A 275214-nucleotide genomic window follows, 5' to 3' on the forward strand; every position below is an offset into this window, starting at 1 on the left:
CGCAGTTCTGTAGATAAAATGTTTATCGAAAAGGGCAATTTTTTCATTGATTATTGTGGTATGTTGCTTAAAATGAATTGATTTGATTTAGTGACGACTCGACTTTACCAAGGTTTTGGATAAACAACTTGACTCTACCTAAGTCATTTAAGCAAATTATGTGTTTTTGTTCATTACATTTTTCGAAAATTAGAGACATTTAGGTTTAGGCTATTGTTCTTTTCCCCTTATTGCAGGTTATTACCTAATCGTTTTAACAAAAATATTTTAATACTGACTTGACTTGGAAAACTTTGACCGGGACTTAGTTATTTGTTAAAAATGACATGGTTTAGACTTTTTATTACAAAAAAATGACATGACTTAGCCTTGAGTCATTTACAAATTACGTTTTTACAACACCGCCATTTTGCCAGTAACAGGACATTACGTCAACACGAAAACAGCGGAGGCATTTCTTTGATCGTGTATTGATCTATCTGTTTTACTTAAAGACGCCGAAATCACAGGTTAATAAATCTTGCGTATGTTAACTCGGCTTGGTTAACAGACTTCCGCCTTTTGTTCATCCAACGTTAATTATATAACGATTACGGACTTCTTTAAGTCCACTAACTTTACACAGATTAAACTAAAGCATTACTTTTTCCTCCTGTTGTCCTATTTTGTACTAATAAGTTCATGCTTTATACAGGGGTGAAGTAGAACTCATATAGTACAGAGTATCACACTAAAAACACTTTAAAGAAATAAAAAGGTGCTTTATAACTTTTACTCAAACTTTCGTAGATTTTATCTCAGTTATGTTTAACTTCACCCGAAATGCCAACTTTAAATATCGGCTATACAGCTTGTGAAACATTCTTCCTGTACAAATCTCATCTGTGTGGCATTCACCAAACAGCAATATCTTACTTTCAATCGCCTTGTTTTTTATGAAATATATCTTTTGACGAGTTTGCCGCTCTTTTTGTTCTATCATCTGACGAAGCAACAACGACCGTCCTATACTTATTTGGTTCGGTTACTGATTAACTATGTGCTTTCTGTGTACATTGTAAGACGTGACGTATAGTGACGAGAAAAGAGTAAACTAAAGTCCTTTCACAGGAGAGTTTATCTGCGTAAAAACGTACATGCTTCGGTTCGATACTTCCAAATCTAAAGTTTTAAATAGGTTATGTGTTTTTTGACGTCATGCATTCTTAAACACCTGGATGAGATTAAAGTCAGACCAGTAATACCCTATAGCATCTATTTAGGACAGGTCAATAAGTAATGAATACCACACTGTTACAACAGTTCAAACAATGTTGGCCTATATTTTATCAAAATAACAATGTGTATCAAATATTTAGGCTGTAATTAATTAAGCTTTTTCATTTCTTTTTTCATAGTAAAAACTAACATCAACGCATCATATGGCAAGTAAATTTTTATGTGTAAAAATTCAGACAAATAACCCAATTTTATAAAAAAATGCTTAATTAAAACACTTCATTTTAACCCAAAGTAATTTGTCCAATAGACTCAAGTCAAGTCAAGTCACTTGTCCAAAACACTTAGAGCAAGTCAAGCAGTTTTGCCTAAAATATCTAAGTCAAGTCAATACATTTGAAAACAGTGACTTAAGTGCACTTAACTTAGAAAAAAGCCTATGTCACTATAAGCACGTAGCAGAAAACAATTTTGGTTACATAAACTTGCTGGAACGACAAACGAATGACAAAAAATATTTTTCAACCTTGCTTTTCAACAAAATCTAGAAAAACACTTATCTATTTTTATATTTCCTGCGCTAGTCGCATGCAGAGGCTTATATTTAGCCTAATCACACCACTGAATGGTTTCAACATAAGACTATAATATTTAATCATTAACACTTTTAGTCAATCATTTACCAGACTTAAGGTTATGTTTTAGACTTTATGCATTGGCGTAGCCAGAGAAGTGCCAAAAGGTCCATGCTCTCCGAAATTTTCAAATATTGTAACTTAGCCTAGGCCTACTCTTAATAATTTGTTTTGTAGCAGTTAGAGCAGTACCACAACAGTCGATCACATGCGTTATTGGCCCGCGGTCTTATTTTATTCGCCCGCGATCAAATCGACCGGCCACACAGTAGGCTACATTTGTTTCCTCTGATGCTTTAATTACCGGTACCCGCCAAAAACCTTTTTTTTATTTTATGTCCATTTTAACTAAAACACAATTTTTTTTTGCGCTTCGCGCAAATATTCTTGGTTTCATGGTATGTTTTGTATTTGCCAATGCATGGAAAAGGCACCCTGTAATATTTTCACCTATTTTGTGTCCACAGCCAATTAGAGCTGTGTGGACTCCGATACCCAACAAAATACAATTTATGCCAAATTATCTGTTTACTGCAATTTTTACAGCCTTGGAATAGGGCCAAAATATCGTAATGAATACCTATTCAACTTTTTTGACAATATATTAACTAATCTAAGTTTTCTGCAGAGCTTTGTAACTTTTTACGTGTTTACGGTATAGTCATTTAGGGGGAGAGTAAAATATGGCGCTAATCTTTTTATATGCTTAATGCGTTGAGTGAACTTCCAAGGTAAACGTTGGTGAACGAAAACTAATAAACGATAATTTTTTTTTGCGCGGTTCGCTCCATTAACTTAGATTGTGCAGCATAATTGCATAGAAGTTGTTTCTAGAACAGCACGTTTCTTTGGATTTAAACTAGTATTGGACGTAAAATGGCGTAACATGTCAACCTAAACTTAAATCTGGATACGCTATTGCAACTTTGGTCCGCCAAATAAAACGAATTGCATCTGATGATCCTTGACACAGGCTGTTTAGAAATATGCTGTTTCTATGGTGTTTACCCACAATCCTTGGCGCATATCTTTTCGTGACGTTTCAAAGACTCGAAGCAGCCTTTTCGCGTCGACGCTTGTTTTATGTTGGTTGTTCACCGATGTTGTGATGTATTTGTACGATTTTAGTGAAACTTGCTTGTGCTGACTTTTAGTTTTCAAACGTATCAAAGTAGTTATTTACATTTTTATGTTAAATAGGTTTTACTTTCTACTGCAAATATTAAAACTGTAACAATTAGCAACAATGGGAAGCCGCGCAGGATCAACAGATTGCCGCATTTATGTCGGAAATCTGCCGCCCGACATTCGTGAACAAGAGCTAGATGATATGTTTTACAAATATGGCAGCATTCGCCATATTGATTTAAAGAATACCCGTGGTGCACCATTTGCTTTTATTGACTACGAAGATTGCCGGTAATTTGTTTGTTAACATAATATAAACTTGAATTTTACGTTTTTCCTATCCTGAAACAACTGGGTAAAGGTTGTAATGTATTAACTGAATAGTTAAATATATGTTTACCGTGTGGATAGCTTGTTGATTGCATTGGCTGTAAATTGTGATTTCTCTGTTTTCTGTAATATTTACACATTTAAAACATAATTTGTATTGTACAACAAATCTCACAGTCAGTAAACAATTGTTTTTTCATATTTGAAAAAAAGAGCCTGGGACCAAAGTATGAATTTTCAAGTTGGTTACCCAGCTGAAAAGTATTTTTGCAATCCCTGTTAACAATAAACTGCTTTTGCATATGTGTATATTTACACCACAATTTTGCCTAGGGATAAATTATGGAACTAATCTAAGCATTTTTAATTATTTTAATAAATTCTAATCCGGAACCATCAAAGCACTATTTATAATAAAAAAATAAACGAGGAAATCCTCACACAGATTTGTTAGTATACTGAAAAAACGCTTTAATCAGTAATTATATGTATTGTGTTTTATTTTCATATTATGTAAGGTTACTACTACACTGAGTGGATAATAAGAGTGTCTAAAGTTTAGTTTTTCTTACTAAAATATATTTTTTGGGGGATTAAATTTCACAATATTATTTTAAATTGCGATTTGCTTAACTAAATTTATTGAGCAATTTTATTTTACTCTTAAAAGTCGGATTTAATGGAAGGAAATGGATTGGAGGCTTTGGAATAAGAGAAATAGGAATTATGGAAAAAGCCAAACGGTGTACTTTGGAAGGATTTGGAGTAGTGGAGCACTAGGAACCCACTTTTAATAGCACAAAAGTTAATTGGGAACCAAAACCGCACATTTGTTGTTGTCATGTTATTCTGTTGTCTAAACAAATAAAAAAATTATTTTAGAAAACTTTGTTACTAATAAGAGTCATTACCAAGAAGTAAATTTACTGGAGAGATTGAGTTAAACTATTTTTGTATGAGTTATACTGTGTACACACTACTAATACAGTCTGATGTAAACTACATTACCTTACTCTAAATGAATTAAACAGAGATGCGGATGATGCTGTCAGAGCTCGTAACAACTACAACTTCGATGGTTATCGCCTTAAAGTAGAGCGACCTCGCAGCTCTGCTGGCTTCTCCGGTGGTGGTGGTGGTGGTGGTAGGTCCAGTTATGTCCGTGGTCGACCTGGACCTCCATCGAAGAGAACTGAGTACAGAGTTGTTGTTGAAGGTAAAGAACGCTTCCATAGAGTTTCAACCCAAAACTGACTAGTATTTGCATTTTTGCATTAGTTTATTTATAAATATAAGTACTTAAATTTGGAGGACAAAACCTTCAAGCTATAGCTACAGGTTTAGCAAGATGGGGTGTTGGACTCACTGTGACTCAAACAGTTCGAGAACCCTAGATTTATATAATCATTGATTTGCTATTGGGATTATCAAAATGTAAATCAACTAGTTAAAACAGTGGGATCCAAGTTTGCAATGTTGTACGCTTTAAAAATAGTTACATTTTTTTAGTTTATTGCAATCATTGTTATCTTATAACTGACAGACTTTTTTGTTAAAATAAAAAATTGCTGACTTGCTTATCTCTGTTACCAGGACTCCCTGCAAGTGGAAGCTGGCAAGATTTAAAGGACCACATGAGAGAGGCTGGAGACGTGTGCTACTCTGATGTCTACCGGGATGGCACCGGTGTTGTGGAGTTCATGAGTAAAGATGATATGAAGTTTGCCATCAAGCATTTGGATGACACCAAATTTCGATCTCATGAGGTGCGTTTTACGTTTTTTACTTCGATGGTCGGCAATATTTTAAAAAGCTGTTGCTGTTATTTTTTTGATCTCTAAATGCATTTTTTAAGTATCAGAGTAACTTGGTTATTTTTACAAAATAATAATGTTTTATGGCTTAAAGCTCTATATCAGTAATCCTAATTCGCAATGGTTTACATTTTCATCAAACCTTACCTGGAAGTAAAGTTGACTTTCTCTTCGTCGGACTTTTTTCGTTTAATCATTTCACCATAACCGATACCCTTTACAGGGCGAGACCGCCTACATCCGCGTTCGTGGCGAGGGAAGAGGCCGCAGCCCGAGTCCGCGTCGTGCATCTCGCTCTTTCAGCAGAAGTCGAAGCCGGAGCAGAGGACGAAACCGCAAGTCGCCATCTTATTCGCCGCGCCGATCGCTCTCAAGATCCCCGCGTCGTTCCCGATCCCGTTCACGTTCAAGGTCCTAAACGCAGCGGCTTCTGCACCTGGGCGACGCTGTTGTTACCTTTTTCCCCGATTGAGAAAACATTTTCTTGCTTTTACCAACACTGCATGTAAAACGGAGAGGACACTCTACTTCTGTTGTTTGGGTGCGTGGATTTAACCGCCCCTCCTATCATAAGACCACAATTAAAATTTTAAACATGACCAACGAACTCCACTGGATGTCAGTTGTTGATTACTAAATGATTTTTAACCTTAACTAACATCTGTGCGTTATACTAAAGTCGTTAAAAATAAAATTTGTTAATTGCTTTATGTTTCACGCTTGTTTTGCAACAGTTTATTAAACCACAGTCAACTTGCTTAGAAATAAAGTAAGTTAACAAAAAAAAAATGTGTCCTTGAAGGAAATATGTAAAGTCGTAATAAAAGTACATGAAATTACAGTTTAACTGGCGAATAATTACGATCATGAATAGGGAGATTTTTTTAACATAGAAATTATTTTTTTATAGAAAAATACATCGTTTTCAACAATATTCTTATACGAAACACCATAGCAGTATGTATGCAACACTTGACTCAGTTAAAATGTGGAACGGTGCAATTCCATATTAACTTTTGATGAAATGTTAAAGTATTTCTTTCAATAAACAGTAATCAAGTCTTAATGAATTCTAATTAATTTATATCTATCCGAGCTATACGCTGATAAGGGGAACACATAGTAAGATCTACAAAGTGACAATATCTATTTAGAATATCTGTCATATCATAAAACCAACAAAATATTAAAGCCAAATACTCAGTAATAACCACGACAAAATAAGGCCTAGCTTGTGCATTGCACAATTACACATAAAGCAGAGGTTCTTAAATTGTGAAGCGCATCATATAATTTTTAAAACTACTTTTTGCCGTGACTGACACACAATATTTTATACAAACCACTTAATGCGCGGGTGGGCAACCTTCGGCCGGCGGCCAAATGCGACCGGCAGAGCGAAAATTATGTAGCCCACAACAGGCTTTTAGTTTTATGCACGCGATACGAATATAGGCTACTCTGACGTCGACGAGTTGTTTTAAGGCCAATTTGAACAAAACGTGTTTATCGGACAATTATTATCAATCTTTATATCAGCAAATCGAATAAGAAATGGAGTAATAATTCTGTTTGATATGTTCTCGCTTACTTGCAAATTGCTCAAGGAGGCCTACGTGACCTGTCAAGTGTCAACACTCATGGATGTAAAATTAGTATTTGTTATACGTACGGTACGTGGATAAGATTTAGTTTGCCAACAATTCACGTAAGGTGAATCTGGTCGATGAGAAATACGTTTTGGCCCACGGTATAATCCGCATACAAGTATTAGGCCAGTGGGCTGATCCGGATACATATTAGGCTGTTGGTTTAATGTTGCACACCCGGACTTGATAATATAAATCGTATTTTCCTGTTTCTTATATTCTGTTACAGTGACTTGAATGTGACAGAATAGGATACTTATAGGCTACTATACAAATTGTACGATACCATATCTAGCAATAATTTGGCGAATCTCTTATGAACGAATGCGTGACGCCTTCTTTTAGATACAAGATTTGCCAATGTAAAGTAAACAGAAGTGCCGTTTTCTGTTAATTTTGGTTTTGAACGCTTTTACACAATGATAAGTAACAACATTTTGACTCATTTCTGTGGTATTTACCTCGGAAGGGTTAAAATTTCCTAAAACTTAGGTAATTTCTCATATATAATAGGCATACAAGGATATGAAGTAAAAAATAATAGAAAAATATTTAAAACGAAACTAGGCATTTTTACCTCTCGCAACATTAGGGGGGCAAAACTATAGAAACGGAGGTAACTTTATTAATAATAACTTCTTTACGAAAAAAAAAGAATAAATTAAGTGTCAGACACTATTTTTATTTGAATGAGCTTGTTTGACAACGACCATTGGCAATTAACCTTTCTTGCAAAACCGCACCATACACAACTAACATGTACGCTACGACGGGTAACATACACTTAGGCCTGCTAATAATAACTACACACCTTTTATGGGGATTAGATTTTTTGTTAAATTTATTGCGGTTAAAGGTAAAGGTGTACTACATATAACAGACATGGGTAAAATGATTAAAAACACAATTTAATCAGTAACGTTTACGATAATTATTTGCTCACGGAAACAAATCCGATCATTTTCTGGGGGAAACTCGATCCATGATAAAAACAATAAAATCTTACGCTACACGAAAGGCACAACATTAGTTTTAGTTAAAGGAGCTATACAAATCACAATATAAGTAAGCTGCGGCGACCAGTAAAGAGTAATAAAGCGAAATTCAAAATGCGTTTTAAGAATTGGCTTTTCATCAAACAAGATCTAAAATCGTTCGGCTAAAAATTGTTGCAACTTGAGTTGTGCTTCCTTGGTATTCTATTCCTTGCTGGTGAATTCAGCGTGGACCATAAGTGCACCGGCAATGAGAGAAAAGGGGAACGATGCCCATCCCAAACCGTACGAATATCCCCACGACGGATTGGCAGACGAGATGTTGGTGAATAAACCGAGACAAGTCACGCCAAAAAAGGCTGCAAAACAAAGAATTGTTTTTATTAGAAAACACCTGACGCATTAAATGTGGTAAAAATTATTATTAACGTTTACAAAGCATCACCCATATTTTGTGGCGTAAGTATACAGTACACGTTTAATTTTAATATTTATTATAAACAAAACTAAACGTTGTTGATTTGGCCGAATGGTGTAGAGCAGTGGTTCTCAACCTTTTAGCTTACGGACCGGTAAAATTGTAAAACAAGTTTTGCGGACCGGTGAACCTTCAAAAATCAAATTCAACCCAAAATGTAATTACGACAAAAGTATATGCAACTTTAAAGCAAAGAATGGAAACGTCAATTTAAAAGCAATTTGCTGCTGTCTTTTTAATATCATACGCGTTTCAAGTGTTTCATTGAAGTTTTTCACCTATAGGTTTTAAAGCTTAGAGTCCTAGACGAGTTGTAGCCTAACACTTCCACTATTGTGACGAACAATAAAGTCCAAAGTAGACCATTAACTCTATGTTGCGTCACAATGCAGCAAATTACGGAAAAAAAGTTCTACACTTGATGGACAAGCTTTTAACATCTTGCATTTTGCAACTAAGATATAAAATTGTAATATATTTGGCGGACCGGCAGGAAAGTTGATGCGGACCGTCACCGGCGGTTGAGAACCACTGGTGTAGAGAGCTTCAGAAACTATAAGGCTTCAAGCAACAAAGCACATTTACGGATTTTGCTATCCAGTGAAAATACTTTTGATGATTTAAAAGTCATTGACTTACCTCCCATAAGAAAAAAAGTAGCCATGATGGATGCGGAGATACTCTTCTTTGATAGGGCACCTCTGACCACGCTTGCAATTGTAAAAACGAACCCGAGAAACACCATGGCTACTGCCAACACTCCAAAGCCACGAACCATTTCTAAATTGGATAATTTGGAAAAGGCAGGGTTACCGTCTACTGAGACCAAAAGATCAGCACACTGTTCTGCGGCGTAATTGTTTATCACTGGTAGTTGTTAATACACGCTTTTTACGTTATGCTTCTATAGAGCAGGGGTGTACAACCTTTCAGCTTTTGACGGCTGGATTAATAGTCTGTATGTTTCTAATATTTGGTGTAAAGTTTGTTTGGTGTAGATTGGCAAAACTATCAATTTTAACAAACTGGACACTGGAAACATAAGGGCAGCTTATTGTTAAAAACACCGACATTTATATTTTCATTTAACAGAAATCTCACTTTATATATATCATCAAATGCCGATTTTCTTGGGTTTAAAATTTCAATGTGGTCAAGTTTTGAATGGGCTTATTTATGTTTTGCAAGATAAGTAGCCTAGTCGCTCTAAAAGATAAAGCTTTTTTACGAAAAGTAATAAGTCAGTTTTATGCTGCTTTGCAATAGAAAGCTTGTTATTTGTGGGCCTCCGTTTTTCTATTATCTTTATATATTTAACGGCAATCGACATTATATCCAACATCTTTATGAGTTTTATAATAACTTTGTCGATCCTTTAATAACAAACTTCTCACCGTAGTTTCTGTATTTCCTGTCTTGTCCAACAGAGAAGTTGACACATTCATTATTGCCGGTACAGAATTGCCACAAGCCAGTAGTGCTGGAACCTACAAAACAAGCACATGTTTCTTTATAAGGAAACATTTATTAGCATTATTTTCGTATGATTTTTAGATTATTTCTAAACATGTCAAAGAACATCGAATAACGAAATAAAACCATCGGGTAGGCTCCAATGTGGTATTACGTTCTTTTGAAAAGTATTAGTGGGGAAATGCACAATTATTGTTACTGTTTGTAAACGATTGTTTTTAGCTACGGCGGACTTAAGTGCAGATAACAATTTCGGTATCTGCTTAAGCGCACTGTTTGCTAGGAATCAATTAATTTGTTTTCCTAAAGTTGTAAGAACTGTGTGACAAAACTGTTAATATTTTCGTAATTTTACCGCTTCGCTCCACTTAAACGTTTGCGTCTGGCAGATTTAAAACACGTTAACTTATGTTGTAAATGTCGGCGAAACAGGGACGTGCAGTCAGGGGAGGCAGGTGAGGCAGTACCAACATCTGGCAAAGCAAAAGATATATCAAGCAAAAGTTAAATCTCTACCGCAAATTTCACGCTTCTATACTTAAGCGTGTTTAATTTATTTTTTATTTCTGTTACGTTATTTATATTAAGCGTTCACGCGGTCAAAATCATTAAAATACCCTAAGAGAGGCAGCGCCAATCTGTGCCCCTCTTCAGATCACAAAAGTGCCATACACTGCATTATGCGTGCCTTTTTCTTTCGCCAATTCTCTCGGAAAACATGATGAACGATTTAGCTATGATTTGAGGCATGCCGACGTCCGCGCTATGAAACCTTTTTTGTCGAGCTTGAATGCCGCATAGTGCGTGTACATTGACTTCTTGTAGTGTAAAGCTCTAAAGTTGAAGTCATAAATATAGGCAGACCTGTTGCAAATTTATAAGTTTTGTATCAGACGACTGGACAAAAACAATAACACGCAACTGCACAACTTTCAAAGAGCTTGGTAAAAAAGGAGTGGATGTGTGGCTGTCATAGGCGTAGCCAGGGGAGCCATGGCCACTCAAAAATTAATAAATATTGTACTCTTAATACTAATTTGTTTTGCAGCTTTTATGAGCAGTATCCTACCACAACAGTTGATCACAGGCATGCCACACCTTCAATTGTCATGTACTGTTACGTCATAAACGATGTAGTCATTATTGCGTTTGCTAAGTTAGTACAGTTTTACTACTTTTCAGTCATTTTTGTTTTTGCTTTTTGAATGATTTTTAAGTATTGCGCTAAAACTCAGTCAGTTGCTGCTCGAAACGGTTTGCTAGCTATTTTTTTTGGTTTTCAATACGCAGTTCATACAATGGCAAAAGCTAAACAAAAAAAGTTCGAACTTTTTTATTTTTAGTTGTACGATACCGTTTTTGTGGTTGTTAAAGAAAAATGTGACTCGAAAAAAGTTTTCACCGCACGTCACTGCTGCGAAAAATAGGGATATTTCTATAGGCAGTAGTGCAGCTACGATGGTTTGTAAGAAGCATAGGCGTAGCCAGGGGGGTTGGGGGTACTTAGGGGCCATGCCCCACCCCAAAATTGATAGATATTTCACTCTTAATAATTTGTTTTTTTTAGCATTTGTGAGCAGTACCACAACAGTCGATCACAGGCAAGCCACACCTTCAATTGTCATGCACTGTTACGTCACAAACGATGTAGTTAATATTACGTTTGCTATACATTAATGTAGTTTTACTACTTTTAAACAGTTTTTGCCCTTTGAATGTTTTTTGAGTATTGCGTTAACTCTCAGTCAGTTGCTGCTCGAAACAGTTTGCTAACATTGTTATTTGTGTTCGTTACGGCAGTTACAAATGACAAAAGTCAAAAGCTAAACAAAAAAGTTCAAACTTTTTGGCCCCCCAAAATTTTTCGCCTGGCTACGGCACTGGTAAGCAAGGCAGTGATTGCCTCTTGTTAACAATGTGAAATATTTTTTCTTGGCTGAACAAAGCTATTAAAAAATCAATTAAAACGTCATACTCGCATTTGGAAGCCAAGTGGCCGTGATAACGAATGCAGCATGGCAAGCGTCCACGCGTTACTCCATCTAAATAGCACAGTCCTTGTTGCAGTTTTGTCTTCAATTTTAAGATTTTATACCAAAAGAGTAAAAAATCTAAAATGGGGATATGGCACGATGCCACCCTAAAAACTGTTAAGTATATACGTGATATAAGAATCAGTAAAGACATTTCTGCGCGATTTGAACACAGAGTACGTAAAAGCAATATGCCCGGCTCATGGGCGCCCCCCCCCCCTGGAATTTCAAAATGCGATTATTAGTATTATTATAAGTGTAATATGTATTACTTATGAAGGTTAAAAATATTATACATTATTCATTGCCCCCAGTGGCGCATCCAGGGGGCGGGAGTTCTTACCCCCTTTTTGTAAGTGATATTATCGTTTTTTGTTCGTTTTTGTCATGGTTTAACAAATTGTTCGAAGCGGTGTGCTTTTTAAGTAATTGGGTCACGCGTCTTAATCTAATGCGAAACCAAAATCGAGTGCAAAACGCCGTTTTTCGTCTTTTGTTTGGTCGACCGTAAACGCTGGAAGTTTTTCTCTTTCGTTATTTGTTTAGGTTGACTGATCGGTGTGTATTCGACAATTGACAACGCTAAGTCAAACCTTCTTTATTTTTTTCTCGCTGAAAAACGTCGAGTTATACGCAATATGTTCCTCGCTGTTCGGTCTGTGCGCTAATATCCAATGTTGGTGTAACATCGACATTTGTTTAACTGAAGCACATTTAAGGAGGTATAATGGTGACTGTCGTGCGCGTTTCGAAGTCTCCATTTTTAAGTAATGATGGTTAACGCAAAATTATGCTCTTTAGGCATACTCTAAGACAGGGGTCGGCAACCTTTCGAACGCAGTATGCCAATTTATGAATAATGTCAAAATATGAACAACTCGCGTGCCAAACATTTTTCTATGTTTGGTTTCGCGCAATCAGGGATGCGGAGTTGGTTAAAAACAACCCGACTCCGACTCAGTCTCTGTATTTCACCAATTTACGTAACTAAATTAATGTGGATACTCCGCAATCCACTCATAGGGTCATGGCAATTTACAGTTTGCTGCCTATCAGTAACGAAGTTTGGTATTGCGCATGCGCACACGTCGGACTCTGGTAGCTTCACCTGGTCCCCTCGGGTCCCGAGTCCGACTCAGCAGCCCTGCTGTGATTTGACATCTAATTTACGTATATTTTTTAAATGTACTTCGATGCTTTTAAGCCGATACCTAGAAGTGTTAACTATCGGTTTCGCTTTTTGGTTGGTTTCTCAGTCGCACACAAACACACGTCTTTACTTTTAATGTAGAACAGTGGTTGTCAAAGCTGCTATCTTTTTAGCATACGGACCGGTGGACCTTCAAAAATTAAAATCAACCCAAAATGTAATTATAACAAAAATATGCAACTTAGGCAAATAACGAAAACTCCAATGCAATGAGAAATTTGCTGCTGTCTTTTTGATATCATACGTGTTATCCGTGGTTCTATTGAAGTTTTTCACGTACAACTGGTCTTAAAGTTTAAGACTTAAACAAGTTGTAGCCTACTTTTAAAAAGTTGGGCACAACACTTGCAGCATTGGTACGTACGATAAAGTCCAAAGTAGACCATTAACTCTACGTTACGTCAAAATGCTGCAAATAACGGAACTGGCTAAGTTCTAAATTTGATGGACAAAAAGCCGTCTTCAACATTTTGCTTTTTGTAATATATTTATATTTTATATTTGGCGGACCGGCAAGAAAGTTGACGCGGACCGGCGGTTGAGAACCAATGATGTAAAATGCTCTGCTTTATCGTAGTAAACGTTACGCCAAAGTGGGGCATTGTGACATAATACAAACGGTTAGTGGTAAACAACAAGTATAACGCCTACAAAAAGTAATTTAAAATACAACAGTTAAGACACTTATTTGTGACACGAACTGGCAATGTGTGCAACGATTTAGTTAGCGCTAGTGTTAGTGATGTAATGGTTGCACTTTCTTAAGGTGATATAACGTGCGCGTTAAATCAATTGGCGTGCCATGCAAAAACATCTCGCGTGCCAAAAGTGGCACGCGTGCCAGGGGTTGCCGACCCCTGCTCTAAGACCACGTGCTAAGTGTGCAATGGACACAACTTATTTCCCCTCAACCGCAGCTTGTAATTTAGCTGACTTGGCACACAGCTTGGCGCAGATGTTGCGCTAATCGTGGCATAATAACACCCGGAAAAAAACATCTTCGTTTAGTAGGTGGTGAAAGTTGCAGGTGACGAAAGAAGTGCTTGTAATTTATCGCTCGTTCCGTTCATGGAACTGAAAACTGCGCTGCTGATAGTCGAATTATGTGTGATTCTACCAAAATTAATCACACCTATTTCACGGTCTTGGTTTGTTTTTTTTGCCTGAAGTTAAAACGATTGCACACCGTGATTTCGCAGCTGGCGCCTGACAGGATTGTCGATGACGCACGTGGTCGCTTTTGCTGGACGTATTTGGCTGTTTCTGATTATTTTTTTTATCACGTCTTGCAATCACCATTCTATGACGTCATACTGTCACTGTTTTATGACGTCAGTATTCATTAACGTCAGACGAAAAATACGGGAATTCCCTAAGTTGAAAATTCAGGACCCCCCTTTTTGATTTTCTGGTTACGCCCCTGGTTGCCCCCTCCTTGAAAAGTTTCTGCGGGCGCCCCTGGCCCGGCTTTATTAGAGAAGTTTTTATTCTTAAATTTCGAAAACATGGAACTTACTTTCAACCAGCCAATTGTTTGTGCAAATCGCAACGAGAATAAACACGAAGCTGATGAGGCCCAGGCCAGCAGCGGCTGCACACACAATCGTGGATTTTCCCATCTCGGTGGTTCTTTTCAGTCGAGCTCAAACGACGAATAACAATGGTCTTGCGTGGGGAATCTGAATTGAAACACGTTAGTCGCCAGACTGGATTCAAAGCCTTTTTATTCAAGCACAATCGCGGTTTTGTAGAAAGTTTTAAGGTAAAACCTCGTTTTATAAACTTAAATATATATTGACCGGCGTTCATTTAATAAATTCATTTAACTCGAATAAAATGTGTAAGAAAACCAAATATATTGGTTATTTTTAGCTGCAATCCTGTTTTGACTTGGATAAAGTTTTCAAAGATTGAGCGTCTGCCAAAATAGTTTTCACACTTTCTATAAAGATTTTTGCATCTCTCATTTTATGAGGGACTTAATCTGTATGTCTTGAGAAAAAAACGTTAAAACATTTTTTTGAAATAATACTTAATATTTATTCTCCAACCCATTGTATCGTTTAACTGTTATTACGCAATTACCGTAACAACAGGTCGTACAGTGTAAATAAGCATTTTTACACACGGCTTTTGAATTGTACAAAATAACAGTAAGTACGTACTAAATGTATTCCAACTTGCCAATTGCCAGCAACATAACAAATACAATTTACTTTTTTAAATACCTAATTTTATCAGCTTCAGCCATAACGTTTAATAGGTATTAATTTTTTTAAATTCCTCGTCTAAGCTTCGTAAAACTGAACCTAATACAACTTACCAAGGTTTAGGTGGTGTACAAACTGTTTCGCTGGGATCCGCCCTTAAAGTTGCTCGGCTGCTGTATTTGATGGAACAAAGCGAAAATGAGAAAAGAAAGAGCCGAGATTGTGAAGAGGCAGTAAGACACGCCTGACTAAATCGAGCGTGCCCTCAGGTTGCGAAAAACACGACGTGTTTCACGGCCGGGCGATTCAACTGAAAGCGCTTGGCGTTCTGAGCCTCGGGTTACGAAAGTGTTGAGTGGTAGACCCGAAAAGGCAAAAATTACAAAGCGAGCTCGAAGTCAAAATACGCGTTCTCCAAATACAAGGTTTTTCCAATTGACAAAACGGTAAAATAACTATGAAAAGCTTCGAAGGGATTTGAAAAACGTCGTTAGTTGAAAGTTGCCAAATTAAATGTTTTGCGTCATTATGGAAACAGGATAATTGCCGTTTGAAATTCATAGATTTTTTATTTCGGTTGTTGTAGGCTAAAAACTGCCAGTTGAATACTGCTTCCATATAGATTTAATGTCTGCGCGATAATAAAAACATAATTTTTGGCGGTTCAAGTTGCAAAATAGTTATATCAAGACTATGGTGACAACCTTAAACTTTTTCTTGACCGTGATTATTGTTACAAATTGCCGTTGGGAAACTTTAATACATGTTTAGCGAAAATTACGTAAATAATGTTTAGGACCCCGGAAAGCATATGCATGAAACTCGTGTCAACTTTCACAAACATGCCCAAAAATAAAAAAGTTTCTCAATCAACAGTCCCTAAATTTATTTTAAATTGGTACTTGGCAATGTAGAAGGTTTAGGCCTATGTTATTTTTAGTCTTAAGCAAAAACACGCAGCTTGGTCTACAATCCTGTGTGAAAAATGGGATGAAGGGCTATTAAAGGCCCACTACGTAAAACCACTATACGAAAACTGTGGCGGATTCAGGATATTTGATTTTATCCCGGGCGTCTTGATTGCCACAACACTGCCATGCCATAATGTAAAACATACTAAATAACGAAAAAAATTTACGCGCCAAGCGCGAAAAAAATACCGGTAGTTCGAATGGCTCTAAGTAGCACATTTGGTACGTGGGCCTTTCCAAGATGAGCCAATTTAAAAATTCTATTCCACAAAAAATTAAAATAAAGTGCAATGAATGTGCAGGGCTAAACTGAATTAGTTTAAAGACTGATGCTGGTTTCTGCTAAGATTGAATCCGAGTTCGTTTGTTAAGGTTGATTAAAAGGTTGCGTGTTCCAACAGCTTGGTATTGAACGTATCTTTATTGAATCACATCAGAACGGCAATCAACTTACAGGAATAGGTTAAGGTCCATGGACAGTACTAACAGTCCCGCATAATAACTTCTGTCAGTTACATTATTCTAGTTGAGTCAGTTGAGCCATTGTCCAGTTGCATTCAGTTCAGTTAAGTTGGTTTCGTTAAGTCTCGTTTGGCTTTTGTACACATCGCCTGGCCATAGAATCGTTTAGCATAGGCGTGTTAACGGAATGCAAATAACATCTTCGTGTTACTTAACGAGGTCACTGTTTTATGGTTACAGGACTGCGTTTGCGTCACGTCATAAAATTGGTTATAAAACTTAGTTTCGAATATTAACAACAAATAATAAGACGACCCCTACAAATGTACGGCATTCACGCGGCCCACAACTAAATGATAACACCGAGCTATTCAAAAGTAACTCACGGCCCACTAAAAATTGCTCTGCGGCCCACAGTTTGCCGACCTTTGTATTAGGGTCTGCGCACGCCGCTGCTCTATCATTAAGGCCCGTTTACACTACAGCTGCACTGAGCGGAGCTGAGCTGCACTGGGCGTGGAATTGTTTTCACTACAGCTGCAGTGAGCTGCGCTGGGCGTAAAAATCGCGACAAAATGTAATGTTTTTCTATAGCTGCACTGGGCTTGAGTTTAGCAAAGCGTGGAAATCGCTCCAAAGCGTATTTTTTTCCAGCTGCACGGGGCTTGAGTTTAGCAAAGCGTAACTTTAAGCTAGCTGCAGCTGCTGCACGGGGCTTGAGTTTAGCAAAGCTTGAAACGCTCGCCACAATAGAATTTAAATGCAAATTACGCCCAGCGCAGCTCAGTGCAGCTGTAGTGTAAACGGGCCTTTAGTTTGACTGTGAATGTTAATTTATTTTCTAGGTCAGCGTGGTCCAACTGCAGGCCCTTCAGCTTTTTTGGCCCGCGAACTGATAGTCAGCTTTGCTTCAATCTAGCAATATCACTCCAATTTTTGTTTTTTTAATTTTTTGGTGTTGAAATTATTTCATAACTACCCTAACTGAACAAAGGTATACATTCCATAAAGTTAGTATATACGCCATAGACTGTGTATAATTTGCCAGCAATAAGCAATCGCAATTTAAAAACATTGGCCCGCAAGATAAAATAAACCTTGTTTTTGGCCCGCGATCAAAAGAAGTTGGACCACCCTGTTCTAGGTCACAAAATTATTTGAACAGTTAAAATTTTATTTATTGCGGAATTCTGTAGAAAATACTTTGAATGCCTATTTTTAATAAAGCTATAAAATATGTGTTAAAGTTAATAAATGAAGCGCAGTGCAAAGGGTAAGTTTAAGAAATTGTTTTGTTGTTTTGTTAAATAAATTTGTGATACCTTCATACCAAATTAAATGTTTCTCTTCTAGATTAGGATACTGGTAAACCCTGCTATCAATAAAAAAATGTCGAAGTCTACAGATGGAAGCGGCGTTCGAACTTTTGGACAAAAACCAACCAAGTTTCAATTGGAAGAAGGCGGGGAATATTACATGATTGGATCTGAGGTATATTTATATTGACATTTATTATAAATTTTACCGATTTTATCAGAACTGCGCGGCTACGACCGCGGCCAAGTGAAAATCTGCGCGGGTTGATAAATCCCCCGCTGGCGCCCAGACCTTACTACACGCTTTACGACAAGATCTCTGGTGTATATCACAAATTTTGGCGCTCTTTCACTTATGTACGTAAAAATTAGTAAAAAAAAAAATTTCTTCAAATGACGCATACCACAACGCATATTGTTTCGGTTAGGGTGCAGGTTAGCGTTTGGTTGAGGGTGGGTCAAGTTATTATTAATAATAAACATAATATTACTTGACCCACCCTCACCGAAATGCTAACCCGCACCCTAACCCAAACAATATGTGTTGTGGTGGTATTATTTTGTTTTGTTTTTTGCATAACTTTTCACATACATAAGTGAAAGAGCGCCCAAATTTTAAGATGTGTATACATACCTTAGTTAGCAAAAATCCAATTATTTAGACAAAAATATCGGGTGTTCACATATCACTGAATGTGAATGCAGACTGGCCCCGCACCCCAATTTTTGCGGTCGTTCATTTACAAAATGCGGTCGTTGATTTACGAAAAAGATCTGCTGTACTTTCCAGATGGGCCACTGTGGAAAGTATGGCAAGTGCACCCGCGAGATTTTTTCAACCTTTTAAAAGTGCACCCCGAAAAAATCTGAACTGCACCCGAAAGTCACACGGATTTTTTCGGCTGTGCACCCGCAAGATCTCGTCGAGATCTGCCATACTTTCCAGCAGTGCAGATGGGTGCCCACACTGTTAAGTATGTACTGTATAGTGTTAGTTCAGTTTTTATTTAATATTCATGTTTAAGGTTGGAAACTACTTGCGGCTATTTCGTGGATCTTTATACAAAAGATATCCTTCGCTATGGAGAAGAATGGCCTCCCCAGAAGAAAGAAAGATAATTGCTGCTCGCTCTCCTGGTTTGTTATAAATGTTAAACGATCAAAATTACCTGTCAAATCCATAAATCATAATTTATTAGTAACACGTTACAGGCAGACAGTATTACAAAAAATACATTTTTGTAGACTTCTGTTACAATGCCCCTGCAAATTACAAATGCCCCCTGCAGATAAAAACTACAGTAATGGTAAAATTAGAAAACTTTAGGTAATTGTCAGGCAGTTGCAAATGTCTTATGTCGAGTAAAATGAATTGCAGAATAAGCCAGCTGACACCACACAGGGTAAGCAAGTGATACGGAGCAAAGCAAAGGCTTTGTAGAGACAAAATAAGTTTAGAACACCTCTAATACAGGAATTTATAAAACTTCTTGGGCCAATTTATACTAAAATACTTAAGATTGGTATTGGTTAGTAAGCTTTAAGAAGTTAAACTTTTACTTTCTTGTATATATGATTTTCAGATGTGTGGGAAAGAGTAATTAAAAGAGAGTTACGAAGAAGATGGAAAATGGGATTACCAACCAGACGTATTATATAGATATTCTGTTTGTTAAAAGAAAATAATTCAGTGTAATTTTGTAGTACCTACTACTTTCATAAGAAATTAAAAATGGGCAATATTTAATACAGGCCAGGTTTTATGTGGAGCGTATGTCCCAACTGCTAAGAAAAGAGTAGGCTAAATAGCTGTTTTAAAAGTTTGTATTGTTTTTCTGTGGTATTTTAGGGATAAGTTAAATCAACTGAATAATATATAAATGCTTCAGAATTTCGTTTCATGTATTATGTATTTGCAATAAAAGTCTTATCAAACAAATTGTAATTATTTAAGTATTTTTCCATAGCATAATTGTGTTTAATGTTTTTTCTTAGATATTGGCCATAGCAATTTGGCTACAAACGTTTCCCTATTGAAAGCTTGTGAGGTTGAGGATGTATACGAAGGCAATGACGAACAATACAGAGCAGCCACCTTATCTACATCAGCTGATATAGCCCTTCGGTATGTCTGTTCTTTTGTTTAGTTTTACCAACTTTGTGTAAATTGTTAAGAAACCCAATAAATAAGCATTGATAAGGTTTATCTTTCCCAATACCAGGCAAAAAGACCTGAGCCCAAATCTGCTCCCTAATTTTATCATAAAGTGTTTGTACCTTACCATTATTTATCATGAACTTGAGATCAGGCTTCTTATAAAATGTGTATCATGGTAGGCTGTTTCTGAACAGGAAACTATTTTTTTAATTACAAATTATTATATAATAGTATTTGTATTAATATATTATATAATAGTATTTGTATTATTATATTATATAATAGTATTTATTGATCTATTTAGCGATGCCAAAAAGCAACAGCAAAGGAGTAGCCAGTGGGTGCCAGCTCTTCCCAACAGCTCACATCACCTACAAGCAGTGCCTTGTGCTACTTCCATCACACACATTCCCAAGGATAAGAAGAAGATAAGAACATTTCCTTTCTGGTAGTGGCCTTTTGACAAGCATACCAATATTGCCTTGAAAGCTTTTGCTATGTTTGTGATATTTTTATAACAATTTTCTTGTTTTTATAAAAAAATTAGTAGTTCTGTCTTTTAGTTTTTTGGTCCTTAATGATACACGATAGTATCAATCTATATTTGCAACACTTGTATTGGACAAATAGTCTTTAAAATCGTTCTTGTATTTATTTAAGTTTGTAACAATCTTTCAATGATGTAGTTATGACGATCGTCATCCTGAGGCTATCCACAGCAATGCTTCTCAGCCAGAAGTTCTAATTCCTATTCGTCTCGATATGGAAGTTGAAGGGCAAAAACTTAGAGACACATTTTGTTGGAACAAAAATGGTAAGTTTTATGTTCAAAAATTCATATTCAAATATCATCAGTGTTAAACTGTTGTCCTGGCAAAGTTTGTTTAACAGGTTTTAATATTTTTTTTATTTTAAATAGAATTTTGGTGCTTTATACTGTAATAATACTAAAATAATTGTTAGTGCAAACAAAATGCTATAAACCTATTTGATGTTGTCAAATTACATGTTTCGTTTCTCCAATGTTTTAGTTTTTCATTCATCTTTAAAATACGCTCCAGTTTACAGCTCTATTTTCTTAGTAGCCCATTTGCTCACAAAAATTATGCAGAGATTATGAGACATCATACATAATAAACGAAAAGTTTTGGTATTTTGCAATTAGTAAAAAAGGAAACAATGATGTCTGAAAAACATCTGTTGTGTTGTGTCATTGTGTGTATTGTATTTACTTGATTGGCTACCTCAGTCAATAATAATTAATTAATTAGGAATGTTTATAGCATGTCATGTATAACATACAATGGTCATTAAAACATTTTCGAAATTATTTTTTTAGAACAACTCATTACACCGGAGATGTTTGCAGAGGTTTTGTGTGATGACCTTGACTTAAACACTATAACTTTTGTGCCCTTAATTGCACAAGCAATTCGCACACAGATAGATGCCTTTCCCACAGATGCAAGCTTATTATCAGAACAAGCTGATCAAAGAGTCATATTAAAGGTAGCAAACTATGAGGTTGTGTGTTGCATAAATTTTTAAAAAATATCTGCAACCATATTAATTGACTATTATTTTTTGGCCATTAATATTTGTTTTGTTGAACGTAATTTAAAAAAAAATAGTTTTTTGTTAAAGCAAAATTTTCTATAATTTATAGCTTAACATCCACGTTGGCAACATCAGCTTGGTCGATCAGTTTGAATGGGACATGTCAGAACCTGACAACAGTCCGGAGAAGTTCTCTCAAAAGCTTTGCCAGGAGCTGGGTTTGGGGGGCGAGTTTGTTGCTGCCATTGCATACAGTATAAGAGGTCAACTAAGTTGGCACAAGAGGACCTATGCTTTCAGGTATTATATCTTTTTTCTGCAACTGCAATGCATTTTTAACTAGACATACCTTGTTTAACATAGGGATTCTGGCTATTTAACAGTAGTTGGAATATTTTTAGTTAAAGGCCATATTAACTGAAAATTTAATTGAATTTTCGTCAGAGCCATATATAACATTTTTTCATCAAAGCTGTAGGTTGAAGAACTATGATTTTAATAGGTCCCGTAAAATATTGGCGTGATGTTCATATTAAAAAGACAAAACACAAAAAATCTGAACGCGAAATATACAAATTAAAAAAATATATATATATAATAAAGTTTGCCAGGAATAACTGGTATTATTTTAGTGCGATGGTTACATGATGAATTGCCAGCTTAAATGCATACACCGGCCAGGTGTCGTATTTGAAAGAGACATAACATTGAGCTCGCGAGCTGTTGGTTCCCAAACCCTACTCTAAGAGAAACAAAAATATACGACTGCCCATACTTTGTTTGCGAAATTCTTATTCAGCCTAGTTTTTTTTAACTGTATATAGATTTGTAAAAGTTGCGTAGAAAACCGCTACCTTTTTGAAAATAAAATGTTTAGTTTGTACGTTAGTTCGGTAAACAGAGTAAACGAACATAATTATTTCATTTTAGGGCTAGGTCGATAGTTTTTAATGTGTGTTGTAATAGTTTATGCAAAAAGAATTTGTGCGCAATGCAAGAGAGCAATTACAAAATGCGTTCGAATTGTTTATCTTAAAAGTGAAAATCCACTTCCGGCTGTTGATGTTGCAATCCGTAACACCGGGGAAGCAGACCAGTGGTGCCCCTTTCTGGAAACCCTCACTGATGCAGAAATGGAGAAGAAGATCAGAGATCAGGATAGAAACACTCGGTCAGTGTTGCACATTACAAGCACTTACATTTTTAGGTGGTGAAACCTTTTCCTAGTCAAGGGCTGAACCAAACTCGGCAAGTTCTCGGCGGGCCGTAGACGTAATACATTTTCAACCATTTTACTTTAGAACTTTGGGCTTTTAAGCATTTGAATATAAAAACTCCCAATCAGGGTCGGACCTACAGTATATGTTTTATGCAATTAAAATCAAGTTAAATAGATAATAAAAAAGGTAGCAACGTGCAAAGCGCAAAAAAATCGCGGTTCTTTAGTTTAAATTGGCAAACTTTTTAACTTACAAGGATACGTGGCGCATTGGGCACAAAAAAAATAAAAGATGCACAATTGCATATATTCCTATACTATACTCTTGTTGTTATATGCTTAATATAAAAGACGAAATCCCTCTGCAAAAAAAGAATAAACTTTTAATTTATAGAGTTTCATTCTATGAATAATTTCCACTTAGGTAATTAAGTAAAATACTTCATCAAAACGCATATTTAATTAAAAAAAAGAATATTGGCGCGAGTCGCCAAAATATTTTGCATTTTTTGATATAGCTAAAATAGTTAAAAATTTGGAGCATGACCTCGAGTTGGAAAACAGGTCGTGGGTTGGATAATTTTCAATAGGAGGCGACCGCTTTTTTGATGGGGAAATAGTGATAGAGAAACGTTGACCGTTTTTATGTAGTGTTGATGTTACATACCATTTCCATAAAAACTACAACATAAACATTGATTATTAATTATATTCGCATTATGTGTTTATAGGCGGATGAGACGGCTTGCTGCTGCGTGGTGAACAGCCAAACTACGCCTCTGGTATTGCATCTACCATTTATTGTACTGCCGCTAGACGTCGCCGGAGTACCTTATCTGAGAAAGTTGAACGTGCTACATATTTTTTTTTACATTTTTCGTTGTTTAAATACACAGATGTGACGACTGTTTGCGTTTATACCATCATTCTAGCTTGGCATTTTATAGAACACCCTTAAACAGGTTTGAATTTGTCTGTAAAACTGCTGTACCAATTATGACAAAACTGCTGTACCAATTATGGTCGAAAGTTAGGACAAATCAATATAAATGTTTAAAACAAACCGGTTGTTCTATAACTTGTTTTTCTAATTGCTTTAATATAAGTGCAACCGTCGGAGATTGCGTTGTGAATTAGTTATTTAGTCAACAATTGAACTGTTTTAGGATTGGTCTACTTCTTTTTTTAACTCGACGCAGTGATTTCCTAAACTGTGTGCCGCGGCACACTTGTGTGTCTCGAGAGATTGCCAAGTGTGCCGCGAAACTTTTTGTAATTTCGAAAAAAGGAAGTATTTGTATCACCAATAGACATACACGTAAGCATTTTAGACTTTAATACGCCCTATTTAATCCAAAATTGATAACATTAGGACATCTACATATAGATTGTCGTGTTGAGGGCGATTGTACAATTACTCTATTGTTGTTCTATTAAAGGTGTGTCGTGAAATAGTTAAGATTTTTTTAGTGTGCCGCGAGCCATAAAAGTTTGGGAACCACTGCGTTAGACCATCGTGTGTTGCTATCCCTAGTTTATTAAGCTTTTCTGTGCAGAATTACCGAAAAAAGTACACTTAGGTAGCTGTTCTATCTGGTCGTAAACGTTTATTGCATAGAGCTTAAGTAATTAATAACAAATTTTTGGTACCTTTACTTACAACTTTCCGAGCTGTCTTCGTGAGACCTGTCAACGGCCTATCTATGACCAGCATTTCTGTAAATGTTTATGACTAGCAAGCGACCGCGGAAATACTTTCAATACTGCTTCCTGACGACGTGTTGTTAAATGTACTTATATTATTATTTTATTAGAGGCGACAAACACATAAAACGAAAATAGCACCAAGCAAAACACAACCAATTTGTACAAAGGTATAACGCACATAGGTAACCATGATGACATTTTCTTTTAAAGTCTAAATGCTATATATTTTCTCTAGGCAGGGTCACACTTAAACAGTACCGGTTTGACGTTATTATTAATACAAGTAGCCTAATACAGGCGAGAAAATTTACCAAGCAAGTTCGTTCAGATCAAAACACAGAAATGTGTAGCCCGGAGTAAGTGAATAGCCTACTAGTTTTACTTGAGACAGTCCTCAAACTGCGTACAACCAATTAAAGTGGACAGAGATTGAATGGTATTCGTAGTTGTGGATCCAGGATTTTTGTTTGGGGAGGGCATAAAAATTTTCAGGAAAACAAATTTGGTCTCGTGCAAACTGTGGGCAAAAATGCATCTGAAAATTAGTCTAATCGCGCAACGCGCGAAAACAATTGCGTTTGTTTGGTTAAAATGGTCTATTTCTAAACGTATATTGCTCGAAATAAAGACACTTATATAGTCCAATTTAACAGAAATTACGCAATATGCTGTTTTTTAGTTCGCGACCTACTGTTAATGCAAGTTTTATTGTGCGACCCACAATGAGATATGACCAAACGGATGAAAAACAAATTGATGAGCAAAGAAACAATATATACACATGCAATTTACTATTAAGGCAAAACTTCGGCTTGCATATATTATCAGTTTAAATCGAAGCTTAAGCTCATACATGCAACGTAGAATTAAGGGTGTCCGTTTCCAGGCTGCTCCGAGCCTTGGATTCAGTTACAGTTACATGATGATAATGCAATAATTTCACGATCTAATAGAAAACTGTAACATTTAAAAATGCTTTGCGATCCTGAAATAGCTTCGCGAAGCACTGCTTTTGTATACATAGCGCCTTCTGACTGCATTGTATGCTTTGTAAATTAAACGGACTGCAACAGAGTATTTTTTTGTTTTCACACAGCAAAAGTTTTTGTAAAAACATAGTTTGGGGGCAATGACCTGGTTACCCCTGGACATGCCTCGGGTAACGACTACTGTGCGACAAAGCTTGACTTACTTTACGGTGCCATTTCGTTTTAACTGAATATATCGCTAAACTGATGTGTAGGTGCTCACTTAGGATGAAGTATTTCATACACTGGAATTTAAACAGCACAAACTTTTTTATACTGCTTTTCTCGCTTCTCTGAGACAGCCATACAAACTGTATCCTGAATGTTTAAGAAGTGCGCTGGTCTGGGCAAGCACAAATCGAGAGTGGGCGCGAGAAAAAGGCATTCCGGTTATTTTACAAACAGTAGAAGAAGGCAAAGCTGACGATGCTTCCCCGCGTTTACAACGCGTTTCCCGCTACTGCTGTTTACTTGAAATCGATTTTGTTTGATCTCGTTGTTTGTTTGGAAAGTATTTTGCACTACTAGCAATTTTATTACCAAATCCAAGCAAGAATTGTCAGCAATTGCGGAAATTAAAAATATGCACGTTGTATATACAACCACCACGAATCCATTGTTTAGGGTCGATCGATCTTCTTTTGTCTTTCATTGTTAAATTTTAGTTTAGTTTTCCGGAATACCACCCTGCGAAAGTCTGTTTTCGCGGCGCGCTGTCGCCATTGCGCCAGACAGCTGCTGGCGCTTTTGACATTTTCTCTCACGCCGTTGTCATCGAAGCGTGCAAAGAGCCTCTCTCTTCTATGTTCGGCGGCGCTCACCGCAAATCGCTTCCGTCACGGGTACCAGTTTTGGCCGGTTTGAACCAGTTCTACACTGAGTGAATTCGTGCATTCCGTCTGGCCGCTAAGCCAATTCTGCCACTACAAGCCTTCGCGCAGCGCACGAGATCATTTTATGCAAGATCGTATTTAAACCTATAATACTTAATTGCGTTGCCACCAGGATTTATGATGTAGGTGTATAAATAAGTAAAGTTCTATAGAAACAGAGTATTATTGAATGTTTGATTTAATAGAGAAAACTATGTAGAAAAGAAGTTGTCAAACATGAATTACCTAAAAGCAGAGATAGTGTTTTTGAAAAGGAAAAAGCCCTTCAACCTGCAAGTCACTTCTTAAAGAATAAAGATAAAACATGTAAGTATCAACATAGTTTTTTTTAACTTATAAATTAAAATTTGGTTTTAATGACATTTCTAAAATACCAAAATTTAAAAACACTTAATCTTTTTAATCAATGTTTTGTCATTTTTTGTTTAGCTTACATATTTTCATATTTTATTCTGTGGTGCTTAAATAATGTTTTTTTCTTGCAACAACCTGTAAAAGCTTAACTAAATTTTTAGGTTAAACTGGCCTCTCATTCAATGAATGAAGAATGGCAGATGTAACAGAAATAGAGGATCTGCTTGCTGCATTGGATGAAGATTCTTCAAAAGTTCTTCATCATGGTGGCTTGCCAGCACAGCACATGGAACTTGGTCAATTGCCACAATCCGGCATGCAGTATGGCCATAATCAAACAAATCCTGCAAATTTTCTTGGACAAAATCAAGGACAACAGAATCAATTGGTTTCCGGTATTTCTATATATTAGTCTATTTTTTTTTAAATAATGCACACACGGTTTATGTATTTAAAATGTATTATTATTTCTACGATATTCTTTATAGCAGTGGTTCTTAACCGCCGGTCCGCCAAATATATTACAATCTTAAATCTCAACTACAAAATGCTATCAAAAAGACAGCAGCAAATTCCTCATTGAATGGAAGTTCCCATTCTTTGCTTTTAAATTGCATACTTTTGTCATATTTGCATTTTGGGTTGATTTTGATTTTTAAAGGTCCACCAGTCCGCAAAATTTGTTGTGAAATTCTACCGGTCTGTAAGATAAAAAGGTTGAGAACCACTGGTTTATAGTGCATTATGCCATTAAATGACATGAATGATTAAAACAAAATTCCAGAACTTACATAAACTGACATTATTAGAAAGTTAGTAATTATGTTTTTATGTGAGACTGATATAACATAACCTGATATAATATAACATATAGTGATTTAGGATATTTTAAAATAAATATTTAATGACCTCCTCAATTTAAACTACTGTTGTGTTAAATAGCTGAATTTGGTATATTTTTTTCAAAATTTTATGTAGGAAATTTAAGTGGTGGATCTCAATTGTCAGGCCAGCCTTTACAAAATACATATCCTAATCAACGTCCCGCTATGGCAGAGGCAGGCACTGTCCCATTTCAAGGTGGCAGCAGTCTTGGAAGTTTGTTTTTGTCATCTGTGGATGAGTTATTGTCAAGTGAAAAAACTGGCCCATTGGAGTTTGCACCACCAACTACAACTGCACCACAACCTAAAGCAGCAAGACCAAAACAAAAAAAGCCTATTCAAAGAAAACCAGAGAAGACACGCCAATTTGCAGCCATGGATATACAGAATTCGCAAGTGTGTTATTTGTTTTGTTTTATGCATATATATATATATTTATTATTTTCAGCGGTTAATTATTTTTTTGGTTTACGTCATAATATATACACTACCAGAATATTTGTGTTTAAAATTTATGGTAGTTACCTGTGTTCATTAAATGTCTTTTATTAAATGGTTTGACATATCAATTTATTGAAACCTTTATTATTCATTTATGTAAAGGAAGGATATGATTTAATACAAAAACAAGTATACCACAAGTTAAACGTTAGCCTCATACCCATTGGGTGATAAATCAAAGACGAGTGAATACCATTTTAATAATTTAGTTTATATGTGTGTATATAAATATATATGCATATAAATCTAAAGGTGGTTTTATTTTAGTTATCTGCACAACAATTGCAAGCCAAGGGGCAAGCTATGACTTACAAGCAAGTACCAGTTACCCATCAACAGTTTGTAGCAACTGGACCAGCCAACTTTAATACTCCTAATAGACCTACTACTTCTTCTATACCGACAGACCCTCAATATATGGGTGAGGAGTCACAGTTGTTACTTGTCAGAAATTATTGCCTTTTGCTTGACTGTAAAGGAAAATTATAAAATAGGTTATAATATACGTTGTTGCCAATGGCTTGCATGAACTCTCTTGTGATTTAATTACAAAATGATTGTGCCATTCAAAGAAAAACAGTCTGAATTATTCATATCCACTTAGTGGATCAAATTAAGTTTGTTGACTTACAGATAGATTGACAAAATATAAAAACATATATACTCTCTTTTTAACCGTTTTTTTTATTTCTTATACACTGTAAAAGTCAACTTTGTGAGTTTGTAGTAGAACCCGTCACAATTTTTAGAATGTCTGTGCTATGTATTAAAAGGCAAGGCTGCCAATGTTATTAAATTGTTACGCCTATTACCCTATAACAAAATTGCATTGAAACAAGTTTTTTAAAGATATGTATACCATTCACTTACTTAGTACAATGTTTTTTTGCTTTCCAACCAGAAAACCTTTTTAAATTATCTACAAATACAGTTTTTCAAACCAAATATAGCTTGGCATATAAATTATTTTATTGTTTACAATGAAAGTGTCAGGGTTTTATTGAGCAAATAGATGACATTGTATATATTTCGTCAAATAGTCTTGACAAAGCAGCTTGGTATTTTTGTTAAAGATAAACTTTGTACAAACTTTTTAATAGGATTTTTTTGTACAAGATATTATCCTTAATGATTGTTTTTATTTATGAATGAAATATATATAACGTTAATCTAAAAATTAATAAAATTATAAAAAAATTATGAAACAAGTTGAAAACAATGACAAAACACAAGACCCAGACTTCTATTTCTGTGGCACTGTCTTACCTTTTTTCACAAAGCTATTCTTTGCTTTATAGCTGCCCCATCTCCGGAGACATTTTCCAGGAATTCATATCAACAGTCAAGCTCTCAACGACCACAATCTAATACATCTTGTGACAGTTCAGCGTACAACATTAACAGCATTCCCCAACCTAGCCCTTCTGGGTCTGTTGATTCAAATTTTAATCCTAGGACGCCACATTCGAACAACCCACGGACGCCCCATTCAAGTAACCCTTTGACACCACATTCGAATAACCCTTTGACACCACATTCGAATAACCCTTTAACTCCCCATTCAAACAACCCACAAACTCCCCTTTCTAGTAATCCATTGACACCACAGTCCTTGCAACAACCCCTTACCCCTCAACCAAACCAGTCTGTTTCACTGCAAGGACAACATGCTTCAGGACATGTGTCAACTATCCATCATCAACAACAACAACAACAGCCTCAACAGAACCGGATGCTGCAGGATCCCTCTGCCCTGGGTGTTGGTCTTGGTTTTAATATTGGAAATTCCCCACCACCTCTCATACCAGATGATCAGTCTCACTTGCAGTATCTCAACACAACCTCTTCTTTGTCACAGCAAGATCTTTCTAGTGTAGCAATCAACCTATTAGATGATTTGCCCACTCCTATTAAGAACCAGTTTGGTGGTTTAGAAGGTATGGTTCTAACTTCCAAATATATTTCTCCTCCCCAAGTGTTATATCTTAGTAATACTCCTTTTGTAACATATTCTACATTTAGACTACATTAGTAGACTTTATTAAGCATAAAAAAATTCAATTATTAGTCGTAAAATATTGATTTGAGATTTTTACAGGAGTTGATTATTATAGAGACTGTTTTTTTTATCAGCCAAACTAAACATTTTTTTAAACACTGCTGTATAGGATTGCCAGACCATCACAACGTACAGCCAGGGACAGCACCAACATCAACTAACCAATTGCAACAACCTGCAAGTTGGTACTCACAATTTTCAAACTCTTCTCAATACCAAGGGGTCACTGCCCAGGCCACAAGCATGATCAATTCTTCAGTTTCTAGCAATGCTACAGGAGTTATGCAGGCATTTCCACAAAGCCAAGGAGATTTGCAACCTCAATACTCTTATCAACAGAACATGTATCTGCAATCCAATGCCCAGTCTGAAGGACTTTCTCAGACCCAAAGTCAACTTTTAGAGAACTTTTCTGAGTGGGGTAAGACAAAAGGAAAACCCCAGACTACGACTACTTCTGGTCAGATTTCCAATTTATCAATGTTGGATTTTGATTCATCTATTGTGCATGGTGGCCCTGAAATGTTTGGAAGTACTAATCAGTCGTTTGCAGTAAACAACATATCAAGCAACAACTCAAAATCGAACAATGTTCTGGATATGTTAAGCACTGCACAATCTGGTATAAAGCAGGTAAAATCAATGTACTTCATTTAAACATCTTGTCTCACGAATATTATTTAGCTTTCGCTTTTGGATGAGATTTTAACTATAACCATCTAGAAATGTAACAATACAAACTAACTTTAGCAAAAGTTGAGTAGTTTACTTTTCCATTTGTGTATTGAACAATTCAAGTGATATTCACAGTAATATGCCTACTATTTACCGAATTGTTTTTTAAAAAATTGTAAAACAACTACATTAAATTGATTAAAAATGATCAAATGTGATGGAATGATGAGTCCAATTTATATTTAATTATTATTTTTTTTAGTAAGAACAAAATACTAAGAGTTTGTAATATATATATACTTTACTACAATAATATTTATATAAGTTTGCAGTCTGTTTTAAATCCTACAAATTCGGTTTTTATTATATGAAATCAAAGCAACCTTTTTTGTTAATAGCAATTGGCGGATACATATGAAGCAATTAGTCCTGTCAGTGACTACACCAATTCTCCAGCTAACAAAGAAGCTTTAGTGGATCAAAGACACCCAAAGACAAGCGATCAAACAAGTACATTGACTGGCGAAAGGTATTAGTTCACATAATAAAATAATGCCTGGTTATGCAATTTAATATCATCATTTAATATGAGTATGTGTGGTGTACATTGGTGCCGAATTTTTAAAATTCCAGGGCGTCATTTTCTCAACAGTGCAATTGCTTTTCAATTAGACATAACAATAATTTGACTAAATGTAACAATAATTTAAGAAAACAAATGCAGAAAACATAAAAAACATAGTTTGGGAATTCTATGGCATCATGTCTATATGGTAATTCGGGAAAATTTCAAACACTTTTGGTTTACTATGACCAAATTATTTTACACATTTATTCATCACTTGGTCAAATTCCAAGGCGTTTTGACGCCCTAAGAGAAATCCAGGGCGTCTAAAAGCGCTCTGCACATCCACGTTCGGCGCCTATGGTGGTGTAGCATAAGGAGAAAAAAATTCAAACACCAATTTGTCCAAAATGGAATAAATTTGCCACGGTATTAATGCTGTTTAATTGGCCGAAAGTCGTAACTAGTTGAACATGTTATTACTTATTACCATTGAATGTATTGCACTTCTGATATAAGTAACGCCATTCTCTTGTTTATAAGATTAAAACAAAGTCGTGTATTTATTTCATAAAGTAAAGCTAAACCTATCCGGTAAGACGTTTCTTTTCTAACCCTGACCGTCATCGTTATTAGACGTGACTTTCAATACGCAACTTCGCAAGGGTTCGGCCATCAGCAGCAGGCCCATCAGGCCTCCGCCTCTTCACGTGAACTCGAGAAACCCAAAGTCGGCCCCTTGGCAAGACGCAGGAGCGCCAGCGTCGAACGGAAGACCACAACCTCGTCAGCCAGCACTGTCAAAGCGGCGCAACGCAAGGAAAAGGACGCGTCACAAGATTTCAACTTTGACGAGTTCGGTTTCGACGACGAACCGACCATCAAGCTGCCGAGTCAGCGAAGCGGTGGGCCCCCGCCCTCCTCGCCCAAAAAAGTCCCTGTCGGCCAAAAGGCGCCTGCAGTTAACCCGGTGATGAAGCTTCACAGGGAGGATTACTCCGACCAGTCGGTCTACGACTCGGTGCAAGAACTGGCAGCATTGCTGAAAAAGCAAAAGTCTCTTAAGGACGCGTTGGACGCATCTAGGAATCAAAAGACATCTCCGCAAAAGCCGACGTGGGGCCGAGTGGCCCAAACGCATGTCGCTACGACCACAGCGACGGGCCAGGTCAGTGCTCAGGTTAAGACGACAAAACAAAGTGCAAGATCATTAAACAAAGCTGCTCAGCATGGACCTACAGCGACACCTGACGACAGTTCCGTTGTTAAACCAACACTATCAAGAACGCCTAGCAGCCATAAACCGAAAGCGGTTGCACCGAAAAGTTTTAACGACGCTTTACCAACAGCTGTCGATTCGACAGTTCATATTCAGTCCTACCAACCTGCCGCTGTTACACAGCAACAGTCCTACGTCATGACGTCTATATCACAACATCAGTCGTTTCAGCAGCCACCCTCCACGTCACAGTTTCAAACACGTCTGCCGGATTCCGTCACGAATCTTCACAACTATTTTCCAACGCCTGCCACTCAACAACCGTCATTTATGCCGACCTCTACATATAAGTCGTATCCTGCAGCACCGGATCTTTCGCATAACATACAGCTGTCAAAACCACCCTTGGTCACAAAAACTTCTACCACTTTACAGTCCTTAGTTTATCAACACGACCAATTTTCAACAGTTCCAGCTCCCACAACTTGTCAACCCTCTTTTGAAACACAAGGCCTGCTTAAGACCGTGCCTACAGTTGTCTCAAAAGCGATGGTTTCTAAGCCTTCGATAAGTGCGCCCAACCCAAACTTGATTGTACAAAATCCCCCACTGCATTCTCAACACAACATTAAGTCCAATTTGTCCCTTCAATCGTCCAGCGAAACCTTGTTTTCTGGCCTAATTTCTTGTGGTTCCACCACCAGCTATACTGTATCTTCGCAACCAAAAGACTTGCATGCTAATTCCATGTCAGTATTCGATTCACAGTATTCTGCAAAGGGTAATGTCCGTTCCTATTACAACCAACACCAGAACCAAATCCATGCTACTGTTACAACCACGAACCTTAGAACCCAGCCTACAACGCACCTCAGCCAATCAGCCAACTCCTCGTCTGCTGCTAAGACTTTGCCGACCAAAAGCGACGAATTTGTATCGTATATTGGCTCTGGAAACTCTACACAACGGAAGACCGAAACGCCTCAGCAAAACACAGAAATGACAACACCGAAATACATTGCTCCACAAAGCAGGACAGCCTTCCCTGATGCAACCTCTGCGTTGTTTCAGACGTCGACTCGTGGAAATGGACAGACGCAACAACAGAAATACCCCAAGCATCCGAAACAACTAAAGGCGCCTGATGAGCCTATTCAAGGGGCCTCGCAAGAACTTCTGTCCAACTTCGAAATGTTCTTAAACCAGGCCGTCAGCGACGCTAGCAAAAAATCTATTTCCAAAGCTAGAAACAGCAAACCTAAAGAAACAACAGCACCGGCGTTACCTGCCGTTACTAAGACCACTAGCCAACCGTCCAAGATACAGCATAATTTCCCCACTACCATGCCAGTTGTTAGCTCCACACAGTTGGAAAAAAGCACTTACGCGTCGCCAGTTTTTACCGCTGCAACCGTTGATTCTTTCTTTGCCCAGTCCAAGTACACTTCCACTGGTGCTGCGTCGAAAGATCCCAAAACAGTGAATGTGTCATCTGTTGCAGTCAACTATAAACAGGATACCAGTTCAACGTTTCGTGATGAAGTTTCCGCCTCTGAAGTGTCATCATTTAAAAATAAAGCTACTCGAAGAAGGTCCAAGGAGAAATCTAGGGAAAGAGTCCAACCTACACAACCTGTGGTTAGCGACGGCTATCGAGACCTGGCTTATACGGCACCACATGCTAATCAAAACCCCAGAAGTGTTTCTGCAGCTATAACCCAAGCTTCTATGATTTCGCCGGTAGGCAACTTCAATGCGTCCTCGTTTGCCCCCGTCTATACTGACCCCCCTTCTCGTAAAACGCCAACCACAGTTTTCCATCAACCTAAGCCATCACCCTTGCAACACACAGCCGAAAAGGTGAGAACTTCTCTGCCACCAGCCTATACCGAACCTACTGTCAGTAAGGCACTAACTCCGGCCAACAAAGTTTCTAGTGCTGTTTTACATACCATCGAGTATACGGCGCCCCCGACAGTCGCTAAAACTGTTCAGCAGTCAAGTGCTCTTCCTTCATTCGAGTCCATCACAAGTCAGTTCACTATGCCTTTACCTTCTGAGAAGAACGTCGAAGTGCCGCCATTCTTACCAACACTCGGCGGCCACCACTTGAGCGGCAGTCAACTGAGTGACGTCATGGGCCGTTACCCGGGTCATCTGATGGACTCGGGCCGGCCCAAGTCCCAGGAACAGCGCGCCCTGGAAGCGTTTGCCTCTTTGAGTTCGCAACCTTTTTCGACGGGCATTTTTCCAGGGGTACCCACGCACATGATGGCCGACCCCGCCGCTGTTAATCAGTCCTACGAGCTCCTACACATGACTCGTGACAGAATGGGAAACATGGGTGGTTTAAACTCACACAGCCAAAACGATTTGCTTCTAAATAAATTGGCAGGTGGGATTTTAGGGGGACTTCCGCCGCCCTACCAACAGCCACCACCTCCAACGCCTGTTGTTTCGACGAAAACGATGACAAGCGTTCACCATTCGATGCCAATCGAAGCGACGTCTTATTCACATGGCCACCCGAAAACAAACCAACCTTCCTGGTTTACGAGCAGGTCCAACTTTACTGAGCACCATTCGCCGAAACATCCCATGCCCACGAGCGACCCAATTTCCAACGTAGAAACCAGTCAAACAAGTTCGATTGGTGACGTTTCGAAAACATCACAGTCGTTGGACACCTTGTCGGCAAATTTGAAACCTCCGGTTAAAACTTTAGAAAGAGGCGATGATTTTAGCCTTAAACCTAACGAACCCAGGTCTATTAATCTGCCCGTGGAAAATATTGCAGGTAAAGCTGTCACAGTGACTGCCAACACGACAGTTACCCCGTCATTACCTCCACAAATGGTGAGCCCTGCTCTTTCGGGTGCCAACGATAGCAAACCACAACAAATGGATGCACACGGCGGTCAGTCAATTTTGAAGGACAAGACGTATCACGGTCCAAAGAAAAAACACATACTCGAAAAATACAGTTTTCAGCAACATCAGAAGCACGGTCCTTCCTTACCGACACCGACACCAACACCAAAACGACCCAATTTATCTAATTCTGCTGTCCCTGTCCAAGTCCCTCCAGTAATCCCTCCAGTAAGTATGCCAGCGCCGTTGGACTTTTCTAGCTCAGCAACGAAGGATTCGCCAGGTAAAGCTACCGTGACCTCGAAAACCGACCCCAAAACTAGTTCACTTGACAAAAACATTGCTTCGTTACCAGTATCAACGGCCAAAACGAAGCTAGCCACCTCCAAAACCAAGAAGGCAACCAAATCTGCCGACAAAGACGAACAACAATCCAGCGGCATTTTTTCAGTTTTTGATTCTCTGTTGCAAGAGGCGCTGGAAACGGCCGAACCCAAGACACCCGCAAAGTCGAGCACCCTGCCTTTAACGCAACCCACTATTGCCAAACCAGTGGACATACTACCATCTAGCGAAGCCACAGAGGTTTTGCCGACCACTCGAGGCTCTGCACCCAAGCCCTCAACAATATCCACCAAAAACACAACGGCTATCGTTTCTCGTAGCCCGGCAACCTTTCCCTTCAAACGACGCGTCCAATCGCGAAATGAGGCCGCAAATGCAAAACCCCCGGTCGCTAGCGGCTTGGAAACGAAAAGCACTACAAAAAACAGCGAAGTTTCTCATCACAAAGTGTCCGCGCCCACCATTGTCCCTCCTGTGCTGACCACAACTGCTACTTCAGCAGTCACAACTATTACCACGTCATTGCCAGGGTCCATCGCCACGCCTGTCTCCGCTACCTCTCCCGCCCCGCTCGGTCTTAAGCTGCGAATCACCGCGTTCCGTTCAGCGGCCGGCCAAGTAATCCATCACTCCTCCATCGTCGGTGGTTTGGCGGCCGACGACGCCGTCGACTCTGACCGCTCCACTACAAAAAAGAAGAAGCACAAAAAACAGAAAAAAAGAAAGCGTAAGCGCCGACCAACCACAAGCGAATCGGATGACAACAACCTTAGTGAGGCGATTGTTCCGACTGTAACGGTCAAGGCGCCGCCGCCCAAGCCTGTAGCCGTCGCCCCTCCACCCAGCACTAAACCCACTGTTGTAGCTCGTTCGTCCGACGAGCATGACACCGACTATGTGCCTTTGGCGCCACGACGGGACACCAGCAATGAATCCGATGTCTGCGCCAGCGCTTCCTCCGCCACGACCTTCAAGCGCAAAAAGAAGCTGTCAAAGTCCCTGCATCCGGCCGCCAAGCGCATCCGGACGAGCAGCGCCAGCGTGGACAGCGACGTGGAGCCGGTAAGGAAGAGGGGAAGACCCCCAGCGAAGAACAGGGCGCCCGCGATGCGCTACAAACCCAAGTCTGCCCAATCTCAAGTCACAGTTGGCGAAAGTAGTACAACATCGGCGAGCATGTCGTTCAACAGGGCGCCTGGCAAGCCGCCGCGCTACATCAACGCCGGATCGACGCTCAGTGGAAGTCACAGTGGCGCCAAGTCGGTTCCGACCATCCAGCTGGTTCCGCGCACTGTTGCCAAGACGACCAGCAGCAGCTCGACCCTGAACGTGGTGTCGGCAAACCAGTCGGCCGCCAAAGTGCTGAGCGTGAAGCTGAGCGTAGCGCAAACCGCCAAGCCCGTCGCGCCGCAGTTCGTAAGCAAGAGTACGATCGGTGGTGGACTGCGCTATATCCTACAGACGACGTCGCCTGGCAACAGCGCGGTGTCTGTCGCCCCGCGCGTCATCATACCAAAAGTGGGATCGCCCCCCTTTTCGGTTGGCAAGGCGACCGTCTTCACGGTGTCGTCATCAGGCACTCGCGTCTCGTTGCCTGCCGGACTTCCGGTTCCGGTCAGTGTCAGTCAGACTACGGCCGCCATTGTTTCGCCCACTCGCCCAATAGTCGTTAAGCGACTTCCCATATCTCTTCTTCCCAAGTCAGCCATCTCGTCTTCTCCTGTCGTGGTTGCTTCCGCTACTGTACCTTCCTCGCCCAAGACCACGTGGGCCTCTGGCGGCGTGCTGGCCCAGGGTTCGTTACCTAACGGCACCAAACTGGCCACCGTTGGGTCGATGAAGTCCGCCTGTCTGTCTGTCACGTCGACTGTTATCAGTTCCAAAGCAAAGGCTTCGTTTCCGATTGTGTCAGCCCCGATCATCGCCGAAGCTTTAAGCAAGTCGAACAAAGCGAATCAGAACCTGGGTGAAAGCTTGTTCCAGGTTTGTGGTGAAATATTTTGTACTCGAAGAATCAATTTTCAAAATAAAATAATATTGTGTATCTTTAATTATTTATTAATGGTATTTGCATTGAAACGTAAGCTGAAGAATGCCTTTGTTCGTAGACCGCCTTCTCGAAGGTGATCAGCAGTCCAAACCCACTCCCGAAGTACGCCCCGCCACCACTCCCCGAACACCTCTTACCCACCGGCCCACTCGGCGACACGCATCGTTGTTTCGAATGCGGCGACACTTTCCTCCTGCACTCCAGCCTTTTGCACCATTACGAGCGAAGGAGCATCTTTGTTAAGGTAAGGAAAGTTGCAGCAGTATGGGGTTTGCAAAATTCTGGCAACCTAGGCGTGAGGAGCAGTTCTAACCTTGGCGAATGATGCTAGAGTGCATTTAGCGTTTAAATATATTGTTACATTTACACATCAACGATATGTGACTTAAAAACCTGAGGTGTGTGTGACATTTTTGACAAATCTTAATAAATTAATTATTATTGACATTCTGTTGGGACAAACAGTGAACTTTTGAAGAGCCTCATGTCGGTTTGATTGTTAAAAGATGTGAAAAAGGATGTTTTGTACTTAACTTGTAGAACTCCGTGCATAAGTAGATGACTTCGGCAAAATGCAAGAAATGACATACCGTCCAAAACATCCAGTTTTAAAACTAGTTCTCTGGCGTTAAACAGCAGATTGAACTCCTTTTTAAACGTCCACCTGCAAAACATCAATATAATCATTACCTTATCAGGGTTGGGCTTAAGCACTCGCCCGCTCGCCAATGCGAGTGCAAATCGCTCCTGGCGAGTGCTGATTGACACTCACTCGCCCGACTGGCGAGTGGCTTCGGCGAGAAATTTAATTAGTTTGTGTAGCACAACTTGTGTTAAGCACCACTACTAAGCGAAATATTACTTAGCGCCAGTTATTTCCTTAAACACCAAGACGCAAATACATTCAACACTACACAAATAATAAGGTTAATCGAAGTCACGTTCGAAGCTCGTAATAAAGACTCTTTGTCCCGTTTTAAACAAAAATCGTTACCGGCAAACAATCAAAGACGTCATCTTTTGTCGCCTACTTGTGTAACTACAGCTGAGAATTAACAATTAGTCTACGTAACCATGTGTTGCGATCTTTTAAGTTAATAGCTGTCAACCAAGACAAAGCTTAAAAAATAATATTTTTTATTGGATAAAAATATTTTTTATGGGAATTATGTTAAGATACAAACCGAACCATTGCGGACACCCTTGGGAAATTGAAATGACCCACTATAGGGCGTCGCAGCATAGAACCTCTGGTGCTTGTGGTTGTTAACTTTTCGAATGAATGTTTAGATGTAAATTTGACTATTTTGTCAGTATTTGCTGTTTAACCAGTAACTATGGTGTTAGGTGAAATGTGGCGTTTTGTTTGTGGCGCGAAGCAACCTGCGGTGAAACGTCCTTCAAGCACAGAAAATAAAAATACGAAAAAAACGAGCGCGAGCATTTTTAGAAAAATGGCGTTATTTTTTCACTAAAGATTGCAACAAATATTTCGCTAAAAAAACATTGTTTTAAGCGTACACTGCTTCATTGGAAATAAACGACCAGACTTTTATAAAAACTACTGTTTACGTTTAGAAACCATAAGACAGGTTATCGATAACCCAAGAAGTGAGCGCGCTAGGACGTAAATTTGCAGACGGCGTGCCAACAAATTTGGCAAGTGTTATTTCGTCCTGGCGAGTGCTGATTGATAGCCGCTCGCCAGGCTGGCGAGTGTAAATTTTTGCTTAGGAACAACCCTGCTTATGCTCCTTTCGCAAACCGTGCCTCTCTTTTGCCCGGGCCAGGTACGCTGCGTGCAGTGCAACCAGATGCTGGTTTTCTTCAACAAGTGCGAGATTCTGCGGCACGCGCGCGAGCACAGCGACCGCGGCGACGTGATGCAGTTCAACGGCGCCAACCTGACGCCGATCCCCCTGTCGCTTTGCAAGCCGCGCACCCGCGACTTCTTTCTGCGCGCCGCCGACGAGAGACGGAAGGCCGCCGAGGAAGAAAAGGCTCCCGGCTCCGTGGTAAGTCAAGATTCTGCTGCTGCTGCTGGTTTTTAAATCGCGTCATCCCTAGCATTCTTGGCGCGCTATAATGCCTCGAAAGGCGCGCGTATAGATTGCGATGTGTTATACGGAAACTTTTGTGGGTGAAAAAATGTGTTATTTTTCTTTGTGGCAGTCTTTAATGGTGTATTAACTTTTTTTTTTATTTGTTGTATTAACTTTTTTTTACATTTTACAACAATGTTTTTTTAGTTATGATTTTTAATATGTTTCGTTTTGATCCAGGCCTGCACCGAGTGTCAGTTTACCGGCGACGAACAATCGGCGTTAGACGAGCACTTCCAGCGTCACACCGCCGACGGGCGCGCGTGCGACATCTGCCGGCTGCACTTGCACAACAACTGCTCGTTTGCGGCGCACATGAGAATGCACCGCCACGTGGCGCCACACACCTGCCCCGAGTGTGGCCAGTCATTTGACGGGTGAGACACAACGTAGTGCCCTTTTAATTGCAATCGCAAAATTCGCCCATTGGGCAGGAACCTTACTCGGTTTAACGTTTTATCCTAAAACCGACACTAATTCTTACCTGACAAGGGTCTTTAACCGGATCCTTTAAGGTAGTATCCTGCTAATTTCTTTCCTGGGTAACACTGTTTTTTGGGTGGGCAGTAAAAATACTAAAATTGTTACCTACTACTGACACTTACACTTTTTACCTATGCACCATAACCAAAAAGGCGAAAATGTTGACCTTCTGCCGATGCGCAGTTTTAACTCTGGCTCTACCTCCAAGTGGCGAACCGCCTCCTTTTGAGAGATAGGCGGACTGGGCCCGAACGAATATTGACATTTCAAGCATTCCCGGACCACTTTTGACCAATGGAAAAAAAAGCCACTACACCTTCACCACTTATTTTACGTTTACTTTCTTTTAGTTAACTGATAAAAGAAATAAAAACCCAACCGACTCTATGAACATTATCTTTACTGGGTGTCTACTACTGAGAGGCATTCAGCTATCACGGGATGGCTGTAAAAGGCTGTGAGTTAAAAGCAGTTTGTCGCTGCTTTATTACGGGACCACATGGGTGGTCACAAAGTTGATTGTAAATTATCGACCAATACAGAAGTGTCGTTTTATTCGCAGTACGGCTATGGACTTCAACCTACATCTTCGCATGCAGTGCTTCCACCTCAGTCGAGTGTCTTGCTTCAAGTGCAAGCTATGTAACGTAACATTCACAGTGGACGACCAACTGCGCAACCACCTTAGGGTAGGGCTTTTACATTTATATTATACATATCGGAGTTGCTATTTGTAATAACGTATGGTTTTCAACCATCTCGATTGAGTTAAAAACTTTCGATATTTAAACTTATAATTGCATTACAGCTCAACCACGTTCAGTTGTTTTACAAATGTCGCGAGTGTCCGATGGCCTTTAAGACGACGCAGAACATTGCAAACCACCAAAGGTGAGTAAGACGAACATAGCTGTCAAACGTTTTGCGTACCTTCGCGATGGCGCTTCTGGAATCTAAATCGACCATATTATTCACACAGGACGGCTCATAACCTGACGCCCGAGCCTACGAATACACTGAAGACGATCTACAAGTGCCCTTTGTGCGACACCGTCTTCACCGACTCTAGTCACTCGCAACAGCTCTTCGTTCTCCACAAGCACTTTGACACTCACATCAACACGACCAGGATAACGGCCTACCAAGTAACTGACGTCTGACCTTAATGGATTGATTCGTGTACCTGTGTGTGGTTTACCAGTCGTGCCTATGTTTATAGTACGCTTTTAATATTTGTCGTAATATTTCGTAAATTTTTTGACAAGCTAACTATGTTTGACTATAAAAATAGACGGCAAATTAAAGCGTACGTTTTAGCAGCTTGAATTTAATTATTTGAACTTTGTAAATCTTGCAAATACTTATCTGTAAAAATATATTAAAATTGTTTTTTTCGGTCAAATGCGGACGAGTCAGCTTTGTTTGCAACCGCGTTTTCTTTTTTCACAGTGCTACTTGTGTAGTCAGCTTTTCGAACAGAAGTCGTTGCTGCGCGATCACCTGCTCAAAGAACACGACGTTTCGTCGCAAGATGGCGTCATCGCTCTCCAACCGCAAGGCAAAGAAGAGGGAACTTCCCCAATTTGCTCGACCAAATCAGGTGGGTAATCTAAATCTAACTCATTGCTTGTCAAACTTTTTTAAAACAGTACACACTTTACGTTTACCGAATAACTTGTACACCCAAGTCCAACAATGCATTGGACTTATAGAAACATACGCCCTGTTGTACTGCATACAGCACTATTAACCGTTATGAAGAACTAGTTAATTATTTAGAGAAATATTTGGTTATCATGTCATAATTACATCTTACAAGCTACGTAATACATGTTGTACACCCGTTGAAAATTCTTGTACACCCTGGGATGTACAATACACCTGGTTGAAAAGCATTGGTCTAAATAAAGTCTGCTTTTCATCGTTGTTAAAAGTGAACGCCAACCGAACGCTTTTTATAGGGGAGAAGCGACGTTTAGCTGATGGTAAGAAGTTGAAGTCAGCCAAGCGGAGCAAGGCGGATGTGGTAAGTTAAACAACGGCATTTCCCTTTTAAGTGCTTGAGTGATTGCCAAAGAACAAGTTACTGTTTATCCACAGCATAAAATCGGAATCGAGCAAAAGCTGACATCGGCGGCAAGCAAGGCGTTTTCCAGCGGCTCTCATATCAACGGGTAAGATCCACTGTGGTTCGAATAACGGCGGGTTTCTAATGTTGTTGGCCTATCCTACGTTTTAGTGCTAAATTCATACTTTATAGTGGTAATGATTTTACACGCTTTATTCGCTTTAAGAATTGTTTGCATTTTTGTGAATTGCGTCAGTGCAAAAATCAGTGTGGTAATCCTCAAAAGCTCCTAGCGACCACCTACGAGAAGAAAAAAAAAATGTATACATAAATAGGGTTGTTAATAAAAAAATGTTTATATATAGGTTAAATGTCTATGTAATGCTGCTTTGCACAATTTTTATGACAGGCACCGTTAAATCTTGTTTATTCCCATCCTATAAATCCATCGATTTTTTCTCCCAGGACGTCACATGACGCCATAGATGTTAACAATCCAGAAATGTCGCCACCTAGCGGAAGCAAGAAGAAGCAGGCAACTCCGCTCAAGATTAAATTTAAAGGTAGCGGGCAAAAAGCCTGTGGAATTTGTGTTTACAAAGTTCGCTTTTAGTGTTCAGAGGTATTTGTACAGTGTGGACAGAAAGTTAAACGACAACATTAATGCTTTGAAAAATAGGAATCTTAGCAGAACTGACGATGCTATTTGCGTAACTATATAGTATTCTTCTCTTAAATAAAGTTGTTTTGGATCTTTTTACAACCTTTGTGGTTTTGCTTGTATCTTACGTTATGTCGGAGCAGGCTTGGATCGCGATATTAACAAAAACAAATAATAATATTATTTTATCAACCAATTAATGCTTTATAAATATTGCTTTTTATTTACACAGCGAAGGCGTCGTTATCCAGGCAAACTCTTGGCGATAATCCGGGTGAAGGTGACTCCATAATAACGGATGACGGGAAACGCAAGTACCCGTGCACAGAATGCGACAAGGTGATATATAAAAGTTGTCTTATAATTTAATAAAATTAGGCATTTTCCCAGTAGTCAACTGAAGATCAATAGTTTACCAAGCAGGGTTATTCGGACCCCAAACTAGTAATAAAGTTGTGCGGAGTCCGCGAGTGCCTAAAGATTAGTACTTTATACTGTAAGTCGATTTTGAATATAACATTGTATACTACAACCTTCATTTCCTTTCGGTAGATTTTTCATTTAATGTTTATTAGAGTTTATAAAAGTAACGGTACAGTATTACAAATTTATGTGTTAACATCAGTCGTAAAAAATTAGCGGTCCGTAAGCTTGATATATTTTAAAAGTTGCCTGAGACCCAAAAATGGTAGGACCACTGTTATAGAAACTCAACATTTTCCTCTTTGGTTACCAGACATTGACTAGTCATTTGAGATAAGACCGCAGGAATTTTACACAACAGCTTGTAACTGTTTTACAATGGAAAATATCGGTGCCCTGCTTTATTACTGTAACAATGGTTTCCTCTTTGGAGCAGTTGTTCCTCTCCTCTCATTCCCGCTCCAGCCACGTCCGCAGCATCCACCGAGGCATCCGCGCCAACTACTGCTGTCCCCACTGCGTAACAGGATCCATTAAATTCGCCAAGAGGATATCGCTTGTCAAGCATCTGTTGCGGGTAAAGCAATTTTCGATTTTAGTTGCCTGGTTTAAAATTGGTCTGACTATTTAGGTAAGTTCATTTAATGTTTGACACTTTACCATGCTTTTTAATCACGCGTTTTCATACCGTATATTGCTCTAATAAAGATATAATACGGTTAAAATGACTTTGAACATATATACAAAACTATTTTTTTTTGATAAAATGAACGACCAATTTCAAAAAGCTGACTTTAGTTTGTTTTTCTATTTTTTAAGCCATTTATGTGCATTTTTATTCGATTTTGACTTAAAAAAAAATTTGACCTATCGTGTAAATTTTGACAAAATTTTGACTTTTTTTGACAAGTCAACAAATAATCGCCCTAGTTATAAAATATACGATTTGATTTATTACTGGCGCTAAAGGTTTGAGGAAACAAAGGTTTGAAGTAGCTTTCGTTCCCTACAACTCTATGCGAATTAGTTTGAAACTGCTCGCCAACCAAAAGGTAAAGAAAAAAAATAAAGCCAAATTTTTCACCGATTAAAGGTTTATGTATTTGGAGTAAAAAGATGTTTGCGGTGCTGACTGTACAAAATTGTCAATATTGCCTGAATCTTAAGAAAGTTTCAGCAAGAGTATAATGACGGACTACCAAGTATTTCAAGTTATTTCCGGTAGTCGTATGGTTAAAAGCTTGTCAAATTGACTGTTCGACTAACGTGTTTTCTCGATGGTCTATAAAACAACCTTGGCATGGTACTCGAAACTCGTGTCACGGGTATAAAGCTAAACCCCGCTGAGGACCAAATATATTTTCGCTCTGCTGACCACAGTTTGCCCGCGTGTCGCAGGTTGCACATCCCTGCTTTCTATTTATGTAAAATACGTTTCTCGTATGTTATCATCTACTTATGTTATTTAGATGCACGACATAGCCGCTCCGAAGAAGGAGGACATTAGGATTGTGAAGATCCACACGCCGAAGGATCCCAGCTCGACAAAGGACGCTTGTGCACCCAGTCCCAGGAAAAACGACGTAGCCATTCACAAAACGCCCAAATCTTCGAAAGATTGTAAGTTTACCTATGTTTGAAGATTGGTTGAACAACATGTCGGAAACGAAAAATAATAAAAGTTTTTTAACTTAATGTGACGTGCCGATACGCTGTATTTACAATAGATTCGTAAACACAGGAATAAAAAATATTTACGGCCCATTATAATAATTACAAGTGTTACACATTTTAAACAACTTTGGTGCACTGGTAACAGTTGTGTGCCAATTCATTTTCAACGTTTTGACAATTGTTCGTGTCAACACCAGAAAAGGAGTAAAAATCGAGAGAAAGCAATAGACTGTAAAAACTAAAAAGAAAAAGAAGAACGCTAGCAGGTAGAAAAACTCCACCAAAATTTGCCTTGCTAGATAGGCACCATGCAAAGGTCTAGTCCAGTGGTTCTCAAAAATCCCAAACACTGTCAATTACTCCCCAGAAAAAAAAAAAAAATTGTTCTACCTTTTTTGTTCTTTCGATATACCCTGCTGATGGCAAAATCAAACTCAATCAAAGATTCGACTAAGTTAAAAAAAAAATTATGTAAAACTGCAACTGACACATCTGCGCCCGAAGTCAAGACTTGTCACTAAATTTGGATGCGCTTGTCACTAAATTTGGATAGTCGTCTGAAAGCTGAGTTTGTTTAAACGTATGACGTAGGTAGTAATTTTATACCATGTAAAATGCTTGCATTGGTGTATATTCCTTAAAATAGGCTGTAACTGTGAAGAAACAATAGCGAAAGAACGCTACACGTAACGCATTACGATACACATTACACGTACACCCAAAACCTTCTGATCGTGTTCCGACGTATAAATCTCACTTCTGTACGACTCAGATTCCCGCTCGTCGTTCGACTATCTTCCTCCAGGAGCGACCGCAACCTCCGAGGAGCGCCGTTTTCCTCGGAAGAAGATCACCACCAGGAACCCGATCCAGGCCAGGGCGCGCCGCCTCGCCCAACAGGCCGCCGTGCGCCACCAGGCGGTCAAGGGCGTGTCCAGCATCGAGTCGGATGAGTCGTACGGCGAGGTGGATGAGAAGGCGGTCGAGGAGAGCTGGAATGTTCCCGACGAAATGGACGCAGAGGTAAAAGATGTAATGTAACATCTATAGAAGGGTAAATGGCAACATTTCTGGTGGCGTTTCTCAATGAGAGAAAAAACTTTTTTTACAATTCCCTAAAAAGTTTTTTTGTTTAAATAACTAAGTTTTTTTTTTTTGAATAAACAAGTTATCCTTTGTCCGATATCCTTTTGTCAATTGAAATGATCCAAGTTTCAATCATGGTATTTGCAAAATAACGCTTTCCAAGTCAAAGTCAATTGCATCAAGATAAAATGTTATTCAATCATAATCTTTATACATGCAAAATATAAGGAAAATGCATTAAATGTTTGCTTTGTAAAAAAAACCCAAGACGTCGGAAAAACGAGTATATAGTCAAGCGCCTACAACTTTGAAATTTGGTAAACTCACTTGTCCTATCCTGTGAGATATTTCGATTACCAGTCAACAAAAACGTAAAATTTAGTGAGCAAAACGTTTTGCAAGCAGAAATTTGGAAAACTGACAAAATATTTCAAATCGTTAACCGTTTACCTAAGTGACTCGTTTTGTCCAATTGCCCAAAAGACTTGAGTTAAATCAAGTCGTTTTTAGACTAGAATATCTTCAGTCGTTGACTAACGCTATTACAACACTTCTGATATAAACCAATACCTTATAAAAACGGGGCCTGCCTTGCAGATATCCGACACCGATGCTGAGATAGATATTGCGGCGTTGAGGCTACCCTCCATTTATACTTGCGTCAAGTGCGATTTTCAGCACGAAGATCGGCTTGCATTTCAGGTATGGGTAATGCATTTAATCACATTGTATATAAACGACGCACAACATAAACTAAATAATTTAATTTTTTTTATTTTTTTATTTTAGTATACCATATCATACCAAGAGCTTGGTTACCTATTAAGCGACTAAGTGCCTTTTTTTTACTATTTTGTTACCACGACAGGGAAGCCAAGTTTTGCATTAATACTAATCGGCAGTTGAAATTATACCCTTAGACTTAGACTAGAGTAAGGTGCCAAACCTGTCAGAGGTCAAGTTTCCCTGTTCCGTGCTTACTGCCATGATTACAAAGAGCCTTAATTTCAACCCATTTATTACCCAACCAATTAAACCTTAGTGGTTAAAACATGCGTTGAAAATTTAAATATCTGATGGCTTGAAAAAGCAACAAAAACAATAGGATCGCAATGGGATCGGAACCCGAAAAAATTAGCGTTATGTAAATTACTTTAATACAATATCAACTGGAGGACTGCGCATCCCGCCGTACAGCTTCTTTAAATATAAAATGGTAAACCTTGGCGGTATAAATGTCCCTAAAAATTAAACGAATCCCTAAAAATTAAAAAAAGGCTCGCCAAACGTTTATGACACCGGAATCCTCTGCATTAAACTTCGTTGTTTTCATAGGATCACATTGTGGAGCACAGCAGCCAGTCGATTGAGTCGGCGGTGTCGGGCGCAACGGCGGCCCTTACAATGGTACAATGCACGGAGTGTGGCCTGTGCTTCGCTTCCACCGCTTCACTGGACAAGCACCTTCACGTCAGGCATAAGGTGTGTAGAGCTGCTGCCCCGTAGGGTAATCATTAAGGCTGTGCCTAACTGTAGTTAGTCATGTATTTATTTAAAGCGATGTGAATTGTTCCATTATTTTATATACTGACCAGTGACCATAGCTTCTAATAATTTAATCATCTTTATGCTCGTTAGATAACCTTTGTGGACCAAAGGGCTAAAATAGGAACCTCATTTTCCTTAACTTGTGTATGGAATAGATGACGTAACTGCCTTCTAATAGAATGCAGCACCTAATTTCAATGAATAACATAAAATGGGTGCATCTCAGCTTGGGATGTTCAAAATAGAATCCCAAGGTATTCTAGAATAATAGGTTTCGAATCTAGAATAACGAATCCAGAATATCGTATCCTAGTATATTTTTATTAAATTATTTAACCTCGATTTTGTTTGGGGAAGGGATTTTTTGCTAACATGTGTACATTATAATAAAAAAAATCTCCCATATGTTTAACATTCTTAACAACTGTCATTTGAAGCAGTTGTGTAACAATATGTGCACTGTCCAGGTTGTTGCCAAAACTTATATTTATGCCAATAGTGAGTACAATGCAACACCGAACACAGAACTTTTTAGCAATTCGGCCCTGTTTTTAAAGCATTGTTGGGTTTTTGTGCTTCTTTTTTTTGACTAAAATGATCTGTTATGCAGTCAAATAATATACTGCAAAGAATAAGTTACTATTGACATAACGAATACTTGACAATTACGCTGTGCATTACTGTATAACTTCGCTGAATATTGGCCTAAAGTTGACCTTAAGTAACCCTATAGCGCATTTGGTCACATTCAGCACCTCTTACAATGTAATGTTAAGTTGGCAACTTAACGCATTTAGGGAAATTGGGAACTCCCCACCTGAAATTGCACGTTAGTCGCTCGCCCAATAATGCTTGATTGACACCTAATTATTAGACGAACGTTATCGCGAGACGCGGTAATTGGTCGCCCGAAAAAACGCTGACGCTACACTAACTGATTACATTTAAAGCAATCACTATAAATTGGTCGCCGCAGCGACAGGCCAACTTACCACACGCGTTTGTTCAATTAGGCGCGACGGTCGGCGGTAAAACGTTAAATTATATCGGTTCCAATTACCCGAAATAAACGGCAGAATTGGATTCGAATCTCATCTGGATTCGAATCCAAGGATTCGATATTCTACTTTGAACGTCCCTAATCTCAGCTCAGAGATCAAACCTATCCGATGACGTCACGTGAAAATAATAATTTTTGTTAGCTGGATGTATTGTATTATTAATTAAAGCCAATAACTCCGATATTATAATTATTTCAGTTAACATAAACAGTCTCTGGGACACGGTTTCTGTTCTATAATAAATCAAAAAAAAAAAATAATGTGTGGCGAACTCTGCATCTAAAAATGTGAACCGAATGACACGCATCATCGTTTAAAATTGCAATGTTTACGTTTGATTTTTCTTTCTGTTTCAAGATTCGCCAACGCAAGTTGTTGGAGCGTCACGACTCCCGGCTGAGGGCAGCGCGTGTCGCCTCGGGTCACGTGCCAACAGAGTACAACTCAACGCTCAACCAATCAGCGGACAGCAACGCCGGCGCTTCACCCCTGCCCAAGCTGCATCGCTGTAAGGTCTGCTTTCACCGCTTCGATTCAGATACGGAGTTGCGAACTCACATGCGTACCCACGGACTCGCTTTTGTCAAGTCAAAGACCAGTTAAAGACCAGCCTTTTGGATACACACCTGGCAGTATAAACCAGTTAAGTGTCTGGCTACCATTTAAGTGTCTGGTAATTATTTTACGCCTATGGTCGATATTCGACATGACACTCTTTATCATATCCGCCAGTTTTCTGGAAACCCAAACCTCAGCATAGCTTTTTTTCTAACTATAACTTATGTAGCGTGTTTTTGTCGCAGTCGGTAATACAGACCTTGTATTTTAGTTGTGTAATACAGAAAAACGAAGTGAGGATTATAAGTTAACTCCCGAGGCTATTTGTAATTCAGCGTCAAATCTTGCAGCAAAGCAAGCGAAGTCCCTTCTGTAAAATTGCTAAATTATTTTGCCCTATGCTGTCCGTGGTTTTAAACTTGATCTACTGTCTTTAACTCCACGGTAGTCTGTGACCCCACCTATCTTCTGCACTGCCGTACATTGTGATTTAGCGCCGTGTTTTTCGATAACTTTTACTAACCGTTTTGGAGAGAACTGGTTTTGTTTAATTTTAGCCACTTGGCAAGAGACAAGACAAAGCCAAACAAACATTGCACTATGTTCGTTTAAATTGTGTTTGCAAACAATTTAGTAATTTGGTATTCTTAGTTCTTACTCCTAATGAAAGTAATTTAATGAATGTATTTTGGCACTACTTTGTTTTCAACGACCTTTGTTAATGTAATGCCTCGATCAACTTACGCGCCTTGCCTAAAGTTTCAAATGTATCTCACGTGTGCTTTATCGCGCTTCAGGTGCCAAACGACAAATAATATATTTGCGCAACTTGCCCGAAACTGTGTTTTCTTTAAAGCTTTTCAAATCGTGCAAAGTATTGCAAGGTCCTTGTAGCAACTCCGTTTTATACCTTTGGCAACTTATTTTATAACTTAACCTAATGTTTTCGGGAAAACTATTGCGCGCTAAAATTTTCGAATCTTAAGTCCATCGAAGACGAGAATTTTTGTTTAGAGGAGACGTGACATGTTGATCACAAGTTGTAAGTTATTTAGCCGACAGACGTAAGGTTTCACAAAAACACAAGTTTGTGCTAAGCGGAAAAAGTCTTATAATGTATTTTCTCATTAAACTTTCAAGTCATAGAGGTGTTAATTACAATATAACAACCAGATTCTCGCAAAAGCGAAACAACTGTTGGCGACTGCCATTCTGAGCTGCGAAGATTTCCTCGAATCAAACATTCAATTCCAACATGTTAAAGAAATAGCGCCTCCGGTCACTGAAGCCTCGGCTGGATACGCTGGGCGACGGTCCGCGAAACTTCACTGGAAGTCGCAGGAAATGGAAGCACTTGTCGGCAAATTTGCCGTATATTTTTAACGATTCGCCGTGAGACGTTGACTTTGTCAAGCACCCCATTGAGCTGACGGACAAAGTACACATTTGCCAAAATACCTTCACCGTAATTTTAGCATTGGTGAGCATCTGCAAACTCACATCGATGATATTCTACGACTCCGGGTTATCCGAAGGTCGCGACCTGCGTAGTAATTGTGAAAAAAGCTTAAATAGACTGTGCGTCGATTACCACATTTCAAAGTGTCAATTTGCGACCGGGAACCGATGCCCACGGTTAATGAGGTTTACCAAAAGTTACTACATTACAAGTAGCAACTATATTTTACAAGGGTTGATCTGTAAATAACAAAGTACTGTTTCCAGAGCTATTGAAGGCCCACTACGTATAATCACTACGAAAGCAGTGGCGTATTCAGGATATTATTTTTTAAGGTGTATTACACGGCGCCTTGATGACCAAAATACTGCCACGCCATATTGTAAAACATATACAATGAAATTAAAAATTTACGCGCGAGACGCGAAAAAGTTTTGCGTTTACATATAGTTAAAGTTGAAAAAATTCGACAGGTAGGCTGCTCAGGACTATATTTGGTACGTTGGCGAGAATCACGCTTAGACAGTATAAAAATGTTAAGCCACATGTATTTTTAAAACAAAGTACAATGAATGTACGATTGTACGGCTATCACGCGGCACACAACCACAATAAATTCGCCCGTATATGGACATTATGCGAACGCATGTATATGCGACCTACAGTCATTAACTAGTCAGTCGAATATGGGATATTTCAAAAACCACTTGATTAGTGTGATGTCATGTTAAAGGCACAAAATAACATCCTAACTGTGAGGCAACACAAACACTTCATAATTACTAAAAAGTGTTCGAACGCCCTTCCGACGTCTTACACCACACAGAATGTTTGTTAGACAAATTTTACCGTATATAGGACCTATTGTGGTTAACTAGTCAGCCGAATATGGGATATATTTTATAACCACTTGATTAGTGTGATGTCATAATAAAGGTACAAAATTACATCATAACTGTCACACAGCTCAAACACTTTATAATACCAACTAAAACATATTCGAACGTCATTTCGACGTCTTACACCACGCAGTAAGTTCGGTAGACGATTCACCCGTATATGCGACATTATGCGAATGCCCGTATGTTAGGCCTACCATATGTCTTCTTTTAGGAGGATTTGTCCTGTTATCCAAAAAAAGTAAATGGTCCCCCGAGGACGCTCAAAAATGCTCAAATGTCCTCTTTTTTCGCATTTCAAATTAGTTGCTTATACTTTGAACAAGACTTTTAGACGAGACGTAGTATTTATTTCCAAAATATTACTGTAGTCATGAAACATGTTGAATTGGTGGTATAAAAAAGGTTTTCCAACAAATTGCCCTACCAGCCCTATCTTCTTGATTGTTATTGCAAACATTGCGCCAGAAAAATTGCAACCGAACCTCACATGTAAAAAAGCCCATAAATAAAAAAAAGGTGTGTAATTATTATTTACTTTAAAACGTAGGATTTTAAATTGTCACTTGCAACTCTCTTTGTAGCCTCCAGCAGCAAAACCATCGCTCGAGTCGGCCAGCAACACCAAATCTCCTATCGAAAATTAATCAGAAAATCCCAAAACAACCAAACATCCCGAAAATGAGCATAAAACACCATTAAACTCAATCGTAACAATTCTTCTTTCGTTTTACTTGCCGGCAAAAAATGTCCGCCCGTGTATGCGACGTAACCATAGTGACATCGACTACCAAACCCCCTCGCCTTGCTTGCATCAAAATCCTTAATTTATCGACTGATTCGGCTAGTCTGGCGGTCACCAAACTAATGCCCACGGGTCAAATCGGGCCCGCCAGTTTGATTCTTCCGGCCTGCAGCATATTTTCTAACAATGCTAATAATTCTTTAACCGGGATATTGGTAAGATGCAAAGCTTACTAAATATATATTTTTTGTTATGTTCCACACGTTTAATAACAAACATTAATCGAGTCAAATAACGTCAATACAAAATATATATCCGGCCAGCCATGTTTAAACTTTACAGTTATCGGCCCTTTAAAAAAAGTTTGGTGAACCTTGGATATTGAAGGATCACGGTGTATTGTTTTGCAGAGTAATTATATTTGTTAGTGCTATAAGATCACAAAAACAAAGCGAAGCGAAAAACACGTAAGGCCATCAGGATAAATAAAATACAGTATTGTGTCACAGTTCTGACATGCACTTATACTACCTTAATCTGTCTACACTTCGTTTTCCTTTTGCCAGTAGTATGCCTTATCTTTAAACTTCGAAGGGCTAGATCTCAGTTAACACACATTATGTGTGAATGTTTCATTGAACAAATAATATGGTACTATGGATCCCCTTCAATGAGGTTGCTTGTACCAACTGATTGAGCAAGCATTGGCTTATGGTTGTTTCTCGACTCGTTCCCTTCTGAGCCTGCATAGCTCAGTTGATAGAGCGACGGTCCCGGCTTGACCGGAGGTCGTGAGTTCGAACCTCACTGCAGGCTAGTTGTTTTTCTAGTCTGCTCTGCTTGCATCATATATCAACAGATTCGGTGAGTCTGCAATGGCTTTCGATGTAGGCCTACTAATTATACGTAAGCCGTAATCGTTGGTCAAAAAGCAGCTTCGAAGGGCTAGATCTCAGTTATTAACACACATTATGTGTGAATGTTTCATTGAACAAATGTTATGGTACTGTGGATCCCCTTCAATGAGGTTGCTTGTACTAACTGATTGAGCAAGCATTGACGTATGGTTGTTTCTCGACTCGTTCCCTTCTGAGCATGCATAGCTCAGTTGGTAGAGCGACGGTCCCGGCTTGACCGGAGGGGTCGTGAGTTCGAACCTCACTGCTGGCTAGTTGTTTTTCTAGTCTGCTCTGCTTGCATCATATATCAACAGATTCGGTGAGTCTGCAATGGCTTTCGGTGTACTAATTATGCGTAAGCGTAAACGTTGGTCAAAAAGCAGCTTCGAAGGGCTAGATCTCAGTTAACACACATTATGTGTGAATGTTTCATTGAACAAATGATATGGTACTGTGGATCCCCTCCAATGAGGTTGCTTGTACTAACTGATTGAACAAGCTTTGGCGTATGGTTGTTTCTAGACTCGTTCCCTTCTGAGCCTGCATAGCTCAGTTGGTAGAGCGACGGACCCGGCTTGACCGGAGGTCGTGTGTGCGAACCTCTCTGCAGCCTAGTGGTTTTTCTAGTCTGCTCTGCTTGCATCATAGATCAACAGATTCGGTGAGTCTGCAATGGCTTTCGGTGTACCTTGTAATTAGTACGATTTTGGCCAGAAGAATAAAAACCTAATAGATACCAAAGACCAAACAAATTAAATTAATTTACGTAAACATGTCAAATTACTAGTTTGTAGCAATGCCCGAAATATTATGACAATTATAAATTGTGTTGTTTTCAAGTTTCGATTATTATGTAAAATGCTGGTATTATGATACAAATTTGACTCACCCCTTTTTTTTCGGAGCATTTACGCACCTCTTAATATTAACTACTGAGTCATCATCGCTTGACAACGTCACAGAAACGTTTTTTGACCCCTGTTGTCAATCTCCTGACAGCTGCAACGACTAATTGCCAAAAGAATGAAATTGTCCAGCTTTGCAATCGTTTACTATTTCTATATAATTGTTATATTCAATAGTGCAACCCGTTTGTATTATAAAGAGCGAGTTTGGTGGGTAGTTTGCCAATAAAGGTCGTTATATAAAAAATACAGCTGCTGGATATTTGAGCGACTTGTGGAGTTTTTAATGTACAGAATACCAGTTGCCAACCGAGCTCGACTCGAGTTGCTTTCTTCGTTGATCTATTTTAGTGATAATAGTTTTTTTCTTTAAATCTCATTTTACGCCTGAACGATTTTCGGCAGCAAACTGACGTAATTATCATTAACAAAGAGCACTTTTCTTCAAATGTGTTATATTATAAAACTAGACGAAATACCTGGCGTTGTCCAGGTGAAATAGAATATTTACCGATTATTCGCAAGATCTTCGTAAATGATATAAATAATGAAAACATATTTTTTTAAATGTCATAACAAATTTGCTTATGCCTAAACGTTTGAACTAAGTGTCACTAAATATAAATTTCACATCATGTGATGTGAAGTCGGTTAACTATAGCGCACAACACTTGGCTAAGCATGCAATACATCTTTTAAGTAACGAAAACCCGTGACGTTTGTCAATTGAGAATAACTCCCAAACGTAAAACTTTAGGTTGCAGCAGCAATTGCTTAGACTTGCTTGATAGCGTCATGTTTAAGCAAATACGTAATCCCGGTGCTAAACTGCGTCAAACGTGAGAAAAATCCTCATTGAAAAAACAAATGCTTACTGTTAACTACTGCAATAAACGCAATATTTCGCGAACTATGCTAAGTATTGCGTGGGTAAACACACTGTAAGAAGTCATTAGGCTTTGGTTTCAATCACTATCGCTAACAAACGGCTTAAAAATAAAAAATCAATTCTTCGTAAATTTGCGAACTCTACCTAAATTTTACGCGTAAACAGGCATCAATAAATTCCTAAACATAATAGTCTTAGTTGGAAACATTAACATTTTACTTTATGAAGCAAATGTACTTAGTTTTATTTTTTTTATTTCCCGGCAGGTAAATTAAACGTGGACTATCTTTTACTTACTGCGACAACAAACGCGATATTTTGCGAACTCTGCCTAAATTTTTATTTTTTTATTTCCCGGCAGGTAAATTAAACTTGGACTATCTTTTACTTACTGCGACAACAAACGCGATATTTTGCGAACTCTGCCTAAATAATTAAAAAAAAATTGAGTTTAATTGGTTGAATTGGCGCTAAACTATAAATTTAGGAGGCTTTTCGCATTAGGCACACAACAAATTGCTCGTGCTCGACACATTGATTTAGACAGTACGTTATCTTGTTTGAAAAGATGTGACGACACACAATACAACGGCCATATTGCGAAAACATTATAGATTCGCGCAAAAAAGTTTGAGTCCTTCTGTTGCAAGCCTGCTGTCATATAAAAAATATTGATAAAAATTAGTTTGAACGGGGGATGACTTTTATCATTTATCTATAAGTTAGAAAAATTGTAATTAAATAGGGCCGTTATACATTGTATGATAATATGAAAATATGCAATGGCATTCAAAGAGACTTTGGGCTAAAACATAGTTAAGAAAAGTAGAAAAACAAGATTCGCGCGAAGCGCAAAATTTTTTTGCAGTCGCCATGTTAAACATGGCAAAAACAGAGTTTGTAGCCTTCAGCGCTGTAGGAGTAGTGGGCAACCCAAACTAAACCATTAAAATCATTGCATAAATTTAAATATTAACTTGGAGCTCGCGCCCCCCTAAGAATTTCTTGGCGCACCCCTAGGGCCCACCAGGTTAAGAACCGCTGGCCTATGGCATATATACTAACTTTGAAATCTACACCTTTGTTCAATCACAAAGATCATTTACGAAGTTTTTTGTCCATTACAATAACAAAGAATCAAAAATTGAAGTGATATTGCTAGATTGCAGTAAAGCTGACGACCAGTTCGCAGGCCAAAAAAGTGGAACTCGCGGGCCAACTTTGGCCCCGCAGTTGGACCTGCAGTTGGACCACACTGGCATAGTTTATAACAGTGGTTCTCAACCGGGGGTCCACAAAAACTTCTAAATATACCTATATTAAATTAACTAACGCTGGGGCTTGGGATACATGCTTAAACACAATCTTGGTAACATTGTACCATGTTGTAAATCGCATTGAGTGTGACGTAACATTTCCAGTGTGACGTAACATTGGGCGAACATGTTGCCACACATCTCACAAACTTTCTCTTTTGTTATGTAGATGCGTACGCCTGTTAATTTGATTGATACTTTGGAGATTAAATACATAACAATGTTAAAAGCATGCGTTTTGTTCCGCAAGGACAATTTGGTTAACAATAAATACTGTTTATTTTATTGCCAGACCGTCATAAATTCTTTTTTAACGGTTCCCTGTTTAAAATTAGCGATCTAGCCCATCCAAAAAAGAAAACTGTGGGCACATGTATTTCTATTGTACGAAGTTTGTTGAGTAATAACGCGACAAGATAAAGCTTACCGCATAGCGTCGCAAAAGCGCATCGCATTCAAACGCTGACCGATATTAAAATTGAAGCAGACGGTGGAGTACGAAGAAGTTTGCGTCGGGCATGCGTCACTACTTTCAAGTCTCAGATCAGTGAACATTGCTTGAGCAAATTTGCCGAGCTCTCGTCGCGGCCCAGTCATCGTATTGCTAGTCGCTCGTTCGAAAATACGGTGCTATTACGCTTCAGTAGGCTCACCGGCAGAGAACAACTATTTCCTTGTGCAGACCGTGAAGTGTAAACTGAATTGTTTGCTTTGCAGATTGATAACAGAACCTGCAAGTTGACTTATTCGTATATTTTCTGCACTTGGGAAGCGCAGTTGTTACATTTTCAAGGAAATCAGGTTACTTATTGTTTGAAAGTTGTTTATGTGAAGTAAATGTTTAAAATATAAAAGTGTCAGTGCAGCCAAACTTTTGGGCATATCCCCGAATTCCAGCTTTTGTTTTACTTGTGTCAGTTATATAATACTGCATCGCAAACCACGATACTTACGGTTTCCGCAATGGAAATCATTATCGGCTGTAAAACATGACACATTTCCCATTGCGCATGTTGCCGATTGCTGACTGTCTCGTTTAAAGTCAACTTTAATGTCATGGTAGTCTTTATTACCGGCGTTTTTCAGTGAGTCGTTAAGATGTAGCCTAAATCGCGCTGAAGTTTTTATTCGCAGTTAAATAACAATTTCCCTGAATAAACACGTTTGACCTACATGGGAGGCAGGACCTTAAAGTTGTAAATACGAACAATAAAGGCCTCCCTCAAAAGAACTGTGCAACAGAAGCAGTTCGTTATGTCTACCAAATAGGTAGCCTAACTGAAATAGACTTTATTGTGGTTGCTAAAACCCAAAAGCTTTAACTAGATATTAACCCTGAATGTCATGTGGGAAGACGTTTGTGAAATGCCTATTCAAACTTGGTTACGCTTTTTAGTCAGAACAATTTGAAAATTAAAAAATGCAATTTTCAGTTATATGGTTCTTTTCAATGACGTTTGCTGCAAATGGTCAGATTAGAAATATGCTACTGTTTATATGTATATTGTGATACTTTATATTTCTGTACGTATATTCTGTACGTTCTTAACCTGGTAATTGGCACTTCACCCGTGACAGGAAATAAACCCGACATTTTCGCCAGACTCAACAGCGAAAGGATTACTTGCCAGACATGCTTTCAGGGTGTTACGAAATACATTAGTTGTTCAATAAAAAAATTGTCTTGTCTACAGCCAATGTAAAAGTAGCAGATGTGTTAAAGCCGATTTTGAAAACAGCTTGAGTAGCAGCGCTAACGGTATGTGCAAGTTGTTTTATATTTTATCACGTTTGCGACCGCAGCTCTAGACTTGCGAACGTCCAGCCGATGAAGGCACAATGGCCATTGAAAAACGCATTTTTACGCACTGATAAACGGTAACAATTAACGCGCTTTTTGTTGTTTGCAGTTGACCTTGCCACTAATTTTTGTATAGCTTGTTCAGCGCGACGTGTCAGCCGCAAACAATGACCCAACTGTGAACAGTGAAAAAGGGAGGTCTGTGGCTTGTCTACAGCCGAGCTCAGTGGGCTTGCGGTGCCGTTAATGGACTTGGAACGCTCTCCCTGGAATAGCCGGTAAAGCTTGGGAGGCGGTATAAGTGCATTGAACAGGATTAAAGCATCACCAGATATTCTTGCTCGACTGGTTATTATGGGTTCGCAGCGTCGAATGTTCAGTCGCAGATCTGTAATTGGGCTGGTTCTGGGCATTCTGCTCGGCTTTAATCTGGCCAATTGGTTGGCGAATCCAGTGCCGAATAGAACTGACATCGCCATTGAGCTGATAGCGCGGGGCGGCGGGGACGAACTGTCTGAGTTGCGTTTAGGGGCTGCTCACGTACGGCATGGAAACCGTATCCGGATGATTAAATCGGGAAAAAACTGCAACGAAGAAGACCCGAATTACGGCAAAAGCAATCAACAGCCGCAAGAACCCAAAGAGAATAACGTGGACCGGCGTGCTAACGACAACAAGGTCGAGGTTCCTATCGAAAGAAAGCATTTCGACGAGGACGAAGATGACGCGAAGACCTTTGACGATTTTGATCTAGAAGAGGAACGGGACCAGATTGACATGGAGCAGGAGAATGGTTACGAGTTCGACATGGCTGCTCCTGAACAACAGCAACAACAAGGACAGATATCCCAACAGGATCGTTTGGAGGACTTCCGACCAGTTCCCAAAGCAATGAAATACAACTACGACTCTTACCCAAAGGAAGACTCAGAAAAGGAACGATCTCTTGGCGAATTAGTCGTTAAAAAGGCAAAAGATAATAATCCACCAATCAAAGACCAAGAAACGCCGAGGCAGGTCAAAGACAGAAATCACTTTATGTACGTGGGGGTCCTTACTGCTCAAAAGTATCTCGAAACTAGGGGCCGTTCAATAATGCAAACGTGGGGACCAAAAGTTCCAGGGAAGGTTGAATTCTACGTCGGGGAAGGGGTCAAAAATGTCGCAGATGAAGGTGTACCCCTACCTCTCGTGCGGCTTCCAAGCGTACGCGATGATGTCTATCCACCCCAGAAAAAATCATTCATGCTGTTAAAACATATGTACGACTTCTATCTAAATTCTGGGTAAGTGTTTACTGCTCAGGCCTATATAAATAAGAGTCGCACCACATATGTGCGTTTTACTAACCTTTAACCTAGACACTTTTCTTTAATATGGTTCATTTTGCATTGTTACCTTATTTTTGACAGTGTGACAAACGTTAGCTGCATTTAACTATCGCCATCCTTCTTTCGGCTAACACTTTTTACAAATATTTATCTGTGATTCAACTTTTTATTTAGGTTGCTGTAATTTCAATCTTCTTTATTATATAAGTACTAAGTAGTTTTCAGGAAAAACTAAAAAAGATTTTAACGCACTTGCTTATCTTTTTGTTTGAACTTGTTCACAATTCAAAACTGCTTAAATGAGTTTCAACATAAAACATTTTATGGTTAAAACTATATTTTTATCGATTCAAATATATATTTGTTTGATATTGCAGCTACCAGTGGTTTATCCGGGCCGACGACGACATTTACATTAAAACAGATCAGTTGAGAAAATTTCTTCGTCGCCTGAACAGCAGCGAACCAATTTTTCTTGGACAAACCGGGCTTGGCAATGCTGAGGTAGGAAAAATACTTTAAAATCTTTTTTTTATCCCAAGTGCCATACATACGGAGTAGTTTTCTACTAGCCGTTCACCGATAAATGATCATTTAATAGGAAATATATTAACGATTGGTAATCTTGCGTTTCACGGTGCACGAACACATTGAATATAAATGTTGATCAAACTGCAAAACATCGAAACAAGTCAACTGACGCGTGATATTGGAAAATACAGCTCATGTCATGACACGGTAGTCGTATTATTGTTCGTTCTTAATAGCCTACGTACGCCTTGAAGCGTGCACTTCACATAGTTTAATTTCTACGCCTCAGTGCTGTTGTCCCTTATTAAAAATCTTGTTCGTTTGTTGGTTATATCGTTAATAAGAAGCCTACGAATCAATTCATTTGACTATACATCATAAAGCACGGTTCAACAACTTATCCAAATTAAATTACAAAACAGCCAGGTTTTGCTTTATGGACGCACCGCGATGTATGTGCTGCGCAAAATCTGGACAGAAATAAACGCCCAGTTGTTTTAACTTTTTTTTATGAAAATTGCGAAATAGATAGCCATCATGATCAAATGTATAGCAATTTTACGAATCTTGTAAAATTAGCACCCCCTATTTATGCCCAGTTGTAAATGTGTTAGAGTAAGTCTTTGCTTTAAAGAGCTTACCGAATATCTGCAAGGTATATCTTTACGATTTTGCTGAATATTTATTAAGTTTATATTTAGGCTATACGAATTTACAGACAGTAGGCTATATGGTAGCCGAGCGAGGTAATTTTACAAATTATAAATCGAGCTTTTCATTGCGAATAAGCTCTAATGCGAGCACCGTATGTAAAACGTTATAACCATACTTTATTTAAATGTGGTAACAAACCAGCAAACGGCCCCTCGTGGCTTGAATACGCTAGAGAAGCCACGTGGTTAAGTGTGAATTTGATACCTTTTTGACAAAAGTACGTAAGTGGAGAGTTCGACACTTGGACTGACCCATGCAGCTATTAGCAACACTGAAAGCTTTGATGGCCGGAAATTCGCGATTGCTCGGCCTGCTACATTGACCTACATTCCTACTGATCGCTTGATATCCGAAGAGCCTTTTTTCACGTATAGCACGCCTATCTTTGCTGTGGTGTTTTAGATGAAAACATTGTTCTACATCAAGTTGCAGCAAAACATATACCTGTAGCATGAATTTGTGACTAAGGTCGATGTATTGCAATTTCCCGCCTCAGAATTAATCACTGCAATTTGTAATGATTTAGTTATAATTCACTGACTATTGTAAAATATGTATAAAATAAGTTTTAGAATTTACTTTATTTGACCAGTTTCCAATTAACAGGCATTTGCAAAAACGATTTATCAAAAATAACTGCTTTTACAAATACGCTGGCGCTCAGACATTCTTATATCAACAGTTATTTACCTATACATGTGCCGCCAATATAATGAGATTTCTGTACATGACTTTACAATAGTAACAGCAGTTTTTCATTGTAATGGCTGAAACTGCGATTTTATTTTTGTTTGCTACCAATTCTTTAGTTTCTTTTTTCTTTCTGTTAGAAAAGATTAATTATAAAAATATACATTTTAATATTATGATGCTTTTTTTTCGCTCTTTCATTTCACAACAACAAGCCCCAAAGTTGTTTGAACAACCAAAATTATCTTTCATCTGTAAATGCCCCATACTGCTAATCGGTTGCGCAACCAATGTACATGCACGCCAGTCAACCAATTTTCGTGGGGCTTTTAGACAAACCAAAAAATAATCAACTTTGCTTTTGCTGAAGTACATTTATGGCATTTGTTAGCCTTTTAACTGTTTGATGGAGCATTATTATTGGATAACTAATAGTTTCGATATTGGCAATGAATCGTTTTTGGTAAAACTGGCAACAAAAAACAGTTTGTGCTGTTGTTTTTTTTTAGTGTTTATCAATATTATCGTTTCAATTGTTCGATAATATCGTTGTTCAGTCAAACTTGATAATTTCTTTCAGGAACGAGGTCGATTAAGCCTGAACCACGGCGAGAATTATTGTATGGGAGGACCGGGGATGATCTTTAGCAGAGAAGTCCTCCGAAGGGTGGGACCGCACATCCGGGACTGCGTGAAGCATCTCTATTCGTGGCACGAAGATGTTGAACTGAGCAGATGCGTCAGAAGGTTCGCGAACGTCAACTGCGCGTGGTCCTATCAAGTAAGATACAACTAAAGAAAATGTGCTGTTGTAAAATTATTTATAAGTATAAAAACAAAACGGATTCAACCGTGAAAAACAAATTGATATTTTTGTTTGTGTACTAAAAATGATTTTTTTTTAGTTGTCATTGCTTTTCGTCAAATGTATTGTACATAGGTCAATGTTTTCTCCAAAATGATAGTTTTTTTACTAAATCGTTACCTTAGAATGCTAAACAAATCATATATTTATTTATTTTCTTGCGCAAAGCAGAAGAAAATGAACCGAAATTTGTTCGAATCGGCTGACGCAACGAAAACATTTGCGATTTTATTTTAAGGCCTGAACGGAACACTTTGTTAAGAACCATATCCATTTGACCGAATGTTCGGCCCAGTTGTTCAAAATGTAGGTCGCCAAACAAATTTAGCACGTCGTTTACAGACTAGTGTCGACTCGACCCTTACAATCGCCATCTCAGTGGTGCTGTACACCGGAAGGTATACTACTGCAAGTGTTGGGGTCTTGCGCTGTTTAGCTTCCGTCTGTTTGTTGACCGTTGAGAGAAGCCTCTTCTTTAAAAAAGTTTCAAATGGGCAGCTACTTCAAACACAAAATTAAAACAGAATATTATGCAATGCATAGTTTTTCAATCAAACTTGTGAGAAATTGAAAACAAAATGATAAATGGTTTGTCACGTAAAAAGCAGTACATAAATAAAGGTGCAAACTCATATTAAACAACTAGCTTTTATGTTGCAACTTTATACATCCTTAAGTTTGTGAAGCAACGGTATATAAAGATAGTTATTTACCTTATCCTGCAAATAGAAATATCGACAAAGAATTGTAAGTTTACATTATAACTGTCGCCATTTTAATCCTCTGAAACTGATATAAACATATTGAAACACAGTGTAAAACTTCAACTTTATTGCCATGATCAAACAGAAGAGTTTGCTTTTCTGCAATAGAAATATGCGTTGCACAAAGACCACAAAACAATTATACAGCCAGTTTCCAGCCCCTAACCTAATTTTGTTATTAAGGGTTTGTTGCTATTTCTAGAGTCTAAACTTAAGGGGTTTGGTAGATTAAGCTAACGCTTCACCGAATGTAAGAATGCCAAGGTTGTGGCCTATGCTGCAAAATAAATAGCACAGTAAGAGTGCATTCTATGAAGACAAAGGGCTGTTAAAATCATTCTCAAATGGACGACATACAGGAATGATCAATACTTTATTGTGATATGCATACCCGATATTTCGGACAAAATTGTGGCCACCTGATCCGTTACTAAATTACGTCATTACTGTGCTCAAACTAGCAAAATTGATAAAATTTAAACTTCATATGTATTTTTCCCTATCGTAAACGTCAATGTTTAACTAATTAAGTTACCCCCACTTTTTAACTTACTGCGTTTGATCCATATAGCTTTCAGCTATATCGCAAATCTATACCTAAATTCAATGCTAATTTAGTATCGGATCGGCACCGATATCACCCTAATATCGTACGAGTACCGATACAACCACTTGGCATCGGGTAACGACTCTGATCCGATATTATAAGAGACTCCTAGCGAAGTTTACTTAGAAATATCGGCAGTCTGTTCCGCGCTTCCTTTATTTTGTTTTAATCAAATTCAAAATATGTTGTTTCTGTGTTAAATGGCTTATTAATGCGGTTTGGTTTCAGCCTTAGCATCCTGATCATAACTAACATTAATTTAAATCAGTTGATCCTCTTTTCGAATGTGTTTTACCTCCCTTATACATTACATACCACCTAACACAATCCCCGTAGTTTGCCACCATAGCTTTAAAGGTGTTGAATATTTTGCGCTGCCCAAGTTCAAGTCTTCAACAAAGAGAAACATAATTCCAGCGGTTTGGACTACAAGACACGCAAATTGCCGGTAATATCGGTGCGTTGGTCGTTGTTACTTGCGCGGTACAGGGCAAAATGACAGGTCGGTCACGCGTCATACAGAACAATAGGGCCCTTTTTCTCGAACAAACCAGCTGTATATTTACAGGCTTCCAAAAGCGTTTCTCTCAACCGGTGCTTCGGGCTATGTCGTTACAGACTTTCCATAGGTTAGACCTTTTGGTCATTTATGTAAAAAATAAATTTACATGGCAATTACTTCACGTGCCCCCTGAATGACTAATGTTATTTCCTAAACAATTCCTTAACCAGAATTGATATCAAACGTTTTACATGTTAACTTCATATTTCCTTTTTGTTCAAGCCGCTTGCCATTTCCAGATAATCCAGTGATTATATTGATTACCTCTTATTTGTTGTAACGCGCAATTAAGGTTTATCCTTAACGATGTAAGATCTAGTGCACGCCGCAGCTTTGTTAAGATCTTGTTGGCCACGGTACACCGAAACCGCACTCTTGCATGCCTTTGTGAAATCATCCGCGAAGAGCCACACAAAAACCCTTCGTTGCGAATTCGAAGATGAAAGGTTGGTTAGTTAAACCTGTCACCACTTAAATGGGGATTTTTTGTTATTTGTATTCAGTTACAAATGTTCGTAATTTAGAACTTTAGGATTTAAAAAAAAAACTATAAGTAGGGCGATTATTTTTTTGGCTTGGCAATAAAAGTCAAAATTTGTCAAAAATTACACATTAGGTCAAAATTTGTCAAAATTATTTCAAGTCAAAATTGTTTACAGATTTTTTTGTTTTACAAAAGAAAACTACAGTGAATTTTTTGAAATTGTTATTCAGTTTAAAATGTATCCAAATTTAGTTTTAATTACACCCAGAAACATTTTAAATGTAATATATGTTCATTAGATTAGAGCAATGCACGGTATACGCGGCCCGGCAGAGCTGACCACGCGGGTATGGTTTGTCAAAATAGGTGCCGCTCAAATTTCTTTTTGCTTTAAATAGTTGTGTATCTCTGACTTGGATAAATAAATTGTAAGGTGTTTTCTGTGTTTTTTCGGCTATAATTTGCAATTATCCCATTCCTTGTAAAAGGGTCGTGGTTAGACTAAAACTTTTTAGGCCATTGACCCACCAGTTATGTGACTGCACAGAAACACGTAACATAACAGTGCGAAGTGCAAAAACGCCATAAAGTACAATTGGTTTGAAGAAAATGAAAGCAATAAACAGGCATTTTTGCACTTACCTGAAAAAAAAAACATAAAATATATTTTCAGACATGGCCTGGTGAAAAAAACAACATATTACAAGTGCGGCATTAAATTTTTACCGGCATTTCAGACCGTTTCAGACTTTACTTTTATCACTGCGTGTCGTATTCGCGCAATTATATGGTAATTAAAGAGCCATAATTGTTGGCCATTATGCACAGTTTTCGATTGTCGTCCATGATAAATTCTTTTTACAATCAATTTGCTAAAAAATAATAGTGAAATTAAATGTTGACTGTTTTCAGATGCAGGAATTGTTTTATGAGCATTACTACTTGCGGCGAGGCTACATTGATCCAAGCGTTGACCTCTCGAACCCAAAATTGTATTCAGCAATGACCCTTCATCCCAACAAGAACCCTGCCTACCAGGTTAAACTTCATTCGTTCATGGAAGGACAGAAGATAAGCGCCAGAATGACAAGGTAAGGGTGCAAGAATATTTTGTGAATGTGTTTTTTCTTTGGTTTCTTTCAAATTGCAGGTTTTTTCGTCGGAACAGTGAGTTAAATAAGTTAAATAATATGAACGTTTTTAACTTTGAGGTTTTACACTTTCTAACCATGTTCAATTAACAAGTATTGTAGTTTTTAAGGGCACCGCTCGTAAATGTATAGATAACATTACTGTTATATTGAAATTATCCTTATCATTGCAAACAAGAAATATACATATTTTTTTTCTATTTCGATTCTATTTTAATTTCGTCTGCTTTATGTCTATACTGTTTTCGTTGTTTCCTCAGATAGGCTATACGGACGATGCTTTTGCTGATGAAATATTTATCTTTATAACATTTAAATAAAATGTCTGAATTTAGTATTGCTGGACTATACTACTGTGTAGATAACATTGTTTTTTTTACTCTAATACAATATTTAAAAAGTGGAAAGAAAGTTAAACATTAATAAAAAATTGTAAGCCCCCATTAATTTTTATGAAGCTCAAGCTGTCATTTACGATTAGGCCGTTGTCAAACAACAATTCTACCTGTGGCGTTAAACTACTCAATAATTTTCAACAGGATCAAATTACTTCAACGTGATATCTTAAAGGCAAAGGGAATGCTCGGCAAGAGTCCGACTATAGAGGAGTACAAGCTTGGTCTTCACCCTACTTTGCATCGCTTTGTACCTAAAGACAGAGATGAGGTGATTGCCTGGGACTTTATAAACGAAAGGCTTCTATACGAAGCACCGCCCAGTCAAGCAAGAAGAGCGATGCCGACCCACAGGATCATCACACTGAGAAACATCATAATGCAGGCAGGTTTTTCTTTGTACGTAATAACAAACAAACTAACGAACTAAACTAATTGTCAGATTTATATATTTAATATAGCGAGAGCTAAGAACCTAACCTAACTAATAACATAAGTCAAAAGTGCGATTTTTTTGCAATTAACCAAATAAGCAATTTTTGATGTCCTAAAAATTCGATTGCTACACTGCTAGCCAGGTTTTACCAAATAGTGTCTTTAATTGTTTACAGGTGATGCAAATGATGAACTCGAACGCTAGAACCCGTGGACGCGTGATAGACTTTAAGCAGATCGCCTACGGGTATCGACGAGTCAATCCGATATACGGTGCCGAGTACATACTTGACCTGCTTCTCATCTATAAGCGTTATAAAGGCAAGAAGATGACCATACCTGTTCGGAGACACGCCTACCTTCAACAGACCTTTACTCGTACTCAGTTTTGGGAAGACAGTGCCATAAACGTTTCTACAATTGAACAAATGGTAGCACAAAGCCGTAAAGGGATTGTCGACAAAGTTCTGTCTTCCGTCCTCGACCGCTCTAGAAACGTTTTCAAGATATTTGGATTCTCAAAGGCGAAAGTACCCAATTCACAAGTTGCAGTCGATCCGAATGTGAAGTCGGAGGCGCGTCGTAAAATTCGCTACGATTCTGGGCGCTTAACGTCCTATTCTGAAAACGCTGACAACCAAGTTGCCGCCGTAAATATCATTGTCCCCCTTGTGGGGCGCATTGACACGTTTCGCAAGTTTATGTCAAACCTTGCCAGCGTCAGTTTGTCACGTGGCGACCCTGTGAGTCTTCTGGTTGTTCTGTTTAAGCAAATTGACCCGGAACTCGAGCAACAATCCAAAACCACCATAGAGATACTCAAGAATTACTCGGAGAGATATCCCCTGTACGATCTGCGCTACATTGAGATTGGCGGAAAGTTTTCGCGGGGAATGGCTCTCGAAATCGGGGCGTCACATTTCTCGAACGACTCGCTACTCTTCTTTTGTGACGTGGATGTAGTTTTTAGCACCGAGTTTACACGCAAATGTCGTGCAAACAGCATTCTGGGGAAAAGCGTGTACTACCCGATCCTATACAGTGAATATCACCCTGAGTTCAGTACAGCCTATGAATTGTGGAAGACCTCAAAAAGCAACCAGACAGCTTTATATGCACTTCAAGACGAATTCGCAATCAGAAAAGCACAAGCCGACATGATGCACTTTAACATCACAGATACAGGCGGGTATTGGAGAAACTATGGGTACGGCCTTCTGTGCGTTCACCAGAGTGACTTCATCAAATCCGGAGGGTTTAATATCAACATTAAGGGATGGGGACTGGAAGATGTAGACCTCATTGACAAGTTCGTAAGCGCTGCCAAAAGAACGGTTGCTCCTGCTGGTCCGAACGTTGAATCTGCGCAGAAGAAATCGCTTGCAATTGTGCGAACCCCGGATCCTTCCCTGGTTCACGTTTACCATCCCTCGCAGTGCAGTGTGGAACTGGCCGACAACCAGCTTCGTATGTGTCGCGCGTCTCGTGCGTCGGGAATCACGTGCGTCGGCAACCTCGCGATTGCGTGGCAAAGCAGCGGACCCAGGGGCACCATGAAGCATCCCAAGATAATCCACGACCCAGTCAGTGACATTGTGCCGCTCGAATTGGAAACATTAACTAAATTGGACCGCAAAACCGCCGAAACAGAGGTCGCCAGCGACATGCTACATGTCGAACGCGACAAGCGACATGTGCTGCGCGCGGGGCGACCAGTGAAGACGTTGCGTTTAAAACAAGTGGCAAGTGTCGTCGCCAAAAGGAAAAGATGATAACAACTTCTATGGCTATATGCCATTTTAGAGGCTTATCGCGAGTTGCATGTCGCAGATGACGTGATGAGGTCTGGCGAAGGTTGGAGTTGGATTATCGTCGCGACAATGCCGTTACAGCACTATTAGGCATTTTTGTTGTTTACCACTATCCAGTGGGTCGAGTGTTAGAGATAACAAATTTCACTGATGGGACAATAAGTGTCGCGTATGCGAAGCGATAACAGCGTAAAATGTGGTGGACCAAATGAAAGTCTGGTTCCTTTGGTAAATATATTTATTTTCTACACTGAATTAAACTCCCTCATCAGTGTTCCCCAAAACTCCAATTGAGGCATAGGCATACTGGGGATATTTATTATTTATTTAGAAATCGGTTTGCTCCTACCCACTGATAATTAAGTACGTAAGCACTAAACGTTGTGCAATAACTGGACGCCGGACGGTGGAGCAGACAGGACTTGAAAGTTAATGATTAAACTAATTCATGGATAAGTTTTAAAATAAAAAGCATTGTTACATGAAAACTCAACATGTTTTTTACATGTCTTTGCCTGATTTTGTTATGTTATTGAAGGTTGTGCCCGATGAAGTTGCTTAGTTGTACATTGTTCACCCAGTATTTTGTCAAAGGATAATAATTAGTCCAATTAGGACTTTTTTCAGTAGATCTTACCAGTAAGTTAATTCTATTTCGTCAATAGAACATTAAGCTGTTGTGTACAGGATAAAGAGAGATTTACGTAAAATATGTTAAATGCATATCATTTTTTTAATAGGGAAACTAGTCTTGAAAATAATTTCGTTGTGCCAATCCCTACCTCATTTTCGTTTTACGTGTGTTGTGTGCAGACTTGGACAACTAGATAATTCTAGTTTTCTAATTCATTGAATCTTTTTTTTTTTAGTGAAAAAGGCTAAAAATTAGCTCACACATATTTACCATTCACGTTCTTATAAGAATACTTTGCGATTAAATTAAATTGGTTGTATGTGATTCTAGTTCAAATTCTAGTTGAAATTTGTTTTTTGAAGAATTCGGTAATTCTAATTCTAATCTAATTTAGTAAAACCTAAAACAATCTAATTCTAATTCTAATCTAATTTAGAAAAACTAAAATGCTCTAATTTTAATTCTAATCTAATTTTAAAAGCTAAAATAAATCTAATGGTGAAAATAACGGCCCAAATAGACGTTAAAAGCGACATGCTTATTTTCAAACGTTTCGGCAATTTCTAATGCCATCATCAGTGTCGCTTTTAACGTCTATTTGGGCCGTTATTTTGACCATTAAACTTATGAACAGATCCGTATATAGTGTTCCAAAAATAAATCTAGTTGTCCAAGTCTGGTTGTGTGTGCGTATTGCAACAATTACTAACACTGCTTCGCAATTATACTATTGTTGTTATCAAAGTGTCCGTTATTTACGAAGTTTACACTTTGTTTTGATTTCTGATATACTGTAACGTTAAGCTAATAATGTGTGTCAACATTTGCAAATCAATCGATAAAATGTGTGTGACACTGTGAAATCTGGGTTGTTTTGTCTGTGTAGGTCAGGGGTTCTTAAACTGGGATCCATGGACCCCTTGGGGGTACGTGAATTGTTTTACGGGATCCATGAAGGCAGTGTTGTAAACAAGTCATTTTAAATTGGCCTAAGTCCCAGTCAAGTCATTTGTAAAACAACTTAAGTCCAAGTCAAGTGTTTTTGAATAAATAACAAGTCAAGTCTCAGTCCAAGTCATCAGTTGCGCAAGTCAAGTCCCAGTCAAGTCATAATTAGAGCAAGTCAACTTTAAGTCATGTCCTTGTTAAAAAATAAAATTTTAAACTATTAAAATTTTTAAATTTGTATGATTATGAGCAATAACTGAACTAAAAAATAAGAAAAAAACGCAACATATAGCAAGCAATTTGTTTTATGTGCTAAAATTTGGATAATCAATTTTACAAAAAAAATTTGAAAAAACGTTTTATTTTAACCCAAGTCATTTGTCCAAATGACTTAAGTCAAGTCAAGTAATTTGTCCGAAAGACTTAAGTCAAGTCAAGTTATTTTTCCCAAATGACTTAAGTCAAGTCAAGTCGTTTGAAAACAGTGACTTAAGTGCACTTAAGTCAAGTCATTGACTTAAGTCATTACAACACTGCATGAAGGCTTATTGAACTATTAGTGTATATTTAAGAAGTAATTAATTTTTTAAATAAAATAGGTAATTAAAAATAAAACGGTTTTGTACTCTATTTATTTGGACTTCATTTCATTTCACATTTTTTTGACCAGAAACAATAGATTTTTAAAGTCTATTTATATTGTGAAGTCAGTTAATGACGTCATCTCTAAAAACATTGTTAAGACTGGTCCATGCGAAGAAAAAAATGTTTTTAGGGTTCCGCGGTCAAAAAAGTTTAAGAACCCTTGGTGTAGTACAGATGTATTGATCAATTGAAGTTCTGAATCCTATGTACTTGTAGTTACTTCTAGGGTTTGTATGGGATGTTAAGCTTGCAGTCATATACAGTACTTGAATACAAAGAAGCAAATTATATATTCAAGCTGTAGGCAAACCTGTGCAGGGCTAAAGCTGATTGAAGTTTTTAAGCTGATGCTGGTTTCTGCTATGATTTGAGTCTGGCTCCGTTTGTTAAGGTTGATCGAAGGTTGCTTGAAAAGGTTGCGTGTTCAAACAGTTTAGCCACAGCAAAGTATTAAACGGATCTGAGTTTATTGTATAACATCAGAACGGCAATCAACTTCCAGGAATAGATTAAAGTCCATGGTACAGTACTAACACAGTCAGCATAATAAAGTCTGTCCGTTACATTATATCAGTTGGTTGAATTGAGATCCAGTCAGTTCCAGTTACGGTCAGTAGGTTCAGTTAAGATGCCGTCTCGTTAGGCTTTTGTACACACGCCTGGTCATCAATTAGCAGAGGCGTGTTTACGGAATGCAAATAACATCTTCGTGTTAATTTACGAGCAACCGTGGCAGGTCTGCAATTGGGCCACGTAATTAAATAACTACAAATAATAAGCCGACGCGCTACACCTGCTTGCGCAGGAGTCAGTTAAAGTACATTACCATCGAATTAACAATTTTATGATTACATAACGTTTGACAGCTATTTAACATGGTCAAAAGCTTTTTCATTCGTGTTGACATTTCTAGGACAACGGCATACTAAAAGTAAGATACTTTCCGGTAAGAATAGTGATATTTATTTATAATTGCACTGTACTCTAAAACCAGGTAGGCCTAACAATTATCGAATGTGATGTGTGCCTAGTATATAATTAGGGTACTATCATACTTCCAGGTATTTTATTGGGTTTGTTGGCTATTTTTACATATAACAATTTAAAGGGATGATATTTTTCTCTCCAAAATACTTTATGTTAAAGGAAGCACAGCTATATAGAGTTAAGCGCGCAAACTTATTAAATTACTTCTCTTCTAATTTTTCTAAATAAATCGTGTAGTTCTTCAGTAGCTTTTCTGGTATTTGGTGGCAGATGGTTTGCTTTTACATATATGTCTTAAGTTATCTCAATTTACTTTTAGAAAAAAATAAAATTCCCCGTCTCCAGTATAGTGTGACAGTATGGATGCCTGGCAATTACTTTATTCGATACCTGATATTTTGTACAACAAGTATCCCCATATAAAAAAGTCACAACTATATCAACAAATAACCAAAATGGAATAAATGATAAGTAAAATGGTAGTAGTTTCCAGGGTTTTGATCAAAATTTGGTTTTGCGTTTAAAGCCTATTTATATCCATTCATTTTATTATCATTTTAATAATGTAGATTTCAAGTAAAAAAACTCTATGTTCGATCTTAAAATAGGACTGTAATGCAAGGTAATTGCGATATGTTTTGCACATAATTGTTTGTAGCCCTCTTATCGGACGAGCATCGATACTACCACTATATATATCGGCATAGGCCTCGATTAGATATTATCCAACATCCCAATAAAGCAGGTATTTTACAGGTTAGAAAACTTTTGGCGGATTCAAGTCCGATCGATTGTTCATAACTGCACGGTTCATTTCTGTTTGAAATAAATTTGAGTGACATGTACAACCCATCTATTTGTTAAGCTAAGCAGATTATCATCAACACCTTACCGAAAATAAAGCAATTTGCATTTTTCCAAAAGGTAGCACACATCCACTAAATGCCTGCCAAGCACATAATTCCAACATTTTACAATGTGGCACATCAAGATTGCTTTCATTTTGTTCAGCTGATTCTCGGAAACTTTTCGTCGAGAAATGTAAAACATTTAAGAACTCCACTTTCCTATTCCTGGAGCAAGGAAATAAAATTTATATATGGTAACGATTGTGATATCAACCACTAACGGTTATTTTATCTTCTCATGTGTTTTAGACGAATTAAAGTTACCTAAATACATTTTAAAGCCTGTAAAAAAAATATCTGAAATCGTTTTTTTAAACGATTTTTTATGATCGCGTTTTACCGTTACGATTTCCCATGGTCGTAAGCTAGACCAAGACGAAAACGAAGTTTAGACGGTTAAAAGGTGTCATAAAGAACCCGATTTAAATGCGTTTAACCGATTTTGTCGGGTTTGACGAACGTTTATTACCGTTACGATTTTAGACGTTTTGAACACAACTAAGACCAAGACGAGTGCGAGTTTTAAACGATTTTTAAACGAACCTAAAAGCGTTTTGTGTTCAATGGGTCCGTTTAGCATTTGAGGTGTACCTGTATTTTTTTATTACAATTTTTTATTATATAGGCTTTATAGTTGCATATATTTAACTCCAGTCTTGAGACCAAAATAAGAACAACAGCAACTTCGGAATGAAAGACAGTTAAGAAAAAAGATTAAAATATAGCTAATACCTAATAATCCTAATAGACTATTTTAAATCTTATTCTGCCGTGGTCACTACTGCGAGTTTGGCGTTATTATGTCGGTGGTCTTATATTACTATGGTATTATGGATTATCTGACTCAGTGTGGTCCAACTGCAGGCCCGGGGGCCAAAGTTGGCCCGCAAGCTCCGCTTTTTCGGCCCGCGAACTGATGGTCAGCTTTGCTTTAATCTAGCAATATCACTTCAATTTTTGTTATTGCAATTAACAAAAAAACTTCGTAAATGGTCCTAAGTGATTTCATAACTACCGTAGCTGAACAAAGGTGTACATTTCATAAAGTTACTATATATGCCATAGGCCAGCGGTTATTAACTTGGTGATCTTTTGAAACAAGATAACGTAATGTTTAAATCAATGTGTCGAGCACGATCAATTTGTTGTGTGGCCAATGCGCTACCATAAACTATGTATAATTTACCAGCAATAAGCCCAAGAATCGCCATTTAAAAACATTGGCCCGCAAGATAAAAAAGATTGTTTTTGGCCCGCGATGAAAATAAGTTGGACCATGCTGATCTGACTTATAGATATAGTTGCTTTGTAGGTCTTATTATGTTTTCCACTTGAAAGTACTGTGGAATAAATAAGCTAAGCTTACAAGAAAAGTAACAAAATATAAGTTATATATATTGTATTATTTTTCATTTTGTTCGCGGCGCACCAGTGCGCCGCGGCGCACCGGTTGGGAACCTCTTCTCTACACAGTGTTTTAAATCCTTTTTCGAAACAAAAGTTAAATATTTACTAATCGATCTGTCATACCAAGGAGCTCAAAAGGTTACATCGTTTCTGTAATTTCTTCCATAGAAGACTTTTGGGCAAATTAGATAGGTCCGTTGAACTATCGCACAATGTCTTTTGAAAATCAGTGCCATAATAATTACGTTTTATTTGCTAAAGGTAATTTTTGTGCTAAAATTTGTTGACTGATTCGGTTAGTCTGCTGAAGACTTATGGTGTAAAATTGTTATTTTAATAATTTCGCAATGAAATTCGAGAACAAGTTGCAGTTATTTGGAAGATATGAAAAGCGACTTTGTTTGTTGTTATTTCTTGCAACTGTCCCAAATGCATTTTCCGGTTTACAATTTCTCAGTTCCCACTTTACTCCCGATTACATTTGTGCCAATCAGATTGAACAAGCTACGAATTCGGAAAGAAATGAGGTAAGAGAATGGCACAGGTTGTGAATGCCCGATAACAAAATCGGAGCAATCACAGGGTTGTAAAAAAACGAAGCACTAGTTTAGATTGTCTGACGCAGTATATGTTAAACTCTATAATATACTTAAAAGCCCAATCAGTGAGTATACGATCGGGTTTTGCGTGTGTTTTGACTAACATAGGCATTAAGTTGACAGAAACAAACGGTGCTAGGATGATACACGGCAGGATATCAGCAGTGCCACAGACAGCGCACCTATAGCTAATTTAACAAAAATTGCAGAACGGTCAACAGAACAATACTGAATCTGATTTTGGAAATGCAACTGCAAACTCCGACAAGGACAAATGTTTCTACTACAATGTATCAGGTAAATACAGTACGTCAGAATACTTGCATCACTTTATTGTCTTTATAACTGGATAACACCGATGCTTTTTCAAGGCTGAAACTTTTCTTTCACATTCTATAGTGAAAAAACAAATCCAGGCTTCCCAAACACAAAAACAAATAGATACGCCGGCGTATAGAGTTTTGTTAGTTACGCGACGCAAAATGCTTTAATATGTACAACGCCTTTGGTATAACAGATTTACTTGGAAGACATTAAACACAAATAATAGTTTGCAAAAGCGCGAATTCTGTTTTATTTCTACGGTGTGAAAAGTAAAGTTGATCTCAAAGTGTTGTGTGGAACAAATTGTTCTTCTTTAATCAATTTTCTTATTAGACTCGGTAAATGAAAACCAACACAGATTTCCGTGTGATCAGTTTTTGTTTGAAGGGGATTATCAAACGGTCCCACGAGAGGTAAACTAACGTTGTTAATCTTTGTTATTACCATTAACATTATGACAGTTATCTATCACTTTTTATTTTATTCAGTTTTCGTTAGTGTGCGATAAAGATTGGATAAAACCTACTCTCGTTTCTATTTACATGATTGGCAAAATGGTTGGCGGCATGGTTGGAGGAATTGTATCTGACAGGTTAATTTTTTAAAGTACTAAAAATGATCACTGCAAATCAAACGGTCGCATTTTACTATGGTTAAATAAGCAATTTTAGGCTAATAAAATTGAAACGTACTAATGTAATGTTTTTGGGTTGTCCAAAATTTGCTTTCCCTTTCCCACTAGGAAACTTCGGTACGTATAGGACAGTGGTTCCCAAACTGTGGGCCACATGACTATTTTCAGTGGGCCATAGAGATGTCGAAAATATTGCAACTAAATATGTTTTTTTTAAATAATTGTAAGCATATCTAAAACTATATAAGAAGGAGGCCATTTTCCATATTTTGGGCTTTTTTGAACTATATACGTCAAGGCAAAATCTCACGTCATGTGTTTTCTTTTCACTACGCAGTTAACACGACAGTTTACTTTAAATTCAGTTTGTTGTCATAGAGTAATTATTTCCAATCTAGAAATGAACCGAAAGTAAAAAGAATTATTTGGATGTTGTTAGAATCAATGCATTCATTAAGAAACTGTCCGACTATGTGGGCGTAAGGTGCGGACAGGCAATTTTGCTATATTTGTATCAACTGGGTTAACATATTTTATTTGGATTATGAGCTAATACAAAAAGATTACGGCACATGGTGGGTCACAAACTGTTTTGATAAAAAAAAATATAGGCCACGGAATATAAAAGTTTGGGAACCACTGATGGTATAGGGCAATCATGTGGCACTATTTAAAGACAAATTGTGTTGATTCTCGACAAGCTTGCTTCATCAGGCTAATGTAGTGGAAATGGACGCAAATAAAATCAGGGCTGCGCAGTCGGAGTTGGACTCGGGTAAGACCACGCAAAACTACCCGAGTCCCGTGTCCGACATGCGCTTGCGCAGTACCAAATTTTTAAAACTGATTTGGCCGCCCATTGGAAATTGTAACATTGGAATAGCATATGGTGAAATATTTTCCAAACATGTATTATGAGTAAAATGGATTGCTGAATATCCACGTTATTTTAATTACGCAAATAAGCGGAAAACAGGCTGTAGTTTAGAGTGCTGAGTCAGGCCTGACTCGGGACTCGACGAAATCGTACATTTGACCGAAATCGGACTCGGAACTCGAGAGTCGGACCATTTTTAACCGACTCCGTATCCCTGATTAAAGTGCACTAAATAGAACACAAGTGCGAGTAAAAGGCGATAAGAATAGTGAAGTTTTATAAATTCGCATATAGGCACATGCTCGCAAAGACGTATGTGACTGGCACAAAACACAATAATAACTGAAGGTCTGCGTTTCGAAGTTTGCTGGGTGTAGAAAATTGAGATGTGAGGCGCAACGCGACGTAAAACCCAAATTCCGATTAAGCCCAATATTGATGGCGTCGAACCTTTAAATTATGCTTTGTCCGATGCTGAGCCTCGCTTGGGTGCAATTGTAAAAAGTGACGGTCGTCTAGAAAATAAATTTGTTAGAAACCGATGATGCTTGGGAAACTAGGCAAACGTTTAATGATTACTTCAAAGCCATCTACGTGCGTGGAATGCTATAGAATACAGCGAATCGACGTCCATTTACATGATTGGCAAAATGTTTTTTTTCAAGTACAGTAAATTACTATCCGTGCAAATCAAATGCTCGCATTTTACTATGGTTAACTAACCAATATTAAGCTAATAAAATTAAAATGTCTTAACGTAATGACTCCGACGTCCATCGTAGCCAATATTGCGCCGTTTGGAAGGACTTTTCAGTTATTAATTTTCCTCAGTCGTGTCGAGGACAAAGCTGTTGGCTGATTGTGCACGAGGCTTTAGAATGCCTTCGACGGAACCTGGAATGTTTTCCGTCAGTAGTGTCCCTTTTGCCTTTACTGCATATAGGTCTGGGTTTCGTTGTTTATGTATTTTGGGAAGCAGGTAAAGTACCCCGCCGGTTGCGGATCTGGTGGGATATTTGATATAATGTCTAACTGCATGTCTTCTGGTATTGGCCGACAAAATTTGAGCAGATCTGTTCAAAATTTTAGTCCTGGGTCAGTCGGTAGCGGTTGGCATCGCGTGATGTTATTCAATTGCTTGTAAGCTTCAGTTGTACCTACGTTAGATTGAAGTCGACGGATTACGATCTTGTTCTGTAAGTTGATGTTGTGTCGGGTTCTAGGTGTTTTTTAGAACCTTGCCACCCACCCGCTTCCAAAAACAACTTATTTTTATGATTTCGTTTCTGCCTTCGCTATCAATGTTAGGGTTTATCGGGATTTGGGTGTCGCATTACGCCGCACAGCACGCTTATCTACAACCAGCGTACTTCGAAGCGCAAACTTCCGGTTATTATTGTTTTTTGCGTCGTTCACATACGTCTTTGCAAGAAAGTGCTTGTGGATTGATTAGACTTTGTTATTCTTATCGCATTTTATTCGCGCTTGTGTTCTACTTCGTGCCTTTTAATTGCTTTCATTTGAAATGTGACCTGATGCAGCAAGGTTTTGCGAAATCTTGTCGAGAATCAATATTATATCATAGATAAAACGTACATTTAACTTGGTAACTGACAAGTAGGGATATCACAACATGGCATCGAGTTTTGGCCTAATCTGATATTATCGAGTATTTCTACTTCAATACATCCTTGTTTTGTAAATTCAAGAAATCTTGTAATAGTGTTACTCTAATTCCCCTTTCTAGGTTCGGCCGGAAAGTTTGCTTTTTGGTTTTCACCGCTCTTCAGTTTGTGGTTGCAACTTTGACAAGTTTTTCTTCAAGCGTTTTAATGTACGGGTTCTTTATGGCCTGTAGTGGATGCGGGTCAGTGTGCAACTTTGAAGCCGCCGTAATTTTAGGTAATACTTCGCCCTAAAATACAGTGCACTAAACATGTTTCTGCTTACGTTGTTTCATCGTGGCGATTTTAAATATACAGGCCTACCTAGAATGATTGTAGCCTAAGATAATGGTGGTAGGGTCCAAAGCTCCAAGATAATGGTTGCAGGGCTCAAAAGTGTATAACAGGTGTCGTGTGGAAAAAACCTAACCTGCGGTAAGGTTCATACTGACTGAGCTACGCATGCTAATTTGGAGCTGATCGAGAAACAACCATACCCACCGTTACCTGCCACTTGTTCGAATAACAACTTTACCTCACTGCAGGCTAGAATGTTATATATGTTCTGTAATGTCACCGATACCAAATTGTTTTTGTTAATCAGACCGAGGTTTAGTTTTTTTAAGGGCATTTTACGAGCAAAAATCATAAAGATGACACTTTTGAATACATTGTATTAACCATATGTTGTTTTTAAAGGTTATGAATTTTTGGCGGCTGACAAACGAAGTTACATGTATGCAAGTATCGAGTTTGGCTTTGCGATTGGTTACATGCTACTTGGCCCTTCAACATTCCTATTTACCGACTGGCGATGGTTTTTAAGGTTCAGTGGGGCGATTGGAGTCATATATATTCCATTATTCTGGTAAAGAACACCTCCATTACTATTATACTCTTTTGTAGGATGGCTTTTCTATGGAATCTCATAAAGATTTATTTCACTAATTTCATCGTTTGATTAATTTTACGTTAATCCGTATTAATACACAGGATGATCGACGAAAGCCCCATATGGCTTATCGCAAACGGTAAAAACAAAGAGGCTGAAGAAGTCCTCAACAAGGTGGCCAAATACAACAGAACTTCGAACGTCGTCAGCACAAGAATAAATCTTTTGATGGAGGACAAGCAAAACGAGCAAGAAATTAAATCGACATGGCAGATAGTAGTTGGAATTGCCAAGACAAAGATCTTGGCTGGTCGACTGGCTAGCATACTCTTTTCGTGGTATGTAAATACAAAAACTTAACACAACAGTATGTAAGCATCGGTTGCTAGCGTGTAAGTTAATACTAACTTTTTATAAATTTTCGTCATAGGGAAGATCGGATTTACCGTGTACGGGATATATCGGACAAACCCTTTCCCGATACTTTGTGTATGGCATTGTGATAACATAACTTGATAGGCCTGTCAGTAAAATTCCTGAGTCAATGTATAAGTAAAAAAAAAATACTAAAGAAAAAATATTTTATTAAATTTTGATTTCTAAAAAAAAATTGCCACAGGAAAACCTACAAGCATACTATTTTTTAATATACTGTAGCTAATGCGCTAACATTCAACTCACAACTGGAATAACTACAGGGCAGATCCAAGGGGCACATCAGGCTATTTACCCCCTTCCCCAAAAAACATTAAAAAGTTTGCGCTTCTTGGTCGTTTTGTTGAAAATCTGTTCAGACAAATACGCTATATGTATACCATACATGTCGTGCCGCGTGTCCCCTTACTCCCATGAAGTCCAGTTTCAGTTTGTTTTAAGATAAATTGTTTTATTACTTCACATTATGTTATATCTTAGTGACGTCATTCATTCCTGTAATTTTTTCTGCCCCAACCCAACAGAAATCCTGGGTCCGTCCCTAATTAATTGTACGCTATTGTGACGTAATAATCACTTTTACATTTAACGCAAGGAAATAAAACGCAAATCAGATCACTCTTCACCAAGTTGGTAACCCGGCCTGCAATGGAGGTGGCTAGGTTCCTGGGTGCGTCACATGCTGCCTCTGTTTTTAAGGTTTTAACATCGATCGTGGTCGAAGTATCAACGGAAAATGTAAAACCTCTAGCAAATTACTTTATTTGAGTGAAGCAATCACGAACATTTTTAAACCGTGACCGTACACAGCCGACAGCGACAGTGTTAAAATATAGTTCTCATGAGCACAACGCAACGCTATGACGTCACAACGCACAACTCAAATCGCCAAAAACGTTTCAGGGATGCAACGTAACAGTACCGAAGGTTTGGTCAACAATAGTTAATAAATCACGAATTCAGGTTAACTAAGTCACTTACTGTATGTGGTAACCAAGAATTAATATAAAGGCAACGTATCTTACCGAGTTAACGGCAGTTTCGTGCATTTACAGTCACAAATTACACACATCTGGGGTATACAATACCGATACTTTAATAAACTTATCTTAATGGTTTACTTTTACTTAAACAACTTTAAGTACATGCACTAACGTTCACCAGTGAACAACGAACAAAAAAACTTTTAACGAATTAAATTGAAATAGCTTACAAAATGACGGAACAAAATGATGAACGTTATGACGATGCGCAACCAGTACAACCATTTATCAAATATAAAAATTTAACGTAAGGGGAGCGTGGAGAAATTATTACGAAATTTGACAAAAGACTAATATCCGTGTGATCTTTAACTAAAATGTTTGTTGACTCAAAAACGGGACATTTTGGTGGACTAATCGGGACGCCGGGAAGCCCTAAAAGTCGCCCCTGTCCCGACTAAAACTGAACGAATGCAAGTCTACATTTATCTGTAGGATGGTCAATGAGAAAAATGGCCGCTATTGGATATGCGATTTACCTCTCTTGCCACAACATGTGCTAAATCTGTAAAATATTTGTTAAATAACCAGAATGTGTTTACGTTACAAGAAAGTTGTCCGATGTAATCCCGAGCATGCCCGGACTTATCCCATTATCAGGGCAAGTTCGAAATCTTGTATTTTACTTAGGTCGGTTTTAATGCATGTCTTATTTAGTAGGAGGAAACAAGCACCCAAACTATTTTTCAAAAGAGAATTGGAACATTTATTGAGGCAAAATGTATATAAATTTTAACAAAATAGACAACTTGAGTAAACTGTACGGGACATCCCCGGTCTTCCTTATACGTACCAAGTATGATACAAGCTGAGGTGGCTCTTTTTTTCCAGGGTTGTTGTTACCTTGACCTACTACGCTATCGCCTTGAACAATGATAGTTTGAGCGGCAGTAGGTTTATCAATATATTTATTGGAGGAGATACTGAGATGTTCTCCACATTGTTCTACTTACTTGGCGTCAATCGACTGGGCCGCGTCAACAGCTATATCTTTCTCATGGTTATCACCGGACTAGCCCTTGGAGCCACTCCATTCTTAGCTATCGGTGAGTTCATAATTAAAACCAGATTGGTCCACCCGGTAGTTTTCTACGGATAGAGGGATTCACATAAGTCGCTTGATCCCCAGCCCTTGTTTTTGTAGGAAGGATCGATGAACCCACTGCGGGTTCGTGTGCATGTATGGTAAGGGGAGATTAGGATTGTGGCGGCCGATGTCTTTTTTAAAAATGTTGATGTGATAGTCATGCAACGCTTCGTAACGGGTTATTATGCAGAGCTTTATAGGTCCACAATATTGTGTTTTATTTGTAGTGTTGCTTTTTCGTTTTTCTGCGCTTCTTTATTCACAATTCTATTAAAAAATCGTTTTTTAATTTAAAAAATTATTTCGCTCGGAACATTTAAATCTAACATACTTAATATGTTTCATCAAAAACGTATAGCATAATTTGTTTGTTAAGCGAATTTAGTCCAGTGATAGAAGTTGAGCCATTCGTAGGTCTTACGTTCTTAGGCAGTCCTTTTCGAAGTGGACGTACGCCCTAGCGGTTGTGTCTGACAAACATTTTACTTTTGTCCGTTTTAAAGAAATCAATTCACTTCATTAGCGCTTTGTATGAATTATGGCATGTTGCGCCTTGTGACTCTTTACAAACTGTAATTTTTGTTAAACTATACAAACTGTATTTTTTTGTTAAATTATTTGCGCACAGGTTCGCTGGAAACGACAGTTACTTTTAAGTGTTTTGACTTGACTTTGACGTCATCCCTAGAAGTTTTCATCGCTCTCTCTTAAACAAAAACCCCAGATTCGCCCCTGTTAATATAGTATTACATTTATTTGAAAACAAAAGTCGGGTTCAAAAAGTTCGAGAAACGCTGTATTAGTTGATAGAGCTTTGTTCCAGGAAAATTGTTCAATTGGTAAATGGCGAAAGCTTTTTGTTAAAGTAAAGCATAGAAATATCTGAGCTAGATGAAAGTAACTTCAATTCTTAACCTTTGTTTAACTTGTTGTTGGTCCCTAACAATTTATGAGCAGTTTATGGGACCACGATTCGCACTCCGCGTAAAACCGTTTGGTTATCAGCATATACGCACTGGTGCTGTTAACAGCATGTAACTTCAACTACCTTAAACTTCGTCCCGACGGATCTTGTGTTATCTTCTACCACAGCGGCCTATAGTTGTTTGTACAACATGTGTGGTGGCCGTATCGTGACATGAAAGTCAGTGCGACTTTTCGGTCAAACAGTTTCCAAACAAGTTTTGTTGAACCGCATAAGTAGCCTACCTGGAAGAAGCAGTGACGGAGCAAGATTGCACCATCAAACTAAGGACAGAATTCCTAAACTGGGGTCGTGAGTTTCAAGTTGCAATTACGTCAACAAATTTGTGCAGAAGACAACTTTAAATCTTTATCAATGCCAAATCTGATGAGTGCTGTAACATTTTAATAAATTCAAAGTGTCGCAGATTAAAAAGTTTGGGAAGTCCGGGTTTAACATAAAGATTAAGTTTTACTTGGTAAATTTGCCTAATATCGGATAACACCTTCATTCCACAACTCCTTCACAAATAAGATGACCAACCGCTTGGTAATATATAAAAGTAACTTAATACATTTTAGCGCAGAATTGACAAGACTCAGATTTTTTTTGCATCACTTTACTATCAAATACGTCATACAATATATTTCAATAACATTACATAGTGAACTTTACGGCAATAGACTTTAACCATATATTGGACGTTATATTTGGGCAAAGTTAGAAACTTAGGATTTAAATTATAACTAAGTGAGTTGCGCAAGTAATTTTTACAAATACCTAACATCTTGGCTTGTTTTCTTTATAAATTAGACATTAATTTATTATATCAATTAAGGTGAAGGGATGTCAATCATTTTTTTTAGGCACAACCATTCGTTTACTAATGTGTTTTATTACATTTTATAATGGCCCATAAATTGTACAAATGTTATTTAAATGTTTGTTTAGTAAGTGGCACGGCAACCCTTGTGTTTACAATGCTTGCTAAACTTACCATCGCTATCAGCTACAACGTGATCTACGCAACCAACAGCGAACTGTTCCCCACCAACGTAAGGTCTTCAATATTGTCCTTTACAAGTGCTTTTTCAAGACTTGGTGGGATATTTGCTCCTTTTCTCATCTTTGCAGGTATGATTTTTGTAAAAATTCAAAACCAGTTGTCTGTCCATAAATGTATCAATAAGGAGTGATAAAATATTTTTTAGGAGACTCGGGCGACACAACTACACCCTCACTCGGCATGGCGGCTGCTATTCTTCTTTCAGCTTTCTCCTATTTGCTGCTTCCTGAGACCAGAAACAAGCCGCTACCTAACACTTTGGACGACGCCAAACAAATGCAGAGGTTAAACCTTATTTTTTCATTGTTTATTTACTTAAATCAATGTAAAATATCACAAGTAAACAATATGGATTAATCGCAGGCCGCAATACATTGGTGACTAACTACAAACGAAAATTGATAAAAAGTTTAATCAGCAAGAAAACACCTTGTTGGGTTTGATCTGAATACCAAAACACAAAGGCAATGGTTTCAAACTTTTTTAGACTACGGCACCCTTTTTACAAAATTTTCTCACTAACTTTGAGTTATTTATCTATTTAAAGACTGAAACTTAAGTATTTTTTCATCAAAACTAAAACCTAAAAAACTCGAGTCTTTGAATACTTTTGTACTTCCAATATATTTTTTAGACTTCGCAATGTTTTTAAATAAAAATTAGTAAAATAATTATTATCCCCTTCGCCCTATAACCAACACTATTACCCCTACGTAGAGTGATTATATTAGTATCGTTATGTCTAGTATAGAAGAGTCGGCCAGGAACCGGTTCTGCGAACTTTTTTACTTACTTTCAGGAAGCGCTTCACACGAACCGGTGCGAACTGGTTAAACGTACTACTGGACTACCTATACTGTAATATTATAAATAAATCTGCTATGTAATTTATTTAGAGAATATCGACTATTTAAAAACAAGCCTTACTGTCAGACCTGGACACTAGAAATTCTAGTTAATTCAACGAATTAGAGCAAAATGCGACTAATTCTAGTTCTAATCTAATTCGGATTGTAAAAAACTTTGTTAAACAGCACTTTTTAGTCTCTCAGTCAAAACGAAGAATTGAAACTATAAAACTATTTGGTTAAACAACTTGGATGTAATTTTTTCGGCCGAAAAAGCATTAATTGCTATTTTTAAAAGGCTTTTATAAATTAACGCACATATATTTAATGTTCACTTTTTTTAATTTGCGATTTGATTAAATTGACTCGTTTTTTTCAGGAACTCGGGAATTCTGATTCTAATCTAATTTAAGAAAACTAAAATGCTCTAATTCTCATTGTAATTTAATTTAAGTAAACTAAAATGCTCTTATTCTCATTCTAAACTAGTTTTAAAAAGCCAAAATAAGTCTAGTTGTCCACGTTTGCCAATTGCATGCAGGTTAGCCCCTTTGGTGAACCACAGTCCTTGCGTAAAACCACAGTTAAAGGATAATTAGGTATCTGAGGAAGATATCCATAAACCAGTTTTTTAAACTTTTGTCAGTTTTAAGAAAAGTTTTTTTTTGTTTTTAAACCCGTTAGCGCCAACAGGTTTAAATTGGTTGAATCCCACCGCTGACCATCACTTTAGACCAGTGATTTCCAAACTTTGTGCCGCGGCACACTAGTGTGCCCTGAGAGGTTGCCAAGTGTGCCGCGAACTTTTTTGTAATTTCAGAAAATAGAGTACCGGTATTTGTATTACCAATAGGTATACACGTAAGAATTTTAGACTTAATACGCACTACCCATTGTAAACGAATAATATTGATGCATTTACATAGTTTGCCGTGTGTTAAGGGTGATTGTAAAATGACTGTATTGTTGTTATGTTAAAAGTGTGCCGCTAAAAGTTTAAGATATTTTTAGGGTGCCGCAAGCCCCAAAAGTTTGACAATCCAGATAATGACGCCAGGCAAGCCCTTTAAAGAATGCTAAGTTGTTTGGTGTAATGTTTGTGGTTGAAACTAGAAGGCTTTCCGCAATGTGTTATGCATAGAAATAAGTGCAACATGAAGACTTTTAACATTGGAATGTTGCATATGTTTATACTTTTTGTTGAAAACAATTTGAAATCTTAGGCTACATGTTTTTTATGTAGTAAACTGACAACAATGAAGATATGTGGAACAATATCGACTGACACAGAAACAACAGAGGAACTGAAGACATGTTAATCATTTGTAGTACATAATTAACAGCTATAAAAAATAATTCATACTTGTCTAATTTCTAGGATTTCTTGCCCCTACAAATTAAATAAAAATATAGGTTAGCGTTTGGATTACCCCGTCTAACTTCTTGTCAATTTTATAGACTACAATACTTCGTTTTAATTACTGTTTTGCTAACATCGATATTTCACTAACAAACAAAAGCAATCATTTTAACAAGTGGAATTTCGGTACGATATTTTTTACGTGCGGAAGTACTATTAGTTATACAATCAAAACGATTATTATGTTTATTTGATAGTCTCCTTCATCGCTTAAACACCTGGAAAATAAAATCCCTTAGAAACTTTTTTCAGATCCGTGAAAAAATTACCAATGGCCGTCTCACACAGCTTTATACATTACATGACTAATTGAACGTATACTTGCTGGCCATATCAAAAATCTATTTTAGGAAATGCCTTTAGCGACGGACTCAATTGGATTATATTACACTATAACATTGTGCATTCACCCCTAAACATATAATATGTGTTTATAATGAATGATGTTGCGTATGTTTGTGTTTGGCTATAATTTGACGATTCGTTTCTCTGGTTATGACATTTGTAAATAAAACCGTTGTTGTGTGGAATAATAGTTATATTTTCGGTGTCTAATATTTTAGGATTTTCAATTTTAATCCTTTCAGTAAGAAAAAATACTAACTATATTAAAGGTGCAACCTAAAGTGAGTATTTAAATACTTACGTAAAAAGTTAGTAGTTAAACCCTAACTTAAAAAAGGTATTCCGTAGTAATGTATGTTTAGAAGTTCGAAAGTTTATATTTTGGTGCGAAGTTATTTAAAACATAAATCATCATTTATCTGTTGGTTATGACTAGGCCTAGGTCTAATTTTTTTGTAAATATTGACAAATTTTTACCTATTAGAAACACTTTGATTTGAACAACCCATTGTTGTAAGTACTGCATAAGAAGATAAGAAGATTTAACATGAAGATAATTGCAAATCACCACTGAAAAAAGACACGGCAAAAACTGTTCAATCCATTTGTCCAAATCAAAGATACACACTACATAGCTATAAGGCAAAAAGGAAGTTTGAGCTGAACCTAATGCGATAAACCAGGTGTATATAGTTAAGACTAGGGAGATTCTTTTTTAAGAAAATTCAAAATTTTGCCAAATATATTTCAAGTCAAAAGCGAATAAAAATGCACATAAATCGTTTAATAAATTAAAAAAAATCTATAGTTAGCTTTTAGAAACTCTCGTTTTAATTTTATCCAAAAAAAAAGATTAGTTTTAATTTTATAGTCAACGTTATTTTAACTATATTATATCTTCATTAGAGGGATACGGTATATACGTAAGACGGCAATACACCACCCAGCCCTTTCTCATTTGGACAAATATATTGAGCAGTATTTGCTGTCATTTTTGTCTTGTGATTTGCGATTATATGATTTTATATTTCGATAACTATAAGGCTTTTATTAATTTTCTGCAATTATATTTACGTTGCATTTTAACTGTTTACATCGTATTTTTTTCTTGCGTCTTGTTTTCTTTGGCATTTTTATGGTTGTTTGCCTTTTTGAAATGATAAAATATCAACCAAAGATTTTTGGTCAAAATTTTGTCAAAATTTTGTAAAAATAAATATTTTCAGTCAAAAAATAATCGCCATAGTTATGAATAAATATGTGTATATTTGAACAAAATCAACGGTATTTGCTTTTTAAGCCTCTTTGCCGTTCACAACATTTAGAATTACCTAAGTTACATTGGCGATTTGTTAATGTTACGGATTACTTTAATAATATTTAGTTGTATCGCTATATGCACGCAGTCTCCCTCCAGCAAAATTGCTGACGTATAACATCTCGAGGGTCGACTTACCATACTGCAGATGACGAAGCGTACAATTGAATTTTTCTTCATACTTTATTGCCGATGTCACTTACACATGTTTTGACACTTCTGTGAGCACTTCGAACAAGCCTCATACATATTTTTAACTCAGCTCTTACCGTCAATGTAAATGAAGGTTCGCCAACTACAGCCCGCGGAAGAGATTCGACTAACTACAGTTTTTGTTGCATAGTTTGTATTCCTTCGTTTAACGATATGAATCAAGTTAATAAAAGTTGACATAAAGTTTTATATCCTCGGGACTCTAATGAAAGTACTCAAGTTTCAAATCCGGACGAACGTAGCATTTTAGACGCTTTCGTAAATTGTTCACCATAATACAAACCAATGAGCATTAAATTGGGATCACAGTTTACAAAAAAATTTAAATATCTTATATTTAAGAAGCATTGAAAATGCACAAACAAATAGGTGTTATTGCATAGCGCACAGCACCATATAGAAGTATATAGACTTGGGAATGCAAGGTTTCTATTTACTTGCCCTATATATTTTACCTGCTAACTCTACATGGTTCAGCAAGTTTGTTACGTGAGTTAATTTACTTCAGTTAAACAGGATTAAGTGGAATAAGGTTAAACTTTATGCGCCAAACCTTGGTGCGCCCAACAGAGAAACTTCAGCTTAAAGGGGTGATTAGGAAAATAATTCATCTTGAGGTAAAATCAATTGCAAACCAGTCTCTTGAAGTAAAAAAATAATTTAAAAGAAACTAGACATTTCAACTTAAAAAAATCATTAGCAAATTGAGCTATGTTGCAGGCAAGGTTTATGTAATTTGGTGATTTAATCTATATTACCTTATAAACAAGGCAAAAAACAATTGCCTTCGAAATGAAAAAGGGTGTGGACAAAACGAAAGCGTTTGGGCGCTACGAAAAGCGCCTTTGTTTGTTGTTATTTCTTTCTACCATCACCAACCCGCTTTCTGGTCTTCAATTCCTTAATTCTCACTTCACACCCGACTTCAGTTGCGCTGATGGTTTTCAAGAAAAGTCGCACCGTGATGATGATAAGGTAAAATAATATGACATGAGATGATAGAATGGTAATTATGTATTTATGCACAGTTCTATATTGAAAGAATTTCTAATAATATTTTCTTATATCATATAAAAGTTCTTGCATTTTAATTGCACTACACGTGTTTGGTTTTGATTCGTACTGTTTCCTAAAACTGTCCTAACTCTTAAGATCATAGACCATCGCCGTAATATCGTTACATTGTGTTACATTAACAGGTTTCAAACTTCCATCATCCAAACGACACCGATCCTCCAACGCAAGATTTAGCTGTATATTCGAATCAAAATCAATGTTTGTACAATAGTTCAGGTGAATATTGTAACTGTCCTCAATCTTTTTTGCACTGCGGACCGACCGGTTTAAACGTAAATTTTTTATCACTGATCATCCTCTCAAAAGCAACAAACATTTCTCAATGTTAATTTATTACAACCTTTCTTTAATGAAAAGCTTGTTTTTCCGCAACATGTTGTAAAAGTATTGGCTACATGACTGCAAGGGTTACGTATTAGAAAAACCTAATATACTAGCAATATAAAAAAGTATGAACGATAGTCGACCTTGATAAAGTATAAAACATGATATAGGAAAACCTTCTCTTAGGCGAGGACTAAGCGAAACCTGAAAAAAAGTACCTGCGAGCCGTTAATTTTAACTGACAATTATGTTTGTTTTAACTAATGTACCTTACATTTAAAAAAAAATTTGACGAATGTCAATCAGGGGCGGCGGACCTATGATTTTGGCAATAGAAAATGGGTTTAACTAAGTCAGTTTGTGCGAAGCGCGAAAAAATGCGCCTGAAATTCATACACACGGTGTCATCCATGGCCACCATGAAAGCTGTAATGAAAATACTTCGTGAAAACGAGATGAATGCCATCCGTAATTTAATTATTGGCTTAATTTGAGTAGTACGTTAAACTCTCGGTGTGTTCATATTGAAAAGACAGAATGGATTAAGTCACAGTTTGGGTAAATTTTTGTAATTTTTCTGTAAATTGAATAACGTTTTAGCTTTAAGCAGTCAGCTAAAATGTTCTCTTATATGTTTTGCCAGAATCGACTAACGGAAGTCAACACTTGCCTTGTCAACAATTTTTGTTTGAAGGGTCTTATCAGACTGTACCAAGCGAGGTAACCTTACAAAGTGTCGTTATTTTCCTTTCTTCGATTAGCACAAATTCATATTTAACCCTATTATTTGCTACTTTTAATTTTGGTTCTGTAGGACTTGAATGTGTTTCGCAAACAACAAAAGGGTTTGTTCGACTTTTTTAACGTGATGTTTTGATTTGGTTTAAAGTTTATATTTTTCATTACATTTTATAAAGCAGCACGGTCTCTTATTAAATCAGAAAAACATTTATTATTAAGACGACATTATTTTCGACTTTTGTTTATTTTATGCGCATAACTTAATTCCGTTTCCGCTTCCAAAATTGAAACCTATATCTAAAATTTGTAAGCAATATGATTTGAACCAAATATCACTATTTGCTCTAGATTAGTGCTTCGCAAACTTTTACACACGCAACACACAATTGCAGAGGTTGCCAAACTGGGCATTGCGAAGCTGTGGTCGTCGATTTCTAAAGGCTTCGCGCAAAAATTCTGTTTCGTATCTAAATCTTAACTATTGGGGTAATTAAACAGGTTTTATTATCCCACAGCACTACGTGGTTCCTCCAATTAGGGATATATAATATTTAGAATGTTTAATTCCGATGCTAACAACCAATAGCTTGGACTAAAGTACAACTGACTATATGAAGCCAAAATATGTCTGTAGTATAGTCAACAAAATTAACGCAATGTTTTATTAGCTGAGTTTCCCTAGATTTATAATAATAATTTACTATTTCCTGAGAACACTGAGTTGTATCGGAATTACGACTCCAATTGCACAAATTAATTTATTATCCAACACCACCTTGGTATAGAAGAAGTACTGCCATCGGGTGTTGGCTTTGATCTGATATTATTATTGGTCATTCCGATCCACGTTGCTATAAACAATGTCAAGACGTAAAAGTTTGTTGTCCATAAAATTTAAAAGTTTATCTATAAATAGGTTAATTACTTGTTAGGTAAAAATAATAGACTCTTGGTACTGACAAGGGTCATCCCAGATATAGTCACTCAGCTCATTATTGGGAAACCGATACTTATCTTTTTTCCGTGAAAGATGAACATAATTAAATTAAGTTTTGAAACACTTTGTTTTTCTTCTTTGTTTGAACGCTGTTAAGACTTAGGTTGATCAGAAACCCTGTTCAACTCGGAAATGTAACAAAATATAATCAAGGAGATCAAAATTTTAACCATGCGACCTATGTTACAATTTATTTTAATTTTGTTTTAGAAAGAAAATAATGATATTATTTTTTATTATTTTTCGGTGTAAGGATAATGTGCATTGCAACGTATTTAACAAAATACATGCAGTTATATGACTTGATCGCACTTAATTTGGCACCCATTCTGTTAAACACGACCTAATTAAAGTTTAATTCGAAGTTGTTTTACAATTTTATAAAGTTACGCAGTGGGTATTCAAAAACTCTTGGACTGTAAAGAATGGAAGCACTTCAGATTCCGGCCAGCCTAAATTCGGTCTATGCTTAGTGCTTCTGGACGTGTCCGAACAAGTTTGTGTGCCTGTAAACAGTCTCTAAACAAGCAAAAATCTGAATACGAATTGGAAAAACACGCGTCAAAATTAGGAAGTGTGAACATGCTTTCTAAAATGAGATGTGAAAAATTGTCGTTCTTTTTTGACACTATCGTGTATTCCTCTAATAAAGATATAGTACAGCTAAAATGTTGATTTGATTTAAAACTAAATTTTCATGACATCTTAAACTAAACGACAATTTCAAATACTCACTATAGAGTTTTTTCCTGGTTTTGTAAACCATTTTTTAACATTTAACAAACGACTGGAAATAATGTTAATAAGCCAAAAAAATCACCATAATTAACAATACTATTAAAACTTACAATCGCTATTCCTTGTTTTCATAGTTTGTGTTGGTGTGTGATCGGGCTTGGATAAAGCCAACACTCGTGTCCATATATATGGTGGGCAAAATGATCGGTGGAATGATTGGAGGAGTTGTGTCTGACAGGCAAGTTATTCGGTTAAATTATTTTTTGATCAAGTTACCGTATGTATTTTTTTTATTTTGTTATGTGATTTACGAATTAACATAGAATTTCCTAAAAAGTCTTATTTACGTTTTTTAACCTATTAAAAAGTATTAATAGGAACCTATTTTTTTGTATTTTACGCTATTAATCGGTTTACATGCCAATTGTTACTGCTTGAGATTGCTTCTTGGCGAATATATTTATTTAAGTGCTGTTGATAAAATATGATTGCTTCGGGTGTCAACACAATGCCGCCCAAAGCTTTCACATTCCAAAAAAAGACATTTTTCTGTTGTTGCAAAAATCGGGACACATTAAACTATAACTACTTGCAAAAGTAGTAATTCATAATTTTAATGTAGTTACACTTTTTTAGATTCGGTCGTAAAGTGAGCTTTCTTCTGTTCACCGCTATGCAATTTGTTGTTTCCATTTTGACAAGTTTTTCTTCAAGCATTGTGATGTACGGATTTTTCATGGCCTGCAGTGGATGTGGTGTTGTTTGCAACTTCGCGGGAGCAGTCATATTAGGTCTATAGGTGTTCATATTTTTAAAAGATTCTTGGTAAATTGTGCAGCATGTAATGTAATTTAAAAATGTACAAGTTTTCGCAATGAGTTCCTGTTGTTACCGGCCTATTTTTTTCAAAGGATATGAATTTATGGAACCCGATAAAAGAAGTTTTATGTATGCAAGTATTGAGCTAGGCTTCGCGGTTGGCTACATGCTACTTGCACCCATTGCTTTTGTATTCACCGACTGGCGATGGTTTTTGAGGTTCAGTGGCATGATCGGAGTCATTTACATTCCATTACTCTGGTAAGTTATTGAACAGTGTTCAAAGTCGGGACGATTTCCTAAGGTTGCTTGTTTAGACGTCCTGCTATGACGTAACTTTGTGACGTCATCTCTAGAAATTTTCTCAAGAGTTCCGGTTAGAAAATATTTATGAAAAGTCTACTGTTACTACTGTCCTGAGTGATGATAGTTAAGGCAGATGAATTTTGATTATACTTCGTTTATAAGGACGAGGTGATAACCTTGACTTTTAAAGGCTAGAAGTGAATGAAAGAAATACTATATTTTATATTTTTGGAAATTTTATTTTTGTTTAAAGTGACAATTTGAGACTGTCTTTCAACAAAAAATAAAATTGTCAATTTGAACAAAAGTAAAATTTCCGAGAAGATAAGTTATACTATTTCTTTAATTTTCTTCGAGCCTTTAAAAGTCAATACCTCGTCCTTCAAGCGAAGAAATAATTAAAATTCATCTGTCTTAATTATCATCACACATAACAGCGGTGAAAGTATAGCCTAGAGCAGGGTCGGCAACCTTTTTCTAGTCGCGGGCCAAAACCAAACTCAGAAAGGTCTCTGCGGGCCGCACAAAATGTTAACTAAGATTTGTTTTATTAAAATGTTAGAACAACTGTGAATCAGGCGAGCCTCGGATTTTTTTCCTCTTAAAAACGTGTTTAATAACATTAAAGGAGGGAGTAAAGTGTTGTCCCAAAGCGCGAAAAAAAATGTTTGTTTTAAAATTCGTCATCCATACTATATACTAATGAAAAGTGTAATAAAACTATTTTAAGGAAACTTTTAATAGTTAATGTATTTGAGTGTTTGTTAACCTTTGTAAGTCCGGGCACACCAGGCTAGCGAAGCGAGCGCGATTTATTTTTTGTTTTTGGTATACTGGCTTTTCTTTTGAATTTCTTGCTTTTTGAATTTTTCAAGTTTTTGTTACATTGCCGTAATAAAAAATAAAAAAATGTTGAAAAATGTATGTCTAATATTTTTAAATACGTTTTCCGTCCGCGACGCACCTGCGGCAGCCTTCTACGGCGCAACGGAGAGAAGCGCTGATCTAATTGAAATGACAGCATCAAAACGTAAACAAACCGGACGTGGACAAGATTATTCGCGCGAATCGCAATTTTTTTTTCGCATTTACGTACTAAAAATAGTCTTGAAATGGACTCATGTTTAGTTTGTCAAAGAGGCGGCGGGCCGGATGAATTCTATTGGCGGGCCGCGAGCCGTAGGTTGCCGACCCTTTTTGCCGATGGCCTATAGAGTTATATTGATTAGGCAGTAAGCTATTTGATTGGCTTTCTTAAAAAGGTTCTTTTGTAAATAGGTGACTCATTTTATTGGTACAATTTAACATTTGTTTGAACAAGCGCCCATATTTTACCTTTCAATAATTTTTCTATACCTTTTTGAGTTACATTTTGTTCTGTAACTGTTGTTTTGCGCATAATTTTGCACTAATACGCATGCAGGTTGATTGACGAAAGTCCTATGTGGCTTGTCGCAAAAGGCAGGGACAAGGATGCAGAACTAGTACTCGAAAAAGTTGCCAGGTATAACAGAACTTCAATTACCATAAGTACCCATATGAATCTTATAATGGATCAAAAACAAACTGACATTAAAAGTGCATCAATGTGGCAAACGGTTGTCGGACTTGTGAGGAAAAGGATCTTGGTCATTCGGCTTGCTGTCGTTCTTTTTTCTTGGTAAGGTACTGAGACTATTTTAAAACATCATTTGGTTACCAACAACTTATTTTAGATTGGTCCTATGTAGTAAATTTAAAGCAATAGAAGTTGGTGTTACTAAGCTGCAAATTGTAAATGTGTGATAAAATGTAAAATATAGGCACATGGACAAGAATTTCAAATCGTGCATTTAAATCCTAAAATAAACAATTGCTACCATATTATCCTGAAAAGTCAAGTATTAGGTTTGAAATAATGCCTATATTTATATATTGTAATATAATTGCTATATAGTATTCTAAGTTGCGTTAAAAGCACCACATTTTAACTAAAATAACCTAACCCAGTAGTGCATAACCTTTATTGACGACCTCATACAGTATATGTCGTTTTCTAATGGTCGCCGGTAGGAATGTCCAATAATTGCGATACCCGATACAAAGTGATGATATTGGTACTCGTATCGATGCCCATCAGATGCTAAGTTATGATTTGCAGTCTAATGATGTAATGCCTATACGATACCTTGAAAGGTAAATTTATGAAATTAAATAAAGTTTGCAACTATAGGAACTTGTCAACGCTCACGCGGTTCGATTTGATTTAGACGCTTGTAGCGCTCAAGTCAGGATAATTCGGGTCTTTGTCAGGATAATTCGGGCGCGTCTGTGTTAGAACATATGTTAACAATTGTACGCTTCTAGCGATCTAGTGTGTTACAACTGAATGCAAAAATTATAATGTGCGTTTGTATTGTTTTAAAAGTTGAAAAGGTGTTACTCACGTTTATGAATAAATGCTTTTTTTTTTGCAAAGAACCATATGGATAATTTGTCAGAAGTTGCGTTGTGTATAGGGAGGCAGAATCCACACAATGGCATCCCTAGGTTTTGAATGCATGGAAAAGGTGGCAATATTACAATTGACGCTTCTACGCTAAATTGTGCCGTAAATATTTTCCCTTCTCTTGCCTACACTGGTTTTAGCCAATCCAGATCGGAAACAAGATTCTGATCTTCCTGGCATTAAACATAAAAACCCTGGTTTTAAAAGTCAAAAATCCGCATAAAGTTGGCACGAAGTTTGTATTGACGCACGGCCGCCAATACCTGTGTTTTCTCAAACATGTGCAGTGTGCACGCTAGCATAAATTACTGTCAACGGCCGCAGGTTGTGCACCGCTGCCCTTAATGGATTTGCACTATTCCCTGAGTAATTAAAAAAAAATCATAATGTTCAATAACAATGTTTTGTGCAAGTTATTTATAAGTTTTTCTTATTTGTTTAATTTATTTAATGGGTTTCTACATGTCGCAATGTGGAAAATGAATGATGGTCAATTGGACTTTTTTAGCATTAGTCGTTACCCGTCGAATAATTTATTCGCAATGCAGAGATGCTTATCGCATACTTTTTTATGACCTAATCGGCTGAAAACTTTTGTATTCCTAGCTTTCTTTTGTATGTCATGCTAGACTTTCCTTCTTTCATCTAGGATTGTAGTGACAATGACATATTACGCAATTGCTTTGAACAATGACAGTTTGTCCGGAAGTAGGTTTGTTAATATATTTATCGGAGGAGTCACTGAGGCGTTTTCCACACTTTTCTACTTTTTTGGAGTCAACAAACTTGGCCGCATCAACAGCTACATTGTTCTTATGGTTGTCACTGGAGTATCAGTTGGATTCAGTCCGTTCTTATCGACGGGTAAAAGCTAAAATTACTTTTTTTTGTGTGTGTGTGTATTTCTTTTGTGTATATTAACTTTTGAGTTTTGATAATTAGATACGCAATGCTGGATTAAGAGTACCACCTTTAGACAGAGATGAAAGGCACCCTATTTACTATAGAAGCACACTAGTAACAAAGGATTTTCATAGAGAACCAATACAACAAGGCTTATTCCCTTATTGTATAGGTGTAATAGTAAAACACTTAAAAAAGCAAACAAATGTTATAACAGCTTAATTTTAAACTGCAACAAATTGTTTATCTGCAAAACTTCTGGTGGTCAGGAATTCACATCAAAGTATTATATTATGTTCACAAAATCCATATAAACAAACCCTGATGTATGCCATTTGAGAAGCGCTGCAACAATTCCTAAAATGAATTGTCATTAATTTTGGTCATAAATAAGGTTATAGCCTATTGTATTAATTTTTTACTACAACGGTGCCTCTTCTTAGCTGATTAAACATTGACAAGTGGTATTGCTAAAAGTGAATGGCACATTTGAAACTCCTCTAAGATTACATTTTGTTTGTTTAATCTACGTTAGTTTTATATTTAAGTACTGAATTTAAGTGAAACAACATGAGCAGCGATATATTTGCACACTTTTCCAGTGAGCGGCACGGCAACTCTTGTATTGACAATGCTCGCTAAACTTACCATCGCGATCTGCTTCAACGTGATCTTTGCAACCAACAGCGAACTGTTCCCCACCAACATTCGATCTTCAATTCTTTCGTTTTCAAGCTCGTGCTCGAGGATCGGCGGAATGCTGGCTCCTTTTATAATCTTTGCAGGTGTTAGCCTACTTAACATACAGAATACTTTCATTTTAAAATCGTCCCCTGTTTTTTTTTATAAATATACCTGTATAAAACTATGCTTGTAATGGCGATATTGCGCAATAAAAGCTGACCAACAGGTTACCTAACATGTCTAAGTCAACGATTTAGTGAATTCGACACATTTAATGCCTTAGGCGACTCGGGCGACACCACTACACCCTCACTCGGCATGGCGGCTGCTATTCTTCTTTCAGCTTTCTCCTATTTGCTGCTTCCTGAGACCAGAAACAAGCCGCTACCCCACACTTTGGACGACGCCAAACTTATGCCGAGGTATTATTTATAATTATCTAGCCACACATTTGCAAAATCTCATAAAAGTATTCGAGGTAATTTTTTAAAGGTTTAACCAATCTACAACATTGACACTTATTATTTTTTCTGCGCAATTAATTTATAGATCGTGCGTTTTTTTCTGCAAAATACCAAATATGAAGTTTTATAATACCGCACCCTTAAAGACTAAGTAAACAGTGCCTTGTTATATCTAATAACTTTGTTGTATTTTTTCAGTAAAATTACAACAATAAAACTTTGCGGACAAACGTCGACCAAAGGAAATGTGAACGAAATTACATCGGAGCTGTAAAAACAACAATGCTTTCATTTAAAAACATCCTGCAGTTGTATATATAGCAGGTTAATTACTTCACACAACCAAAAAATATGTATTCTCTTTGTTGTGAGGAAGTAGCCTATTATTTTAAATCATGCAGTGAACTGATTACTGATTGCCAACATATATTTCGTATGAATATCATAGATTTAGCTTTTTGTGTATTGAGTATTATATACCTCAGCTTTGCATTGCGATAAAAAAATTCGACTTACAGCCTACATTTAGGGGGGCACAAATCTACAAAAGAAATAAGTGTAAATATCTATTCGCTTTTTACAACATCAAGTTTAAATAAAATATTTAAAATCAGTCAAAGTCAAAATTACAACACGCAACATATCACAAAATAGCATTAAAAATCAGGGAGTCGAACCGTTTGACTTTTCCGGTTCAGGTTCGGTTCGGGTTCAAGGATTTTTTCGGAATCCGGTTCAGTTCCGGTTTCGGTTCGGAGTAATTTAAAAGTTCCGGTTCAGCTCCGGTTCGAACATCGTTATTTCAAAACCGGTTCATAAAGTTCCGGTTCAGATACAATATAATTTGCGTTAAATCTCAAAATGTGGTTCGATAAATGTAGAGAATAATCTTTGAATTGTAAGTCATTTGATCTAAGTTCCGTGACTTATTAAAAAAACAGCAACTCAGTATTAAAATATCTAAAAAATAAAAAAAGGAACGATTTTTTTATTCAATATTCATATTTTTTTCATAAAATTTCGAACATCGCGTAACTTGACTCGGTAAAATAGAAGTTATGATGTCATTCTGGAGTGAACCACTTCTGCTTACAGGTTCGGGTTCGTTTAAGGTTCAGGTACTTTCAAATTATTCGGTTCAGTTCCGGTTCGGCTCCTTAAAATCTTATAAAAAACGGTTCAGGTTCGGTTACTGTTCGGAAAAAATCGACCCAAAACCGGTTCATAAAGTTCCGGTTAGGTTCCGGTTTGACTCCCTTTTAAAAAAAATACTTCAGTTTTTTTTAAATTACGATATTTTTCTCACTTTTCTTAAAGAATTGACAGATTTCAGCATTTTATGCTATTTGTTTTCTGCTAAACTAAGCCTAAACAATTTACTTTTACTTTTTTCAAACCTTTCACCCTTCATTCACTCCTATCTTTTGACTCACCCCCTGCAAAAATTTTATTCACCCTGGGGTGAACCATTCACCAGTTTACGAAAAAAATGCTGTATTGTACCGTGTCGTTTCGACGCTAATTTTTCGTCAAAAACTTACGAAAAATCTGACGTTAAAAATATATATACATTTTTATTGTCATATAATGTCGACTGATTAAATAATAATAAAACATACTAACCTACAATAAAAAGTTCCTTATTATAGTAAATGCAAGCATTTTTGGGTGACTTTAGGAAAGTGAATGTCTATTGTTAGGGCCAAGCCCGCAAACCGGCGGACCAGCTACGACTTCCAGCTACGACTTTTTTTGTGTGTGTGTGTTTTACCAAAGAAAAGTATTTTTTTTTTCTATTAATATTATTTTTTTTAAAGGTTTGTATAATATACCGATGATATTCCACTTAAGTTATTCAACTATATACATAGCCTATATATGCCATGATATTCCACGTAAGTTATTCAACTATATATTCTGAGCCTATATGCAAATATTGTATACTTAGGCCCTATATGCTCTTCAAATAAGAGTTTCATCCTGGGTATAAACTATTTGTTTTAGTTGTAAAAATACGGAATAAAGTTACGTAGGCCTATCTACAACAAAGTTTTATGATTAATGATTATACGCTCCTAAGCCGTTTATCGCTACGACGTATACTTAAAGAAAAGTCACGCCCGTATAACACAGGGTAATGTTCGGTGCAGTAAAATACGAGGTTATGGACCTACATAAATAATTATCGCAAGCCGCGGACTGCAGTTCTATAATATGTTAAGTATGTCGCAATCACACACACACCCGACTGTTCTTTACATAATGCGGTTTTGTGGAAGATTATAAGTGTAAGGGGTGGGTCAAATAAAGCGAATGATGATCCTATAAAAGAATCCTCGTTTCAATATGCGACATCATAACGAGCAAAAAGCAACATGAATTGGTTCGCGGTTTGCACCCTCACCTTCTGCGTGGTCGTGACACAAACGGTAAGAATTGCCTTATTTATGTTTACACAATTAACTTATTTTTGTTTTAGGTTAAAGTGTATTTAAATGCTATAGCATTGGTTTGCAACAGCGATAAGCGATGTCTTTATCCGGGACCAAACTTTGTTATGGTCGACGATCGTCAACAAATAAACCAGCATTTTGGTACACAGAATCAGGGGAGAATCCATTACTTGGAAAGGAATTGGATATTGAGGTCTTGTAGTTAGGGGTAAAAAGGCGCTGGCCCCGAAGACGAGAGCCGACAGCTGCCTACGTCTCTTACGTGTCCTTGTATATCCGACTCCAAAGGAGCAGGCCGCTAAAATACCTGTCCTTAACTTCTTGAACTTTAGACAAAATCACTTCACTCAGTAGATAATTGGCGGTTGAGTATTTTCACAAATCTCAGAAACACGAAGCGGTGATTCAAGCCGCTAATCAGTAAGACGTATTAAATAGAAAAGCATCGAGTAGAATCCAATGCGAAACGCTGAAAGCACAGTTCGGTGCTAGATCACGCATCAGTGAACAACGGTCACGTGTATAGTAACGTCAAATTAGGCAATATTGAGTAAAACCAAGGCTTATATATATATTGTATAGGTATTGGTAAAACTGCATGTTAAATGCTACATAATAATTTACATTTTCACTTCATGTTTATTTTTATTTTATTTTTAGTCTCAACCAATTTTACTTGCATTTCAATATTTAATATGACTTTCAAAAAACGATAACATTTGCCCAGAACAACCTACACCAGGGGTGTCCAACAAGCGGCACGCGCGCCAAATGTGGCACGCGACCAAATAAAAAATGGCACGCAAGTCCCCCCAAAAAATTGTGATTTAGCCAATTGTAAAAAAGATCAATTTGTTATTCAGCCAATTGTCAAAAAAGTTCAATATGTTATTCAGCCAATTGTCAAAAAAGTCCAATTTGTTATTCAGCCAATTGTCAAGAAATACGAAATTTGTTAAAGAGACAATTGGAATTGTTTGTTCACAATATAAAACAATCACGGCAATCACGAGTGGGGCTAGCATTCACAGGCTAGCAGCTTGGTGTGAAGAAGCAAAAGTCGGCTCACCGACGGACACTTAACCGCAATAAAACGAATTCCTACTAGTTTTCCATGTGTAAATAAATAAACGTTTTTATTATTTGTTAAAAAGCGCCTTTAAGATTAAAAAGAATTAGTTACGAAACTTTGGCACGGGAAGAAGTTATAAGATAAAAATCGGCACGCCGGCATGTTTGAGTTGGACACCCCTGACCTACACCGTTTCCTCACGACAAAGCCAGTTAGTGGTAAAAAACGGATTTAACCACAATAGTGTAGAACATTCCAGGTCTGAGATGTTTACTTTTCGCAGACTTAACTTCTCTCAAGACGTGCCAAAGTCGATTTATGATTTGAATTGTTTTGATCCATCTCCGGTTTATCCACAAACATTATGGATTTTTTTCATCTTCCAATGTCAATTTTAAAACTGTTTGATGCGGTCGTTTCTTTTTTTGTTTTTGTTTTGTATGACGTTTTCGGTCTTAGATCATCAGTTGCAAATTTATGAAAGGAGTTTGACCGGGCAGGTTATTTGTATAATGACCTCAATTATGGCGGAACCTGAAAATGACTCCATTTCTGAAAATTTCATGACTCCCCAAACTAGCAGCCTACATCCGCCCCTGATACTGTACCACATCTAGTTATCTAATTTATGCAGCTATATCTGTTTGATTTATGTATGTTATGGCTTACAACTTGCCGGGATCCAATGTTGTCGAAAGTAAGTTGCTCAAGATTGCCGGTGACCTCCAACATCTCCACTTTATTGACAATGAAACACCCGAAGCACTCGTTCTTTTTTTCGAAGACATGGTCAAGTATTTATGTGCGGACCCTAGTGTTCATGTACTGCACGACCACAACTTTTAATTTTTACAAAAATATGCTTCTTGTGCTTAAAGCAATTAGTCGTGTAAATCGAATCTCATTCGTTAATTCATTCTCTCTCGTTTTGGCGCTGGAATGAATTAAGTTCTCTCGTTTCTTAATCGGTCAAAAGGAGTGGTTTTCAATCCGTTCGCCGCTTAATCTGTTCGTTTCGCTGACGGCCGGGATTGTTTGATGTAGAACAGTGGTTTTCAAACTGTGGTCCGCGGTCCTTCTGGGGTCCGCAAGACAATTTTCTGGGACCGCGAAGCACCTAACAAAAAATCAACACGACGCTCCTGAAGAAGAAAAATTTTTGTGCATTAAAATTTTCAGGCAACTTACTTTTCCAAACCAAGCTCATTAGTTGTTCATTAATATTATCGCACACTTAAAGTTAAATTGTCCATTGTAACGTCATAGTGTTGCGTTGTGCTAGTGAGAATTACGTTTTAACATCTTGCTGCGCTGCCACTGTGGGCACGGTTTTAAAACTGTTCGTGATTGCTAGACTCAAATAAAGTGATTCGTTAATTAGAGGTTAACATAACTGATAACAGAGAAGCAAGTGCACCCGTCCCATTGATACAATTAAAAACAACGTGTAATTTTGAGTTTATTTGTGTATATTTTTAAGGACCGTGAGCAATTAAAAAATTGCTTGGGGACCGTTGCGTAATTTTTTAACTAAAGTTTGAGAACCACTGATGTAGAATGACCTGCTTTGACGCAGTAAACATCACGCCACTTTTGGGGAATTATGACGTAACACGAACGGCAAGTCGTAAACAAAACAACGAGTTTAGCGCATAAGGAAAGAACATTACATACACTCGTTAGAATCAGATACTAATTTGTGACAGAGGCGCTGGTCTAGAATCCACAACATATAACATTATTTGGGTTAGGATGCGGGTTTGGCTAGGTTTAAATAGTAATAGTTGGCCCACCCTCACCCAAATATTGTACTTTGATAAAAATATTGTACTTCAATAATTGTCTCAACGCTGTGGTAGGATTCTAGGCCAGCGCCCAATACAATTTTCATTAATGTTTGGTACATCTTATCACCTTCTTTTGTCCACTTTGCCTTGTATATAGCTTTGGCCAGCACAAGCAAGCTTAACTTTCCTGCACATACATTCTGTGTGCCAGGTAAACTGAAGCACAATACAGTCAAAAACGTATTTAATCGGCAAACTTAACTCTAGTAATTCTTGTGTTATTTTCAATTTTAGGTTAATAAAAACGAACAAGCAGCAATAAATTGCTACCGCAAGGAGTAGCCTAAGCCGAAAAATCGGCTGTGCGTTAGAGGTTTACTGGAATATTACGTAATAATGCATATCAGTGCAGTTTGTACACTCAACTGGCTTGAATTTCGCGCCATGTAATTACGACGCTGGAACGGATTACTTTTCAAGCCGGCTTGAACCTTAATCTGCCTGAGAAAGGTGCATATAATAAACAAGCTTATTGTTATGCCCTAATTTTTTCTGATTAGAGCAAAAGTTTTTTTGGTAAGAATATTCGCCCTTTAAGGGCGCGTGGTTTTCTTGAAAATCTACAACATAAACAGAATAAAATAAAAGGATAACATAAGTATATTACGATAATAAAATCTGCTTGTTATGTTTTCCCACAACGTTGTGACGCCATTTGGGACTGTTTTCGTCCGCAGAATAAAACACAAACACTTCTTATTTAATTTGTGGGCTTCAGATAAAATAGGTGAACAGCAAAGAGACTTGGCGCAGTACGACTAAAACACAATTTTAAGAAAAACCAAATTGGTATTGAAGAAAACTTGTGAAATTTCATATATTAATGTATACTAACATTTCCATCGCCGCTCGATTTAGCTTCATCTACACTGAAATATTTTATCCCCTGAAGTGCTGCCTTCTAAATGTCGATGAAATCCGAGAGGGCAATGGGGTGTAACTTTTATATTGTCCACGGTTCTATGATTGCACCTCGTTAAAAAGTACCGATAGCAAGATTTCGACGGGTTGACGTCATAATACACGATCTTACGGCCACTTATGATCGACATAAAACTCTCAGGGGCCCTTCAATGTTCAGTATGTTGACAATCCGACATAAAACTGATTTATTTCCCACTTTTTACCCTGTTACGATATGGACCACACCCTATTATCGGGACATTAATATAATGGGAACACAATGCGAATTCCCCTAAAATACCATCTCCATGTATATTGGGTAAAGTGAAGCGTACACAGAATATTCAAGGATAAAGATAAGCGATTTGACGAAGGGCGAACTTTTTCAATTGACATGAAAGAAATTTATAGATAATCGAATTAACGTTTCTTTAGGGACCGCAAAAGACAAACAAAATCGATCTTAATGTTTTGGTGCAAGGTTATCGCACCTTTGTTTGTGATTTACGCTTGTCTGCTTTCTAGTGCCAGAAACCCCTTCTTCAAGAAACACTGCTCTTATAGGACCTAGGTGTTGGTATCTATATTATGTGTGAGATATTTTACATGTAAAAATTGTAATTATTTTATACGTATAAGATACGTATATATAGCAATGTTATTTGAAATACTTGTCCATTATTTAATTATGTATCGCAAAAGGTCTAAAAAACGAAAAAAAAATACTGAAGGTTGGAAAATTTTCGTGAAGTGAACATTACAAAGTAAAGATTACTTTACAAAGTGAAACTGAATGTTTAATAAGTAACCACCTTCTAAAACATGAGGTCACGTTCGATGAACTGCATCAATATGTAACTGGAATCTTAGCTTTAATACATACAATAGACCTTTATACTTATAGCTTACTACCACTGAGTACGGCAAGTAAGGGACAATAAGAGTGGATCTATCTATACTTAGGTCTATATGCAACAAGTCAGTTTTAGATTTGTAGGGGTATAAAGCACGCCCGATACCTGACATTTGAATTCGATACTGATACCCGATAATTTGTACAAATATTACCGCGATCCGATCCGATACGATATCAATGATACCATTAATATGGTCAAACAAGCAAAATTTTACAGATTGGAATATATAAAACAAACTGAGATGTCCAGCGGAAAACTAGGATTGATCAAACATAGTGAGGTGTAACAATTTGTTTTCTTATTTTTTTAAGTTTATTTTTTTATGTTTCGAAAAAAATAGTTTTGCAGTAAAAGTGATTTGCTAATAAAAGACCAATGGTTCTTAACCTTTTTTGCTTTCTGTCCATTTTATGTTGCAAAAAAATTCTGTGGCTCAATAGTTTTATGAAATAAAAAAGGAAAATAAGTTTAGAACAAAACACATCAGAACATAGTTCAAAATAGATTATTTATTCAACCGTGTGAGCCATGGCTCACTGGTTGAGAACCGCTCGCCTAGACAGACGTCCAGAAAAACGTATCTTTTCAAAGTTTAATATAGCAAAAAAATATCGATAAAACCAGGCACAACGTCTTTAATAATGCTTGTTTTATTGGCACTTTGCGTACTAATATGGCAACACATATGCGTTTGCGTTCTTTAACGTTCGTCGTTAACAATGTTCCGCTACGTGTGAAATGAGGAGACGTTGACATCGGCGTTGCGCTGTAAAATACGAGATTATGGTTGCTTTCATACACGTGTGTGCCAGTGAAAGTAGGTCAAACACAGATAACTGGATGATCAAGTCGGGAAAAGATAATAAGACACCAACCTATAAATAGACCCTCGTTGTAGTATGTTCGGTTAGTTGGCAATTAGGGAAGAGATAAAGATGATTTGGTTCGCGGTTTGCACTCTCACCTTCTCCATTGGCGTGACACAAACTGAAGGTTAGAATTCGTTTTTTTTTGTTTGCTGGCCATAATTCTGTAAAGTGTAAACAATTAAGCCAGGCCCCCAATAGAAATTGGTTTGCAAAAGTGTTGTTGAAAGTTAAAATGGTTTCTTTATATACCGGTGCCTTAGTTTGTTTGTGTGACCAACGCAATTTACCATTTAGTCTCTGATGTAATGTAAACTAGCGTTTGTTTTTCGTTTTATTTGACAGCGCTGCAGTGCTGGACTTGTGATACTTCGATAAGTTTGGACGACTGTGCACTTAACGGTAAATTGAAGCAATGTGAAGGAAATCAGGTAACCAGCTCAATATAAAAATTTAAGTTTATTGGTTAAATTAGAAATATTTTCAAACCTTGGGAATCATGCGAAACGGTTGTGGGGAGATACGAAAACAACTTTCTTATATCAAAAGGTTGTAAGCAAGAAATTGCTTGCAGGAACAATATGATGCAGGTAGAGGTTGTTCCAGTATATAAGCTGAACTTTTTTTGTCAGATACTTTTATCGGTATATTGTTAACGAATAAACGATTGCTGACATTTAATATTTTAAACAGAACAACCAACCGTCAGACAAATCGACCAAGTGTAATTCGGACGATGTTGATTCCAAATGCCATTGCTGTTGTAACACAGACAACTGCAACGCCGGTGAACCGACATGCTTTGACTTTAGCAGTCAACCTCTGCCAGCAGGTAACGCACACTGTTGTTTGTTCACCAGATTGTTTTAATCACATTCCGTTGTGCGCTATTCTTTAATTTATTTTAGTAGTGAACAACAATACACTTTTTCAGCGGTCACTCATTTAAAAAGTTGTAAGGGTACTTATTGTGCTAGGTGTTTCTAAATAAATTTTATGAAGGGCTCAAACACATAGAATCATAGATTTATTTGTAATTTAACAAGAAGGCTATCTTATTTTCCACTTTGAGCAGAAAACAAATCTATACTTTGACCCGTATTCTATAAAACTATGCAAGTATTATAAAACCTCGTTTTATATTTCTTCGCTTACATTACCTAACTAATTTAAAATCAACTCTTTCACGTACATCCAAATATTTAAAACTAACCTTGCCGTCAGAAAACGATGATATTTGCCGTCGACAACCTACGGCATTTCCTCACGGCAAAGCCAGTTGTTCTGGAGCCAACACAGGAGCTGTTTGTACGTACGAGTGCACCAGCGCAAATTACACGGTATTTCCAGCAGGAAGCGAGCTACAGTCGTGCCAAAATGATGGATCTTGGTCCGTGGAAAGACCATGCTGCGCCCGTAAGTTTTAAAACTAACTAACTATATGTCTCACATTGTATACCCAGGTATACCATTTTTAATTAAGTTATATATTTTAGTTTAAGAGTCATTTTACCTTTTCAGGTCCATGTCCTCCTTATTTTCTTTTTGACACCGCCGTGCTAATGCATTTTTCAACCCCAGACCTCAGCATTGCAAAGCTTTCATATGAAAATGTTTTGAAGTAAGTTATAGCCTTACTATACTACTCAATCCATGATATTTTCTTTTAATGCGATTTGATTGCGATTGACTTGAATTCTTAAATCTTGTGTGTTCGTAACTTCTTTGGTTTAGCATTAAAATAAAAATAAAAAGTAATTTCGGACCTGATGATATGTTCAAGACAAAAAACGTGCGTATAATTCCAATTGATTATAACATACTTGTGATAAATGATACACTTTAAAAAATTTGACCGAGACGCTTGATCTCTTCTTTCTAAGGTTTGAGGTTCTCGCAGCGGATGCGGGCCAACAGTCTATGGTGTACTTTAGCACCAATGCTCAACCTTCCACTGCCATTAAGTTCAACGAGTATGGCCACGATGCTAATCGTTTCATCGAGTTGTTGGAAGAGCGATTCACACCAGTGAATGACGGTAAAAAAAAAAAACGTTTAAACTCCTGAATATGTTTAATTCTCGGCCTTCCTTTATTTTTAAGTAATCAAGCCAATAAAGTTATTCTAGGATTGTTTTGCATTACAATACAGGTGCCGTGAATGCTGGGGCTGCGATAAGTTGGGCGTTGGAGAACCTATTTACAGTAAAAGCTGGTATGAGAGATCACCCAAAAGTCCCAAAGTACATGACAATCATCACCGATCGGCAACCAGAAGACAATGCGATAGAAGAAGCGAAGAAAGCAAGGGCTCGTGGCATTTTGGTAAGAAGTGTATTTAGTACATTTAACATTAAGCTTTATATATAGTTAAAAAACGTTTTGATCGGCATAACGTTCTTCAACGGTGATTCGAAATGCTTAATCAGCTAATTACTAGTTTTTTTAAACAGTATTTTTTGACCTTTAAACATTATTTGTATACACTGTGGTTTTAAAGGGTGGTATAAACAACCTTTTGGCGACAAGTAAAGATAATTATAACCAATTTCAAACTAACAACCGACTAATGAAAAAACGCTCTCCTTTTTAATGGCCTTGCATGAATGCATGGTGATGTATAATAAGACCATTAAGCGTATACTTATGTGTATCCGACCCTTACTTGGGTACTGATGGTCCTACAGGGTAACCAAATATAATCTAACCAAGATTGTTTTTATCGTCCTGCCAGTTTATTAAATTTACGCAAAGTTTACATTTTGAAAAGAAATATAAGTTATAGTCTATTAAGATGTCTATAATACGGCTTTATGCAGGTTTACATCCTGGCTTACGATTTGCCGGGATCGAACTTTGTTGAAAGTGAGCTGCTTAAGATTACTGGTGATCCCGACCATCTCTTTATTTTGGACGTGGCGTCTCCTCGTGCTCTCGATCCTTTACTAGAAGACATGGTCAAGCATTTCTGTGTGGATACTTGTATCCATGTACTGCACGACCATAACTGAAGACATTTGCAATGTGTATTGACGACTTAAACAGTTGTTTTATACAACTGTTGGTGATTTTTTGTTTGTTATTAATTAAACCTTGTTAATTTGCATGAGTGTTAAAATCCGTTATCGTATTAAAATGCGATTTTTCACTTTTGTCCAATGATCCAGAGATAACTAGGCTATAACTCCAGCTGTTATGACTACTACAAAATGAAATTAGTGTGAATTGTATGTTAACTCATGCATTGTTCAAAAGTTGCACCCAACGTGGCTTAACAGTTAATTTGTGAAACTACAAACCTCTACAATATAATACAAGCTCCATATGGGAAGGAACATAGTTTGGTCGAATTGCAGGGTAAAGCGAAAAACAGAATAAGTTATATCTATTTGGTCAGACAGACTTTAGTTATACTCTTAAATTCAAGACAAACAACACATACAATGAATACAAATAAATTTCAATCTCACATAACATTACAGAAAAACATTGCAATTTTATAACAGCAATGTTGAGGATACATTGACTGAATTGCAACAATTCAAGAGCAGATCACTTCTAAGCATAAAGCGACTAACTAATAAAAAAAAATGAAAACAAAGTTGTAGTCAACACGCTTACAAAGTTACGCTTTTGGTTATTCGTATGCTGTGATACACTTAGTGGTAGTATTCTCTTGCAGACTTTCTAAAAAAGAAAAATAAATTATAACTGTTTTCGTTTTTTTCCACAAACGTCACGAGAAACGAAATGAAGTCGTTTGACTTTTCCGGTTCAGGTTGGGTTGGGGTTCTATTTTTTTAAGATATACGGTTGTAGTGCCTGTTGTAAGCTTATTTTCTATAAATGCTTTTATGGCTTTACATTTATTCCGCAAGTACCCGATATGATATAAATTATATTATTGAAAAAAATGTTTTTTATATATATTAATGGCTATAGCCATCAGCTTGTTCTTTGATTTCACAAACCCGCGGTTTAGAAAGATCTAATTAAGTTACTGTTCGACTCCCTTGATTAAAATCTGTTTCATCGCTTATTCAGTTTGACGTAATCATTTGTTATTTAAAACCGAACAATGGCCAACACAGAGCAAATAGTTAACTACCCGGCTGACATACAGCAAAGTTGTTGTCACAAATGTTACGGAATTTCCATTGTCGATAGTAAGGCTTACAACATTTTCCCAAAACACATATAAACTAGGGTACACCATGCACGGATGACCGTTTGACATTAACTAAAAATGATACAAGCTTGTATTGAAACGTCTTAATCAAGATGATGTCGATCTACTTGACCTTTTTGGCTTTGCAATTTATCAATCTACAAATAAACTAGATGCATGAGCACGAATAACGTTTAAAAGCGGTTTTGTATTTACTTAGTTAAAATAGACAAAGTGGAATATGGCCGTGTGTCAAGTTTATGAGAATGGGGCGGACCGGATGATTTATAGTAATGGGCCATTTACGGCCCGCTGGCCGTGTAGGTTGCCGACACCTGCACTATAAAAATAAAACAATCTAGTTTATGTTTAAAACGAAAGTTAAATATGTGACTCGGTCCATAACGTATATATTGCCTTTTTATTTTAATGTACCGGTAGTTGGTTGTCCAAGTTAAATTAATGCAACAGATTTATTCCCAGTCCGTTTACAGACTTCTTTGTTTTCTAATATGTTTAAAATATGTTCTATGAGTATATTGCCTATATTTTACGTATTTTGGACAATTAGCCTTTTCTGGTCCCTAAAAATAACGAAATAACTCTTTGATAAACAAACAGCCCTGGCGGATGTCGACCGTTCATAATACTTAAAAAGTCTGCACTTTATTCACCATCTTCTGCTGTTAGGTTTCATGTTGTATACCGAAAATGCATTTTAAAACAAAATCTTGCGTAACAAGTTTTCTTTAGGTTTACATGCATTTACTATAGTTGGGTCAACTTTTAGAGATTTCACACAATTACTTTAAAGTTATTGTCAGTGTGCTGTATGGCTAAGGAAAGTACGTTAGTGATTATTATTGATTTCGTTTGTATTGTCGTTGTAACTAGACTACAAAGGATAAAACCCGAACGAAGCGTTCACCTTTTGTCATTTTATCACTTTAATTTGAATCTAAAATGCTCGTCAACGTTCTTATGTTTTATTTGGTTTCCAAATTTAAGTTTTATGACAGTTATACCCAAAATGAGACCTTATTGGCTGATTAAATTTAAACACTCACGACGGATGCAGAAAATGTGTTGTACAGGTTATCTGCGCTTTTTTATATTGTATACCAGTGGTTCTTAAACTTAAGTTAGGGTCCATGAGCTGTTGACGTGTAAGATCACAACAAAATAGAAAAATTTAATTTTCAAAATTATGGAAACTATAGGCGAAAGCATAACATAACTTCTTACAGACAACTGAATAATATATGTTTTTAACATGAAAATTATTTTGTTACCTCGCCGGCATGCATATATTGACCAGTGGTTCTTAACTTGCTTTTTTGTATTGACCCCCTTTTTAAGATAGAATTTGAAAATCTTTGTTTGCAGATGCATTTCTTTCTAAATATGAAATTAAGGTTGTGCTCTTACAACGACAAATTGTAATAAAATCTTGAGAAGCCTTTGACAAGCTTTTCATATTAAAATCTTGCAAATCTTTAATTTTTTAAGTAAACAACCAGGGCGGATCTTTTGGTTTATGTAAATTTAAAGAAGACGTCAGAAAGTTACGTCGCAAAGTGGTTTCATAAAATAAATAACTATTCGAAACATAGGCATACTGTTCTCGAGCGAACTGGTGCGCAAATATACAAACTAAATTTGAGTTTTAAAAGAGAAGTACGTGAAAAGACTTGTGTTGGTTTGTTAAATTGTTAAAACTTTTAATTTGGAAAACATAATGCACCCCAAAATTGATTTCTAATTATTCGAAAATTTCGAAAATCAAATCAGTTGATTAAATTCGGAATCTAATTAGTTGTTTCCTTACTGTCTAGTCTACTGAGTAAATAGTAATTCATTATTATCATTTGCTATTCACCTACAATTATTGTTGCGTCGTTACTTTACTCATTAAAAGTAGGTCCTACTCAATAATAGGGCGATTAGCCTATTACTCAAATTATTGGGGCCATTATTACTCATTATTAGGGCGATTAATTTTGACAAATTTCAACTAAAATATTTTTTTCTCAAAATTTGGACCTATTAGGAATATAATACATTTAACTACACCTTGTTTTATAAAGTTCTGCGTAAGTTTCTTGGCGTCGTCATTCATTTGGTTCTGATTTTTTATTGACGAACGATGGAACACAAATCCGTTATTTTGTATGCAATACTCTTAAAAAATGCTAAGCTGACTTGTCAAAAAGACAAAAAATCCTAAAAAATAACCATAAAAATAAGACGCTGGTTATTTAAAAAAAAGTTTTTGAGTAAACAGTTTAGTTAAAATACCAGGTAATTGCAAAAAATTAACAACGACCTAGCGTATGATCGAAATTGGAAAGAAGATAATTGCAAATCACCACCGAAAAAGACGCAGCTACTACTTTTCTATATATTTTCTCAAATCAGAGATACACAACTATAAGAAAAAGCTAAGGTTGAGCTAAGCCTGGATAATGGATAAAACAGACATGCGTGGTTAACTCTGCCAGCTGATACCGTGTATTGCTCCAATGAAGATGTAACACAGCTAAAATGTTGTTGGATGTAATTCAAAACTTAATTTTAATAAAAAAATTAACTGAACTACAATTTTAAAATGCTCACTACAGTTTTATTAATTTTGTAAACGATTTTGTGCATTTTGCAAAATATCTTGACTTATACAATTTTGACAATATTTGACTTTTTTACGAAGTCAACGTAAAATATGTACCTTTGCAATATGTGCGATAATTTTGCAAATCTACCTAGATTGCGTTGGTAAACAAAATGTAAGAACATTATGAAGCTGTGGTCTCTTATATTCACTTAACATATTATGTTGTACGATTCCTATATAATTTTACTAAAGTCGTGTTTTATAGTCGATTTAAAAAAGGATTAAAAATAAATGTTTGTGAAAATTTACCATGTAACCAAAAAGCAATATTTGTGTATTGTGTCTGGAATGGATCAAAATAAATTCTTGACCAATGTCACACTTGGCTACGCACCTTACACAATCTACCAAGAAAGTTTAATTTAAATTATTTTGTTATTGGTCTCAGGAAGTGTCTGTTGGCTATTTTCCCGGCTGTTAAGGTACGGACACAGACAATAGTAATTCTATTTTGCTATTTTGATAAATAGCCCATTCCATATATATATATAGAGAGAGAAAGATACAAACATTTTTATGGAACCCATGTCTTTTACAGACACTTTTAGGCCTCGGGTGATTTAAAAACGACTTACATACAAAATTGGTAATAAACAACAGAATAGCAATAGCAGAAAGCTTTCATATGCTTGCGTCTTTTCTGCGGTTTTGTAAACGAAGTACGTGCTACTAATAACACGTGCGACTTAACACGTTTTATCGGCGTCGCGCAGTAAAATACGAGATAACGACGTTTATGTGCCTCTTACCGACATAAACAATGAGCGCATGACGCTAACTGCCCTTCTATCTTCGGTCTGTTGACGATTAGACACTCAAGCAGTTTGCCCTTGTACCTGTCACCTTGTTTTAGGCTGACCTAACAATAAATTTCCGGGAAAAAGGACATGGTCAAACTATAAAAGCACTCTTCCATCATGTGCTGACATTACAAAAAAAAAGTTAGCAGCATGAATTGGTTTGCGGTGTGCGCCCTTGTTGTCTGCGTTGTCGTTACACAAACGAAAGGTAAGAGTGAAGTTTTGATGAATATTTGCCTTTCGGAACCCATGTATAACTATAAAAGACGACAACCGTAGACAAATATCTTTGAATAGTTTAATGACCGATATCTTTAAATTGTGTTTTTCTTCAATAATAAGTTTTAAATAAAAATTATTTTTACTGTTTTTTTAACGGTTGGCGAAAATGTTAAAATTATAACTTTTGAACGGGTAATACCGCATAAAACAACTAGCAATAATATTGACAAAGTCGTTAGACATATCAATAACGAATATTTCGGTTAAATTGAAACATTATAGCATGTTAAACAAACAAAAACTATCTATATTTTTTAATTTACAGCGCTCCAATGTTGGACTTGCAATATGTCAAGAAGTTTGGATGACTGTGCACTTAACGGTAAAATGAAGCAATGTCAAGCTAATGAGGTAAAAAAACTTTATTGATTTGTGTTATGTTATTTCTTGTTAAGAAGTAAGTTACTAAAATAAATGTTATATCATTTTAGGAATCGTGTCAAACGGTGTTGGGGAGATACGAAAACAATTTTCTTATATCGAAAGGTTGTAAGCAAGGAATGGCTTGCAGGAACAATATGATGCAGGTAAATGGTGTTAAAGTTACAATCAGGACAAATTTTAACATTTTAAGTTAGTTTATTTCTACCGCTTACGTTGTGGTTTGATTACATACGTATTTATGTGCAATAGAATGACCAACCGTCCGGCATGTCGACCAAGTGTAATTCCGACGCCGTTGATTCTAAATGCCATTGTTGCTGCGACACAGACAGCTGTAACGACGGTGAACCAACATGCTTCGACTTCAGTAGTCAACCTCTTCCAGCAGGTAACGCACACCAACACTCGTAACATATTTCCACTGGTCGTTTATGTAGTTCTACAAAGTTTAGATACATACTATATTTTCGAATGCGGTATCACAATAAATTCCATTTATTTGTTTTATTAATTAAACAGCAATTACCGTATAATATACCGCTAGAACAGGGGTTCCTTATTACCCATTTCTGTCCAGATCAAAGTCCCATTACCCAAAATCTAATTTGATCCATTTTGCTATTTTACCATACTAAAAATTTAAAACAGCGTTATTCAACATATTAAAGCTCGCTCGTCTCAAAACTAACTCTAAATGCACACTTATAGCTACTGTATACTACTCCAAACAACTCCATTAAGAATACCTTTAAAAATAAAAACTATCAGCATACTGATTATGTAAAATAAGCCGATACAAGAAAAATCTTACTACCACGTCACATAAAAATAAAATACGTAAAACAGGCCACAAAAAATGATCACTATGACGAAACAATTGTAAAAATGATAAAATATACTTGTGTTTTAAAACAGGGGTCGGCAACCTACGGCCCGCGGGCCGGATCCGACCCGCCAATGTAATTCATCCGGCCCGCCGCCTCTTTGACAAACTAGACACGAGTCCATTTTAAATACTTTTGGCTATTTTAACTACATAAGTGCTAAAAAATTTCGCCCTCGCGTTCGCGCGAATGATCTTTGCACGTCCGGTTTGTTTACGTTTTGATGCTGTCTTTTGAACTAGACGTTTCTTTACTTCTTTGTGCTTTGCTTATGTTTTTAGTGCAATATTAAATGAAAAGATGAAAATAATGACCAATTATACTTATATCGGTAAACGTATATTTATTTTCAGAAAATGACGACATTTGTCGTCGACAACCTACGCCATTTCCTCACGGCAAAGCCAGTTGTTCTGGAGCCAACACAGGAGCTGTTTGTACGTACGAGTGCACCAGCGCAAATTATACGCTCCATCCAGCAGGAAGTGAATTACAGTCGTGTCAGAAAGACGGATCTTGGTCCTTGGAAAGGCCATGCTGCGCCCGTAAGTTCTAAATCAATGACCTATTATATTAAAAGATTTGTACCCTGTAGCATAACCCATACTTTAATTTTTTTTTAATGAAATTGTTTTTTTTTGGTGCCTTAACTATATTACTTTGTAGGTCCATGTCCCCCTTATTTTCTGTTTGATCACGCTTTGCTGATGCACCTTTCGGAAGGCGAGCTTAGCGCTGTGACCTCCCTATTAGAAGATGGTTTGAAGTAAGAATAAAGCAAACCAATACAAAAATAAGTTTTCAAACGGTTTTGTTGTTCATCGTTTGTCCACGATCTGAAAGTTGATGAAATGCTTAGTAATTTATCATAATATTTTTATTAGGATGACGGCCCTGGCTGCAGATGCGGGCCAAGAGTCCATGGTGTACTTCAGCACCAATGCTCAACCTTCAACTGCCATTAAGTTTAATGAATATGGACACAACACTGATCGTTATATTGAATTGATGAAAGAAAGACTTACTCCGGTTAATGACGGTGGGAATTATTTAAATTTGTTAGTTTTTTGAAAAAACCTCAGTAACTTTTGACGTTTTTACGTGTAGGTCATATGCAACACCTATTTATGCACGTCAATATACTTAGTAGGTAAAAGCTATTTAGAAGATAAAATTTAGCGCAGTTTGGTACCACAGTATTTCGCTTGACATGTTTGTCAACAAATGATAAAGAAGCAAACATATGTTGGGAACATCAGTTGACCGTCAGTTATTTTATTTGTCACAACCTGAATTTACCTATTACCAGTTGTATAACATATAAACGTCCTGTTTTTTGCTAGTACCATCTTTTTAAGTAGTGCTATTGTAAATTTCGATACAGGTGCAGTGAATGCTGGCGCTGCAATTAAATGGGCGTTGGAGAACTTACTTTCAGTCAATTCTGGTATGAGAGATCACCCCAGAGTTCCAAAGTACATAACAATCTTTACCGATCGCCAGCCTGAAGATAATGTGATAGAAGAGGCAAACAAAGCAAGAGCACGTGGCGTTTTGGTGGGGAATGTTTTTTTACCACACATGTAGCATACCGACAACTATTTATGAGAACATTTTAAGTGTGCATTATGCCACCATTTGCTTGTAAAACATTGTTCTGTTTCATTACGTAGGTTTACGTCTTTGCTTACAACTTGCCGGGATCGAACCTTGTTGAAAGTGAGCTTCTCAAGATTGCGGGCAACCCCGATCATCTCTTTATGATGAACGATCTGTCAGCGAAATCCCTTGAGCCTGTATACGAAGATATGATCAAGCACTTTTGTTCTGATCCTTGCATCCATGTGTTGCACGACCACAATTTCTAATTTAGACAATTAATTGTGGCAGCTCAGCTAAAATTGAATGATCTTAAAATAAAAAAATGTTGATGGGTGTTACGCTTGCTCAAATAAACTCTAGTAATGTTCATCGTGTTATCATGTTGCAAACTGAAATACAAAAAGCCCAGTCTGAGGTATTGCCTTACCACCGAAAAAACCAGAGCCTAAACAAAATGTTCGACAATGGCAAATATCCATATAGAGTAGGAACATTTATTACTTTGTACTAATTAATTTTAATTTTTTGTTGCCCAACTTATCGATGGTGGATGAAAAACGTTGATTATTATTAGTTTGGTACCTAAACTTTCCTAAACAACCATGTCGTTCAATCCATGAAGTCCGTAACAGAGTATGATGAAATATAATATTTCAAAATAGTGTTATTTTTTAAAAGCTAACTTAAGCCGGAAGTTTTCAAAATGTACGTCGTCACGCCCTGATGCGTCCTTTATAAAAGGTATCGCCCCATGAATCCCAAAATAATAGAGATTTTCGTCTTCTGACTTTGCAAGTGAACTTAGACTTTGTTAAAAAACATGCAGCAATTCATGATGATTAGCTGACACAAACAATCTGAAAATTTAAATCGTTGGGTATACGTCACAAATTTTACACGTGTAGCACAAAAAAAGGAACCAGTGTTGACAATTTAACTGTATTTGGCACAGCCTGTAAAACATTTGGAAGTTAAAGCTTAGTTGTGTATGCACTCTATCCTCTTAAAACTTGATAAGCTGCTTCTATTACAGGGATGTACAATGTATAACCTTTTAAATCGACGAGTCAGCTATGTGTATGCGGATCATATACTAATTTAACAACACAGGGATTGCTAAGGTCAGTTACTGAAGCAATTTTAAGTGAGAAAATATCGCACGCCAAAAACTAAAGTCTGCCGCTGGCCAGATATTTTAATCTACTATTTTGACGGCGGGCCATTCGTTTTATACTATATTAATTAGCAGTGGTGAAACTAAGCCGGAAGGGTCTCAAACGGCGTTTTGGTAGAATATTATTTGCACGTACGCCAAAAGTTTATTTATCAGGCCATGTCCCTCTTTACCAAGGACAACCCTCCCACTAAATGTATTAAACTAATATTTCAGTTAGGTATTGGTGCACGGCATCGAACGATAACCTCCGATTTCCCAGGGTTATTTTCTAACGCTTGTTATGACGTAGCCTTGTGACGTCATTTCTAAAATAAAAATGTTTTTTTAGGTTGGTTTGTTGTTGCCTTTGTCATGCATTGGCCACTTACCTGAGATATTGTTGGATTTTCAGATTATATAGATTACGTACACTGAGTTTATTTCCCATAGGCATCTTTGCCGCTTCATGTTTTAATATTTCAAATAAAAAGCATGATAAGAAATAAATCCATTGTAGGCTATACGGTAGACTTGGTCAAACATTTTAATCTTACTGAACGTTACGTTGATTTTTTGTAGTTACCTCGATAAACGTCTGAAAACCGTGGTATTTTTCGTGTCATTGTTGTTGACCGCATATAATGAAAGTGTATTTGATTACAATAAAAGTGTATTACTGATCTAAGATAGAACATTGACATATGGCAGTATAACTGTACAAATTTGGCTTCGTATTTAGCAGTTTGAAATTAGAAAACCGACATCCATATGTAGGTTAAATATTTATATTGGCGTCAATCATTCTATCACGGTAAGACAATATCCGACTTCTAACATGTCACCGTTAAAAAATACCACTTCAAGTAACAATCATTCTAATCTTCCCGTACAGTTTGTAGAAAAATAAAACTTGTAAAAAGTATTTTGACTTTGAAATCTGTTACTTTTCGCTTACCTTAAATTCATTTCGCAGTTCGAAATGCTTTACCTTACATTAAGCCGTCAACCTACAATATAACATTCGTACACTTGGTGCAATATAACCTGTTGCCATTCTCGCGTGGCTTAATTCTCGTTTAGGCTACTATTTTAATAAAAACGATGAATTCCTATAATCATCAAGTATTTCTTTTTCCAATTTAGTCACAATTAACGAAGCCTTTAAAATCACAACCTCGTTTCAAAATGCTTTTGCATTTTATTGCAATGAAGATAAAAAAACGAACAAATCAGGTCGGGTCAGGTCAGGTCAGGTCGTCGGGTCAGACACGTTAATACGCAATTACGAAAAACAACAGTAAACAACAACACAATAATAATAAATTTAAAAACTTCAGACATCGCGCGAATTTCTTCTTGCGAGGCGAAATTCAGGTCAGGCGGTTCGGTCCGTTAACAGGTTGGTCGGTCCGGGCGAAAAAAATACGCAAATTAATTTTTGGGCGTTCCGATGATCGCCGCGTCTTTGGGCTCGTTGCCAAAAGCAACGCCCAGTCCTTTCTCAACAGCACGCTCGATACCGTGTGCCGACGCACGCACTTTCACGACCTGAACGACAAAATCAGTTAGTATTTTACTTCTGTAGATAGCTGTTGCGGATCGAACATGCATTATTGCTGCAATCGACAACGGACAAAGATTTGTTGGGTCATGTATTTAAATTAAGATATTTTTACTACTAATAAAATAATAAAAATCCCTTCCACAGACTACATAATGTGGAAGGTGAAACATACATAGACACAATGTGTATTCGGTGATCACTGAAGTCGTACTGGACAACGATAACGACACCAGTATATATTACACAAGACGCCTCCGGAGCGGCTTACCGAAATCACTCAACACGTTCAGAATTATAGCAAGCAAGGGCCAGGCTCGAAAAACAAGTAGCCTGCGGTGAGGTTCGAATTCATGACCTCCGTCCATACAGGGGCCGTCGCCCTATACCAACTGAGTTACGCAGGCCCAGAAGGGATCAAGTCGACAAACAAAAAGAATTATCTCCTGCTGCACCTGTTCGTAAATATAAAATCAATCGAGGGGGGTCAACAGCCCGCACGACAATCCTGATAAGGCTGAGTGATTTCGGGAAGTTTCAAAGGTATCTCGTGTATCCTATATAATGGCATCGTTATGGTTTATCAGTACGACTCCAGAAGGACTTGATCAAAGAATACACATTGTGTAAATGTATGTTTCAGTTTCCACATGGTATTGATGATATGTAAACAAAAGAAATCCCGGAACGACTAGATTGGTTTATGTGCGCTCCACAACATAAATGTGTCTCTTACAATATTATTATGTAGAAATAAAGCTTGGCATATACCAATTATTACATGGTTTTAAACAGCGACGGCGATCTTTCTCTGAACCTGTTTACTTAATATATCCTCCTTTTTTTTTGGTTATGGTAATTTTACATTTCATTGAAAATTCATGTATATCTGACAACTTTGCCTAAAAAAAAATCATTTTGGATATAGGTGCTAAAACTTCTGCCAAAGTAAATGTTTTGCAAATTGCATTGTATTTGTAAAATTAAATTTAAAATCCAATTAAAACAAAAAGTACGAGGGGCTGTAAACAAGCAGTAACATTAGTTTTTAGGCACTAATGGATAATAACCAAGTTAAAGCATTGCACTCTGTGCAATGCTTGTGATAACTTTTGTTTTAGGCATTGCTGAACAAAAATGAACGAATTTTACTTGACCCGTCTTGCAAATGCGGCATATTCATAAACATAAACTTAGTACATACGCTGTTATATAGGTCTTCCCTATTTTCATCGCAAAAAAAAGGATAAAAGTACAAACAAAATGGTTAAACAAAATAATGTATTACCTCTTTTTAGACAATTTAACGCATGTACAGGAAATGTTACAGCAAAAAGACATACAAACTAGTCAAATTAATTTGGCAGAATCACACATGAATATTTTTTTTTATTTGGAAAGGAAGTGAAATGCTCCTAAAAGCCGACAAATGGTAAACCTAGATAACCACGCTCTCTATATTAATATAATATAAATATTACGTGTTAGCAACATTGTTATTACGTTATGTCAACTTTGGTTATCAGCCCTTACCGTCATCTTAACGTCGTCGAGGCCGAATCGAGAGAGGGCGTTTCGGATGGCTTCATCGACCATCGTCGAATCTTTTGTGACGTCATCTATTTCGAGTAGACGTACGTGGTAGTCGGCGTCAGTTTTCCATGACGTCATGACAGCAACGGTTCCCTTAGGATCCAATTAAGAATCGAGTTAAATTTTGTGAAAATTATTTGTTATTACCTTAAATAAGTGAACTGTTTTTCTCGCGACGCCTTTGGAAAAGTTTGCTGGACCATATAATACGAATTTTACCAAATTATTTTCATTTTTTAGTTTGTTTGTATAATAAAATTATAATCAAATCAGGGGTAAGTAATAATTTCTGCAAGCACTTGATTACCAAGTGAGTTTAGATACGAACCGAAATCTCTGTGCCACGCCCTTGGAAAATTAAAACGACGCACCAGGGTCTCGCGACGCACCGATTAAGAACATCCGCCTTAAGTATTGGTATTACGACTGTTTTTAAGAAGCTAAGGCAAACTGGTTGACAGGAGTTTTAGGAGATTTATCTTACCTTTCTTATGATAGGTTTGCATAATGAAATGAAATTAAAAGACGAAATACAACAGTTTCCTAAGTTATAGAGCTCAACATTGTTAAAACACTTACCGAGTTTCTAGTTACACTGTCTTGATCGGCGTCAATCTTGGCTTGGAAAGGTGGCACAACATTCCAACCACCGCACGATCCTTCAGCGTTGCAATCGCACCCAGTTATGTTGACAAATGTGACGCTCTTCTACAGAGGACAATTGGAAAAATTGTTGAAAAAATATCAGTTCAATAAACAAAGAACTAAATTTGTTGCCGTTAACTTTAAAGTAGAACCTTTGACTTGGGTTTGAGCGTTTTTATACTGTAAGTATGTATGCAACAAACTTAATTTATTTTGCACTCCTTCAACTTAGTCACAGAACGACAACATATTGGACTTTTTCTCAGGCAAGCCAGCGCTCCCCAAACTTGTCACAACCGCTAGGTCCGCAATTCAGCAATTCATACGAAATTAGTGATACCCTTTTAAGTAAAGTACAGTTTAGTTGCATAGCATACCTGAACGCCACCGGGGCATGTGGCGGCCACGGAGAAGTTGTGGTAAGCGACGGCCGAGCAGCAGGAGCAGTGACGTATGTAACTGCCAGTCGGCTCGTGGTAGTGGGACCCGCTCCCGCACTGCCCCACGCAAGTGTTCAACACCACGGGCTCGTTCGTTAAGCAACTCTGAACGGAATAGTGGCGCGGCGCGCTCGGCATTGCGTCGCATTGCTGCAGAGGAAGGTGGGTACCTGGACAGCGCACAATGTACAATTATGCAAAGTTAGCTTGCATCATTTTTATTGCATATGACTCGCGAGTTATTGAAAAGGTGGTGCCTTTTTCCCCTGTTTTGTTAATCATTTATCAGCGTACGATTTGTCCTCTTTTAAATGCACGAATCGTCTCCCGGAACTAGACAACCGCTCAGTCGAAAATTATTCTTCTATTAATTCTGGCGTTGGTAAAAAATATTTGTTTTATATCTGTGAGCGCTTATTAAGACCTCTTGTTATCCTTAGATGACGGATTATCGTCGTTTTTTAACAATTTTAGGTAAACCGCGCAATGAGTGAGAAAATCATGTTTAATTATTTGAAGGATTGATTTAAATGTTATGTGTGATTTAGGCAACATATGTCTTAGTTTACCTGTGTCACATACTCATTCAAAACGACTTATGGTTGGCAACAGAAAATTTAAACTCACATTGTGCACAACAGCCATCTCCGTCGTAAGACACCAAACCCTGAACAACAAAACAATTGGTTGAAAATTACTGCCAAATGTATTCGTAAAGTATACGTGTCAAATTGCAACCAACCTGTTGAGCTAAGCACGCCGTAATATTGACTGTCGGACAAATCGCCGTGGAATGCAAGCCAACCGCATAACCCTTGTCATTCGAAATGCACTGGAATGCGTTGCACCTTTGACGATATTTCTGCCCAATCTATTTTAAACGTAGATATTTAGTTAATACAACGGCTACGCAATATTTTAGTGTCGCACGTTTCACATGGTATAACTGTTTTAAGAAATTAATTCAACATAGTTGGCGTGTCCGTTTCATACAGTCATGAGTATATTATTTAAACCGATCTCAATCATATCGCATTACGTTCATGCGTTTTTTAGTAACCGTTAGGCCTTGTCGTGAAAATAAAATATATTTTCCTTGTTAGAAAACTGTTTTAAAGTTTTTGTTAAACAACATTTTTAAGTCAGTTTTTTCTAAAAGTAGTGTATTAGTGTATTTTCTTTTTAAATAACGTATTTACAAAACATTGGACTAATGTACGGAAATTGGAAAATTTCAAACAGCTGAAAAACTTAACCTGCAAACTGATTGTATGGTTAGCACCCTGGTCCGTGTACGTTATATTGCATTCCGTCGCATGGCAATCTCCACAGCATCGCCCTGGTGTGTCATGACGTTTGTAGCCCTGCACAATTTGTATCAATTTTAAAGGAGTGTCTTTAAAACCGTGGTAGGTCATCCTCTAAGAAAACTTTCACGATAAACCTCTTTAAAAGCCACGTTTTAATGAAGCGATCAATGACTTTGGTATTAATTATCCTACTTATGTGCTTAGAACAAGGCAAACTATTTTTTTGAGGTACTTATCGCACATTGTACTCACATGTGGGCAAGGCAAACATTTTGTAACGGTACATTGGGAAAAGTAGAATCCGTCGTGTCCCTTGTGGTGATGACACTCGCACGATTTACAGTCGTTCACTCTCCAACTTTCACCAGGGAACTGCAACAAACAAATGCAAACTCTGCGCTATCACATTATGCAAAAATTACTTATAAAAAAACAGTTGTTTGTGTAGTTTAAACATAATATCGTTAATAGAGATTGTTTCAAAACCAAATTTGTAAATAAGGAAGGCTTTCACAAACCTTGGTTGTATTGTTCTCGACACATACCGCCCGTTTCTCTGTTAAAAAAATAGCGAAGCAATTAAATAAGTCGTTAAAGTCAGGTTTAGGGACCCAGTAGTGAATTGAGCTTGGCTTGACTTTATACTGCATGACCAGTAGCACATATTTTGCGGTGATCACGGATTTTGTTAATTGAATAAAAAACGTATTTTTATATATATTATATATATCTATATTCTTAGCAGGGGGCACCAGGTTTGGAATTACTGAAGTCATTGAATTGACTTCAGTGCACTTAAGTCACTGTTTTTAAATGACTTTGCTTGACTTAGGTTGTTTTACCAAATTTAATTGACTTGACTAAAGCCTTTTGGACGAATGACATGTCATTATCAAGTTTTGAGAATAAATTAAGTGTTACTCTTCAAAGTTTATCTCATGAGTTTACCAATTTTTATACTTTAACAGGTTATTTTTATGTCAATGACATCACTTGAAATTTACTTACTCTCATAATCACCTGACTGGGAATTCACTTGGTATTTTTGCAAAAGACTAGAGTTGGAATAAAGTTATTTTTGAAATGACTTGACTGTGACTTAAAAGTGATTTCAAAATGACATGTTTACAACACTTGGGGACTATGCTTAACTATAATGATATAACTTGACAAAACAGGCCGGCATCTTTTGTTACTGCTAAGTATGTTCGAACTGGCTGCAAAAAACGGTTTGTGCAAAAAAGGAAAAATTACGTGAAAACGTACATTACTTGTCCTCTGTTCTCTAACGACATCGCAGAATCACTCACCACAGGTACATAACACGCAGCACCCCTCCTCGCGACAGAACGTGTGGTGCGTATTGTTCTCGCAGCGCTCGGTAACTGGTTTGCAGTCCGGGCTCTCTGTCGTCGCTACCGGTACGCCGTTCACGAGCCTACAAGTGCCATTCTTGCAGTGCTTGTGATCCACAGACCACGTTTCCCCCACCTGTTCAATACGACATACGTAGTTTAAAGAAAACGGTTTATTTTGGAATATGTTCAAGTCCTTAAGTTGAGTAAGGGGAGGGATTTTGCGTTAAACTATATTCTTATTATTAGGTTAATTTAATTTATGCAACACAGAACGTAAAATTTTTTTTTTAATTAACAAGTACGACGTACGTTGTGATAAGTTAGATTGCCATGTTCTTTGATGATGCACTGTTCCTGTACACAGCTGGGGCAACATTGCTTCGGAACTTGCTTTTTGCGATGACCCTTTAAAGACACAGGACAATCGTAAAAAGACACAGGACAATTTGTTTGCCTTAAACAATTAGGCCTGCAATCTTAAATTTAAAAACAAAAATCTTTGAACATCTCTTAATGAATTACAAACGTGTAGAAATAATAAAACGTAACAGAATGATTATGATAGCTTAGCTGACCTTTGTCAAATTTGGAAAAAAAAACTTACCGGAGGGCAATGTGTACAGTTTGCGCTGAGATCTTTGCATTTGACACTGTACCTCATGTTGTCTTTGTCATAATTACAAACACAGTCGAAGCAAGGAAATTCCGGAGACACCCAACTTTCACCAGGCTCCTTCATTATAGTTTCGCCTCCAAACGGGACAAGACAGGCTTTGGGCGGCTCTAAATGGTCAGAGAGAGTGTGAGAGTCAGAGAGGCATTTGAAGATGCTGTAGTGTATAGTGTAAAACAGCACCGAAAATTTATTGGATAACTAAGCGAGAATCAATATGCCTGCTTTTTGTATACCAACTAGGAAAAGAGATCCATTCAAAACATGCACTTGCTTAAGTAAATGAATAATCGAAATTTTAAATTAATGAGCAGTTGCGTGGCCTCTTCAAAGTTCAAACAACTATTGTTGGTCAGCCAGAAGGTGTTATATGGCAGTAGAATTAGTGCGAATTGACTCACGGTGATGAAATATAATCTAAGTTGTTCTTTGACAAATCAACATGTTTCTAGATGCCTAAAAAAGTATTTGTTAGAAATAACTAGGAGCTTACCACATGTTACGACAGAACAGTTGCAACTGTCGATCGTCGTTACCGTGGTGAGGTGCTGAAAACAAAGTTATAAAGTAATTTAACTCGCCATGAGGCATGACGTGAAATAAACCCTGAAAATGCTGCTGATTCGTCTGATCTCTAAATAAACCAAATTTTGTCATATGCTCTTATTAAAGTAGTTAATAAAGTAGAAAGGAATGATCGCCAAAAATGCTCTATGTATACACTCGTATTGTTGGTTTGACATCGATTTTTTTTTTAATTAAAAAATAAGAGGCGAATCAACAACTATATGCTAACAGGCAACTTACCGGCTCACAATGGACCGTATGGTTGGTGCATTCTTTGCACACGCACTCAGCCCTCGGGCAGCACTCGGTGTGGACGATGGTTGGAACGTAGGGCGAGTGGCAAGTCACCGAGGCCCTCTTGCAAAGCGACAGATCGCACTCGCAGGTGTACACAGGCTGGCAGCCCGTGAAGGTTGCGTTCCTGCGTTCCACCTGGCCATGGGGGCACGTTTGGTCGGGACGAGTCGCCGTGCAGTTGGTGTAATCGCATTCTATTGACGCGAAAACATACGTTTCGTTTGGCAAAAAAGGAGAATTCTTTGTGGGCGATAAAAACGCTTCATTTAAACAAAATATTATTTAAATGGCATGCGTAAATTTGTACGTGCATCTCGTGTATCTTTATGACAGTATATAAAAAATATATTTTGTTATGTGGTTCGAACATTTTCGACCTCGCAAACAACGTAAAAATTGTTTTAAAATACTTTTAGCGATGAAACAAATAGTACCTACTGTATAAGTTACCCTCCCAACTCTCTTTTACTGTAAATCAGTCTTACCGCACGTGTAGTTGGGACAGCACGCGTCCGAGCCCGGCAGAATCTGCGCCTTTTGGCAGCTGCCGCACTGAGGCATTTCAGGCACGTGATCGCATCGACGAGGGGAGCAGGAGGTGTGCAAAGTGTCCGGCTGGCAAATGCACACGTCGCAGTGTCGGCCGACAGGCACCCATGCCTCAGTAATCTAAACAACAAAATGCCTTGCTTAATTCAGTATCGTCGACAAGGGGATGGTTTGTTTAACGAATAGTTTGATTTAATAATAACTGACTCTACAAGTCAATAGTTAAATGTACTGTGGGTTACGTTTTTGTGGTTATCACTTCCGTGTTAAAGTTCATGAGATGGGAGAGTTTAGTAAATCTTCTCTTCTGATGTTTCGAAATGAGGTTTTTCACTCAAAAGTGAGTGTGTTAACAGTGAATGAACGCCGATGACATTTGATTCAGTGTCCGGTTATTACACCTATTCATTAAAAGCTTCACTCACGTTTCGATATTTATGCTCGTGGTGGTCGTAGCACTTGAAGCAGACTTCCTTATCTTGACACTTGCCATTGATGATCACCTGGCCTTGGGGACATGTCCTAAAGCAGCCCTCTGCCTTCTCAGCCATGTGACTCGACCAGTCGCTATCAGATTCACACGTATCCTCGTACGGCGTTCCTCTACAGGCGTCGTACACTTGATCAGGCGGGCATTTCAGGGCTGTAAAAATTTATTATACATTGAACAGTTTAACCAACTAAAGGTGTGTAACAATTGTGAGATGAAAGCATATCCAGTGTTCTAATTACCAAGTTGCGTATCGACTAATAAGCGCTTCATATACTTAACAAGATATATATACTTACTTAACAAGATATACATAGATATATTTAACTGCGTTATAAAATCTTATGCAAAACTAAAATGGCGACTCGAAAATTTGTTTTTTCTAATTGGTCATTGCAAACGAATCGTAAGTAGGCATGTATAAATAGAGTTAACGTTATGCGGTAGGACGAAGTATACTTTAAAACATCAAAAACAACAGGAATTACAGTAAATAACCCAAAGTTAAAGTAAAAATGCCGTGTTGTTTTGTTGCACTTACGACAAGTGCTGCTGTTGCGCCATTCCACACAAATATCCACGTGACGACACGCCTCAGCAAATGAGGCCACTGAATCGCAAGCCTCGTATCGCTTGGTGCAAGTGTCAGCAACGCATGCATTAAAGTAGCGTTCTGTAAAGCAAGGTGTATGACAGAGTTATTGCTGCAATCTTGGTGTATACCAGTAATAATTGTCTGCGAACTACTGGGTTACAGTGTAACAGAAAGAGGACACACCGCTTGAAACAGCTATAACGTTAAAAAGAGGTATTGTCATGGTTAGCTCTCTTGGCCGCTTTCTTGAAACAATATAAACAATATAAAGTTTCAGTGTGCTAACTAAAACAGTTATGTATGTAGTGTGGCTGGTGTTGCCAGTATAAGTAATATGTGTATACTCTGCAAATGCTCACCGAAATCTATGACGCGACGGCATTTTTCAAACCCAGGCCAGCTTTTGATGATTTCACAGGCTGGATCGGAGTTTCGAACGCAGGCTTTAGCTGCCGAAAGCTTGGTGCAACTTGACTAAAACAGTGTATTTTGTATGTTTAGGGTTATAATAAGCATGTCAATCAACATGTGTTATTAATTTTAAATTAATTTCCACATTATCCAGTCCATCAACAGGGTTGTATCACGCGTTAGTGTTTCCGTGGCCTCGACATTTAGGGGCTGGCGTCGTTTTAAAGATTCGCATTCAAGCTAAAGTGAATTGAATACAATTATCTCAAAATGCATTGTCTTTTTCACTAAAAACTTTATGGGCCTTAGGATAAAGTTTAGGAGACACATTTATTTAAATCAGGGGTTCTTGATCGGGGTGCGTGGACAAGTATTGGAGGGTCAATGAAGCACCAATTGAAATCTTGATAATTGAAAAATGTAATAATTGAAAAGAAAATAGTTCAATTCAAAAAAAAAAGCTTTGGCTCCTTCTTAAATGTACTACGACTTCATTTAAGTTTTTAGACTTTCATTTTAAGATTTTAACTGAAAACAGCAGTTTGTTTTATAATTTATGCCTTTTTTGCTATAATTACATGCTGATTGTAGTCTACGCAAACTAAAAAATTAAAAAAAAAAACAGATCTAAATGCTGATAACAACACTCATTTTTAAATCATAAAGTAAGAATATTAAACCACTTTTTTATTGTCAGTGTATTAAAACAATAAATAAAATTACAGGCTTTACCGAAGGAACTGTCCAGTTGAAACCAAACTCAGTTACATCGTGAACAACTTGGTGGTTGGTCAACATCATGTCGTTACTTCGAGATTTGTCGCAGTTCCCTGAAAATAATTTTAAAAATATGTTTAACTGTATGAGATAAAAAGTTCAATGGAATGTTTGTTGATGAAATAAATCTTTATGAGCCCAAAACTCGAGAACTTTCATTTTTAAGCATTCTTGCCATACCTTGACCAAATATGTGATAAAACTTCACTACTATTCAAAATTTGTGAATATTCAAAGACTCACCGCACATTCCCTCTATCCTGCTGTCCCATGCGTGAGCAGAGAGCGAAACGGTTAAGGAATGCTCGGCAGGAGTGAACTTAACCTCAAGGCCAATTGTGGAAGCGGCGAACACGAATCTTCGTCCACCCACTACCTTTAGGTTGACTTCAGATGAAGCCACGCCTTCGCCGTAAGGGAAACGCAGCTGGATTCCTTTGTATGTCGCCTAAACAAAACAACATACTTTGGTTAATTCCATTAACGGGACAAATACGAATTGCTTTATAATGACATTATTACTTTATTCAAATTTGTATGTTGCTGAGTTTGTCATATAGGATGCAACCAAATATATTATTTTGTTTAATCGGCAATTTTTAAATCTAAATATAGCTGAGGGTTAATATATTTAACGTTTTACCTATAGTTGAGATTTATATATAGGCCTACTTGTAAAGCTATACAACTTTTCCCGCGAAAAATAGTAAGGATGTCAGATAACTATTATAAATAGTCCAATGATGTCATGACTTACGCAATTGCTTGAATAAGTGCACTTAAGTCACTATTTTCCTAAACGAATTGACTCGACATAAAACATTCAGGCAGAATGGCTTGACTGTCATTTTAACCATTAATTTTACTTTAGACTTAAATTTATCTGCGTTCTTAATTGTAACTTGTCACCCTAGTACCTTGCTAATTCATTTTTTTAGTGGTTTACTACGCAGAAAATAATTGCTCAGAATCAAATAAATTTGTCAGCAAAGTTTTCAAATTGGTTTTGTTAACTTGACTTGAAATAAGCCTTATACTGGTACTCAGTACAACTTACTGGGTTTTAAAATGACTATAGACAGCAAGCGTGTTCTGTTGACAAATTGGCCTTACCTTTATTTGACGAAAACATGCTCAACCGACCTCTTCACAGAAACCCAAGCAAATCTATATTCTATTGTAAGCTATACGTTTCGCTACATGTACGATATAAATATACTTGAAAACAAAAACAAACAGTGTTTACCGTAAGATCACTGTTCAACTCGTATCGTCGATTTCCCAAAACAACTGTAACTCCGACAACGCAGGACGTGGCCTCTGGGAAGCGGGGGTCGCATTCTCCGCTGGTTTGGATCACCTCGAACGCCGAGTCTGGGTTGACCAGCGGTGAGGATCGAGCCACGATGTTCTGACATCCGGGACTACTCGGGTAGGAATAGTAGAGGCCGTCGAACGTGTGGTAACCGGGGTCGCCAGCCACGTTGCAATAACCTGAAAAAATATAAGTTTGGTTGACCGAGTGTAAGGATTTAGGGCAGATTTAACAAGGCTTTTTTCGTTCACAAACAAAGTATTGCCGATCTTATTATTCATCTTGCTTGCACAAATGTATTGCCAACCGAACAACAAATGTTTACCTAAACTTTGCCAAAGTTTGGATCACAACCCCTATGGTTTGACTGTAAATTCCATTAAACGTACATTGAATCTCTTTTGTAATTCTTGTGGTGTTTACATACGACAATTCCCTTATCCGATCACTCACATTGACATTCCCACTGACAGTTGCACTTGTTGTCGTAGTATAACACCGGGGTCATTCCGTTTTCGCAAGAGGGCCGGTGAGTGTGGTCGCACAGGAGTCGCTTGTTATGCAACGCCATCGTCCCGTCCTCGGTACAGATCAGATAAGAGCAACGGTCGTTGGTGTCGGGAAATACCATTTCGCCCTCTTCGTATTGCTATACATCATAAAGCAATAATACATAATATGTAAAGTATTTTGATTGGAACAGTTTGGGCACACTGTTTACAAAAAATCGGGCAAGACTTTGTGGGGAAATATTACTACCCGGCACGGCCTTTGACTTACTTTTATTTATCTTGGAACGGTATTTTAATCATAAAATTGTAAATAAGCTTACTGTTTAACTTAAACACAAAATTCTCACAACTTTGCAAAAATATGAAAAAATAAGTCAAACAATTGTTAGGTTAATTAATTTCTGCAGTGTTTTAAACATGTCATTTTGAAATGCCTAAGTTCCTGTAAAGTAATTTGTTACATAGCCTAAGTCCTTTTAAAAAATATTTTTTTTTAAATCTCAGTCCAAGTCATCAGATGCCCAAGTCAAGAAGTTATTTCTGCAGCAAGTCAACCCCAAGATTTTTACACTACACAAGCCAAGTTTACCGCAACGACTAAAGTCAAGTTCAGTCATTTTAAAAGAGTGACTTGGTTGCACTTCGAGTCATTGTCTTAAGTCATTACAATACTAAATTTCTGTTTGCGGTTATTCACAAAAATTACCTCAGTTTTGGAAGTTTGTTGATCGTAATACATACAAACAACTGCTGCGGTTGTGCCTGGCGTTGGTGTAGTTGTCGGTGCAGGTGTGGTCACGGCACCTAGATTAAACACGATAGGAATTATTTGTAAATATAAAATAAAATGTTACACAGAATCCTGCCATTTTGTTTCGTTTGGAATTATCAAAGGTCTAAATAAATCTTGAAATCACGCTCGCACCTGGCGTACTGACTGTAACAGGGGGCGACACGGTTTCTTTAGTTGTTCCAGTTGTTGTCGTTTCGTTTTCCCTGAGCGTCGGTGATGTTTCAATGCGTGGTGTCGTCGCAATTGTGGTCGGTGGAAGTCCTGCTTGCGTTGTAGGCTGTACAACTGAGGCAATACGAAGAAATAAACAATCGACCGCTTTAAACATTGCAGTGAAACTTTGTATGGACTTTTCTTTATCTTAACAACTCTTCTACATTGCTGTAAATATTGTTTTTATGGAAAAGCATCTTGGTAGCCTATTGCAAAGTTGTAAAAAATTCGCGATTAGCAAAAATAACACATTGTTTAGTATAGGTTAAAGAGTTATAGATTATAAACATTTAGGAAAAATCACTATTACCTGCAACAATCTTCAGATCTAACACCTTAAACAGTTTTAATTCACGCCCGAACCATTTGAACAGACTTACTTCGCCCGTAATGGACGCACAGCGAAGTCTTGACCACTTGCTTGGCAAGTTGTACGGGCGTTTCGTGGGGCGTGACGTTCAACTTTTTCTCGCTGGTGCTGGGTGACGTGAGCCGTTTCAGCAGGTTGGTTCGACTGTCCTTCGTACCGAATGCGAGAAAACTGAAGCCCTGTTGCTGAAGGACATTGACCGTGCCTTGAACAGCCCCGTTCGTGTTGCGCCCGACGATGGAGACGACAATCTGAAGGTATACGATGGTATTTAGAAGGGTCTGGGAGGACTTAGTCATAAAGTTTCTTGCTTTTGCTAAATTTTAGAAACAAATGTGATTTCTACAACGGATTAAAGTTGTTGACAATATTTTAAATAAAACAAACGTTACTTGAGTTTTTACATTTTATTTTAAAGACGAAAACTTTACTTGGTTGAATAATGACAATTTAATTTTAAAAAGAAGTTTATTGTAAGAACGACCTGCTTACAACCAAGGAAATTTCACACAATTATTGTAAAGGCGTATTAGCCAATATTACCCTGACCACTGTATTCACCTTCTTCACTTTTTGGTGACGTGAATTTACACTTCTCGTTTTCCTCGACAGTTGCTGGTACACTTTGTCCAGGGCCGTCGCCACGTCACTAATGCCACCGCCAGCGTTGAAACGTATTTCGTATATGTCGTCCATTATTTCGGTGAAGTTACTCGTCAATCCCTTGCCATTGATCTTTAGAAGGTAACGGTAATGTTTTTAGATTTCGGGAATCCTGTCTTAAGTCGCTTGATATGGTTGAAATCTCAGTACAGTAAGACCCCAAACAGGTTAAAAAATTAAGGCGTACCAAGAAGCACGTTTCGGTTTGTACTTATATTGTGATGAAATATTATTTTATGTGCCACACGCGACAGATATCGTGCAGTGTTAATAGAATCTCTTTCAAGTAAAGTTCTATGTACAGTGTCGGTTCAAAAAAATATTCTTCAAACCAACGAACAATATACATACTCGCTATTGGCTAAGCTAAACAAATAGAATATTTATGAATAAGAAGCCAGCTTGCCCACGTTATTTCAATTACCTGTGCACCGTCGGAGTTGAATGCCACCACAGCCACTCTAGAAGCGTCCGGTCCTAGCCTGATGTTCTTTACAACGGCCGACATGAAGTTATCGAAATAACGGGCATCGGTGGGTAAAATTGACGCGTCCACGACGAAGATGAGATCCATCGGACTCAAACACTTGTACACTGGTTCTGCACACAGGATTAGAAAATCACAACATTGCAAATCTAACCTAAAAATATCAAATATACCCAGCCGTCCTAAAGTTTGAAATTTATGTATGTAATGAATATCATGTAGCACCTTTTTTTGGTTGAAAGTATGGTTGTTCATTACGTTTGAAGGTCGAAATTTTTTATTCGTGCGGATTATACCGGATAACATTTGTATGCCAAAAACCCTGTTTGACCATCAGCCGATATAAAGTTCTTCCGACAAACATTAAGCATATACTGGAAAATATTGTCACTGATCGGTAACGGCGAGGATTTTCTCGGTTCGGCTAAACATTACTTACTTGAAGAAGGAATCACTGTAGGTGGACAAGAAATGGCTGTGCAACATTCCACGCTAACGTTGTAGTCGTAACAGTTGGATCCTTCAGCGGCCGACACGTCCACGTGATAACACTGCGGGTAGTGGTTTAAGTCGCAAAGAACGTTGGATTGCATCTTGCCTTGGTTGCTCTGTATAACACACTTTCGTAAGCTTGGCGTAGTGATTTAATTTTTAGCTTTCATCTAGTACATGATTTCCTGTTGGAGATGAATACAAAAGGATACTTTAATTAGGAAAATACACGAATTAATGAAAGACAGAGTATGTATATCGATACTTGCAAAAAAACAAAAACAAACAAAAAATGGATAAAAGCTTTTCCCTAATAAAACGTTAAGTTGGTTCCTTTTAGCAAGATATTTCAATTTTTAGAACTTCTAGTTGAAATTCAAAGTTTTATCTTAATGACTGTATAATTTTGCCACAAATGGTAAAAAAGTTGTTATGATTTTATGCGTTTGTGCAGACTTTAATTTCTTATTGGTAGTGTTCTTTAAAGAAATACAAACAAAACTTACATGACATGTGAGATTGTGACCTTGGTAACCTGGTCTGCAAATACCACTGAAGTTGCTCTCATAGGACGCCCAGCGTTCGAAGTCACCCAAGTTCGACAAAGTTGGAACGTGATTACTGGTAGGCGCTGCGTATCAAAGATTTAGTTTATCAGAAATCCGCATTGCGCATTGATCGATTTTTTTATTTTAAGCTATATTTACACTTTAAATATGCACTTTAAAGCGTAATAGAAGCGTTAAGCGACGTAGTAAAACAGTTTTTTTTTCTTACTTGTCCAGTAGCACTCGCATGGTCGTGTAGTTGCAATTCCAGTCGTAAACGTTGTGATCGGTATCGAAACAGCTAAACGACACATATGCTTGTTTTAAAAGGTGAACAAATACAAATTGCTAGACAGAAAGTGGCACGGGAGTTTTATCGTAGTAATGCAATTTAAGTTCGCCGAGAACACCACCAAGACACAAATATTCTTCGGAAAAGCAAAATATTTACATGCAAGCAACGAATGTAAACGGCGTAGAACAGTGGTTCCAAACCTTTAATGGCTAACGGCACCCCTCAAAAAAAAATAGATTTTCAGAACCCCCACTGGAATTTTCGTTGAGCATTTTACTGAAATGTCACTACAAATGGAACTGGAACAACACAATCAACTTTAAACATGTGGGAAAATGTCATTTGATATAAATCGCACTAGTTGTATAAAAAAGTTTAGTAATTAAGCAAAAATCGGATTCCTAAAATACCTATCGGCACCCTTGAGCATTAGAAATAGCACACCAGGGAGCCGTGCCACCCAGGTTGAGAACCAGTGGCGTAGAGAACATCAAAACAATGTATTTAGAATTTTAACGGCGCAAATCATGTCTGACTCTACACAACAGCATTTTCAATGGTATACTGTTTCACATTTAACTATACAAACACTTTAGTCCTCTCATTACACTTCACTCATTGCACATCACGCAGGCTAAAGCTCGCACGCACTCGAATACTCAGGTGGCACGCAAACTTGGTGGCTGACCGCCGCCGTGTGGTTCTGGAAGTCAAGAAGCTCGTAGTTCTCCACGTAAGTAATTGAGCCAAACGACTTGAAAGGCTCCAGGGTTACGGGGGTGGCTGCCTGCAAACCGACCGTCACCAGGTAGACTGGCTCCGGGTGGGTTTGGGCCAAATCGTCAAAGCGACGAAGAGGTTGGTCCAGAGAGTCCTGTGCGAGTGAACAAGTTGATAAATGATGGTCTTACATCTGTATTTGTTGCGCTCTAAACTGGGTTATCTTCGAGAAATTTTTCTATTTAGCAAAATTATTTTTCTTTTACCCCATATTATAAGAAATTGTAAAGCTTGCATTAACATAAAAACAAAATAGGGTAAACTTGTAAGTTTTAAGCAATTAAAATTAATCAATGAAAAAATGACGTGGTGTCAACACGGACGAGATAACCAGATACAACGTCATCAGTTAATCCGCGTAAATCGCTTATTTATGAGGAGTCCTGAGACTTGGCAAACCAAAGAATACTCATTACTCAATGCAGAAACTCTTACCCGCGATCGAGCATCGGTTATGAGCAGCACAACCCAAGGGACATTGGGCCTTGCTCCACGGTCGCTTCTCAGCACCTCGTCCATAGCCACGCTTAAGGCACGTCCGGTGTTGGTCAGCCCGCTGCGGTCGCGCAGTTTCTCGGTGGCGGCGAGGACGCCTTGTAGCGTTTGGTTTTGTGCGAGGCCGAGAAGAATTTGTGCGTTGGTGGCGTAACTTACGATGGACACCTGTTTGAGAGGATAGTGGTTTGAAGCGAATGGGGTTTCGTCATTTACGTGTTCCGTGAACCTGTTTTGACATTTAGTCATTTCTGTAGCGAATTTTTTCTTTTTGATCAAGGTAAAGAATATCATTTTTTTTTATCAAGGTTAGAATATCAAGTTTTACATTTATGATTCTACTTGGAGAATTAATAGAGGATACCTTATTAAACAACATAAGTCTTTGGATAATAGAGCAGTCTGGTTGGTCATCATGCCATATTCAATAGTTCGACTATCCAGATACCTTATGCATGGTGGTATTAAATAGCAATAAAACGCATTTGCTTGACAGCTTTATATGTACATTGTAAGACATTACAATTGACTTTGTTAAACTAATTTTGGCGATAAAAAACAATATCGTTTGTTGTACAGTATACGTTTCACAGGCTTGTCATAATTTTCAATGCTTTGTTTAAAAATACGTTTCTCTAGTTACCCGCGTGTCGTTTGGTCCGATGGTCAACGTGGAAAGCACAATGTCCAAGAAGTTTTGTATCTTTTTAAGTCTATACGGCCCAACTGCAGAAGAATCGACCAGTATCACCAAATCATGAGAGTAAGAACATTTAGGAATTGGACCTGCGAACATAGTTATTGACAGCCCTTTAAAACACTTAACAATTCCAAACAACACAGATAATCCTAAGGTATGCAATACACTGTTCTACAAAATTGCTTGCAAAATAAGTAATGTACAGTTACAAATCGAAACTTCTAAGTCAGATATTAGAATACTTAATGCATTACTACAGATTGTAAAGCTCTACAATAACGCATTTCAAAGATTTAACTTAACTTGTCGGTTTAAAACAAAGGTGATGCTACGAACCAGGTGTTTGAATTTCGAGCGGATGAGAGCAAAGATGCTTGAAAGCGTATTCGACCGGTCTTGGATGAGAAGTGTCGTTAATGAGGTCTGACGAGTTTGCGTAGTAAGCAACATAAAGCCCAGGAACCGACGATCGTATTTGGTCGACTGGCGTTTTCATGAGTGCAATTACAGTCAACAGGCCAGGAACGTCGTTAAGATGTTCTTCAAGGCGCCGTAGCGGGGCTGTAAGATCCTTTACGTAAAAGTGCACAAGCGTAGACAAGGTTTATATATTTCGAACAAACGCTCCAACTCCCATTCGGCGAAACTTATCAACACTTCGCAGGTCGTACATCTTTCTAACGTAAATTTTTTGCTTTAATAATTTTGTACCTTATCAGTAGGGCGAATACTTTTAGACTTGTCAAAAAAAGTCAAAATTTTGTCAAAATTTACACGTTAGGTCAAATTTTGTCAATATTTTTGTAAGTCAAAATCGGACAAAAATGCACATAAATCGCGTACAAAATTAAAAAAAAAACTAAAGTCAGCTTTTTGAAATTGGTCGTTCGGTTATTTTGAAATTTATCTTTCATTTTATCAAAAAAAAAATAGTTTCGATATAAGTTCAAAGTCATTTTAACCGTATTATATCTTTATTAGAGCAATATACAGTATACAAAACGCGTGATTAACGACGCCTAGGTTATTTAAATCAATGTATTTCTAACAGGTCAAAATTATGTCAAAATACATTTTTTTCAGGTCAAAATTTCCTATTTTTTTGGTCAAAAAATATTCGCCCTACTTATCAGTGTATAACATGGCTTGACGGAAGTTTGAAATGGATGTATTTTGTATTTGTCAACTGACGACGCGTTACCTCATTGGCCGAGCTGGTGATCATAAGCACGGACCACGGCTCGCCATTCGGCCTCGGCGTGAGAACGTCTGTCACCAGCTTGTTGACAGCGACTTTGGTGTCGGTGCGATCCGTCAAGGATGGAATGATGCTGTCGATCTTCGTCAGAATCGTGTCCAGATCGGGGGAGTCCCCAATGTTAATTAACATTTCTGGGGTATCCGCATACGTCATAAAGGCAATCTAAAATCATATGGGGTTAAAAAATAGCCACTGAATATTAACAACCAAACGAAATATAGAAAACGCTGACTTGAAATCAGGGCTGCGGAGTCGGATTAGGGGCTCGAGTAGGACTATGTAAATCTTCTCGATCCCGACGTGCGCATGGGCATTACTAAGTTTCGAAACATTAAAAGCCGCAAACTGTAAATTGTAAAGAATGGCAAAATGGTTGAATATTTTCCAACCATGTATTTATAAGTGAGTGGGTTCTATTGCACCCCTGATTTGTGGATTTCTGAATATCTCCTGTACAGCTCCGTTAATATTTTCCTGAATAGCTACGTAAATTGGTAAAATACAGGCTAAAGAGTCAGAGCTGGACTCGGGACTCGACGAAATTAAACGTTTGGCCGGAGTCGGACCCGGGTTATTTTTCGGAGCCCTGCTTGAAATATACTTCTCTACAGTAATACTTTTCATGAAAATATGCCTAGAGATAAATGTGAAAATCTTACCTGTGTTTTATTTTTTCCGAATTCGAAACGCTTCAACAACACTTTTAAATATTTTTTTATGTCTGCCAATTGATTCAAATCACAATCGGATATGTCCAGAGCGATGGCAATATTGGGATATTCTTTACAACTTGGTGGTACTGTGGTGGCTTCTACAGTCGTTGGACCAGTTGGTGTAACAGTTGTTGGACCAGTTGGGCCAATAGTTGTTGGGCCAGTTGGACCAGTAGTTGTTGGACCAGTTGGCCCAGTAGTTGTTGGACCAGTTGGGCCAATAGTTGTTGGACCAGTTGGCCCAGTAGTTGTTGGACCAGTGGGCCCAGTAGTTATTGGACCAGTTGGTGTTGTGGGTGTTGGACCAGTTGGAGTTGTGTAAGCTGAAAAGGTTTTGTGAAATTACTTTAGATCAAAATAGTACATGCGCACAAGAACAACATTTTTAATGAATTTATTGTTTTGAAACACCTTAAAAAAGAAATAGAACGTAATAACCTTCCGTTGTCGTTGCGTTGTAATCCCGACAAATCTCATACTGAACGCGTTCAATAAGATGTGGCAAGTCGTTGACGGAGTTAAATGAAAGAGCTCCTGTGTTGTTTGTCCATGTGGTTAACTTATTGAAGTAAGGGATAACCGACGGACCAGGGCCCACAGTAATCAAACGAACCCGTTCTTCTCGCAACTCATCAACCTCTTTCAAAGCATCGGCTTTTGTGTCTTTCGGCAGATGGTCAAGCATCATTATCTGCACAGTTTATTAAACCTTATTAGTAGTTAGAATCTTTCTTTTAACGAAAGAGAATCAGCATGGACTAGGTAACAAATATCTTAGGATTTGTTGTTCAGACCCAGAAGCGGAAAGTAAAATGTACAAACCAGAATCTTGTCTGCGTCTCTCCGGACACCCTCGCCCAGCAGCAAATGGTGTACACTGTAATCAATTGCAGGCACCAGGTTGCTGATACCGCGCAATCTCGCAAGGCCTTCAGGCGAAATCAACTGGTCCTCTATGGCCTTGAAGGCCGTCTTTTTCTCATAGGAGTTTCGAAGGTTAATGATGAGCTGCGGAACAGGGCCGATTTCGACAACTGCGAACCGTGTGTTGAGATCCTGCGTGAAACAATTAATATAATTGTTTTGTAGTAAATGGTAATTACCTTTTAGTTCAAAACTCGCATTTTTATATAATCACGCACTTCACCAGTGGTGCGATTTCACTGTTTACTATGTCACAGGACAAAGAACATTACCAAAAATTAGAAAACTCACGTCCAGATTTGTTCGCCGAATTACATCTTTAATAAAAGAACGAGTCAGAGCCAGGCCGTATTCGGTCATAAGAAGATGCCTGTCGACGAGAAAGACAATGTCCTGTCTTCTGGTGCAGACCCACGGCGAAACAGTAGGTCCAGTGGTCGTGGTAGGCTGTTCAGGCGGAACCGGAACCGTAATTTTGCACAAGTTCTGCCACATGAAGCTTACCACGCGCATTGTAAACAAAGGGATAAAGCGGGACCTGCAGATAAGAAAGCCATCTTAATTAGACAACGCTCAGCGTCGTTTTAAATCGAACTGGAATACAATAATAATAGCTTGAACCCATGTATTTACCCAAATGAAAACCAAAGCACAATGGTGTATTTTACAGCAGCTGTAGTATTTCTAACAATGTTTAGTTATCTACATCACCGATAATAATTTTAGGACAATATCGCTATACACTACCTAAAAAATCCGTTTGCAGAAAATTAAAATATAATTCGTTTAAGGACTGGATTTAATAACGGCCAAAATTACTAAAGAAAAAGGTGTATAAAATTTCTTGCTTGCCAGTTGCCATTTACGTTCCCTGTTTCTTAACAACCCACTATGTTGAGGAAAGAAAGCCATCTCGTTTGGTTAGATTAAAAACCTAATCATGAACTTTGTTTACATCCCACCTGTACGCATTGATGTATCCGTAGGTGTAGAAATTAATAAGGTGATACCACGGTACAGAAACTGCGTCTTCGGTTATTACTGACATCACGATGATATTATCGGCCAGCAAGGATTTCAGTTTTGCAACAGACAGAACGTCACGAGGGTATCTTTCCATCATGTTAACGATGACGCGTTTTATGGCTGTGCCGTTCTGGGATCGGCCGAGAGTTCTAAACAGCTTTTCAGCGGCCTCGGTTCCGGATCTCATTGACAGAAGCCCTGTGGAAGGCGATACCTGCAAGTTGTCTTTCGTCATAGTCAAGAACTGCTGTTTGGATGTGGCGAATCCGGATGTAACGGGAATGATCTGCTTGCCAACGCGAAGTACGGCGGCGTGCACGAACTTGTTGCCGAACACGACGTTGTTGGCGAAGATGTCAAAGAAGCGACGAACGGCGAGGCTCGTAACTTGATGCGCGGTCAGTTCGTCGTCGACCAGGAAGACCACGTCGATTTCGCAGGGCATATTCGGCGCCGGCGTGGTGCTGCTGACCAGCGCCGCTGTTGTTGTGACGTTCTCGTAGAAGCATATCAGCTCAAGGGCTTCATACTCGAGGTTGGTGAGGTCGCGCATGTAACGCACCGGGATTGTTCCGTACTGCATCGTCGACAGCTGCGCGGGGTTGGGGATGTGCAGGTCGCCGATCAGGTACGTTATCACGGCGATGTTGCGTGCGGCGGCGGCGCGGATAGCGGGCAGCAAGTCATCGTAGTTGCGCCGGCCCATCATCAGAAACACCATGCGATGCGCCTGGTAGTCGATGTGCCTCGGTGAACCGTTGATGACGTCGTTGAGCACGTACATGAGCGCCTTACCTACATTGGCCGGGGCCGTGCGCCCTGAGTGATGAATGTCCTCCATCGCTTTCATGATTTCCGGCGCCGTGTAGTAGCGGCCCAAGCCGAAGTCAAGTTCGGGCGATTCGCCGTAGCTGACCACGGCGAACCTTGACCTTGCGTCGTGGCCTTGGTTGGAAAGCAGATGAACCATGTCCTGCATAAACGTAATCAGTCTGCGTCCGTCCGACTCTGGGTGCAGAAGAAGCGAGTCGTAAAGAAAAACACCATCCACTGTGACGCAGATCGGTGGGGGGATTGTGGGGAGTGGCGTGGGCGTCTCCTCTTCTCGTTTCGCACAGAACGCGCTGGCGAGATCGTAGGCGGTGTACGGCAAATACCGAGCCGGGCTGACTGGGAACTGTCGATAGTGAAATTCTCTGATTGCGTGCGACTCGAGGAAATTCGTGTTGACTGCGATCGCGTGAAAGTGAAGCTTCAAATCCATCATTTTGTCCCAGGTGCTCTGCTTTATCACGTCTGTTACGTGACGGTTCACGATTAAAATCATCTCCCGCCTGACGTCCTCCCGCCCGGGTTTGCTGTAATTAAACATGTCGAGAGCGTCACTTATCAGAGGTTCGATCGTCAGACTTGGCAAGGGTGGCAAACTAGGCTTGAAGCGCTTGACAGCGAACTGCAACGTGGTTTGTATAATTGGTCGATTCAAATACAGTATGTTCTTTGGTTGGAGGCCAGACACGATCAAACCTGCCTGAGTGACGCCGTTTTTGTAGTTAATCAGGGTGTCCATGACGTTGAAGTATTTTTCCAGGTACTTCAGAAGCGTGCGATTAGCAATCAAGGCCTCGTCGACAATAAAAACAACGTCAAGTAAGGGATTGCAAGCAGGCGGGGTGATGGCTGTGGTAACAGTGGGTGGCGGGATGCGGTCGCGACAGACGCGGTCCACAATGCTCTTCTCCACGGCGTCGATTTCGTTATGCGTGCCGTTGTTTATTACTAAGGGCGAGTTGTTCCCGGGTAAAGTGGTCAGCGCGTTCACCACAGCCGAGTCGTGGGCAATCGAAATGAGCTCGATGTCGTTCTTGGTGAGCTGCCGAACGGCGCGCTTGAGAGCCCTTCCCGACTCGGGCGCTCTGTCCATGATGTTGATCACTGACTTGCGGTAATTAGCGTAGCGGCGGTGACCGGTCACAAACATGGAGCGTCGGACGAAGTTAAGCGCTTGCGCAAGGTACAACGGGCCGCTTGCATCGCCGTGGAAACTGAGCCATATCAATGCCTCCTCAACCATCATGGCGCGCTTGTAATCTTCCAGTCCAAAAGACACGGTAGGTGATTTGTCGCCGCCGTACAACACAGCAGCCACTCGCACCCGACTTCCCACATCAAAGTTGTGGATAATGTTGATGATCATTTCCCGCACAGCCGGCGCCTTGGTAAGCAACAGCTGGCGGTCCACCAGGAAAACAATGTCTCCGATCAGGTAATCGCAAGGCACGTAGGGCGGCACCACGGGCGCTTTGGCGCAAACGGCCTCCACCACCTTGTGGCCGGCGTCGATTAGCTGGGACAGGGTCATGATGTGCGTGTGGAAGATGGGGTTAGTGACCAGCAGACGCGTGGCGGCGTTCGTGGCCATCGGGTAGCGGGACAACACCGAGATGATGACCTTGTCCTTGTAGATCTTCTTCAGTAGGGCCGGATCTACCGCTTCGGGTTTCCTTTCAAGGATGATCTGAGAAGTGAAGGAAACGTTACACTCTCTACCCCCCAAGGTGTTTTTAGTCGAATCTCTATACCTATCTTAATTTCTACTTTTTAAAAATATCTAAAATAGTTCTCTAAATCTTTTGAAACAATTGGCGTTAATTACGTATTTTTTAAACCAAAATAGAAAGCTTTTGGGTTACAAGAAGGTACTATACCTAAACGGGAACGAAACCGTGCCCAAATGCACTCAATACTATCGATAAAACATCTTTAAATTCTTACCACGATAGTTTTGGGACCTTCCGTTGTAGACTCAAGCAATTCAAGTGCTTTACGGAGAGCGTTGTTGGTCTGAGCCCTCCTTCGTGTGGGCAAAGCGCGAGTAGGAGGCGAAGAGAACATTCTGTCCAATTCTCCAGCAACTCGAGCATTGGTTTGATGCGGGCTGAAGTCAATGTTCACCACAGCTGGGTCTCCATCGCTCACCACCGCTAACTATAATGAACAGTAAATAAATTACGGCTTGCTGCTTTAGAGTGAACAATAACAAACTGCACAGCAGAATGACTGGTCCAACGAACAAACCGAGTATTTGGTTAGCAGACACTATTCTTTCCATTCTTCAAATGCATTCTTTGTTTAAAAACTGAACACTACAAAATTCTAATCACAGTCCAGATATATTTAATCCAATGCTAGTCTGGAATGGGGTCATTACACGCATGTAATAATTTTCATTTAAAAGGCCTACTATTAAATTGGCTACCAAAATTTCACATTGCATAACAAGTGATGACTATTTAGGCACCTGCACGTGGTCGGCACCAATCGTCATCTTTTGCAGAACGTTATGGAAGAAACGTTGAGCCGCGTCACGCTTGGAAGCCAAAGGAGAGTCGGCAAAGCTTCCGTCCAACACAAATACCACATTCGCTCGTTCCATACATACGTACGCCTCCGTCGTAAAACCAGGAGTTGTGATACCTATACCGCACCACTCGATGTTAGTCAGCATATCTTTGATTTCAGTAGAATATTAGGTTTCAGTACACAGTACAAACATGGCAATATTTTACATGACTAGGACAGCTTAATAAACTAAGTTTTGCAGCAAGAAAAGTTTCTGAACAACATACCTATGAAAAGGATGAGTGTATGATGTATTCATATACACTTTAAATATTTTCCAAATAAGTATCTCATTAGTGTTTTAATTCAGTACATAATTTCGAAGGAGTGAATTTTGTACGTAATGGCAATCATGTTTACCAGGAGTGGTTGGCTGCCAAGGAGTGGTAACCCCAGGGGTTATAGCCAAGGTCGTTTCCGTAACGTTTCCTCCCCCAGGTAAAATTGCGTATACATCTACGACAAGAAAACAAAATTAATTTAAATATTGTTTTTTAATTTGTAATCACTTAACATGGGGTTTTCTTGGTATTTTAGCAAAAATGTAGACAAAAAATTATTTGAAGTGCCTTTACAAAACTATATAATTACATAGAAATAATTTATAAAAGATTTACATTCTGCAATATACCCTCAAAGCTTAACAAGTGATTTTATACGTTTTACAAAACATCGCCATTTTGGCGCCTTGATGTCCTTCTTGATAAGGTTAATAACAATATATTTAAATTGAGACAAGGATAGAGGTATTGGTGGAGTTGCTGGTTGTATGTGTTCTCAGTTTATTTCGACGTTGATGTTTTTCCAATTCTTATCGCTGTATAGGTTGTTCTGGCAAATTAACTTTTAACGCCTTAACGTTCTACATAGTCACTCACCGGAGCAAAGGTGATCGGCGACAGCGTCGAGAAACTTGGGCGCGATCAGACCCTGGTATCCCCCGTCCACAACACGGTACCTCACGTCGGGGGAGACCGTGTCCAAAAACGAAGTTAGCGCTGCCAGTTTCGGGTCTGGCGGCGCCACAGGGACCTGTCCAGGTCCGATGGAATGCTGCGAACCGCCGTTGACAAATCCGTTCACCTTCCCGTTCACTTCACCATTTACGTTGCCGTTCACTTTGCCGTTCACTTTGCCATTCACGTTGCCATTTACTTTGCCGTTAACTTGGTCGCCGTGGTGTTTGCGCGCTTTCGCACCGGTCACCACCAGCAAATGCATAAAGTAGCGCATCCCGGTGGCGTTCAGCGCCGTGATTCCCGCCTTCAGCGAGTCGATGCGGTTCACCTCGTCGGCGTCAATCACCATCACGAAGCTCGATGCGAAGGCGAAGCGATCCTCTATGCCCGGAATTTTACCGGCTGCGAATAAAACGATCACAATTTCGTAAGGAAGCGTATGGCTTCGTCGAATAAAAAGACACAATTATTGTATAGTCAAAATATATGTGGCAACTGAACAAAATTTAGGTGTACAGTGCAGCCTTTTAAAGTGAAGGGCCAAATATGTGGGGTAAGCCTACGGGCTAAATATGTGTACCCCAAATGGAACACAAAAGCTTTCGATCAGATTAACCTTAATTGAAGTGTTAAAGTCCATTCTCTAAACGTCCATTAGTCAACTGATTATTAGGAGGATTGTATGTATCACTTTTTTGCAGCCGAAGTTGCCGAGGGGATAGACAATATAACATAGCGAAAAAGGGCTCTTGTAACCTGCCGGTTTGCAGAACAAAAGTGCGTCGAGCTGAATGTGCGGTTAACATGTTTTATTATAATAATGACACATTACGGGCTAAAAGCACCACCGACCCATAAACAGCTTGCTGAAGTCGATCATTGCCTGTCCCGCGTCCCGTGATTTGTTGGCGGGAATGTCGAGCAGTTCGATCCTGTCTTTGAACTTGTGACGGTGGCCGTTGTAGCCGTTCGGAGCGAGGTAGAAGGGCTCGGTTGTGTGGACGTGGTCGTCATAGGTCACCACCGTTACCTGAAACATTCCATTACTTTCTATTTATTTTATCAAGGCACGAACAAGTGGCGAAGCGAAGATTTTCTGATATCGACGTTTGCTTCGATTTATTAACAAGTTTTTCCAAACATCTTACGTCCAGGTCGAGTCAAGTTCAGTTACGTCATTTTACACAAAAAGGCTTAAGTCAACTCATGTCATTTAAAATAGTTACTTCAGCGCATTGACTTAAGTCAACACTTAGTATTGGTACGTTTGATCAACAAAATAAAATACACTGAGTTTAAAAACTATATCCTACCGTTTTTGCCCGCCACAATACGATCAAGGGTTAAAACAATTTTTTTTTTAATTCGCTTTTGAAAAATTCGCATCTGCGATAATCGGCTCCAAACCAATAAAAATACATATTAATGTAGTGATGCCATCACAACTTAGATTTATATGCTGACCTACTTTTTCGGCCCGTGGGATTGCAAAAAATATCGGTTAGATCGGAAGTGACATTTTATACTTCCTGTTTATTGATAAATTCAGATTACATGTTGCGAATAAGATGCATAAGCAAAGGCAAGAGAAGCAGTTTTACCAGAGTTTTCTCTTTTGACATGACGAAGCGTTCTGATAGATCTTCTACGAAGGTTCGTAGAGGAGAAATATCGCCATGCAAGTCTCCGAATACAGTCGACGAACCATCAACCATCACGATCAAATCGTTTTGAACAAAGTTGCAACCAGCTACAGGAAAATATGAACAAAAAATTGCTGCGCTCTATAAGGTTGGGCAAGTCTACTTACCGTTTATTCTGAAAAATATTTAATTTAAATTACAAATTAGGCAGATTTTTTCTTTTTTCTAAGCAGCCAAGTTATAAAAAAGTTATACAATAAAACTACAAACTAAAGGTATAGTATTAATTTCGTTTAGTTACCATACAGGAAATTTTCTTATTTTCTTCGTCATTTGGTAAGTTTTTACAGGGTAACATTTGCGAAACACATAAAATTTCATTAGGTGAAAGGTAAATATATTTCATTACTTGGTTCTGGGGTTGTTGTTTGCGTTGTTTCTGACACGGTCGTAAACGAAGTTGTAATCGGAGCTGTACCTGCCAAAACAACCAGAATTAAATAAGTTAAAATTGATAATACGGTATGGTACAAATTAGAAGAAAAACTTACTCGTTTGCTGAGTGGTAGAAATGCTCGGGGTTGTAAGTGAAGGGGTGTAAGGAGATGTTAGTTCCGTCGGTCCTGGATAGGCACATACATTTTCAATTAATTAAGGTCACTTGTAAGAAATGGTTCAATTTATTGCGTTTCGCAGTCATCACAACAGCTGCCATCAATTAACAAACGATCAGGAACTAATTAAAACTTTTATTATCATATCAGAACATTCTTAAAACTTTTTCTAAAGCGGGACCTGCCAAACATTTTTTGGATCGCATAGACCTGGATAAACATGAAATGTTTTAAGGAAAACGTCACAAAACAAATATACTTAAGAAACCTGCTGTTTTTTATTTGTCATGCCTCAAATATGACTAAAATAGAGTTTTTAAATACATTCAAGAAGGCGCCAAATCGTTTTTTTAGACATGCTGTTTTTATTTAAAAATATATATTTCGTGTTTAAATATATGCTAGTATCTATCAGGCCTCCAAGCTCCCCTTTCGAAAACAAAATAACCTACGTACCACCAAGGGGTCCCTAGCTTAACAATTCATGCTCCAAAAAGTTTTAGTAATATACTTTTAGGCTTAATTATAGTTTAAATCACCAAACGTTATTTAGATTTTCAGGGCACTCACCGCATATGAGGTCCCGGACGTCTTTCTCGTGACGTGGCAGGTGAAGCAGCCCGCCCTTAACAACTACGACCTTATCGTCGCGCACCGCTGGACCGACCGACTCGCGAAGCGCGCGCAGATCAGCTGGGGAAGAAGTGTGCTTCCTAGGGGCCACCACGACCACCACTTCGGAGCCCTTTATTACGGCCGGGGCCACCACTTGAGCCAAAGTGTCCTGATGGGCGCTGATTGGACGCCGATCCAGTGACGAAATATCAAGCACGATGACTTTGCGCACGCCTTGCCGTCCACCTGCGCTCGCTGAAAAGATTTACGCAGTTTGAATAGTGGTCATCTAAAGCTAATACTATATTATGTTACTTTAATTTTTAGTTCAGTAAATAAAATTTTTCATACCATCTCGACCGAAAAATTCCAATTAGGTATAACGAAGCTAAAGCTATATAAATATAAGCCATGTAGTATAAACAGTAAAGGAAATATATTTCTCTATCACCACATTATACAACTCTACGTCTCTCCTAGCTTGCACAAGCGTTGTTGCGTGGTTAGAACAAAATAAATACTTGTGATGAACAATATTAAAAAAAGAACTAACGTTTTAACTTCGTATTTAGAGCTTCCTGGATGAGAGGAACGCTTCGATCCCGCAAAGTCTGCGGCGCCTGAAGTCCAGCAATGGACCTCTCCAGCTCCGCGCTGTCGTGGTTAAAGTCCAGTGAAAATCCCATCGGAAAACTCCCGCGAAGTTTATTGGCGTAAAAGTAGACACCAACCTTCAAAAACGATCATACAGTTAACGACTCTCGACAACTGCTATATTTGCATACCTGTAAAACGTTTCTTATTCTCACGTTGTTTGTCCGGAGCAAGTTGTCTGAATTATCAAGCTCGAGAGTAGCGTTAAAACACAACGTGAAATTAAAAATACCTAAAACGTTGCTTTTACATCATACATGCTGTTTGTACAAATTCAGAAGTGAAACAGTTTTAATACCTGAGTATTGTTTAGTCCAATATGGAAGTCTCTTGTAACGTCTCCCAGAAAGTCCCTGTAGATTTCCGTGGGTGTTCCCCTTGATCCATCCAAAACGAATAAAACATCAGTTGCAGGCATTGCGCCACAAACTAAAACAAAGATGGATCAAATAGTAAAGAATGCTGTAGCGTTTAAAGCTTTCAAATTCATACAAAATATTGATATAAAGCAACAAAGGGAACATAGATCAACTGGAAAATGGTAATATAATTAACGTAAATAGGAGTACTTTTAATAAAATGAATATATATCAATGTTTTTTTTAATATAGATTGTGTACAGTATACATAATTTCGTACATCAATTTTTTATCTCATACCTGAATAAGGAGTTGTTACTGTTGGTGAGTAGGCGGCGGTGACCTCGGCTAAAGACAAATTAGAAGAGTTTTACATCAAATTGGGTGTGATATTAAAACTTATTATGAATAGCTGTTTCAGATTATTAGTTGATAACAGTATTTAATGTCATTAAGATTTATAAAAAGACATGTTTGTGTTTAATGACTAGGTTTTTACTGTAGAACGAGACGTATAGATACACCAACCAGAAAAAATTGGTATATTCTTTATGGCACCATACTCAAATATACTGGAAATACTGTAACACTAATTCGCGAAATTACCATAAACAACTTACGTCGTTGACAAATGATGTTTCTTAATTTGGGGAGTTTTTCAAAGAGTCCTGGAAAGCTCGAGGGTACTTCAACCAAATGAGATGACGGCACCGCTGGTTCAACCGTTTCCTTCAGTTCCCTAATGACGTCATCGGTCGAGGGCGGTCGCCATGGTATCAAGATAGGTACCACTTCGACGTGATCAACGTGGGCAGTTGTGATGACGTCATTCACGGTTGGAACGTCAATCGATGGAGAGTCTTTCGACGTCACGACTACAACGGCGACTTTTCGGCGATCGGGTTTGGATTCTAAACCAATAACATGTTTTTTAAACGACCTTACGTATTACATTACTTTTAATAAAGTAAACAAGCTTCGATATAATTACCGTAATAACCCAGGCAAACGTGTTGAAAATGGAGCTTAAAAACAATTACCTATATGTAAGGTTGTGGCAATTATTAAATTCTCAAAACAATACCGTTAATAAAGCGGTGGATGATTTTGTTTATGTTTGGAGCAGAAGGCCTCCTTGGTTGATTCGGGTAGGTCAAATGGTGGATGGCTTCTTCAAGTGTCTGGCTTGTGTTGAATGTGCCAATAGGAAAACCGTGTGGAAAAGTGTTTTGTACACCTTCGTCATAAAAGCTAATGCCAACCTAAAACGTCAATAAAGAAATATGAGGTCAATGAGGAAATTCATAACGAAACACATAGATTTGAAAATTTCTTAAAACTGACCCTTGTATGATTGGATCCAATTACAAAGCTTTTGGTTAGTTGTTTAAGCAGCTTTTTGTAATCGTTGATCGGAGAAGGAACTCCAACTGGCGGTGTTGATCCATCCAACACAACAAGTAGATCCGTCGATGGCATTTCCGTACATACTAAGAAACAAAAAACTTAAGGTTTGTATAGACAATTTTTCATATGAATCTATCTTAGTTATATATATGTATAATTAAATTATACGTTTAGGTCAGTTTTATGTCTCAAGATTAAGTTAGCTTAACCACCTGGAGTAGGTGTGGTTGTCCCTGGAGTTGTTATTCCACTAATGGTCGGTGCCGTGCTTATTTCAGGAGTTGTGCTGCCAGTTACTATAATAACGAAAAAATATGTTAGACTTTGAGTACGGTAGTTGTTTTTATACAGGCCTACATAGTAGCTATATGCCTGATATAAAAAGTATTTCAGAACATGTCTAAAAAGTTATCACAACTTTTTTTAATCAAAGTTTAGCAGACAAATAACAAATTTTACCTGCTTCAGTTGTTGTTACATTCAGAGGATCTGAAACGATGCAAAGATAATAAGTTCTAGATTTTACTGATTTTCGAATGGCTTTTTAGTGTGCTGATTAGCTAGATTAGGTATTATTCAAAGGTATGATAAAACGAGCAGTGGTGAGAAAGTTTTATATTTGAATATTACCCAAACCCTCGATTAATAATAGTTTAAAGAACCCTGAGCGAGTACTTCTGTCTTATAGATTTTAAAGTTTATGCACATTACGCACCAATCGTTAGTGAGCATCTTACATTGGCAAATAATTTCTGTCAGTTTGGGAATATGATCTTCAAGTCCAGGGAAACTGAAACGGACTTCCAGCAGATTTGAATCGTTGACCGCCGGTTGCACTGTCTCCTTTATCTTCTTCACAACCGAATCACTCGCTGTCGGTTTCCATGGCACCACCAGGACAACCGCCTCCATATCCTTCACGTGATGCTTGGTGATGACGTCAGGAGTGTCGGGGACGTCGATGGTGGGAACATCCTTTGACGTCACGACCACAACAGCCACTTTTCGTTTGTCAGGTTTACTTTCTAAAAATTGATTATTGTAAAAAATGACTTGGTAAAACCAAAGTAACTCTGAAAATTAGCTTGCCACTGCATTAACTATCTTATATTTTTTATTAATGTGAAACTTTTGTGATTAGCTTTTAGGAAATGTTTTTGCGCTTAGTTATCAAATAGTTGGTTATGTCAGTTTACGTACAGTAAGACATCCTAAAACTTTTAGTATATTGCTAATAAAAAGGTTATAAAATAAAGTAGCCATACACGGTTGTTATAATTTTCACAAACCGTTGACAAAACGTTGCAGAATCTTGTTTATAATTGGAGCAGAAAGATGTTTCGGCTTGTCAGGGTAGGTTAAGTTCTCGATAGCTTCTTCAAGGCTCGTGCTGGTATTGAATGTGTTAATAGGGAAACCGTGTGGGAATGTATGTTCTTCTTTGTCGTCGTAGAAGCTTACGCCAACCTGCAAGCAATTAATGTGTAAAAGCTATAACGAGTTTGTTAGGATTAAATCAAATTTCGCCATAAAACAACTTCCACTCAATACAGTCAGAGACAACAAAATTGGCCATGTTTTGTTATGTTTAACGTTTTACCAACATCGATTTGTTTTGTCGAGCTTTCTACCGTCCTCTTAACATTACTAAACCATGCATAGTAATACATACATTGGTAGCAAAAATTAAAAATATATTTTATTTTTCACAAATCACCATTTTAACAGTTTTAATAAAACGATAAAGCGTATCCAAATATATGTAGAAAGTCTAAATGCTTACCCTTGTCTTATTATTGCCAATATCAAAGCTTTTTATCAACTTTTTCAAAAGCTTTTTATATTCGCGAATTGGCGAGGAAATACCAGTGGGTGGAGTTGATCCATCCAACACGACAAGTAGATCCGTCGATGGCATTTCCGTACATACTGCGAAAAGAAAAACAAAACTTCAAAGTGACACAAAAGTAATATAAGTGTGTTGTTGAAATGTGAATTTTCGGTTGGTTAGAGTTTAACAGAAACGTTTCGTCAATGCTTCATTGACGTACGTGATCATGGTAAAGTTTTGTGTGCTTTCTGTTATAACATATACATAAGGTGTACTAAGTTACTTATCTTAATATTCTTTATTCACAAACATGTTTGTAAAGGATAACCATTTACCACATAAACTTATGTATACAATAAAAGTTAAATGAATTCATTAGACCAGTTTTTCTCAAGATGCAATTAACTTAATCACCTGGAGTAGGTGTGGTTGTCCCTGGAGTTGTTATTGCAGTGATGGTTGGTGCCGTGCTAACTTCGGGAGTTGTGCTGCCAGTTACTATAATACAAAAAATAGGATTTTTTAATCAAAGTAAATAGTTAGCAGAAATTAACAATTTTCACCTGCTTCGGTTGTTGTTACATTCAGGGGATCTGAAACAAATCAAGAAAAGATAAATAATTCAGGATTTTTTTAAGATCGTTACTTGTTTTTTATTGTGTATGTATAGCCTAATTAAAAATTTATTTAAAGGGACGATAAAACTTGCAATCGTGATGATGGTTTTATACCTAAATGTTACCCTAAACGTCGATTGTTAATAAATTACAGAATCCTGCGCGGGTACTGTACTTCTGTCTTGTAGATTTTAAACAACCCGTGACATTAAATAATTGTTTTGTTATATACATTAGTGCCAATCTTTAGCCGGCAACTTACATTGACAAATGATTTCTGTCAGTTTGGGAATATGATCTTCGAGTCCAGGGAAACTGGAACGGACTTCCAACAGATTTGAATCGTTGACCGCCGGTTGCACTGTCTCCTTTATCTTCTTTACATCCGAATCACTCGCTGTCGGTTTCCATGGCACCACCAGGACAACCGCCTCCATATCCTTCACGTGATGCTTGGTGATGATGTCAGGAGTGTCGGGAACGTCGATGGTGGGAACATCCTTTGACGTCACGACCACAACAGCCACTTTTCGTTTGTCAGGTTTACTTTCTAAAAATTTATTATGGTAAAAAAGTTTCGACTTGGTAAAACCAAAGTAACTCTGAAAATAAGCTTGCCACTGCATTAACTATCTTACATTTTTCAAGAATTTGAAACTTTTGTGATTAGCTTTTAGGAAACGTCTTAGTGCTTAGTTGTCGAATAGGTCAAATTGGTTATGTCGGTTTACGGACTTACGTAGCTTAATAATAAGTTGCAAAGCCCAAAAAACAGTTGGACACCCTACAACTTTTATAGTATATTGCTAATAAAAAGGTTATAAAATAAAGTACACGGTTAATTGTTATATTTTTCACAAACCGTTGACAAAACGTTGTAGAATCTTGTTTATAATTGGGGCAGAAGGATGTCTCAGCTTGTCAGGGTAGGTTAAGTTCTCGATAGCTTCTTCAAGGCTCTTGCTTGTATTAAATGTGTTAATAGGGAAACCGTGTGGGAATGTGTGTTCTTCTTTGTCGTCGTAGAAGCTTACGCCAACCTGCAAGCAATTAATGTGTAAAAGTTATAACAAGTTTATTAGGGATAAATAAAATTCTGCCATAAAACAACTTCCACTCAATACAGTCAGAGACAGAGACTGAACAAAATGGGCCATATTTTGTCGTGTTTAACGTTTTGCCAACATAGATTTGTTTTGTCGAGCTTTCTACTCTCAACATTACTAAACCATGCATCTCATTACATACATTGTTAACAAAAAAGTAAAATAAAATTTTATTTTTACCAATTCACCGTCTTGATAATTTTAATAAAACGATGATATGCGTATCCAAATATTTGTAGAAAGTCTAATTGCTTACCCGTGTCTTATTATTGCCAATATCAAAGCTTTTAATTAACTTTTTCAAAAGCTTTTTATATTCGTGAATTGGCGAGCGAACACCAATTGGTGGAGTTGATCCATCCAACACGACAAGTAGATCCGTCGATGGCATTTCCGTACATACTGCGAAAAAAAAATACAAAACTTTCAAGTGGCACAAAAGTACTACAAATCTGTTGTTGAAATACAAATTTCCTATTAGTTAGAGTTGAACAGAGCCGTTTCGTCCATGTCTCATTGACGTACGTGATTATGGTAAAGTTTTGTGTGCCTTCTGTTTTAACATATATATTATAAGGTCTCAGGAATTATTAAACTTAATATTATTCATTCAAAAATAAGTTTTGTAATGATAACAATTTACCACATAAAATTGTATATACAACAAAAATTAAATAAATTCTTTAGATTAGACAATTGGACAAATTTTACACAAGTTTTTGATTAGACAAGTTTTTGTCTCTATATTCATTTAGCTTTATCACCTGGACTAGGTGTGGTAGTCCCTGGAGTTGTTATTGCGATTATGGTTGGTGCCGTGCTTACTTCAGGAGGTGTGATGCCAGTTACTATGATAACGAAAAAGATGATTTTGTCTATCAAAGTAAATAGTTAGCAGAAATTAACAAATTTCACCTGCTTCGGTTGTTGTTACATTCAGCGGATCTGAAACAATTCAAGAAAAGATAAATAATTCAGTATTTTTTTCCTTTTCCTAAGATCTTACTTGTTTTTTTAATGTGTATATATCTATTAGCTTAATTAAATATTTATTTAAAGGGACGATGAAACATGCAATCGTGATAATTGTTTTATATTTAAATGTTACTCTATTGTTGATTTTAAACAAGCCGTGACATTAAATAATTGTTGTTCAAATAAATGATACGCCAATATCTAGTGAGCAGCTTACATTGACAAATGATTTCTGTCAGTTTGGGAACATGATCTTCGAGTCCAGGGAAACTGGAACGGACTTCCAGCACATTTGAATCGTTGACCGCCGGTTGCACTGTCTCCTTTATCTTCTTCACATCCGAATCACTCGCTGTCGGTTTCCATGGCACCACCAGGACAACCGCCTCCATATCCATCACTTGATGCTTGGTGATGACGTCAGGAATGTCGGGGACGTCGATGGTTGGAACATCCTTTGACGTCACGACCACAACAGCCACTTTTCGTTTGTCAGGTTTACTTTCTATAAATTGATTATTGTAAAAAAAGACTTGGTAAAACCAAAGTAACTCTGAAAATTAGCTTGCCACTGCATTGGGCCTAATTATCTTTTATTAAATTATCTTGAACACATGGTTGTTTTACCTACAGTAAGACACCCTAAAACTTTTAGTATATTGCTAATAAAAAAGGTTATTAAACAAAGTAGATGGTAGTTATAATTTTCACAAACCGTTGACAAAACGCTGTAGAATCTTGTTTATAATTGGGGCAGAAGGATGTCTCGGCTTGTCAGGGTAGGTTAAGTTCTCGATAGCTTCTTTAAGGCTCTTGCTTGTATTAAATGTGTTAATAGGGAAACCGTGTGGGAATGTATGTTCTTCTTTGTCGTCGTAGAAGCTTACGCCAACCTGCAAGCAATCAATGTGTAAAAGTTATAACAAGTTTGTTAGGAATAAAATAAAATTCGCCGTAAAACAACTTCCACTCAATACAATCAGAGGCTGACACAGCAAAATTGGCCATGTTTTGTTGTGTTTAACGCTTTGCCAACATATATTGATTTCATAGAGCTTGTTGCTCTCAACATTACTGCACCATGCATCGTATAACATACATTGCTAGCAAACAAATAAAAATATATGTTTCATTTTTACCAATTCACCTTTTTAATAGTTTTAATAAAACGATAATGCGCATTCAAATTTTTGTAGAAAGTCTGAATGCTTACCCTTGTCTTATTATTGCCAATATCGAAGCTTTTCATTAACTTTTTCAAAAGCTTTTTATATTCGTGAATTGGCGAGCGAACACCACTTGGCGGTGTTGATCCATCCAACACGACAAGTAGATCCGTCGATGGCATTTCCGTACATACTGCGAAAAGAAATACAAAACTCCAAAGTGGCACAGAAGTAATTTGAGTCTGTTGTTAAAATGCGAAACTTCCACTAGTTAGAGCTTAACAGAACTGTTTCGTCAATGCTTCATTGACGTACATGATTATGGTGAAGTTTTGTGTGCTTCTGATTTAGCATTATATATATATGTTATATATTATGAGATATGCGAAAATATTGAACTTGATATTTTTTATTCAAAATCAAGTTTTTAAAGGATAACAATTTACCAAAAAAACTTATATATACAATAAAAGTAAATGAGTTCGTTAGACGAGTTTTATGTCTCAAGATGCAGTTAACTTAATCACCTGGAGTAGGTGTGGTTGTCCCTGGAGTTGTTATTGCAGTGATGGTTGGTGCCGTGCTAACTTCGGGAGTTGTGCTGCCAGTTACTATAGTAACGAAAAATATTGTTTTTTTAATCAAAGTCAATAGTTTGCAGAAATTAACAATTTTTACCTGCTTCGGTTGTTGTTACATTCAGGGGATCTGAAACAAATCAAGAAAACACAAATAATTAAAGATTTTCCTAAGATCCTTACTTGTGATTTAATGTGTATATATCTATTGGCTTAATTACATGTTAATTTAAAGGGACGATTAAACTTGCAATCGTAATAATTGTTTTATGTTTAAATGTTACCTAAACTTCTATTGATAATAATAAATTGCAGAATCCTGCGCGAGTACTTCGGTCTTGTAGATGTTAACAAGACGTGACAGTAAGTAATTGTTGTTTATAAAAGTTATACCAATCTTTGACAAGCAGCTTACATTGGCAAATAATTTCTGTCAGTTTGGGAATATGATCTTCGAGTCCAGGGAAACTGGAACGGACTTCCAACAGATTTGAATCGTTGACCGCCGGTTGCACTGTCTCCTTTATCTTCTTCACATCCGAATCACTCGCTGTCGGTTTCCATGGCACCACCAGGACAACCGTCTCCATATCTTTCACGTGATGCTTGGTGATGACGTCAGGAGTGTCGGGAACGTCGATGGTGGGAACATCCTTTGACGTCACGACCACAACAGCCACTTTGCGCTTGTCAGGTTTACTTTCTGTAAATCAGGAAACGAGGAAAGCTATATTCTATAGTCTTATTTTACTTTTATAAGTTAAACATAAATAATGTTTGGCTAGTCAACTCAATTTTTTTCAGAGTAAAATAGTTCTACGACTCAGACTACACCTAAAAAAGAAACGCCTAAATCCATATTATACAATATTTTTTTAATGATACAGACTAGTACATTTCACAAACCGTTGACAAAACGTTGTAAAATCTTATTGATATTAGGAGCAGAAGGGTGTCTTGGTTTATTTGGGTAAGTTAGATTTTCGATGGCTTCCTCTAGGGTTTTGCTTGTGTTGAAAGTGCCAATGGGAAAACCTTGTGGGAACGTGTGATGTTCGCCTTCATCATAAAAGCTAACGCCAACCTTTACAAAAAAAACTTAGAATGTTGAAAAGAAAAGAAAAAAGCTTTGAATTTTGAGAGGATAATCATTTGTCGTAGATCTTACCCTGGTCTTATTGGTTCCAATATCGAAACTTTTAATCAACTTTTTCAAAAGCTTTTTATATTCGTGGATCGGAGGAGGGACACCAACTGGTGGTGTGGAGCCATCCAAAACAATCTGTAGATCCGTAGAAGGCATTTTCGTACAAACTGAGCAAAAACATGTTGCTTATGATTGCCTATGAAAAGTTGTAAACAAGCAAAATTTTCTATTACCTGGTTGCTTTGTCGTAACTTCCGTCGTCTTGTAAACAGTCGTGGCTACAACGGTAAAACAACTTCTTGTATGACACAGTAAAAATGTTGAAGATTTTCAAACTTTTAAGGGCAACAAAATTTATAGGCATAATTTATGAAATTAAAAAATGTTATCAGTATGATGATTGCATATATGATGTTTTAAAAACTTACCTTGAGTCGTTGCTGTTATCGGAACTGTAACAAAATATATAGTGCATTACTTTTAGGCATAAATGATGTTGGGTACATTATTTATTTACGCACAAACCGTGCAAACAAGTGCTGAATCTGACCTTAACCATTCAAGTTCGTTACGGCTGAGATAATTTATTCTCTTACCCAATTTCTCAAGTTGTATAAAGCAATTATTCAATCAAAAAACAACACTAGAATGAATAAAATACAATAATTACATTCCAAATTTGAACAGTACGAAATACTGATACTACTTTTCTATTCAGATTTGAAATATAGAAGTTCATTTGATGGCCACACATACCCCCTTAAACTGCCCCCTTGGTGGCAATTACTCACAGGTAAAACAAAATCATAAAGCGCGATTAGCGAACAATGCGACGTACCAGAACAGATGAGGTCGCGGATCCGGTTGGCCTCTTTGGGAAGACTCGCGAGTCCGTGAGGCACCGCGACGATCCGGGATCGCGCAAAGTCCTCCGTCGAGTTTATGATACTCTGCGTGGCGCGGATGAATCCGGGCATCATCGGAACAGCGACCACGAATATTTCGACTCCGCTCTGTGAGGCGGACTTGAGAACTTCCGGAAGTCGCGCGGGCGCATCGAATGGCGCACCCAGCGGTGCTTTACGCATTTCCACGATGGCCACTTTGCGCGCGTGAGGTCGACCTCCTGCGTCAGCTGCGTGGAACGATTTTATGATTAGCGTCTGCATTTTAATTTGGGACGTTCTTTTTTAATTAGATAAACTGCTGCAGATATATTTGCAACCCGATGAAGACGACCTTGGCAAAAATACCATGGTTCAGGCCACAGTTTAGCAACTTAACCCCACAGCGGACAAAACCTAATACAACCAGGTTGCAGCGGATGTACTAAATTGCAATTCTTCTTGATAACTACGTTCACTTATATTTTATTGTTTAATAGAACGTGCAAAATATGCCTAAATACATTTTATTGTTGACCATACCGAAAGTCAAGAACACCTTGACTGTTTCCAAAATACTTCATCCATACATACTTTAATTTTTGATTACTTCCTCAACTCACGTCCAAACTTTTCGTCCAACGCTTCTTCTATTAATTTTGAAAAATCTGTTTTCCTGTATTGCCCGGGGTAATCCAGGAGACTCAACGCATTTTCCAAAGCGGAGGGAGTGTCGAATGATCCAAAAGGGAAACCCCGCGGGAAAGTATCGTACAAGGAACGATCGTAAAAGTAAACAGCGACCTAAATAAATAAAATAATTACAGAAGAAAAGCATAGCGCATGACTTAACTAACTTAAGAAACTACAGCATAAAACATTTCGAGAATGCACACAACAGTATCGCACACAACTGTCATTTGCTATGCGAAGAAGAACTGTTGCTACAAACCTCGGTTTGGTTTTTCCCGATTGGCAACTGCTCGGTCACGTTTCTTAGAAGTTGAAGGTGTGGCGTTTTGGCATCAGTCACCGAACCATCGAGCAGAAACATAACGTCGGTGGCTGGCATCGAAGTGCATTCTTAAAATAACAAAGGCATATAAATATAAACACAATCTGCAATGTAGGCCAATTAAAATTAAAGAAAGTATTCAATAGACAACTAAGCCTTAGTTGTGTACTCACCTGGTGTAAACGGGCCAGTTGTTGTTTCAATTCTTTGGGTCGTAAATATTTCGGTCGTTTCAGTCAAGAACGTTACTTCAGTTGTAACTACGTGGGTTGTTTCAGCAGCTGTTGTTGTGCGAACAACGTGGGCTATAAAACGAAACAGAAATATTTAAAATGACATGGTGTCGTCGTATTGTTCTGTTTTTATACACATTAGGGTGAACAATTCAAACAAAGGTTAGACATTTTAATAAAATTACTGCATATTTACAGTTTAAGAAAGATACTCACGAAGGCATATCAAATCTGTAAGGTTGCTGACTATGCTTGGCAATTGTTGGAAACTCTTTGAGAGCACAATCACGTCACTTTTGTTCAGCGCAGGTCTCACCACGTCAACATACGCCGCCAAAGAGTCGCCCATGTCCTCATCTGGTGGAATCACCAACGCAAATACTTCTATGCCGTGTTTGAGTGCGGCCTTCAAAACTGCTCCAACTGAAAGTGAATGCGAGGCGCCGATTCCTGGGGATAAAATAGGTGCTCCGATTGGGGATCCACCAAGTTTCATCGGAGGTCCACCACCGGCTCCAATCGGAGGTGGTCCACCACCAACACCACCCATTGGAGGTCCGCCACCACCTCCCATTGGAGGTCCGCCACCACCTCCCATCGGAGGTCCACCACCACCTCCCATCGGAGGTCCACCACCTACACCTATAGGAGGTCCACCATCGCTTCCGATTGGGGGTCCACCTCCTGGTGATAAAGAAGGTTCACCTTTCATTGTTGGCATTCCAGGAACTATTGGAGGATTAAGCCCTCCTACTATTGGTGGACCCGCCCCGAAGAACGCAAACGAGGGTTCTCGGATGTCGATTACCGCCACTTTTCTGGCATGTGGACGTCCTCCTGCCGATTCTGTTGAGTTAAATATAAAACAAGAATGTTATCGACAGGGCAGTGCATAATTAATAGGTTGCTCAGCAACAATTTTGATGCATAACCTTTTTTGTCACAATATGTGTTTTATATGTTGATTCAGCTATGTGCAACGCATGTTTGGCTAAGAAATATTTGGACACGATCGAGTAAGCATAACCCGTAAGCAGGGCGAAATTAGTTTATGTGTATTATTAGGTCTATAGGACACGTTGCAAAAAGTACGAAGTTTGCTTTCACCAAAAAAGTTAGTTCAGGCCTTTAAAAGTCAGTTAAACTGCTGTAGGATTACTGAATGGCATATCTGTTTAATTGAGAAGTTTTCATTTTTGTGTAAGCAAATACATATGGATGCGAAAGAGATATCTAACCTTATTTTTGACATAATTAACAGTTCATTGTATGGTTTTCAACCACGGACTGTTGGGATTGCGATACTTGTATTATTCTGCATGACACCTGTTTTGCGTACCGGAAAACTTTTGCGTAAACGCTTGTTTTATTTGCGGACTGATGCTCATCTCATATCGTCCAGGACGCCGAAGATTGTTGATCGCAGTTTCAAGATCTTGATGAGACTCGAAACGACTAAGAGGGAATCCCATCGGGAGGTGACCTTCTAAAGTATCTCCGTAGAAGTAAACGCCAACCTGTCAGCAATTTTCATTCTCATGATGCGGCCATACTTTATTAATACTAGACATTTGGCGGGATAGACAACAACACAAAGTACATGTCAATCAAATTCAGTAAATTACATGTGTGTTGTTTGGTCCAAAGATGAAGTTGCTCGTAAGGTTGCGAAGCAGTTCCTTATAATAAGGAAGAGACACAGTTGCGGCTTGTTCGTCCGTCCTTCCGTCAAAAATAAAAAGTATGTCGGTAGGAGGAATTGTGTCGCAAATTGTAACTGAAATAACAAAAAAACAAAACATTAAATTTGCGTTTTCAAACAACTCCGGTGCCATGTGTTGCATATGGTACCTGGTGGTACAGGCGTCGGTGTTACGGACGTTAATATGGGAATTGTGGTGCCAGTAATTTCAGCTGTCGATGCTGTAGCAAGGGTAACGGCTGCCGTTGGTGTGGTGGAAGCTGGTAGCGTAGTGGTAGTTTCTGGAAGGGCTGTTTAAAAATATATACATGGTCAAACTAAGAAAATAATACACGAATTGTACCACGTTGATTTGTTTCTTTGTTGTTCTATCTATTACGAGTTTTAATAGCGTTAATTGCGTGAGGTACAAATTAACATGATTTTTCTTACGAAGACAAATCAGGTCTGTCAGGTTCGCGGCCACTTCTGTGAGTTCTGAAAAGCTCTTCTTCAGAACAATTACATCGGACTTGTTCAGGGCCGGTTCGACAACACTGACGTAATCGGCAAGGTCCGGGCCCATGTCGGCTTCTGGGGGAACCACCAAGGCCACGACTTCCACTCCAGCTTTAACAGCGTTGGCAACCACCTCATCGACGCTCAGCGATGGAGGACCAACAATATTAAAATCCGGCATTTGGGGAAGGCCTGGAAATGAGGGCGGTGGTGGTGTCCCCATTCCAGGAGGAAAGTCCTTTCCACCATTTACAAACGACATTCCTGCGCCAGGAGGGGGCAACGGGGGCAGTTTGGGCTCACGGATGTCGATGATCGCTACTTTTCTGGCGTTTGGTCGCCCACCCGCTGCAACTAAAGAGAATAACAGCATACTGTAGTAGCAAGCTTGTATACTATCAGAGTGTGCTAAAGATTGACACCGGTTGCCACGAGCGCGATAGGCAACAACAAAAACTCACGAAGGGCAATTTAAACACGCTCGTGAAAAGGCTAAAGACATGTTTTGAATGACATCCTGCATGGGCTACAATACAAGTAAATCTGAATATGATCGATATTTGTCAACTTTCGAATGTTTGTCAGCAGCAAGTAGTGTTTCTTTGTTTAGAGTTATCGCAGAATAATTAGCCATGTAAAACAAATATGGTTGTAGCGTAACCAGTAAATCCTTGCAAGACTATCTCACCGGTGAACTTCTGCTCCAAGGTTTTTTGAAGTGTTTCTGCAATCTCGGGAAAAATTCGCCCGGGTCGTTTGAGTTTGTCAATTGCGTCGTCCAGATCCTGACGGGTATCGAATCTGCTGAGCGGAAATCCCTCAGGAGGGCTCCCGTACACTTTATGGTCACCGTAGAAGTACACGCCAAACTGGAAAACGTATCAGATTTTATACACAAGACTTTTTATCTGGTTTCTTAAATCAGCCAAGTTGTAACTGGCCAGTATTGCAACGAAAACAACGATGATTTAATTTATAATATACTTTGTGCCTGCTAAAATAAAAAAATGAAATACCTGGGTGTTATGCGGCCCGAAGACAAAGTTATTGGTGAGATTACGGAGCATCTCTTTGTAGTAAGGAAGAGATGTAACGGCAGCTTGTTCGTCTGACATTCCGTCAAGGATAAATAAAATGTCACTTGGGGGCATCGTGTGACACACTGTTTACAACAAAAGAGTGGTTATGCTTTTAAAAAGTATAAAGCAAAATATAAGTATAAAACAATAAACATCTTAGATTATTTATTTTTAAAAAGGTTTTAGTAAAACGTGTTTTCCAAAACTAATTGTCAGCATACTAAAGGTTTCGGTTACTATAGGTTTGACTTTTCCCCATAATCAAGGCCTTGTTATAAACAGTAAAGTCCGATATTAGCTGGCCTTATCAGGATTATAGTGCAAGCAAGACAAGGCCAGAAAAATATAGACTGCGGTGAGTTCAATCTCACAATTTCGGCCATCACGGGACCGGTAAAAGACTCCTGTTTGCATGGGCTGTTCACTTTAAATAAATGTAAAAAATGGAAAATTGGAGTATTGCTTTAGATTAGAGTAACATAAGGAGTCTGAAACCTATTTTCTGAACATATTTTCATAAACAACCTATGGGACGAGATTTATTTGCAGTTGTGCATGTTTCCACTATCTGCTGCACTTACCAGGGAGAGGCGGTTGCGGCGTGGTGGGCAGGAGTGGTGGAGTTGCGCATACGGCCTGGGAAACGTTGCGTAGAAACACTTCGCTCTCGATAGCGGGCTTGGCGGCGACAATCACTCGACCAGCGTCCGCCACCAGCTTGTGTAGGTTCGGGCGATCCACCGAGTCCAGTCCCAGTGCAATAACTTGAAGCCACGTGCCGCCACGCTGAGCTTCCGCCCTTGCTTGGTTAAGCTTTTCGACCCAAGTGTCGTAGAGGTTAACGTCCTTAATGAAACAGCACATTTTTTTTATCTTTTTTTATCTAGCTTTTTGTTTTTCATTGGCAACTGAATTGTGTTTGTGTTATTATTGTCGGTTTCGTTGCTCTGAATATGTGATAATGGAAATCACCTAGAGCAAGATAAATGTCGACCTGAAATCCTGATCAGTAACACTAGAACACTCTAGCGAAGCTAGAAACTCAGACACAATTAAAAGATCTTAAATGATACATAATAAAATTAATAAACATAGCTTTTTTTACATTTAATCACTTTTATTCAATTTAATAGCTTCTACTAAACTTTGATACCTATAATAATAAATTAAATATCGTCAAACACAACAAATTACAAATAGCTACATAGACCCAAAACACGATAAAATAAGAAAAAACTATATGGTTGGCCAAAAATCGTTGTGCAGGATCGGGACAGAAGTGCTGGGAGTAAACCTTAATTCTTCCATCGGTGAAAACTGCAATGACGAAAGGAACGCCAGGACGTCTTCCGATGTCCGACGGGTGCAACGCTCCGTCGATCAAATGTATCAGCGCCGCATACAAGTTAGTTGTTCCCATGAACATCTTGAGTTGCCTAATTCGCGCAATCATGCCTGGCTTGTTACGCTTGTAGGTGGCCAAGTTCCATTCCTTGTTGGTTTCGTCGTTGCCGAACTCGATTAGGCCGACCTGCGAAGCGTAAAGCGATTCCTGGATGTTGGATATTACGTGCTTAAATATAACATTTCCGCGAAACAGATACGCCTATGCTAAATCAACTGATTATGCGGGAGATGAAAATGCATATAGGGGATGTGAGTAACATGACACCTATAAGTACATATAAAAACATTTGAAAACCAATGTAAATAAATTAACTTACAAATATGTATTATTTTAATACAAATCTGAAGTATTATTAATTATGTAATCTAAAGCAAAGGCTTAACAATTTACTTAATCTGAGTGGAATATAACCCGGTACTTCCGACTTGGTGAAGCCTTATGTTGCTTTACTTAACAATACACAATTACTTTTACCAAACAACAAAAACAAAATATCCAAATTAAAAGTTTAAAACAAAAAAGTATATAGAACAATAAAATACAACTACACAAACCAATAAAACACATATGACAATAAAGTGTTACCCTGGTGGAGTCTGTGGCAATGTCAAATGAGTCAACCAGAGTTATTAGAATTTTCTTTAGGATCTCAAATCCAGCAGGCCCTATGCTTGCAGAAGCGTCAACGACGAAATAAACGTCGACCTCACAAGCTAAAAAAGCAAGAAATATTTAGGTATGATGGCACATTAAATATTTTCTATAGTCTTATGCAATTTAAGTAGGCTATGGGGTTGTTACTAACCACGACATAGTGCCATTTTATGGTAATTCGATCAGAAGTTATGCTCAAATTAACCTAAGCTTACTTGGCGAAGGTGGTGGCCGCAGTTTAGGTGTAGTTGTGACGGCCATTGTTGTTGGAATCTCTAAAAGCAAAAATATTTTGTTTTATTAATACGATAATAGATTTGATAGAGACATAATATTCTCTTTGCGAGAAGGTTCGAGGAAATTTTAACTACATTTCGACAAATAGTTTATTATTGGCAAGTTAAGGAAATGTAACAAAATAAGTTATTCTAGTTTGATTTTTGCCAACGGTATATTAGGGTGTTCCTGACCTGGACAAACTGCATTGGTGATGTTCAGGATGTTATCACGGAACTGTTCGCTTCCGCCGTTGAAGGTAAACATCTCATTTGGAGCCACGGCGCCCATCACTTGCGTCATGAGCTCATCAAGGAGGCGCTGTGGTCTCGGTCCCTGGGCTGCGGCCACCCCGACCACCACCACTTTGCCCCCCAGGTCCTGAACCCGGGAAATGTACCGGGGAAGGTTGACGTCGGCCTGCCCAGACCCCTTCCTTGTTGCCAAGAGCACAATCACCTGGGGAACGCCCGGACGGGATCCTGCGAAAAATATATAGTACCGTGAAATCGGAAACAAGTTTAAAAGAGTGCAAGTCCAAACCTGGAAGTGAAGGTTCAGCAAAAACCTATACTTTTTATTTCGTGTAAGGCGAAATATTGTTGCTGCATGAATGGTTGTTACGCATATTTTTTACCTGGAATTCTACCAGACAGTCCAGAGAGTAGAACATCCAGGGCGGACGCGAGGTTAACTTTTGGCGATGTAGAAGTGTCCTTTAGGTTATCGATGGCATCCCAGGTTTCCTGGAGGGTTCGCGGAGCGAGGGGAAAGTAATATTTTCCGCCCATTCCTATACTCTTCTCATATCCTATCACGGACATCTATAGAAAAAGTCAGAAAAATTTACGAACGTTTAGTCCATTTTATCTATCATTGATACAGGTAGGTAGCTTATATAAGCATAAAAGTAGCCAAGCACCTCCAGTGGGTTTTGACCTTTTTAGTGTCGTTACACCTGAAAATAATTTTATTAAGGGGTAGGCTAATTACCCGCATTTAAGGACCACCTATCTACAATGAAAGCTTAAATATACAGTATAAAGACAACCAAATAACAATAACTAAATAGTTTACCAACCCTAGTTTTGTCCGGTGCGATTTTAAAATGTTCTGCGAACGCCTTTAAAGCGAGTTTGACGTTCTCCCCATTCACTCCACCTCCTTTTCGCATCCAGTTGGAAGCGTCCACGAACCAAGTAATGTCCAATTCGTCATTGTAGTTACACGCTAAAACATATACCACGAAAAATCATTTTTCGCGATTTAGAACCTAAAGGTATAGTTTGCCTAAAATTCCTGTGGTAGGCTGTTCATTACATGACAAAGCAAAATAACAGTTAAAGTTTAGTTCTGTATGTGTGTAATGACTAACATAAGCTAAAAGAATTAAGCGAAATATAGGCTACATATGACACTATTTTAAGAAGTTTGTAACGCGAAGAAAGACACCAAATCAACGGAAGACAATTTCAGTTCAAGTTTGTAAGCTTCATGAATCTACAATACGCCGGTGTAGAAAAAAGAAAAACATATTGTTAAAATTCCTCTAGCAGCAAAAGGAATCGCTTTGAAATATAGTAGGCTCACTGCAACACTCCTATATTTGAAATAATTATATATCACAATTATGACATACAACAAAGTGTAACATACCGGTATATGTAAATATCAACATTTAATTACAAACTCACCTGCTGTTTTTCGAACTTCCGGTAAAGCTGAAACAAAACAAAAAGCATTTCAAGCACATTTAAATGGCGGACAGCTGACCTGAAAACTTAGGGCTAGTAACATTTCACACTACCTTGTACCAAAAGCACACGCCATTATCTTTTTATACTTAGATTGATCTAAATCCTACGCGTTTAAAGGTATGTGCATTTAAGTCAAGTAAGCTGAAATTTTGCAGCTTCCGCTTACGCTGGTCAGCATAAATTGTGAAAGGTAAAGCCACAGTAACACATTTTAATTTTGGATTCATAATGGAAAATCAAGATGAAGACACACAATGTGTTATTACAGTGTCGTAATATGTTTATGAACCTTGGTCATTAAGGAAACAATGCCGTAAAAGTTAGGGTTAGCCAAAACTTATCGCTACGTTTTACTCATATAATTAGTCTCTCACTTATCGGAATACTAGGTGTGGGAGGTGCAGTTGCGGCGGTTGTCGTTCTCCCACGGGGGTAGCAGATCATGTCGACGAGTTCCGAGGCCAGTTTCTCGGGCGCCACGTCATAACGCAGCTCCAGCTTGGCTCCTTCAAGCGCGTTGCTCCAATCAACGCGCTGCAAAGGTGTCGCGTCGTGGAATATGTGTCCAAAATAAGCGAAGACAAACGCGTAACCTTGTGCCTTCATTTGCGTTACCAGCTTAACAACGTTGCGGCCTTTCGGCAATCTCGTAAGAACGATAAAATAGAGCTTGTCGTACGTGTTCGGGCGGAGATGCCGGTTGAACACTAAGTCGCGTCCTTGATTTATTGCCATATGCAGCCTAAGAGCGTTGGGCCTACGATTTGCTTTAATTGCTGGTCGGCCACTGCCGTCGAAGCGACTCAACAGCGCAGTCTTGTTGCTGCCATCTTCGCTCATGTGGACGGTCCACTTCAATGGCCTTCCAGTCATTGCCATTGAAACCCGGGCGTGGTCGTTGCTGCCGTCTATAGGAAACTCCGCGAACAAATGGTAGAACACGGCGTTGATGACTCGTTTTCGCCAAGGGATGTCAACAACAAGGCTATCTACGATTGCAAAAATGTCAATCGGTTGTAAGCAAGACGGTGCTGGAGTGGTTGTAAAAAGAGGAAAGGTTTCTTGTGTTGCCGTGGTCTGGTTAATTGGCCCAGTTGGTCCTGGTGTTGTTGATCCAGTATACTCCAAAGTAGTTGGGCTTGGTGTTGTAGACCCAGTGAACTCTTCCGTAGTTGGCCTTAGTGTTGAAGGTCCGGTAAACTCTACCGTAGTTGGCCTTAGTGTTGAAGGCCCGGTAAACTGTTCGGTAGTTGGCGCTTTTACAGTGGACCCAGTGAATTCTTTAACTGTTTTTGCTGACACCCCTATTGTTGTTGGTCCAGTTGGTATTTTACTGGTTAGACCCGTGGCAGTTGTTTCAGGTATGGTACTTGGAACATGAAATGGGACCCCTGACTCGCACATCATTTTATACACGGTCAAATCGATGTCGTTTCCAACTAATTCCCGCGAATTTGCTATCTTCCTGAAGAAGCCTTGAGGTCCGGCGACGTGTGCTAAATAACTCAATTGGAGCTGTCTGCCGTATCCCAAAACAACAAAGGTGACACCTCTCTGATGCAAGTTAGCTAACACCTGTTCCTGAGCTCCGGTAAGATTTTCTGGCTTCGTGTGCATCATAATAAATACTGACGTATTACGCGGTATTGCAAGGGAGTCGGATTCATTTAGGACCCGAGACAAAGCAGCGCCTAGATTGGGGGTCGGAGTGTCGGGAAGACTCGGGTGTAGAGATACGTCAGACTTCAGGAACTTTTGAAGTCTCTTATTGTCTTCGGGAGTAATCAGGTACTGAGGTGACTCGCCGTATTGAACAATTCCAACACGTACACGGTTTATACCATGTTCGCCTGGAATAAAATTATAGGGGCCGAGCGTTCTGCCAAGCTTGCTTGTTGCGTCCATCATATTCAGCAAGTCGTGGTTGGTCACCCCGTCCGAGTTGTCCCACAGAAAGAACACATCGGTTGGGTGTGAGCAGTAGGTTGGTTTGACGGGAACACGTCGCGGCGCCCTGCAAACCTTCTGTGCCACTTCTTCGTACTTATCAGGCAGATTGGCATCAAAGACGTACAAAATGTTGTCCACGCCGACCGTGTCAGTCCATTGGTGCTTGTCGTGAAAGTTGGAATAGGTTTTTGGCGAAGTGATGATGGTAAGCACTACATCTTTTTCAGCAAGTTCCGCTATGGTTTTCTTTAATGCCGTTTGTGAGCTGTCGCTTGGCTGACTTCCCTGTAGAACTAGGATTGATTTTTGAACACGTTTTTCGTCAAGCCTCGCACCCATTCTCAAAGAACCTAGATTTATCGAAATGTCCTCAAGGGCGTATTGCAGGTCAAACCCGTGAGGGTGTGCCTTGCCGTTTCTGTATACTTTGTTGTTCAAAGTCGACAAAATGTCCCAGTCAAAGTTCTGCGTGACCTTGCCTGCTTGCGGAGTGAACTTAATAACTCTCCAAACCCGATTGGCGGCGAGTGTTATCGACACGGCCGTGTTGCTCTCCGAAATCGTGATGTTGCGTAGCAGGGTTCGAAGTAACGCGAAGACAGCGTTGGTTTTGCGAGTTTTCTCGGCCAGGGTCGGCGCGTTGAGAAGTTCGACGTCGATGATTATCGCGAGATCGGCGACCATGGTACACGATTCCAGTGGCGCAACCGGAGTCGGCGTGTGTGTCACTACTGGCTGTGGGGTTGTAACGCCTGTGGGTGCTGGAGTGGTCGTAATCTCCTCATTGTGTCCCGGGCACAGATCGTTTAAAATGGCGAGCGACACGCGACCGGCTTCGCCCGAGAGTATTTCATTGACGGTATGGAGGTGATAAATATGAACCAGTTCGGTGCCAGCGAAGTGATCGTGATTACCGGCGGCGTGATCCCATATAGTGAGAATTATTACCTCGATGCCATGATCGTTAGCGAATTTAACCCCTGCAGTGTAGTTGCCGTGTGGCTCGCTAAATGTGATCACGAAAATAACGTTGTCGAGCGTTTCACCGTGCATTGTTTTGTTAATCGCTATAAGCTCCTTGGATGACCTAATTATAGCTTCCGTTAGGTCGTTTCGCCGGCTTCTCTGTGATTCTAGGTCGAAAATCGCATCCGTGATAATGCTCATGTTTTGGAAGTGACTGATGTTAAACGATACCTCGATGTAATCGCCGTACTGGTCCACTCCAACGTGCAGAGTCGTGTTAGGTGTTCCGTACGAGTCCGGTTTGATGGCTGCAATGTAAGTGTGCATCACCTTCTTGAGTTCGTAGTAAGATTTGGGCGATACATTATCGGGACTGTGCAGGAGATATATGAGATTTACTTTCCCGTCACAGTATCGCCTGGTCACCGTTACAGCTTTCACTCCTTGCCAACCTGTTGTGGTTGGGAAGGTTGGTTTTGTGACGTTTGGGGTCACTTCTGTGGTTAAGCTTGGGGTCGATGTGACTTCTGGGAGACCTGCTAGCGTAAGAGGTCGAGTGAAGTTGGCACCAAACGAAGTTACGTATGGCGTTGTGGCCACTGATGTACATTGCACGTTACAAGCTTCGGTGCACTCGCTGTAAACACAAATAAAACGTACAATTAAACATTATTTATCAGACACATGATCAGTATCTTCTCAATAAATTGAAATTAATATATAAATTAATCTTCCGCAAGTGTCATTGCTTTAAATGTTACTTATTCAATACATTATGAAATTGTGTGACGTCATGCAGAAAATGGTTACAAAAGTCTTTCAGGAAATTTCTATGTTCCCTCGAATAAACTTATGCCGATTGGTTTCTTGAGTGCAACCCGTATATTTACCATCTGGTTGGTCCGTCATGAACAACCAAGTCGCCCACGTTATAGTATTGGCCGCGAGCGTGGCAAGAGTTGATCTCGAAAACGCATGACTGAGTCTTGCCATCGAACGTCAATCCTGTAATTGGGTGTAACAAAAACAGTACAGCTCATCTTTAGAGAAAAACACTTAAAAGACAATAATTATTTAAAAAATGTAACAAAACTTCATAAGACAATGTTAGCTTGATAAAAGTTATTTAAAATCACATCAAAGTATTTAATAAGAATGTATAAAAAAGCCGGGGTGAGATACCCCGATTGGGTTAGTTTTTAGAGGCCTATATCGTCGGTACGGAGTGCGCAAGCCTCAAGCAGACTGGGCAAATATATCGCGTGTAATACCTTCTGGACAGGTAGGGAAGCAACCTTCAACACAAGCAATGCCTTTTGGACAAAGGTTGCTGTCGCTACTGGGATGATGGCAAAGGGTGCAGGCCGGTGCGCACGACTGGTAATGCCACATACACTCCGTTTGGTCTTGGTTGAAAGCCTCGCACATCAAAGCTGAAAATGTTATGAATGCAAACCAACAGTGGTCAATAAATGGATTAACGGCAACTTTTAGGCAAATGTACCCTTAAGAAAAAAAATAATTTCACAAAAAGACCAGGGCGAGATGAACACTTACGACAGACAGTTGGCGTCCTCCATTTTAGTGGAAGCCCTGCGTTTGCACAAGCCGATGCATATGCTGCAACCGCGGTACAGAAGCACTCGCAATCGCCTCCCATGTTACAACCGCATGAATCGAAAACACAGTTTTCGTAGTACCATCTCACATTGACCTAAATAACAATATTGCGTTTGGTGACAATCCAAGTGTAGATATGCTCTTTTACAATTGTATCGTTTATTCTAAACTTAATTTGCAATCCTGCAGCAAAGTCATGCATACATGGTTCGAAAAAAGTTATATGTCACAATGGTGGGAAGTATAACTTACCAAGGAGTGGCAGGGGATAAACATGCTGCTGTATAAGATTTTACAACTCTTTTGTGCCCATGGCATGCGAGAGGGATTGAGTAGACATGGGTTCTTCAACGTAACGACGCTGTCACAGTTAGGAGAGGTCTTTTAAAAACAAACAATTGTTTTAAGGTAATATTTAAATGCCTAAATCTTAATTAGTAGGTAATAAACCTATCTCTGGTCAAATAACATGCAAGACATACAACTGAAAATGTATAATTAATGTTTTATTTTCCAACCTTCCAACTGTTTCCGAACTCGAATTGGTTGACGGCTTGCATTCGGTCGCTCTTGGTTTTGTCATTGTTTTGATTCCCATCGAAGTTGCCGCATAAACCACAGACCCGACCCTTTACATAGGTGTAAAACGCAAATTTTAAAGCTTAACCAAACAGATTTGTCTACCACACAAAGCGACAAATCAATTTCCAACGAGAACGTGTAATAAAGTCAACCAGTGCATCAAATTTAACGGTAAAAAATATCACCCACCTTCCACTTTGGATCGAGCCAAACAGTGACAGTCGACCTGCTGTCCCAGGACACAGTAAGGCCGATGTCTGTAGTAACGATAGTCTGGAGACCAGCCTGGTGGTAATCCCACATGGCGTAAGTCCAGTTGGTGTGCGATCCGGGCGCGGGAACAACCTTCACTGTTTTGGGTTTGTCTGAAATTTTTTCATTACAATTTTAAACTTAAATTTGACATACAGATTACAACCACTTGAAATAAATGGCCGTATCCGAATCCAACGTGTCATACCGTATCCGAATCCAACGTGACCGAGTTGAATCGACACCTTGTCTTCGAGAGTGATGGTTACCCCCTTGGTGCAGGCGATCCCCCCTTCACCACACAAACCGTTTTCCACATGAATGCGAAAGCTGCCGGCACTGTTATCGCAGTAGTCCTGTAAAACCAATTTGAGGTGCTACTTGAATATGTTAGGCGCGTTAGAGCAATGTTATGGAAAACAATACTCGTTGGAAAACAAACAATACATAATAAACCGAAATGTTACTCGTTTTATTCAAAAAAGTGAATTTAAACCACCACATCAAAATTCGTCGTAATGTGAAAAATATAACAAATAATAGGATAGTAAAAGCGGGTAAATCTATAAAAAAATGTGTAATTTGTGCTCACGTGGGCAAGTATGTATGTACAGGATCCCATAAATTTATATGAATACCCGTCGAAGGTGATATAATGAGGATCGCCGTAAGCCAGGCATTGGCCGAGGCAAGAGTGGTTTGTACATATCCACTCTCTGTTCACACATTCGCTGCAAAACATAATATGATGATTGTATAGTCTAGTAGGCTACACAACCAACACGGGCGGTTGATACAAACTTTAATACGGATCAAAAAAAATGTTAATACGGATCTCGGTGTCAATCATCAAACTAAAAGGATGCTAGCTTTTTACAATATAAATGCATCTCTTGTCATTTGAGTGGGCTTTGGAGTGTTAAAGCTTCGTCATACCATGTCTACGTTTATTTTCTGTTTTCTTTCCATAATAGGCCTACAGTTTTATCACATATTTCTTAAATGTTTGTTTGTGCCTATACAATACAAGTACAGACAACGGCCTTTACCGAAATAAAACTTTGCAAACAAAATTGTTGCAACCAATATGTATTTTATTATGGTTTGAGTCGCACATTTTAACACATGTTAGACTGGATCCTCTGAGTTTCAAATTAATTTTGAGCAAAAGCACAAGCAAAATGTTGTTACCACTTATTGCAGTCACGCATCAACGTATGCCCGGGAAAGAAGGGCCTTGAACTGTAGTAGCATGGGCAGTCGTGTTCCTGAATGCAAACGCTGCGTTCGACATCATAAACCTGGCCGTCCGGGCAGCCACAGCCCTCAACACAGGTAGCTGTAATAGTGTGGATAAAGTAAGAGCAAACATAAACTATCCGCTGGTCTAAGTATATTGTTTTATGACTATATCCTATACACTATATGTATTGGTCATTTTTGACAAAAGCCAACAAACAAATTACTTGAATAGCAATCGTCTCCGAGTGTTCGGCAGTTTCTTTGACATTCGATCCCGACCGAATGGGGGTCACTTGCGTTGCATGTTATAAGGGTCTGGCCAGGAGGGCAGGTTGCACCACCTGTATAACATATTTTAAACGTGGTTAAAAGACAAACTACAGTCTTATTGCACTACTTTATTAAGATTTTTTTTCTTCTATAAAAACAAATGTTATTATATCGACATGACTCTAATTTCTACACAAAAGGAAAAATAAACATATTTGTGGGTGTTAACTAAAACTTACGGTTTCTTCTGCCCCCTCTTCCACCCAAACCTGGGTATGGTCGCTTGTTGTAAGTACAAGTGAAACGGCCCTCCAAGCAGGCGCTGCAAATGGGCAAGATAATATATATATATTTAGAGTAAACACATGGTAAGTACTAAGTAGTATTATCTTTAGTTAGACAGGCGGCTAAGTTTTTCAGCATTATAACACCTTTGCCAGTAAAATAGAGAGCTTAAGTTTCTACCAATTTTAATCCATTATAAAATTGTTAGGGATCTTTTTTGTGGTTTTCTATGGCAACAACATCAATATCCCTATAAATTGCCCAACTAACGTTTGTTAAGTATAGTCAACAAGTTAGAGTCACTTTACAGTGAGTGATGCTTTCACTAACCAGTTGGTATTCTTTCTATGCAGCCTGGCGAAGGGCCGATAGAAGTTGCCCTTGTGGTAGCAATGGCAGTGCGACTGCTCGACGCAGTGGCCCTCGTGAAGAAAGAGCCCGTCGGGACAGTTGCAGCCCTGGACGCAGGTTTCGTCGCAACGCACCGAAAGGTCGGCGATGGAGCGGCATGTCGAATAACAGGAGCTGGCGCACTCGCGGTACACCTGGTTGTTGTCGCACGTCACGTCTAAGGAGCGGGGGAAAACGTGTTTTGATCACTTAGGATTGAAAAAAGACGAAAAAATAGTCCGGGTCACGAATCCCGACTCAGGCCTAATTAACCGTATTCGTGGAGCCCCGTACCTGGCTCACACTTCATAGCCCCATATTTCGCCCAACTTTCCACCCTATGCTATATCACCTTTTCCATTTAAAGTATGAGGCATAATCGGTTCGCAAGAAAAACGTCAGACTCGGGACTCTGGTAGTCTTACGTAGTTTATTCGATTACCGAGTCAGTCGTGAGCAAGAGCAAGATAATGAATCACCTAAAGCCAAACGCTCACACGTTGTCTTCTTAAAATGTCAAGGCGGGGTAGAAAAGAGCAACAACAGCCACACAATAAATATGCTGTTTGCTACCAGGCATAGTATACTACGGAACTGACAGGTTCTGAAAGATAACAACTGAGTTGTGCGTTGTCGTAATTATCGCTTTGTACTTTTGACAGTTGTTTCGCGCATTTTATCTCATTCGCTTCATCCGTTTTTGTGTCGTTTTACTTTGCGTCTTGTGGGCCATGTGTGTCATTCCCTGATGAAGGCTTTTTAAACAGCTAGTTAGCCAAAAAGGTTGGACAAACAAATATATACTGAAGAACTTATTTTTAGTAGTACAACCACACAAGCCGTAAAATAAAAACTCACGACAGAATCTGGGGGTCCTCCAATTGGTCACGTGACCGGCGCGTGCGCAGACGCGTGCATAGTTGGCGATCGCGTTGCAGAGACACTCTTCTCCGTCCTCGCAAGCGCAAACGTCGTACACGCACTGATCGTAGTACTGCTGCGGCTGTATGTCCACCTGACAGGCGGCGAACGTGCTGCTGCGAATCACTTCGCATTCGGTGGAGGCAAAATTGGCTGCGAACGAAGGGTATTCAGTAAAGTCGTGGACTGATGTTGGGCTGGTTGGGTAAATATATATATGAACGACAATCCGATCCGATCTCAAATAGCGTCTTTAATATGTCAAAAAACAGAATCTAGTAACAATTGTTTTAAGTGTTGAAAAGTTAGCTACGTTTTATTTTTACCTTTTAAGACAAAGAGATGATTTTGTTAAACATCTACCATTATTTGTAAAATGACGATATCCGTTTGGTTGGGGATTCGCAGCGAAGCAACTCTATATCAACCACTTTACATCCTGAATCGACTTCGATATGATATTTTCGGGCATTCCTATAAGTTTGAAATGGTATTTCTATACTATTTTATTCTTCCCTCGTGCACTTTCCAATACTGCGAGTAATTCGACACAAACAATTCGCTGGATTATGATTTTGCGGCCCTAACTTCTCCTGCAAGGACCGAGACGAATGACATCATCATTCTCATTTGGCAACCATGCGAATCTTGTGGCGACAATCAGGTTCGGATACGTTTAACAATTTCTTGTTTCCCCAATTAAATGTCAAATATTTTAAGAAAGTGCCATGCCGACGGGCGACTTTGCCATACACCCAAAGCCCAGGCATGCGTACTTGGCACAATAAAACAAAGTTGCAGCATATAGTTTCCTTTGTAGACATTGTTTGGTTATTTTTGCAATGTTTGGACTCGAGAACGTTCATTAGGCACTCTTTAAAAGCCGCCGACTAGTAATGAGGAAACAAATCAATCGATTTATAAATTATGTGCATTAAGAACAATGACCCAGTTTATCCTCTTTTATTCGGTTTGAGTTGTCTTTATGCGACTGCAAAATGATCAAAGCTAAAACACTACCTCGCTTGTGATTTACTTGGCATGGCTCAAACAACTGATCGGAAGCTGTGTCGCGGCAATCCGAATTAGCCTTCCACATGTTGGCGAACGTCGCAGGATTTTTTTCAACCATGCCTGGAAAATAACAGTTAGGATGTAAGTAGTCTGATATTTTGTCTGTAGCATCCACACATTAGTATTGGTAATTTACATTAAAAACTTGTTCATTGTTTGTTTGGGTAAGTGATTTGAGTTTTCCGCTGTTTAAACCTCCTAAATTGTCGACAATTGATAGTTGCCTTAACGTTGCCACACAAATCATCTGGGAAATAATTTTATTTTGTTACAATTCAAAGTTTGTTCACCTTTTTGTGCGTACTATTCGAAGGTTTCGTATCGTGTTTTCCTACAACCATTGTTCAGAAAATCTGCTACGTTTTATAACTTTACGTTAACTTAATAAACTCTTTACTTTTCTATTCAGTACTTTAGCCTAGCAATTATAGATTGGCCTGGACAAAGTCGCATAAAGAATAAATGAAGTTTTTCTCTACCATTAAAATTCCTCATGTCGTTTATCTGGTTGTCATCATAGTTTCCGCATAAGCCGCACAACTTTCCCATCCATCTAAAAACAAAATTCAAATTTTATCACAAATACAAAAAATTATCAATTTTTTGATTTTAGTAACTTTGTTTTTTTTGTTTTTTTGTTAAAAAAACAATATAATATTTTAACTTTATTCGTTTCAATCATCTGATAGCAAAAACCAAGCCTGAAATTTATTACCATCAGACCTTCATTTTGTTTACACTCTACCTCCTATCAGCCTTAACGTATAGTCTTGACGTGCCATCCCAATCAACAGTAATGCCAATATCAGAGCTAATCTGAACGAATGAGGAAGACACCTGTTGTATCTGGAAAGAATCTGTTGAAGCACAAAGTTGATTATGATTTAAACTAAAACCTTAATTTATAAAACATTAAGATATCTTTGTTTTTATGCTTGAAAACAAGGTTAATCATAGTCAAGTATCAACAAATTAGTAAAACTAAAACTTCAAACTAATAAATTGAAGTACTGGTAATAAAGAAGTGATTAGTATAACAACGAAGGCTACAATGCAAGAATACTGAATGCTGGTTAGGTGTCGCAAACACCCGATGATCCCTAGTGCTATAGACAAAACAAACGTAGCAGTTAAAGGTTTTGTTGATTGGCGTATCTGCCTTGTGTCGTGATTGAATTGCCGTGAGAAAGCGCCATCGGCTCAACAACATAGTAGGCCCCGGGACAACAGTCGGAAATCATCGAAAGATGTCTAGCGATAATTCGGGACATTTCTGCATTTTCCAACCGGTACCAGGCAATCGGTGCAGTCCGCCCAAGGATTCGTGCGTTGGCCTACAAATCGTTCGACGAACCCAAACAGGGGATGGAGAACTACACTCGACGAAACAAAGGAAGCAATCGCAACGACCAGCAAGTGCTTGTGACGCAGTAGACTAAGTGGCAACAGCGTGCGAACTATTGCGAGTAAGGCGTATCATAAACCCGCGTGATCTGACTGTAATCGTACAACAGCAGACTGCATCATAAGCTATGTTTTTCTGGACAGAGTTCCATGTCCAATTACAGACCGGTCGAAAAGGGCAGTCCAATTACCGGAAGCGATTAATCATGCATTGCGCCCCTGTTGAAAGTCGCCTCACCTCGGATGAAAGGCAGTCCCACAATCTTTTCGTCCACGGACACCGAATGTCCTTGGCTTAGCCTGATCGTGACTCGTCGGGGTCGCACGGTTCTGTTCGAGTTTCTCGACGCCCTAATGCCCGGCGCAATGTTGAAAGCAACGGTGACGTCTTTGGTGCAAGTGACCATCGTGTCAGCGCCGCATATCGTGTTGTCCACCACCACGCTGTTTTTTAACCATGTATTTAAAAATGCATGCTTTACTCGCAAATTAATGTCCACCTTTCACTTTAAAAGTGGAAATCTTTCTGAGTTGTCTATTTAAACACCATTGTAAATTAGGCGCGTTGCAAACAATGCAAACAAATAAACAATCACATAACAAAGACACTATTTAAAATTCCAAAAAGAATTCAGCGGTACAACCTAAAGATATTTATAAAAAAGAGACAGCGCCTTTTTTGTCCTACACAGAATCAATTTTATCTTGGCGACTTATTTTTAAAACTAGCTCCTATATGATTGCTACCTAAAAAGCGAACTGTGACTGCAGTCTTTCGTGAAGGTATATTGACACTCTCCGTGCATTGTGTAGATCTGTCCGTCGAAGGTTGTGTAATGAGGGTCACCAACTGCTGAGCACTCCGAAGGACAAGACAACCTTGTGCAATTCCACATTGCGCTCTGGCATGTGCTAATAGAAAGAACAAATATTTTGTACCATACAATTATTGCAGCCACTTTCTTGTGAACAATTTTTGTAATCTATTTAAACTTTTGAGGTTTATCACCACTTGCCAGGATAAGTAATAACAAACATAGTGTTTCCTATGGTATAATGTAGATTGCTACACTTTGTAACAGATTTGACATGAATTGGTCGTGTACACTTGAGCTGATTTAATTTTTTTTTAATTCAAAATTATCTTTTGTTTTTCATTTTCCGCGTTTGGGACACGCTATAACATTTTTACCCAATGTCTTTAAATTGATTAAACCCGAAAATTTTATAAATACACCTGTTTTAAATATCGACAGCAAAACCTACCACGAGGAACAGTCCTGCTCGAGAACGTATCCCACTGGGTGTTCGAGGGAGTTATGGATGCAGGGACACTGGTCCTCCGGGACGCAGTGTCCGTCGTGGAGAAGAGTTCCAGGAGGACACACACATCCGTCCACGCAGTGCTCGTCACAGTCCGTGTCTGGGGTGACCAGGTTATGGCAGGACTTGGGGCACGAGCTTCCGCACTCCTCGTACATCATCCCCGTGTCGCAAGTGATCGCTGCGGGCAAATGCGTATGACTTTTACAGCAGTAAAAATGCCGCCGAGAATAAACTGCAATGCTTAGGTACGCGCTTTGGAGACACATTAAGTTTTATACGTTACTGAATTTGCGAGCCTGGACGCAAAAATAAAGCGAGCAGTTCGGAGACACAAGCTTATTGCATGGCATAAACAGTACATGCTGTAACTAGAACTAAATAAAAACTAAACCGTTATTCATAAAGAGACTTTTGAATCAGACGTATGCTAATTCCAAAATAAGTTTCGAATAAGTTTGCAACATTGTCTAAGTCAGTACTTAAAGCTTTTCTCAATCTTTCGTCAGAATTTTGGTAGGTGTAATCATGAACAAGCAAAACGATGGTGGCCAACTTAAATACGTTTAACTAAAGCTCTTACGGCAAAAGTTTGGTCTTCTCCAGTCTGGCTTGATGTCGGTTTTCTCCATACAAAGGCGAGAATATTGTGACACGGCGGCACAATGGCACTCCGGCTGAAGTGTAGTCTGTAAGCGTGAATATAACACGAAGAAATGTAACTTTCGTAAAGCGAGAGATTGAAATTTATCGGTTCTTATTTGGTAAAACAAATGTGTTTACACCTAAAATTAGAGTTAGTTGTGTTGGGTATATAAAAATGTATTCAGTGATTTACTACTTACCTTTTTTGCGTGTTTAGTATCGAAAGAGGTTCGATTTGTACGTTCACATTTTAAATGCACTCATGATTTTAATTAAATCTCCACCCGTATAGCTTCGTCAATAGAACAATACCACAGCGCTTAAATATAAGATCGTTAAAATCTAAACCCACCTCACATCTACAAAGATCCGATACGCAGCCATCTTCAAGTGGTGTCGGATCCACCCCGGCTCTAATGCAGTCGGCAAAAGCGCCATTTTTCGAGATGAATATCATGCAAACTTTACGAATTTTCTGAAAATGTGTTTATTTTACAACATGTTTAAAACTTCAAAACAGACGAACGAAATAGTGTTACAAGTCGTTTAGGTGTTATATGGTTAAATATTATGTTACCCATTTCGACAATGTATATCATCAGATCGCGTGAATAACCGGGCTTTTACACTATATCGAATCCTATTAAATCATGAAATATAAAAGCCTATATGTAAACCAGTCGGCACAGTTGTTTAAATTAAATTACCCAGCGCCAAGAAAGGGAACAAAATATTACCTCTACATTTTCAGCGCTGACTCCTTTGCAGTCGTATTTTAACTTGCTCACTTCCTGGCAATGTGTATGTATCCCCCTAACGTTCCATTCCCTGGCCCAAAACAAGGTGTTGCGGGCCGGCGTTTCTAAAATACGATTACGCATTAAAACATGATTTTATAACCTGTTCAATTGATGGCGCTAAGTTTTTATATGTGAATAAACGTTTGGTTAAATTGGTTTTTATAGTTTATAATTATATCAATATATAGAAAAATTAAGCTCAGTTCAAAGGCATTAAGCTCAGTTCAAAGACCCCATACAAACTTAAATGAGCCAAAATTTTCGCAACTTAATTATAACAACCCATATACGTATTGGTGTCACAAATCCGTAATACTGTAATTATAAGATAAATAATAATTCAGGCAAATACGGAGAGCGACCCACTGTCTTTCAGTTGCATATCGTTCGAAGAGTTGCCGTCTGCGTCGCCACAAAGCCCGCAAAGTCTGCCGCTGTAATTGTTCTCGTGCAATTCGATTTCAGCAACCCCCTTGCCGTTCCACAGCAGTATTATGCCAATCTTGAGAGTCACTCGCAGGTATCGCCCCACCTTGGAAATGGAGAACATCGGCTGGGCGTAGGTGTTGTGGGTGAGTCTACGAACAGCAACGTATAACGATAGTGTACCAACCAGTAATATTAAACACAACCCAAAGAATAACTTCTGTTGTTTAAACATCAAACAACACTTTATTTGTCGTCACAATCACAATTTCGTTCACACGAGCGAAACACCATACACGGTTACTAAAGTTTTAGGGCGCTCTTTAAATAGTAGGCTAACAAAAAACATAAAGTAACTAAAATATTATGAAGCGCCAAAAAAATGAAAAACTTGGCCAAATATTGCCAGTCAACTAACAATGGAAATGTCGAATATTTCTGTCAAAAGTTCAACCAGGTAAATGTTGCTAATTATTTACTTCAGAATACATCACTTATTTATCTCAGGTTATTTACAGAAATGGTAATTTAGTGAGGAATATTAAGTAACTAAAAGGTATGCCTATTATTACTTACACAGTTCCGTTTAGCAAGGCCACGTTATTGGGTAACAAGGTGAGACTAGGAGAGTTTCCAATGTCAACAACCAGAGCCATAAAGTCCTTAGTTGCGTTGATGAGTGGTTTCAAATCGTCGTGGAGCTTTAGAATATCAAAAAGTTAATCCTACATTGCATTTTAAAAGATATTTAATTCGTTTTAAAAAAGTATTATAACGAAGGCTAAATATATTAAGTTACTTTGCTGCATTATGATAACAAGTAAGCAATATTTTGGAATGATTTTTGTGAGCTATAGGTATTTATCACTCTCATTCCCGATGTACCACGATATAATGCGGAACCGCGTTATTCATAATTACGTTGTCGTATAAGGTTTGATTGGAGATCTCGCCGGTCTCCCGTTCAATAGGTGCGTAGTCCTCGATGTTCTTTGACAGCTCGATGCTGAAAGTGTGGTCAGGGCAGTCCTGGAGCATTGTGTAGTGGCAGCGCCCGGGAAAGTCGTAGGAGGATCCGTCGAATGTGCGAATGTGGCGGCCGCTCCAGATCGCACAAGTGGCTTCGGCGTGTCGTTTTCGTGTCGCTGTGTTGTCCGGAAAGTTTTCATGTTATATTTTCAAAACAAGTATTTTTGCCTGCGACCACAATTTAATTTTTTGTGCAAAACACTGAACAGTTTTTATTCAAATATAACACAACAACATCATTTTAAACGTTGTATTACGTCAGGTTTTTTTCCAAAAACTATAGTCTTTTTTTACTGCGATCACTATTTAATTGTTTGTTCAAAACATTGAACAGTTTTTGTTCAAATAATAAAACAACAACATCATTTTAAACGTTATATCACGTTATATTGTTTTCCCAAAACGTGTTATCACATTCGTTATTGATCGTAGAGCAGTGTTCATTAGGGTTGGCTTAGCCTACCTAAAATTTCTGCTACAAAAAATCTTTAAATCAACAAACTTGTGGCTGTCACGTCCGAGGACCGTGATCCGAACAGTATTACAAGTAAAACCACAGCCTATCCTTTAGCAAAACTGGGGTACGGGTACCTTACAAAATATGAAGGCTACTTGACTATGGCATTTAAGATTCAGCTAAAACTAACTTGTTATAATGAATAGTATATATTTTAAAGTAATGTTTTGCGACATTGTTGGTAAATTGCAAGCTATATATTACTAAGTTCGCAGTTGGTTCCAGCGTATCCCAAGCCACAGAGACATACATCAGGAGAGATACACGTTCCTCCATGTTGACATCGCTTCGTGCAAATAGCTGAAACAATCGTAAATTAGTTTTTATCCTAGTAAAAAATAATTACAAAAAGAACAATATTCTGCATAAAAGGTGTTACTTTTTTTTAACCATAATTGTATTATGCGATTTGGTATGTCTCATTTTTCTGACCAAATACTGTGGCTGTAAAACTCCCCGCCTAAATTATTGCCAGGATGAAACTGAATTGCACTCAGAGTAATAAAAGTGTATCGTTATCCAGGCTGTTAAAGTAGAGCATCTAAATCAGCGGTTTCCAACAAGCGGCACGCGTGCCAAATGTGGCACGCGACCTAATAAAAAATGGCACGCAAGCCCTCCCCAAAAAAACTAAAATTGTTATTTCGCCATTTGCCAAAAAAGTTCAATTTGTTATTCAGCCAATTGTCAGAAAATACTAAGTTTGTTATACATCCAATTGTCATTGTTTGTTCACAATATAAAACAATCGCGGCAATCACGACAACCAACAATTACTTTTAATATGGTAACATTATACTGTGTGAAGGCTAGCATTCATATATATATATATAGCTTGGTGTTAAGAAACAAGAAGTCAGCTCACCGAAAGACACTTTGATGTAGTGATGCGCATTTCTACACGACATTTTTTTTTTCAAGTTTAAATAAACGTTCTTATTTTTGGTAAAAAAGCGCTTTTATGATTAAAAAAAATTGGTTCGGTTACGAAACTTTGGCACGGGAAGAAGTTATAAGATAAAAATTGGCACGCCGGCATGTTTGAGTTGGACACCCCTGATCTAAGTCATAAGTTTACTTGTCTTATACTTACGAAGCTCACAGGAGTGACCATGCCATTTCCCCCTGCATTTGCAAGTATCTGGTGCAACACATTCTCCGTCGTGTTTGCAATCAGGACTACAATGTGCTATTAATAAACGAAATATAAGCAATATTAGAACAACATATACATGATGAGAAAACCTTGAATCCATATGTTAGATCAGTACTTGTCAACCTTTTTTGGAATAGTACACACTTTTCCGTTTACTGAAGGTCTTACACCCCCAGTCCACGCAATGCACTTAACCGTTATAAAATAACTAGTTAGTACCTCACAATAATGATTTATCAAGATAAACATTTGATTATGATGTCACAAATAGAACATAGCATCTTATAAGTAGGGCGAATATTTTTTGACCAAAAAAATAGGAAATTTTGACCTGAAAATTTAAATTTTGACAAAGTTTAACCTAAATATAATTCATTTTGACAAAATTTTGACCTGTTAGAAATACATTGATTTAAATGAGCGCGACATTAATCACGCGTTTTTTATACCGTATATTGCTCTAATAAAGATATAATACGGTTAAAATGACTTTTAACACAAATCAAAACTAAATTTTTTTGATAAAATTGAACGATAAATTTCAAAACAACTGAACGACGAATTTCAAAAAGCTGACTATATATTTTTTTTTATTTTTGTAAACGATTTATGTGCATTTTTATTTGATTTTGACTTTACAAATTTTTGACAAATTTTGACCTAACGTGTAAATTGTGACAAAATTTTGACTTTTTTTGACAAGTCAAAAAATATTCGCCCTACTTATAAGCTATGTACGCTTAAATACATGTTGTGCCATGTATTTGTACACTACAATTAGTCAGGTAATAATACTAATTATTGTGATACCTGTTTATAGGCTTATTGTTTTGCGGTATCATTAGACCCTAGTACACCCCATCAATGTGGTATATCCTTTAACAATTCTGGCACGCCCTGGGATGCATAATACACCCGGTTGAAAAGCGCTGTGTTAGACTAATGTATATTATACATTCAACTTTAGGGCGTTGGTGTAACAACAAGATGTCCTCATATACTTACGCTGATCGCATACATCTCCTGTCCAACCCGCAAAACACTGGCAAACGTCTCGCTTCGAGCAGACACCATTCGCGCACGGGGGATCGCATATCGCTAAAAAGGACACATAATTGTTTTTTAAACGTAAGTTTTTTAAGTATATAAAATGTTTTTAGGTTATGCTTGTTTATTTTTTATTGTTATAAATAAATAACTATGATATTGACTATTCTGGTAATTAAAGTTTTTATTGCGGTTTGAAGGACAAATGTTTACCACACGTTGAATGTATGTCTTTTTGGTGTATGAAATTTGGTGGATTGATTTACACGTATTTTAAAAAATAACACATGAACAAAAAAACTACTTTCCTGTCTGTGTTACTTTTTTTGTAAAAGTTAGCTTTAGTTGTCACCTGTTTGGCATACGGTTCCGGTAAAACCAACCGAACAAGTGCACACGTTTGGTTCACTGCAAATTCCACCGTTTATACATTCAGGGTTGCAGATAGCTGAAAACGAAAGCGATAAAAAAGGGTGTATTTAATTTTATCGGTAAAAAAGGTGTATATAAATATGTATATAAAATATAAAAAATTATAAAATATGGTTGTCAAACTTAAGCCTCAGGAGACTCCTGAGTATGCCGCGAAACTTTTTGAAATAAGCTGTAGTTCGTATTACAAATTTGCATGCCGATAAGCATGCAAGACTTACCCACTATTACTTTAAATTACTTGTTATATATAATATTTTTTCATTATCTTGCTAGTTAGTAAGAGTTATTGTTAATTATTTATGTATTGGGTATTTTATATATAAATAGAAAGTTTTCCGCTATTTTTGACTTTTTGTTATTCCCCTGCAAGCTAAAGGGCCATATGGCCCCATGGTTGGAAACCCCTGGCTTAGGCTACGACTTACGTGCGTTGCACTCTACTCCCTTCCAGCCGTGTTCGCAAAAACAGAGGTTCGGAGCCTTGCAAGTGCCGTGAACACAGCTGTTTGCACAAGTAACTGTATGACAAATAGATTTGCATATCAACACTAAAATCCAATAAACACCTATTCGGGTAAAAAATCATTTAACAATATTTTCAGAAATAGGTGTTTTTGAATAGTATGTTCTCTTTAGCGCAGGGTTAATCGGAGGTCAAATTTAAAAACGTTAGGATGCCTCAAAATCGGTGCTAGCCGATATTGACTGTGTAACAACTGTTACAATTTACCTTATTCATATTTTAGGACCAAAACTACAGGTATTGCAGCAAGATTTCGCAAAGGGCGAAAAAAAGCATGACTTTTATTCCAAATAAACTGATTTCATAGTTTATAAAGCGTTGTACAAGATAGACTGCGCATATCTAAGTTTCAAACAAAATAAAGTGTAACAATACTTACATTGTGTGCAGTCCGGTCCGAACCAGTCGTTAATGCACGCGCAGGTGTCGGTTTTGATGCATTGCCCGCCATTTTTGCATGGCAGTCGGCACAAAGCTAAAACATAAACGCAAAAATGAATTAATATTGCGTCACACTCTGGTTAGCCTAACCAGCAGTCAGGTATGACCATGTGTATTAATAGTTTAAATGAGCGTTCAGCCGTTCACCTAACTAAGCGGTCAGTTATTATTTGACCCCACCGAAACACCGTATCACTGCACCATATTACCCTGGCGAACCGGGAACCGAACAGCACCCTTTTTGGTTGTTTAGGTTTTCTTACTTAAAGTATTTATGCTATATTTTGTGGCACTTAAAAAGAGCTTAGTAGGTACTTTATTCAGAATATTTAAGCAATCACGTTTATTTCCAGCTTGATCCTGCAGCTGACTTCTTCGAACAAAACCTACAAGGTCTTCACTTGCATTTTTAGTTTCTTTTAAAATCGAACCAGCCAAGTTGATAAGTCCTCCAATACGTGAACTGAATAAAATAACGAAAATTGTTTGAATTTTTCCATCAATATCATATATTGATAGATAAAGTGAAATACGTAAAAATCACGCTGATTAAAGTTTTCTCTAAACTAAAAAAAGATCAATCGTTCAATCACACAGCCTTAAAACATTAGTTAAAATATCATTTTTTCCTTAAGGTGGACTTGCCTCATAATTCATTCTTGGTTTCTCAGGACTAATTTTAAAAGTTAAATGGGAGGCATTTTGAACTATATATACCTGTTGTTATTTTGAGCACTCGCCAACAGGAAACCTAAAAAAAATATAATGGTTACGCAACATAGAAAAATAGTCAGATAGCAGTAGGCTAGGTATACATCAGCATATCTCACCAAGATTTGCTAATTAAAAACTACAGAGAAACTTCGTTAAACCTCGAAGAACGAGGCGAAAGATAAAATCAATAGCCGTACAACACACATAATAATGCTGCATTTTTAGTTGATTAACTTCAAAAATATTTTCTTATTTAAAATCTGGAGTAAAACTAATGGTTATAACGTGTTCTTTCTGGATGTGCAAAAGATTGAAAAGGAAATTTAAAGCGGTTTAAGTCAACAACGATTTCGTACAAAATCTAATAGCTATACCTTACCAGTTTGACATAAGGTTATTGCTAGAAGCGTTGTAAGCATCCAACGATCCGATTTCATAGCAAATTTTGCCTACCGAGGGGTGCGGGCGTGATGGTTGTCATAAACTGTCAAACTGTTGCCGTTTGTCTGGTTAAAAATCTAGCAAAGAACGTTTAACTGTCACCCGCTTACATCGACAGAAGCAGTTAAATTGTCCTTGGAAATTGCTGCTTCCTTTTTCCCCGCGGAAGCGGCAATTAATGACTTTACGCCAACCCAAGTAGTACTTCCAATGGCGTTCACGCGTTTCCCGAAAAAAAGCAGTCTAGCTTACTTCAATTCGCAATTCGTCTGCAAAAGCAAAGAATTTGGCCGGTAACATAAAATTTCTGCGAAAGGAAATTAAGGAGTAATCGTTTACGCACAGAAAGTAGCACATTTATGTTGCTTTTGGCAGACATGATTACGTGTTGTCAATAACAATTTAAAACTTGGGGGTTTAAACGGGATAATTAATCATATCGTTAATTTTTTTATTATTTGGAGCTTGGTTAAGTGGCAAGTTCGTCAGTTGTGGTTTGCAATATAAGATGTCACAGTAACCAGCAAACATGATAACCCTCTTTAAAAGATAGGTTGGTAATTGACACATAGTTTAAAACGAAGCCAAAAGGTACGAAATGTCGATTAATATTCAAAGAGTAGAAGACGAAGTCCATGGTACTGTCGCGGCTTGTTTTTCTCGTAACAATCACTCGCGTCAATCACACGGTCATGTGAGCTGTAAATCTGCCCGATAATGAAGTGCGACGAGGTCGACCACCAATAAATCACCTCTTTTCGTTGAACTTGACGTTTGTGCACTTTCCCGCAGCCCGAAATCCGCTCCCCGATCGGAAACTAGAATTTAATTTCGTACGATCAACCAACGCATTCCTTGCAATCAATTCTCACTACATTTATGGGTCAACAGGGTTGTGTTCACAAGATACTTTACAAGATTGTCATTACAAAGCTAAAAAGAGAAGAAGGAACCATATCAAGTGAGTCGGAGCACGTCGTATTTAAAATTACCTGAATTTAGCGCGGAATTACACATAAATTCCTCTACTATATAGAGCCAGGGGCGGCTCCCCTGGGCTCTTCCATATATATATATATATAGGAGTTTTCTCTTTCTACACTCTTCTTTCTTTTTATGACGCCATATCATCTTGGTCAACTTGTGGCTAATGCGCCAAATACTTAAGAAGTGCGAATTGCAAAAATGAAATATGTCGAATCATCTCATTATAAATCAGTTTGTTTATTGAAAGTGTTGGGGGCTTAAAATTGCCATCTGTTAAGCGATCATGTTTAAGGTAAAACAGCAAACACCACTGTTAATATTTATTTTGGAAAAGTTTTTTTTATAAATGGTCTTGTCTTTTGTAGCTCACCAAAGGTAAAACAATAAGATTTAAAGTGGTTAAAGAACTGTTCTTGCACATGTACACATGCACATGTAAAATGTTAAGCGCATGTGCATGTAGGCTAATTGAAAAAAAAACAGAAGGTCAAAAATACTAGATACTTTTCTACAAATATTATTTTAAGTAGGTTTCGGCATTATTAGCACTTTCTGTATAACATTCTCTATTTACCAGGCACGAGGTAATGATCAGGCCATCGTTCCTTGGCGTTACATTTAGACATAGCTTTGTGACGTTATGTTTTTAAACAACTCTTGGTCGTCACGTTTGGACGTATTTGTGACGCCTTCTCCAAAAAATACATGTCTCATCAATAAAAATCTTGATTCCTCCCTTTTTTATAATAGCATTTTGACAGTTTTTATAATAGCATTTTGACACACAAGGTTTGAAGTTTTTATTATGAGATTAGTATGCTGGTGAATCCTTACTTGTAAATATATGCCTATACCCATCACTGAGTTTGTACAAGCATAAATCAGGAAAAGTCAACAAACTGCATCACCCCTTTATCAGGCCACCCGCGAGCAAAGTGCTACATATGCAGAAAAAGGGTAAAGCTTTTAATAATTAACATAAACGTTCCTTCACCGCACAGGTATTTGGAATACATCTAGTAGTCAATTGAGAAGGCTATTTCTATATAAACTTGGTGAATATGGTTAACAAGGCCGTGCTTTTGGTTTCCGCAGTTGGAATTGTTATAGTCACGACGATTTGCGCTCTCGTTGTGACCCTTGTGCCTTCGGACGCCCCAGGTAAGCTTAGGTTTAAAATTATAATCCACAACGGTTGCTTGACTTTCTTTGTTACAAAAAATAGCCTATTGTTTGGTTTATCGAAAATGTTTAATGGACTGTTAATTGCTAACTTACAACCGACAGTTCGTTAAGTTTAAACCTATATTAAAACTACTAAAAATCGACAAAAACGGGTACGATAATATGGACTCCAGCATTAAGGCCGAGATAAAAACAACACCAACGTCAGAATAAAACACACTTCAGAATAAGGCTAAAATAGGACTAATACCTAATGGTATGAGTACGGTCTAAATCGGAATATGTCCTAAATTCGTCGGAATAAGACCTAAAAAGTCAAAATCAGGCCTAAACAACACTTTAACTAACCCCAAACCCCAACCCTAAGTATATCACTAACTCCCCTAATAATGTCAAGACTATCCCATTTTCCAACCCCACCCATTACCCACCAATAACCCCTAACAGGACCAAAAATCCGGTGCCAAACAGCGGCGCCCTGACGGCGCCGGTCAAACTAGGGCGTCCAAACGTAGTCACCATAACGGCCGATGCCAGACCGAGGCCTCCAATCGTCTCATACCCTCTACCCACAGGTTCGGGCGTTACTTGGGACATTTAGGCCTTCTTCTGATGAATTTAGGCCTAATTCTGATGTATTTAGGCCTTATTCCGGTAAATTTAGGCCTTATTCCGATGAAATTAGGTCTTATTCCGACAGACTTAGGTCTTATTCAGACGATTTTGATCTTAATCTGTACTGGATATTACTGCGTATTTGGCATTATTATGACGTTAGTCCTAACACTATGGTTTTATAGATTTTTCTGCTTTTGGTATTGTTGCTTTTTAGGTCTTATTCAGGGACGTGCAGTCAGGGGAGGCAGGTGAGGCACTGCCTCACCTGTCAACAGCTGGCAAAGCAAAATATATATTAAGCAAAAGTTAAATCTACGTTTCTATACCTAAATCGTGCTTTATTTTTTCCTTCTATTTCTGTTGCGTTATTTATATCAAGCGTTCACGCGGTCAAAATCGTTGAAATACGCTAAGTGAGGCAGCGCCAAGCAGTGCCTCTCTTCAGATCGCATAAGTGCTATACACTGCATTATGCGTACCTTTTTCTTTCGCAAATTCTCTCGGAAAACATGATGAACGATTTAGCTATGATTTGAGGCATGCCTCAATTGTTACGTCCCAGCAATAAAACCTTTCTTCGTCCAGCTTGAATGCCCGCATAGTACGTATACATTGACTTCTTGTAGTGTAAATCTCTAAAGTTGAAGTCATAATTAAAGGCAGACCTGTTGCAAATTTAAAACTTTTGCATCAGACGACTGGACAAAAAAAAATAACACGCAACTTTCAAAGAGATTGGTAAAAAAGGAGTGGATGTGTGGCTGTAATACGCCAGGGGGGCCATGGCCACCCAAAAATTTACAAATATTGTACTTAATAATAATTTGTTTTGTGCTTTTATCAGCAGTACCACAACAGTCGATAACAGGCTTGCCACGCTATTAAATGTCATGCACTGTTACGTCATAAAAGATGTAGTCATTATTACGTTTGCTATATAATGTAGTTTTACTATACTTTTTAATCATTTTGTTTTTGCTCTCTGAATAGTTTTTGATTTTTTTTTTGTAATTTTTATTAGTACGTTACCGTTTTTGTGGTTGTTAAAGAAAAAAGTGACTCGAAAAATGTTGTGCCTCACCATCTAGCAACCTCACCGCACGTCACTGGTCTTATTGTGTGTTCCCGATAATATACACAAAATCGTGTACCGTAGGCATTATTTATCTGGTAAATAAAATGCTGCATTAATCGCTATAAAATGTTGCCATTTCTTCCTTCTAAATCAAAACGTATGGAGGTTTTTATTAAATAGGGTTTAGTATTAGGTAACGACTATTTTTCTATTTTTTTAGCATTCTTTTGTTCAAGGTTTAACCATAGAGAAACGACGGGCAATTTTTTATAACTTTTTCAAGCGTATCGTTTGAAGTCGAGCGTTTCCAATCTGTACCTAATGCAATTTCAACGGAGGCGTGTATGTTTTAGTTAAAGACAATGGCGACGTCCAGCCAATTCGGACTTGCGCGCATCGCCAGTTTGATGAGGAGTCGACGGTGTGCGTCTGCAACTCAACCTACTGCGACGTGGTGCCCGATACACCTACGCTTGGCAAAAAGCAGATCTTTGCCTACACAAGCAGCAAGAAAGGTCTAAGGTTCGCCACCCGGACCCTTGACTTCCAGGAGCTCACCACAAGCACGCAATTACCGCGTCAGTCCTATCTTTATTTAATTGTTGATATATAAGCATGTCCTAAATTATAAAGTTGGTTGTATCCAGAACATGATCAAATATATCGCTATAAACACGATGATGGTTAAAACATTTTACGACGAGAAACTCCAAAAGCTTTGACTAAACAAAGTCTGTTATAGCTGTAAGACCTAATTTTTCCTATTTTATAAACAAAATTTTCTATTTTTCAAGACAGAACTCCCCGAACTGAGTACCGCAACCTTGAATTTTTGTCCGTCGCATCTCGGTCAGGAAAATGTTAGACAAGCACTCTATCCATTTAAATTGTATTTTTTATGGTAGACATTTTGAATTTAACGTAAAACGTAATCCCCTGAGGTGCACATAATCTAAATAAGTGCAAGGCCAAGGACATATTAATCTTCTTCAGGAAAGTAGCAACTAACACGTGTATCATGCATGCAGCTCTTAACTTCACAATCGACAGAAGCACTGCAACATTGTACCAAAAGATCATCGGCTTCGGTGGATCATTCACGGATGCAGCTGGAATCAATATTCTTAGCTTATCGAAAAAAGTTCAAGAAAATCTTCTCAAGTCATACTTTTCGCCAGAAGGTAATGAAATGTTTTTATATCTAGTCTGGACAGCGTGTGGTCGCTAATATAACTTTCTGCCCTTGATGGAAAGCAATAATGCGTTAAACTAGAAGTGGTGATTCACCCAAAAATGGCAAAAATTTCCACCTTTACGATTTGCGGTGTAAGTTGGTAAGATCTGTTGTACTTTTTTACAAGTATGATTTACTGAATAGTAGTATTTTATGTTCCTCTCCATTCAACCATTTTGAAAAAATTCGCCACAGAAACGTTTATACACCTCAAGGTTGCCCAGCAGAACTAGAAGTAAAGGATCTTGTTTTTATTGTAAAGCTAAGTTTCAACATTATTGTAATTAATCAAAGGTATAACACTATTGCTATATTTAGTTTTTCTGTTTGTCGCTCTGTTGTGCTTTTTCTGTTTTATAAAACTTTAACGTCAATAGAGGCTTTGTTCAGACCTTATCAAACAATTAAAATTCGTCATCGTTACAATAAACAAATTAAAGTTGGAACACTTTAGGGCTGCAGTATAACGTTGGCCGAGTTCCGATGGGTGGCTGTGATTTTTCCACCCGTCTTTACACATACGCCGATGTGCCAGAAGATTACGCAATGGAGCACTTTGAGCTGGCTCACGAAGATTTTAACTTTAAGGTAGCTTCAACACATTATTATGTAGGCCCATTCGTTAAAACAGTTTGAAGTATTTATATAGGCATAATGATGTCCTTTCTGTTGATTTGGCCTTTGCCTAAATAGTTATTTTACATCAAATACGACAGATACCTTTGATGAAGCGTGCTATGGAGATGAACTTTCGAAATATGAAATTTATTGGCAGTCCCTGGAGCGCTCCCTCGTGGATGAAAACCAACGGTGCATTATATGGCGGGGGCTTTTTGAAAGGAGAAGCCGGCGATAAATATCACAAGGCGTGGGCTTTATACTTCACTAGGTAAGCTGGGTATTTCTTAGAGCCGCATAAAAAAATTGTCTTAGAAGTTAGTTATATGTGTATGGGTTAAAAATTATTTTATATCCTTTAAATTTATTGGATTTAACCGCTAGCGATTACTAGGCTAAGTTTATGACGACTTATTAATAGTATGCTTTCAATGCTATACCTTACTTGCATAATACCTTACTTGCATAATAAGCACAATGCATAATGTTTTACCTGACCAGTTTGCATGACTTATACTGGAGGCAATATCTGAAAACGAATGTAACGTATCGCAATGTTTGCATCAAACGACAGCTGTATTAAAAATCGAGCTTTGTAGACGAATTTCACTATTGTACTTTGAAAAGGAAAGTAACAAGTTCCGTCCTTAGGCGTGCTCGATACGATTCGTGAAAGAATAAATAGCTCTCTGTGAATATTTAAAACTAAATAGAAGCGAAACGTTATTTAAAAGATTCATAAACTCTCTAGGTTCGGTATAAACTACAAATATCATCAATTGTGTTTTCAGGTTTGTAGAAGCATATAAAAGGAACGGAATCGAGATGTGGGGGTTAACAGCACAGAACGAACCAATTGATGGTTTTGCCGAAGATTTCGCCTTTAACTGCATGGGATTCACGGCTGAAGAACAGCGGGATTTTGTCAAGACAGACCTGGTGCGTATAATGTCTTATTGGAAAGGATATATTCGACAACATACTTACCATTTCTGTCAAATGACAGAATGTGCGTTTAATTTCATTTTTTTAATTCATAATTAAAGGAAATAATTAGGATTGAGAATAGTGCAACCACGCAACACATCGATCTAGACTTCTTGACACTATTTTATGTTTATAGGGACCCGCTTTGCACGAACGCGGTCACGGTCATCTTAAACTTATGATTGGTGACGACCAAAGACCACTCTTCCCAGCTTGGGCAGAAACAGTAATCGGCGATCCAGATGCAGCTAAGTACATATCTGGCATCGGTGTGCATTGGTAAGAAACGAAACTGTAGCACTTAATTAAAAAACTCTGCAGTGGGCACTTTCACTTTGCTTGACCAGCGCTACGCGGTTTATATGCTATAAGTGTGTAATATTTATGGTGATATAGGTGATTTCTAAGCTTGTTTTTTTCACTATAGAATCACTCTACGAAATCACAATAATTGCAAGCGTTGATGTTATGCAATAACAAGTATGTGGCCTTTGTTCGTAATTCGAAACTCTTTTTGGCTTTTTATTAAAAGTCAGAGATCTTTGCAACAAATATGTCAACTACTTGGCCAAACTAACATGGGTATGTCTGTTGACAAAACGCGTAGTTATATATACTGTCTTGTCGCAGGTACATGGACATGCTTGCGCCCCCTACACGACTGAGTGAAACCCACGACCTCTTTCCAGACGTTTTCATTCTCGGAACTGAGGCGTGCACCGGAGCAATTCCTTTCGTGCCTGACAAAGTGCAACTCGGCAATTGGGAGCGCGGTCAACGCTATAGCATTGACATTATACAGGTTGGGAAATATTCAGGCTGTTTCCAACATTTCTAATATATTTGCCAATACAGCGTACCGGTTTAATAATTATTAGCCGCCGTATGGGTAAAGACATTTTACGAACCAAGCGCCCAAAACTAAATGTCTTTTTATTTTAATAACGTTATTTTTAATTTAATAACGTATTTTTATGTTACAACCCTTCTAAAAATTTTGCCAAGTTAAAACTAACGAATGAATTTCTTTATGCGCAAATGTGCTGTTGCCATTTTCGACTTAAATTAATGTTGCATATTGGCGCATGAGATAGTGGAACTGGTTTTATGACGTTTTCGTTGTGACGCAACGTACAATTACATGAATTTCGGTTTAAATATTTATTCTATTTAATTACTCTTAAGTGTTAGTTTAAAGTGCCCAATACTGAGATCTATCGGCCTCGTACCACCTTAGTGAACCAACTAGTGTCAAATCGACATTTGACAAAGTAAGTCGCTGTGTTGCTCATAGCGAAATGTTAAAACTATATGTTATATTGGCTGTAGTCGTAGCCTACTCGGTTATAGAAAATTTAGGGAGTTTTGTGGCTAGAACTTTAATCGTAACTGATCCAATTACTTTTAGGATCTCAACCATTGGGTGGCAGGATGGGTCGACTGGAACTTGGCTCTCGACCAGGGAGGCGGCCCAAATTGGGCAAACAATTTTGTCGACGCACCAATTATCGTCAATCAGGATGAAGACGAATTCTATAAACAACCTATGTTTTACCACATGGGGCATTTCAGGTGGGTCCGTTATATAAAATAAGTCGAAAATGAGTCGTTATTTGTTTCTTTGTTAGTTACGTTTAGTTTATTCTAGTTGTTTCTTCATTATTTACACCATGTTTCTTCATTATTGACTTCGATTTGATTTTTGATATCCTACAAGCTTTACTTGCATCATTAAAATTACGATATTTCTGGTTGAAACAGCATGTCACTGTAGGTTACTTGTTCTAAAAATAAAAGTAATAAAAATTCAGGAGAAAAGTCGTTTGACTATTTCCAACGTACACTACCGTTAAAGACGTGCCCAGGGTAGTACTGGTTTAAACACTAATTCTGTTTTCCGTGTTGTACAGCAAATTCATTCCAGAAGGATCTATGCGTATCGAGATGACTGGTCCGAGCGACCGACGAATAAAGTACGTAGCGTTTTTGCACGAAGACAAGACTACTGTTTCTCTTGTGCTGCTGAACATCGCAGACGAAGGCTACCAAGGTGCCATTGTGGACGCGAATCTAGGATACGTGAAAGTCGATCTTCCAGCAAACTCCATACAAACTCTTATGTGGAATACCGTTTAACTTGAGTGTAACAAATTTATCCCGTTATTGTTCATTATAAATCTTACACATCGGTATTTAAATCAACTAATTCATCATTAAATAGAAAACGCAGATATTTTTTTTAGTTTTGTAGTTGCCAACAAAACTCTAGTAGGCTATTTAACACGCAAGTCATTGAAATAGGTATAGTTTGGTGAAAGGGTATTGAAGTGAATGTTTACCCGGTAGGCTATTTTAGAGAACGCGGTACAAATATATTTTTTGTATATTTTGGTTTCCAGCTCTGTAAAGTCCATTCTCTAATCCAGGGTGGTCCACGGTTGACTGCATCGCGGGCCACAATATTTCTCACATTCTTTGCGGGCCACACAAAGCAAGCTACATGCGTTTAGTCGGTGCATTAAATGTTTAAAAATGACGTCACTAAGCATTGTCAGAGACATATAATGTACAGAAACTTGCTGATGCGCAAAAGAAATTGAGTGTTATAACAGTGGGAAAAAAGTGCGCTTAAAGAGGGGTGTTGCATACTACACAATCGCCAAATTACAAAAACGATATTGTTTCGCGCAACAATTTTTAGCAATTTGGCTGAAATTTCATTTTGGAAAGGGTCAAGGCGCTAGCCTAAAGCTCATTTACTTTAAAGTGGCAAAAATAGGAATTTACATAGGGTTTTATGTTGTGTTCATACAAGAAAGACGGAAAACAAAAACGCAAATTGAACTTTTGCAAAACAGCAATTTTATAAAGTTCCATATAGGACGCACTGTGCTTCTCAAACCTGTCTAACGAGGACCAAAGTTTAGACGTTTTTTCCCCACCCACTGGATCCTAATTTGGCAAAACTGGTTTATTTATTTGTACAAATGGAAAAATGTGATCATAACCAAACAATTGCAGTATGCTTACTGTTAGTTGGTCACTTAGATTTATTTGATTGAACTCTCAACTTTACGCATTGCAATAATTCAACAGTGCTTTGCGGGCCACGAACAATGATGTCGCGGGCCACATGTGGCCCACGGGCCTGGACCACCCTGCTCTAATCATTAGGAAATATATATGTACTGATTTAGCTGCTATCTGCCATTACATATTAACAATATACATATTCTGCTTTCCTAAACATTTCGAATGTGATATAGACTAAAGTTAGGATCTCGGGTAGGTTATAAAAATAAATTGTGACGATAATCCTTTATGTTAGGTGTGTCCGTAAGGTGTTTTTTATATTACGCAAGTTGTCTGATTTATCGTTTTTTAACGGATCAAACTCATTTCTTAATTGAGTGAAGATGTATTACCTTACCTGATCTCGAAGTTATTTGTTGAATTTACTCTTCATTTGCCAAACTTTGTTTTGCCAAAATACAATCTTGTTTTGCCAAAAAAGATAGGAGTAAACAAGGCGATAATACCTTCACCTAAATACAATGTATACAGGACCGTTTTATAATTAGGCTTATTAGTACAAGCCCGAACCATAAAATACATACCATGAAACCGGTACAGGACAAGCAAAATTTATGCTACCAAGGTTCAAGGGCTACTTCTATATAAAAACTGCTTATTGCCCAATTTATCCTGGGCAAAAACACTTGTTCTGTGAAGCTGACGATTTTTTATGTTCATTTTATCAGGGGATAAGCTCAAACTGTTTACAAATCAATACTATTCTTGAAATTAAAAGCAGTATTTTCTTAACGGGTATAAAATTACCTTATGTCAATATACGAAATGATAGATTGGTGATCAATAGGTTTATTGCAAAACAAAAATGGGATTTAATAAAATACAATTCTTCCGCGTAGCGAAATCACGGCTTTTCGTTTGTTCATCAAAATAAAACATGCGGTGTATTTGGCATATAAAGATAGCATAACACATTCGACACTAAAAAAGTATATTTAAATATATTTGACCTCATAGCAATACTTCCGTTTTAGAAAATTTACTGTATATGCTAGATTGGTAATTCGGTATTGTATTAAACTGAGTATAACACATATATTGGACATAGTGAAGTTAAACTGTAACATGACTAGGCGAATCATCAATCACGCGTTTTGCCTGAGAAAAAATGGTAATAGAATCGTAACATATCAACAAAGATCTGTTTTCTTATTATTTCATACTGTGTATCATCATCAAACACGTTTTACTTTGGTACATCTTAAAAAATCGAACCACACAAAACAGTCAATGCAATAAAATGAAAGCAAAAACGAATATAGCGATCGAGTTGAATTATTTTTAACGAACAAATATTTGGCGAGCTGAAAAACGAAATAATTAATTCTCTGACAACAAATTGTTTTTAATTTAAGTGGATATTTGGCAACTAAGTGCCACAATTTCAAAAAAAGAACAAATTCCAGTTACAGTCTTTAAAACTCTAATTAATTTTTATCTTGAATGGCCGATTCGTCTATTTTTCCACTCACATAGAATATTTGCCAAAAAATCATCTTGCTTGCATATAAGAAATTAAAATGAATTTTATGAATTTTGGTACACATTACAATAACATTGCCCAGTTTTGTATTTTCCTTACGAGTTACTTCCATTCGTGAGGGCAGAAGCCAATGTACAGTGGCTGAGCTGCAATTCCACGTCTAAATTTAACAAAAAGTGTCAAACTACGTATCACTTCACTGTAAAGACCCCTTGATAAAGTTTACCAACAGGTATTAAGGCCAACGCTATTGACAAATTAATTATTGTTACTAGACCTCGATAACCCGTCCGGCGTCCACGAAGAACCGTAATCCCGACACAAAACAGTTTTTATTTGTTCAAAATATTTTTTGAGTGAACATCATATACTCGAAATTCCCATCCAAGCCAACATTTTCAAAGCGGTCGACGTTTTTACCAGGTCTGAGTAGTCAAATTACGCTTAATCGTTTAATATGGGGTGTTTTTCTGTTAAAAAGTGTTGGCGTGATTGATGTTTGCGCCAATTTGTCACTTTACGTATTTAACTCGATTTAATATAGGCGAGAATGTCGCAAAACATCAACTGACCTGATCATACGGCATCTGTGGTAATTGAGCCGGGGATAGGCGGCATCAACGCTGTTTACATTGATGCTGCTCCATAGTCGTTCCGCAACCGCGCTTGCTCTGGGCCTGCGCAAAAAACAATGCTTGCTTTTACAATTCACAACATTATCCACATGTGTCAGAACGTAAATATACCGTTTAGCCTAATTTTAAACAGAAAGATCGCTCAGGTTTGATATTCTTGTAATTGTAGCTAAAATTTAAAGGGAAGATAAAGTGGTTTACCATAGACGCGGTGTAAGGTTGGTCGCATCGACGTATTCGCCCCACATACACGCTTCACCGCCCATTACAAGAGCTTTCTGTGTAGGAGTTCCTGTTAAGAGAGCAATATGTTTGTTGTAGTATTGTAGCAAGTAATCTCGATCTTCATAGAGTTAAATATGAACTCTCGTCTTTGTAGAATGTAGAGCTTTCTTGTTAAAATGTGAACTGGTAAGAATGCTTCATTCTCCTGGTACAATATTACCCCACAAAAAAACTTTTATAAAGCATAACGCATGAGGTTTCTGTGTTAATCTTAATATAGATGTCGTAGTGATTTTTTTGTTTTTAGTAGTAAAAAAACCCTTAGAATGAAGCTACAGTATTTTCCTCCAATTTCCAATTTATGCTCAAAACAGAAATGGTTATGTAAGTATTTTTATACTTCTTTAACTAACTAAAATTTCGATATATTGTTTAGGAAATGGCTTCATACGAATTAGGTGGACTAATTTTAGAAACTTCATGTTTGCTAGTCTGTTGATAATTTCGGCTGAAATCAGTTAAGTAAGAGTGAAAGTACTAACCAATAAAGTTGGACGGCTCATACGTGTAGTATTTGTGCCAGTCCTGGCCGTACGAGATGACATTAAGATACCAGGGCGCAGAAATTATTGTTCTTAGCCCCATTTTGGTGATCTTTGCCACTTCAATTTGGGGATGGTTGTTTTTCCAAACTTCTACAACTGTATCGTTTTGAACCTAAACAAAATGGCAAAAACGGTTTAAACTTTAAAGCAACAAATTTTATGCAGAATTCAACTCTATTCGGTCTTTTAAAGGTTTAAAAATTATAGTTAACAAAATTGTTAAAACAAGACATTTCGTTCAACTGCTACGTCCAGTCGATGTGATAAGGTGAGTCGTAACTTGCTGCTGAACATCAAGTACACCAAAAAGTCGATTAGGGCATTGTGTTGCTATACCCTGTCTATATAGGGAAACATGTAACACCGACCTAAATTATACCATATTGTTTTTCTCCATAAGCTAATATTGTTTTTCTCCGTAAGTTTAAGCGCCTTATTTCGAAGTGAGTTTTCGCAGAACAGGATGCAGCAGGCAACGATGATATATGTAAAGAGCAAACTATGTTGGTGAAACATTAAATGTGGACACCAAAACAGATTTCAACTCAGTCGTACTCGTTTTTCTGTATTCCTCATTTTTTTAGTGCAGCACATTGTTTTTAGTTAAGCGTTGTGAATATAATTATTAAGCTGCATGTAAAAATTATTTGGCGCAGAATGGGGTCCTAATTGTAAACTTTCCTAAAATTGGCAAACTCCTAATTATAGAATTAATTTTTTTTACCGAGTAAGCCAAATGCTTCTCAGTTAAAAACAATTGCCCTGAAGTTGAAAACCTCCAGCTTGTGTGACACATTTCGTAGATGTCTACCTATTCTACAAGCGTTTGAAGTTTATTTTTAAGCGACACTGGGCCAAAAGTTCACTGCATTTTTAACAGCTGAAATATCGTGACTCATAACAAAACCGCCAGCATGAATAATATGCCTAAATTAGCAAAAAAGTGCTAACATTGTCCATTTTAAATCAGCCTGAAACGATATTTATGACAGTGCTCTTTGGTAAGAAAAAAACTTGGGTACAATTGGACAACAGAAAGAAATAAAGATTAAAATCAGTCGGCCTTTAACGGTACTATACAAGGGCCTTGCGGGTTGGTTTATATTTTTGATATACCCCATTAAATAAATACTGAAAGGCACCTTCGGTTTTTGACTTTGATGAGCTAATCCGTGGTTTCCTTAAATGACCATTGCAAACAATTTTACATGCCTTTTAACGCAAAAGTGTAGATCCTAACATTTAAATAAGTGCTTGTCTACAGGGGAACACACTGTTAAAATACTCCCCTAGTTACGCAGTGTCAATTTCACTATTGGCTGAAGGTAGTAAATAATGAAAAAATACCACGACCTAAAGAATCACAGCGAAGTCAAACTGCTTTGTTGGCGTTCTATTCAATTCTATTTACAAGTCAACCTATTGTCGAGTTTTTCCAGAGTAGAATTAGTTGCTCAAACAATAAATGTGACTCACCAAAACAGATTTTCAGTGATTTAGATTTAATCAGTACTACTCGTTCTATTTATTATCCTCGTTATGTGTAATACAGCCAGTGAATTAAATATAATATTATGCTACATGTAAACATTCTTTGCAGATAAATTTGTAAAAAAAATATTTGTAATATGTTTCTAAATTACCCTTGAATCCGTCAATATCATCGTCTGAATACTTTTTTTTAGCCAACGACTTTTTCGGTCTTTTCGGTTTTTTTTTTTAAGTTTAGAATTTTCGGCTCATACGACATATTTCGCGAACACTTCAATTTGCATTCCCTGCTTACAGCAACAAGTTTTATGTTGCACTAACACAAAAAACTCTAAAGACACTTAAAATACATTTTAACAATTTATTTGGTGACGTTATAAGCACTGTGGTCTGTGATCCAAACTGGCCTAAACGTTATACTTATTCTCTAGAATTGAATAAAGTTTCGTTTGGGTTCTTTTTATGTGCGACACCAGGGTAAGGTTGGTGGTATTTTAAATGGCCGAAATGTCCGCATTTGAGGCCTCATTAGCAGTAATTTCAAACTCTAAACGCAGGCAAGTAATCAATCATTACACTGGCGAGTAATCAATCATCATTAACAAATTACAAAACAAAAGTCCTGTCCCCCTTCTCTTGCCAGTACTGTTTTATAACAAAAGGTACCATAGGCGACTGTGGAAAAAAAGGAACAATAAATAAAGTTGAATAAGGATTCTCATGTTTTAATTATATTTTTATTTGATGATTGGCAATAAGGTATTTGCGAACACCGAAGGGCAAATTTGATTTCTGGATGTGTTCGCTGATGTAATATCACAGAACCTAATAGCATCAGGGCGTTCCACATGAGCCGTATAATATTTACAAACCTGCACCCCGTTGTCCACAACTTCCTGCCACACAATGTAGCTGTAGCCGATCGTTTTTGAAATGTCGAGGACTTGCTGAATGTAGAATTGCTCCAGCTTGGCATAATCGCCGGAGATGTTGCGCTCTTTCATCCATTTGGTTATGTCCGGATTTGATTTCCTAACAATGTATTTTTTTTATAAAATTCAGAACTGATTCACTGTAGGCCAGGCAAAAATTTCAATTTCGATTAAATTAGTCTTCGAATGGTGTCATTTCGAGCGATTTATCAATTTTTTATGTTGTTTATGCAAGTATCCTTTTATAATGATTTTTTGGTATTTATATCAACTAAACGCAATTTTTTTTAGAGATTTACGCCTTTATACAGGATTTCAGCAGCATTTTCGATTTCAGCTCATTAGACGATTCATTGTTTTATATCGTATTATAACTTTATAAGCACATCACATTGGTTATCAATTTCAGCATGCGACCGGCAAGATTTTTTTTACCTCGTTGCGGCCCTTGCACCACTTACAGTGTTGCAGGCCACCCGTAAGCCATACATTGTATAAATTAAAATGACGTTTACTTTGAATGTACCTTACATTTTATTTAAAATTCCCTAAATAGATGGCCGAAATACTTACTTAGAAATTTGCCTTTGGCTATACGTGGCTTACTAAACATTTTACGGGTCAACAGCAAATATGCATTATAACTTCCACTTATGACAAAGTGCCATATGAATAAGAGGAAAAATATATCAACTGCTCACTGATGTTGGAAGTTTTCAAAACAGGGGTCGACAACCTTTTACTATTCGCAAGTTAAACTCAAAGGTCTCTGTGGGCTGTAACACATTTTAAGTTACAATTTTACTTTCAAAAAGTGCGTTTTATAACCATTTCATTACAACAACCTTGGATTAATTTTGTAATTAAATTTGGTTTATTTGCATTTCAGAAGAAGCCAAGAGGGTAAATCGCAATTGTTTGGTTTAAAATTTTAATCCACACGGCGTCATCCATTATCACAAAAAAGGTGTAACTGAACCATTTTAGGAAAACGCTCCCGATGTTATGCTTATATTTAAAAACGCAACAGTTCCAGAATATGCATGGTGCCTTTAGGCTGAAAAGATTCGATCAAAATGCAAACATATCATACGTATAAATAGTTCGTGCAGAATGCGAAAAGTGATTTCATTTACTTTACTAAAAAGCCAGAATATATAGGAATCGTAATACATAAGTTTATTGAGCCGATTCAATTTTAAGAACAAACTTAGGGTTTGCATCAATATGTAGAACCAATAAAGTTAACAGAGCTACAAATCTTTTCATGGTAATAAACAATATCCAGCTAAAAAAGCAAGTGCCAAGGTTTGGATTAAATTAAAATTTGCACTCGCCACTCTGGTGAGTGTCTACTGATCAAAACTTGCCCAGGCGAGAATCACTCCGGAAATATTCAAAAACTGTCTGCGAACTTTTTTCCTATCAAATTGTTTTTTAAGAATTTTAATAAGCATAAAACAACTCTTATTCAATGAGCTTTGTAAAATGTTTTCATGGTAATGAACGAATTTGGTGTTAGTCCAGTGCTGTAGATTATATTAAGATGGCTTTACCATTAGTACCTTATTATAAATATTTGTTGATAAACGTATTGTTTTATACAATATTTGGTCATATTTTATTGTTTTTAAAAAGCTTAGTGGGTCACCGAAAATCTGTTTGGGTCACACTGTTGTCAGTAGTTTGCCATCTCTGGTTTAGTGTGACAATGTGAAAACGCCATAAAGCAACATAAAGTAAAACTATACATTCTGTTGCTAAATAGCAAATCAATTTTTTGTCTCTTTTAACAAAAAAAAACATTACCAGCAATTGAAGCTGACTTCATCTCCACCAAGATGAATAAAGATGTCATGGAATACCCCTTTGACTTCAGTAAAAAGATTTTTGATGAACGTATAGGTTGTGTTTAATGTAGGGTTGATCGGTCCAAATGTTCCATCAGGTTTGCCATCTGTCGACAGAAACAACAACAAAAACAAAACATTTTTAATAATTAAAACAAAGTATATTAGATAAAAGTATTACAAAAAAATTGTGATAAAAAATGTATATAACAGCCAAAAATATGTATATATCAGCCAAAAATACATTTTGAACTAACAAATTTTGAGCTCAACACACTTGCATAACATGGAGTTAGTAGATCAGTTTGTCCCAGACCCCAGGAAGCAGTGTGTCCAGGTGTGTCAAACTCAGGAATTACCCGGATTCCTCTTAAGCGGGCATATTGAACAACTTTATCAATATCAGAAGGTAAGTAGACATGAGTCCGCGAATCATACGCTCCCTAAAAAATATACAGATACAAAATTAAAAAACATACATTCTTGCTTTAGTTCATCAATACCACAATTCAAACTACGAAGAATCTAGGAACCAGGTAGGTGGTTAATTGAAAATCAACAAAAGTTCAAACTACAGAAAAACATTTAAAATTTTTTTTATTTGCTAAAAATTTACAAATAAAAAATGTATGCATATTTTTAATACATTTTGTATTAACAAATCCTACAGGTTTAAAAACAGTCATTTTTACCAATTATTGTACTTAATAAAAAATATTGGCTGCAAATTGTGTCAAGATATTTTTTTTTCATACATTAACAGTAAAAAATGTTAACAGTAAAAAAAAAATAAAAAAATAAAAATAACAGTAAAAAAATGAAATGTAGTTAAATCTGTAGTATATTAGCATTACTAAATTACTTAAAAAATAAAATACCGGATATTAACAGTAAAAAAAATGAAATGTAGTTAAATCTGTAGTATATTAGCATTATTAAATTGTTTTAAAAAATAAAATACCAGATATAATTTACAAGAACCTACAGTAAGGCATAAATAATAAAAATGTTGCTAATTTTTATTTATTTTCATACCAAAAAATATATAAAGTTTCTAAACAAATGTATTTATCATTTACTTTAAATAGAAATTTTGTTTTCAAAAGAAAAATTGCTTAAATAATAAAATGTTGAATATTTATTCAGTATTTAAACCCAAGAAATCCTTACTCAGCTTTTACTGAGAAATAAAGTTGCAATTCTAAAATTATACCACAATTTCTTTTTGATATTGTGTTAAGACAATTAGACAGTTTCCGTATATAAAAAGAACAACCCAGCAGAACTGATAACATATTGAACTCTTTCACCAGAGTCAAAACCATAAAGCTATTTTAGGCACTTTTAAACGATTTTAAACTGATTAACTACACTTCATCTTTCTAAATGTTAATACTTACAATGATGTATGTATCATATGTTTATCATGATTGCATTACCTTAATACTTAGATTAGGATAAACAGAGCTGACATATGGAAATGACTGTGAGTCGACTATGTGCCAATGAAGAACATTTAGTTTGTTGTATGACATCGCATCCTGGTAAAACAAAAATATAAAATTATGAGATTCAAAGGCAACATTCTTGACAAAAGAGGAAAAACATATGAAACTGTTGGTATAAAAGAGTAGCAATGACTATGTAAGTGTGCTGTAAGTGTTAAACAATAACAAAAGCATTAATTAGTTATTTAAAAAGGGATAAAACATAATATATTATCTTACAAGAGTTTCATATATGGAGCTCAATGGAAGAAAATGACGTGATGTATCAATCATTATGCCTCGATAAGCATATCGTGGAAAATCTGAAATGCTTGTCTTATTTACTAAAATCTAAAAAAGAAATATTAAGTTTAAATGTGATATACTGTAGCATTAAAAATCGGTTATTCACATCGCTTATTTCATACCTGGTTTGAATCAGAAGCCCAAAGAAGTTGAGAAAATGTTTCCAATCCTTTTAAGATATAAAATATGGTGACTGTTAAGCATATAATATCTGTGATGCTAAAAATAGTTCAGCTAAAAAACAAGTACCAAGTTTGGATTAAATTAAAATTTGCACTATACACCCTGGTGGGTGTCTACCTATCAGAACTCGCCCAGGCGAGTATCACGCCAGAAATATTCAAAAACTGTCTGCGAATTTTTTTTCTACCAAATTGTTTTTTAATAATTTAGCATAAAACTACTCTTATTCAATGAGCTTTTGTCATGTCATTTTCACAATGCAAAATCTCTCTTTGAAAAATATCATAGATGCTCAGCGAAATAACTATTTCGGGGTAAAAAAAATCCTAACCCTGAACTGCTAAAAAAAGACATTCATTTTATAAATAATTAGAAATTATTCATATTTTACCTCTCAAAATCCCCCAGACAGATGTCGAGACTAATCTTGACTCTTGACTTACAGAAAGCAAATCTATCAAATCGCAATTTAACAAATATATATACAAATAGATTAATTTGGGCCAAAAAAGCCTTATTCACTAAAAAGCAAGCATTGGCAAGTAATAAAGAAGTTAAATTGTGGTAAAAATTTATATATGAAAAATATTTCCATCAAAATTTTATATTAAGTTGTGTTGGATAACAGTATGGATATATTCTGTTATAATAAAACTTACACTTTTTAACAAAAAAAAATCTATATATTACCATCAATTAACATTTAATACAAAATTATATATATAAATATATATATATATATATATGCCTTTTATTATATTTAGTTTTGAATTAACTATTATATATTAATCTATACGAAAAAAATTGTTGTACAATTTTTTTAAATAAACAGCTATTTTCAGTAGAATAAAATTTATCTTACAGCTTTCTTTCATGTGATCAGATGGATATATTTCACATGGTGCTTGTAGATCAACTTCTAGTGTTTTGATGGATGTACTATCTCGAGGCCTTTACAAAAAAAATATACCAGTGCACAGTACTGCATACAAACTGTTAATTTATACAAGGCATTCATGTCTAATTTTTAAATAAAACACAAAACTGTGATCTTTGAAGAAGCTTCAAATTAGTTTTTATTAGTCTTTATATATTTTGCATTTATATATATAAATTTATATAAAACAATTTGCATATGAGTTTCTACTAACATTAATTCAGCTTTCTGGCTAACAGCGTCATAGTAGATGATGGATTGGTATCTTTTGAATGCTTCTTTTAACAGGTCACAGTTGTGAGACAAAGAAACAAATTGAAATTCTGCCACTGCAACAGTGTATGTCTAAAATTAAAAATATGCAAATTGCAATCTTGTAAGCAGCTGTTTTCCAAATGTAATTTTAGGAAAAATTTAGTTAATTCAGTTGAACCATAAGTTTGATACGTCAAAAGATTTAGCTTGGAAGTGAGTTGCTATAATAATAACTTAAACTGGGGTGTGACTTATACTTTGTTTAGAACAGAGATGTCCAGCCTGCGGCCCACGGGCCGCATTGCGGCCCGCCTGACATTTACGTGCGGCCCACCACTTATTGTCACTTTCAGTAGCTATTAAAAACAATTGTTTCAACTATCATCAAAATGTGTAGAACGCGCAGTATTTGATGTAGGCCTAATCTTATGTTTTTTCTAAGACTATAATCAAGTCTAATGTTGCATTTCAACATCCATCGAACACTTTGTGCACACACATCTGCTAAGCAAGAGTGTGTTTTTCTAAATGTGTATGTTTCCGGACCGTTTTAAGGAAATGTATCAGCCCAAAGATGAAAAATCTCAAATTTTCGCGCTTCGCCATAATAAAACTAATAAATAAGGTCGAGATTACTTGCATATTCGCGCATAAGTTCACTCTCCAAGAGCGGGTGTTTATAAGTTAAATTGTTTTATGACGTCACGATATGACGTAACTTATGACGTCACCCCTTTAATTTGAGAGGTTTGGCGGCCCATCAAAATTTTTAAAGTGGCAATGCGGCCCACTCTGCTAAAAGGTTGGACATCCCTGGTTTAGAATAACCTCACTCAAAGTATTTTACAACATTGACATTACTATGGATTAACCAATATAATTGACTTAATTTTACAATACCTACACACTGGTATTGTTATCAGATTTTTACACATATATTTTATCGGTAGTAAACATCCACAGCATATATATATATAAATTGTTTTTTTAAGTTACGGTAATGCTTAAAATATGCAGACATGCACCTGAGCGGTTGAGGAGTATTCCTGAGGTTCAGGCCATACTAAACCTGGATTATTCTGTATCTCATGGGGGTCTTTCTTGCCAAATTGAGTGTCGGTATCAGAGTCCTGCTCGCTGTTGGCGATAACACATTGCCATAACGCAACCAAAACAAACAAAACTTTATACTGCATGTTGCAACAAAACACCTGCGACAAAATACCAACATTACAACGGATTAAAATGCTGCACATTAGGTGTACAAAAAGGCCGTGTATTGATTTGACAATGTGCACAAAAGATTGGATCCCAACCATCTCCCCATTTGGATTAACAAGTATTACTTTCCAGTAGCCAGTATTTAAAGAAGAAATCACTTTCATGCAAAAAAGACGAACAAACGCAGTCATTGTCACGCATCATTGCGCCCATAAAAATACACATAAAACGTCACAAGTTGGACGGGAAGGAAATTAGAAGTAATTGTTAAACTTGTGTAGAAAAACAATATTATTTTACAGTACAATAGTAGGAAATAAAATGTTGGCGCTGGTCTAGAAAACTACCACAGCGTTGAAACGATCATCAAAGCAACACACAATATTTGGGTTAGGGTGTCCGTTAGTGTTTGGGTCATTGGGTGAGGGTGACGGGTGAGTTAAGTATAGTTATAGTTATTTAATAATATTGCTTAACCTACCCAAACCCACACCCTAATCCAAATAATGTTCGGTATGGTAGGATAGACATGCACCAAAAGGTTATTTATTATTTAAATTTGGGTTTACTGTATTGAAAATATTTTAACAGGATCGCCTTGCAGGTTTGAATTATTTTGGTAATAAAAAAGTTAAAGAGAGAAGCACGTTGTGTGTTACACACTGAAACAATGCTGGTAACAACTGTATTTGTGACATTTTTTGTATTAAGTGCAAGTACAGTTGTTCTACTAATACTACTCAAGACATTTTTAAGAAAAAACCCTAATACAAATCCGCAGTTTTTAAGCTTCCAACGAGGTTACTTGTTGATTTACTATTTGGTTATTTTTGGAGATTGGCTTAATGCACCATACTTGTACAAACTATATTCTGATTATGGTTTTGTTGAAGACCAAATTGCAATTATATATGTGTGTGGATATGTTTCTGCACTTGCATTTGGTTCCACTGCTTCATACTTTGTCAAAACGCATGGACAATGCAGGGTTTATGTCTTGGCCACATTAATGTATGCACTTACATGCATTTTAAAACTATCACCTTCTTACACTGTACTGATTGTTGGCAGACTACTTGCTGGAGCTGCAACTTCTCTTCTATTTTGTGCCCAAGAGGCATGGTATGTAGATTCCCATATGGTTACTCATGATTTTCCACCAGAATGGATTGATTTGACTTTTGCAAAATCATCTCTTGGCAACAGCTTCTTTGCAGTACTTTCAGGAGTAATAACTTACCTTCTTTGTGAAGTGTTCACCTTTTCTCCAGTTGCCCCGTCCATCGTGTCTATTTTTGTTCTACTTCCCTCATGCATTCTGGCTGTAAGCAAGTGGAAAAAGAGTCCAGAAAACAAGTCGACACTTGGCAAAGTGAACAATAACACACCAAGCAGTATTACAACAATAAAAAACAAACAGACTTTTAAAGCCTGTTGCCATGGTCTGCAGACTATTTTCAGGAATCCACAGTTGCTGCAAATTGGTTGCATTCAAGCCTTATATGAAAGTGTTCTCTGCTTGTTTGTGTTTCTTTGGACACCGGTGTTGGACCATCATCACCCACCCCTAGGAATGGTTTTTGCTTCATTCATGGCGAGCCACTTACTGGGTAGTACTCTTTACAAAGTTCTTAGAGATTTGGTGAAGATGCAAACTCGCTGGATGATGATCTGGATTTTTGTTGCTTCATCTGGTGCTGTATTAACATGCGTTCTTTCAACTCACCCAAGCAATGAGTTTCCAGTTGTTTCATTCTGTGCCTTTTTAGTATTTGAATTGGCATCTGGTATGTATTTTCCTGCTATGACTGACATGAAAAAAGAACTGAAAGTTGACCAGCTAAAGACTTCAGCCACATCATGGTTCAGAGTACCCCTTAATCTACTAGCATGTGGAGGACTATTGCTCTTGCACAGTAACACTAATGTAACTGGCACAAAGAACCTGTTTGCATGTTGTTTTGTAGCTGTTTTAGTTGGCCTTATCATCGTAATCAAACTAAGCAGATCAGCGAAACCTACCTTACCCAAAGTAATTGATCAATACTCTGAGCATCTTTTATCAGAAAGTTTGTGATTTTTTGCTTTATTTGGGATTGTTTGTATTTTTATGTATGTGTAGCATTGCTTTCTGTTGTGAATCATACTTTTTTAATACTTTGGAAGCCCCCAGTAAACTAAAATATTTATGTCAAAGAGAACACATCATTACTCTGTTGTAGGAGGTACCTCCTCAAAAATGCTTTAAAAAATGAAAAGACACAAATTTTTTAGCGCACTTACTTAACAGTTGTAATGATTTTATTGCGTATTTATTTACATATACAGTTGCATTGCATGCAGTATTTTATGATTATATTAAATGTTATAATAACAAGAATAAATTGTGACTGAAGGGTTATGTCACAAAAATTAAGATTTGTGAAACAGCAGCCTCCAAAGTTCATTCAGCAATTCAAACAGCGAGTTGGCCTGAAGCACGAACCAACTCTTGAAGACAAGGTTTGTTTTATGTTGTGTAAAAATGGTTTAAACATGGCCTTAAAACAGGGGTGTCCAATTGAAACATGCCGGTGTGCCAATTTTTATCCTATAACTTCTTCCTGTGCCAAAGTTTAGTAATATTATTCTTTCTAATAATAAAAACGTATAGTTAGCAGTGCGCATTACTGCATCTAAATATCCATCTGTCGGTGAGCTACTTTGGCTTTTTGTTTCTTCACACCAAACTTGCTAGCCTCCATTACAATATAATGTTATAATATTAAAAGTAATTGTTAGTTGTCGTGATTGCAGATTGTTTTACATTGTGAATAAACAATGGCAATTTACTGTATAAAAAATTAGGTATTTTTTACAATTGGTTTAATAGCAAATTAGGTAATTTAGGGGGACTTGCGTGCCATTTTTTATTTGGTCGCGTGCCACATTTGGCATGCATGCCGTTTGTTGAACACCCCTGCCCTAAAATGTTTCTTTAAATAAAGGTACAGAACAGCACTGAAGATGTAGAAGACCTACCAGAAAAAGACGATGAAAAACCTGTGGTAGTTGTTCTTAAAGAAGGGGATTTGACATCTGAAGAGGCAGCTACAGGTAAGTTAAGGAAAAATGTGTCTATGTTGATCAACTTTTATTAAAGTTAAAAATAAAACTTGGTTTTGAAATTAATCTACCTATCATGTATAATATTCACTACATTTCACTGTGAGACCTTATATTTTGTGGGTTGTTTAGTTGAGACGAATGGTGATGATGATGATGGACAAGTGGATGGAAAGATTAAGTTTCGAAAACCAACATCCACAAAGAGGGGTCTTAACGATCCACCTGGTCTGTCTGCTTCAAGTAAGAAGAAGACGAAGACTGACAAAACAGAAAGTGATAAACTTGACAAGAAAACTAAGTCAAAGAGTAAAGGAAAAACAAGTTCTTCCCTCCTTTCTTTTTCTGAGGAAGATTTTTAAATCTGTTATTCAGTTACATGCTTTTTACATTCAATCTTGTCATCTGATTTGCTTGTTTTCTAATAAAAGGTTTTCTTCTTTTGGTGAAAGAGTGCAACATTCCAAATCACTAATATTTATTTTAGTTGTTTAACTTTCAAAAACTTCCTTGCAGTAAATACTATTTGAATTTTGGATATATATTTATTACGTTCACAGTGTAATACTATTACAAACGAAATTAGGCATAATGGAACTATTGCCAACTACTGCAGGTAAATCAGGTAGGAACACAATAACCGCCATTGATACAAAAACATTGCACAGTAAGACACCACACTTGAAAACGAAATAAAAACGGTTGAACGTTTTTTGTTTTTTTTACTGTACCGGTGTCCTGCTTTATTACAGTTAAACTGCTGTCAGTCACTAATGTCTCCAATAACCTCTTCAGTAGTCCCAGTCATCATAAAACATCTGGATAAAAATTAGTTGTTAAGAACGCAATACCAGTAACCAAACAAGTACAAGGCAGCAATAGCATTCAAAGTAAGGACTAAAATAAGACACTTAAAAACGGCACTTGGTTACTTACCGGAGCTTCAGTCGAATCTTTGTTAGTCCTGCGCATGCAAAATATTGGTTAGTTAACTTTATACCATGTTAAGAAGTAATTAAATCAATACACAATTCTCCCGTAACATGGGATGCTTTCCATGCACATGTCGCTGAGATAGCATACATAAACTCTTCCAATATAAAGATGCAAATTCCTATACATGAACCTGTGCTTGGTTAAAACCGTGTAGCATTCGCAGCCAGTGAGTTATTGGTGAGTCGTGCAATTAAAACAATAATATTGCAACAAGGCAAAAACAGAAACTGGGCTGACATTAGTTTTTCACATATTACTTGCCAGTGCTGTAATGACTTGAGTCATTGACTTGACTTAGTCACTGTTTTTAAATTACTTGACATGACTCAAGTCTTTTGACCAAAATGACTGGACTCGACTTTTTGTTTTTCATTAAAATTTATCTCAAGATTTGCCCATCAAACACGCTTAGTACCGTAGTCCGTAGTGTATATTTCGTTTGTGTTAGTTTTTTAGTTAAATTGGTGCTTAAAATCGGACGAGTTAACCAATTTAAAAATGTTGAACAGTTTACTTAATTATGACATGACTTGCCCTCATAATGACTGGCAACCGATGACTTGGACTGTGACTTGACTTGTTTTTGCAAAAGACTTGACTTGGACTTAAGTTATGTAAGTCATTGCAAAATGACTTGTTTACAACACTGCTACTTGCAGCCATCCCTTCTTACCAGCAGCGGGTCAGGGTTAGGGCCGGAAGTCCGGATGATTCCGTTCCGGTGCTCCTGCAGGCGCACGGTCAATTCGTGTCGTTCCTTGGCCCACGCGCGTGAATTGTGATCGAGTTGGCTTTCAAGCGACGCAACTCGGCTTTCGGCTCTTTCGAGTCGAGCCAACAAGTCAGATCGTTCGGTGTCTTCGTGCCGATGTCGAATCTACAAAAACGCAAGCTACCCGCTATTAACAGTGAACTTAGAGAAAGATTAACGGGCGTTGTGAAAGTGAGGTGAATTCCCATGCTGATATCACATTAAACAGCCTAGAAACATCACCAAAGGATTTGATTTTTTGGACTTTTTACATGGTTTGGGTATTAAATAATAACGGATAAAGGTTTTTCCATTTAACGAAAGAAGCGTCGTCGTGTTTTTCTCAACATCGATTAGGGAGAAATCAATTTTAACGGACACATTTGTGACAAAACGGTCAAATGTTTTCGCAAAACTTATTCAAACTTTCGCTTTGTCGATTTAAAGGATTAAAATAATAAACCAAATAGAATAAAATAAACGAATAAAAATTTCGGTGCCTCGCAGACGCAGTCCGCAATAATTGCACCGTAAACAGCGTCTACCTTAAGCCTCTCTAATTCACTCTGAATGGTGCGGTTTTCCAACATCGATTAAGGAGAAATCAACTTTAACGACACATTTGTGACACAACGGTGGGAATGTTTCGCAAAACTAATTAAAACGTTCGCTTCGTCGATTTAGAGGATTTAGAAAATAAACGAAATATAAGAAAAAAAACGAATAATAATTGCATCGTAAACAGTCCCTTACCTTAAGCCTCTCCATTTCACTCTGAAGGTTGTGGTTTTCCTGAGTCAGCAGGGCGGTGGCACTGTTGTAATCGCCTCCAACTGCAGCCGGCATCGTACCGTGTGCTGGTTGCGCGGCCGGCGGTGCATTCTTCATGTACTTGTTGAGCAACTTCTCCATCTTCTGGATGACCTTCTCCTGCTGGACGCACGTATCCTCCAGCTTCTTCGCCTTCCTCTGTTTGTCCTCAAGGTGCTTCAACTTGGCCTCAAGCTCTTTCCGCGAGGGTTGTTCGGTGAGATAGGCCTTCTCCCGGTCGTTGGCCTGAAGGCGGTAAAGGGGAATGGAAATCGCAGCACAGATTAAAAACACTGATTGAGACTTAGCTTTAAGTTTTTTTGTTTCATAGGGTGGTTTGGTCTTACACGAGCACTTATCACGCAATTAATTGACGTAAAAAGCTCACGATTAATACTTTTATTTTTTGGCGTAAAAGAGTATGCCTGCGGTAATGAAAGCTCAAAACAGCATAGACTTACTTTTATCATTTGGTTCTGCAAATGCTGAACTTTTGACTTGTACTTCTTCAGCTCGCTGCCATCTTTGTTAAGCTGCTGTCGAACTGCAACTAGTATAGAAATATATATATATATTATACATATTTAGAAATAAGAATAACGAGCGAAGACGTTTTTAATAACACCCCGTTTGGTGGAAGAATGCCGAAGTAAGAGTTTTTTTATAAAACGAAAGCTTCAAATGAATCTCTGTTGACTTTTTATTTATGGACGTTACCATAGAAAACATCATACCAGCGATCACCGAAAACTTACCAAACTTATCTGCAACTTCTTGAGAAGAAACAACCCCTTGGTTCAGGTCGTTAAGAACGCTGCTGCCGACCTCCTTGTTAAGCATCAGTTCTCTCCTCAGCAGAGCGTTTTCCTCCTGCGTAGCAAGTTGCAAAACGCAAAAAATAAAAAGGTGTAAATAAGTGCTTCAAAAATGCAAAGTTGAAAAATATAATTTTTCAGGTAGCATATTGGTCACAAGCACTTGCTCTTAAGGTATGGTATGAGCTACTGGTTATTTTACAGGACTCAAAACCATAACTTTAAACAGCAGTTCACTTCTCCGCGCTGCGTCAACGAAACGTGGCAGGTCGGCAGGTGTGTAAACTTGTCGAACGTTATTTAACATTATTAGGAAAACAACCAATATATTTTACTTGATAACCTGAAACCCTAAAGCGGCACGACTGTAAGCCATTACATATACCTGGAGACTCGTGAGATGCTGGCGAAGTTTTATGATGTCGTTTGACATTCGTTTCACCGCTTCTCTGTACTTGTTTAATTCCTGCAAACACAAAAAAGATTGTGTTTACAAACAAATGGCGCATAATTTTTCGGTACGTTTTTTGCGATACCCATCTGTGTCATTATATTTAGCTAAATAGTGTCAACTAGGTAAAGTATAACAAGGATTTAATATTGGTTCTAACTTTAATATACACATAGGTTACGCTTTAAAATAAAAATAAACAAATTTGCTTTTTCACGAAATGCTATGATATTGAAACATAATTACTCTCAAATTTACACTGAAAACAAATTTACGATATCAACAAATAAATCAATTGTCATACCTGTGCCTGATGGTCCAGCAGCGACCTGGTGTGGGTTTCCGCCGTTTTCTCCATTTCTTGGTTTCTTGAATTGGATGGCAACCTATCGATAAAAAATATGTCACTGCTCTGCCTGTCACAGCGGAACCGTCCTTTAACATACAGATTCGACGAACAGAAAACAGGCTACTCCAAGCACACACGGTAGAAGTGGCCCTTCAACGAACTGCGCATATCGCCAACATCATAATTCTCGCTCTTGTAGCTAAGGATCTCGCAACTCTTGACGAAAGCCACACAAAAAGGTGACAATAGTGTAACTACGTGTTTTAGTGGTAAAGGGCGGAGTGACCTGGTGTCCGATTTCCATGTAACTGGATATTAAATATGCGATGTTTATTTACTGGGTCATCGAGACAGCATACTTTACAAACAAGGCAAGTGTAAAAATATTTTCGGCCAATGACCATTCAGTTGACACGAAACAGTGGCGAGCATTCAAGAAACGAAAATACGTTAAACGTAACTTACAATGCATATCAATATTCCCGGCAAACACTTAAAATATCCTATATTTTTGGACAACACCTTGTCATTGTTTCGTACTTTGTTAATTTGGACGGTCGGACGTCTGTCAGGTCCCTGTCGTTTTCAGTAAGGACATAATCAGGTAAGATTGTTTCTAAAGCGTCGTCCGGTGGAAACTCATCTTCTTTTACAAGCTGAAATAAAAGACAGGTATGCCTAAAATCTACAGATCCATTTATATTCTTCCACAGTAAATAAAGTTCTACAATTGATAAGCAATTTAGCTTAAAAGTGAATTGCAAAGCCAAAAAGGTCGAGTCATCTTTGCTCGTATTGAAACGTCTTAATCAAGATGATGTCGACCTTTTTTGGCTTTGCAATTCATTATCAAGCTACATTATAGATCCGTACATAGTGTACCCAATTTTAAGCAAATGTTTACATAACAAATAATAAATAACACAAAACACGTTTTATAAAAAAACAGCATTTTAGCCAAATATTCAATTTGATAATAGAGCAGAAAACAGAACTATTCAGTAAGAGTATTATTACTAAAGCAAACTTTTAAAAGACCAACGAAAAGTTTAAGTAACTTTAAAACTCAAAATTAAACACAACATATATATATTAAATCAAAAAAAATTCTAAGATCAAACTGCTAGCATCACGTGTTTGTATGCACTCGATAAGTACAAAATGGCCTCACTTCCAACAAGATTAAAAACTAGCCATCAAATACTCCTGCATAATAATTCTTCCGTCTTCCGGAATGTTATTAATTTAATTCACAAGAAATATAGATAAAGGTAAAATTATAAAGTTGGTAAATTGTTGCTTAATGCGATCTCAATAAAATATACTGCCAATACAATAACTCACATGTGCGGAGATTGGTCTGTAAAATGAAACAGACATCGGCGTCCGAAAATATCACTCTAAAACTCGGCTTACGATATTCAATATAATTCTCGGCAAAAAGGCAGATTTCCCAGCTACAAATAATACGTTCTCACAGACGAAATCCTAAAATTGCCACTCGCGCTGTAAAAATGAATAATGGCAAGTTACACAATAGAACTGCCCCTCTAATATTCTGTTCAGTCACTAGCTTTGTTTCGCCACCCGAGTGCCTCAGCTATTTGCATTTGGTGTGTACATTTTACCGACTGGCTAGCAACACATTTCGTTTTCTAAATCCTTTTTGTAATCATATTACTTTCAAAGACTTGCTGACTGACGGTAACAAAAGCAAAATGGGGAATAAAGGCCCTGAACAAACAGAATTCCGTGCGAAAAGCGTCCCCGGCGGGTTCTGCAATCAATATTATAAAGACGGCAAATATTGGAGCCTTCTCACGGTTCCCAATGAACATGTCGAGCACTTTTACCTTGCCTTTAAGTGGTTACTTGTAGACGATTGCGTAGCAACTTTCTCGCTGCGCTTTTATAAACCTATGTTGACTTTGCGGGGCCGCTGCCATTCTAATAGTTATGAGTTATGACACATGATTTGTTGTTGGAAACGTTGCCGGTGGGACGACCTAATGTTTTGGTAGCAATGTCATTTACGGTGGATCATCCTACAATAACATAGTTCCAGCTATTAAAACAGCAATCATCTTTCGGTTATCTTTCAATAAAATAAATCTGTTGACTGATGATCAACCGAATAATGTGTTTGAATTGGAAGTAGTCCGCAGTACATTGAACTAGGTTTTGTTACATCAAACAGTTTATGTATTTCTATCACAATTAATGAAGTCCAAAGGCATATCGAGAAGAAATCAAATAACTTGATTATGCGGACACTTCAAATAAACGGTATGAAGGTTATACCAGTGTTAATCAGCCTTTTATGGCTAGCAGCACCCCTCAGAAATAATAAATAGATTGCGACACCACCATAAGGTTTTTTCGTCCGTAATTCACTAGAATGTCACAATAAACGGAACTGGGGCAATACACATCAACTCTACACACCATTGGAAGTTATAATTGGATTTAGTTCACTCTAATCTTACACAAAAACTTGTAAGAGTTGAGCAAAAATTAGATTCTCAAAGATTTCCAAATATCTCCCGGCACCCTTGAGCATTGGAAATGGCACTCGAGGATGCCACGGTACCCCGGTTGAGAATCACTGGTTTATACTATAAACTAAGTCAAATCACACGGATCCACAGGTCTATAAACGTAACACTGACCGGCCACGGACTTGTGCACAACTTGGAAAAAAACTATACTATCATCGTTTAACATTAAATCTCGCTCGTACTATATACTTAAGGCACCAATAAGCTAGCAAAATTATCTCAAGAGACACTTGATGTGTGAAAATATTCCGTCCCAATTGCATTTATAAAGACCTGTTGGGTTGTCATAGAACACAAAGCCTACCAAGCGTGTTTTCTTCCTCTCAAATGGCGGACCGCCTACAGCCGTCGAGTCTCTGGACACGGGGTCGCTCGGATTTTCCTCGGCAAGTCCGTGAAGGTACTCGTCTGCAACACCACCCTGCCTGTTGTGAGGCTGGTTGGGAGGGACATAGTCGGAATTAAGCGAGTCCAGCAGCGGCAGGTTGTTGACGTCGGCTGACACCACCAAGGTGTCTGGGCGCTGATCAATAAAAAAGAACACAATCCAACAATTTGTAATCTAAACCCCCAGCCCTGTTTTTTCTCCCTGCCGTAATTTAGCATTGTACATCCGCCTTTACCCTTTATGCAGTGGTGTGCTGCCATTATACGTAGCCGTATAGGTACGGTTTTATATGCAGGTGATTGTGTGATTTATAGAACGGCCATGATAAGTTGCAACAAACATTTGGTGAAGGATCTAAAATCATATTTACATATTTGTTTCTGGAAAAATTCTTAGCAATATACAATATATATAAATACTTTCAGTTAAACTTAAACCTAGAATTGAGTTTAGAGTTGTACAGTTACAAAAGGTAAATATGGTATACAATGGTGTCTAAACTCTAATTTATAAAGGTTAGTTGTACCAGTAATTATGTTGTACCAACAATTATTATTTTTTTGGTTAACTGTCTTATTAAATAACTTCCGATGTGTTAACATTTAGGGTCATTTAAATGGAGTCCCTGTCCTTCAGCAGTTAACAGATTTATTAATTTGCTTGACAATTTCGCCAAAAACGCAAAATTAAGCTTTTCGACCTTATTTAGAAATATTCCTATTTCATACAAGAATCATCTAACTACGACGGGACAGATGCACTTCACCAGGTTATACAATATATTTTAAAGTTGCATGACAACATGTTTTAACTATCTTAAGATTGTGGGTTGAATAATATGTTTGGTAACTTTTTACAATCGCGTAAGCATATAACTGGGCGCATATTAACGCCACTGGTCTGACGCCGCTTTCTGTTCATTGTTACCTCTGTTGTGATAAGTCTAACAATAAGTCGTGCACTGGGATAAGGTCCATCCATCGACTGGAAGTTGGATCCTTGAACAATGAGATCATCTACCCTCACGCCAAGTCGACCAGCGTCAGAAGTTAAAGCTAACATGTCATATTTTGTTAAATACCTTAAAGCAAACATGTTTGGATCACACAAAACAAACAGCAAAGTCAAAAGCCTAAGAACATTGTAATTTCGAAGGAAAACTGTGCAAACAATTTGAAAATTTACTGTGCTTGATTTACTTCAAAATGGATATTAAAATGCCTCATCTTACCTTGAAACAACTCTTCATCAAGCAACAAAGTAGAAAATCCAATTGGGCTTCGTATTGTCCAGGTAACTGAAGTCATCGCTGGAATACAACAAAATACCAGCTTTTTTAGGATAAAAAATAGATTTGTAAAACTGATTATTACCACAGTCTGCATTATCTTTGAAGCTTTATGAGCTTCTAACTACACCAAAAATAGCTAAAACTATATTTTGACAGGTAAAATTCTTCACGTTTTTCATATAATTTATTTCACAGTACAAAAACATTGGCTTTCTTTTAAATAGAATAACAGTTAATTGATGTGCAAACCATGTATACAAAAGGTTTTAAGTTTTAAGCATCCGTAAAACCTCCGACAGCGTGCCTGAAATAAGTCTCTAATTTATTTTGAGCAAAGTATTCAACAATTTAAATTGCAAGTGGTGGTTTACTCTTCATTAAATTTGAATGCCAGCCTTTAAACAACTAGTAAGTCAAAAAATATCATGTTGACGCCCCTGTATTATATTGTTGGACTCGGTTGATATTATTTTGACTTTCATACGAGATGGCTTTAAAATATAGAAACACAGTTAATAAATCTACAAACCAAATAGCGCAAGTTTTCGCTGATAAAATTAAATCCTTAGGTGAAGCTATTGGGTTTGCAAAAATTAACAAATAACACTCACAAAAGAAATCATTCCAAACTTGGGATAATGTTTTTTTAACTTAAAATCCACTTACTTGTTGACGTTGGATAGTATTCAACAACTAAAGCTGAGTTGTGGCCGAACATTGTCGCTGTATCATTGTTGCTAAACATGAACACGTGGTTCCAAAGAGGTTTGCTTCCTCCCGAACTGGGAGTGGTTAACTGAATAATAAAAGCCGGAATTGTCAAGGAGTTGATAAACAAAATTTGCTACGTAATTTAAAAACAGGCAACATTTCCGTGGTATTTTTGTATGTTTTCAAATCCATTAAGACCGGAGAGGAGCCTACTTTATTTGAGGCATAGCGTGGTGTAGTGTTCAAATGTAAGGGTCGCACTTTTCTCGGTACGATGCGATTGTTTAAAGTGCAGTGCACTTGTTTTGCGTGTTTCTCAATACACGTAATATTTTGCCTTCAGTCTTTGGCGTTTACCATAATTTGTCGCGAACCAATCCTGGAAAACTGAGAGGATAACGACCCATTTTAAACCACACTTTTGCAAACCTAACATAGACGAATGTATTATATGTCTCTCACGGACATAGCATTGTAGATTTTATGCCCCCTTAGCAAAAAAATGTTCCGAATTCCCTGTCTAACCTTTAGAAAGAGCTGTTATAAAAGTCAAATTTGCACATATTTATTACATAATTATTGCTCCATATGGAAGCTTTCTTAGTCTGGTTTGAGGGTTTGGTTTAAAATCACCTGTGGAAATCCTTGTTTGTGATGTTTCATCACCTCAAAAGCAGAAGGATTCGGTGAAGGAAAAGTTACAGTTGTTGTGGTGATGCCTGCAGGACATGGTCTTCTTGTAAGCATACTCTCCCTTAAAAAACATTAGGAACTGTTGACAATTTTAAACAAAAAAATCAAACAGATCATAGGTTTAGGCCTTACTTGTATTTAGTGTAGTCGGGCACTATACGTGCAACGGCAAGTAATGAACCCTGTGGGTTTTTGAGTTCGTGAACAAAATCGCAGAGTTTTACCTCAAGTCCACAAAATCCGAATCCCTGAGAATCAAGTACAACTAGTTTGCCTAATTCCAGAGTTTGGTTTGATAGTTAGACAATCACAAATATTAAAAATAGTTAATATACAATACAATACACTGAAACGTAGTACCAAGTCCACTAATTTAAACGAAGGATTAGGTAAACAAAATGATATTAATCAGGCCATAAGAACTTCATGCTACAATACCTGTAGTCTGGGAAGGTAACTTAGCTTTCTTAAAACGGTTGCATAGAGTCGTATTCCAGAGGGAATCGACTTGGTGGGCTGCAAAAAAGAGAGTAGCAAATAAAATTAAAAATTAACATAATGACAAGGTGCAATTAAAGTGGTGATGTTTAACAGGAAAGAAGTTGGTACCTGCACAAACTCAAAGTGATAAGGATGGAAAGGTGTCAGGTGGGTTATTGGAATTTGATATTTTACAAGCTTTTCCTTGGACACACTGTCTGATATCGTGATGATCAATTCTTCCTCTTCCACTCTGTCTTCGGCAATCTAAATGCCATAGGCGAGGTAAAAAATTTGTTTACATTTCAAAGTTATGCTTATAAATCTACACGTTTAAAGAAAATCAAGCATCAATAGCAAAACGGTATTTTAGCCAGAGCATTTAGAAATTTATTAGATAGTTAAACTACTAAATTAAATAAATAGGTTTACCTCCATTGTAACAACTTCTTCCCACGTAGGCGAGTGAGTTGGTTGCAAAGTCGCATGTGTGGCATACTGAGCAGGTCGACCACCCCTTTCATCAAAAGAACTTTTTCTGTTGTAGTTACACATCATTAATGTAAAAATAAAAAAGATTCCTGAAAACCAACTAAATTACTCATTAAATTCAATCACACATACACATAAAGAAATAAACGCTGGGCAAATTTCTTTCATAAAACAAATTGCAAAAGGCTATTGTTATGGTAAAATCAAACAGTTAATATTTTAATCCAAAATTTTTTAGCTCAAGCTTGTCGCCTTCAATATATATCCAGTATGCTTACAAAGTAGCAAAGGGTAGTGGGTCTGATCCATCAGATCGAGATGGAAGGCTTGTAGCTCCATGGACAATCACATAGATCTCTTCGTGTCCTGGCTTGGCAACATGACGGTTGACTGGTCCCTTATTGGTGCTTGCCCGTGGACTAGTAAAGGTAGGAGACTTCACTTGGGTGCTGCGAACTGGTGCTTGCTTTCTTGAATTCCCACCACTTGGGACACTTTTTGCTGGTGTGGAGCCACGAGCGGGTACGTCCATAGTTCTCTGATAAGTGGTAATGCATATTAGTTTTGCCTCTTTAATAGTTTTCAGAAAAAAACTCGTAATGCTTTGCATTTAAGAAGTTGTTACATTATTCATTAGTTTAAATTGGAAGCATAATATATATGAAGGCATGTCCTATCCAACAGCCATAAATATTTTACAACCCAATGCTTTATGGATTTTGAAAGAAGTTTACAGAGGGAATATGCAGTCATAAAAGTGAGATACAATGGAAGTTATTTAGGTTGGAGGTATAAACTTTATTGTTAGGTTAGTAGAAAATTCAAGATGTTTATTCTGGGTATGGAAATAAGAAAGTTATTGTGAATTTTAAATACTTACAGGTTACATAAAGTATACTGACAGCAGTATACTGAAAGGACATTATTTACTTTTTGCAGTTATTTATCTCATAAACATCTTTGTCATTTTTTTCTCAACAGGGCTGGTGTTAGTTTGGTTAGCATTAAATATTGAAACAAAAAAAGCAAACTGAAAACAACAAAAAGGTGTTTGCCTAACATTAAAGTGCCAAAATGTCAATGGAGAACTTTGTATTACATAATGGAACCTTGAGTCCACCCACAGCAAGCAGTTCAAGTTCAAGTCGTTCTTCATCCAGTTTAAGCAGCAACACACCAAGTCTGGTAAGTGACCGCACACAACAAGCAGTGATATCAATAATTTAGCATGCACAAATTCCACATGCAATTAATTCCTCACACATTCAAAATGCAGTAAATTTGCAAAACACGCTTTGCAGTGCAGTGGTGGCTTATTGTAATGAATTTTGTTATTGTTTTTGTGTGTTTAGCTTAAAATTGAAGAAACAATGCCAGTGATAACAAAAACAATTACGAATGAAATTAGAGAAGAAGTGACAACAGAAATTCAGGTGAGGCTTTTTAGTTTTAATTTTTTGCTATTTTTCAGAAATCAATTTTTAGAAAACAATTGAACTCTTTAAAAAGTTAAATTCAGCTGACATATGTTCAAAAAATCCTATGAAAAAAATGTTCTTTGTTGAAAAATAAGAAAAAATATTAAAATAATAATTTACTAAAACTGTTCGAGTGTTGCTTGAATTTAACAGAATGCACTTGCTGATGATATAAACAAATTGATTGATGAGTATAAAGGAGAACAGCGAGAAATAATCAAAGAGCTGGTTGTGAGTGCTTGTTCCATCAAACTGCATCAGACATTTGATGACTTACAGCATGCAAATGAGAAAACCAAAACCAAACTTACATCCTGTGTTAGAAAGCAAACCAAATCAACAATTATTGAAGAAGGACATCAGGTTAAGTACAGCATGTTTTTGTTGTTATTTAAGTAAGCTTTCAAAGTTAAACAAAAGTTTATCATCAATACTACATATTAAATTTGGTTGTTAAAACTTATGCTTTTTAACATATTAAACAATATATGCCCAATTGACCAATTTTTATTTATAGTTACAGAACATATGTGTAGGCCTATGTTTGTTACAGTTTGTTATCTGTATATATTAGTGTTGCAAATAATGATCTTATTTACATTTTAGGAAATGCAAGAGATATTTTCAACTGATTGGCAAGACATTGCAACAGAGTACACAGAACACATAACAGAGGATTTGGAAACCACACTGTGGAGTGATATGAGCTCAAAACTTCAAGATGTTTACCGATTATACAGAAACATGACAAACACATTAAAAGTTGACAAACAGGTTGGCAAAAGTTTGGTGTTAGTAATTGTTTGAAAAGGTTAAGCAAACATTAATAAATGCTCAAAACATATGATGAACATATAATTTTGATGTCAGCACCAGCTATTGTTATTAAACACACTCATTTGTTGCTCTCCAGGCAAGTATTGACTTGACAGAGAGTCGCTTGGATTCACTGCTTACACAGGTCCAAAGCAACAACAATGAGCGCATACGTTACTTGACAAATGCAACACAGCAATACCTTCAGGACCAGATCAGCCGTCGGCAGTTAGAGTTCCAAATGCACCTGGAACTGGAAACAAGAACTTTGCGGCGTGAACTGGCACAAATCAGACAGGACGCTCAAATGCTTAAGGAAAATAAATCTACAACCTGTGTACTCTTGTAAACACAGCAACTTGCCCAAACACTTAGGATAATTTATATTTTTATCCCTTCTACTGTTCAACAAACACAATTTTGTTTCCTGTATAGTTACTAGCTGTTTTCAGGCAGACTTTTACAAGTTGGCTGAACACAGACTGGCAGTGAAAGTTTATAGACCGTGACACAAACCAATGTGAGAGAACTAAACACAAAATAAACACACACCGCCTGTTATGTTATCAGTCATCTGTAAAGATTGGCCTGCTGGCGGCTATCAAGTTACTAAGGGTAATAAGTGGCTGTATTATAAAGTTAAATTTACATTGGCTCATCGTGAACCAATTAAATATGTTATAAAAAGTGTCTCCAATTTAAAAGTAGTATTCTTTAAAATGGTATATTATGTTAATCTGTTTTTTGAATATGACATAAAACTACATATTTGTAATTTTAAAAGAGTTAAATTTTCCAAGCCATTTTATGAGAATCCCCTATCGTACAAAACCAACCAAACACACACGCCGTGATTTATTGTCCCATTTTACCTTTTGTGAAAAGCAGTTCTATTGTCCTTTGATACTAAACGTTTTTGTGGCAAGTTTCTATTGACAAATGTCACATTCAGGCTTCAAACAAATGGCGTTGCTATGCGAGGCCACAATGAAAACACCACCTAAGAAAGGGCTGTTTGCAGATCAATGATACTTCACAATACCATTACTTTGCAATGAAATAAACTAAACCTGGTATCAAACACACAATATCACTTATTAGCAACACTTTATTACATATAGTTAGAAAAATTACCAAGAAATTCTAGAATTTTATTTATACAAAAATAATCCGCAAATTTAAATAGATAGATGTCAGCAGTACGTAGAAATATCTGTTATTCCAGATCCAAATACAACTAACCTCTTTATTTGATGGCGAGTTAAAGTCATCAGGAGGTGGAGTTGATGCAACACTTATGTGGAATGAATCCTCTGAAATTATGGTATCATATCGAGGTAGAGTTTCTGGCTTTTGGGTTGTTGCTAAAATCAATATAAATAACATGCAATATTAGGCCAAATGTCACTAATTGTACAAATACATGGTTGTTTTCCATGATAATTTTATTTCAAATTGAAGTAATTATGGAGCATAATGGTTGGAGGTTTTAGTAGTAATTATGTTTCTTTAAACCAGCATGTTGATTTATTCTGTCAGAATTATTTTGAAACTCATTTAAAGGAACAGCAAAATTAAAATACATCTTTTAACGAATTTACCAAAAACAGGGATTTAAACAAGTAAAAAAGGTTTAATAAAAATCTTGTATAATTTTTTTTTACAAATAATTTTTTGTTTTGATCAATAAATATAAGCTTTTTATTTTTAATACTGGTCTCACATTTAAATTTTTTTTTTTTTAAATTAGGTTTCCTACCATAGCCACTGTCCATGAGCCTAGTTGAGCCACCTTCTGTTCCCTGATTGGAAGATGCCCTTTCATTTAAACTTTGTCGCTTGTCTATAAATAACAAAACAATGTGGTACAAGAAAGTAGTAAGATTCAAAATAAAATTATTATACTCTATAACATACATATATACATACAGATATATTTTGCAAAATTTAAAATAAACATAAAACTCCGTACCCATTTCAGTGATATCTGTTTTTCTGTAAGTCAAGGAATTTTTGGGAGAGATCACTCTATCATCTGGATTCATCACAGGAATAACAATTTTAGGAACAGTCTCAACAGGGTCTTGGGTGGCTTGAGGAGTCTGAGTTACATTTTAACAGATGTTTGATAAGTTTCACCAATGTTGAAGGTGAAATACAGTTTAAAAAAACAGTAAAATTATAAGTGTATATAAAAACATGAAAAATTACCAAGTGGGCAATAACAAAACTACCATTTACATTTCAGTGAATTTAGCTGTACTATATAGCCTTCATATATAAGCCATGTATTGATTTCCTTGATTTAGTTAATTTTATTTATCAGTTAAACTATACATTAAGTTGTTAAATATAAAAAAATAGTGATCCACTGTAAACTAAAATTGAGTAGAATGACAGTTTAATATATTGATACCTAACATTAAAATTATACTGTTTTATGTAAAAATATACCACCTGCAAATTTACAAATGAAAATTCTTGTTTATACTGACAACAACAATAAAAGAGTTTGAAAAACAGTATACTTTTTCCTCGAAAAAGTACTTGTCTTGCTATGAAAAAATATGTGAACTGCCTAGATAAAGATGCCTGAATAACTAACAACAGGTTTTTAAATCAGATGTCATTAAAGAGCACCCACATAATTAACCTCTTCTTCTTCACTGCTTGTGGCCACAGCTGGGTCCAAGTACTCTCGAAAAGCAACCGTGTAAGAAAGCCTTCCACAATGCATAGAAATAGAGGCCCTTGAAAGGGGCCTGAGAAGAGTTAACACTCCAGCGTACTTGTAGTAGTCCTGCCCTTTACTTTAAAAGTAACAAATTTTTATTTTCATAATTTACAAACAGAAATTAATAAAAACAACTAAATTGGTAAAATGAAAATTAATACCTACCAAGATAATGTGATACATTAAACACACATTTTAACCTTTTAAAACCATGTTAATGCATTGGCCTTGATATTAAGTTAAGGAGCTTTTACACTTACGCAACATTTAAATTTGCTTTTGGTAGTTCTGTCCTGGGATAAATAGCAAACACAGCTTCACCAGATCTTTCTTTTTGTTTGCCACTTCCAATGAAAGCTTCAATAAGCAAATGCACATCATAGTTCTTATCATTCTTGCAGAAACCTAAAATTACAATATTTTCGTAGAGTGATTTAGCCTAAAATTGTCTAGGTTCTAAATTTTATACAATCCTATAAAACCTTAATAATAGTTAAAATCATTGTGAGAATATACTTTATCACCGCCATAGCATCAAAAAAACTTTTAGCAAAACATTTTGCTGTCCACAAACATTTTGTCATCAACTATGTGTTGTCTATAATTAATAATATGGGGGGAAAACTAACATTTTTAAAAAGAACATTTCCAGAAAATTGTGCATTATGTTTTCCAAGCATAGCAAAGCAATAATTGGCTGTCTAAGGCTGTCACTTACCTTTTGGAAGAAAAAACCTAAAATGCTTTTTTAGGAAAGTTTGTGTAACCTCTCCACCATCCCACTTTACTGTGTCGGTACTTGCCTCATGTCCTGGTTCAGGAAATCCAGTTTCATTTACATCCAACGTGACCTAAACGCCAATGCAATATATATATAAGATATATAGACATATGTAAATATAATAAAATAAAATATAGTCTTATTTAACATTAGAGTAAAATTTACTATTTTGATTTTTTTTTAAATGGCAACATAATAAGAATTTAGAAAATACCAAGTACTCAAAACCCTATCAAAAATAGTGAAAACAAAGTTTAGTACAACTTAAAGTAACTTGCCTGAGATAAAAGGTCCATACGATGTCCATGTTGCAGTGTAAGCTTTAAAAAGTAGTGTCCATTTTTATTAAATTGGAACTGATTAATTCCAAAATCGAACACCAAGTTCTTATCTTCTAACTTATATCGCTTACTTGCCATTAAAATAAATTTAATTTAAAAATCTACAAACTGTGAACGTTAATGCTTTGGTAAGGCATAAAAAAAATAAATATCTGTTAGAACGACCAATCATTGTTTATAAACAACATTCAACGAACATTTCCTTTAACATTTACCAACCTAAAGTCAATGTAAATCATAGTATAATACTGTTTAGGAACAATTTATTAAACTGCAGTCTAAGAACATTTCTAGTACACAAGCAGGTTGCTATGTTTGCTATTAGCAAAAAACATTTTTTTGGCATCACACAAATTAATTAAAATAATTTTCATGCCAAATTGCAATCATTCAACTAAATGATTAGGATTGTTTTTTATAAATCGATCTAGGCAAGGACCTATTGACATATGCACTCCCGAAAGTGATTTATACTAAAATGGATAAACTCTTTCATATTTAAAATGAGATTAACATAGCAGAATGCGATTTCCTTGCTACAAAAGAAGAGGACAAATATTTTCTTGGGAGAAAATCGGTTCTCCACTTGAAGGGAAAAATTTAAAAGTTGACTTTTATACCAGTAATTGACAAAAGTTATAAAGATTAAACTTTGGGAACTATGTTAACACTGTCTGTAACCCAATAAAAAGGTGGGAAAAAAACAAATGATCAAGGTATGACAAAATTTACATACAGCAACACTGATGATGGACAAATTTTTTGGCTATGATAATTTATGCAAACAAATGTTAATTGATAGACCCAAATTGGCAGTGATAATTTGGCGCTGGTCCAGAATTCTACCACATTTTAGTCCAAGTGTTATATTGTAAACATTCTTTTAGTTAGAGTTTGGGTGGGTCAACAGTCAAGTACTATTATTATTATTTATTTTTTTCTGCCATATTTAATTCTTCCTTGCAATTTCAATTTTAACAACTCGTTTCGTTACTGGAAAAAATTGGTAGGATTCTGGACCAGTGGCGAAAATTTTAGTTGAATGTCTATTCCGAGCTCGGCAACGTCACAAATATCTAAAAATATAATCACAATTATTTTCATTATTTCAGGTGCCCTAAACCAAATATATCCATCATTTTGTTTTAAAAGATATGTTGTGACTAAAACTAAGTACGCAGATAGGTTTCTTTTTAACATTTTAATTAAAAATGAATATGATACTTATTCACCTACGAAAAAATTTCCAGCAAACCTCAGCTGAAAAACAAACTAGTACAGTGTGTAAACATTTTCATGTTGCGCGCCTTGGCGTTTAAGATTACGATTTTACATTTGGGGTAATTCCCTAATATTTTAGAAAAAAAAAAATTATTCGGTTGCACAAAGGAAGGCTGCGAAGCCGGTATGAAACAGCTCGAGTTTGAGTCCCGAATCTAACTCCAGAGTCCTACTTAGGAATATTAAATGGGAAGGTTCATCTAAAACACTGATTTTCAACATGTGTTCCGCGGAACCCTAGTGCACCCCGGAAAATGTCAGGACTGTCACGTGTTCCGCAAAGTAACTGGTTCACAATTGACGCAATAGTTAATGTGGTATGAAAGTAATAATCCACTATTAGCAGTTTAAATGTTGTATTAATGCTAGTAGGCTAATACTCGCGTGTGTAACAATAAGATTGTTGCTGCGTAAAGTACTCGAATGTCAATTTCATTTTTATCCGTAGAGGTCTAGATCTCGCACTAAGAAAAGTGATAGTGAATAAATTGTTGTTTCATTGTTTATAAATTATAATAAACTTAGGTTTAGTGTTTGGCGAAACTATTTTATAAAGCCGGAGTGGGCAATTATTTTAAACCGCGAGCCTCATGAGAAACTTAAGATGTGGTAGGCCGGAAAATAGGATCTCAAATACCGGTACACACAATATAACGTCATACTCCGACCCTATAAAACAAATAAGCTAACGTATTACGTTAGGAGTTGTGCGCAATCGTGCATTTTAGGTCGAATATAAAAGAAAGAAAAACTTGCGACTATTGGCTATTTGTTTTAAAATACAAACTTTAATTTAGACATAGAAACGTTCCCTTCTAGCATTGAGCACAGATAAGAAAATGTACATTTTGCGTGATATTTTGGAGTTTATCAAATTGTGGGACGCGTTGATTCAAATATTAAGGTTAATATACGTAAATGTTTCGCATAAAAAAAATTTCAAGTGTTTTTTGCTTTTAAAGCTTCCCAAATTTGTTACTTCGCTATACAATATGGCAAAGAAGTTATAAATCGGGAGAAACACGCAACATGGGAATAAATAAAATAAGTTTACAAAATGTGATTTGTTTCAGAGTTTACAAATCGGCCGATATTTATCGTTCATATTTTAAAGACGGAATACATTTGACCGACGCGCAAAAAATATAAAAATATTAGGCCAAGTTTGTTAAATTTTAGTTGGGGAGAAGGCTAATAGAGTGCCGAGGAAGCTGTTTGTGTGGAGCGATGCCAAAAAATCGCGTGGAACTTATAGGAAGAACAGAAGAGATTCGCGCGAAGCGCGAAAACAATTTTCATTTTAGTAGTAATTAAAACAGGCTAAAAATAAAGTTTGGATGGGTCATGAAGATCCGTCCCTGGAAAGAGTGTTTACGATACAACCAATCATGCAGCAACTCGCTCTTGATTTCGCTTAGCTTAGTATATGTATTTTAAGAAAAATAAGCCGCGGACCGGATTAATTCGCTTGGCGGGCCGTATTTGCCCAGGTCTGGCATAAAGTGTTCCGTGACTCATAAAGGTTGAAAAACAATGATCTACGGTTACCAATAGGGATTTCCGATACTCGACTTTTTATTCCGATACCGACACGCGATATTTTGAGAAAATTATATTGCGATCCGAGCCAATACAAAATGATGTCATTACTGAGCTGAAACAAGCAAAATACATAACATTGAAACATTTAAATGAAATTTTCTCCAGGTTATTTGGCCAAAATCCGGTTTTGCGCTCAAAGTTTACATATCTTACGTGGCTAACCTATAATATTTCTTTAAAAATGTAGAGTAAAAATAATTTCGTTCGATTGCAAATTGTGGCTGAAATCCACAAATTAATTTAGTATTAAATCGTTAACGATGCCCCCTGGTATCAGACGAAATCGATATTATCCCTTGGCATCGGGTATCGGCCCCGATCCGTTATGGGACATCCCTTGTAGTTACAATGACTGCATAACTCGCGAAGACCAATCTCAAATGAGAAGGATAGCAAGGAGTATATGGATCGCAAGGATTGCTAGGATATCTGGGGTTATTGGCAAGGATTAGGCTATACAACAACCTTAAGGATCGCCAGATCATGCAGTCACAACTATAATAATAGGTCGCTATAGGGCTGTGATCAATCGCAAAGATGGCTAGGATTAACGTCAATGATCGCTATATCAATTGCAATTAATGATCGTTAGAATGAAACGCAAAGACCAAGGATTGTTACCCCTTACCCTAACCCATCAATCCCGAGTCAGCAATCCCTAACCTCAATACATTCCCAGCCTCAACTCAAGAAATATTTGTTATTATTGCTATGTGATTTTGTCTACTCTTTTCCAGGGAGCTCAGCAAATGGCACCACTTTATACGGCATTGGTTGTGGTGAAATATATCTCGGATTTCAAGCGTCACTTAACTAAATGTTCCAAAACAGTGTATCATCGGAACTGACATATTAGGGCCTAAAGGTTCAGAGCATTGTAAACGTTAAAAATGAAATAAGTTAATGGCTATTCTACTGAAAAGCAGTGTTACACATACTGTAATAGAGTAAACGGCTTCGCTATGGGGGGCCAAACCAATTATTTGTATCATTTCTGGTCAACAAAAAAGAGAACTATATGGGATAGCTTTTGTACGTTCTCGAGCGAATTAACAGGCTTATTTTCTCCCAGCAAACCCTAAATAGGGTTTTAAGCCAGGGGCCGGCAACCTACGGCCCGCGGGCCGGATCGGCCCGCCGATGAAAGACAAACCGGCCCGCCGTCTCCTAGACAAATCAGACACGAGTCTATTTCACATACTTTTTGATTGATTTAACTACGTAATTGCGAAAAATTTTCGCGCTTCGCGCAAATGTTCTTAATGCGTTTGGTTTGTATACGTATTGATGATGCCTTTTCAACTAGATCAGCGATTCTTTACCGTTGCGCCGTAAAAGGATGCCAAGTGCGTCGCGGACAAACGGAAAACGTATTCAAAATTATTGGACATATATTTTTTAACATTTTTTTATTTTCGGCAATGTAATAAAAACTTGCAAAAAATTTAAAATAAATATCTGTAAAGTGTACACAGTACAATAAAATAGTTTGGTTTGAAAGTGCACCATTAGTGACAAGAAAAACAATAAAGGATACAAACACGATGCAGATTTACATTTTATTGTTCAATATTCTTCATATAGAAGCGAGTTCGTGTTAAAAACTGACTTTTACTGGAAAGTTAATTTAGTATAATTTAGAAGAGACGCCTGACTGAAATATACGACTTTGAATGGTTGTGTGGCACAAAGCCATGATCTATTGGTTTAATTATATACTTCTTTCAAAGAAGCTAAAATAAGTTAAAAACAAAATTAGGAATTTGTTTTATATATAGTTAGTGTTGTTATATACTGAATGCATGGTAAACGAATTGTAAATTAACATTTTTTTAGAAATACGCGGAAAACAAGACCATTGAGATAAAAAAAAATGCACCCGGTACCCCAAAAAAAAATCGCGCTCGCTTCGCTCGCCTGCTGCGACTTGACTTAAAACGGTTAACAAACACTAAGCTAGATTAACTTTAAATGTTATCACGTTCCCTTAAAGTAGTTTTATTACACTTTTCATTAGTAGTACGGATGACGACGTGTGAACTTGATTTTTAACCAAACGAACGCTTTTTTTTTCGCGCTTTGCGTCAACACTTTACTGCCTCTGTAAATGTAGTTAAAACGTTTTTAGGTGCAAAAAATATCCGAGCCCCCCTGATTAAAAGTTGTTCTAACATTTTAATAACACAATCCTTAGTTAACATTTGTGCGGCCCGCAGAGACCTTTCTAAGTTTGGTTTTGGTCCGCGCCTAGAAAAAGGTTGCCGACCCCTGTTTTAGGCGATAACGTGCAGTTACACTGGTTTATTTTATCCGTCGAACGACCAAGTTATGAGTTTACTTCGGAGCTTCACAATTATAAGAGAGCAAAACAAACAGCCCAGCGAATAATTGTGTAGCTAGTGACGTTTTACGGACAGCTGTCTGTAGTACCGGTTTCTCACCGTTTACTCGCAGCGCTTGTCAACGATTACGTTTACTTTTGTATTAGACTAAGTCGCTGCAACAAAAACATACTAAAAATGCACTTTGTTAATAACTTCGTACTTGCGATAATCTTTCATCTAACAAGAGTGGCCAGCTGTGAACCTACAAACTTCGAGAAGTTGGGGTCGGAAAAGCCTCAAAATGAGATCAGTTTTGCAGTAATTTTAGCAAATGGAGAGAGAAGTTGCTTTCATCAGTATGTCAACGCTGGATCTGAACTCCAAATTTCATACAAGGTCAGCTAAGTTTACAATAAAATATGCTTGAATAGTTATTGCTCTGGAATCATCCGTATGCCAGAAAAGTGAGTGGTAACCAAGATTCAACTTGGGCACCAAAAGTAATTAACGAGTACACATTGTTGTATATAGGTGCTCACTCCGTCAACAGCTATATCAGACAATGCCATAACATTGCATGTTAAAGACCCAAAAAACAAAATTGTGTTTGCCCCAAATTTGCAAGACAGATTCGAAGGGTCCATTGAAAAGACAGTTGAAGGTAATAGTAGTTTGACTAAAAATTTATTTTTAAAATGTAACAAAAATATAAAAACGTGTTTCAGGCGTTTATGATATTTGCTTTTTCAATTACGTCGGGAGGTTTCTTGAAAAAAAGACACAAATATTTATCGGAATTCTTAATCCATATGTTACTGAAGAAAAGGAGGTAGAAGGCAATGAAACCATCAATCAATACAGCAAAATGACGGTAGTAACTAACCAAATTTACAACCTCTAAAGTTATACGGGGATGTCTGACTGGGCAGATCAGGGGGGAAAGGCTAACCTCTCCCGAATTTAACAGGATAACGTACTGCTGTATACTAATTTCTCTTCATGCGAATTATATTGACGTATAATTTCTATACAGCTGTGTCAATGGCCTTCATAAATTGTTTGACCACGTTTAAGGTAATTTTATTTGAACAGACAAAGTTAATATACGAATTTTGGCCAACCATCCACAAACAATTTATTTTAACATCCCTATATGATAAATTATTCGTACTTCGCTATACAGTAATGACGTAATTTGATATCGGATTATATGGCGGTACGTTTTGTCGAAAGTATATATTTATAGAAACGAAACACCAAGTTTCGGATATATTTTATACGTATGTATGTTCTTTTAATATAGCTGTATTTTGTTTGCTTTTGGTTTGGGTCTGTAACTCTGTATATGGATTAAAATTAAAATTGGTAATATTTATGTTATTTACGGTACCATAAAACTGTATATATTTAGGATATGGTCAATGACATGAGAGCGTCCATTTTCCACGTCGGTCATTTCATGCACTTTGCACGTGCTGTTGACCAAGGTGAACTGGTCTATCGACAAATGCAGTTGCAGTTTATCAACAGGTTTGTCTCCTTAAAAAGTTCATAGTAAATAGCCGAATAAGAAATTAAGTGATTACTCTTTATCAACAAAGTATGCGATAAGAAACTTTTATAACCTGTAAGTGCCAATGTCTGCATATTTCGTTGTTTGCGAACTGATAAATGAACTGCAATGCTAAATATAATATATCAATGTAAAATGTATATATATATATGTGATAAGACGATACATTGATACAACCAAACCTATTAAATTGATTAAATTTGTTATAAAACAAAGAACCTACAATTTAACCTAACTGATGGCGACAGCACAAATACATTCCAAATGAGAAGACTATATGTATATATAGTCATCAACTTGCCACGCAAATCACCACAATTGCCTTTAAAGTTTGTTTATTTATCGCAGATTGTCTATCGGCCTGACACTAACCGTTGGGGCAGTGGCCTACCTTCAGACCTATTTCCTCAAAAGAATGTTTCGTACGAAATTAACTACACCTTCGCATAAACCAAGGGCTTGAATTTCTTTCCCATCATTGGAGAAGGGATATTAACCTATATCTGCTTAAAAATATTTTAAATATTTCTCCTATGACGATTGACGAATGATTATTTAAGACGAGCTAAACATTTTAACGAAACACAATTTATTGCCGACAGTTTAATTTACTTTGTATTTGATGTACAATAAAATTAAAGCGATATGTGTTTTTTTCTATTAATTGGCTATCTAAACGTAATAAAATAGAAAGTTTGTGAGTCGGCAGTCGGCAGTCGGCAGTCGGCAGTCGGCAGTCGGCAGTCGGCAGTCGGCAGTCGGCAGTCGGCAGTCGGCAGTCGGCAGTCGGCAGTCGGCAGTCGGCAGTCGGCAGTCGGCAGTCGGCAGTCGGCAGTCGGCAGTCGGCAGTCGGCAGTCGGCAGTCGGCAGTCGGCAGTCGGCAGTCGGCAGTCGGCAGTCGGCAGTCGGCAGTCGGCAGTCGGCAGTCGGCAGTCGGCAGTCGGCAGTCGGCAGTCGGCAGTCGGCAGTCAGCATGTTCGCGTTTTAGGGAGACACAGACAGAGCAACGTGGCTCGTTTTAGGGAGAGACAGACAGAGCAACCTCGCTCATTCTGCTCCTCATAAGCGAGTCGCCGAGCAAGTGGAAAAATAGAAAGAAACTTGTATGCTTCCAGACAGAAAAAAATTTGTTTCTTTCTATGAGAGAAAGTTTAGCATCTTACGCGAGTGCCGTCGCAAACCGGTCACGGGTGAGCAACTTTTATTTTTAAGGCGTTTGTTAGCAATTCTGGATCGATAAATGTCGCTACATATTTTGTTGCTGTGTATAAAAAATCTGTGAAAAGAGTAATTTAATTTCAATCCTTATAAGTCAAGGGACGACCAGCGCTTTGGTGTAAACCAGTGGTTCCCAACCTGGGGTCCGTGATTGGGTTGCGGTTGTTGCATATTTTGTCAGGGGTCATTTTTCAGGACCTTATTTTCAAGGGGGGTTCAATAATTGTGTCATTATAAATAGCGTTATTTACAAGGTTAATTTTTGTAATATTATATATTACACTTTGATTTATTCGTTTTACGGTTTATATTAAGTTGTACTTTCTCTTGACTTGTTTCTGCAAGCAAAAACAGATATGGGCCGAAAAATTTCTTGCCTTCACCTATGAGTTTACAGATGCAAAAGAACTTTTGATAGACATATACACATCCCAACACTTTTCCTTGACTTGTTTCTGCAAGCATAAACAGATATGGGCCGAAAATGTTCTGCATTCATTTGTGACGTACCACCTCTCCCTCAAATCACATAAAAAACAATTTATTTTCCCCCTATTAGTAAAAAAAAACCTACGATCAATTAAAAACAAAAAGTTTGATGACCCCGAAACCATAGATAAACGATGAACAAAAAAAAACATTCTCCACCCGGGAGTAAATATTTCATTAACAAAACAACATTTTTTTTAATTTGTTTTTTTTCAAACCCCATTCAAAAAAATGCACCCCAACCCTTGGGCCAAAACCACAAAAATCTACAACGTTCTTGAACATTGTTTTACTGTTTATATTCAACAACAACAACAACAATTTGACAGTACAGTAGTTGGGTAGCATAGGTATTTCAAAAGTCAATATTATGTTAATTGAGTTTAGGCAAAATTTAGGTAGGGGTCCGCAGAATTATTAATTTCTCTAAAGGGGTCCGTGATAACAAAAAGGTTGGGAACCACTGGTGTAAACAATAGGCTCACGTAAAGGCAAAAAACATAACATGTCATGAAATTTATTGCAACCGAACGTGTGCAACGTTCCAAGTAAAGACTTAAGTTTAAAACTTTTAGCAGCATATTCAACCACGCAAAATTTAGACAGAGTTCGCAAAACATCGCATTTGTTGTCGCAGTTTGAACACTAAGCAGATTTACTTTTCAAACGAGGTTTTCTTTCGTTGGACGTTAAGTACTGCTACCACACGGATCGTATACTAAACATACTTTGAATAAACATCAGGAAACCTACACGGATATCGTACAACAAGCCTTTCCAGCAATATTGTGATGGTGATTGGGGCCAAAGTCTAATGACTTCTTACAATGGGTTTATCCACGTTTTTTTCAATACATTTGTTTTTTACGTTTGACGCAGTTTAGCACCGGGATTACGTATTTGCTTAAATATCACGCTATCAAGAAAGTCTAAACAAATTGCTGCTACAACCTGAAGTTTTACGTTTGAGAGTTATTGTCCATTGACAAATGTCAAGGGTTTTCGTTACTTTAAAGATGTATGACATGCTTTGACAAGTGTTGTGTGCTATAGTCGATTGTTAAGTCGTAGGCTACCATTCAAAAACATAACACAACAACCCTAACCGAGTTTAAACTACGCAATATTTGGACCAAGTTAACAAAATATCGCGTTTATTGCAGCGGTTTAAATACTAAATAAAATTACTTTTTAAACCGGATTTTTTTTCGTTGGATGCAGTAGGGTATTTACCGTGATGAATTATTTGCTTGAATTTCGTGCAATTTGAACAATTGCTGCTACGACTTTACGTTACAATTTGGTTTGATGTTAAATACCCCATATTTTTTTTTAAATCAACGGCTATATCATGCGGCTTCAGCAAGCTTATACAATGCTGGTAGCACGTGAATTAGTAATTAAATGGTAAACGAAAAATTAACACAGCACGTTCGCGACTTTCCTTTAGTGACCTATTTCAGACACAAAACTGCTTTTTAGGTTATACGTTAATTTTTTTATCATTAGATTGTTTTAACTTAACCAAATGAAAATAGTACTGGGAAATTACGGAGAATTAGATCTTTAGAGAACACAGATAAGTCACATAATTAAACACGCCATTCCGCTTTCACATTAATGCCGCTTTCACAAAGGCTGTGAGTGTTACTCTGATTGTGGGCAAGTATAAGTTAACCGATTTTATACACACGATATGACCTGATTTGATATTTTTATTTTAGTGACACGCAGTAGAAACGTTTAGTCATAAGCAAATTTGTTATGACATTTAAAAAAATATGTTTGCATTATTTATGCCACTTATGAAGATCTCACGCTATCCGTAACATTACTTTCGGGTTATATGCTGATTACCTAACTTAGCTTCCATAATTATGGGCTATAACATGAGGCTATTAGTTTAACATGTTACAACGTAATGAGCCACAGAATGATGGATTGCTTAATTTTGTTTAAACGCAGATGAAATCCAGTTATACTTCGTACATTATGGTGGTTATTGTAGATGTAATTACATTTTAATTAGTAAGAATAACTGATAAATATTCTATTTAACCTGGGCAACGCCGGGTACTTCGTCTAGTATCTAATAAAGTCGTTCTTTACCGGTGTGCCGTTATGAAAATCTGCATTTTCAAGAAAACAATAATTTAAAGCAATAGGGCGGATAACGAAAAAGAAAGCTTAAACACTCCACTGTTTACCGAAGACAGGTACAGCACATTGAGCTCGTCGGTAAGACAGCTGTAAACGCCAGGTAATTTTCCCAGACTCATTTCCCGCTTAACACAAAGGTTTGATATAGTGCACAACTGCAGTCTCTACAAACGTGTTCGCCAATACCATATTTAAAACATTTTGAGAGCTGTTTCATATAGAAAACCGCTATTATGGTGCTGTGGTTGAACTTGGTTTCGTTAGTGATTCTGTTTGTGGTTAAATCAGAATGCGAAAGAACTGATTTTGAAAAATTAGGCGCCGACCAGTCGCGAAACGGCATAGGATTTGCTTTGGTAATTCCGGCACGAACTAGCAGCTGTTTTTACCAATACATCAATGCCGGCTCAGAACTAATGGTTTCCTACAAGGTGAGTTAAAAAGACATAGTTTATATGTATACGTTATTACGTACCCTTTGTTACGTTTAATGCTTGTTGACCGATGTTACCATTTTACATTTTCAAAACGACGCGATAATTGTAACGTGTACCTATAGTTTAAAGTGTATAATTTGAAAATGCCAGTTAATAAAATTTAAACGAAAAGACATAAAACGTTCATGCGTAAAGCACAAATGTTATTTTAATATTACTTTATATTGCGAATACTTTTCACGATTTTATTAAAAAAACGGGATAAGACATATGGGAAACCTGATTTTTCTAATTTGGTTACAATGCGAAAAAGTTTCAAGTTATGCAGTTAATACTTAAATACTAGTATATTGAGGGGGACGTTGCCTCGTACCCCCCCTTAGATTCGCTCCATCAATGTCTCAATATTTTAAATCCACCGTAAATAAACAGCCAACCATCACGACTGACGGTCTATCTAGAATCTAGAACAGTGTTTCCCAACCTTTTTTACACTTGTGCCCCCTTGGGCTCATTATTATTTAATATCGCCCCCCTCATCTTGCTTTACAGTGAAGTATTATATTAATCGTTGTCTACCATCATATTGTCTTCACTTTCGTTTCGATAAGCTGCCACTCATATTTTAGGTTGTCTAACATACATTCACTATAGGAATTTACATGAGCATGTGTATAAATTGAACAAAATTAGGACATTGGTGCCTATTAAAAAACAAAGGCATGTATACGTAACCGAACATATAACCAAACTCAGAAAGGTCTCTGCGGGCCGCACAAAATCTGGCGGGCGTCGTATTTTTTTTTCATTCATACTAATGAAAAGTGTAATAAAGGTACTTTAAGGAAATGCGATAACCTTAATTAGATAGTGCAGTTCAGTGTTTGTTAATATTTTTAAGTCCGGGCGCACCTGGTGAGCGCGAGTTTTTGGGGGTATACCGGCATTTCTTTTAAATTTCCTGCTAGTTTGTTATTGCCGAAAAAACATCAAAAAATGTTAAAAAATATATGCCTAATATTTTTATATACGTTTTCCGTTTGTCCGCGACTCACTTGGCAGCCTTCCACGGCGCAATGCTAAAGAAGTGCTGATCTAGTCGAAAGACAGCATTAAAACGTAAACTAACCGGACGTAGAAAGATCATTCGCGCGATGTATTTGAAATGGACTCGTGTCTAGTTGTCAAACAGGCGGCGGGCCGTAGGTTGGCGACCCCTGCTTTAAATATACAAACATTTTGCCGCGTATAAAACGGTAAAACGCCAGGGTTGCCAGATAGAAAAAATAAAAAAAGCCTAAATTACTCTAAAAAAAGGCCAAAAAAGCCAAATCTACTACAAACTCTAACAAGGCTATGTTTTTCCTTAAATAAATAAAAAATGCAATAAATGGTCATGCTGGTACATTGAATTTCTGTTTTTGTGGAAAATTTTCTTAATTTTTTTCTTTTTTGTAAAGTTTTCTTGACATTTTTTTTCTCTTTATGTATTTTTTTTGGATTTTTTTTCTATTTTGGCGTTAGTTTGGTATCTTCTTAACATAACACTCATGACATTTTTGAAAAAAACGAAAAAAGCCTAAAAAAGCCAAATTTCATTTGGATTTTTTTTTTAAATAAAATCCAAAGAGATTCAAAAAAAGCCTAAATTTTCAAATCTGGCTTTAAAAAAATCCTAACTGGCTGTAGCATTAAGCCTACTTTTACGTCACTATACACGTGACCATTGTCCACTGATGTGTGACCGCCGCGCCTAGCGAATTGCCTTTCCGCATTTGACAATTGATTCTACTTTATACGTCTTACTGATTAGCGGCTTGAATCACCGCTCTGTTTATCGCTGTATTTCTGAGATTTGCAACAAACAACCAACAACTTTACATAAGAAAGTCAATTATTACGTAACAATGGTCGGGAAACAAGTTCGCAGTACGGAAGTTGCCATTTAAGGTTAAAAGTTGCCTACAGTGCCGTTTGTTACTATGTTTATGTGAAACTTTTTATAAAATTTTGCCATAAGTACTTTCATGTAACGCCCCCTTATGTGCGTTCAGCGCCCCCCCAATTGAGAAAAAGACCCAAAACGCCCCCTTGTAACTCGCCAACGCCCACAAGGGGGCGGTACCGCCCACGTTGAGAACCTCTGATCTAGAACGTGTCAAAGGATACCCACACTTTTACCATGATCCAAACTAATATAGAAAATTGAGACATATGTTGTATACGCTTTCAAAAGTAAACAATACGCTTGACAGAAAACATTTAGAATTATTTATATTTTTTGTCGTTTAATTTGAATAATTAGGCTATAGTTATAGCCTACTGTTTATAAACCTTGAACCGATAGAAAAGCAATGTTTAATCATTCAGGTGCTGACACCATCAACGACGTTATCTGAAAACTCCATAACGATGACGGTGCAACATCCTAACGGACAGTATGTTATTAACTCACATTTGCAAAACAAATTTGACCAGTCCATGGATATTTCACAAGAAGGTTGTGGAGGACTGTATATTGCGTAATAAATACCGTTTACTGGTGTCCCAGCAAGTAGTTATTCTGTCTCATATTTTTCTAAAGATAGCTTTGTTTTCTAGGCATCTACGAATTTTGTTATGTAAATATGATCGGACGATATTTTGATAAGAAAACACAAATTTTTATCGGTATTCTGAATCCTTTCGTAGACGTGGTTATTGGAAATGAGACGAAGGTCAACGGTACCGAAGAGCTTTACACTAAACTTACAGTAAGATAGCAATATTGTGTTTAAATTTTGCTGTTTGGCATAGACATGAAACTACTGAAGCCTAATTATCTAATTAGTGGAACTTTTGGCTGTTTGCATAAATCTATAACGACTTTGCAATATGCTAATTGTATCGTGAGGAACACCTACCCAACTCTTAAAACAAAATAAACGCAATGTTTTATTTTTTTGCGATTTGCGTAAACATTTGGGTGATTTCGGTGCAGCAATTCATCATGGGTGTAACACAGTGCTATTCTTTTTGTCATCCAGTGTGTCGATAGTATTGTTCTAAGGCAGTGGTTCTCAACCTGGAGGTCGCGACCCCCAAGGGGGTCGCAAGGGGTTGTCTAGGGGGGTCGCCGTGTAGAATTTCAAAAAAAAAATAATCTTAAGAACTAGGCAATATGAACTAAAAGTTTAGCAGTATATAAGGTGCAAAAGCAACCGCAAGTCTAACATTAGTCTTTGTGTGGCTTTACTTTTGCTGCAGTGAACCTGTCGTGTTTATGACGTCACGATTACACTTTTCAATTAATCAATCAAGCGTAGCTTCAGTCAAACAATGTCTAATAAAAATGAATGGAAGCTCAAACCAGGGTTGCCAGAAGGCCTAAAATTCGAACCAAAAACGATAAATTGTTCTAATTTTACCTGTTGTGTCCGACGGTTTGTAAATCATTAGGACAGTAAGCTTTCTGTCTCAATTTTGCCGAATTTATTTGGAACATTGGGTGAATTAAACCACGGGATAACGAGGCCTCCAAAATGGTTTATTTTTCGCGCTTTGCGCGATTTTGATGCGTATTTCTACAATAATTCTGTGCGGCACAAAAGCTTCAGGTGTAGCCTAGTAAAGGGCACTCAAAATTGAAATTTAGGCTAACTTACAATAAAATTTGTGCTAGGTTTACAATAGGTTACATGCAAAGTATTTCTACTTTTCAGCGTTATCATAACTTTTTACATAACCTTTTCCAAAACATCTACGGAATTCCGGCAATAAAATTTTGGTTTTGCAGTTTTGGCAAAAGGAAATAGCATTTACAGAAAGCTTTATATTGCACTGCTGTTAACGTCTAACCGTTTTGTAAATTTGTAAGGAATTTTGCTGCTCACCATGAACATTTACCTCCATAGATTCCCTTTAGTCTTGCGCTAGGAAAGGCTAAATATTATTTGGCCTAAAATGACCGAATTTCACACCAACAATGTCCTAACCTTAAACCAAGCATCTGGCAACCCTGGCTCAAACTTTAGCTTGGTGTACATAGCGCATTTTGGCTAAATTTTGATACAATCCTAGTCTAGATTTTTTCCAATTTTAAAATGTGTTTTTTATTACACTCAGGTGTATGTATCACACAATATAATTGCCGCGCAAGAGGGCCGCGCAAGTTATTCAAAACTTAAAAGGGGTCGCGAGAACAAAAAGGTTGAGAACCACTGTTCTAAGGTAAACGTTTTGATAGCTAAAACATAAACAATCGTCGTGTTTGCATCAGGCACGACTGTATTCTCCAACATTCAAACACTTAAAATCCATCACTTTAGAAAATGGTTAGAGAAATGCGAAGCTCAATTTTTCACGTTGGTCACTTCATGCAATTTGCACGAACGTTGGATAAAGGTGAACTAATTTACCGAGAAATGGAACTACAGTTTATAAATAGGTAAGTTTTATATTTTAAAACTGTTAAAAATTAACTGACACATTATATTAAATGTACTTACAGATTATCAATTTTTTTGGTGTTCTTTGTCGGCGCAGTGGCCTACATTCAAACTTATTTTCTTAAAAGATTGTTTCGCCAAACAAAGTGCCTAAAACCAAGAGCATGAAAAAACAGACGATTTTAAAAAGTCAACCCTTGTGAAAAAACTGCTTTGTATTTAATTTGAGTATCTTGTATGAAACGACGTTGTGCATTTCGTTTAAATAATATGCTATCCAAAATTACTCATCGGTGATAAATTCAAGGCAGGTTAATCGAACGTTATGAATGACGGGAGTGCTGCGTATAGTTTCGGAAGGACGTATCATTGCCGAAAATTATTCTGAAGTATGCCGATTATGTACAATGTATTTGATCATGATTGCTTACTAATGTTGTTGCGTCATCACAGCAATATCGCATTATGAAGGCGTAACATTGCTTTCTGCATCTCAAAAGGATTTATGATTAAGTGTCATGTTATCTATATATGATATCGTAGATGCAGATTTATCTTGTGCTAAAGTTGGCCGAAATAAAATAATTCTATTCATTTTTGAAACAGTAATAATAGATTTCCCATCATGTTGTATCACATATGATATTAGCCGTAGCAGTAACGTGAAATTACACCTTTTTGGATTGTTATGTCCGGTAAAGTGGTTTCTTAGCGACTCGGGAACCATTGCAGTGAACTGCAAAATCCTTTGAAGACATCACCCCCTTTGAATCAAAAACAAACTTGGAAACAGTAATTTCTGCTGGTTTGTCAATATTATGCTTCTTTGTGTATATAAAAGAAACAAGAACTACATACTTATATACCCAGTTGTGCCCTAAAACGTCTTTGCATTTTTGATTAAAACTTTAGCCAATAACCAAACGATTAGACCGGATTTCAGCTACATTTAGTGCAAGACTTCGCTTAAGAACAAGAATTCTGTAGATTATTGCTTCGTGTTATGCGAACCATTGTGACGTCACTGGTACAAAAGTTCAAGCCCCTGTCAAAAAAGTCGTGGATCAAAAAGTCAAATAAGAATCGTGCAAAAGTTCGAAACACTTTTGTATTTATGTGGATAAAATCGACAAAAAACACGGTCTGGATCCGCTCCTGACATACAGTCAAGCACGTTAATTTGAATAAATAAAACACTGATTGGATAATAACTTACAATATTATAGTAGCCTAAGCATTTCTAAACGTTACCGTTTTCTATTAGATCGAGAAATTATTGCATTATCATTACGTAACAATTGTGCAACAATGTAACAAATAAGTAACAATTAGATGTGTTGGGTCGCAACTCGCACTCTCACAGTACCTAATTCAGTACCAGGGCTGCCACTCCTATAGTGGTTGATCTAGTGTTTTTTTAAATAATCTAGTGGTCTAGTGGTTTTCTTGGAGAAACTAGTGGTTTTTATCACCTTGAAATCAAGTAATATACTTTATGTTATTTCCCGCCTACTATAGTTAAAATTGATAGCTGAATGAAAAATTCTCTTTTTAAACCAAATGTGAAAAGCCTGATCATGTTATGTGATCGTCGATGGCTCGATGCTTGTTAATAACAAGTTGTTATACTGATTACTGTCAGGGTCAGGCAGCTGGCTTTGTCTAGAAATTCCTACAGCTGCCGGGCTCCACGTTCTTGGCCTAGGGCAGTGCTTCTCAGCCTATGGGTCGCGACCCAAAACTGGGTCGCTGTGTGATTTGGTTTGGTCGCCGACAGAAGTATTTCAGATGTATATTCTAATTGAGATTGGTTCGGAGAAAGATTTCTCAATGAAGCAGTACAAATAATGTCTTATAATCTTGTAATATTCAAAATTATTTATGCTAATGTCCGTTTTTTGTTCGTTGGGTTGCCAAAGCTTATCGTCATACGCTTAATATTTGGGTCGTCGCGAAAAAAGGTTGAGAAGCACTGGCCTAGGGTATAGGTAGTGCTGGCGAATTATCCAAACAACTCACCTTTTAAAAAGTCGGCCTCTAGGGAGGAATTTCTGGCAATCTCTGGTTAGGTTATAATTATTTATAGTGAATAGAACTGCCCCCAAGGCCAAAACCCAATCTTGGCTCGTACCCTTTTATTGTACTTTGCAGTTCGATTGATGCCATAGTCGGATACAGCAAACTTTAAGGATGTTGTATAAGTGTTGACAGAACTCCACCACATAACAACAAGTTTTTATCGCCAACCTTTTTAAACTTTGAATAATGACAATTTTAAAGCCTGACTGAAACCGTACAAGACTGATAGTGATAGATAGATATACAGAAATATGCTAAGTTTGCGATATAAAGTTAAAACAACCAAACAAAGAATGACCTTTTAATGCACTGTACATAGACAGCATTATGCATAAAAAGAACAATACTACAAAACTCAAAACCACTGTTATTGCTACATTTTTTAAGTAGAGCCCAAGAAATATTTAACAAGAAAAGGCAATGCTTTTATTAGCTGGATTTATGGCTGAGCATCACACACGTTTCGCAAAAGCAACGCAGCCAAGCAGGGGCGCCCGCAGAAAATTTTCCAGTATGACGTCATAGAATGGGGATTGCAAGACGTGATAAAAAAACTAATCAGAAACAGCCAAATACGTCCAGCAAAAGCGACCACGTGCGTCGTCAACAATTCTGTCAGACGCCAGCTGACACGGTAACTTCAGGCAAAAAAAACAAACCAAGACCGTGAAATATCTGTGATTAATTGTGGTAGAATCACACATAATTCGACTATCAGCAGCGCAGTTTTCAAGTTCCATGAACGGAACGAGCGCTAAATTACAAGCACGTCTATTACCACCTGCAATACCAAACGAAGATCGTTTTTTTCCGGGTGTTATTATGCCACGATTAGCGCAACAATTGCGCCGAGCTGTGTGCCAAGTCAGCTAAATTACAAGCCGCGGTTGAGGGGAAATAAGTTGTTGCCATTGCACACTTAGCACATGGTCTTAGAGTATGCTTAAAGAGGATAATTTTGCGTTAACCATCATTACTTAAAAATGAAGAACGCACACGACAGTCACCATTATACCTCCTTTTAAGAATCTGCTTCAGTTAAACAAATGTCGGTGTTACACCAACATCGAATATTAGCGCAGAGACCGAACAGCGAAGAACATACTGCGTATAACTCGACGTTTTTTAGCGAGAAAAAAAAGACGGTTTGACTTAGCGTTGTCAATTGTAGAATACACACTTGCTAATCAGTCAACCTAAATAAATAACGAAAGAGAAAAACTTCCAGCGATTACGGTCGACCAAACAAAAGACCAAAAACGGCGTTTTGCGCTTGATTTTGGTTTCGCTTTAGATTAAGACGCGCGTGACCCAATTACTTTAAAAGCGCGCCGCTTCGAACAGTATGTTAAGCCATAACAAAAACGAACAAAACACGATAATATCACTTACAAAAAGAGGGTAAGAACTCCCGCCCCCTGGATACGCCACCGTGGGCAATGGATAATGGATAATATGTTTAACCTTCATATACATATTACACTCATAAATAATACTAATAATCGCATTTTGAAATTCCATGGGGGTTAAGTGCCCCCCTTGCCCCACCGTGCGGGCGCCCATGCAGCCAAGGGTAGTATAGTGAAGTTTTTGTAAATTATCTCGCTTTGTAATAATGTTTTCAAGTGCTTGTTATTTTTTGAATTGTCATGCGATAATAATGTGTATATTTAGAAAATAGTTGCTTTAATAATGCAATTATGGCACACAGACTTAAAAATGATCTATTTTTTACGTTGATTAAACGCCTGGCGATGTTAAACCGACATAAAAATGGCAATTTTGTTGTTGCGATAACAATCTAGTGTTTTTTTCTGGATCTAGTTTTTTTTATTGTCCAATCTAGTGTTTTTTTAATTTTGAGAGTGGCAGCCCTGTTCAGTACGTACGTACCTGTAAGCAAGTAGTAAAGATGCAGATTTTATGTAACTTCACTCGTTTAGTCATATCTCATTGTGGTTCGTACAATAAAACTTACATTAAAAGTGGGTTGCGAACTGGAAAAGGTTGGGAAGTACTGGTTTAAATGGAACAATGTTTAACTCCTGAAATTCTTAATAATATTAAATCACCATTTTGTATCTTTTCAAGATATAACTACGACTAATAACGTTGAAGGTATGCTCAGTTTACTTTTCTCTGCCTAAATACTAATAAAATGGTTGCAAAGCCTATGCTAACATTTTTTTCATTTGAGTTGCATGGACAAAAATATTCTGTTTTCTTTGGATTTTGGATACGTTTTTTTAAATTTATACAGCTTTTCACCAACTAACACCAACGGCACTTTTTTATCGGCCATTTTTTAACAAGTTTTATTTATTTTGATCTAACACGCTTTGCCTGACTATTATTAATTATTGTCACTCATCCAAATGTTTAAGAACGGGAAAATAGGTAAACAAATTGCGATTTTTTGCTTTTCTGCCATAAGCGGTTGCCACTTGGAAAACAAGATGGCGTTCATGTTGCTATAACGAAGAACGAGTTAGCTGCACAAGTTGTAATTTCTATAGAGACTTTAACTGCAATTAGCCAAAGTATATGTAAAAACACTTCTGTGGTCCCTTGGTAGTTGTGTTATGTCGTTTACGCCCTCGCCTAATGTTTGGCAGCAAGTTCTAGCGGTCGATGCAAGGTACAACATATACAGAACACCAAACAACGTACAATTCAGTAAGCTTTGCTAAGCGCATAATTATATAGTCTGTATAGTTACTTACCGTTGTTCTACATTTTTAATATTTTTTTTTAAGTAAAGTAGTGTTTATCTATTTTAAAATTTTAATAATTATTATTTGTTTAAGGAACTCAGTATATCAGAAGAAGAATTCAATTGTTACAACAAAATGCCAAAAATGTAAATACAAATGGTTGCGAAATATTAATAAAGCATATAAAAATGGAAGACGCTATTTACCCGGACACCAAAGTAGTTCCAATCGACATATAATCACTAACGGATACAAGCGTAAAAGAGCGATCTGGTTTACTAACTAATATAGGCACTTCCTGAGGCTATTTAAACTGCTAACAAAGTAATTTAAATTGGCTTTGCAATAATTTTCGGAAGTTATGCAAAACTCTGGAAATTGAGTTTTATAGCACCGCCACCCAAACCCAAATGCTAACCTCAACCCTAACTAATGCTTAATCACGTACGGGAACAAGTGCTAAAGAGCATCCGGGCAAATAGCTACTTCTTATAAAAATGTGTGGTGGCAGTTAGTTTACAAGTAAATGTGTAACTACATGAAAAAATATTCAAATATGAATAACAATCTTTTAAATTGTGTTTGTTAATAATATAGGTTAAGATTTAAATTAGATATATTGCTGGTTAAAAATTCATGTAAATAATAGTGTTTTATTGTTGCAGACTGACCCTTCTTTTCGTAAACAATATTTGAAGATTAGAAGTCGGCTTCTTGCACAGAAATATGGACCTGTGTCTGAAGCCAGGTTAGGCATATTTTGTGTAACTTAGAAATTTTGTAATAATAACCACATTTTGTTATTGTATAGAAGAGAAATATTACTTTTTGCATTATTTTGGATTTTATTCAGCAAAAAATAATATTTCTATCAAATTAAATCTTTTAATGATGTTTGGAAATAAAATTTAAATACTTCTTAAGTGACGTGTATTGCGTTTATTCTCAAAAGTTCCATGTTTGATTAAAGTGATACTCAACTTACACAGTATAAATAAATTAAAAAGTTTCTTACTCTTTAAACTTGTTTTGTCAATTTTAATAACAATTTTATTCTGTGATTTTACAGTAGCATGAGGAGTACAAGTATGCATGGAAGTACAGTTCATTTAGAACAAACGGACTCAGTGAGTTGCCTATACTATTCTTTATATCCATGTGATGTTATTTGCATTAATTTGAGACTTTTTGTTAATATAATAAAACTCCGGATGTCCATAATAACCCATGATAAAGAATACTATTTTCATAATACTTTGTTTATGTTTAGGACAAAACCGAAAGACAAAATAACGCCGGACATGGGCGGGTAGTCCCCACAAAGCAAGCAGATGCAAGCAGGTTAATTACCTTATAGTTTAAAACATCTTTGTCAAATCAGTGATGGTTTATTATTGTTTATCTATAATTTGGAAAAAAAAACATTGCTCTATCTGTATTACTGCATTGAATTGCGATTACACATCAATGGTTGATTACATTTTAATTTAACTTGTATCCCTTTTCTATAGGGCGATGGTTGGGGGCACAAGTGTTGGTGAAAACTATGCCTTCACTGGAATGCATCACATTTTTGATGATCATATTGGTTCAGCTGGTAAGTATTTAAAACCTGACCCAAAGCTTTTATTTTGATATTGGTGATTGAATTATAACAATGATTTCTTGCTAAGTTACTGCTGTGAAGTTTGCAAATGATGAAAAAGACCTCTTGGCATATTCTTCCATGAATGGTAAATTATGCATTTGTGAAACACATCCTGATGCTAAGGTTAAAATCACCCTTACTGGGCACACCGATGGTGTAACAGGTGAGGTTTATCTGTAATTTATCAGTTGTGGGAGGCATAGCTTACCATACAGCTAACATTCTTACACTATTTAGCCTTGCAGGTGGTTGATAAACAGCCAAAACATTGACCATGTGGACTGACACATCTGTCATTGAAAAACAAGTTTTATTATTTTGACTTGTCATTATTGTCTTAAGTGTACTATATTGTACATACTTGTGTATGTGATTTAATAAATAAGTTTATTTTAATTCATCTGATCTTTTAGATTTTTCATGGTCTCTCTCGAATGATCTAATTGTTAGTGTGTCACTTGATGCATCTTTGAAGTTGTGGGAAACAGGAAGTGGACAATGCCTAAGAAATATACCAAGGTTGTTTTTGTTTTTTCGTTTTTTAAAGTATGACTGCCAAAACATCATTTCAAATACATTTATTTAGGTGTGTTTCACTTAAAAAGGTAATTATTTAACAAATGAAGTAACATATTAAATTATTTTTTTGTTTTTTTCTCAGTAAACTGGTCGGCCTTGACAACTGTGCAATGCACTGTTGTTTATTTCAACCAGTAAACAACAATATGGTTGTTGTGGGTAATAATTCAGGCCAGATCCTTGTTATTAACATATCAACTGGAAAAAGCAGAAAGGCAAGGATTTTAATTTGTTACACAAAGTATATAATTATTACTTTTATCTTATAAAAAAATTTATCCTATAAATATAAGATAGCATTTATAATGTACGTTTGAAACCTGTATCCCAGGTTTTATTTTTAACTTTATTTTTATATAGCTCTATACCTGTAGTCACAATGACATTTGATGTAACATCATTTATTTTGCTGTGCAGGGTGCCAATGCTAAATTGGTCGGTGCTGTTTTAAGTATGTCATTTGACTCGTCAGGAAAAATACTCTGGGCTGGAAGTGACCAGGTTACATGTTTTCTTATAGTTGACTGGTGCCCACCAAAAGTTAGCCTACCAATTTAAACATCAAAACAATTCTTGTTACACTATTGCAAAGTATGTTTGACAAAAATGACCCAAACTGTGTGTTCAGGGCACGATTTGCTCTTTCGTTTTCGACTTGGCGACCAGTCAGCTGCGTAGAGGCCACCAGATGGTGATAAAAAATGGCGTTCCTTTGACGTGCATCCATGCTCGGTCATGGATGAGCAGAGAGGCTCGTGACCCGTCCGTGTTGGTCAACGTTAGCGCTGACCTCCTTTCTCTTTACAGGTAATGTTCTACCCAAGTTTCGTTTCAATATGGTGCTTCATTTACCGGTTATTAAAATTTGTAACTTAAAGTTGGCAAGATGATGTAAAATACAAACATGTCCTATTCATAAGAGCCGTATCGTTTTACGCACAAACTTACAACTCCAGAGTGGTCACAAAGTCTTTGATTCATTCAAAGCCTTTTAATTTCTTTGAATCAATTTGCGTAAAACTATTTAAAAATCCTAATGACCATATCATTTATATTTTTTCTAAATTATATTTACAAAAACTGGGCGATATCCAATTTTAGATCTTTAAAACGCTATGAATTGTCTTTAAAAAAGTGTATTTAAAATGTTGTCATTAAATTGTGTGGCAAACTTCAACTAGCTTCAAAGAGGCTTTTCATTAATTATTTTTTCATTTTTGCACTTTAATTATGCTTAGCTCATTCCTTTGTAATACTTTACAGGGTTGTGGATGACAAAGGAAGGCTACAGCACAAGCGTAGCTTCCAAATCAAACACAGTCAGCATCTTATCAGGAGCATGTTTTGCCCTCTCATGTCATTCAGACAGGGAGCCTGTGTGGGTATGTTCGGTTTGCATTTTAATTGATTCCTTTAGTGTCGTTAAAGGAAACTATTTATAAATCATAACCCAAAGCTAGTAAATGTAACCAAGAAACTAACTTTACCCACAGTTGCATGCACACATACGTTAGATCAGGGTTTGCCAAACTTTTTTGGACTACGGACCATCATTTGTGAATCTGTTTTTTTCGCGGACCAAATTTTATTTATTTACAAAACTGACAACATCAATGGAACGGTTCGTTTCTCATTTCTGCCTCACAACAAACTTTTTACTCAGTAATATTCGTTTCACTAACATTTGCGTAGGCAAACGGTTGGAATGATCTTAACAAAATCGCAAATTCCAAATGGCGATAACCGATAAGTATATATTATCATGTCATAGACGAGGAATACGAGAATATTTCGTAAACAACTTTTTGACTACAACGAAGGTGCAACAAGTAAGATTTACGATACTGGATAGCAAAAGCTTTCGAAATCATACTTGTGAAATAACTGCATCGTCACAGACCACCTGTACAGTCGTCACGGGCTACAATTTGGGAAACCCTGCGTTAGATGACAACAACACTTTTTATTGTTTTTGTTATATGATTAAATTAAAATAACTCTGTAATCGACCGCAATCCGAACCGCGTGCGTTAGTCTAAATCACACCGCAGAAGAGACAGATACTAAGCCTTCAAATTTTGAAGTAAAATATAAATTAAATGTCTCCACATTCTTTTGTGATAGATGTGTTGCTATAATATCTACGTCCTGTAGTTGGCTGCAGCCCTGGATCGTTATTTTTGCCGTTTTTTTTTTCGACTGGCACTTTACGCAGCGCATTGCTTTACAGTTACGGGAAGCGAAGACATGAACGTTTGGTTCTTCGACATTGAACGTGCGCACAGGCCATGCGTTAACAAACTGCAAGGTCACGCCTCGCCGGTTGTCGACGTGTCGTTTAACTTCGATGAAAGCATGCTGGCGTCCTGCGACGCTGAGGTGACCAAACACTTTTTCGTTAACGTCCTAAAGTCTGATTTTTGCTTTAAACAGGGTTGGGCTTAAGCACTCGCCCGCCAATGCGAGTACAATTCGCTCCGGGCGAGTGCTGATTGACACCCACTCGCTCGACTGGCGAGTGACTTCGGCGAGGATTTTAATTAGTTAGTGTAGGGCAATTTGTGCTAAACACCACTAAAGCAAAATATCTCTTAGCGCCAGTTATTTCCTTAAACACTAAGGCGCAAATGCATTCAACAGTACACAAATAATAAGGTTAATCGAAGTCACGTTCGAAGCTTGTAATAAAGACTCTTTGTCCCGTTTTAAAAAATCGTTTACCTGCAAACAATTAAAAGACGTTGCTGCAGTAGTAAATAGTTATGAGGTTTTTTGTTTAACTTGAACGTTTGTTAATTTTTTAATGTTTAACCCAGTCGTTGGCGCCTTTGAAAAAGTTTATTGGACTTGCGATGTACCCAGCGATAAGAATTTTACTTTACTGTATTTATTGAATTGTTTGTATACGAAAATTATAAGCAACTGCTGAAGTTAGTTCATGTCGGACGTCGGTCAACCAAGCCAAAACCTAAAATATATCTGTCTGTAAATATTTTATATCGCAATTATGTTAATATACGATTCGAAACCATTGCGTACGCCCTTGGAAAATTGAAACGACCAACTATAGGGTAGGGTGGAGTGAAAAAAATAAAAATCACTAATTTAAAAAAAGTCCCCTCTCAATAGTTGCCTTTGGTCCTAAAACTAAGTTTAAAAATGTTTTTTGGAAGTTGCCTTGAATACTCGGGTGACAACCCTGACGCAAAGGTCATGTAGGGGTCAAATCCCAGAAAAATGCCATAACTCTTTAACCTGTGGTGCTAGAGAGTTAGTTTTGATGCCAAAAGAAGCAGAATGTGCACTTTCCTATCTGTCCTAAAAGAACTATTTGTCCTAATTTCATTAGATATATGGTTATTTTCATAAAATGTCATTTTTGGTTCAAATGTGAATACGACATAGGATTATGCACAGTTTTACATCACAATAACATAATCACAACACAATAAATCAGCATAATGAGTATAAAATATCTCTAACCAATGAAACATACATTTGAGAGGTTTTAGATGAAGCACCAGCACAGGATGGTAACAGCAAACAAATACAAAATTGGGTTTCATAATATTAAATTAGCGTAGACGTTCTGCCAGTTTTATGCAGGGAGAAAATGGCATCAGCATGAGGACCTAAGATTGGAATTGATTTTTGGTATTGTATCCAGGGCTGGGGAGCCACCGTAAAATAGCATTAGCTCCCGCTCCAGCTCCGGAGCCATCAGGCACTTATTAAATGGCTCAGGCTCCAGCTCCGGAGTAGTAAAACTCATATCCTTTGGCTCCATATCCGGTGTTTTAAAAATTGCTTTTGGCTAACTAACGTTGGAGATGGAACAAAATATAATTTCTTAGCTTTAGCACCACAAATTGAAAAATGGCTCCAGCTCCACAAAAATAATAAAAATGGCTCCCGCTCCAGTTCCACAAAAGTAATAAAAATGGCTCTGGCTCTAGAGAAAATGCTTAGCTCCGTGCTCCAGCTCCGGCTCCCCAGCCCTGATTGTATCGCTTCATCAGTTTTCGTGACCGAATCTTTAGCCTGGTCAGGCCGTCACGTCTTTCGAAGCCAGCTATTGCTGATTAAGATTCGGTTACAAGCTTCAAAACTTTTTCATGCTAAATCTTACTACAAACTTGTGGACTTAAATTCTGACCAAACCAATGAACCACCAGCAATTCGACACCTGACCAACCTTGATGTTGAAAAAATCAGAGAAGAAAGGCTCATTATGTGCCACCCATGCCACAATCAAGCTGTGGAGCGCCACATAAAGCTTGTTACAGAAGCTTCATCATCAGTAGCTGGCTTCGACAGACGTGACGGCCTGACCAGGCTAAAGATTCGTTCACGAAAACTGATGAAGCGATAAAATACCAAAAATCAATTCCAATCTTAGGTCCTCATGCTGATGCCATTTTCTCCCTGCATAAAACTGGCAGAACGTCTATGCCGGTCATGTTAAAATGGCGGATCGCGATCCGGTTCCGTATCTTTTCAGCATTTTGTGCGGATCTTCTAATGTAGTCTTAAAAAACAAACTTTCCACAGTGTTTTTATGTGAACCAATTGTCAGTGTAAATGAATTTTGAAAAAAATCAGCATAGAAAGAAACTCCCAAATGCTAATCTTTGTAAGCGTTTGAGGATATCAGTCAGCAACAGAAAATCCAAATTCGATGCTATTGTAAGACATAAAATGTCTGAAACAGGGGAAGTATTAAAGTTATCGCGTTTACATAAATAAAGCACCATAAAAATTAAAGCGTGTCCAATATGTTTACTATTCCTATTTGGTGGATCATCATGTTGTCAGGTTTGGCTGTGTTGGATCATGGCAGAAATCATTTGAACACCCCTGGTCTACGCTATTTTAATATTATGAAACCCAATTTTATATTTGTTTGCTGTTGCCATCCTGTGCTTGTGCTTCATCTAAAACCTCTCAAATGTGTGTTTCATTGGTTAGAGATATTTTATACTCATTATGCTGATTTATTGTGTTGTGAATATGTTATTGTGATGTAAAACGGTGCATAATCCTATGTCTTATTCATATTTGAACCAAAAATTACATTTTATGAAAATAACCATATATCTAATGAAATTAGGACAAATAGTTCTTTTAGGACAGATAGGAAAGTGCACATTCTGCTTCTTTTGGCATCAAAACTAACTCTTTAGCACCACAGGTTAAAGAGTTATGGCATTTTTCTGGGATTTGACCCCTGCATGACCTTTGCGTCAGGGTTGTCACCTGAGTATTCGAGGCAACTTCCCAAAAATATTTTTAAACTTAGTTTTGGGACCAAAGGCAACTATTGAGAGGGGACTTTTTTTGAATTGGTGATTTTTATTTTTTTCACTCCACCCTACTATAGGGCGTTGCGCAGCACATAACCTCTGGTGCATGTTTTTTTTTTAATGAATGGTTTAGTTGTAAATTTACAATTATTTTGACATTATTTGCTGTTCAACCAATAAGTATAGATAGTGTTAGGCGAAATGTTGCGTTTTGTTTGTGGTGCGAAGCAGCGAAACGTCCTTCAAAGCACAGAAAAACCAGAATACGAAAAAAAGAGAGCGCAAGGATTTTTAGAAAAATGGAAAACAGGCAGGCCGTGGCTACTAAATTGTCAGTATTAATTTTTTCGTGAAAGATTGATAAAAATATTTCGGCAAAAAAACATAGTTTTAAGCGTAAACTTTATGGGTCATTAATTTGTTGATCCACGCATGGACATAAACGACCAGACTTTTATAAAAAAATAATGTTTTCGTATAGAAACTATGAGACAGGTTAGCGATAACCAATGATATGACCGCGCTAGGGCAGAAATTGGCAGACGGCGTACCAGCAAATTTGGCGAGTGTTATTTCGTCCGGGCGAGTGCTGATTGATAGCTGTCAATTTTTGCTTAGGAACAACCCTGTTAAATGAAATTACTTTAGCAATGGTGTTGAGTGTTGCTGTGGCGTATATATTACTAAGTTACTCTTTTAAACTTATGACATACAGCGCTAACCCAGGAAAAAAAATTAGCTACCGAGAAAAATTATTTTTTTCAGAAAAGTGTGGATACAATTGGTTCTGTTTCTAGTATATAATATGCTGTTCGAAATTCCCCGGCGTTGCCTAAAATAAGATGTTTTCCAAGTACTGTATCGCCTTAAACGCTGTATAAAAAAATTGCACGCAACTTTGCCCAACGGCGTTGTCTAGGCGACGTTAAGTAAAAGCCGGTTCTGAAAATGCCAAATCCTGGTCATACTTTTACTTATATCAACCTTTTTATCTGTCTTGGCTCATTGTAATCCTGCTTCAAATAGGCATGATACATTCCACTTGCTTGCGCCTGCCTCCTGTGCCCTTTCCCTCATAAAACGACAGCCCACCGACCGGCAAGCCACTCGAAATATTTGCCAGAAGAATATTTCTATCGTTTCCAGATCCGTGTTTTTTTTTTTTTCATTAAGGATTTGCCTTTTCACGTGCAATAAACTTAAGTGCTCATAAATATACAAATACTTGCTGTTACATCTATTTTCTGATGACAACAGGGCATGGTTATCGTTTGGAAGAAAGAATGTAAAGAATAAACAACAACGGCAATTTCCACCAGTTCCGAGCTGTTTTATTTTATTTATCACTGTGTGAACGTATTTTTTCTTTTTTAGTCGATGAGTTTTGCGGTACTAAACACATTTCGAAATTTTTTGCACCTTGTAAGATTACCGTACCGAACTTGTGTTGATTTCATAAAGATACGTAACTGTCCCTTAATTTAATGCATATATTTCATTGTAATGTGTATTATCGATTTTATGGTAATTTTAACTAGTAAAACCCATAAAAGTGTCTGAAATAACGTGTTATAAATATTTTTTGGTATTTACAAATATTTTTACTTCTTGTTTCGCTTTTTCTACTCGAGATAAATCCATTCAGTAAAGGCACTAGTCTCTTGAATTAGCTGTTGTCTGAGACATTGCACAGAAGGCTACTGTTTATCATCGTTATTACGTTGAACTTTATGAGATAAGCGTATCTAGCAAACTTGTTTTATCGCAGTTTTATATCAGTTACTTAAAAGACTTGTCTGTGGCGTACTTTATTGAACTGTGCAATATCACTGTTGTATTTGTTGAAATTGTTGTAACCTCTTTTGCCGCAAACATTTAGGCAGTTTATTGTAAGAAAAAGTAACTGCAGTCCATAACGTTTTATATGTATTAATATTTTGTAAGTTAATTGTTTATCAACGAAATATGTAGCCTATATCTATTGTGGATAAATCATTACGTTATCGCCGAATAAAGTTGCGTTTGGCTTGATTTACGACCATGTCAAAAATATTATGGTAAATACAAATTAAAAAGTGTAGACAAGTTTGTGTGTTGTTCTTTAGGACTTAAAGTTCCATATTTCTCTGGCGCGTCGCTATCTAACTGTTCATAAAATAAATCTCGGAAAAAATGTTTAATTGGTAACAGTATTACGTCATTGTGTGATTAAATGTCTGGAAATGATAGCCTAGTGTCCTAACAAAAAAAAATTGATTCCCAGCCACTATATTGTATTGAAAACTTAACCCAACAATTGAAAGCTTGCATTAGGTAAAACAATTTAAACTAAACGACAATTTATAAAGATACTACATGCTTTGTTTAAGAACATTTTCCTTTAACAATATTGAATTAGACAAAAAAGTTTAATATCCGGTCATCGATGTTTCTTACGGTTAGAATTTCCGGCTCTTTATGAAAAAATTGGTACCCCTTGCAATAGTATTTTCATACATATCATGTTTTAGTGCAGTAAAAAAATGTGTCACTGGAAAGCGCAGCTGACTGCAAAATGGATTAAAGTAGAAGACTGTTTGACGACTAACCTTTGACGTAAAACGATAATTTGTTTTATATTATAGGTAGGCTATACACCACATCGGAATGCCTTTGCAACATGTCACTGGTGCAATGGTTTGGCACCTTATAAGCAGGTATAAATTATTTATACATTGCTCATATATCGGAATATACCTTCAAACATTGCGCTCTCATACCTATCGAACTTTTGCAGAGGCTGTTTTATTCAAGTCGACCATGGAGAGGCACAACTCACTTAAAAGGTATTTTTATGTTTTAACGCAAGTGCTGTAGTGTAGGCAGTAGTTTTGTATCTCTTAATTATGTCTCGGACATTCATTCGAGTTAAGGTCTGTTCTTTATTAAATCGTTTTAGTAAAGTTGGTATATAAAAAAAATAAATAAATAAAAAATAATTAATTTTTCGGTGATATAATTAATTATTACGTGCATGCAACTGGTATAAGTTATTTCCAGTGTTGTTTGGATCAGGGCTTCACAAACGTTTTTGGGTGCGAATTATTAAAACTTCTTACGACTCTAGGTTTCACCATCGTTTCCGGTCGACTACTTTTGTACACAGTAGTTAAATAATGTGTCACATAGTTAAGGATTGTGTTCCTGTTATTTAAGAAAATTCTATATTAAAAGTCAGAAAAAACAAAATTTATTGATGTAACACAGTGTGTGCAATTAATACATCGCTTTTTTGCCACTTGCTTAAAATACTGTATTTGTACAAATTTATCCAATGTTCGTCTATAATAGTGATTATAGTCTTTCGGGATAAACGCAAATAAGTCATTATATTTTTGGAAGTTTTAAACTTTCTGAGATTCTCTGCAATATGTTTTTTTCATCTAAATTTCATAGAATTATAGATTACCAATCGGATGGCGAAAACGAATTTTCTGGAGAAACTAACGACCCGATGAAAAAGGAAACTGTACAACCAAGATGGGTGCAAACCACGTCCCTCTGTCTCGGAGCATTTATTGTGGTAAGTCGCCATCGTTTTTGTTAATAACATAAACCATCTTAACGCTACTAGTTTATAGTTGCAACGCGGTAGGTAGGCTTAGTTATCGAAGTGCTTTCGAAGGCTAAAAAAAACAAAAAATCTTGCCTATAAATCTTTAATATAAAATGGAATAAATTATTATTAAACCAAATAAGGGTACACAATTTACCAAACATCACTATTTGGTTTAGTTTTTATTGCAGTATAAGTCGGTGGGTCATTAAATAGTGTGTGAAGTATGCAGAATGTAAATTAATTTAAAGGTCTTAGTAAGCGTTCATTTTGGTTTAAGACACCGAAATTATTTTGGCAACCCTATACTCAGTCATGCGAATAACTTGATAGGCATATGGATATGCCAATCCTAACTTGGAATTTTTTTATAAATATAATTCGGTAATATCACCTCCATTTTGTGCAGGCGTGTGGAATTGTGCTCGGAACTGTCGAGGCAACCTTGGCTTTTATTCCTAACACTGTAAAACATTTTGTGCAAACACCGCTGCCAATCTACGTTTGTGTGGTAATGTCATCACTGACGGGAATCGGGTGCATCTTGGGAGGAAAAACGTTAAACGCTGTTGCGGTATGGAAGCTTGCCTTACATTTTTAACGCTGTGTCTTATAGGTCTATCATAGCTGACTATAGGCATTAATATCTACCTTTGACAAAGTATAAACAAAAGAGGGCCAATTCACTTTTCTAAACAATTTTGTTCTTTTCCGAAATTTTCACTAAAATAAACGCTTGTTTAATTATGGGGTATTGGATTTAACCTTTTCGATAGTATTTGCTTGTTTGATGTCCGTAAATATTTACAAAAATATAGAACTTTAATTTAGAATTTGGGTAATGGCTAAATAAACTCAACTATAACAGGACGTGTCGTATATCTTTTAGCTTTTGGTAGGAATTTTCCTTGGCTTAGCTACCTGCATTACGTCACTCGCCAACCTCATTTCGGACGTCATTACTGCAATGCCACTCTTCGCGTCTTTTCGAATTTATCGTTACAACGGCGACGAAGCACTTTGCACCGCCTGTGCTGATGACCATTTGTACGACGACGGTGCCTGTAAAGGTAACACGGCAGCAAACTGCAAGGCTGGGTCGGTTCCGAAATTTTGTTGCGATAACACCAAAATATAAACTGTCGTTACCAGTAACGGTTAATAATTAGCTATTATCGCAGGGCCGATCCACGATTTTGTGTAAAAGAACACAACAAGTTTGAACACAAAGATCTGTTTGTGGCGTACAGTACATAAAATGGTTTGCTCAAAAGCTAACTTTTAACCAAAGAGAAAAAGTATTACCAATTACTCTAAGCAGCCTTAATGCATTCAGGTTATCCCAATACTTTTACAGTAGGCTATAATTGTCATATAGTTGGCGCTTGTTGCTTATCAACTATGGGGGCCGTTACTAGGACCGGTGGCTTCAGTTTTTGCATGCATACTTTGACGAACATTTTGTATAGCGCTGACCGACTTCTTTTATAGCTGGCACTGACTTTACAAACGTGGGAAGCTGTGCGCCTATCGAACATACGATGCCGGCTTTAACTGTTCTTCTGGCTGCTGTTTACGCGCTTAGTAGCATTTCAGCTTTTCTGGCGTCCGGATTTCTTTGTTATTCTCTCTTCCCAGGATTTGTAATAAACGGCAATAAACCTGGCGTGGTAAGTTTCATGTTCATACCTTTTCACCGGTTATTACTAACAGCTTTCAACCCGCAGACCATAGGCCTACTCCGTAATTGCTACATATTTACGATAAGTAGGCTAAATATTTAAAATATTTTCGAAATAACATTTAGCTTTCCACCCGCAGTATTGAATTTATTTTGCTTGGCCAGTGTTGGAGTTATCCATAGTGTGAGTCTACAGACCTACGGGACTTGTTTAAAACAGTCTGTCTAGTTTAATCAACTAACCATCATTTTAGTCCCAGTAAAATATTGTTTTAGCACGTAATCCCGGCGCTAAGACGGGATAGAGACGATTGTTTCACAAACTTAAGCCGCCATCCCAGCATGCGCAATCACGAGTTGAACTTCTTGCAGGATCACAAGTAAGTATTTAACTAATTTTTTTCCTGTCACCATAAGATGCCTTGGAACCGTGCTATCGCACAAGGCCTGTAATTTTCACAGAATTAAAAGGCTTGATGATATGTGTCTGATAGGTGTTAACTTGTAATCATACCACCTAATTATCCATGCATTTCAAAATGGGTAAGGAATACTTGAAAACGTTCTCCTGCTGAATAGTTAAATAAATCGAAATTGCTGTGTTAGGTTGTTAGTCAGTGACTTATTATAAACTATAATTTCTTTCTATAAGTTGAAAATGAGTAGAATTTTCATTTATTACAAAAATTGGGCTTGGTTGTGCAGTGAAAAAATTCTAGTTTCTCCTTTTGGCAGATAACCTGTTTCAAATCTCTTATATTTTTGTCGCAGAAATGAACTACACCGCGACCGCGAGACTGGTCACTTAAGTATCGTGTCATGGTCGCATTTGTCGACCAACCGACCAATCACGTGCGAGGTTTCTGGCGCATGTGCAAGCCGTTTGACGAGCGACCGAATTAACGCAGGCTTTTCCGGGCAGCCTCGTTTTATCAGAGGTTCCAATTCGAGCCGTGACACAAACCATGCAACCGACTGTCAGTTTTTCACCGATAGGGCTGATAACTTGCCTACTCGTATACAGTACCACCACCCTCCGGCAGGCATACAAAACGACGGTTCATACGTTGACATGCCCAAGGCGCGCGCGGATGTCCCATGGCATAACCTTTCTCATTTACCACAACCAGGAATAGGAAACGAAGGGACGGTGTTTTTGGAAGCCAGGTCAAACGACCCGCCACCTTACTCTATCGGTCCACAACTAGCAAACACGACCACGCCTACAGACTGTGACCACGAAGAGGAAACTGCATTTTAGATCAAGAAAGATGAAAAAATAAACGAGCGACTTTTTTCATGTGGAATTTATAAGACTGTCAGGACAATACCAAAATGCAAATAATTAAGTACTTTTGATTACAATACATAAATGACACTTAATCAATAAGCGTACAACAATTTAAAATCAAACACTACAAATGCAATAATAAGTTGGCATATATTGTACAATTGAATTTGAAATAATATTAAAATATGATTTTAATAAATACAGATATTAAGTTTTGCATGTCTCACAAAGTAATTATTTAATAACTTTATGTAGTGTGAATTTGTTTAACACACAAGAACGTTTTTAACTCTTTATCATTTTTACTGGTGCTAATAAAAAAAATAATCAATATGTATAGCCCCAGGAAGACAAACAAAATTTGGACAACCAGTAAAATATCATAACATACAAAACATTTTAGAAGTCAAAAAAATTGAACTTATTAAACCATTTTCAACTACTTTTTACGTTTGTAAATTTTTTCCAGCAGTTTGTAAAAAATAGATTTCGGGATCTTAGTATTAGGAAAATTTTCAATTTCTAAGCAAAGTATGGCATATTCTTCTATTTCAAACTTTTTAAAACGTTCTTCCAAACTCAAGCTGTCAAATAATTGCTTTACCTTGGCTACTTTCTCTGGGTCTTTTTGTCCATAACAAGACTCCAAAATTTGCTTTTGCTCCGTATTAGCTAATTTTAGAGCTTCAATAACAAGCCAAGAACATTTAGTGTCTTCAATGTCTGTACCTATTTTTCCTGTGACAGAAGGATCACCATAACAGTCCAGGTAGTCATCTTGGATTTGAAATAGAGAGCCAATTCTTGTTAAAATGTTGCAACATTGGTCGTGAGTTTTTTGGTCTGAAATTCCAGCGACATAAAGTGCAATTGCAACAGGCAAGTAAAATGAATAAAATGCTGTTTTATACTTGATCATTGCAGCATACCTCTCTTTGGTAAATGCATTAAAGTCCAAAGTTGGTTGTTCAGATGTCAACATATCCAGGCTTTGGCCCATTTCTGTGTTAAGTATTACGTTGTGAAAAAGGTCAACCAGGTCAACATAGTATGGCTTGTTGCGGCAGTGCTTACGCAACAAAGTATAAACACATGACTCAAGAATCATACAGTCATTAACAGCTTGCAAACCAATTCCTTCGTTCTTATACCAGCAGAGTTTTCCTCGGCGCGTTTTCGACTGGTCCATGACATCATCGGCAACAAGAAATGAAGCTTGTAATATCTCAACAGCCCAGCCCAAGGTCAAAACAATTTCTAAGTCTTGTTGAGTCCATGTGCCCATAATTGTTGTGTATGACGAAACAACAGTAAGACCTCGGGTCCTTTTCCCATAAGGGACATTGTATCGTAAAATATCCTCAATTCTTTCATAGCTCCAACCAATCCCATTTTTTGCTTCAGAAAGTGATGGTGTAGAAAGGTCCTTTATAACTTGGGGAAAATGTTTCTCAAACAGAGTCGAGATTTCAGAATCAGAAGTCATGATCACATTGGTTTACCCCTGTCTCTATATATGCTCAAAAACAAGTACAGTTAAGTTGTGAGTTAAGGGATAAACAAGACGACTTGCTAAACACAGGTTTGACTATATTAGAATATAAATATAACATTTTTTTAAATTGCAACCACAAAGAATACACCTTATTTTATTATTTATATATACCTGAAAGTTTAGGCTGGAGTATTTCTCTTAAATATTAATTTGCTCTTCTTGTCACATCTCATATTATGTAGTGCGTTATGATATTCAATTCAGTTTGTTTATAACTAACTATTGTGTGTTTTAATAACTTCAGTTCTGTCATGTGGTGGCAGTGAATTAATTAACCATAAAATATAGACCGGCAGTGGTCTAGAATCCTACCACAGCGTTGAAACTATAATTAAAGCGACTCGCAATATTTGGGTTAGGGTGTCGGTTATTGTTTGGGTGAGGGTGGGTAAAGTATTATTATTTAATAATATGGCTCAACATACCCAACCCTAACACGCGCCCTAACCCAAATAATGTTCGGTGTGGAAGGATTTTTGACCAGCGCTAAAGTGTCTTTAGTTTAGAAATATGACAGATAAATATACTGCAAATAGTTAATAGATAAATAATTCACGAAATTTTTTTTTTAAAATACCGCTAGATCAGGGGCGGGCAACATACGGCCCGCGGGCCGGACCCGACGAGATATTGAGCGGCCCACAGACACTTTCTGGTGTTACATGATAATGTGGCCCGCGGCCACATTCTGCCACAATCCCCCACTACTTCCTTAGTATGTCAATTTATAGAGATTGTTAGTTATTCTTTGGCTCTTTGTTTTCTTTGTGTTTTTATAATCTTTGTTTTGGGTTGAAATTATATTTAGAATGTACAAGGAATATTTTCCCATGGATTTGCCCAAAAACGTAAGTTTGAGAAGGAGTGTCGCAAATTTAACAAGGATTAAATGCCCTAGTACTTTTTCACTCAAATCGGCAAGAATCAGTATTTTCTTTTGAATACAAAATCTGAATGGTGAAAAACAAATGATTCAGGTTGCACATCAATGATAATAAAGAATGTTTGGATGTTAAGAGATAAAAATAATTCGCTAATAAAAGCATCATCAGTAGGACGATTATTTTTTGACTTAAAAATATATATTTTTGACAAAATTTTGACCTATTATAAATATATTGAATATTTTAAACAACAGCATTAGTGTTTTGGCGTTGTCAACAACACATTTTTGATGTTTTACTGACTATCGGTCGAACACAAATCAGCTATTTTTTTCGGGTTTATGCAAAATTATTGAAATCCTTAGTTGATATTTTTGTCATTTCAAAAAGTCAAATAACTATAAATTGCCTAAGAAAACCAAGAGGCTGGTTATTTTAGAAAATGTTGTCAAGAGAAAAAAGACAGCTAATACTGTTCAATACATTTGTCCAAATCAGAAATAAACAACTGTATAATGCAAAAACGAAGCTGAGCCTAATGCGATAAAATTGGACAGGGTTTATTCTTAAGTCGGCAAAAAAGTGTTGTCGCTTGTCGTGTTTAACGAGTACAACGTTAGTCGCTATTAGCCGACCGGAGAAGTTGCCCACACCTGCGCTAGATTGTAAAAAGTGTCACTGAAGAAAATAAGAAATATAACTATAGAGTGCAATGCTACTTTTTACAATGGTGAAAATACAATTGGAACTTAAAAAAATATATTTAAAATGTTGTCACTTATTTTTTACATGTCCTTTAATATAATGTAATATACTAATAATTCTGGATAAAAAGCTAATTTTAAAACAATTATTTTTCAACATAACTACATTTTCATGATATTAAAGAAATACCTTAGATCAGGGGTTCTTAACCTTTTTTGTAAGTTTTACCCTTTTAACAAAGATGAATACGAGATTTACCCCTAATATATAAGGTGGGTGGTGCTCATTTATTAAACAAAAACGAAAGTAACAAATTACTTCAGTTATATTAGTGCAACAGCTGACGTTGTTTTTTGACAAGTTCTTCAATGTCTGGTAAAGTATAGTAGATAATTCCAACGAATATAAGATTGAACATGTTAAGTCGGTTTCGTGCTTTATATTTGATATGCAGAGAAGCAGCTTCGCACAGGTTTGTTGAAGAAAACGGAACCAAAATATTCAGAGCTTGAATACCTATCCTTGGATTTACCCCCTAAAACGAGGAAATTTACCCCAGGTTAAGAAAGGCTGCCCTAGATGAACTCCGAAAAACCTAGATCTAGGTGGAAAACCCTAGCGACGACGACGACGACGACGACGACGACGACGACGACGACGACGACGACGACGACGACGACGACATACGTGCTGCGCACTATTGGTATTGGTAATAATAAATTAAACATGCACGATGAGTTTATTCTAACATGCATTCAGTGTCGGTACATACGAAATGGACGCCATGTTGTGTTTAACGAGAGGATTTGGCCCAAGTAATTCCAAGACGCGTTTTATTTGTATACAAATTTATTTGGTATCGGATCGGCACCACTTGAGTATCGGACGAATGTCGATACTGTCACTTGACATTGGCTATCGGCTCCAATCCGATATTATGATACTTTCGTAGTTAATAATTATAATTTTTACAATAAATACCACGCTATACATCTACTTTACATCCTGTGGGGCTTGATTACGATTTCGGTAATATTTTTTTAATTAAATTATAATATTATAAAGCCGGTGTATATTTCAACAGGTGAGACATGACCACGGATCCGGCCCGCCGATGTAATTCATCCGGCCCGCCGCCTGTTTGACAAATTAGACACGACTCCATTTCACATACTTTTTGACTATTATAACAACGTAATTTGCGAAAAAATTTCGCGCTTAGCGCGAACGTTCATTATATTTACGGGTTGTTTACGTCTTGATGCTGCCTTTTCAACGAACCGCAAAATGGGAAAAAGTTTAAAAACCAAACAAACGCTTTTTTTGCGATGTGCGCTTTGCTGCCTCCTTAAATGTAATTAAACACGTTTAAGTGCAAAAAATATCCAAGGTCCGCCTGATTCACAGTTCTAACATTTTAATAACACAATCCTTAGTTAACATTTGTGCGGCCCGCAGAGACCTTTCTAAGTTTGGTTTTGGCTCGCGACAAGAAAAAGGTTGCCGACCCCTGCTTTAGAAGTAACGACTTCTGTAAGTGCTGGTTAAGATAGAATCTATCCGTTTATTGGTTTTGAGATTAGATATCACGAGAGGTGTTCGCAGTCAACCTCGATCGTAACATTTTCACCTTAAAAACTTTACCAAAAAAAGGGCCATAATTTCGCAACAATAACTATAACAGTCTTGCGTAACCACTAATTTAAAGCGTCAAACGATTTTTCTCTGCATTACGGCTAATCAAAACATCAAATTGACAAGAAATAATGCTGGCATACACTTGTTAACAAACGTTTCAACAAATCATAACTGATTGGCGTAACTTAAAATTACTTACAAACGAGAAAACTGCGCTAGCAAACCAAAATAATTCATACTTTCTATGCAACCTGACAGTATGCGTAAAATTTAAATCAGAAGGGTTTAATTGCGTGTTCATATCTCAGTCGGGGTCTCCAATGTATATTTCAACAGGTGAGACATGACCACCGTGCTATCTGAACTCCACTAAATCGAAACTAAACAAACTGTCATAGCATTTCAAAGTGCATACTGTCAGGTCGCTTATAGATTTATTGTACATTCACATAATTTTGCATATTTCGCTTTCAATAAAAGAGCTTACAGCGCAGTAAAAACACGTGTTGCCAGTAAGGAGCGCATCGTTGACTCCTGGTGTTTTATCCAGCAGTAGCGTGACACTATATAGCACAAGAGCGACTGCGATGGGGATTAATTGAGTTGAAATGCCGGCTGGATTTGCCAGAACGGCCACGAAAGGAAATGAGTATCGAGGTGAAATATGTAACACTTTACCAGGCGAACACGCTATAATTACAAGCACAAACAGACATGCGTCGTTCCTCTACACCGGATACCATAACTTTAACCTTGGCGGTTGCGATGAACGCTGTTCTGACTCATTGTACAGTATATGCTGAAAAGAGTATAATACAATTGTCGATTATCTCCGTAAAGAATTATGTGAACAAAGTCAACAAAATTTTTCACTACTTAAAAGAAAACTAGACGATCTACAAAATCGGGTGGAGTTTCGGTATACTAAAACAAAGGTTTCGTTGCCTTCGAATTATTTTGTGTCTATAACTGGCCAACTCATTACCAGTTATAATTGCGACGATCTTCCTTACAATCTGGCTAAGCTTAAAGATGAAATGCAAGAAAAATTACCACAATGTCCACCATCCATTGAGGAAGAAATGACAGTCGTTGTTGAAGGAGAGGGCGGGCAACTCTTTTACATAAACCGTTTTTTTTTTTAAACAGCAAGAGTTGAAAAGACAAAAATACTATAACTAGTATTCAGATAAAGATTTGCGAATCAGTAATATTTTCATTTCATGTCTTTGTCTTTTTATTCGTGTTATTGTCTTTAGGCCTACCACTCGTGCTGTTCTTTTTTCCATTTATATTGTTGTCTTCTGTTATTTATTTTGTCAACCAATAATTGGTCTTTGTTATGAATTAAAAATATATTATTTACAGTTGTTTTATTACACAGCTCCAATAAATATTTCCCATAAACATTTCTGCTTGTTGAATTGTTGAGGCCCCACTTGCCTTCAGGTTCTTCCACAGCTGCTACAAATGCTTGGCATCTCGCTTTTGCCGTGTTGTTATGGAATTATATATTTTTGACAATTCAAACTGAAACCATGCCTCGTTTTTACGGAAGCTAGAGACCGCGTCTGTCTTTTTATTTTATTCACATACCCACCTTGCTTAATTAGGCCGATTAAATATTTTTTGCCAAAATGGTTTGCTTTTATTCATTTTAAAAGCCTACTAAATTACTTATCTTTGTATTGCCGAGTGCACCACCCGACCGTGAAATTCAAGTTATAAAACATCGCTGTAGCGAAAATGCATCACGAATCACGAAACTGATCCAGGATCAGTTGATCCGACTTTTGTGGAATAAACCCAGCTCAGGATTGTAAATTTCGGATCAATTGATCCAGGATCATGGATCAATCCTGATCCGAGTTTATGAATTCGACCCATATTTTTATTGTTTTTTACTTTTAAGACATGAAGAAGCGCCTGAAGCAAAAGCATGTTTGGGTGTTAAAAGTTTTAACAGTTTTAACTTGAAACTGTACAAAAAAACATCCATGGAGAGCATGTAGCCTACAAAAATCAAACAGTTTATCACGCTTAAAACTCCTTTCAAAACATGAGACCAGTGGTTCTTAACCGAAAGCAGGGGCGATCAGGCCTTGCCTATCTCTCAAACTATATTACATACTATATTATGTCAATTATTACTATGTAAGTCCGCAGAAAATAGTGGGACAGCAACCATTTTATAGCGGGGCGCGAGCGTTTACCTTTTCGAATTGTAATTTTAATTTATATTCCGCTTAGTTGTTAAGTCTGCTTTCATGTTGTCCTATGATTTACGGTAGCCTACCGGTACATAAAATATGTGTAGTCAGTAAACGAAAAAAACGCCCCAGGATTCTGCTATTTGCAACGTTTTTTAGCAGGGGCGGACGCAGGGGGGCACGTGGCTGTGGGGGCATCTTATATAGTGTATTGCCGGCTGCGAGTTTTACTTTTAGCGTGTTTAGTTTATTCCGTAACAGAAGGTTACAGAACAGAGGGGAAGCAAAAGAGACCAGTGGTGTCTGTTCTTTGTTCTAGCCTCATAGGGAGGTCTCCCGAAGTAAGTAAGTAGACCTACAAATCATATTAAGCATAAACGAGAAGAAGGCGAATCATACAATACAGCAGGAATTATGATCACTCTGTTATAAACAGTACTACAGAGTCATGATTTTTTGCCTATTTTAACAACGTCAATGAAAAAAAACAGATATGCTTTTGATTTTGTTACTTAATAATAATCTTAGAGGTCGCAAGGAGCAGCACAACTTCAAAAGGGTATTTCCAAGGGTCGTGCCTGCTTGCCTGGTCGCGTGTTTCATGTTTCCAACCTTGTTTTTTTTTCTAACTAACTAATTTCATTCTGCTTTTCTCTTTATATGCAATACATAATGTTTATATACAATACATAATGTTTCTTAAGCCAGTAAAGATTTTTTCACCATTCAGTTGCGCCAAAAGATGGACATTTATCATTTGAAAAATATTAGCGGTTTGTATGAACAGTAACAACTAGGCCAGGGATGGCGAACCACTGACCACAGATTTTTAATGGCCCACATGTCCCTCTAGAAATACCGAAATGTTATCAATCATTTTCAGGAAAAGATAAATGTAAAAAAAAATATATACAAGGACTTCTCAACTGGCGGACCGAACGCGGACATTTTCAGTGTTCAATCAGGACCTATATCTGTCTCAGTATATTTACAATTGGCAAGGCGACACTAAAAAATTAATAGAGTGCTACATGAACTGTATACTGTTGCATATTATTAGCTATATTATTAAAATAGGAAGCCGCATCATAAGAACACACAAAGCACAGCGAAACTGTTTCTACAGTACAAAACACTACGAAACTATTTTCTACAGCAAATCGCCGTAATTAGAAAAGATAAAATTGGTACAGATTTAACAAAACAAGCGCCTCACACATTTTAGTTTTGTACATTGTGACGGTGGCTGTTTATTGCTGCACTGTAATAAATAAAGCCATACACAAAAACCTAGCATAATATAAAAAGCTTTCACAGCAACGTCTTACAAGGCCTACACGAATTCCACTGTCTTTTAAATGGTTTCTTTTGTCTGTTACGGCTGTCTTTATTGGCTTTTATGGCTGTTGAGACTTTGAATACAGTAGAAGAATATTGCTATTTTTATATTAAAATATTTTTTTGTGCTAAATGAGCAATTAAACAATAAATTGTGTTAACGCCTTTTAAGGCTTTTCAATTTTATATTTGCGAATAAGGTATTCTCTGTCGATTGCCTGAAAAAAGTTTTACAAATAAAACGACTTCGCTTCCCTCAACCGATCGTTTCAGATTCATTTTCCGAGAGTCTTAGTCTTAATTTAGAAACTCGGTAACACAGAAATTCCGAATTATTTGGCCTTTAAATCTTAATTCACTGTAATATTTTTTTCTATTTTTCAAGGCAAAGAAATGCTGTGAAGTCCATATTATATCTTCTAGTCTGGTGCTAAAACGTATTCATTACATGTTTTTCCAGTCACTTTTGATAGGAATGTTTAACATATTTGCCCAAATTTTATTTGCAGAAAGAAGACTTTATACTGTTTTTTTTTTTCGACGAAAGATTTAAAATATTGTTCAAAACATTTTTTATTGTTTCTATCTGTTTATTTCTCTTGATGTAAACCTTGGCGCATTTGACGTGTGTGCTTTGTAACGCTTTGTTTCACAATGCACTGCAACATGCAATGTTTAAGCACGAATGGAGTTCACCTAGCGGCTTTTCTTATTTCAAATAATCAGAATTGAAAGCAAGTTATTCCGAGAACTGTGTCTATGTGAACTCGAACTGACATCAGCAACACAGACAGATCGTGACCACTTCAGCTATTTGGCCGGGAACAGCTTTACGGCAAGTTTAGACTTTCAGTTCAGCTTAGGTTCACTTGACTTCGAGTGGAAAATCTTGAAGGGTCGACGAGGCGAAAAACGGAATTCTTCAATCGCACTTCGCGCAACAACTAGCATTTTGTTCCGTTATCTCTTACCACGGCTACTTATGGAATGTTCACACCTACTGGAGAACCACAACGAACTATAATTATAACACTCGCCCGCTCAAGGATTCACCTAACGACTTTATTAAAATTGTAAAAGGAAGTGTTTTAATTCTTAACTTTTGAGGTGTTCTCCATAATTAAAAGTTCGACTAAATACGATATTAGAAACCAAGCAAATAACAAAACAAAAAACTCACAACATTTATCTTATTTAAATGTTTATGAAGGAAGAACAAGATGTTAACAAGTAATTAAAACCGCTTGGTTTCGGATATCAGATCTGATCGGATGTTATCTGATATTCCTAATGTCAAGGTTATCAGCATTTAACTACGAGGAAATTACCTTATCGCAAACACATCAAAATGGCGACAGCAACTTGAAAACGCTCAAGAAAATGAAAGTTGCTCTTAAATATGACCACGGTTATAAAGCAAATTGCAGCGAACACACGCGATTTGCATATTGAACATCGAATACATTCGCTCTGTCATGTCCAAAAAGGACGCGCATTTCCCGCAACTATCGCCAGTGTTTGTTTGCTCGCGACTCATTGCAAAATAAGTTCGTAATCGATTCGAAGCGTTAAGGCAAAAAGTGCAGATACTCCTTCCCGTGGCCACAAGACTACAAAATCGCGAGGCGGTAATATTTTGAAAGCAATTACTCTTCAATCATTGCCGGCAATTATCTATTTAGGGGAGCAGTCTCGTCTAAACGCGAACAGGCCGGCCTTATGTGTCTGGCGGCTCGTCCGCGCCGCCGCTGCATTTAGACGCGCGTAAACAAATCGATCCAGACGAATAACAGTGCGCACTGGAATACAAATTTCCGGAAAATTGGGAATTACGCTCGCACAGTCCCGGAAGGGGATAATCGGAAACGAGTGCTAGACAGATTTGCTGCGAATGTTTACATTTAATATTTGCGCCAAAATTGTCGCTATGTTTAGATGTGATTGCTTGATGTGAGTAATTTGTTGAACGGCAGTTCTTTTTGCTGCTCGTATAAACTGAAACAACATTTTTCGATAAAAATGTATCGCCAAAATGGAAATAGTCCTAATAACAGTAGATATTTACTCGAAATTATACAACAACAGAGCTTCGACCAGGTGAAAAATTAATTTGATGCAATCCAATAAAACAGACAAATGCGAATAATTGGTAACTATTAGTTAGTTTGGCAAATATACAATTTAGTTCGTGATTTCGAATTTCTGAACGTATAAATTAGATTTTTTCAAACGTAACACACGTTTTTGATGACCTCACCGTAGACTATTTCGTTTGTACATCAGCCGTTATCAAGATTTTCGTCATCGGCATTTTTTGTAAAACTATAGCCCGCCTTTGTTGGCTTGTTATCACCAAACCGACAGCCACAACAAGCGATTTGGAATAAACGACGGTTTCAAATATTCGTATTAAACTGATAAAGAAGCACATAATATGAAAGCAGCATTTCAAAAACCCTTACGAAGTATATACAGGATTACATCACCTTGTTTCCTAACGCGTTATGTTTGAAAAAAGATGCCAAAATTGCAACGGTTCTAGTGTGAATATAGACATCGACACGCTTATCGTAGGTTTATCGACCGTATCTCGACGTTGATGAGATTTTGAATCGTCGGGATGTGGTTGGTAAATGCACATGGCGATTTGTAATGGTAGCCTACATGAATGAAAACAGATAAAAAAGCGATACCCACCAGTCTGTTGGTAAAAGTTTTGGCTACGTGACTCAATACATGAAGCATTTTTTATATCAAAGTAACCAAAACGTTTTTAGCGCAAGGTAGTTTGCTAATATACATTATTCTGTAGATAGTGTTTTTTAAAGCAATATTTTGCCGAACTTGGTTCATTGGGACTTTCAGTAAAGAGATTTGGCTTGCCGCGTAACCCATCTATAATAGGCGTTGCGTGCGACAACCGTTTGCAAAGTATAAAATCGCTTAAAGAGAGTTGTGGACGTCAACCAGGGTTTTGAAAGCCACCGCAGGTAAAACGCAATTTTGATGCATGTCTCTTCCGTACTCAGGAGGCACTTTTCTGAGGCTATTTAAGCCTGCCACATAAACATGCGTTGGGACATTTGACTTTCATCAGGAGCAGGAATCAAGCCGCTTTTCTGCAACCCTGTTAAAAGAAAGAGCTTATTTTCGATTGTTTTATCCGAGCCATATCACTCACGAGGCAGACGTCTGCTTGACCAAACGTGACAGGCAGGAGTTTGTTTTAGTTTTAAAGCGGCATGATGTCCATGTGATGTGAGGAAATTTCAGGTTTTCATGTTGCGCCGTTTCGCGCATTTAAAGCACGGCTTTGTAATCGGCGTGACACTGCACTGGTCTGGCCAATGCGTAATTTACATGAAACGAAATGTCGAAGGCGGTCCTATAATGTGTCGCATTCTCGCGCGTGTATAAAACCCAG

General features: G+C 37.4%; 20 protein-coding genes across 21 annotated transcripts; 15 read left to right on the forward strand and 5 right to left on the reverse strand.

Annotated features, from left to right (window-relative positions):
• Window positions 1–3032: 3032 nt before the first annotated feature.
• LOC146168522 (serine/arginine-rich splicing factor 1-like) lies at window positions 3033–5831 on the forward strand. Its single transcript, XM_083388871.1, has 4 exons — window positions 3033–3272; window positions 4343–4527; window positions 4905–5077; window positions 5349–5831. The coding sequence occupies exons 1-4, from the start codon at window positions 3100–3102 to the stop codon at window positions 5541–5543; spliced, it is 726 nt and encodes a 241-aa protein (XP_083244997.1). The 5' UTR covers window positions 3033–3099; the 3' UTR covers window positions 5544–5831.
• A 1766-nt stretch (window positions 5832–7597) lies between these two features.
• Window positions 7598–15406, reverse strand: LOC146168523 (uncharacterized). The gene is made up of 5 exons (XM_083388893.1): window positions 15287–15406; window positions 14480–14642; window positions 9642–9734; window positions 8887–9027; window positions 7598–8128 (listed from the first exon to the last, which is right to left on the reverse strand). Exons 2-5 carry the CDS (start codon window positions 14580–14582, stop codon window positions 7974–7976), a joined length of 492 nt encoding a protein of 163 aa, XP_083245019.1. The 5' UTR covers window positions 14583–14642; window positions 15287–15406; the 3' UTR covers window positions 7598–7973.
• Window positions 15407–17934: 2528 nt separating this feature from the next.
• On the forward strand, window positions 17935–23764 carry LOC146168524 (SWI/SNF-related matrix-associated actin-dependent regulator of chromatin subfamily B member 1-A-like). The gene is made up of 9 exons (XM_083388755.1): window positions 17935–18097; window positions 18948–19059; window positions 19918–20047; window positions 20385–20528; window positions 20767–20894; window positions 21420–21589; window positions 21747–21937; window positions 22677–22808; window positions 23588–23764. The coding sequence occupies exons 1-9, from the start codon at window positions 17996–17998 to the stop codon at window positions 23616–23618; spliced, it is 1140 nt and encodes a 379-aa protein (XP_083244881.1). The 5' UTR covers window positions 17935–17995; the 3' UTR covers window positions 23619–23764.
• A 2907-nt stretch (window positions 23765–26671) lies between these two features.
• On the forward strand, window positions 26672–50625 carry LOC146168525 (uncharacterized). Its single transcript, XM_083386288.1, has 25 exons — window positions 26672–26790; window positions 27000–27233; window positions 27817–28118; window positions 28491–28644; window positions 29522–30160; window positions 30392–30915; window positions 31356–31486; window positions 32159–37940; window positions 38066–38251; window positions 39798–40022; window positions 40290–40486; window positions 41155–41281; window positions 41401–41483; window positions 41572–41737; window positions 42042–42192; window positions 42554–42618; window positions 42693–42766; window positions 43126–43223; window positions 43554–43660; window positions 44181–44321; window positions 45214–45364; window positions 46191–46441; window positions 47102–47206; window positions 47840–47986; window positions 49471–50625. Exons 2-25 carry the CDS (start codon window positions 27032–27034, stop codon window positions 49714–49716), a joined length of 10254 nt encoding a protein of 3417 aa, XP_083242414.1. The 5' UTR covers window positions 26672–26790; window positions 27000–27031; the 3' UTR covers window positions 49717–50625.
• Window positions 50626–58481: 7856 nt separating this feature from the next.
• LOC146168526 (chondroitin sulfate synthase 1-like) lies at window positions 58482–69740 on the forward strand. The gene is made up of 6 exons (XM_083380376.1): window positions 58482–59870; window positions 60293–60419; window positions 62431–62631; window positions 66045–66223; window positions 66823–67063; window positions 67290–69740. The coding sequence occupies exons 1-6, from the start codon at window positions 58939–58941 to the stop codon at window positions 68883–68885; spliced, it is 3276 nt and encodes a 1091-aa protein (XP_083236502.1). The 5' UTR covers window positions 58482–58938; the 3' UTR covers window positions 68886–69740.
• A 4771-nt stretch (window positions 69741–74511) lies between these two features.
• LOC146168527 (organic cation transporter protein-like) lies at window positions 74512–86839 on the forward strand. Its single transcript, XM_083382387.1, has 11 exons — window positions 74512–74980; window positions 75262–75349; window positions 75710–75789; window positions 75865–75968; window positions 78635–78789; window positions 79251–79419; window positions 79545–79781; window positions 81753–81967; window positions 83924–84106; window positions 84184–84322; window positions 86130–86839. Exons 1-11 carry the CDS (start codon window positions 74801–74803, stop codon window positions 86203–86205), a joined length of 1626 nt encoding a protein of 541 aa, XP_083238513.1. The 5' UTR covers window positions 74512–74800; the 3' UTR covers window positions 86206–86839.
• A 2135-nt stretch (window positions 86840–88974) lies between these two features.
• Window positions 88975–97997, forward strand: LOC146168528 (organic cation transporter protein-like). The gene is made up of 9 exons (XM_083386289.1): window positions 88975–89157; window positions 92194–92297; window positions 92696–92814; window positions 92971–93139; window positions 94608–94844; window positions 96322–96536; window positions 97178–97360; window positions 97543–97681; window positions 97922–97997. The coding sequence occupies exons 1-9, from the start codon at window positions 88975–88977 to the stop codon at window positions 97995–97997; spliced, it is 1425 nt and encodes a 474-aa protein (XP_083242415.1).
• Window positions 97998–105850: 7853 nt separating this feature from the next.
• LOC146168529 (matrilin-3-like) lies at window positions 105851–108791 on the forward strand. Its single transcript, XM_083386290.1, has 8 exons — window positions 105851–105908; window positions 106127–106212; window positions 106475–106613; window positions 107006–107197; window positions 107303–107402; window positions 107665–107819; window positions 107933–108105; window positions 108600–108791. Exons 1-8 carry the CDS (start codon window positions 105851–105853, stop codon window positions 108789–108791), a joined length of 1095 nt encoding a protein of 364 aa, XP_083242416.1.
• A 5198-nt stretch (window positions 108792–113989) lies between these two features.
• LOC146168530 (matrilin-3-like) lies at window positions 113990–116837 on the forward strand. The gene is made up of 8 exons (XM_083386291.1): window positions 113990–114052; window positions 114133–114228; window positions 114335–114473; window positions 115323–115514; window positions 115636–115735; window positions 115854–116008; window positions 116354–116526; window positions 116643–116837. Exons 1-8 carry the CDS (start codon window positions 113990–113992, stop codon window positions 116835–116837), a joined length of 1113 nt encoding a protein of 370 aa, XP_083242417.1.
• A 2074-nt stretch (window positions 116838–118911) lies between these two features.
• On the reverse strand, window positions 118912–187700 carry LOC146168531 (uncharacterized). Of its 2 annotated transcripts, XM_083388833.1 has the most exons (131): window positions 187551–187700; window positions 187175–187208; window positions 186799–186920; window positions 186396–186491; window positions 185919–186011; window positions 185411–185506; window positions 185017–185109; window positions 183949–184044; window positions 183060–183155; window positions 182231–182454; window positions 181886–182010; window positions 181250–181461; window positions 180821–180945; window positions 180436–180558; window positions 180022–180127; window positions 179382–179619; window positions 178863–179027; window positions 178354–178559; window positions 177457–177568; window positions 177191–177264; window positions 176658–176771; window positions 175575–175790; window positions 174657–174894; window positions 174281–174363; window positions 173996–174112; window positions 173721–173868; window positions 173122–173260; window positions 172738–172885; window positions 172467–172642; window positions 172214–172324; window positions 171948–172076; window positions 171633–171789; window positions 171347–171508; window positions 170966–171080; window positions 167534–170712; window positions 167097–167123; window positions 166484–166632; window positions 166040–166226; window positions 165597–165884; window positions 165342–165401; window positions 165058–165185; window positions 164359–164595; window positions 163646–163910; window positions 163002–163147; window positions 162674–162854; window positions 161920–162339; window positions 161637–161777; window positions 161411–161562; window positions 161125–161302; window positions 160002–160631; window positions 159726–159857; window positions 159490–159620; window positions 159161–159341; window positions 158492–158788; window positions 158082–158105; window positions 157887–157931; window positions 157675–157820; window positions 157413–157590; window positions 156922–157209; window positions 156607–156636; window positions 156456–156539; window positions 155976–156121; window positions 155478–155655; window positions 154980–155267; window positions 154703–154732; window positions 154552–154635; window positions 154044–154189; window positions 153544–153721; window positions 152944–153231; window positions 152628–152657; window positions 152479–152562; window positions 152017–152162; window positions 151523–151700; window positions 150971–151258; window positions 150693–150722; window positions 150446–150529; window positions 150171–150316; window positions 149911–150088; window positions 149447–149737; window positions 149127–149174; window positions 148766–148896; window positions 148367–148544; window positions 147769–148068; window positions 147136–147207; window positions 146994–147062; window positions 146543–146691; window positions 145794–145971; window positions 144861–145343; window positions 144343–144438; window positions 143882–144057; window positions 143356–143568; window positions 140517–143098; window positions 139846–140092; window positions 139453–139686; window positions 139069–139321; window positions 138577–138953; window positions 137858–138079; window positions 136993–137227; window positions 136600–136742; window positions 135897–136124; window positions 135333–135555; window positions 134616–134687; window positions 134345–134469; window positions 133786–133954; window positions 133284–133459; window positions 132758–132931; window positions 132207–132447; window positions 131746–131898; window positions 131527–131624; window positions 130762–130957; window positions 130240–130487; window positions 129237–129441; window positions 128949–129046; window positions 128165–128279; window positions 127752–127883; window positions 127146–127363; window positions 126657–126840; window positions 126115–126365; window positions 125801–125855; window positions 125239–125417; window positions 124944–125039; window positions 124587–124767; window positions 123795–123832; window positions 123529–123648; window positions 123223–123330; window positions 122709–122837; window positions 122594–122633; window positions 121904–122136; window positions 121461–121589; window positions 120822–120974; window positions 118912–119275 (listed from the first exon to the last, which is right to left on the reverse strand). In XM_083388833.1, exons 1-131 carry the CDS (start codon window positions 187606–187608, stop codon window positions 119159–119161), a joined length of 26514 nt encoding a protein of 8837 aa, XP_083244959.1. In that variant the 5' UTR covers window positions 187609–187700; the 3' UTR covers window positions 118912–119158. The 2 variants fall into 2 exon arrangements, with proteins under 2 accessions (XP_083244959.1, XP_083244962.1); XM_083388836.1 differs by lacking the exons at window positions 150971–151258; window positions 151523–151700; window positions 152017–152162; ... (10 more) ...; window positions 156456–156539; window positions 156607–156636.
• A 1960-nt stretch (window positions 187701–189660) lies between these two features.
• Window positions 189661–196452, forward strand: LOC146168532 (lysosomal acid glucosylceramidase-like). Its single transcript, XM_083386292.1, has 10 exons — window positions 189661–189760; window positions 191831–192055; window positions 192506–192658; window positions 193166–193299; window positions 193428–193600; window positions 194121–194268; window positions 194453–194595; window positions 194947–195118; window positions 195725–195888; window positions 196227–196452. The coding sequence occupies exons 1-10, from the start codon at window positions 189661–189663 to the stop codon at window positions 196450–196452; spliced, it is 1638 nt and encodes a 545-aa protein (XP_083242418.1).
• A 1726-nt stretch (window positions 196453–198178) lies between these two features.
• LOC146168533 (beta-hexosaminidase subunit alpha-like) lies at window positions 198179–209004 on the reverse strand. Its single transcript, XM_083396726.1, has 14 exons — window positions 208824–209004; window positions 207758–207888; window positions 207469–207557; window positions 206998–207060; window positions 206546–206592; window positions 206358–206468; window positions 206070–206171; window positions 204908–205073; window positions 204590–204737; window positions 202721–202880; window positions 200295–200469; window positions 199729–199819; window positions 199465–199569; window positions 198179–199052 (listed from the first exon to the last, which is right to left on the reverse strand). Exons 1-14 carry the CDS (start codon window positions 208992–208994, stop codon window positions 198995–198997), a joined length of 1617 nt encoding a protein of 538 aa, XP_083252852.1. The 5' UTR covers window positions 208995–209004; the 3' UTR covers window positions 198179–198994.
• Window positions 209005–209343: 339 nt separating this feature from the next.
• LOC146168534 (solute carrier family 61 member 1-like) lies at window positions 209344–211103 on the forward strand. Its single transcript, XM_083390823.1, has one exon. It carries the CDS (start codon window positions 209690–209692, stop codon window positions 211094–211096), a length of 1407 nt encoding a protein of 468 aa, XP_083246949.1. The 5' UTR covers window positions 209344–209689; the 3' UTR covers window positions 211097–211103.
• Window positions 211104–211381: 278 nt separating this feature from the next.
• On the forward strand, window positions 211382–212575 carry LOC146168535 (uncharacterized protein KIAA1143 homolog). Its single transcript, XM_083390848.1, has 3 exons — window positions 211382–211521; window positions 212007–212115; window positions 212257–212575. The coding sequence occupies exons 1-3, from the start codon at window positions 211420–211422 to the stop codon at window positions 212484–212486; spliced, it is 441 nt and encodes a 146-aa protein (XP_083246974.1). The 5' UTR covers window positions 211382–211419; the 3' UTR covers window positions 212487–212575.
• An 81-nt stretch (window positions 212576–212656) lies between these two features.
• On the reverse strand, window positions 212657–229175 carry LOC146168536 (coiled-coil domain-containing protein 33-like). Its single transcript, XM_083390812.1, has 25 exons — window positions 228997–229175; window positions 228656–228788; window positions 228198–228342; window positions 227857–228013; window positions 227176–227305; window positions 226963–227046; window positions 226446–226567; window positions 223188–223447; window positions 222850–222955; window positions 222547–222684; window positions 222376–222453; window positions 222070–222185; window positions 221878–221998; window positions 221200–221329; window positions 220474–220551; window positions 220170–220297; window positions 219159–219377; window positions 216837–216952; window positions 216252–216333; window positions 215882–215962; window positions 215437–215551; window positions 215143–215231; window positions 214625–214927; window positions 213794–213997; window positions 212657–212942 (listed from the first exon to the last, which is right to left on the reverse strand). The coding sequence occupies exons 1-25, from the start codon at window positions 229135–229137 to the stop codon at window positions 212916–212918; spliced, it is 3303 nt and encodes a 1100-aa protein (XP_083246938.1). The 5' UTR covers window positions 229138–229175; the 3' UTR covers window positions 212657–212915.
• Window positions 223895–226127, forward strand: LOC146168537 (uncharacterized). The gene is made up of 5 exons (XM_083390836.1): window positions 223895–224094; window positions 224262–224342; window positions 224541–224750; window positions 224994–225161; window positions 225301–226127. The coding sequence occupies exons 1-5, from the start codon at window positions 223984–223986 to the stop codon at window positions 225550–225552; spliced, it is 822 nt and encodes a 273-aa protein (XP_083246962.1). The 5' UTR covers window positions 223895–223983; the 3' UTR covers window positions 225553–226127.
• A 5286-nt stretch (window positions 229176–234461) lies between the features above and the next one.
• LOC146168538 (transmembrane emp24 domain-containing protein 6-like) lies at window positions 234462–236302 on the forward strand. The gene is made up of 5 exons (XM_083386293.1): window positions 234462–234662; window positions 234798–234927; window positions 234992–235137; window positions 235678–235796; window positions 236188–236302. The coding sequence occupies exons 1-5, from the start codon at window positions 234462–234464 to the stop codon at window positions 236300–236302; spliced, it is 711 nt and encodes a 236-aa protein (XP_083242419.1).
• Window positions 236303–249191: 12889 nt separating this feature from the next.
• LOC146168539 (WD repeat-containing protein 13-like) lies at window positions 249192–258972 on the forward strand. The gene is made up of 14 exons (XM_083380367.1): window positions 249192–249325; window positions 249457–249509; window positions 250029–250111; window positions 250433–250490; window positions 250634–250704; window positions 250875–250960; window positions 251037–251174; window positions 251425–251530; window positions 251673–251805; window positions 252008–252091; window positions 252219–252397; window positions 252854–252972; window positions 253821–253969; window positions 258151–258972. Exons 1-14 carry the CDS (start codon window positions 249232–249234, stop codon window positions 258187–258189), a joined length of 1392 nt encoding a protein of 463 aa, XP_083236493.1. The 5' UTR covers window positions 249192–249231; the 3' UTR covers window positions 258190–258972.
• A 567-nt stretch (window positions 258973–259539) lies between these two features.
• LOC146168540 (uncharacterized) lies at window positions 259540–263766 on the forward strand. Its single transcript, XM_083383337.1, has 8 exons — window positions 259540–259589; window positions 259670–259718; window positions 260329–260455; window positions 260898–261062; window positions 261378–261558; window positions 261980–262158; window positions 262446–262549; window positions 262941–263766. Exons 2-8 carry the CDS (start codon window positions 259693–259695, stop codon window positions 263428–263430), a joined length of 1272 nt encoding a protein of 423 aa, XP_083239463.1. The 5' UTR covers window positions 259540–259589; window positions 259670–259692; the 3' UTR covers window positions 263431–263766.
• On the reverse strand, window positions 263468–265005 carry LOC146168541 (farnesyl pyrophosphate synthase-like). Its single transcript, XM_083383338.1, has one exon. The coding sequence runs from the start codon at window positions 264944–264946 to the stop codon at window positions 263900–263902; it is 1047 nt and encodes a 348-aa protein (XP_083239464.1). The 5' UTR covers window positions 264947–265005; the 3' UTR covers window positions 263468–263899.
• Between the last annotated feature and the right edge of the window lie 10209 nt (window positions 265006–275214).

Source organism: Ascidiella aspersa, chromosome 1 (assembly GCF_963924565.1).
Source record: "Ascidiella aspersa chromosome 1, kaAscAspe10.2, whole genome shotgun sequence".
Lineage (NCBI taxonomy): Eukaryota > Metazoa > Chordata > Ascidiacea > Phlebobranchia > Ascidiidae > Ascidiella > Ascidiella aspersa.

Coding starts and splice junctions, on each gene's coding strand:
- LOC146168528 (XM_083386289.1), top strand. CDS start 88,975: ATGAAAAAGGGTGTGGACAAAACGAAAGCGTTTGGGCGCTACGAAAAG. Junction 94,845..96,321: donor GCTGTCGTTCTTTTTTCTTG/GTAAGGTACTGA, acceptor TCTTTCATCTAG/GATTGTAGTGACAATGACAT. Junction 97,682..97,921: donor GACGCCAAACTTATGCCGAG/GTATTATTTATA, acceptor GTATTTTTTCAG/TAAAATTACAACAATAAAAC.
- LOC146168524 (XM_083388755.1), top strand. CDS start 17,996: ATGTCGAAGTCTACAGATGGAAGCGGCGTTCGAACTTTTGGACAAAAA. Junction 18,098..18,947: donor ATTACATGATTGGATCTGAG/GTATATTTATAT, acceptor TTCATGTTTAAG/GTTGGAAACTACTTGCGGCT. Junction 20,048..20,384: donor TCAGCTGATATAGCCCTTCG/GTATGTCTGTTC, acceptor TGATCTATTTAG/CGATGCCAAAAAGCAACAGC.
- LOC146168538 (XM_083386293.1), top strand. CDS start 234,462: ATGCACTTTGTTAATAACTTCGTACTTGCGATAATCTTTCATCTAACA. Junction 234,928..234,991: donor CATTGAAAAGACAGTTGAAG/GTAATAGTAGTT, acceptor AACGTGTTTCAG/GCGTTTATGATATTTGCTTT. Junction 235,797..236,187: donor CAGTTGCAGTTTATCAACAG/GTTTGTCTCCTT, acceptor TATTTATCGCAG/ATTGTCTATCGGCCTGACAC.
- LOC146168540 (XM_083383337.1), top strand. CDS start 259,693: ATGGAGAGGCACAACTCACTTAAAAG. Junction 261,559..261,979: donor CGACGACGGTGCCTGTAAAG/GTAACACGGCAG, acceptor CTTCTTTTATAG/CTGGCACTGACTTTACAAAC. Junction 262,550..262,940: donor AACTTCTTGCAGGATCACAA/GTAAGTATTTAA, acceptor TTTTTGTCGCAG/AAATGAACTACACCGCGACC.
- LOC146168522 (XM_083388871.1), top strand. CDS start 3,100: ATGGGAAGCCGCGCAGGATCAACAGATTGCCGCATTTATGTCGGAAAT. Junction 4,528..4,904: donor GTACAGAGTTGTTGTTGAAG/GTAAAGAACGCT, acceptor CTCTGTTACCAG/GACTCCCTGCAAGTGGAAGC. Junction 5,078..5,348: donor CCAAATTTCGATCTCATGAG/GTGCGTTTTACG, acceptor TACCCTTTACAG/GGCGAGACCGCCTACATCCG.
- LOC146168539 (XM_083380367.1), top strand. CDS start 249,232: ATGTCGTTTACGCCCTCGCCTAATGTTTGGCAGCAAGTTCTAGCGGTC. Junction 249,326..249,456: donor ACCAAACAACGTACAATTCA/GTAAGCTTTGCT, acceptor TATTTGTTTAAG/GAACTCAGTATATCAGAAGA. Junction 253,970..258,150: donor TGGCGTCCTGCGACGCTGAG/GTGACCAAACAC, acceptor TGATGACAACAG/GGCATGGTTATCGTTTGGAA.
- LOC146168529 (XM_083386290.1), top strand. CDS start 105,851: ATGATTTGGTTCGCGGTTTGCACTCTCACCTTCTCCATTGGCGTGACA. Junction 106,614..107,005: donor CAGTCAACCTCTGCCAGCAG/GTAACGCACACT, acceptor CCTTGCCGTCAG/AAAACGATGATATTTGCCGT. Junction 107,403..107,664: donor TCATATGAAAATGTTTTGAA/GTAAGTTATAGC, acceptor CTTCTTTCTAAG/GTTTGAGGTTCTCGCAGCGG.
- LOC146168537 (XM_083390836.1), top strand. CDS start 223,984: ATGTCAATGGAGAACTTTGTATTACATAATGGAACCTTGAGTCCACCC. Junction 224,751..224,993: donor TTATTGAAGAAGGACATCAG/GTTAAGTACAGC, acceptor TTTACATTTTAG/GAAATGCAAGAGATATTTTC. Junction 225,162..225,300: donor CATTAAAAGTTGACAAACAG/GTTGGCAAAAGT, acceptor GTTGCTCTCCAG/GCAAGTATTGACTTGACAGA.
- LOC146168531 (XM_083388833.1), bottom strand. CDS start 187,608: ATGAAATCGGATCGTTGGATGCTTACAACGCTTCTAGCAATAACCTTA. Junction 140,093..140,516: donor GGATACATCAATGCGTACAG/GTGGGATGTAAA, acceptor TCTTATCTGCAG/GTCCCGCTTTATCCCTTTGT. Junction 136,125..136,599: donor TCGGACCAAACGACACGCGG/GTAACTAGAGAA, acceptor CCTCTCAAACAG/GTGTCCATCGTAAGTTACGC.
- LOC146168535 (XM_083390848.1), top strand. CDS start 211,420: ATGTCACAAAAATTAAGATTTGTGAAACAGCAGCCTCCAAAGTTCATT. Junction 211,522..212,006: donor AACCAACTCTTGAAGACAAG/GTTTGTTTTATG, acceptor CTTTAAATAAAG/GTACAGAACAGCACTGAAGA. Junction 212,116..212,256: donor ATCTGAAGAGGCAGCTACAG/GTAAGTTAAGGA, acceptor TGGGTTGTTTAG/TTGAGACGAATGGTGATGAT.
- LOC146168526 (XM_083380376.1), top strand. CDS start 58,939: ATGGGTTCGCAGCGTCGAATGTTCAGTCGCAGATCTGTAATTGGGCTG. Junction 59,871..60,292: donor GACTTCTATCTAAATTCTGG/GTAAGTGTTTAC, acceptor TTGATATTGCAG/CTACCAGTGGTTTATCCGGG. Junction 60,420..62,430: donor CCGGGCTTGGCAATGCTGAG/GTAGGAAAAATA, acceptor AATTTCTTTCAG/GAACGAGGTCGATTAAGCCT.
- LOC146168523 (XM_083388893.1), bottom strand. CDS start 14,582: ATGGGAAAATCCACGATTGTGTGTGCAGCCGCTGCTGGCCTGGGCCTC. Junction 9,735..14,479: donor AAACAATTGGCTGGTTGAAA/GTAAGTTCCATG, acceptor CTTGTTTTGTAG/GTTCCAGCACTACTGGCTTG. Junction 9,028..9,641: donor CAGGAAATACAGAAACTACG/GTGAGAAGTTTG, acceptor TATCCAATTTAG/AAATGGTTCGTGGCTTTGGA.
- LOC146168527 (XM_083382387.1), top strand. CDS start 74,801: ATGAAATTCGAGAACAAGTTGCAGTTATTTGGAAGATATGAAAAGCGA. Junction 78,790..79,250: donor TGAAGCCGCCGTAATTTTAG/GTAATACTTCGC, acceptor TTGTTTTTAAAG/GTTATGAATTTTTGGCGGCT. Junction 81,968..83,923: donor CACTCCATTCTTAGCTATCG/GTGAGTTCATAA, acceptor ATGTTTGTTTAG/TAAGTGGCACGGCAACCCTT.
- LOC146168532 (XM_083386292.1), top strand. CDS start 189,661: ATGGTTAACAAGGCCGTGCTTTTGGTTTCCGCAGTTGGAATTGTTATA. Junction 193,300..193,427: donor ACGAAGATTTTAACTTTAAG/GTAGCTTCAACA, acceptor CAAATACGACAG/ATACCTTTGATGAAGCGTGC. Junction 195,889..196,226: donor TACCACATGGGGCATTTCAG/GTGGGTCCGTTA, acceptor CGTGTTGTACAG/CAAATTCATTCCAGAAGGAT.
- LOC146168533 (XM_083396726.1), bottom strand. CDS start 208,994: ATGCAGTATAAAGTTTTGTTTGTTTTGGTTGCGTTATGGCAATGTGTT. Junction 204,738..204,907: donor ACTAACTCCATGTTATGCAA/GTGTGTTGAGCT, acceptor TTCTGTCGACAG/ATGGCAAACCTGATGGAACA. Junction 202,881..204,589: donor GAAGTCAGCTTCAATTGCTG/GTAATGTTTTTT, acceptor ATACATTGTTAG/GAAATCAAATCCGGACATAA.
- LOC146168536 (XM_083390812.1), bottom strand. CDS start 229,137: ATGGCAAGTAAGCGATATAAGTTAGAAGATAAGAACTTGGTGTTCGAT. Junction 228,343..228,655: donor TAGGTTTTTTCTTCCAAAAG/GTAAGTGACAGC, acceptor TTGTAATTTTAG/GTTTCTGCAAGAATGATAAG. Junction 220,552..221,199: donor ATACTATCCAACGTCAACAA/GTAAGTGGATTT, acceptor GTTGTATTCCAG/CGATGACTTCAGTTACCTGG.
- LOC146168534 (XM_083390823.1), top strand. CDS start 209,690: ATGCTGGTAACAACTGTATTTGTGACATTTTTTGTATTAAGTGCAAGT.
- LOC146168541 (XM_083383338.1), bottom strand. CDS start 264,946: ATGACTTCTGATTCTGAAATCTCGACTCTGTTTGAGAAACATTTTCCC.
- LOC146168525 (XM_083386288.1), top strand. CDS start 27,032: ATGGCAGATGTAACAGAAATAGAGGATCTGCTTGCTGCATTGGATGAA. Junction 37,941..38,065: donor TGGGTGAAAGCTTGTTCCAG/GTTTGTGGTGAA, acceptor CTTTGTTCGTAG/ACCGCCTTCTCGAAGGTGAT. Junction 41,738..42,041: donor CCAGGATAACGGCCTACCAA/GTAACTGACGTC, acceptor CTTTTTTCACAG/TGCTACTTGTGTAGTCAGCT.
- LOC146168530 (XM_083386291.1), top strand. CDS start 113,990: ATGTCAAGAAGTTTGGATGACTGTGCACTTAACGGTAAAATGAAGCAA. Junction 114,053..114,132: donor AGCAATGTCAAGCTAATGAG/GTAAAAAAACTT, acceptor ATATCATTTTAG/GAATCGTGTCAAACGGTGTT. Junction 114,229..114,334: donor GCAGGAACAATATGATGCAG/GTAAATGGTGTT, acceptor TATGTGCAATAG/AATGACCAACCGTCCGGCAT.